The sequence below is a fragment of the Mixophyes fleayi genome, chromosome 4, assembly GCF_038048845.1.
Source record: "Mixophyes fleayi isolate aMixFle1 chromosome 4, aMixFle1.hap1, whole genome shotgun sequence".
NCBI lineage: Eukaryota > Metazoa > Chordata > Amphibia > Anura > Limnodynastidae > Mixophyes > Mixophyes fleayi.
In genome coordinates, this window is record NC_134405.1 from 48,318,876 (window position 1) to 48,607,233 (window position 288,358).

Consider the following 288,358-nt stretch of genomic DNA (forward strand, 5'->3'; position numbering starts at 1 on the left):
ATGTCATCTGTGTATAGTGATCAGTGTGTATCAGGTGTGTGATATCTATGTCACCTGTGTATAGTGATCAGTGTGTATCAGGTGTGTGATATCTATGTCACCTGTGTATAGTGATCAGTGTGTGTGTGTGATATCTATGTCACCTGTGTATAGTGATCAGTGTGTATCAGGTGTGTGATATCTATTTCACCTGTGTATAGTGATCAGTGTGTGTGTGTGATATCTATATCACCTGTGTATAGTGATCAGTGTGTATCAGGTGTGTGATATCTATGTCACCTGTGTATAGTGATCAGTGTGTATCAGGTGTGTGATATCTATGTCACCTGTGTATAGTGATCAGTGTGTATCAGGTGTGTGATATCTATGTCACCTGTGTATAGTGATCAGTGTGTATCAAGTGTGTGATATCTATGTCACCTGTGTATAGTGATCAGTGTGTATCAGGTGTGTGATATCTATGTCACCTGTGTATAGTGATCAGTGTGTGTGTGTGATATCTATGTCACCTGTGTATAGTGATCAGTGTGTATCAGGTGTGTGATATCTATGTCACCTGTGTATAGTGATCAGTGTGTGTGTGTGATATCTATATCACCTGTGTATAGTGATCAGTGTGTATCAGGTGTGTGATATCTATGTCACCTGTGTATAGTGATCAGTGTGTATCAGGTGTGTGATATCTATGTCACCTGTGTATAGTGATCAGTGTGTATCAGGTGTGTGATATCTATGTCACCTGTGTATAGTGATCAGTGTGTATCAAGTGTGTGATATCTATGTCACCTGTGTATAGTGATCAGTGTGTATCAGGTGTGTGATATCTATGTCACCTGTGTATAGTGATCAGTGTGTAATATCAGTGTAAACTATGTTTAACATTCAGTATGTATAGAGTAAGTAAATAGAGTGTCTTTTGCCGACTTATTGCGACACTTTTTTTTTTTGCTTTGTTCCAAAATGTAACATTTGTAATTCCATTTCTAGAAATCCTGCATTTGTCCCTGGGCAGCAGTGAAGCCTGGACAGTATTCTGTATCATGTATCAGTGTATCTGGACTGCAGCCCTGACAGACAGCCAGGAAGAGGTACCAGTTATTAATTTATTTATTTTTACAATAATTAGAGTGAAGAGTGTGAGAGCCTGAGATGTGGATACAGGCGGAGGAGGGGCAGTAAACTGACGCTTTGTCTAAGGTGCCGAGAAACCATGTATCCTGCCAGTCATGTCCTCTCTTCATTCTCTCCTGCTCCACCTTCTTCCTCACTGAGCGCAGTGTAGTGCTGTTCCACATATTATGACTTCTCACTGATTTCAGCCCATGAATAACCAGTGATCACTGTTCAAAATTTTGAAGCAGGTCTTTGACTGCAGACTTCAAATTATCAACCTAGCCTGATCAAACAAGCTTCAAAAAAAGAAGCACGGGTAAGCCACTAACATTTTTAGTACCCATTTATTACTTGTATAAAAGTTTGTATATGGCTGTGATAAAATAAGTTAAACAAGTGTGCTATAAGCTCCTCCACCCCCAGAAGGGGAGGAGGGTGCATGGCCTGGCAGCCATCATGAGTGGATGCACCTTTTGTGAACTCCATAGGGCCCGCTGGAATTTGGAGCCTTTCATCGGTTCCAAATTCCAGTTATTCCCTGCATGTTAAGCAAATACGGACTCGCCAATATTGAGAGCTGCCATCTCAATTGCCTTGTTCATCACATCCTGTGGCCTGTCAGTCCGCCATCTGTGCCTATCTGTGAGATGACTGGCATTTCTCACTACCCTACATCTATTCTCCAGGCACTCATCTCCCTCCTTCTTGCTTCCTACGTCATCGGATTCTGAGATAGCCTCCAGATCGCGGCAGTGGCCTAAATCAACATCTCCTCTCAGCAGAAGACCCACTCACGTGGTGGCTGCAGCAGTTACAACAGTAAACATCTCTAAGGCCCCCCACCAGCAAGTCAATCAGCTTCTTCTATAACTCTCTGTGCAGTAGCTAACCCAATGAATTTAACAATCTCCCTGTTTTCCAGAGTGCTGTTAGCTTTTCTACCACTAGAGGGAGCTATCTTCTTCCAGTCAGCCATCCCATTTTTCTGTAGTTCCAACAACAAACATAACCTCAGGATCCACTCTAGACAAGCTACCCACATTAGCGGTACCAAGTTCTGCCACTCAAACATGGCATTTGCTCTGTATACAAGCACCCCCAGCTAACAAAACTAATTAATTAAGAAACATTATCTGTGCCGCTTTTACTATGGACTTACAGTGTTCATTTCTTGAAATTTGATCTGTTATGTAGGAACGAAAAATGGAATTGGCATCGCTAGGTTCCTGTACAGGCTGTATGGAACAGAAAGTAGATGATACCTGCAGCTTCTAAGAGTCCATGAAGGACATTGAGAACCGTTCATGAAGGAACAAAGTACACATTAAAAATATTTCCGAATCGGTTTATGGAAATGTTCTTCCAAAATACTTTGATGACTCTTTCAACAGTGCTTTATTCCTCACTTGTTGCATTTTTTTTAAGATTGGGCTCATCGAGCACTGAGACTTAAACCCCATATATTAGGCTGCAAGTGAATAGTCAGTTCTTGAAGTTGATGTGTTGGGTGCATGAAAAATGGGCAAATGTAAGGATCTGAACAACACTGACAAGGGTCAAATTGTGATGGCTAGACGAGCATCTCCAAAACAACAGGTCTTTTGGGGTGTTCCTGGTATGCAGTGGTTATTACTTACCAAAAGTGGTCCAAGGAAGGACAACCGGTGAACTGGCGACAGGGTCATAGGCACCCAAGGCTCATTGATGCATGTGGGGAGCGAAGGCTAGTCAGTCTGGTCCAGTCCCACAGAAGAGCTACTATAGAACAAATTGCTAAAAAAGTTAATGCTGTTTATGATAGAAAAGTGTCAGAACAGAAGTGCATCACAGCTTGTTGCGTATGGGGCTGCATAGCCGCATAGCAGTCAGAGTGCCCATGCTGACCACTGTCCACTGCCGAAAGAGCCTGCAATGGTTATGTGATCGCCAGAACTGAACCATGGAGCAATTGAAGAAGGTGGCCTGGTCTGATGAATAACATTTTTATTTTCATCATGTGGACGGCAAGGTGTGTGTGTCGTTTACCTGGGGATGAGATGGCGCCAGGGCGCACTATGGGAAGAATGAAAGCCGGCAGAGGCAGTGTAATGCTCTGGGCAGTTCTGCTGGGAAACCTTGGGTCCTGGCATTCAGGTGAATGTTATACCACTTTCATACTGCCGCCCCTGCAATATCCCGGGTTTTTGAAGGCGGGTTTTTGCAGGGGCTCGGAGCGTCCCAGCTCAGAAACACCATTCATACTGCACCTTGGACCCGGGAATTTCCCGGGTTGACCCCATTCATACTGCACAAGTCTGTGCCCTGCCAATTTGTGGGAGTCATCACCAGAGCAGTTTTCATTGGCTGAAAGCTGGAATATGAAAAAAAAATCTCTCTCTCCCCCCTATGCAAAAACCCGGGTTGCACCATTCATAGTGCAGGCAACCCGGGTCCGACCCGGGAATTACCCCTCGATAAATCCCGGGTTGAAGACCCGGGTTTTTAGACCCAGGATTTTTCACTTGTACCATTCATACTGCACCAAGACCCAGGTCGTTTGAGCTCGACCCAGGAAAAACCCGGGATTTTAGTGCAGTATGAATGGGGTATTACTTTGCTATGTTCCCCTACCCAAACATTGTTGCAGACCAATTATACCCATAAAGGGCAACGGTATTCCTCTTTCAGCAGGATAATGCGCCTTGTCACTCTGCAAAAATTGATTAGGAATGGTTTGAGGAACATGACAAAGAGTTGAAGGTGTTGACTTGGCATCCAAATTATATATGTATTTATAATATATATATATATATATATTTTTTTTTTTTTCCCCCTCTTAATGCTATAATTAAACCATGACTGGCGCTGGAGACCTCTGCGCCCACTCCCCACCAACCTCCCATCATGGAGCTAAGCTAATTAAACTATTTTTTCCAGTCTCGTTATCTTTGTGGGACTAGCTCCCATAGGATATAATAACACTCGCCAAATGCAGAGACAGCTAGATGATCATTTTTACAATGATTCCCCAGCTGTCTCAGAACAGAAAATGGAAAAGCTTGTTGTGGGTAAAAAAATTAGTGAGTCACCTTATGGGTACAGGCAAGTTGGACTGGGAATGTTGTGGGTTCATGTGTTGGTTATGGGTCTCTTGAAACTGACCCACGCTGGTCTCTACACAATATGCTATAATGGAGAATAGCTTTACAATGGGTGTGATTGTTAAAGACATGAGGGGGCAGTGAATAATATTTGGGAAAATTCAGCATCACAAAACCTGCGGAATGTTGGCAACGATTCCTCCTTGCCAGCCGTTCATTTGGTAATGAGCTTGTCGAGCACCCAGAGAAATCCTGCTGCGTCATGTACCCAGACCAGTCAATTTAAACATGTGGCCATATCTGTAAGACCCGGTGTCCACATTAACAGTGGGGATGGCAGCTGCTGTCTGGACATGTGCTTTACAAGCTTTTACATCTGGCCCACTGGGAAAAATAGGACAACTGTGAAAGCAGAGTGGACCAAAGCTAAGATTGATGGGTAAAAAGCCAACACTAGCAAACATCACAAAACACAAGATAAACCTAATTTGCCAAAGGTCCAGAATTCATCTCTAATGTTTCTTGACGTTGTATAAAAAGGCAGTTTAGAAGGTCTGTATTATATCTTCTCCTAAGCAACAGTTGCTGAATTTATCACAGAAGATAGATAGTTGCAGTTTTTTTCATTATATTATCTAAACAACTAATAATTTTTTCGTCTCTGGTATAAACAGTGTAGTTAGACGATTGTAAAGATAAATACATCGTAGATCAAATTAATATGTACAAAAATATGTTTATACGTCTCAGAGATAAAAAAAATTAGACCTTTCTTATGAGAGATGCAAAACGGCCTGGCAGAGTTACAAAATATAGTCAAAATATAAAAGAAAACAGAATAAAACAGAATGTAGCCAGTTTATGTATTGTTACTGCATGTGTATATACATTAGACCTATAAGTGATGGATATCCTATCCCAGTCCCCAGCCCACAATAAATACACAGCACACAATTCTGTCGGTAAGTGGCCGAAGTCATGTTGGCAGCGTGGTGGCACAGTGGTTAGCATTGCTGCCTCAATGCTCTCGGGTCAAGGTTTGATTCCAATCAGGGCCCTATCTGTATGGAAATTGTATGTTCTCCCTGTTTCTATGTGGGTTTCTTCTGGGTGCTCTGGTTTCCTCCCACTCTCCAGAACCACAATAATTTTGGATTCTGCCAAAATTAAGTGTGTCTGTGTGGTAGGGAATATAGATTGTAAGGTCCACTGGGACAGGGAATAATGTCTATGATTAAAGCATTCCCTATAAAATGTTGTGTAGTATGTCAGAGCTTCAGTGTATCTGACATATAAGCTTTGAGTTTACATATTATAGAATAATATTTAGGGGCAGAAGACGGTATCTCTAGCCCCAGCAAAAAAAAATTTGCTATGGGTCCAACGATGCTCCCCAGAGAGCGAGCCTCGGGAGAGCGGACCAGCATAGGGGTATAACCTATATTATTTTATTAGATTATAACCCTTAATAGAACTCTGACAGCATGGCTGCCAACTGTCATTACATTTACAGGCAATTAGTGAAAATGTAGTACAATGTTCATTCATCAGTATCAAAAAACATAGTAAAAAAAAGTCATGAACATTATCATCCGTAATATGTCTTGCAAAATCCCTTTGCAATCTTCTAATTTTCCCCTCCAGCTGCTGTTTGTATTGTCACTTTTGCTGAAATGTTGGTCTAAAATAACAATGTGTCAGTAAAAACTATGTTCTTTAGTAATTTTTTATAAAACTGCCTGCAATATTTTTTAAAACGGTTTTCTATCCCGTATGACGGCCCTTCTCTGCTTCATACACATCTGGCTTTATTGTTGATGTCAATCTTCATGACACCACTTTTAAATCTGAAAATGTTCTACTTCATCTCAAATTACTATTAATTCTAACCAGACTGTTTATTATTTTCTGTTCCAGGTTTACAGAAACCTACAGGAAAAAGAGATGTCCTAACATGGAAACTAGGTTCTGGGGAAACACCCAAAGACCATGTTTACTATAACCATAAGCCCTATTGTCTCCTGCACAGGTATGTAAAGAAGGTCAACACCCTACTTGTATGTGACATTCTATTTACATGATAGTACTACCTAATGTTTTCCTACATAACAAACAATAAGGTATTGACTAAGATAATGTAGCAATAAGTTCACCCAAACACAAAGTTGTTATACCTGCAGATATACTGTATTTGCATGCATACTTTCTCTTAGCAAAGGTCAAATGCCCCCTAGGAGGTATTTTCAGATTATAAGATGATATATTCAGTTGTAGGTTTGTAAAAACAATGAGTGACCCCTGAGTGTTTGCTAGTGATTTTAATTAAAAAAAAGCAATATGTAAAACTAGATCAACTTTAAGGAAATATATAAAATTTCGAGAATGTTGTGTTCATATAAATTTAAATGATTATGTTTGGCTTCATTACTGTATTCATTATACTTATTACTGCTTATAAACTATATGTTCAGAGACAAATGATGCTTCTCTAACATTTAGGGGCATATTCAATTGTCCGCGTTACTTGCAAAAGTAACGCGGCTTGTGCACTAGAGTGCGTAATTACCGTTATTACGGGACCTTTAACACCGGCTTTTAGGGAGCTGCGTGCTGAAATTCGGCTTAGAATTACCGTAATAACGGTAATACTTTCAACGTTGCGTTACTTTAGAGAGTAACCCGGACAATTGAATATGCCCCTTAGGGTTAAGCTGGGTACACATTATTGCCTTTTACTTCAGATGCTATTTCTGTAACAATTTTAAAGATGACTTAAAGTCCCTATAATCATGCAGATTCATGTGTACACACTTACACAATGTATCTTCCTATCTGTGACATTTTCACATTTGCCTGACATCCTTCCATCGTTGATCGTGATATATAGGAAACTTATAAAACCAAAATTAACAGATGCAATGAGCTTTTGTAATATAAAACATGATCGGAGAGTGTACACGATCTTGCAATATCTGACCAAACGGTCATTTATCGTGTAGTCTGTACGATAATTGCATCAATGAGTATCCAGCTTTAGTGAAACTGGCTTAATGCAACCACTGGCTCTCCAGCTGTAGTGAAACTAAAATTTCTAGCACTGTCTGCTGACTAAATAATGGCAAATCTTTGTGGGATCTGTAGTCCAAAAACATGCTCTGTAAAGCTGTAGATTTGCTTAATTACAACATATGGAGAAAATAACACAGAACACATAGTTCCCAATGTTTTAAAATATTTCCAAGGACACTTTGTTGCTGCGCTGGGAAATCCAGAGGTTATGAGAAGTGTTACCTCGGTTGACCTTGGGCCACTTTAATCCCCATCCCTGACATATTTACTACATGTGAGAATAGTACCATTATTCAATTTCTTTTTCTACAAATCCTTTCTAGAACCTAGACCAGTGATGGCCAACCTGATGCATTTCATGGGCCGCATGGGAGGCCCTCTAACCTCCATAAGGGCCGCACATTACCCTTAATCTCAGTATAAAGATAAAAAAAAAAAAACATTTATTCAAATAAATAGACACTTGTCTGTAATAACATATGAGAAGTCATTTTAAACAAATGTTAGAAGCCAAATCTGGCATAAAGTAGTGGGGAGACTGCAGGTGAAGGCTTGGTGGGCCATATGTTGCCTATTACTGACCTACAGAATAAGAGTAGATGGCAGGAATAGCCTCAACCATGCAGATAAATAAGTTTTATTGTGCAGTTGGTCACTGCTGAAAAATAATGTAATTTCTCTGGACAAATCCTTAAAACTTGGGACTGTACAGGAAATTAGGGATAGCTGGAGATATGCAGAAAGTTGATACTCATTAAAAATGTTTAACTTAAGTCTACATGAAATTTCATCGGGGCTCTTCCAATGAATGACACTTCACAATACTTATATTGTTATTATATTATTATCTATTACTATTATTTGCAGTCACATTTTTCTTTCTTTTAAACACAAGACGTGATTTACAAGTCAGACGTGCCCACCCTATAGACACAGATCCTATTGGTTGGCATGAATTCGTGTCAGCAGTCATATTACTGTTACTCATACTTGCCCACTCTCCCGGAATGTCCGGGAGACTCCCGAATTCTGAGTAGGTCTCCCGGACACCAAGTAGAGCAAGCAAGTCTCCAGCATCCTGCAAATCAGTAGCCAAATTGACACAATTCGTTGCGCCGTGCCCCTTTCTGCCCTCCCACCACACCCCCTCTCCAGGATCTCCCGGAGAACACCTAAAGAACGTTGGCAAGTATGCTGTTACTAATAGGAGTCTCCGAGAACATGGCCGCTTCCCTGCTGCGAAAGGAACATGACTGCAGACATTATAATTATACTTTTGTTGTCCTGCCGGCAGCGCTTGTTATTGTGATTGGTAAAGATGTTTGTGGTTGATAAACATGTTACTATAGAACATGTAGCCCCGCCCCGAATGTGACCAATGAGGTTCCGAGTTCGCTTGAACAAAGGTCGCCGTCTCCCTTGATTCCACGCCCTTGTGATTTTTACGTCATTGTTATCACATGGTGTTCTGGAGCGTCACTAAGGATCGACCTATCAGCGCGCGTGGGAGGAGCTTATTTCAGGCCTGGGCTAATCTAGGCCGCACGTTTGGGGAATCAGTGAACACACGTGGAGGTATAGCCGCAGGAGAGCAGAGGTAAGATGGGGCTCGGGTGACCGGCTACGTGGTCAGGGGGAAGGGTCCGCGGTAGCCCGGTCTGGGAGCGGCAGGAGCGGGACTTGGTGTCCTGCGAGGCTCAGCAGAGGAGTCAGACGGTGGATGCCGCACTGTAGGCCGGCGGCGGGAAGTTAGAGGCCTGGGTGATAGTCACAGGGACCCTCAGTACGTGGTATAGAGGCGGGGAGGCCGGGGCTATGTGTGCGGGCTGCGGAGGGCAGGAGATGGGGCACTCGGCTGTGTGTGGCAGATATGAGGGGTGTATAGAAGAGGAAGCTTGAGCCGGGCAGGGTGTGGGGCCTGGAAGCTGCTGTGTGTATATATCGCAGGGAAGGTTTAAAGGTCGAGCCCGCGGGTTTGTATTATGGAGGGTGGATAGGCCTTAGATGGGTGATGGGATATCTATCTCCTGGCTGCAGTGTGCCGGCTATTGTCCCAGCACAGCGGACGGCTGCGTCCATGTATGTATGGGGAGTGATGTACATTGTTCTAGGTGTCCCCGGGGTGAGAGAGTTCCGCCAGGGGATATGTGATGTATAGGATACAAGGGATGCCTCGTATGGTATATCCCATTTCTTGTATAATGAATTAGATAATATACTAGCCAACCCTTTTATCCAGTACATGATCCCATTCCGTATACTGGAAGTGTGATGCCTTGCAGCTCGGTGGCTAAGTGGTTAGCACTTCTGCCTCACAGCACTGTGGTCGTGAGAGTGATTCCTGACCATGGCCGTATCTGTGTGGAGTTTGTATGGTCGCCCCGTGTTTGCATGGATTACCTCCGGGTGCTCCTGGTTTCCTCCCACACTCCAAAAAAACCCCACACTGGTAGGTTAATTGGTTGCTACTAAATTGCCCTTAGTCTCTGTCTGTCTGTGTATGTTAGGGGATTTAGTTTGCAAGCTCTAATTGGGCAGGGACTGATGTGAATTAGTTCTCTGTACAGCGCTGCAGAATTAGTGGCACTATATAAATAAATAGATGATGGTTTTGTATCCTATTCCTTGTAGAGGCTGGTTGATGTATTATGTTCCGGTCCATGTCCTGAATGGTGCCTGGTGTATTATATCCCATTCCTTGTAGCAGCTGCTTGGTGTATTATATGGCGTTCCTTGTCCTGGACGGTGCCCTCTGTATTATATTGCGTTCCTTGTTCTGGACGGTGGCCGCTGTATTATATTGTGTTCCTTGTCCTGGACGGTGGCCGCTGTATTATATTGTGTTCCTTGTCCTGGATGGTGGCCGCTGTATTATATTGCGTTCCTTGTCCTGGATGGTGCCTGCTGTATTATATGGCGTTCCTTGTTCTGGGTGGTGCCTGCTGTATTATATGGCGTTCCTTGTTCTGGGTGGTGCCTGCTGTATTATATGGCGTTCCTTGTTCTGGGTGGTGCCCGCTGTATTATATGGCGTTCCTTGTTCTGGATGGTGCCCGCTGTATTATATGGCGTTCCTTGTTCTGGATGGCGTTCCTTGTTCTGGATGGTGCCCGCTGTATTATATGGCGTTCCTTGTTCTGGATGGTGCCCGCTGTATTATATGGCGTTCCTTGTTCTGGATGGTGCCCGCTGTATTATATGGCGTTCCTTGTCCTGGATGGTGCCCGCTGTATTATATGGCGTTCCTTGTCCTGGATGGAAGCACAGTGCCATATACACAAACTTATGTCCAGGTCACACTCCTGATTGCTGTTTATTATGGGGAAGAGTTACTTAGGATCCATGGTGATTAGTTGGCTTTTTTGGAAAATAAACATTTCCATTCACTATAAGAAGCCCATGTGATATGTCCTATTTATGTTGTAGTCTACGGATGGTTGAATCATGAGTTTGTTTTAACTTCTTCAACTTTGAAGAAGTGCTCATTATTGGCCTCTGAATCAATGTGGTCTATTTATCAATACCTAGGTACTTTGTAGACTCTTGTATCTCTGGAAGGTTGTAACCTTCTGTAATACAAAAGTCTAATTTCATTCATTGTGTATAAATCATGTTTTTTTTCTGTAATGTGCATCCATTGACATGTATAGAAAGCACTCCCGGCAGTACATTCTTTAGGTGCTGGCTACCTGAATTCTGCATCTTGTCCAGCTCTGATGTAATTTGCATTTTTGTTTGGGTAATCTGCTTAACACCCTGACAATACTGATTAAGCATTACTTGGGAGTTTAGAGGGACATTCAGTTCTATTTTCACTACAATTGTATTTGCTGGATTCATGTTAGAAAGTTACTTATTTCAGCCTGGTTGATATACAAGTCCTATTTTTAGATGCTGTTTGTTGGTATTAAAATCATTTTTACATGAAATTAATAGATCATTAACATTTTAATTTTCCTATAGACATCATGACAGAACAGGATGTGGAAAACGAGTTGTTGGACTATGAAGAAGATGATGAACCCCAGGCACCAGCTGAGACCCCGGCACCAGCTGGCAGGAAAGAAGTTAAAGGGTCCTATGTCTCCATACACAGCTCTGGCTTCAGAGACTTTTTGCTAAAGCCCGAATTACTCCGAGCCATTGTTGACTGTGGCTTTGAACATCCGTCTGAAGGTAGGTGTACCTGGTCTTTCCCCAGTATCCCTCTTTAAATCCCTTGCTAAACTATTCATGACTTGTCCGATATGACCCCATGCTTCACACGTTAGCCTCTAATCCAGCGGTTCCTAAACTTTGTTTGCGGCACCCTTAGAATCTCCATTTTTTTTTCCAAGGCACCCCTCAAAAAACGTGATTGCTTGGTAATTATTTTGAAGTATTTGAGCCAAAAAAAAATGTAATAAGTATTTAGGTCAGGACAGAAATACTTAGTAAGTTGTTTACGAAAAAGATATACATAACTCCAAGGGAAAAAGAAAATCTTTATGTATTTTTTTTTCAATTATATTTCTGTCAAAGAATAATTTACAGCTAATATTAAGAGGAATAAGAACAAACAAAATAAGACCACATGTACAAAAAGCCGCGCGCACGCTGTCTGCCCCCCCCCTGTTTCTTTATTTACCATACTTGGCCTTCTTTCTTCTATTTCTTTTGACTTCTCTATCTTCTTACCAATGGGGCAGCGCCCAGGACCCAGCATCCTCCTTTCTCCTGCCGCATCTCACTGAATGTCGGACTTGGATGGAGGATGCTGGTTCCCGGGCGCCGCCGATTGGTAAGTTGTTTTTGTTTTGTCCCCTGGCCACGGCGCACACTTGGGGAACTGCTGCTCTAATCTGTTCTTTTGTTTATGACTAGATGTTCTTGTATTGAGCCAGTTTCATTTTTTTCCCTCAGTACAACACGAATGTATCCCTCAGGCCATCCTGGGCATGGACATCTTGTGTCAGGCCAAATCGGGTATGGGGAAGACTGCAGTCTTTGTCCTGGCCACTCTTCAGCAGATCGAGGCTGTAGAAGGACAAGTATCTGTTCTAGTAATGTGCCACACTCGTGAGTTGGCGTTCCAGATCAGCAAAGAATACGAGAGGTTCTCAAAGTACATGCCTGCAGTTAAGGTAAGATCTGAAACTCCTTTCTAAAAGTCCAGCACAATCTTTAGATTTATTTGACTGTTGAATTTTCATGTGTAAGATAGATATATATATATAATTTTTTTTTTTTAATTGCCTAATCTTGTCACTCCTCAGGTTGCTGTATTTTTTGGTGGTCTTTCCATTAAGAAAGATGAAGAAACGATACAAAAAAGTTGTCCTCACATTGTGGTGGGAACTCCAGGACGTATCTTGGCACTGGTGAGACAAAAGATGCTGAGTTTGAAGAATGTCAAACACTTTGTCCTGGATGAGTGTGACAAGATGCTGGAACAACTAGGTAAGGAAGTTCATGAAATGGAAACACAATGTGGAAGATGTTGGGTTGAGTGGATGATGTATCTGCTGGACAAGAAGGAATGGAATATATGTGATGGATAAGAAAAGGAACATGTATGAAGTCTGAAATTAGGATGGACTTCGAATATATAGTGAGGAGAGGGCAGTAGAATCTGAACTTTTAAGCCAAAATTTATTTTTTCCCGTTAGATATGCGCAGAGACGTGCAGGAGATATTTCGTCTCACCCCTCACGAGAAGCAGTGCATGATGTTCAGTGCCACCCTCAGCAAGGAAATTCGACCGGTCTGCAGAAAATTCATGCAGGATGTAAGTTATCAACGTTCCTTGTCAGTAGATGTGGCAGCCATTTAATGTCTCTGTACTGTTATAACTGGCAATGTCTTTCTTCAGCCTATGGAGGTGTTTGTGGATGATGAAACCAAGTTGACGCTTCACGGTTTGCAGCAATATTACGTAAAGTTGAAAGACAGCGAGAAGAACCGCAAATTGTTTGACCTGTTAGATGTGCTGGAGTTCAACCAGGTTAGTAGGAAGATCTGCTGATGTCCTTATGATGTGTGTGTGCGTTTAGTGTACAGCAAACCTAACGGCATCTCTCATGCAGGTGGTGATATTCGTAAAGTCTGTGCAGAGGTGTGTGGCCCTAGCACAGCTGTTGGTAGAACAGAACTTCCCGGCTATCGCTATCCACAGGGGCATGCAACAAGAGGAGAGGTGAGGTGTCTTCTTGTAGACGTGGGTGGAGAGGGGGCTAGCGTTGGTTGTGACAACTGGACTGTCTTAGATTGAAATAACTTTATAATGTTCTTGGCTCGTAGAGCAATCTAAACAATTGAGCTCAAACTATTACTCACTCTTCAATTATCTCTCTTGCAGGCTGTCCAGATACCAACAGTTCAAGGATTTTCAGAGGAGGATACTGGTGGCCACTAATCTCTTTGGACGTGGTATGGATATCGAGAGGGTTAATATAGTCTTCAACTATGACATGCCTGAGGACTCGGATACCTACTTGCATCGGGTAAGATTGCTAAATATATATGGAGTATTGCTATAAAACTTGATGTTTTGTGTTCTAATTGATATTTTCCTACAAAGATCTGTGTAGGCCTGTGGTTCCTTTTTGGCTGCCAGGTGGTACCCTTTGATTCTCAAAAAAACTAAAAGGCTCTGGGACCCCCTTGAAAATATGTTCAGATTTTTATGTGGGGGGGAGGGGTGCATTTTTTGCAAGCCCTATTACTCTGTGGTTGCTGCCACCCCCCACCAATCTTTTTGGACTCCGCTTTCTTTGCTTTATATGCTTTATAAATCTGTGCTAAACATCTAGTGTGATGCCTTGGACCACCAGTTGGTTGTTTATAATCCTCTTTTCTAACCGATGCCTTTTTCTGTTAAGGTGGCTCGTGCTGGCCGATTTGGCACAAAGGGTCTGGCTGTGACTTTTGTTTCTGATGAAGAAGATGCCAAAATCCTAAATGATGTTCAAGACAGATTTGAAGTCAATGTGGGCGAGCTGCCTGATGAGATAGATATATCCACTTACAGTGAGTATATTGTCGTTACGGTCATCTGGACGCTTCCTCATGTGAAGCGAAAAACTTGTATTGACCTTTATTGTGTATTTAAGCTACTGTCTTATCAGCAATTTCAGTAACAGGCTGCATGTAGTTCCTTTTATTAGTATTCTGCATGTGCAGAGGAAAATCTTCCCCCAGTCACCGTTAGATTTGAAATATCTTAAGTTCCATCACGCTCCTTGGAATGTTAATGTAAAACATCTGTGAATGCTATTGCTATATATGTATACTTGTTTTTTTTTTTAGGTCTAGTGACCTTTTGAATCCTCCTACTTTCCTCCTCTAGATTAAAGATCTTCTGTTAATCTATAGAGATTTCAGCAGACTTGTCATGTAATATACTTTGTACTGTCATCTTGCTTGGCCCTGCTGTATGTAGGACCCACTTATGAAAGATGATACTTCCTTCCCTTTGACATAAGCACTAACGACCATGTCCACATAGTGGAAGTAGGCGTTCTGTGGCCTTAGAATGCAGCCTAACCACTAGATACAAGTAACGTTACTGGTTCTAGTGATGTCTCTATTGCAAGACTTTTATGTTGCCAAACCTTAGCACCGAGACCTGTTCTAATGTCCCTTGTTACACAGGGTGTTGTAGCATTCTCAGTTTTGTTCACAGGAAACTATTCTAGACAAGCGCACATGTAGCCATATTTATTGATAGATATATATATATAAATCAAGCATTTGCTTCACATATAGGGGGTGCGATTCAATTCAGCACAAAGTCCCATTGGAGCCTTGTGTGATGGGGTACTAGTCACCTCATAGAGGTGCGAGCAAAAAAGAACCAATGTTTTATGTACCGTAATACCTGAAAATGTGCCCAGCGGGACTTTGGTATGAATTGAACCCCCCCCCCCTCATAAACTTGTACCTGTGCAGAAGTGCGTCGTATGTATGAATATATTTACATATAGGTTATTTCACACTGTTTTCTTTCTTTCCACAGTTGAACAGAGCCGATAACACTGTCCTCTGCGCTCCACTCTCATGATGTCTCTGCCAATATTTTGGTTCCTCTGCTCTCCTTGTCTGGCCATGCCCCCAGTGTGGGGGGGAAGACGTGTGATTTTACATTATCCAGGGATTTTTTTTATTGATAACTTTGGTTTTTTTGTGTAAAGAAGGGAAAGAAATTAAACTTTTTTATGGTTTAAGTCTTGTGTGTTGCTCTGATTTTTCCAAATATCGATACACCGGTACATATAAAACGGATGTCAGTCTGTTTGGGTATCTCGGTACTTGTGTGATGGGCAGACTGGCACTTTTAATAGTAATAAGGAACATCTTGCTGGAAAGCGGAGTCTGCAGCTGGAATCCTTTGTAATAATCTGCCGTGACTCTTCTTGGAAGCATAAAAGCTTTGTTTCATAAGCCTGGTTAGAGGCCAGTGGGAAAATGCAGTGCAATAATAGTTAGGTGGTGGTTTTGGTCGGCATCCAATGCCTGTGTCAAGGTCGTCATAAACCAGACTCCTTGCTGGTCTTGCCCTGTGGGAAGATCACAACGAGAATTTACTTGACGTTTAAGTAGGTTCAGCATAACGTAGGAAAATTATTCATCCTGCATATTTGTGTTAACCTTCGTTACAATGGGTGCTTCCCTGTCTGAGATCAAATGGAAGTGATTTATTCTTTTAAATAGGAGTCTCCACTGCCCTCACTGTTTGTATTTAATCACCTGCCCATAGCATCTTGTAGCATGCAGAGATATGCACTGTCTGGCCTGTCTTAGCCATTCAATCGGGTTAAACAGGGAATGCAATACATACAACATGTTCATTTTAGAGCTATCTTGTTAGGGTCTCAGAACATTGGAACACTCAAACATAGGCTCCCACCACTGCTCTGCCTAGAATCCCTATTGTGTTTAAATGAACACACTGCATTTAATATTTTATTGCATAGCGCTGGGTTATGTCCCAATCACCGCCACCCCCCCCCCCCCCCAGCTAATTGACTGCATGTGTAAAACATCCCAGGAGTCATCCTCTTACCTTGGTTTGTGTGTTTGTATCGCTGAATTCAGAGTATACTGGAGACTTGAAGTGTGTAATCGCACAGAGCCACCTCATGTAGTCTGCCCGGACCTATGAAGGAGACATAATATTTTATAAATGTGTGTGTGTGTATATATGTATCTGTTTACATTCATAACACCCAACAGTTCAATTCGGGAGAAGAAAGATAAGATGGCTATTGCAGTTTATTCCACCGGCTTCATTGACGCTCATTCACTGAGTAATACTTGGTCAACATTTTCCAGGCTCTTATAATCAGTAAGGGTAAATATCCACTTGAGATCTAACTGGCTCTTGTTTGCCATAGTCAATAAAGCTTCAGTTCTCACCAATGCAAAGCCAACTATAATCTGTATAGATTGATGTTCTAGTTAATGCACTAGCCAGGCCAAAAATACTGCAAAATAGCATGATGGTCTGGTCAGCAGCAGGAAGAGAGTTGCAATTAGACTTTGCTCTGCAGGCACATAACAGACTATGTAATAAGAGTATCACACACTGGGGGGGTATTCAATTGTCAGTGAGTTTTGCTTTTTTTGGTTTTGTTTTTACAGCGTTAAGTCATTTTAACGCTGTTTATCATTTTCGTGCGGGTTACCTTTACCCGCGAATGAATTCCATTTTTAACAAGTAGTTTTTTTTCATGAAACAGTCCTCTCACGCTCAAGTAGAAGGTCTATTGAAAGTATAGGTTGTGCGAGAGGTTCAAATTTTTATTTTAGTTTTGCTATTTATTGTAACCAGTGCACTTTAGGAGGAATAACAATCATATCCAGAAATCTACATACAGGGATTCCTTTATTGTTAGATTTTAGGATTCAAACCCTCTAAAGCAGTCAGGGATTGTATGGCTCATTCTAAATGATTAGTACAGCTATTCTATACATTATATATCTTTTGCTTGTTAAATGTCTGGACAGATGTTGCAATTAGAACTTTTTTTTGTTCTCTCAATGTTAAGTGGGCCCAGATCGGAGTGCATTATTTTGTTTTGAGTATATAATATATTTATACATAGGTGATATGAATAATTTAAATGGGTAGTTTTGCAAGTAGTGGTGTCGAGGTGATCCACGTTGGATTGTATAGGTACGTTTTGATTCACCGTAAAGGTAAAACACATCTAGATAGAGAATCTCATAAGCAACTTGTTTTGTTTCAGATTGAAACTTACAGGAATGTACCCTCTTTATAATATACAGAATAAAACTCTGATGGGACTTGTAATATAAGTCTGTCTACCATCTTTATATTTGACATACCATGGGGGACATTATTTTTCCCTTTAATATTTAAAAATAATAAATGGTGGTGTGTTCATGGGACTGGTGGTTTCACATCACTTTCTGTGATTATTACCTTCTATGCCTGGTACGATCCCCATAGAGTTCAAAGAGAAGGCCAAGGCGTAATGACTTTTGCAGGTGTTGAAAGATGTAGATGGAAAGTGGTAACGCCCTGTCCGTAAAAGATGCTGAACAGTCCGGTCTCCTGTGATATTGAAGTGTGTGGCACAAATTGGATTGTGATCCTGGCACATTTGCTAAACAGGATTAGTCTGTTTATGGCCAGATTGAGAGAAACAAAAGTGTGACTGCTCATTTTATGTTCGTTCCACGTAAAGCAGACACATCTGATAATTGAAATTCTTTTCATTTAGAGGTGTGGTTGACACCACAATCTACCTGTACTAGTTCAAAGGGAGCCTTTTCACTATTCTGCAAAAGTGTGTAGTGTCATGGGTAAAAGTTTTGAGAATGACACAAGTATTGGTTTTCACAAAGTTTGCGGCTTCAGTGTTTTTGTACCTTTTTTGTCAGATGTTGCTATGGTATACTGAAGTATAATTACAAGCATTTCATAAGTGTCAAAGGCTTTTATTGACAATTATATTAAGTTTATGCAAAGAGTCAATATTTGCAGTGTTGACTTCTTTTTGAAGACCTCTCCAATTCGCCCTGGCATGCTGTCAATCAACTTCTGAATCTGCATACTGACTGATGGTCGCCCATTCTTGCCTAATCAATGCTTGGAATTTGTCAGATTTTGTGGGTTTTATGTTTGTCCACCTGCCTCTTGAGGATTGACCACAAGTTCTCAATGGGATTAAGGTCTGGGGAGTTTCCTGGTCATGGACCCAAGATTTTGATGTTTTGATCCCCTAACCACTTTGCATTTTCCAGCACCTTGCCAGAAGGCAAAAGTTATTTGTTCATCGCCAAATGGTTCTGGGGTGGGATGGTTGGGAGAAGTTGCTCTTGGAGAATGCTTTGGTACCATTCTTTATTCATGGATGTGTTCTTAGGCAAAATTGTGAGTGAGCCCACTGCCTTGTCTGAGAAGCAACCGCACAATTGAATGTTCTCAGGATGTTTTACTGATGGTAGCGCTCACCAAAGTCAGGGAAAATTACTTTACCCCAGTCCTCAGCAGTCCAATCCCTGTATGTTTTTCAGTATATCCCTTTATCCCTGATGTTTTTCCTGGACAAAAGTGGCTTCTTTGCTGGCATTCTTGACACGAGACCGCCCTCAAAAAGTCTGTGCCTCACTATGTGTGCAGATTCACTCACACCTGCCTACAACGTCCACTGGTGATGCCCCGATCCCGTAGCTGAATCAACTTTAGGAGATGGTCTTGGCACGTGCTGGATGTCCTCTGGCATCCTGAAGCCTTCTTCACAACTATTTAACCTCTCTCCTTGAGGTTCTTGATGATTCGATAAATGGTTGATTTAGGTGCAATCTTACTAGCAGTAATATCCTTATTTGTAAAACCCTTTTTGTGCAAAGCAATGATGACTTGCAGATAACCATGGTTAACAGGAAGAACAATGATTTCAAGCACCACCTTCCTTTTAAAGCTTCCAGTCTGTCATGCTGATTGAGTTAGAATAACAGCGAGTGATCGCCAGCCTTGTCTTCGTCAACACTCACCTGTGTTAACGAAAGAATCACTGACCTGATGTAAGCCGGTCCTTTTATGGCATGACTGAAATGCAGTGGACATGTTTTTGGGATAAAGTTCCTTGTCATGGCAAAGATGGACTTTGAAATTAATTGCAATTTATCTGATCACTCTTCATGACATTCTGGAGTATATGCAAATTGTCATCATAAAAACGGAGGCAGCAGACTTTGTGAAAACTAATATTTGTGTAATTCTCAAAACTTTTGACGATGACTAGATACTCCTATTTCCTATTTGTAAATTGGCTAGACAAGCACACACAGGAGCTGACTGAACTAAAGAAACTTCCGCTGCTGTACATATACTAATGTCCTCCTGGTCTACAAGTGATTCTAGTCCTGCCCAGCTAATGTCCATGTATAACCAGTTTTGAGGAATTAATATAATATGCCTTCACCCTAGTCAAACACACCTATATATAGTATAGTGTGTAGAGGGAGAATGATTGAAGTTGAATTACAACCATAAATCACCTTGTTGTGCATCAGACAATGCAGTAAGAAGATCATTACTCCTTGGAGTGTGTTCAGGATGGTGAACGGGTAGGCGAAATACAGGGTGGCTTCACTGAACATGAAGATTCCAAATATCCAACAACACCCCAGGATACATAGCTGTGCCACAGAGGTCAACGTGAGGGTCCTAAATAAAAATATAATTAAGAACCATGCTGCCTGCAGATTGACTGATAATTCACATAGAAAGTAAGCAAATAGTTCACACGTACGGTACACAAAATGTTTAGAGTGCCACCAAGGTACCCCCCACTGCTATAAAACCCATTCATGACATACAATGGAACAAGCCTAACACTCAGTGGAACGGATATATGTAGACACAGGAGCATATTTGAATTATTTAAAAAAAAATAACACTAAGATCAGGGGACATGTTATTAAATGAAAATAATTCAATTTTATTTAAGTCTAAGGAGTAAATTTATCAAGCTGTGGGTTTGAAAAAGTGGAGATGTTGCCTATAGCAACCAATCAGATTCTAGCTGTCATTTTCTAGAATGTGCTAAATAAATGAGAACTAGAATCTGGTTGCTATAGGCAACATCGCCACTTTTTCCAACCTCCAGCTTGATAAATTTACCCCATAATCTCTATTTTTTTGTAGGTTTAATTACACGTTTAAAGTTATTTTTAGCTTGTGTTTTGTAACTGGAGGTGTCCGTTATGAGTATGAAGGTTCCCATCCTTGTTGGCCTTCTTCCATGACTTTAATGATAAATTGGAGACCTTTATCAAAGCTGTTTATGTCTAGAAAAGATTCTGCGAACAGGCATTTTCTATTTTTTTTTTCCTAACATGTGCTACAATTATTTGCTATGGGCAACAACACCTTTACTACAGTTACCTGTAGATCAGCTTTCATTTGTCCCTCACGCAGTTGCCATGACAACAGCTTATTGAACTTCTGACATTTGAAGTTTGTAACAGTGTAGGACAAATTCATACATGAGAATATAACAGACATTATATAGGTGGATATATAGAAGAATGGGCACAATCAGCCATGAAAAGCAACAATGACTTGAAATGTTACTATTAGTACATTATAAATATTACTAGCAGTTGTGACAGCTATGAACTTTTACTACAGGAACATAATGTTTATATGGACAATATGTATATTTTTTTTATTATAAATGATACACCAGCTGGCCACCCTCAAGTTAATAATGTCTCAATTTTTACTAATAATACAGTCTCAGGGCAAAGACAATCTGTGAATCCGATATTTCACTTAAACTTATTTTCTGCAGGAAAAAATGAATTAAAGCTGACACGAGATTAAATTGCAGTCATTTGGCCTGATTATCACGGCACACATACTGAGGGCAACCTGCGCCCAGTTTAAAACGCACCCGAATTCATCAAGGTACGAATCTGAAGATTCATGCACTGTTGAATTTGGGTGTAGGGTTGCTGTGGTCTACTAGACCAGACACTGCAGGATATGTCCAATATCTATGTGGTTTATAAATTCGCAAAAGAAAGCACAGAAAAATAAATAAATATAGAATTTATAATAAATATCCCCCCCCCATTCATGATATACATTTATTAGGCTGCTGTTTATGTCCACTATGCATAAAATACATTTTTACAGTTGCTCCTCATTAGACTACCCTGTAACTGGAGCAAGAGATACGGCAGAAAACCAAGTAACTTTGCGATGCCCAGAGCTGGATTCGGACATGTCTGCGAGCGTTTGAGTTTGGCTCAATTGACTGCAGCAAAACGCTCCTTCCCCGCCACGTTCACTCGGAAATCATAGGCTGTAGTAAGTGTCCTTTGAGTATGAAGACGGGGCTGCGTTTACTGACGTATATCCCGATTCTGAACATACGCAGAGTGGTTTTGCTCACGGTACCTCTTCTGCCTCACAGCACTGGGGTCATGAGTTCTATTCCCGACCATGGCCTTATCTGTGTGGAGTTTGTATGTACTCCCTGTGTTTGCGTGGGTTTCCTCCGGGTGCTCCGCTTTCCTCCCACACCCCAAAAACATACTAGTAGGTTAATTGGCTGTTATCAAATTGACCCTAGTGTCTCTCTCTCTCTCTCTCTCGGAATTTAGACTGTAAGCTCCAATGGGACTCATGTGAGTGAGTTCTCTGTACAGCGCTGCAGAATTAGTGGTGCTATATAAATAGCTGATGATGATTTTTGTGCTTCCAGACCCCAGTCTCTTTCCCTGACTGTGTTTGCTGTTTGCTCCTGGACTTTAGTTAGTTTGTATCTGCTGTTCCCTGACTCTGTCTGTATACTGTTAGCACGCAACTTAAATCCTGTGCTAGTGTTCCTGTCTGCGTGAATCTGCCTCTGAATAATCATATCTAGTGTCCTGTCTCCTGCTGCTGGTTTGTGTTACTATCTCATCATCTGCCAGCAGCCTTTCACTTATCCGGTCTGTGTTGTTAATCAATAAAGAATTACATTGTATGTTTCCTCTCCCCCCGACATCCAAATGTGTGTTAGGGAATTTAGACTGTAAGCCCCAATGGGGCAAGGATTGATATGAATGAGTTCTCTGTACAGCGCTGCGGAATCAGTGGCGCTATATAAATAAATGGTGATGATGATGATACCCTCAAAATCAGCGAATACGTGTCTTGATGAATCACGCTCATTGTCTGCATGAGAGGATCCCCACGACAAGAAGAAGACACATGCACACAAGGATATACGTTGCTGTATATGACACTAGATTTTATTTTACCTGATCCTTTTTAATTTCCCTTGTTCTGGATTGATAGATGTCATTTTCTCAGCCAGTTTCCACACAGTGAGTACGAAGATCGCACAGGTTACCTGAGCAGGACAGACATATTAATAGTGGCCTGCAGGTGGCGCCATTGACTTAGACACCACTTGCTCGCAGAGATAAACCAGAAAGGGAGAAGTGACAATAAACAATCACTAGTGACATTATACACATTACTGCTTATTTCATAAAATAGTACAAGTAGACCATATGTGATGTAGAAACCACTCAGAACTTTAGATTTACTATTCTACACTCTGCATTCTAGCTGCCTTGGGTTACACAGGACTTTTGGTCTTTGGACCATATTATTCAATAAGCTTCATTTCATTGGCCTCAATGTGTGAAATTAATTACAGGTAAAGTGAATTAAATAGATCTTCCTAAAATTAAGTGTATATCCTGTTTTTTTATGTCAAGAACTTGTAAAAACATTCAGCGATGTTATTGCACCTTTTTGTTGTTATTAATCTCCCACAATACCATATGTTCCCAGTTTTTTAAGTGGGCGGGGAAAGAACAACCCGTCGCCAATCAGATCATTAGAATGCTCACAGCAGCACATACTATTTCAGGAGATGAGTGCACTATGTAGGGATGGAGGTGATCTGCCAAAGGTGGACTTTACAACAAATCAATACAAATTGCTAAAAATCATAGAAAAACAAGAACATTTCTACATGGCGGGATTAAATGAGACCATAGTACAGTGTTGGCTAACCTGTGACACTCCAGGTGTTGTGAAACTACAAGTCCCAGCATACCCTTCCAGCAATAAGCTGCTATATATTGGCAAAGCATGCTGGGACTTGTAGTTTCACAACACCTGGAGTGTCACAGGTTAGCCAACACTGCCATAGTACTACAAGGCGATTACAAATTACATAATTACATGTGTAGCAAAGTTCATTAAAAAAAAAATGTTACAAGAAGAATGATTACAGTAATGGCAAAGTCATACAATCACCCAGTGATGGGCAATGGGCAACAGTACCCCGGCCCACTCCCCCATGCCTCCACTTGCTGCCCCCAGCTCCTTCCTGCTTTATTGTCAGATTTGTTTGATATAACTGGTAACACTTGTTTAAAATGCCTGCTGATATGTAATTACAGATCAGTGTCTCTTTCTTTTATTAAATGTATTGTTTTTCATTTATTACTGAGATTAAGGGTAATATGCGGCTCTTTTGAAGATCAGAGGGCCTCCAATGCGGCCCCTGAAGTGTATCAGATTCAGGCACGGGCTGGCAAAGTTCAGCCCGGGGGAAGCACAGGCGGCTGCATCACATGACACACGATGCGGCCACGTCATTGTGATGCGGCCGCCTGTGCGCTGACACGCCCGCTTCGCATGTCTTGTGATGCGGCCGCTTGTCATATTCATGAAATATCGTATTCAACGGGGGGCGGCCGGCCCAAACACCTGTCAGACTGAGCGGCCCGGGGGCACGATGCCCCCCTGCCCCCCGGCCCAGCCCACCCCTGATCAGATTGCCTATCACTGTTCTAGCGCTTCAACGGGTCAGATTCATAAACTATTACATATAGTAATATGTGTCACACATACATTACGTGGCAGCTTCTATTAGGAATATCACAATCGATTTATTGAACGGGAGTAGAAATTGTGCACAGTAGAGATTTACATTATATTTATTATTATAGTAAAACGAGTGGCACAGGATACTGTTTACCTAATACAAGTAGCTAGGTGGGGCTGGTGGAATGTGTGGGTGTAGTTAGGAATACATCCATCCACACTTCTGCTGGCTGCTCTTTCCAACATCTATCTATTCACTGTTCTAATGCCCTGCCCACAGGAGGTTACAGCCCTGCTCACTTCTAAGTAGCTTATAGTTGGCACACATGAAAAATACAGACTAAGAATGTTATTAACTCTATAGTCCCCTTAGTTTTAGGCATATCTACACTTCAGTTTTCTTTATATCACCAAGTCTCTGGAGGTAAGGATTGCCTAGCTGAGATGTAATACATTTTCGTGAGCCTCGGTTGCCTGGTAATGTGTATATTGATTTGCCTGGATTATGAATCTACCTCATACCTACCAAGATAATGAGACACACCGGTCCCAGGAAGCTCCAGATGAAATTATCTTCACGAGACAACCAGCAGCTACGACAAAGGGGAAGGAAGAGAATTAGATTAATCTATCTAACTCTGCTCTGGTTCTTCAAAAACCCTGCCACCTTTGTTCTCGTCTTGCTGCTAAAGCCCAGTCCTATATGTGGCACAGATTTCATGGCAGTGTCCGCAATACCATGCACTTAGAGTGACGATAGAAAATAAACTATGGATCGTGAAAGATGTTTGACTGGCGCAGTTGTTTCTGATAGGAAATAGGAAGGTAACTGCAGACAGTTTGTTGTCAGCATGATATTACTTATTGTGACAAAGCGAGGGGTTTGCGCTGGCCTCTAAGAGAGGAGTTAGGTGTTCAGAATTATATATTCACATAACAGTGCACCTAGTTTAAAGATAAAGAGGTGGAGGACATATGTGACAAAATAATAGCATAGAGTGTGATTTAACTTACATATTTTGAAGTGGTTTGTCTGCAGTGAGAGTAATGAAGCAGAACACCTGAAGAGAACTCCTCTATAAAGACAAGGTGGGTGTGTCACCTGTCTATCAAGCTAGGACTGTGGGAGGAGTGTAAACTATTTAAACCTGTCTTTTTCATTGTTCATGTGTGACCGATGCTAGATAATGACCAGTGACTAGGGAGCTGGTCTCTGTTAATCTAGCATTAGGGTCGCGAGAAAGTGTGTGGAACTTTATGTTGTCAATTACTTTGTCATCCGGACAATAAAGAGCAAAGCACAAAGCAAGAAGTTGTTCGTGGATATATCACCAGAAGGGTGCCCGTGACACACTATTTTGATATTTTTTTTATTCTCTTGTTCCTGGACTTAATATATATACATTGCAAAATGTTTCTGGCCACCTCCCAATGTCCCAAGCTATCCCCATTGCCACAACACTCACTATGTTGGAGTTCCATATCCTTTGTGGTTCACTGCGGCACTAATTATGATGATCACCACTGGCACACCATACCCCACTGCCAGGAGATATCTCACTTTGAGATGGGTGTGGAATACTGTAACAAGCATTAAGTAAAGCTCCAGTCCTTCCAGAGCCATCCAGCAAAAGGAGGCGAGGTAGAAGCCATGCAGGAGTCCCGCGATTATTCCACACAATATCTGCAATACAAAAACACGTGTTATAAAGCAATCTGCAAACATTTCACAAAGTAAACTATACAAACAAGAATATAAAAGTGATGGTTGGACATCAGACATATACAAAACAAAAGACTCGGCAGTAGAGTAGACAATAGTGAGAAGAAGCAGCAAGACAACAAGATATTGTTCTTATTAGGGTAACGGTTTTGGGAAGTAATTTACGTCAAAACATCGCTGTGTAAATCTGTGTATTTAGTTTAGTGCTTCTGCAACTGAATTTTCACGATTATGCACAGTGATGGGCACAACATTTACTTTTGAGGAACTCCCTGATTATACAGATTAAAAAAAGTGTTCTCTTGCAAAAGACACGGCCTTCTCATGCAAATCGGTATGCAGAGGTGTAAAAAAATTGTTTTTGTTTCATAAATCATCTCCATTGTGCACTATAGGTGAAAAATTATATAAAACTATAAAGAAACTTTAAGCAAAAAACAATCATATTCCATATGTTACGCCCCTCTAGTGCTATGTAGGCCACGCTCCTGGTGACTACAGATAATGGTTACTTAGAGGTCAAGTTGGCACAGAGGACTAAGCCTCGAGGGAGGAGTGGTCGGTAGTGTCGTGGACAGCTGCATCACCGAAGAAGGTGTGGTCAAGCAGCCTAGTGTCCTCTCAGTAGTCATGTGGGAGAGCCGAGTCTGAAAAGAAAGGTTTCCCATGGAAGGGGGTGGTGTGTTAGACCTGGGGACCAATGACAGATGGGAGTACTCTTGGGGGAGAGGCCCCATAACATTAAGCCCACATAGAAGAGGGGAGAGCCCAAGATAGGGGAAGACCCCAAACTGGTGAGGGGGGGGGGGATTGCATGGAGAACCTGACTAGAGGAAAAGTTCCCTGAATAAGTGGTAAGAGAGATAGATCTTAGCGAGGGGAAATCACTTTCTTAAGTAGTGTAGCAGCATTGTAAACATTCACAGAGTATTGGAGGGGCTGAGAGCCACACTAGAGAGTGTCAGAGCCCAAGGCTGAGAGTGCATCAGAGAGAGTCAGAGCCTAAGCCAATTGTGTAATGTCACCCTTACAGAGGAGGAGTAAGCTAAAGCTGAGAGCCAAACAGAGAGAGTATCAGAGCTGTATGGAAGAGTCTTGTGACCCTGGATGTGGGAAATGTTTCACATGTGAGCATCCAAGTGAGTGCCCTAGAAAGTGAGATAAGGCCTAGATTTGAATCAGTCAACACTTTTGCCAATGAGCCAACCTATTTAATACATTACAGTGTTAAAACATTACCTGTCAGCATACTATACAACAACAATAGAATTTGAACACATAGTATTGATACAGTGAAGTGAAGGTTACATAAATGTAGCATAGCTTACCTTATTGTCATATGCCGTGATGCCAAGCAGGAAGATTACATTTGCAAAAAAGAGGCTGATACACAGGTGCATGTGGATTGTGTTACGTGTACCACGGAGAGACCGACAACAGCAAAAAGTCATGATGGACAGTGCAAGGCAGATGATCGACAACGAGAGCCCAATCTTTGTGATGAGAGTCAGCGGCCAACTCTGGGAAAGGGAGAAAGGATACACAGTTTTGAGTGGGGAAAAATGTATTGAGAAGCGGCAGAAAAAAAGCTTTTGCATTGATGGCAGGATAATCAAAATGTATAGATTAGAAAAGTGAATGCTGTTAAAAAATAGAAGACAGGGAAGGAGAAAGATGTTGTAATATACAAGGTAATCACTTCAAAATCATGCAGAGCCATTAAGATGGCAAAACTTGTCAAGTGAGTGCAGCTGCAGAGGATTCTGTTCCCATTGGTTTCCAGCTTTGTACAGCCCTCCGTGCTCCAGGCGCTCTCGTTTAATGACCAGAAGACACAATACAGCTTTCTGGATTTCACCTTTAGCAACAAAGAACATGGTAATATTAAGAACTGTCGTAGCAGAACCATACAAGTTGTTTTTCATAGTAAGTGGTCTTATGTTATATTGTCCTTTTATTTTTAGTGTGTAATGTTCTACAACAACAGCATAAAAGAAAAAGTTACTTTATCAAAAGACCCTTTAGTTTTGCTGATGTTAAAATTACCCCAATAGGGGTTTGACAGGAGATTCAAGTTTAACACACTAAATATTATATTACAAATGTTACACTGCTAAGTCATTATCACCTTTAGGGACATTTAAGAGATTTGTTAAAGCAATATAAAATACAACCCATACTCTGCCCAGATCCCATAGTGAAGAAAGGGACATTAATTTGGGAGAGACTGGAAGGCAATCAAATTGAACAATACATGAAGAAATTTCTTGTTTGTATCCTGCTTAGAACAGTCCCTTCACCTTTATCAAAGGCTCCTACAGACAACTACATTAATCAGGACATTAATCTAACTTCATTCTTTTCAGAGCAGGAAAATGCCAGCTTTGACAATACTAAAACTGACCAGATTTATTGAGAAAAAAAGATGTCAGACACGAAGATAACTGCATCTTGAAGTAAGAAAAACTAACTGGCTAAGATAGTAAAGGGTTTAAATAATGGCACCCCTTATTCTACAAGATATGTGGGTACCTCCAGGTTTGAACAGATAGATAGGCAAAGTGCCCACCTGGGTATCTGCTCACACCTTTGTAAGTCACTACAGGCAGAATATTTTAGAATCTAAGGCAATAGCCTTTGGATCTGGGGTATTTCTTAAGGTTGGTTGAAGAGTCTTTTGCCTTCACACACCTAAGATTTAATTTCCTTGAGCCTGAATGCAGTTTGGCTAGAAATGAACAAAAGCTATTCTGTGTGACCAACTGGGTCTGGGATTTTAAATCCTCGGTATGAGCTGCCTTCGCTCTAGGAAACAACACCTTTGTAATTTTTTTTTCTTGCTCACCGGTGTTAGATTTATCACCAGACACGGTAGGCCTGAATCTGAACTAGCATTACCTGAGAGTTGGTACCTCTTGTTACTGCTGACAAACTGAATTGTTTGGCAATCCACCCCCTCCTCTACTGTAACAGATCCTGGCCCCAGTAACCTCTGTGTATGGAGTGTGGATCCTGTATCATGTACAAATATGCTGTGTTACACAGCTGTATGACTGGCGGCTATAGAATGTCAATTTCCTCTACGCTGTGAGGGTACAAAGTCTTCTATAGCTGCGTGTTTAGAGTTCTATAGTTCAATAATGAACTGTAGCTGAAGAACCTTTAAATGTGGTAGGACAATGTTACATTAACTAGTGTGGGATATCTTGAGCAACAAGTGAGAATGGGGTAACTTGTGTAGGGTAAATCTGATCTATCCTCCACTAACCAGATTAGCCTTTAGGTTCTGTGACTCAGCCAGCGCCATAAAATTAGAACTATTTATCTTCTAGCTAATACCGATCATAATGTGTCACATTTCTTAAGGTTCATTCTCTTAATGATGCTGCATTACGTGAGCGATGGGAAAGCGGGTCTAATCTAATTACAAGGAGATACAATTGGTTAGGATGTGAGATGTGGCTATGATGATCTGTGCGCGTGACTGCTAGATAGGGCAGAGCCCCAATAATCACACATTGTTTGTAATCCAGAGAATAGGCTTAGGGGAATTTAGTCTGTGGTTTACTAGGTTATTGTCTTCCTCCAATACAGCTTAGTATGGATTATTAGTGTGAAATACTAAACTTGATAGACATATGTCTTCTCAACCTCTATAATAGGAACAGAATAATGTCAACATGGTTCTGGTTCCACTCTGTTTAGTTTTGTTAGTCATAGTGACCGTGATCTATGTCTCCCATTTCTCCCATTATCTCTTGTGATAATGATGAGCAAAGTGTCCTGGAGTAGCATTCAGCCTTCAAGACAGACACTTGGTTTAATAGAATGGATCAGATATCTTACCTCTTCAGTGAGATTCAGATGCAGCAAGATTGGTTGATCAGGAGGAGTACCACTACTGACTCCAAGGAAGGCAGTGACCACGGGGGAGACAAGTTTAAATTTCTTAGTGCCTGGATAACTCCCAGAAAGATTAGCCCCTTTCAGAAGGTGAGAAATATTACTATACTCCAGACATCCCAGCAATGCCGAGTCTACATGAGAGAATGTGCGGTGAAGATGGAAGAGACAAACATTAAAATAGTTTAGATGTTGAGAATTGTACATGCTATAATATCATAAGACTGACAGCACAGATGGTTAATGTGGAGGCTAGTCCTATACCATGAACAAAACACAGACTACTTTATGTAAATAATGCATTGTGAGCAGTTTTTTGCATGAGACTGTTAACTTAATAAAACTGCAATAAGGACAAATGTTAATAGTCAGTATGGCCGTAATATAGAAGACTAATTTTTGGAGACTATCTATCTCACCACTAAGATGAATGTGTACAACCTTATCTTGTTGAGACTCCAAGTGTGCCACTGCTCTGGAACCTGAAAGTAGGTTCTTGAAAATAGAATACTTTGCGTATTTGACAATCGGAGGACCCCAAAAGCAAATTCTGGAACCACACTTGGGATCCCATCATGCAGGGTGAACACCTCTGATTTAGATATATGTTTAACCACAAACACATTTGAAAACTAAGGGGTCTCTGTATCAAGGCAAACTTATTTGCCACCTTATTTGCCTCCGGACGACCTCTTTGGTTGTCTGTCTGTCGGAAGACGAGCCTAGAAGAGAGGTCGGAGTGAAATGAGTTTGTCCACACACTGTAATGAGATTAATCTTTACCATGTGGCGTGTTGCCCAGCACTTTCTCCTCTTGCCTTAAATCTTCAGCTCTGCTCTATTTTTGAGCAGAGCTACATTATATATAACTAAATGCAACATATATGGAGGTATTCAATTGGCCGCGTTACTGTTAAAAGTAACGCGACCTGCGCATTATTACCGTTATTACGGTAGTTCTAACGCTGGCCTTTTGCTTGCAGCTCCCTGAAGTGCGAGCAGAAAGCCGGGTTAAAACTACCGTAATAACAGTAATAGTTTTGGCCTGGCGGTACTTCGGGGGGAATTGAATAGTGTCACTCCATAGTATCACTCTGCTCCAAAAGTAGAGCACTGTGTCTATGTAAATTAGTACATAGGCCCAAGTGTTGTAAACTTCATTATTAAATATAAGGGGACCTTAACTGGTCATTAATACCTTTAATGTCTCCATAACAATCAGAGATTATGCTCTAAGTTAACTGCCTCCCCCCTACATGCACACACATTACTATTTACGCAGAGCTACCCTAACTAATTTATTTTACTTAAACTTTAAGGGCTGATTCAAGGCACGTATTTTGTGCGTATCATACGCAAAATCACTCTGCGCATGCGCAGAACCGGGACATACGCCAGTGAACTCAGCAATGTTCACTGCATCTATGTATGCAAAGAACACGTACTACGGCCTACAATTTGTGGGACTGAACAGGGCGGGCAAGGGGCGTTTGCCCATCGTCAATGTACAGTAACTCGAGCACAAGCAGCCACGTTCGAATCAAGCTTTGGTCATCTCAAAGGTGCTTATTTTCTGCCGTATCTCTTGCTCCAGCTGCAGGGCTAGTCTGTCCTGATTACTAGTGATGACAGTCGTGTATACATGCTATAACATGTGCTTGCAATCAGGAACAACTGTAAAAATGTATTTTATGTTCAGTAGACATTAACAGCATCCTATTAAATCTATTTCATGAAAAAATATATCTAAAAACAGTCATTAACGTTTGTATTATTAACAGGAAACATTAATTCAATAGCTATTTGTTTTCTGTACGTTCTTTTGCAAATGTACATTCCACATATCCATTGGATGTTTCCTGCAGTGTCTTGTGCAATAGAGCACAGCAGACTTACACCCAAATTCATCAGAGCCTGTATCATAAGATCTGTTCCTTGTTGAATTTGGCCGTGCACAGACCTGAATTATGTGTGTTCTGAACCAAACGCACGTTGCGCTCAGTATGCACACCTTGATGAATCAGACCCATTGTCTGTAAACTCTCCACAATGCATAGTTTTAGGAAATATATATGTTTCTGAGGAGACTGTTTGGGGTTTGTCTTTTTCCATTTAGTGGATCTTTTTGTTAACATTTTGCAGGTGAATGGTATTGAGTAGTGTGGGTACTGGCCATATATTTTATGGACACTATACCAATATGATGTGGGAAAAGGGGATATTTTTTTTTTACTTGTGTTATTTTCCTTTTATTTATCCATTCTAGTCACAGGATAAGTGTTTTTTCGGAAATTTTTCGCTGTTTGTGAACTTTAGGAAATTGCCCCTAGGTACGATGTGTGGTGAGCAGCAGATAATACTTTTCACCTAGTGGACACTTAACCACTTAATAGCTGAACAGAGTAGCAGTTATTTACCTGCATTCCCCGAGGAGTTCAATTCTATTATACTGCTGGTGGCGTGCAGGGACACCGTCTTGTTCATTGAAGTTCTGCTCGATATTTCAATATCTGGAAGAATGCGGGTTGCAGTTAGGATTGCCGGATTAGCCACATAAAACCTGACACATGCTATACATCAGTTATATGTCAACAGTGTGATATAATTGGATGCCAGTGACTCCCCCTCTTCCTCTCTCCCTCTCTCACCCCCTTCTTCTCCCTCTCTCCTTTCCTCTCTTCCCCTCTCCCCCCCCCTCTCCCTCTCCCCCCATCCTCTGGGTAATTTGCCTTTTTCAGGTGCCTCTCATGAAGTCCTTAATCCCAAAAGGGCCACACATATCCTTTGTGGCTAAGCATGTCCACATGAGATCAGAGCATTGGCATAAAGGGTTCATACAGCCAAAACAATAGACCATTCTATAGCTGGCTAATGAAAAAAAAACCTTTAAAATCAAATGTATTTTTAATTTACACAGAACATTAATATTATATGCTGGTGGTTGTCCTGTATCACACAATACACAGTCCAAGACACCTAATTCTCCAGACAAACACACAGCGCAGTGTCAGCAGACTCACTGATATCCTTCTGCTTGTTGAACTCAGACATGTTTTGCTTTGCCAGGATAGCCAAGTTCTGTACACTGTCCTCCACCTTCTGCAGCAGGTCTCCCACTTTCTGTAACCTTTCCATATCGGTGGTGTAGCTAAAGCTGGAGATCAAATCATCCAAGTGGTCCAAGAGCTTCCAGTAGAAAAGTGACCAACACAATATAAAACAGGTTATTCACATATCAACTGTGGGCTAAGCAGAAAAGCTCTGACATTGACTCTTCAGAACCTCTAGTTCCCAGTTGGATCATATTACAGCCTGGACACAAGACTATTTTGTTGTTCCCTCTTTATTGCTGTTTTTTCAGTCCTTTGGTTCTTTCTATTATTATTATTATTATTAATATTTATTTATAAGGCGCCACAAGGCATCCGCAGCGCCGTACAGAGACAAACAAAATCACAATACAATGGGAGACAGCACAGTACAGTAAACACAGCAACTCAGTACGCTCAATGCACAGCTAGAGAGGGCGGGGAAGGGGGAGGGAGGATCCGCAAACGACGGGGCCCAAGAAGGAGGGCGCGGAAGACAGGGAGACCCCCAGGGGGGAGGAGGGAGCGAGAGTGGACGTGGGGTGGAGGACCCTCGAGGAGGAGGGCTAAGTAGCTGGAGAGCAGAGTTAGAAGTGGTGGAAACAGGAGGAGAGATGGCCCTGCTCAAAGGGAGCGTACAATCAAACTCCAAGAGAACAAGAACCATGTTGGTGTGTTCAATACTAAAATATGGAAAAAGCTCTTGTGTGTCCCTAGTAGTATGAGTTTCTCTATTTAACAAGACTAGGGGCTAGATTTACAAAGCTGCGGGTTTGAAAAAGTGGGGATGTTGCCTATAGCAACCAATCAGATTCTAGCTTTCATTTATTTAGCACCTTCTACAAAATGATAGCTAGAAGCTGATTGGTTGCTATAGGCAACATCCCCACTTTTTCAAACCCGCAGCTTAGTAAATCTAGCCCTAGGTTTTCAAATTTCCAAATCAATACATTCTATATCAAGCATGTCTAAATGGTGGTTTCCTCCTCATTGGCCGAATCACTTGTCTTTATAGTTTATAATAGCATAATTTTACAAGGATCCAACCTACAATACTATATTTATAACATGTTAGAAGCTTCTATTGCACTAGTATAACATTTTATTCTTAATTATGTCTTTTAGTGATAAAATAAAGGTACTATTGCTAAGGTTTTGTTTCAAGAGTAAAGCTCGTGTCAGTGGCAGTTTCTGCACCCGCATATATTAGTCCTAAGTACTTTGCCCGCACATAGCAGGTACTGTAAAATGCCAAGTTCCTACCACACTATTGTGACAGTTATGTGAATGCTATAGGCAAATATAGCCTATAATATATGTAGCATATAGAATTTAATATAGGTATAATATATAGCATTAAATATATGTATAATATATGCAGCATATAGAATTTAATATATGTATAATATATGTAGCATATAGCATTAAATATATGTATAATATATGCAGCATATAGAATTTAATATATGTATAATATAGCATATAGCATTGAATATATGGGAACAAAAATAACCCACAAAAAATTAGCTTTACTGATTAAAACGTAGCAATTTTGCCTGAATATAAAACAAACCGTTTCCTGTGCTGTATATTATAATGAATGACGAGGTCTGCCTTTACTATAAAGAAATTGGACGGCTGCGTATGGAAGCTGTGTATACACGGATGGCAGTGTCTGAACATTAGTGCAATAAGAGTGGTGTATTGCTGTATTCTGGAATACTAACAGGATAGATGTGGCTGATATTGTTGCAATATTATAGATATTAGTGAGATAATAACGTGCTATATTGAACTGTTCTGGAAATATGCTATGTTCAGCACAATATACAATATACAATATCATATATGAAAATTCAAGGGGTTATTATGCACACAAAATAATCCAGTACATGTTACTGTTGTTATAATCAGTTATGGCTTAAGGGAGCTCTCTTACCTTGTTCATTGAGGGGCTCTGTCCTATTCCGCTACATGATGGAGTAAAGAAACTGGTAAAATGTTTCAATTTGCACGAAAACTGGAGAGAAGGAAACACATATTCTTAATGTGATGTATTTTCGTATATAGCATACAAATGTAAATCCCTGAAAGTGTTTGTGACTAATTACTCATTTTATATTATTCAAAAATATGGGATCAAGTAGAAATACCATTTACAGGGCTTGTATTTGCAATAACAGCAAAAGTATAAACAGATAACTAATGTTTTAATAGCAAGAGCGACAAAAGTAAAAAGTGGTCTTGGTTAGAATTATGTCAAGAATTCTACACCAGTTTTAGTCTTTTCTCCCTTGTGTTTTGTCTGTAAACTAGTTTGAAATGGGCAACTTGTAGACAAAGCATTAGAACCTTCAGTATAATGCCAAGACATTCAGCGCTATCTGGTTCTCACGAAACACAAACACAGGTGCAGGTAAACTTCACCCTAATCACAATACAAACGTATTCAACCCTTCATTAAAAGTTCATATAGCAATTCATATATTCGTCTCTATCTTGCAGAGAGGTTAGAGATGATCATTTCACATCATAAGTGGTTTACTTCAAAGAAATAGGCACCTCCCCATCACCTTCGTGGTAGTAATATAAGATGGACTCCTACCAGATTGTAGAATAGTATGGGCTTGTAAGTATTTAGAGGACTTCTCCCAACTCAGAATTCCTTTATATGGAATATCTCACTGTTCATCTCCTCTCCAACATGGATGACATCAGTTCAAATTCACAAAAAGGAAATAAACAAAATCTGGCGTGATATTGTTTAAATGTTCCAAAATTTATTAAAATTACACATAAAATCACAATAATAAGTGAATGCTCCTACCAGAGATATGGTCTCTATCGCATATAGGGAAGAAATCAGATGTTATTGATCCCGGGCTATTTTTCTTCACTTCTATGACATACAGTCAATGTCTAGCAGGCTGTTAAAATATTACATTCACTTTCAATGAGAGTACAAGTTCTGTATGCTTTTTGGATTTAGAGATATATATTGACCAGGGAAATATTCACACAAGATGCTATAGGAAGCCCACAGATGTTAATTCCTATATTTATAAGACCAGTCAACATCATAAAAACTGGCTGGATGGGATTCCATTTAGCCAGTTTTTAAGATTGAAAAGGAACTGCACAGATCAGGAGGTTTTTTCTCGTCAAATAGAGGAAATTAAATCTAATTTTTTACAAAGGGGATATGACTTGAAGTCTTTGGAGATTGCTCAATCCAGGGTTCTAGAGATGAACAGGAAGGATTTGATACATTCTGAAATACCTTGTCAGTCAAAAAATGATAAGGATATATTATTCATCACAAAGTTTAATAAAGATTATAAACAAATAGAACATATCATTTGTAAACATTGGAATGTTTTGCTAAAAGATAATGTTCTGAATGACATCCTTCCGAAAAAACCAAAGTTCGTCTATAAGAGATCCTCAAATTTAAAAGACCATTTGGTAAAAAGTATACTCCCAAATGAAACATCAATAATGGGCACTATTAAAAACAAAGGCTTCTATAGATGTGGAAGCTGCCATATGTGTAGATCTACAGCTCATAATAACCCCAAAAATAAAACCATGGAATTCATAGCTAACAATCAAACTTTTCATATACGAGAATTTATTACATGTTATTCTATCAATGTAATTTATTTGATTGCATGCAAATGCGGTCTAGTTTATGTGGGTAAGACCTCTAGGACGTTAAAGAAAAGGATCAGTGAACATCTTTACAATATTAAAAAAGGCCTAGAGACCCACTCTCTGTCCGCTTTTTAATACACACCATTCTTGCAATGAGAAGGGAATTGATTATTTTATAGGTATCGATATAGTCAAACCTACCTGGAAACACAGAACTATCGACACCAAATTGTCCCAAATGGAAATGAAGTGGATATTCCAATTGAATAGCTTAATCCCTCATGGGCTAAATAAGGACTTTGAGTTGAAGTGTTTCCTGTAAAGACTTGAGTGATTGTGATGCAATATGTTGTAGTGTATTGGACCTTTTCTTCTTCCCCCCCCCTTTTTTCCTGTTATATATATCTGAAAGTTATGTGGTTAGCACGTCTGCCTCACAGCACTGGGGTCATGAGATCGATTCCCGACCATGGCCTTATCTGTGTGGAGTTTGTATGTTCTCCCTGTGTTTGCGTGGGTTTCCTCCGGGTGCTCCGGTTTCCTCCCACACTCCAAAAACATACTGGTAGGTTAATTGGCTGCAATCAAAAATTGACCCTAGTCTCTGTCTGTCTCCCTCTCTGTCTGTCTTTGTGTGAGTGTGTGTATATATTAGGGAATTTAGACTGTAAGCTCCAATGGGGCAGGGACTGATGTGAATGAGTTCTCTGTACAGCGCTGCGGAATTAGTGGCGCTATATAAATAAATGATGATGATGATGATGATGATGATATACTTATTGTGGATTTCAACTTAAAATGTCAGATGGATTGACGATGTATGTCACACACTATGTACTGTATTTAAACAATGAGCGCTGGTGGCGATACCTCACTTCCGTTATTCACCATCTGAGCTCTATAGTGCATGATGCGTGGACTACATTTCCCAGGATTCCCACTGATGCCGATACGTCACATCCGGCTTAGTTACTATGGATTGATTACAATACTTTATACAAGACGTGGATATCTGTATTTCATTTTATATCATATTTTATGTTTTCTATCTATCGGCACGTATTGTATTAGTTGGTACATCGAATATGCATTTCCGTTTGTATTTAGTATAGCGTGACAGATTGATATCATGGTCATTCCGGATTGGCTATATCCGGTTTAAATAGTTATGGATTTTAGGATCAGTCATATCTTCTTGACAAAGACCGCAAGACGGTTGAAACGCGTCGGAGGGATATGACTGATTTATGAGGATATTTTAACAGCCTGCTAGACATTGACTGTATGGCATAGAAGTGAAGAAAAATAGCCCGGGATCAATAACATCTGATTTCTTCCCTATATGCGATAGAGACCATATCTCTGGTAGGAGCATTCACTTATTATTGTGATTTTATGTGTAATTTTAATAAATTTTGGAACATTTAAACGATATCACGCCAGATTTTGTTTATTTCCTTTTTGTGAATTTGAACTGATGTCATCCATGTTGGAGAGGAGATGAACAGTGAGATATTCGATATAAAGGAATTCTGAGTTGGGAGAAGTCCTCTAAATACCTACAAGCCCATACTATTCTACAATCTGGTAGGAGTCCATCTTATATTACTACCACGAAAGAGATGGGGAGGTGCCTATTTCTTTGAAGTAAACCACTTATGATGTGAAATGATCATCTCTAACCTCTCTGCAAGATAGAGACAAATATATGAATTGCTATATGAACTTTTAATGAAGGGTTGAATAAGTTTGTATTGTGATTAGGGTGAAGTTTACCTGCACCTGTGTGTGTTTCGTGAGAACCAGATAGCGCTGAATGTCTTGGCATTATACTGTTATTTAGATTGTGTTAGGTTGTATACCCTTTTTCCAAGATTTTGGCTGCATTCAGGATCATTGAGCGCTGTGTTAGTGGTTATCTAAACATCAGAACCTTCAGTTAACTGTAAAAGGTACTTGTACCTTGCAAATAACCTACTCTGGTACCAGAAAGAACTAGACATTCTCTTGCACCTTAAATAAATATCTTCTGAGGTTTACTCAATTTATTTATTTATGTCCTTAATTTCTAGAGAATATTTACTATGGAATGGAGGTCAGTTTGTCTTTGCTGGATTGATTTCCTCCAATCTTCCCATGGCTGGATTAAGTTAGACTTTAAGGGGTATATTTATCAAACCTTCTAAAAATGAAAGGTGGAGGTGTTGCCCATAGCAACCAATTAAAATCCTAGCTATCAATTATCTACTACATGCTAGAACCTGTTAGCTAGAATATGATTGGTTACTATGGGCAACCCCTCCACCTTTCTCTTATAGAATGTTTGATAAATCTCTCCTGTAAAGACTTGAATAAGTTATGAAGGCTTTGTTCATTTAAATTGTATGTGGTTGGCACACTAAAATAACACACTGCTACATTGCATGTATGTGTATATAATACAATGGAGAACGTTAAACTAAACACTATTATTATTATTATTATTATTATTAATTTTTATTTATAGGGCGCCACTAGGTGTCCGTAGCGCCGTACAGGGACAAACAAGTACAATACAAGGTGGGACGGCACGGTACAGTAAACAATAAGCACCGTAACTCAGTAAACTCAAAGCACAGCTAGAGAGAGGGGGAGGGAAGACCAGCAAGTGCTGGAGCCCAAGAGGAAGGGCGCGGATGACGGGGAGACCCCCAGAGGGGTGGGGGGAAAGGTAGCTGGAGAGCAGAGTTAGAAGTGTAGGAAACAGGAGGAGAGATGGCCCTGCTCAAGGGAGCGTACAATCTAAGGAATAGATTGGTTCCTTTAATACAGTAAGTGCTAAGAAAAAAAGTCACAACAGACCATGGCTTCACGTAGTTTAACCAAAATGTTTTATGATATGGTCTTTAGTGTATAGTTACATTATGATCAAAACAAATTAATTTATTTGCACACAGACATCTTTTTAATCCATTTCTCTTTCATTCCATATTTGACAGATACACACAGACAACATGGAAGCCTGCACAGAGATCATTCATCATCTAGTACTTTCCTCCTGTCACTGTCTGGGTGCAATTTTTTATTTATGTTTTTCAGATTTTAATTTTACACATATAGTAACACACCAACAATACACAGGAGAGAAAAGTAGATCAGAAATAATGTAAAAGTTGGAAGCCTTAAGAATGAAGGTGAGAAAAAAATGAAGGAACACCCAAGTGTAATATAATCCTCCAGATTACATAAACATTAATAAACTAGTATATCAAGTTAAATTTAAAAAATCCTTATTCATCTCTAATTAGAGATAGTGGGGGCTGTCCAGTCATTGTGCATAATGAAAGTGATTTTATATTTGACCCTAGAAAAGTACAGGGACATTTTTTAACTCGTATTGGCTAGGTGTAACCGATAAATATAAATAATCCCGATAAATATAAATGATCCTGAGGTTTTTTGTGCAGAGCGCACTATACAAAGGGGATACTAGTATCTCTTTGATAGGACCAATCTGGACCAAAAAGCCCCTGAATATAAAATGCCTCCAAGCATCCTCAGAATCAGAACACAGATCAAGTAGAAGTATCATCATCATCATCATCTATTTATATAGCGCCACTAATTCCGCAGCGCTGTACAGAGAACTCACTCACATCAGTAAAGCCCCATTGGGGCTTACAGTCTAAATTCCCTAAGAAACAAACAGACTAGGGACAAATTTTTAGCAGCCAATTAATCTACCAGTATATGTTTGGAGTGTGGGAGGAAACCGGAGCACCCAGTGGAAACCCACGCAAACACAGGGAGAACATACAAACTCCACAAAGATAAGGCCATGGTCGGGAATTGAACTCATGACCCCAGTGCTGTGAGGCAGAAGTGCTAACCATTAAACCAGGGATAGAGTAGATCCATTGTAGGTGATTTAATGAGGTCTTCATGAGCAGAATATTGTAGCTTCCCTTAAAAGGCTATACAACAATGGTGCCATTTCTCATTGGGCGTTTCACAACACATGTTCCTTTCCCAGTAGAACATATATGTGGGCTATGTGTTGAGGATACAGCTTGGGGGAATCACTCCCCTGCTTAGTGAAAAGCCTGCATATTATTTAAAAATGTCCCATGAATAGTATCCAGGTGAGCTAAATATAAAGGAACACTGAATATCTGTAATAACAGAGAACGGTAAGGAGGTGAAGGTGCATATTGTTGTGGATGACATGAGCCAGGTATATTGCTTGGTTATAAATTTTCTGTATATAACCTAATCACATTGTTACTTACCACCACCAAAATTCCACGTGTGACTGCCAGAGGGGAAAATCATAATTAGATACAATATTAAGCAGGGCTGGGGGTTGGGACATGAGCTATTATTTAAGAAAACTACATACACAATGGATATTGAGCACTTTACATGGGTGAACAAATAGACAAATAGACAGGTCCCCTATGGCGCAAACAATTGGGAGGAGTATGGTGAACACTCCCTAATGATGGATAGGTAAACAACCTGGTGGATTGGTGGTATCAACCCTTTAGATAATACATAATATAAGTCAATGTAGTATCCCCTTGGCGCACAGTAAGTGCCTTTATTTCTTCAATGGGTTGACATATACAATACTCAATCACTAATAGAGAAGGTTGCAACCTATTAACACAGACAGTGATATGTGCATATGAATACGGCATAAAATATCATAAAATGCAGGTACCATAGGATTAGCCCTAAACCTTTTTGATACACAGATGCAAATCAGATCAGAGACCCGTAAAGGTATTGCTGGTGAGGGTACAGGACTCCTAAACACCATACGAATCACAAGACTAAAGCTAGCACTTAGGAAAAAACGATGCAGCTCCAAGCAGAGTCTATAATTAATCCAGTGCTATAGTAATAATGGACAGTAACAATAAAGTCTCAGAGTGATGTTGTAGTCCAAACCATATATAATATGTTCCAGAGAATGGGAGCTCACACATGCAGTGGGGCCACGGTCCCGTGGTATCTGTAGGTAGCCGGTAAAGTCCACTGTGAGAATGGGTGAAAATAAAAGTCCAAAGATCCAGCCAGTGGGTCCGGACGTAATGCGCTTTCACTTACCCTGTCCAGGGTTTGTATTCTCCTCCCAATTATTGTCTCCGGCTATGGCAGGAATCTTGAGTGTGTTCCGCGGTCGCGGCTGGGTTTGTTCTGCGCATGCGGCGATATATAGGAAAAAGGTCTTTAATAAGTTCTATTGTCCAGAACCCGTGTTGTTATGAGGACCAGAGTCCAACCAACGCGTTTCACCAAATAGGCTTCTTCAGGGATAGTGTTGCATGTCCATAGTTCCCTGGTGGGTTTTATAAGGGGCGCCCTTCTTAGTGATAGGCGGACTTATTCTGCTCTCTATTGGTCCACATCGCTGTGTGACATAATAAGTCATCCAATAGTCTGGGCGAATGTCTTAATAGGTGGGATAGAAGTTTTCAATAGGTCAGTGAAGTGATTGGCATTCATAGTGTCAAATCATATAGTGGATGTCAAATGGATATGTAAATCCACAACATAACATAACATGAGAAGGAGCTTCTAATGCCCATCAAATTTGAATGTCCGATATTTGTGAAAACAGGTAGCCACAATTGTATGTGTCATCCTTTTTGAATATATAAACAATAATAATAAATCTCCCTCACGGGGGGATAACAAAGTTTACTAATGGTAATGTAAATATGTCTATATACGGGAGATTGACACCGAAATACGTGTTATCCTCTTCAGATACATAATGAAACTTCCTGGGGGATAATAAGATTTGCACATGGTGATGTATATATACATGTTTGTCCACAACAAGAGGACAACAAGGAGTAGGTACATATTGATAAATGCTAATGATAATGATGAATAAATAAAGGTGAGTATAGGATAACTTCTCTGAAATATATGACTGGTCATAGGAACTGACCCAGCTCGAAGTCAATATTTAAGCCCTGAGGTGTTAGGGATCTCATACAGTAGATCCATTCTGACTCCTTCTGAGAAATGGCCTTGATATAGTCCCCACCCCTCCATGGTTTGACAATTTTCCTGATTCCCATGAATTGCAGCTGGGAAGGATCTTTTGGAATGTTGTGCAGCAAAGTGTGCTGAAACACTGTGGGTTTCTAGATCCTTTTTGATGTTCCTATGGTGTTTGGAAATCCTGACGCTAAGCTTCCTAATCGTCCTTCCGATATAGTGTCACAGGTAAGTCTGCTGTCAAATTTAAATTGTTCTCCGGCAACATTAGACTGGAATGCTACAATGGGTTTGGTGCTAGAGACACAGCTAGTTTTACATGCCAAGCACCGATGACAGTGGTAGAAGCCCTTCTCTGTTTTCTTTAGCCATGTCCCTCCAGGGGGGGCTTTCTTTGGGGAAATATTGCTGCTGACAAGTTGTCTTCTCAAATTGTTAGCTTTCGTATTGATAAATTTAGGGGCTTCTGGAAGGATATCTTTCAATACCGTATCCCCCCGAAGTACTTTCCAATGTTTTTTCACAATCTGTTCAATCTTTTTGTAGTCAGAGCTAAACTTGGTGATGAAGGGTAAGGACAAAGGTTCAGGTTCTTTTTTATTATTGGCAGCAAGGAGGTGTTCCTTATCAGTGTGTTCAACGAGTTCATAGGCTTGTTCAACTAGTTGGGGTTTGTAATGTCTCTCAAGAAAACGATCTTTGAGGACATTGGCCTGTAAAGCAAATTGTTCTGGTTTTGAGCAGTTTCTCCGAATTCTAGTAAATTGACCCTTAGGGATATTGCGTATCCAGTTGTTATGGTGATTGCTGTTGAAGGGGATGAAGGAGTTCGAATCAACTTCCTTAAAAAAGGTTTTGGTCTCAATATGTCCATTCTCAATATATATTTCAAGATCGAGAAACTGGACTCGGTCTCTGCTAGTGTGTGCAGTAAAGCGTAGATTGAGGGCATTAAGATTGATGTATCCTAAAAACAAACTGTGGAACACACTCAAGATTCCTGCCATAGCCGGAGACAATAATTGGGAGGAGAATACAAACCCTGGACAGGGTAAGTGAAAGCGCATTATGTCCGGACCCACTGGCTGGATCTTTGGACTTTTATTTTCACCCATTCTCACAGTGGACTTTAACGGCTACCTACAGATACCACGGGACCGTGGCCCCACTGCATGTGTGAGCTCCCATTCTCTGGAACATATTATATATGGTTTGGACCTGATTTGTTTGGACTACAACATCACTCTGAGACTTTATTGTTACTGTCCATTATTTCTATAGTACTGGATTAATTATAGACTCTGTATGGAGCTGCATCGTTTTTTCCTAAGTGCTAGCTTTGGTCTTATGATTCATATGGTGTTTAGGAGTCCTGTACCCTCACCAGCAATACCTTTACGGGTCTCTGATCTGATTTGCATCTGTGTATCAAAAAGGTTTAAGGCTAATCCTATGGTACCTGCATTTTATGATATTTTATGCTATATTCATATGCACATATCACTGTCTGTGTTAATAGGTTGCAACCTTCTCTATTAGTGATTGAGTATTGTAAATGTCAACCCATTGAAGAAATAAAGGCACTTACTGTGCGTCAAGGGGATACTACATTGACTTATATTATGTATTATCTAAAGGGTTGATAAGACCAATCCACCAGGTTGTTTACCTACCCATCATTAAGGAGTGTTCACCATACTCCTCCCGATTGTCTGCGCCATAGGGGACCTGTCTATTTTGTCTATTTGTTTACTTATGTTTAGGGTTGGGACTACCCTTATTTGTCCTCCAGGCAGCAATTGATCTACATTTGGGAGCGCGGTAGCCCACCCCCCCTATTTTCCACTTAACATGGGTGGGTCGCAAATATATCTTATCTTGTTGGAAAATGCAGTTAGAAGATGACTACCATGTGTCCTTGTATGTGGCCATAATCTAACAGCACAGGCCCCAGTAAAGATGGAAGTGATCTGACTGCCTGGCTGTAGACTTATGTTGGGTCAAATTGGAAGCGATTCTAATGCTCTGCTCTTGGGTTGAGAAGCAGAATTGGTGTTGTGTGATAACTTTAAAAACTAGTAGGCTAGTGTATACCTCTCAACATTTAGACAAAATAAGCCACATTCCATTTCACTCAAGCTCCGCCCAAAAATGACCCATTGGGGGCTCCACCCACTTTTCTGCTAAGCCACACCCCTTTGCTGTGTGGGAATAGAGAAGTCCTGCCAAAATTGGGACAGTTGGGAGTTATTATAGAGTAGGTAAGTGGTGATGTAATGTTTTACACAGGAGTTAAATGGTTAAAACAGAAATTTACTAAAGAGTAATCAAAGTGTTCACACGATCTTCAACTACCTGATCGAGAAGCATCACAGAGATCATAGTTTTATAAGTACTGGGCAGAGGTTAGCAGACTGAGACATTGTAAACCTACCGGTTCAGCATCACATGGTGGATTTTCTTCAGAAGATTTGCACTTCACTGGAAAGAGAAAATATCAAAAGTCATCTACAGATTGATAATGTGAAAAGTGAGTCTGCATGTGCTGTCATCAGTAATCAAATGAGCATATACGAAAGCATTAGTGTATGCAAGACTGGTTTAGAGTAGAAGTGTCAGGAATTCTATCAGTTGTCCCTAAAAAACAGTATATGTCGGGCTCTGAAATGAACTCAAGATATTTTGCTGCTATCCTACATGTAGTAATTGCTCTAACATTCATAGAAATATCCACAGCTCATCATGATGATATTATTTTCATTATTTATTTAATTAACACTCAACTATAACATAACTAAATATTTCTAATTCTTTCCCTTCGACACCCCTTCTGCATCATCCACCTCCATTCTTGTCCCATAAACAGAATATATACAGCTTTCACACCACCATCCTACCACACTCGTTCACTTTTACATCTTCTTTCCTAAACACACACACACATTCCTTACATCTCACAAACCTTCCATAACACATATCATCACCAGCTATTATATACTTCCACCAGGGGCGGATTGGGAACTTAAATTGGCCCTGGAAAAAATAATTGAAGTGGCCTCGTGTGGGCGGGACCAAATCAAATGTAGGTGGGGCCAACCCAAATGTAGGCGGGGTTTAGAAGTACTGATATTTGGCTGTAGTAACATTTAAGAAAACCTGCATGCGATGACTTAATACACAGGGAGTCATCTCTAAAGGAATGCAGGGAAAAAGCTGCCAGTCCTGAGCTATAAAAATACATGAATCCTTTTGCATGATATGCGACTGGTTTATACCTCTGTCTCCAACTTTTTTAGTTGCTTATTAACACATCCATCCAATATTCCCTTCATAGAAACATATCTGATTTTAGTTAATACGTTTAACTATTATGAAACTTGTTGGCACAAAAGCATTTGATCAGGCTGCCAGAGCAGCATATGAGGACCTCACTGTTGCATCTTTCCCTGATGTCCTGAGATGCAAACTACCAGTCAAATCTCTCTCTAAGTGTGTGTGTGTATCTCTGTGTGTGTGTGTGTGTGTCTGTGTGTTCCAAAACATGCATTTCAAATTATCCTTATAATAAATGGCTTTCCAGGTGCGATCATCACAAAGCTGAAATTCTTGCCATAATGCAACAAAACACTTATTTTGCAACAATTGTGTATGAGCCCTAATGTGCCCAGTGATTGGGGGTGGTTTGCAATAACAGTGCAGGGAGGGTTGGAAGACAATGGCATAAGTGAAGGAGAGAGCTATTCCAAGGGTTTGCTGGTGATACAGTAAGTGCAAAGGAGCAGGATTAATAATATTGTCAGTGTAATGGGGGCTGGCCATATGTTCAACAAAGTGACCTGAGAATGGGATCAGTGCAAGGTAGAAGGCAGGCAATGGGATCAATATAGGAACCACTAAAGTATCACCAGAGCTGGATTAAAGCTCCGGGGGGGGGGGGGGGGGGCTGAGGCACTTAAGACAGGGTGGTTGTCATTTTAGACATAGACACAGACAAAACTGTGCACTACTGTTAGGTGCACGTAGCTCTGCCTTCACTAGCAGTACAGTGTGAAGCGAGACACACCTTCCAACTGTCCTTGTTGTCGGACCAAACCTGACCAAGCTTGACAGTCACCAGATTCCGGACAGTTGACAGACTCTCCTGTTCTTGTCACTTTCACCACCTGTGGCTTCTGGTGTCTTTAGCTCAGTTGCTGCTTGTCTGGATCCTGGAATGTTGGAGGCCCTTTTTGGAAAACAAAATGGGTACATGACATTTAGAAAACTCCAAACAGCCCTGGCATTAAAATAATAGTATTCCCATTTAAAAAATAAACCTATCTCCCTCCCTCCAAACAGCCCTAGCAATAAATTAATAGCATTAACGCTTAACAAATATAGCCATTTCCCACAACAATCCACATTCAATATATAGCCCTCCTCCCCAAACTCAGCCCCACATTCAATTAATAGCCCAAAACCACCCCAGCATTAAATTAAAGGTCTTGTCACCTCACCGTAAATTAATAGAGCCCACTATTAAACAGCTCCACCATCAACCAACAAATAAATGAATAGCACTGACCATTAAATAATTAGCTCAGACCCACAGTCCACCTTTAAATTAATAGCCTACCTCCCACCCAAATTACAGTACAGACCCCCCCAGGCAATAAATTCATAGCATTTATGTTAAATATACCTATTTCCTGCAACCATCACTGCCATTAAATAATTCATATTCATATTTACATTCACCCCAAAAAATCCCCACATTCAAATTATAGCCCCCATACCACCCAAGGATTAAGTTAAAGGTCCCTTCACCCCATCCTAAATTAACATCCCCACTATTAAATTAAATTGCCCCACCATCACCCCCAAAAATAAAATAACACTCCCTAAATAATTAGCCCCAACCTACACTACATCATTAAATTAATTGTCTACCTCACACCCACATTATATTAAGACCCCCCCCCCACTCACTTCCCTCACACATTATAGTAAAATAGCAGCCCCCCTTTCTGTCACATAGTATAACAGTATAGCAGCCCCTTCTCTCACATATAATAGTAGAGAAGCCCCCCATAGTATAAGAGCACCCCACATAGTAAAATAGCATCGCAGCCCCCCACATAGTAAAATAGTATAACAGCCCCTCACATAGCAAAATAGTATAACAGCCCCTCACATAGCAAAATAATAGTATAACAGCCCCCACACAACAAAATAATAGTGTAACAGCCCCCACATAGCAAAATAATAGTGTAACAGCCCCCACATAGCAAAAGAATAGTATAACAGCCCCCCACATAGTAAAATAATAATGTAACAGCCCCCACATAGCAAAAGAATAGTATAACAGCCCCCCACATAGTAAAATAATAGTGTAACAGCCCCCACATAACAAAAGAATAGTATAACAGCCCCCCACATAGTAAAATAATAGTGTAACAGCCCCCACATAACATAAGAATAGTATAACAGCCCCCACATAACATAAGAATAGTATAACAGCCCCCCCTCACACTTACCTTGTTGGAGTCATGCTCTATTGAAGTCTTCTCTGCTGCATCGCGCGCGCACACATGGGACAGCACCTGTTACGTGGTGCTCGTCCCATGTGGCATTCTGCTTGAATGGGACTGGAGGAGGCCAAGTATGGGAGGAGGGGAGCACCATGATTCTTATTTTTAAAAGTTATTTTTTTTACTCGCGGCGGCGCCAGCCTCGTTCTATTTCCCCCCCCCTGTTGGAACCCCTGGTGTGGGGGGAGGAGACTGGACCGGATAGAACGAGGCCGGCGCCACTGGGAGGAGTAAAAAAAATAACTTATAAAAATAAGAATCAGGTGGCCTGCAGCGGCCTCAGGTGTCACTGGCCTCCCGGGAAAATTCCCGGTCAGGGCAATGACCAATCCGCCCCTAACTTCCACACTCCCCTAAACCAAACGGTCCTACTTCCCAAGATATAGGGATAGATTAATTAAACCTCTTTAAAAAAGAAAAGTGTTGCCCATAGCAATCAATCAGATTCTAGCTCTCATTTTCTAGAATGTACTAGATAAATGATAGCTAGAATCTGATTGGTTGCTATGGGCCACACCTCCACTTTTCCATTTTAAAATGTTTGATAAATCTACCCCATACAATTCACACCAGTCAATTCCTTACATAATGCACCCAAACACTGCTATGCTTTACATGGAAACTCACAAATAACAAGCAAATGCACAATAGTCTCTTTCCCATCACAACCAACTGTAGCGCATTGCGCCAACTAAATCTCTCCTCTTATGAACCTCTCTCACTGGTAATACTCCACGGATACTCATTTGTCATCTCTTCCATCCCTATTTTCTTCCTTTTTCCAGTCTCTTCCACTGTTCCTCAGCTTCTTTCGACCTTAACATTCCAATATTGCTTACATTCTCCATATCATGCAACATTACTTCCCAATTATCCTTAAACCCACTATTTGTACATCATTCAGATCATGCCTTGTAATAAAATTCTCTATCACACCATAATAATTCACAACGCCAAAAAGGCAGAGATTATCTCTTTTACACCAATCTACGCAAAATCCACCCAGCCATAGCTTTTTCCATACATGCTGCCTTACTCTGCTTTCCAATCAGCACTCAAGAATTGCACAATATATACAACAGCCAGAAACCCCTATCCTCCTTTAACTTTTTCCCACATCACAATCCCTCTTATTGTGCTATATTAAAAAATCTGTCTATACTAGTACCTAGTACCTAATACCATGGATTCCAGTTGTGAGATTGTCAAATTAGTTGGCAAGAAAAGGGTTAAGCTGTCTGTTGTGATTTGCATAGAGAATAGAGAGTAGTCAATGGGAGAGGCATAACTGTAATATAGAGAGTATATGCCAAGGTAAAATAAGTTAGAATTTTTACATATATAAAAACCATTTTGCATAGTTGCCAGATCTGCAGCTCTGTTTTATTTGCTGCCTGTATATCTGGTTGAACTTTACTCTTCAACTGAAGTTTTATTCATCTTCTCCAGACTGACCTATCTCTGTTACCTCTGCAAATTGGAAAATTGGTAACAAATCGAATTTTCACCAGTTTACTCATCACTCTCTTTAAGGGCTGGGCTGATTTGTTACTATGGTAGGGGAGCCCCATGCTGTGGGTACCTTGCTATAGTGTTACCAGCCAAGACTTGCATAACCTAGTGCTGATATTGGCAATATTGGGGGGTCCCATGCCCAGCCTTCCCCCAATGTTGCCAATGCCAACCTACGTTAGTAGCCCAAGGGCAGATTTAGTCGTTGTTTTTTTTTTTTTGGGGGGGGGGGGTATTCTATGTTTTAAGTGGAAACTGCATCCATCAATACACAAGGCTCTCAATGTTCATTAAACATCCATGCACCAGAGCAGATATAAGTAGTCTCCTTTGTAGTCTTTAATTTTATTTCCTTTTGTTTTCTATTCCTTTTATACTATACCTAAAGCGTTAAGCTTTAGGTATAGTCCAGTTTTAAGCTAATACTAATGGTGAGCCTTGACTGTTTAACCAGGAATGTATAAGATTCTAGACTATTCCTTGGTAAATAGCTGAGGTTTAACATTTCATCTAATACTTGTGTAAAATCCGGCAAATTTTAGGAATACCGGGGCTTATAGGGAGTTGAGCACATTTGCGGTCCAAACGCTCATGTAAAACGCGGGTTACAAAAAATTGCCCTCTTAGGTTGGTTATGCTGAGATGCATTTATCCTAACATACGTGCAACTCAGCATAGTGAGTTAGAAGGTGGATGCATCAAGGTACGTTTAATGCAGATCATATTCATTTTAAGTCTCCAGTGTCTCATGTCTCTCTTGTCCTTGTCTTGAAAACACCCTTTAGCTGCACTGTTTTTCTTAGTCTACATTATCACATTTATTTTTCTGTTTTTCTACATGTTTGGGGTAACAGGCAATGTGGAACACAAGTTTTTATTTATACCAGTACTCCTGACCTTGGCAAAAATGCAATTCAGTTGCTTAAAAATAATATGAAATAAATATAGCATACAAGCATACAACATTTTATAAAAATTTAGATTATTTTTTATAATATCCCTATTACTACTACTATTACTACTACTACTATTACTAATAATGATAATAATAATAATAATAATAATAATAATAATAATAATAATAATATATGGGCAAAAATGTATATAGCACTGAATTCCATTTATTACTGAGATTCAAGAAAATTATGCAAAATGAGTAAAATTTAAACATGCAGAAAAGCTATTGTGGCACCAGAATTATATCTTCTCCACGTGTGTAATGTTCAATACATTCACTACTATATTATGTAAAAAAAATGTGTATAAAAAAAATATCTTATAACGCTGCTAATACACTATATATATAACTTAACCTCAAATGTGAATTTGCATCATTGTACTCAAATATACCTAAAATCATTATTACAAAAATACATTAAATTCAAAAATATCATTAAAACTAAAAATATATTTAAAATCCAAAAGTTTTGCGTAATTGGGCTAATCTACTACCACCGCTGTCATACTGTGCAATCATGTTTATGCCATAAAACCTTAAATTAATATGATTTGCATGATGACATTCAGAAATGTGATGCTATATATAACATGAGGAACTTTTGAGTGTAAGGAACTAATAGCATTCATATACTACTTCTGTCCGGAGTCTATTTGTACGGCTGACATACGGGAGTGACAGGGCAGGCTAATATGTAAATGACATCAATAGATTACCCTTAATAGTAAAACTATTATGATTACTAAATTTGAAAAATGATCCAATGTTTTCTAAGCCATACTTACACGTACTGCATTTTGGGCAAAAGTACCATGTGCTATTTTTACAACCACTAACCCTATCCAGTACAGAAGGGGCTAGTTTATTTTTGATGTTAATGGTCTTGGAGCAAAGAAACTGAACTAGAACAAAACCAGTGTGGCTACCATTGGGTCCATTTTGAGGATGCTAATTTCGCATCTCTAGACTAGTTTTATTAGTTTCATCACTAATTTTAGTTTCAGGAATTAGGAATTCATACATTAGTCTGAGGGTTAAATATATTGCTGAACACAGTTTTGGTAAGATAATGCGATGTGTGAATAAATAAAATTGTAACACAGATGAGCGATATGCTCTAACTCATACTTACCAACTTTAAAATGTTGGTATCCGGGAGCCTGCGGGGGGGGGGGGGGGGGGGGGGGGGTGGGGTGGGCGTGATGGGGGGGGTGCGGGCCTCCAAAATGCGTCTCATTTTGAACCTGCCCCCCGTGACGGCATGTCATTTGACAGCGGGGGCAGGGCCAAACGCTGCAACTCACGGGAATTGCGTAGTTTGGGACCTAATTCTTCCTAGTGAAGTGGGCAGATCCGGGAGATCGCCACACTCTCCCGGGTGTCCGTGAGACTCTTGCAAAATGCGGGAGTCTCCCGGACATTCCGGGAGAGTTGGTAAGTATGCTCTAACTTGACCTTCATGCAAAGGAAAAAAGGATGTATTTTCTGACACTAATTTGCATATGTCATCTAGACTAAAGCTGAAGAATGATGACATATGTAAGGGTATATAGACCTCCTGCACAATCAAATCAGAGCACAGTTATCTGAATTGCATTGGTCACTATGTAAGATTTCTGTGTGTTGAATTCATATATGCTTTGCTTTTAAAAGAGGAATCTCTGATCACTCAACATTCTAAATGTTCTCATATCTTCATGGAAATTACTTCTTTAAGTGGGATTGAATGCACACTGTTCCATAGACTCTTGATACACTCAGTGGTAAAGACAATGAAGTAAATAATAATATAATATGATACTCACCTTCACATGTATTGGAGATGTTTATGAACCCATTCTGACAGCTACATTTATAGGAACCAATTGTATTATTACAGTTACTGTTACGACCACAGATATTCAGAGATTCTTTGCATTCATCTATATCTGTGGAAGAAAATTAACTTACATAATTCAGAGACACAGGTACCATTGGTCAATGAGTCATTTTGTCTGCATAAATATAAATCTGCACATAAATGACTGTGCCATGAAATACATCTCTCTGTACTACAATTAATTGTCTAACACAAAAATTATTCCAGATGTGCAAAATCTACCCTTTGGGAAACACAATAGTTTTTTTTCCCCTTTTTTATAAATTAATCTAAAAGTCACAAAGTCGACTCTAGAGTCACAAAATGAAGCATTTGTTCTTACATGTGTCCTATTAAACTAATCTTACCTTGGTTTTGTATGTTACTAAATAGTTATTTTACCACACAATAAATATTGCAATTTAAATCTGTTTTGTGACACAAATTTAAAGTTGCTTGTTAAAAAATTGTTTTATTGCACAAAATGAAATCGTTAGATAAATAGATATTGTGTTAGTATATAGATGTGCTGCTAAATCTATTTTCAATGACAAAATATGCTTTTATAGTATTGACCAGATTTGTATCAGAAGAACTAATTTTGTTGCAATTTCTCTATATTGTGAAACAAGAATGCAAAACCTCAGATCAATATATTTTGTATCACATATGTCTCAAGCTAATACTTTTTACTAAATCAATTACATGTTATTACAAGTATTTCTTATAGTTCACATCCAAAATAACAATAAACAATGCAGGGAGCTGTGTGGTAATCAATGTATATACTGCTTACCAGAATGGTCTCTGCTTTATATACTGATTACCACAATGATCTATTTTATTCTTATCATAAGCATGGGCATCTTTATTGTGTCTGGATCAGCATTATGGGCTTTTATATACAGAATATGCAGAAAAGACCGGTGGAATTCGGATCACCGATTAACATTATTCCGACAACTGGAATTCCTACATAAAATACCCAATGGCAAAAGAAGACGAATGATAAAGAAGCAGACTTACCTGAAAGACGACGAGGGAGATGTCCTATGGCATCGCAGGCTGACGGGGGGCGATTCCGACTGGAGACCTGTCCGTCACTGCAGTGTGACGTGGGCGTGACTTACTTCAATGATAATTTAAAGCGGCAATGTCCGGACCCCGCAGGCTAACTGCTTCAACACTTAGCTTACGGGTCTGGACATTGCCGCTTTAAATTACCATTGAAGTAAGTTTCGTCCAATAACTCCTACAGCTGGACACTATTCATTAACTATATTCCTGAGAAAGGCTTCACACCCTCACATGCCTCCTGATTACTATTCATTTCTACGCTACTGTCACACCAGTACAACAGTTATCGACACTATTGATAGGAAGATCCCTTTGAGCAAAGACTGACACAGGGTACCACTTTGTCTATTGATAGAACTTGCTTTACGTTTTGCATTATACAATTGTCTGAACTACAGCAGTTGACACATATATCTACATTGTCAGTTGGATAGTCTGAGCACTGGATATGTATGGCTATTAGGGAGTATGGTTTTAACCCCATATTTCATGGACAGTGAATTAGGATAACGGTAATAGAGATCCGCTATCCTTGAATTTAGAATGTTAAATAGACTGTTATTGATGAATTGATCACACCTGCACACCCTATTTGTAATAAAATTAATTCACAAATCCAATATCTGAATTTTGTTGTGAACCATTAAGTAAGACTGTGATATATCAAGCCAGTACCATAGGTGCAGCGCTGATTACATATCGTTCAATATCATTCTATTGTAATTTAAACTAATTCTTTTAAGAGCATCTAGGTAATTTTTTTATTTCTACTAAAAGTTATGTCTAATGAAAATGAGCAATTTGGGGGATTTCTGCACATTTGCACACTTACACAAGAAGGATATGACATAGTACTATAAGATGCAGGTGACTGTGGGGAATATAAAATTTTGCTTCTTCTTATGGGAGAAGCTAGTTGGTTTAGTGCTTCTCTTGCTAAATGTAGACTAAGGGGGAAACAAAAGAAGCTTCCCCACTCCTGAAAGTAGATTTACTAACGCTTCTAAATTGGAAATGTGGATATGTTGTCCATAGCAACCAATCAGATTCTAGCTATCATGTATCTAGTACATTCTATTTAATGATCACTAGAATCTGATTGGTTGTTATGGCCAATGCCTTCTATTTTCATATCTGGAAGCTTTAGCAAATCTACCTCCAGGAGTGCAACGCTTCTTTTGTTTTATATATGCAGGATATCATATTTTATCTTCATGGTAAGTACACATTTTCGGGGCATTTAGAGGTTAGCATGTCTGGGCATGGTGGACGGACACATAGGTACGTTCCCTCAAAACATATGTGCTGTGCCTCTGCATTATTTCCAATGTATAAATGACACTGCTCTGAAAGTGCTCTGCACTTTTTTCTTCTTCTTCCAGCAGTGCGAGCAATTCTTTTTTTTTTTTTTACTTTACACTGATTTCATTGCACAAACACAGTGATACCTTATACTTCATATATATATACATATATTAATTTGTAACTTATAATGCAATGATTGAAAATATGTCATATGACTATGCATTTGCCGCTGCTCACTCACCTGTACACCTATTCTCAGTTTTATTGTTGACAGGACAGAGGTATGTTTTGTTTCCACTGCGAAAACCTGGGTTACACAGACAATAAAATCCTCCAGGCAAGTTTCTACATCCTGTGTGAGCGCCACAACTATCATTACCAGCTTGACACTCATTTATTTCTGAAAAAGCAAAGGGGAGAAACATATTAAATCTGTGAGTGTGAACAGTGTGACACAGTGATAAACACTGCAGGGTTGAGATAAGTATATTGATTTATAATGACATATGTACAAAAAAGACAAAAAGACAAAGGTTCATACAATTCAACCTTTAATTCCTTGTAAATATGTTCATTCATTGTGTTATGTGTCTGTCAGCTAAATTCCCTGGGCCAATCACTCCCATAATGTTCTCCACTCATTACAACTTCAAGCACCATTTGCTTTTTAACAAAGGTATCCAATCTGCATTTAAATTATGTCAGTGAATTCACCATCACCACCTCATGTGGTAAAGGATTTGTCCTATGCTGACTTTGAAACCTTCTTTCTTTCATTCTCAGTAGATGAACCCTTGTACTCTGTATGGTCTTTGGTATGAAACATTTATTAGACAAATCTTTGTATTGACCCAGGATATAGTTGTAAATATTAATAAATTACCTCCAAGGCACCTTTTTCCAAAGTAAACAAACTAGTTTTGCCAACCTCTCCTATTAATTCAACCCAGAGGCAGAACTAGCGAGCTGTGGGCCCCCGGGCAGGGAGGCGGGGAGGAGGGAACCAGCGCCCCGACCCTCTGCATCTGCCAGGCAGCGGACCCCATTATTTCCATGGGCCCCGGGGCACGGCACCTCTGCACCAATGGTAGTTCCGCCACTGCTTTAACCATCCAATCCCTTTATTAATGAGGTTGCCTCTGAACCCTCTTGAATTCTCCTATGTTCTTCTTGCAGTGAGGTATTTAAAACTCTACTGCAATTCAACATGCTCTCTAACTAGTGACTGATACTATGGAAAAACTATGTTTGCATCATATGCATTTATCACCCTTTTTATGCATCCTACGATCTAATTCTCCTTTGCAGCCTCTGCCTGGTTCTGTGTGTATTAGATTTAAGTCAAAAAGTTTTATATGCCATCAACAAGTACTTTTCCATCTCTGTTTTTCTGAACTGTAACAGTTGACCATTCAGGGAAAAACAGTACAGAAAAATAAACAAATAATACCAAGACTTCAGAAACTCTAGGCATGGCTATTGTAGTGAAGTTGAAGCAGAAGAATAGGTATAGAGACAGGAAGGAAGAGGGCCCTGCTCATAAAAGGGAGGGTAAACAGACAGCAGGCACAAAGGAGAGTCAGTGGAGGGGATATAGCGCAGGAGGAGTGAATAAAGTGTCTGGAAGAGAGAGGAGATAAGAACGGGCACAGAGAGAGGATTAGGTGGATGGCTGGTAGGCTCTGAGGAACAGGTGAGTTTTAAGTGCCCATTTGAAGGGGCACAAATTAGGGAACAGAGTGGTTTCCACGGGCTGTAACCGAATCCATTTTAAACACCCCGCCCTCAATGACATCACTTAATGTATTCACTGCTCTGCTGGCGGTGGCTCTTTAAGGCCAATAATTACATAAACAATTATTTAAGAAAACCAGCGTGACCAAAATACGTGGGGTCCCCCCAAATGTACAAATACGAGCACTAGGATTTGCCAGCCTTGGTTTGTGGCACTGTAGCAGGGAAACCCGCAGTGTGGGGTCCCCCTGCCATAATGCGAAACCAACCCTAGTCTGACCAGCACAGGGCTGGGTTCCCACTCCTCTGGGCAGGAGGAGTGGATGTGGTAATGATAGTTAATGCAATGTTAAAAAACATTTGGGAAACCACAAGTGCTAGCATGCCCTGGCATCCAGGGCCTGCTGGGACCTGTAGTGCATCAAGGAAAAATGTAAATAAAACACACACACAAGTTTAAAAATTATTTTATTTTAAATAAAAACACCCCAACACATCTCACATTCACCATCTTTATTGCTTACAGGGGTGCCCCCAGCAGTGCAATGAATAAATTAAATAATGTAACAGAGGCGGAAGTTTAAAATAGATTCTAACACAAGTGTGTTGTACGTAAATGGCCACCCTCTGTTGATTCTCACTGTCAAATTTGTGGCTCAACATGATTTAACCCTTGCATGTGACAGAAAAGCTGGTGTGTATATGGGGTAACATATCAGTGAAAAGCTGGTGTACATATGTTAGAAGCAGGGGTGATATGAAGGAAAAGCTGGTGGACACTTGGGGTGGCATGCGAGAAAATCTGGTAGAAATTTAGGGTGGCATGTGAAAGCTGGTGGGTATATGTGGTGGCTTGTGAGAGAAAAGTTTGTTTGCATATGGGGTGACATGAGAGAAAAGCTGGTATGCTGGGGTGACATGTGGGAGGAAAGCTGGTGGGCATATGGGGTGGAATTTCAGAGAAAAGCTGGTGAGAAACTGGTGGGCATGAGGTGACGTAAAAAAAGCAGAAGGGAATATGGGGTAAGAAAACGAGAGAAAAGCTAGTGGAAATATGTGGGGGACATGTTTAAGAAAAACTGGTGGGCATATGGGGTGATGTGAAACAAAAGATGGCGGGTGACATGTCAAAGTAAAGCTGGTGGGCACATGGTGTGGCATATGTGAGAAAAGCTGGAGGTCATATTGGGTGGCTTGAGAATGAAAAGCTGGAGGACATATGGGATAAAAGATGAGAGAAAAACTGGTGGGCATAAGAGGGAATTTGAGAGAAAAGATGGTGGGCATATTGTGTGATGTGAAAGAAGAGATGGTGAGCATATTGGTTGGTATGTCAGAGAAAAGCTGGTGAAAATGTGTGAGAAGCTGGTGGGCATGGGGTGACATGTAAAAAAAAAGCTGGAGGGCATATGGGGTGCAACATGAGACAAAAGCTGGTGGGCACATGGTATGACATATAAGAGAAAAGTTAATGTACAGAGGGTGACCTTTGAAAGAAAAAGTGGTGCGCAAGGTGTGATGTAAGAAGAGCTGGTGTGCAGGAAGTGACATGTATGAGAAAAGCTGGTGCACAGGGGGAGTCAAGTGTGAGAAATAGTGGTGCAAAAGGGCTGTTATGTGTGAGAAAAGTTGGTGTGTAGGGGGTGACATGTGACATGTGAAAGAAAAGTTGGTGCGCAATGGATGAAATGAGAAGAGCTGGTGTGCAGGGGGTGACGTGTGTGAAAAGCTGGTGCGCGGGGGGAGTCATGTATGAGAAAAGGTGGTGCACAAGGGGTGACATGTGTGAGAAAATCTGGTGCGCAGGGGGTGATGTGTGAGAGAGGCTGGTGCGCAGGGGGTGATGTGAAAAGAGCTGGTGTGCAGAGGGTAACATGTGTGAGAAAAGCTGGTGTTCAGGGGTTGTCATGTATGAGAAAAGGTGGTGATCAGGGGTTTTTATGTGCACAAGGGGAGTCCTACGAGAAAAGCTGGTACGCAGGGGGTGTTATGTGTGAGAAAAGCTGATGCATGGGGTGGGGGTGACCTGTAAAAGAAAAGATGGTGCTAAAGGGGAGTCATGTGCGAGTAAAGGTGGTGCACAAGGGTGACATGTGAGAGAAATGCTGGTGTGCAGGTGGTTACAGGTAAAAGAAAATTTGTTGCACAGGGGTTACATGAGAAGAGTGGTGATATGTGGGAAAAATGCAGGGGCGAATATGGGAGAAAATACGATGATGGGGGTTTCAAGAGATCGAAAATCTGGTGGGCAGGGGGGATGTCTAATAAAATACACTGGAATTGGTGGGTACTAGGTTTAGAGAAAATATGAGTAAAAATGACTTTACCAAAACAGTACTTGATAGGTTGAGTAGTAGAAGCTAATATAATCAAACAATTTAAACATGCTTAGTTATTAGTAGAGATGGGCGGGTCCAGTTCCCCGAGAACCGAACCCACCCGAACTTTGGCTATCCGAGTACCGAGCTGAGGAGCTCGGTACTCTCCCGCCCGTTCCGAATCGAAATCGAGGCCGAACGTCATTGTGACGTCGTCGGATCTCGGGGCTCGGTTCTCGCGATACTTGAAGATTATAAATACACGCCTCCACAGCAATCCATCGCCATTTGACAGAGGGAGAGAGCAGGGTGTAGTCACAGGCTGATTAGAGCAGGGACAGAGAATACAATATTCTTATTTCAATTGCTCTAACAAAAATCGCTATAGAAGAGAGGAGGATAGAGGTTTATAATTTTGTTTTAATATTTGGCACTCCCCAGTGCTTTTGGGGTGTCCCCCATAATTGTGCATAAATATTTCTGGCTGTCAAAAGTCATATCTGTCAGCAGCATCTTACCAAATAATTTTTACCACTACAAGTGCTTTGCGCTCAGAATGAATTCAAAGCAGTCCAAATATGATCAGAATGAACAACCAGGTTCTGTCACCAGTCCTGATGTTAGTGTTCCCAGTACGTCATCTGGCCAAGGCCATGTCAAACAACAGAGTGTTTCCAAATCAGTGCAAAAAACGAAAAACAAAAAAAAAATTACTGTGTTGAAGTGAAAAAGAAGTGTTACTGAGCAAAAGTTAAGTGCTGATAAAAAAACAATTGCCAACATGCCATTCTACACACGCAGTGGCAAAAGAGAGAACGAGGCCTTCACCTTTGGCTATTAGTGTCAGATCCAAAAATGTTACCGAGCCTACAAGTGGTGCACAACTACTGTTACGCATCAAAGCCGAGCTGCAAGATAACAGTAAGGCATTGGAGGATAATGTTTGCTCTGAATCAGAAATGACACCGATCCCTGTGGAGAGTCCATCCAACAGTGGTATGTCTAATCGTGAGCATTCTGTTAGTGTACCCATAAAGTGACCCTTTCAGCAGTTCTGCTGATGTGTGCCTGAACAGCCCGAGTGTAGCCGGCGATACACAAATTAAGGATGCCACTTTGGAAATAGAAGAGGATGAGGGGGAGATTTATGGAGGTGATGAGGGCGCTAATGAGGATGTTGATGATTATGATGCAGACAGATACCAAATTGCCTTTCTCAATTTCAATTTATATTCTAGATTATATAATGGCTGAATAGTTTTCTATTTTGTTCCTAGTGGAGAGGGGATCTGATGCAGACAGATACCAAACTGACTTTGTCCATTTCTTTGTATATTCGAATTTCTAGTTCTACAGTCTATGCAGGCTGCTTTTTTTTCTATTTTACTACACGTGGATGGGGGGGGGGTCTGATATAGACATGAGCGGGCTCGGATATCTGAAATCCGAGCCCACCCGAACGTTGCCGTTCCGAGCCGGATCCGAGACAGATCCGGGTATTCCCGCCAATTGCAAAACTGAAACCGAGGCTCTGAGTCATAATCCTGCTGTCGGTTCTCGCGATACTCGGATCCTATAAATTCCCCGCTAGTCGCCGCCATCTTCACTCGGGCATTGATCAGGGTAGAGAGAGGTTGTGTTAGGTGGTCCTCTGTCCTGCTATATCTTGTGCTGTGCTGTGCTGTTCAGTTCTGTGCTGTGCTGTGTTCTGCTCAGTCCAGTGGTGCTGTGTCCTGTGCTCTGTCCTTCTGAGTTCAGTGGTGCTGCTGGGTCCTGTGCTGTGTCCTGTTCAGTCCAGTGGTGCTGTGTCCTGTGCTCTGTCCTTCTGAGTTCAGTGGTGCTGCTGGGTCCTGTGCTGTGTCCTGTTCAGTCCAGTGGTGCTGTGTCCTGTGCTCTGTCCTTCTAAGGGCATTGTTATTTCCCCATTAATCCCAAATTATAAAAAAATTCAAAAAAAGTTCTAAAAAAAGAAAAAAAAAGAAAAAGGAATTATAAGAAATAAAAAAAAAATATCCCAAAACAATCCTGCAGTATAAGTCCATTGGTATACTGCTATATTACAAAGTTCACTGATTCAGCAGTATAAGTCCAGTGGTACTGATATATTACAAAGTTCACTGATTCAGCAGTATAAGTCCAGTAGTACTGCTATATTACAAAGTTCACTGATTCAGCAGTATAAGTCCAGTGGTACTGCTATTACAAAGTTCACTGATTCAGCAGTATAAGTCCAGTAAATTTGTAAAGGCTTTGCTCAGTGTGTGTGGTTTAGGGGTATGCTCTCTTGTGCTGCATATAATGGAGTACCAAAATTTGGAGGATAAAGTAGGGAAAGATCAAGAACCACTTCCTCCTAATGCTGAAGCTGCTGCCACTAGTCATGACATAGACGATGAAATGCCATCAACGTCGTCTGGCAAGCCCGATGCCCAATCTCCTAGTACAGGGCATGTAAAATCCAAAAAGCCCAAGTTCCCAAAAAGTAACAAAAAGAGAAACTTAAAATCATCTGAGGAGAAACGTAAAGTTGGCAATATGCCATTTACGACACGTAGTGGCAAGGAACGGCTTAGGCCCTGGCCCGTGTTCATGACTAGTGGTCCAGCTTCACCCAAGGATCTAAGCCCTCCTCCTCCCACCCCTACAAAAAATTTAAGAGAGTTATGCTGTCAGCAACAACAACAAAACAGCAAACAACTCTCTTCTAAACAGATGACATCACAAATCTCCAAGGCGAGTCCAAGGGTGTTGGTGGTTGTGAAGCCTGACCTTCCCATCACTGTACGGGAAGAGGTGACTCCATCCAGCATTTGCAGCACACCCTCTGCATATGTTGGAAGGATCACCCACAGTGTAGGTCCAGATTTGGATAATCAAGGTGTCAATGTTGTACACCGAGAGGAGGCTATTGATTTAGCTGGCGCTGTGGAGGAACTTGATGATGAGGATGGTGATGTGGTTATTGTAAATGAGGCACCAGGGGGGGGAAACAGCTGATGTCCATGGGATGAGAAAGCCCATCGTCATGCAAGATGTTGTGACGCGCTAGAACTCCACCCTCTATATGCTGCAGAGGATGGAGGAGCAGCAAAAGGCCATTCAGGCCTACACCGCCACCTACGACATAAGCAAAGGAGTGGGGATGCGCCTGAGTCAAGCGCAGTGGAGACTGATTTCCGTGTTGTGCAAGGTTCTCCAGCCGTTTGAACTTGCCACACGAGAAGTCAGTTCCGACACTGCCAGCTTGAGTCAGGTGATTCCCCTGATCAGGCTGTTGCAGAAGCAGCTGCGATTCCACCAAGCATGTAGCTCTTGTGGATGAAGCCCTTCGTACGCTTTGCCATGATCCGCGGGTGGTCACTATTTTAAAGGCAGAGGAATACATTCTGGCCACCGTTCTCGATCCTCGGTTTAAAGCATATGTTTTGTCTCTGTTTCCGGCGGACACAAGTCTGCAGCGGTGCAAAGACCTGCTGGTCAGGAGATTGTCCTCTGAAGAGGACCGTGGCATGCCAACAGCTCCACCCTCATTTTCCTCCACATCTGTGGCTGCGAGGAAAAAGCTCAGTTTTCCTAAAAGAGCCGCTAGCGGGGATGCTGATAACATCTGGGCCGGACTGAAGGACCTGCCAACCATTGCAGACATGTCTACTGTTGCTGCATTGGATGCTGTCACAATAGAAAAAATGGTGGAGGATTATTTTGCTGACACCATCCAAATAGACATGTCAGACAGTCCATATTGTTACTGGCAGGAAAAAAAGCCAGTTTGGAAGCCCCTGTACAAACTGGCTCTATTTTACCTGAGTTGTCCCCCCTCCAGTGTGTACTCGGAAAGAGTTTTTAGTGCAGAGGGGAACCTGGTCAGTGAGCGGCGAAGGAGGTTGCTTCCTCAGAACGTTGAAAAAATGATGTTCATAAAAATTAATTATCAATTCCTCAATCAAGTACAGCACTGCCCTCCAGATAGTACAGAGGGACCTGTGGTTGTGGAGTCCAGCGGGGACGAATTGATAATGTGTGAGGAGGAGGAAGTACACACTGTAGGGGGAGAGGAATCAGAGGATGAGGATGAGGACGACATCTTGCCTCAGTAGAGCCTGTTTATTTTGTACAGGGAGAGATGAATAGCTTTTTTGGTGTGGGGGCCCAAACAAACCAATCATTTCAGGCACAGTTTGGTAGGCCCTGTCGCTGAAATGATTGGTTTGTTAAAGTGTGCATATCCTATTTCAACAACATAAGGGTGGGTGGGAGGGCCCAAGCACAATTCCATCTTGCAACTCTTTTTATTCTTTGCCAGCTCTTTTTGTGGGGGTCCAAACAAACCAATAATTTCAGCCACAGTTGTTTGGTAGGCCCTGTCGCTGAAATGATTGGTTTGTTAAAGTGTGCATGTCCTATTTCAACAACATAAGGGTGGGTGGGAGGGCCCAAGGACAATTCCATCTTGCAACTCTTTTATTGCCATTATGTGACCATTCAACAGTCGTTTGCCATGAGCACAAAGGAAAACAAAATTAAAACAAATTTAACAAATTAAACCAAAAGTAAAATGCCCTGTCATAATCAAAAACAAGAGGTATTGACGTGCTTGAACTACTGTAGTGTTTATAAGTTAGAAACACTACACTTGAAAGCTTGAGCCTTTAATAGAAAAAGTCACTCTTCATTGCACGAATATTTGCAACAGCGACAATTTTTGGGTTAACAAAGTCAATAAATAACACTTCGACCCTGTCTGTCTTTCACATACTTGATGGGATCTCAATGATGAATGCTCTGTACCATGGTCGTCTAAAACAAGAGGTATTGACGTGCTTGAACTACTGTAGTGTTTATAAGTTAGAAACACTACACTTAAAAGCTTGAGCCTTTAATAGAAAAAGTCACTCTTCATTGCACGAATATTTGCAACAGCGACAATTTTTGGGTTAACAAAGTCAACAAATAACACTTCGACCCTGTCTGTCTTTCACATACTTGATGGGATCTCAATGATGAATGCTCTGTACCATGGTCGTCTAAAACAAGAGGTATTGACGTGCTTGAACTACTGTGGTGTTTATAAGTTAGAAACACTACACTTGAAAGCTTGAGCCTTTAATAGAAAAAGTCACTCTTCATTGCACGAATATTTGCAACAGCGACAATTTTTGGGTTAACAAAGTCAACAAATAACACTTCGACCCTGTCTGTCTTTCACATACTTGATGGGATCTCAATGATGAATGCTCTGTACCATGGTCGTCTAAAACAAGAGTTATTGACGTGCTATAACTACTGTAGTTTTTATAAATTATAAACACTACACTTGAAAGTTGGAGGAGGTATTGTGGCCCCGGTACCAAATTGGGTACCGGGGCCACTCCACTATGCAGTCCAGATAGAGGCGTATCAGATATTAAACAACGTTGACTGTTGCTGCCAAATCATAAATTAATGAAAATGACCTGTCATCGTCAAAAACAAGAGGTATTGACACGCTCGAACTACACCCTGTATATGCTGCAGAGGATGTAGGAGCAGGCAGCTGTGTAGTGGAATTCAGACCATTTGAAGGCGGAGGTATTGTGCCACCAAATTGCAGTCCAGAAAGCTACCTCGGTGAAACGTTTTGGACTAAAAACAATATTGTGAGGTGTGAGGTGTTCAGAATAGACTGGGAATTAGTGGAAATGATTGTTATTGAATGTTATTGAGGTTAATAATAGCGTAGGAGTGAAAATAAACAAAAAAACTTGTTTTTAACACTTTTTATGTTTTTTTCAAAAAAAATCTGAATCCAAAACCTTAAATCCGAACCAAAACCTTTCGTCAAGTGTTTTGCGAAACAAATCCGAACCCAAAACCTCAAGCAAATCCAAATCCAAAACACAAAACACGAGACACCAAAAGTGGCCAGTGCACATCCCTAGTTTGATGCAGACAGATACCAAACTGCCTTTGTCCATTTCTTTGTATATTCAAATTTCTAGTTCTACAGTCTATGCAGGCTGCTTTTTTTTCTATTTTACCACACATGGATGGGGAGGGGGTCTGATGCAGACAGATACGAAACTGCCTTTGTCCATTTCTTTGTATATTCAAATTTCTAGTTCTACAGTCTATGCAGGCTGTTTTTTTTATATTCAATTACAAGTGGAGGGCGGGGGGGGGCTTAGATAGCCACCAAAGTACCGTGGTCCATTTAATTTTACTTTCTAGCTCCACAGTCTGTGCAGGCTGCTTTTTTTATATTCAACTACAAGTGTAGGGTGTAATATACACCCAAAGACGATGGCTACATTGCCAATAAACAAAGATGGAGGAGGTAGACAACCAGGTTTGACTATATAATTTGCAGACAAGTGTTCGCATTAAGGACGGCCTACCAGGGATTAAACTGTTTTTTCATAATTTATTATCTTTAGAATTACCTCACTTATCTAAGAAACTGGTGGAGCACTAAATGAGGTTATTTTAGACCCAAAAAATTGTATTTTTTTCAAAAATAGCAAAACAAAACCAAACAAAACCAAAACCAAAACCAAAACACGCAAGGGCGGTTTTGCAAAACCAAGACCAAACCAAAACCAAAACACGAAGGTAATCCAGATCCAAAACCGAATACAAAACCAAAACACGGGGGTCAGTGACTATCTCTAGTTATTAGGGATTCAGAAACATAGTGAAAACTAGATGAGCTAAGTGGTTCCTATATGCCATCTAGTTCTGTGTTTCTGAACTTGATATCATAATAGCATGAATATTATCACTTTAGAAAAATCTATGAGACTCCATAGACAAAAAAAGCCTCAATGGACACATTCCTTGTGCAATACAGACATGGTATGCCATCGCATTCTGTGGTTAGCTGCAGATTCAGCACTATCATGGAGTGAGATTACTGTCACTCACAAGTGGAGCTGCTAATTCACAGAATAGAAACACACAGTCTATGCAACCGAAGGTCTGAGCAGCTATGTAGCACAAAAGATAATCCCCACATCCATCCCACTCATTCCTGATTTATGGATGCCAATTTATTTAAGCGTGTATGCAAACTTGGAACTACATACTGGAGCCTGGTCTGTGAATGAAATTTGGCTGAACAGAACCCCATATTAAAAATTTTGTATTTACTAGTGCATAACTAAAGTTTTAGCAGAATAATTTTGCTATAAGAACTTGTCCTATGGAGGACCTTTCACTTTCACCAGAGAGGGACTAATATGGTTCCTTAATTTTCTCTGAGCATTATAACATCTATGTCTATCAGTATATGCTGCTTTGAACACTCATTGCACTAGTTTAACATACTGTGTACTACTGGAAAAAAGTAAATAAAAAGTGGTAAACCGCGCTATTCTCAGCTGCTGCTATTCCTCCTAATGGAACCACACAAATGTTCCCAAAAAATGGATCTATACCTGAATTTAAGAGTAATCAGTGGCACTGAGTGTATTCACATAACTCTATAAATCAGTAAGTGTTTAAGTCACAATTAACACCTTACACAAAATCAATTATATCAGTAAACAAATTCAAACATATATAGTGAAAGGAAATACTTATATTCAAATCACGAGTAGACCCATATATCACAATTAGGTGATCCTTCCCTCCGTATTATTTTGAAGTGATGTATAACATGTAAAAAAATAAAAATATAACATAGTGTGACATTGTTTAAACAAAATTATTATACATAAACTGGAAAAAAAAATTAAGAAAATTTCTTAGACGTGATGTAATCCATATGATGTATTCCACCGCAATATATCTCCTATGTGGTTCTACTTACTAGTTGTTCTACTTTCAAGGATCCTTGAAAAAGACCTGTTTCAAAAGGTTGAAACGCGTTGGGTTGAAAGGGTTGCAAAAATCTGGAACCCACAGGACCCCACATTTACCATCTGAAGTACCAGAGGAGAAGTGGATACTGTGCAGATACCCCGGGGCGTTATAACAACATGCTCATATCTATCTCCATCTGGTAGGGATCCTCATACAACCATGTTCCAGTTTTTTTCTATTTTAACTATTTTTATGTATCTTTTTTATATGTGTGTTATATATGCATTTATGTGCAATTCAAGTGCATCTCAGTTATAAGCGGTATCACGCTAGATCCGTTTTATTTTTTTCATATCTACACTGAGGGATTATGCCAGGAAGGAATTCTCAGCACTACCATAGAGGGAAAATCTAAAAAAATCTGATATCACGCTTTTTTTCCATCTTCCTCTTGTTAGTGTTTTCACTTAAGGATTTGGGTGGTGATGGACCAGGCATCAGATCACATTGTTTGAGCACTGAAGGCGATTATGTATTGATTGTCTAGTAAGTAGAATCACATAGGAGATATATTGTGTGGAATAAATCATATGGATTACAATACATCTAAGAAATTTTCTTCAAAATTTTTTCCAGTTTATGTATAATAATTTTGTTTAAACAATGTCACACTATGTTATATTTTTATTTTTTTCACATGTTATACATCACTTTGAAGTAATACGGAGGGAGGGATCACCTAATTGTGATATATGGATTTTATTTTTCTTATTGTTTACAGTATGTACTAAAAATTTGGAATTAAACTTTATATATTTTGCAACATATTTTTCAGCATTAATCTTTGATAACTTCTTTATCTTTTGACAAATTTTGCTACAATCCTTATATCGATGATTTTTCAGTTCACTTTTGTTTTAACAATTTTTTTTTTCCCTTATCATCTTCAGTACTTTCTTAACTAACCCAATCAGTTGACTTTTATTTCTAGAAATAATATGGCCATACTATATCACATACAACAGTGTTTGAAAAAAAATCATTCGTAAAACTCTAGTGTAACCATTACGCCTGTTACTACATACATTAACTCACCATCACATATGAATGTATTTCCATTAGGATATTTACTGTATCCATCCATACAGTGACAGTTTGTTATATCACTACAGTCTTCAGGTAGAGGGCACAACACTTTACCACCACAATCTGCTTCATCTGTAGGATGACAAAGTAATATATTAGGACAGTGAAAAATATAATTCTTGTGTAAATATCCATTGTGACCGCCCCACCAGTCACATGCATAAACAAATTACATGTACTCAAATGGTAATTCTTGTCAATGTTGAAAGTATTTGTTAAAAATTAAAATCATAGTAAATCGCCAAGCTTTTCTGCTCATAGCTATAATCTGACCCCGTTTTACAATTCTGCTCCTTCTCCCCCGACACTTTCCCTGTGCTCCCGCACCTACAGCCATAGTTCTCCTAGATCCCAAACCCTATAGCATCCTATCTGTATATATTAACTTCATGGATATTATGTGTCCCTCATTAAACCAATGCATAAATGTTTTTTGTGTAAAGAACAAAATATTACTTTACAAAATAAAAAAAAAATTAAAATGTAAACAATAAAGTGGCACGTCACAAACACGCTCCCAGCGTCCGTCATTTGGATTTTTACTGTAAGGGGTTACAAAGGATTTCAGCACTAAATTTAGCACACACCTATACCACAGGTTACACATGTCACTGAATCACCCCCAAAACAATTCTCTCACATTCATTAACACCTAATCACTGCTACCATCTATTGTATTAGAGCAATAAAACTCTGTTACCCAAACTAATCTGCTGGCGCACACTGTGCTCCTTATTAGCAAAAGTTTTAACAATTCACAACCATCAATCAAAGGGTTAATGCAGATAAGCATATTAAGATTAACATGATCAAGGCAATACTGCTTTTTATAAAAGGCTTATGGATTCAATAAAGTATCAAGTGTAAACTTATTGAATTTTAGATTTAATATAAAAAGGGTATTGGATATAATAAAAAAAAAACATTTTAAATGACATACAAATAACACAAGGCAGAATGAAGTGGATGGTCCCTAATTGGATTGAATCCACAGAGCTGAATTTTTTTCATAACATGCAGGGGGTTTATGAACATATTCTCCTGGGAGTTCCCTCATAGGGTGCATGGTATATGCTAACATGGTTGGAGAGCCCCTCTTGGTGGAATCATAACTTGTTCAGAAGAAGTCCAAAATTCTTATACCTATCTTATGTTTTCTCGGATATTTCACTGAGACATTATTCCACAGTCAATAGACAGGTCTAAAATTCCTGTACATTTGCATATGAAATATGATATTATTATGACATTAGTAAGTCATATTCCGAAAGATGTGTGGTTTCTGTAGGTTCTACGTACAGTGTCTATTTATAATCTACACACCTTAGGCATTTTCTGTCCCCGAGTTTAAATTGGCACAGACATTTCTAAAAATATGAAATATGAAAAAGTGTGTTTTGAATTATAGATATTCTGTATAAACACATAGGCAGCTGGTGTCCTTTGGAGTTGTGTGGAGTTTGTCTACCCAACATATGGGCATCTGTGACTCACATAAATCTGTTAAATGACAAACCTTACACCTTTCAATGCCCATATCCCCTTGCTTTACCAGGAAAACCTTAATATAGATAGCTATCAGAAGGGACCCTGTGACTTGGGAGCCAGTTAGCCTACTTAGGTGTGACAATTCAAGACACATGACATATACCTACCACGGTTCTTGCTGTAATAGAGGGTGTCAGGTAAATCAAATTAACAGTTTTTTTATTGGCCACAAAGAGTATTAGAAATTACACACAGTAAATACTTCAGATATTTTACCCCTGACTATTATATAAAGATGACAATTTATATTGTATTGTGACTATCACCAGTTATGTTACGCGTTTCAAGCAAAGGGATTGAAACGCGTTGGTGAATATCTTGTGCTCTCATTCCTGGATTACCGTGGAAGCTGCATTTGTTGGACTGAAAAACATCCTGTCTTTCTGTATATATGCTGTTTTTCAGGCAATATCTGGTAGGAGCACTTGTAACTCTTGTTTTATATATTTTTATGTTTTGAATAAATTTGTTTTAAGGTAATGCACCCAGATCTAGTTATATCTTTTTTTGAGTGAGAGATGTTCTGGCAAGGAAAATTCTGAAAAGATTTGCTGTGAGAATCACAAGTGATGTTATAAGGCCTGTAACAATTACTATTGGGGGGGTCACTATCACTCACGGTGATTGGACTTGCATTAAAGTGTGGTCCTTTTGGTGATCATTCCACAAAATGAAGAAACTATCCTGCGGTGTTCTAAAGAGTCTTGTGTTATAATAAGATTCCCCCACGTGGTGAAGATTCTCCTTGGGGTACTATATATAACCTATGTTGTGATATACTTCACTATATATATTTCCTTTTTTTCCGGTTTGCACCAATGGAAAATCTAAGGTGAAGAGAAAAAGAGGAATATTGACAAGATATTTATGTGGACTTTGATGCCTACTTGGACTATTTTTGCATGACGTATTTTTGTATGACATAATTTAGCATCTGGTAATCTATTCTTTTGTTTTATGTGTATTCAGGAGTGTGGTCTCCTGCTGATGTGATTTTGGGCTGCTATTTTCTATTGAAGCGCTCTCGGACAATATCTTTTAATCTTGAGTATGAATTATTTGTTATTGTTATAATTTTTTTTAAATTTATTTTGTGTTTTATATATTCTATTATTGATCATCTATTGTTTTAAATAGATAACTTGTTCATATGTGTAATATTTATGCTGTGTTGATGTTGTTCATTTTTTTTTATTTAATTTTTTATATTGTTTTATTTTTATTTTTTTATTATTTTCTATTATATTATTTGTTACATTGAGTTTTTGATTTTAATTACTAATATAATAAATAACTAAAATAATTAGTAAAAAAATAATAAAAAATAAAATATTTTGTGTGTGATGATGGTGATAACTGTGCAATAAACTGAATAAAAACTGAATAAAAAAAATACCAAAATAATAACTGTGTGGTTAATAAATAAATGCTGGTGGGATAATCCCTTTACTAAATTGAACAATAGTGGAAATATTAAGGAATAGTGTCACGGTCACTAGGAGTCTTGACCCAGAATTTACCAGATGTAGCTTTGCTCACCAGAGGCGTGAAGTCTAACACAGCGGCTGGTCTTCTCCAGGATCTCCCGCAAGGAAGTATGGGTTTTAGCGGCTTCCACTGTGCAGGTCACGGCCCCCTGGAGAGTATGGTAAATAGACGGATACAGCTATACACAATGAGAGCAAGGACCTCCTTGAGCTGGATAGGAGGAGGAATGCCAGAAGATTAGATAGTCTCTGAGTAGTAGGAATAGTAATGACACAGCGAGAATGACGCCCATAGTAACTGGGAATGAGAGGTTGGGAAGTGCCTAGAATGGAGGTAAACTGTAACAGACGGATACTTTACAACTGAAGGCAAAGACTATACGATCAGCCAAATACAAAGTAGCAGGGAAGTCAGCGACTAGCAAATATTACTACAGATGCAAAGTAGAAACTTAGTCCCGGTAATAAATAACATACAAGATAGCGAGGAGCGGTCTGCGACTGACAGGTATTACCACTGGCGTGGGGTAGAGACTTGTCCAGGTGCAGGTAAAATACGAGGTAGCGTGAAGCGGTCTGCAACTGACAGGTATTACCATTGGCATGGAGTAGAGACTTGTCCAGGTGCAGGTAAGATACGAGGTAGCGTGGAGCGGTCTGCGACTGACAGGTATTACCACTGGCGTGGAGTAGAGACTTGTCCAGGTGCAGGTAAGATACGAGGTAGCGTGGAGCGGTCTGCGGCTGACAGGTATTACCACTGGCGTGGAGTAGAGACTTGTCCAGGTGCAAGTAAGATACGAGGTAGCGTGGAGCAATCTGCGGCTGACAGGTATTACCACTGGCGTGGGGTAGAGACCTCATGGAAGGAACCCTCAGGCAGGAATAAGGCCCAAGAACAGGCAAAGGTAATAGGGCAGCAGGTGTCTTAAATAGTGAGGAGTAATTAATTATCCAATGAGGAGAGGAACAAGGTTTTAACAGTCTGTAGGTCTGCACATGCGCAGACCCCTGGTCAAGATGGCGGGCGGCCACGGTGCAAGACAGGCGCATGCAAGGCGGGGAGAGACCTAAGTCTTGAGCCAGAGGAACAGTCCGGTGATTGACAAATAGTGATCTGAAATGTATATTGCTGAATACCGTACCAAGTAAAATTTGTTCTCGAAAACAAATAAATTTTTCTTAAGCATAAATTCTAGAACAATCAGAAATTAATTGAACATTGGGTTGTCATTTGCATGTAGAAAAAACTCCACTGCTTCAATGCCCACTTGATGCTGAATGCTAGTGTATAATGACTCAACGTCACATGTTATTAACCAAATATCTTGATCCAGTGTGAGGCCATCTAAAAGTTTTAAGATGTCCATAGTATCTATTACATAGGAAGGCAGAGAGGTCACGTATTCACGTAAATGTAAGTCCACAAAAATGCTAGCTTGTTCGGTTAAACCACCAATCCCCGACACAATCGGTCTTCCAGGTGGTATACTGGCATTCTTGTGGACCTTAGGTAATAGGTATATAGTGGGTATTTTGGGATAGTCAACTTGCAAGAATTCAAACTCAGATTTTGTAATGACTCCATTTTCTAGAGCTCTCTTAATTAGTTGATCATATAGTAATTTGTAATCTTCCAAAGGATTGGAGAACAGTGTTCGATAACAATTCCTGTCTCTTAGTTGTTTGTACATTTCTTCTTTGTACATAATTGTCGCCCATATTACTATATTTCCACCTTTTTCAAATAACTTAATAACCACATCTTCCCAAGATTGTATTTCTTTAATGACTCTTCTTTCATCTAAACCCAGGTTGTCAAATTTACATTTCACTTTAGTGTTTGATTTGAGTTTAAGCTCATCCAAGTCTTTTGACACCATAGCTTGAAAGACCTTTATTTGAAGGCATATGCTCTCATTAGGGCAAAAGGTGGATTTCGTTTTACAGATAGGTCTTAGTGTTCGAGTCTGTGAATTTTCATTGTCAGTTTGTTCACCCAAGAGTTGTTCTAGAATTGATAAAGATCCAAAATCCTCATCATTACGATCAGTATCCATCAAGGGAGACTCCAACAGTTGTTCCAGGATTAATATAGATTTAGTATCCTCATCATTAAAACCAGTATCCGTTATTGGGGTCCTGAAATTCATTTTCTCCAACTGATTGGAATTATCTCTCATGAAGAACTTACTTAAAAGTAACCTTCTTGTGAACAAATGAAGGTCTTTCTCCCATCTGAAACGATTGAAGTTACTAGATGGGAGAAAGATAATCCACAACTTAATAATCTTGTGTGAGTCCGCTGAAATTCTATCTGATAAGTTAATTATCTGTAAAGATTGACACACATCTATTTGCCCTTGTATTTCTTGTTGTACTGGCGACGGTCTTTCCAAGTTGTTCGGGATCTGTTGCGTAGATTTATCGCCCCTCCTAATGCGCTTATACTGCCTTCCCCCAGGGGTCTCAGAGACTTCCCTAAAATATTATTGTTATTGGGATTTTGACGGCTCCTATACTGGGCCTTACCCCTACCATGAGGATTCATGTCATCATTTTCATTGTCTGAGGATTTGATCTCTTATGAATCCTGACTGACTGATGTATTGCGTCCTTCCTTATTTGATGGAAAGATCTTCCATTTAAAGATGCAGCCACTTGCATAGTCTCTTTGATCACGAATAAACTTGGATCTCTTTCTATCCATCAAATTGTCCTCAAAATGTTCCAGATCTTGTTTATACCTTTCATAGGTTTTTTGAAATTAATCAATCGCTTCAAATTCTTTCAATTTGAGGCTCAGATGTTCCATATCTCTAGAATAAGATTCAAGCATCAGATTATCGTGCTTCAAAATGATCTGCATAAGGTCTTTGGAGCACATTAAGAGAGCAGCTTTCCATTCAGATTTTAATTTAGTGGTAGCCAGCTCGTATGTCGTGAATAATTTAGGTCTAAGTCCTCATGGTGTGATTGACTGTTTAATATAATTTTCAGTTGTTGTTATATTCCACCATGTTTTACTTTGTTTGTATAATCATGCTTTAAATTTGTTAAAATTGTTCAAACTAGGGGTGAGCGGGTTCGGATTTTTGAAATCCGAACAGTGCCGATCCGAGCCCGGATCCGAGCACTGTTCAGGGATTCCCGCCCGACGCAAAACTCAGAACGAGGCAAAACGTCATCATCCCGCCGTCGGCTCTTGCGAGATCCGGATTCATATTATTTCCCGCTTCCTGCCGCCATCTTCACTCGGGCATTGGAGAGGGAAGAGGGAGGGTGTGTGGTGGTGTCCTCTGTCCTGCTCAGTCCAGTGGTGCTGTCCGGTGCTCTGTCCTGTTTGTGCCGCCCACTTGTGTCGCTTAGCTTAGTCATCCAGCTACCTCGGTGCAACCTTTTGGCCTAAAAACAATATTGTGAGGTGTGAGGTGTTCAGAATAGACTGGAAATGAGTGGAAATTAATGTTATTGAGGTTAATAATAGCGTAGGAGTGAAAAAAAATAAAAAATCTGGATTTTAGCAGTTTCTATGCTTTTTTAAAAAAAAATCAGAACCCAAAACCTTGAGGGGGTGTTTTGGCAAAACCCATTAGAACCCAAAACCTGAAGGTAATCAGAACCCAGAACCCAAAACGCGAAAAGTGGCAGGTGCACATCCCTAGTTCAAACACGTATTCTTTGCACCAATCATACTTGAAGTATCTTGGCCAGGGAAGATAGAATCTAAGTTATTTTTCCCACTTGTCACATCTTTTATTGAGATCTGCTCTCAAATTAAAGGTGGCCATATTAAAAAGGAGAAGTGTAGCTAAAATTCAGAAGAGGAAGGGTTCCAATAATTATATTACTGATATTCCACACTGAACAATACAAGAAAGAAATGCTTACCTATTTGCAATTTATTAGATTCTTAAAAGTTAACATTTCCGTCCACCAATTATTTTGGCCATTTATGAATTTAACTTATAGTAATCTCCTGACATGTTAAAACATTATTTATATTTCATATATCCCATTGGTATCATAAATTGGATCAATTTCCTTTTTCTGTTTACATCCTGGTTGTAGTTACAATTGAAAACCATAAAAATACAAATACATGGTTAATTTTGCCTGTGCAAGAACCATTGGCCTGATTCATTAAGGATCTTAACTTGAGAAACTTCTTATTTCAGTCTCCTGGACAAAACCATGTTACAATACAAGGGGTGTAAATTAGTATTCTGTTTTGCACATAAGTTAAATACTGACTGTTTTTTTCATGTAGCACACAAATATCAACTTTAAATTTCAGTGTACAAATAAGCTATCAAGTATTTGTGTGCTACATGAAAAAACAGTCAGTATTTAACTTATGTGCAAAACAAAATACAAAATACTAATTTGCACCCCTTGCATTGTAACATGGTTTTGTCCAGGAGACTGAAATAAGAAGTTTCTCAAGTTAAGATCCTTAATGAATCAGGCCCCATAATCTTGAAGTATTTAAGGCAGTTCCTTCAATATGGTGAGATTCTCATTTCAGGTTGCAGAATTCTAAGTACAGTAGAGAATAGTCTCACCACACCTCACAGCTCACTTTTCCCTCTTACCCAGTACCTTTATTCCTGGTTCCAGTATTACTGCTCTTTTCATACTGTTAATACTTGAAGACGTTCAAGGTGACACACAGAATAATCACCATGCTCTTACTCATAAAGTATTTGTATTAGAGTACTCTGGTTAATGACGCAAAGCACTGGAGAGAGAAGGAAGTGTCACACCTCCTGTGGACCTCATCTACTCTTAAAGTTACAGATACAATTGCATAATAAGGAAACAAGAAAATGTTTTAGATATAAGAAAAATTGGACATTTAAAGAAAGGCTGCTCAATATGGAGATAGGAACAGCAGAAACTATTTTTGAAACGGTCCAAGCAGAGAGTTAAAACTAGAGATGGTCACTGACCCCCGTGTTTTGGTTTTGGATTCGGTTTTGGATCTGGATTACCGTCGTGTTTTGGTTTTGGTTTTGCAAAACCGCCATTGCGTGTTTTGGTTTTGGTTTTGGTTTTGTTTGGTTTTGTTTTGCTATTTTGTTGGAAAATCAATGTTTTTGGGCCTAAAATAACCCAATTTAGTGCTCCAACTGTTTTAGAGATAAGTAATCTAATTGTTGAGGTAATAAATCATCCAAAAAAACAGTTTAATTCTTCGTTGGTAGGCCTTCATTTATTCTACACACAAAACAGATTGTCTTCCTCTCCATCTATGCATATTGGCAATGCAGCCATCGTCTTTGGATGTATATTACACCCTACACTTATAGTTAAATATGTAAAGAAATGGAAAAAGGCAGTTTGCTTTCTGTCTCTATAGAACCCCCTCCACTTGTTTAAAAAAAAAAAATTCAGCCGTTATAGACTGTACAATATTAATTGACATGGAGAAAGCCAGTTTGGTTTCTGTCTCTCTAGGCCCCCCTCCACTTGTATAAAATACAAAAAAATTCAGCCATTATAGACTGTACAATATTATGAGAAATGGACAAAGCCAGTTTGGGGTCACTCTGTCTATGACACCCTACCCTTAAGGATAAATTGCCCTAACAGCAGCCTTTCAAGATGGTACGTGATATGGAAATGCCACAAGTCCCTTTCCTCTTTGGGGGTAGATTGCACCCTACACTTACATAGATTGCTCTTCTCCTACCGCATATGCTCTGTTAAGGAGGGCACAGACCACACGTCTGAATCTACAGCTTAACCGCTTGCCCATCACAGCAGACTAGGAAAACTACTAGCATCCACCATACTAGGATTGCCCCAGTCACCAGGGGGTTAAACCCTGCAATACAGGACTCTGTGTTGGCTTGTATTCCTATTTCAGCACACTGCTGCCATCTAGTGAACTGAAAATTACAACAATATTTCTACTGTACAATCAGGCTGTCAGCTTGTGGGCATTTACATTACACTCCTGAGTGAGGCTAGGTGCTCTGTACCTAGATTCGACCAGGTTCTTGGCCGCTTGAGTCGTAGCTTTGAAAACATGAGTCAAAGAAACAATGCTTTGTGCCGACATTACGCTATTGCCGTTAGCACTCATTCACATTTGATCTTACCCACTACTAATATCTACTAACCTCTCCCTGAAGGGATGTCAACTTATTGTCTTAAGATGCTTTACTTGTTGCATGAATACAACTGAACTGTTATGGCCGCCACAACAAAATTCACCTACTCAGTGGAGGCCACCATCTTCTCTGACAGCAATAAAAGCAACCTAAACCACAAATGACCTCACTGGCTCAGCCTCCAGCCAGTCATTTGCCAAGCCCAGATTCGCCAAGAGAGGATGAAATCCTTTCAGCCATGAGAAAACTTGTCAGCTCTCTGTTCAAAAACAGCGTTCCACACAGAGTTGCGGCAAGCGATCTCTGACTTTTGTAAAGATATTACTGAACTTGGCGACAGTACCGATGCCTTGAAAACCAAGACAGATGAACTCTGCAGATCTCTAGCAGACACCAACCAAGTGCGCTCCTCTCTTCGCTCATACGCAGTGTCTCTCACTGAGAAATGTGAGGACAACATCCGCCTTAAAATTATTCCTGAGACTGTGGATGCCCAAGCCTTGCCTGACATTCTACTTGGCTTCTACAAAACCATTTTGTCGGACGCAACAGACACAGATCTTCTTCTGGACAAAGCACACAGGTCTCTACGACCCAGGTCGGCATCAGTTCAACAACCTAGGGATGTCATTCTTTGCATACATTATTATCATATAAAGGATAAAATCATGCAGGCCACAAGGAATCGCAAATCCATTTCGTAGCTCGGCAAAGACATTCAATTGTCTGCGGACTTGGCCCCTCTCACCATTCAAAAAAACCGGGAGCTCTGGGACACTACAAAAGCTTTATGCCAACACGGATACCGCTACTGATGGTGCTTGCCTTTTTGCCTCCAAGTCTTTACTGATTCCAGACGAGTATTCGCCAAGACCCCAGCGGAGGGTGTACTCATCCTGAAAAACTAGATCTTTCCTCTAGCTCTACATCATCACCGGTCCTGTCCGTAGCATCACACACATCACGGGGCCCTACGCCAGCGGAATAGGACATGGTCGACTGAGCGAGCCGGTCGAGGATATAATCAATTCTATGGGAACAGTTGACTTATCACCGATTGGACATTGAACCAATGACCCTCTCATAACTATGTGGCGGCAGGAAGTCATGGGTGATACTGGACACAGACAGACTTACTTCCCAGAGTCTCTTTTGTTTGTGACTACCATATCTGCCCATCCTCCCACTTGTCTCTCTTTTTCTCTCTTTTCTTTACTGACATGATGACAGCGCTACAACATCCTCAACACAAAGTGATCAGCCGTAAACCTGTATTTTGGAAAGTGGGAAAGTGGACTCAGCTCAGTCAACTCGATTCACCGCCTGCTGCCACTGAGTGTCATCTCCTGCCCAATATTTACGGTTCTTTCTTTCCATTACATGTTACATATTTATGATCACTTTTGCACTGTTGATATTATTTTACTTTGTTTACATTACACATCAAATTTATGCTGCTGTTTCCTATTATGTTTCAGTGCTATTTACTGCAATGCAATTTACTGCTATTTACTGACGACAATGTTCTTACTATTGTCAATGTTGTATTCACGGTTTCCAATTACATTTGATGATGCCCCTCTCCTTCCCCTTCCCACATGAACCCACCACCCTACTACAATTTCCAATTGACCACCTCCTCCTTCCTACACCCTCTCAGTGCTGTACCCTGTCACAGCACCCATCAACCTTTCAATAGCCGCACGGCATTGGCCGGTCGACCGGCCTTTCCCTTCCCTTTCTTGCTGGTTCCCAACAGTCTGATGTTATTTTTCCCCTTTACCTCTCAACCTTCTCCTCCCACTACTTTTCTCACGTGACTCACGTCCATCAATATGCCTACCTGTTTTCCTGTTAATTGAAATGGGGTGAGCAATCTTTATAATTTTTGTATGCTGCTCCTTATTTTTTTTTGTTTGCAATATTTAAATATAGCTCTTTTGCAGAGTATTTGCAGTGGGGGCGTCAGTAAACAAGCAGTAAGGTCCGTGGATTAGGGATAGTTGTATCACGGACATTACTGCTTGTTTACTGACGTCTCCGCCGCAAATACTCTGCAAAAGAGCTATATTTAAATATTGCATTTGTTAATGCAAGAGGATAGCAAATAGGTAAAATGGCTATATGGGTGTAATTTTCCTGTATTGGATGGAAAAACTACTAATTAGTAATTAATTGTACAGAATATGGTAAATGTGCACTGTAAACTGGATATTAATTGTTTTAAATTATTTTTAAACTATTTAACCAATACTAATATTGTGTTGCGCTCCCAATCAAATACTGGAATACCTGTCTTCCTGTGTTCCCCAAGGGTTTCTGATTTCTGATCCAGATGGGGCCCTCGGCAGGTCAATTCTTATTCTTCCACAATCATGTCACTTAAATTGCTAACTATTAATGCCAAAGGGCTGAATACACCCAAGAAATGATCCATTCTCTTGCCAGATTTAATAAAAGTCACACGCAGACATAATCCTTCTGCAAGAATCCCATCTTACCCTGCCACATGCTACATTCCAAGGCAAGCTTTTTTTGCCTTTAACTGGCTCTTACAGACTTCTTTACCCTAAATGAGACACCTGCTGTTACTCCTTCGATGGTCTGGGAAGCTCACAAGGCTACTATCTGTGGGTGACTTATTAGCATAGCAGCTGCCCAACACAAAGAAGAGAGGGAACTGATTGCCACATTGGAGACCTGTCTCCTCTCACTCCTCACCCAACATCAAGGTTTTCTTGATCCGTCATACCTCCAGGAACTGACATTGGTGAGGGGTCAGCTCAACGCGATCTTATCTAAAAAAAGCTTGCACCTTCAAATGGACTCAACAGATCTTCTACAAGAATATTTCCTCCTGGTCTGATTGCTGCGACAAAGGCGTATACTGAATGTAATTTTCTCTATTAAAAATATCAAAGGTCGAACAGTTTATCATCCGTGCTTGATCCTCAAAGAATTCCAAAGCTTTTACTCTTAGCTGTATGACCTGAACACCTTTGACCCGCTGCCCCCTTACCTGGAGGACAGGATTGATAATTACCTGTGATCATGCCATCACCCAGCTAAATACTGCAAAAAATATGCTGGTGTCCTCTTCCCTAAGCTTACCCATTGGTTCAATTCAATCATTGATGGTGCCCCCTTTGACCTAGCTACCACCCTCCCACTGTAGTAGTTACCGCTCCATTCCACTATTAAGTGTCGACTACGCTATGCTAAAGTGCTACCAAATCACATTAACACAGTCCTCCAGAAGCTAGTACACCCAGATCAGATGGACTTCGTCCCAGGCCGCGGACAATACCAGGCGAACCATAGATCTTATTGACTATATATTAACAAGCTTAGGCAACTCTCCATCTTACTATCACTAGATGCTGTGAAAGCGTTTGACCGCATTGGTTGGCTCTTCATTATGCGGACCTTTGCTTCCTACAACTTTCAAGATTGTTTTCTCTCTGTGGTCTCGGCCCTATACTATAACCCCACTACCTCAGTCTATGTGATCGGCTGCTCCTCCCTCTCCTTTCCCATCTGCAACAGGACTCCATAGGGATGCCCTCTGTCCCCCCTCCTCTTTGCGCTAGTTATTGAACCACTAGCCATGAGGATTCGTCTCAACCCTAACATCACAGGTATAGAACTACTCACTAACACCCATAAGATTGCGCTTTATGCCGACCATATTCTACTCAATATAACTAACCCTTTATTCTCACTCCCTAAGTTATTTCAGGAACTCGACACCTTTTCAGCCCTTTCAAATTTTAAAATTAATATGACTAAAACAGATATCCTAGATTTCCACATTCCCCTTAAACAAAAGCAACTCTTAGAGCTTGATTTTTCATTTCACTACAGCATACATCAGGTATCCAGGCAAAGCACTCACCAAAAAGATAGAACATATTCACCTCCGCTTATAACCAGCATGAAAAATTACTTGGCATCTTAGGATAAATTAAAGATATCATGGGTGGGTCGGATCACCTCAGTTAAAATGAATCTGCTCCCCAGATTATTGTATCTCTATCATACCCTCCCCATTAGGGTCTCCCCCTCAACTCTCAAATTGTTACAGACCTCACAGATGCGCTTTATTTGGTCAAACAAACGTCCCAGGATTCCTGCACGCATTCTTCAATGCTCGCCGATGGCAGGTGGTCTCGGCATTCCCAACCTCTGAAATTACTATTATGCGGCCCACCTAGCCCAATGTGTACAATGGCAATCTTCACCTGGGACCAGGGTTTGGGTCAACATAGAATCGGACCTAGTAGAGGGGTCACTGATCTGCTCTGCTCTCTGGCTACCTACTCCACAATGCCTAGATATTTTTCACACTCACACCGTAGTGGCCCTCTCACTTTCTATCTGGTCCAGTTGTAACAAAATGGCCTCTATTTCCCCCACCCCCCGATTATGATAGGCCTCTGGTCCAAACCTGCCTTCACACCTGGCCTCTCATGACCAATGCATACCAAGTGGGAAGGTGGGGGTCCTCAACCATGTTATCAAGACTACATCTTTCCTGCAGTTTTCTGACCTGGCAGAATGCCATCATTTCTGAAAGGAACAGTTCCATCAATATCTGCAGGTCAGGCATTTCCATCACATCAAATAATTAAAACCCAATTGTCGGCCTGATCGCCCACTGTGTTTGAGAACTTGTGTCTCTCTGGACCTTCCTCGTAGGGCTTAACATCAATATTATACAATGCATTGCTCCCTCTGACTACAGAAGTTAGAGACCATTTCCAGAATTTCCCCACTGTGGGAGGCAGATCTGTGGGAACCATTTGACCACGATGACTGGTCTGATATCTATGGATGGACAGCTTGCTGTTCTATTAATGTGCGAATTAAAGAAAATGCAAATAAATTATTACACAAATGGTAATACATCCTATCCAGGCTCCACACCATATATCCACAAGGGAGCAATGTATGTTGGAGGAACTGTGGCCACACTGGCACCTTCATGTATATATGGTGGGACTGTCCCAAACTACACCCATTCTGGACTGATGTCCTCTCCTTTGCCTCAACAATCCTTGTGTCCTCCTACCCTCTACTCCTAAACATGTACTCCTGCCCTTACTGGCCCCAGCACTCCCTTCTCATGGCCACAAGTTGTTCAGACACATTATCAGTGCAGCAACCTGCCATATCCCTGCTTCCTGGAAGAATCCCCTGCCACCGAAACTTACAATGGTCTGCGGCCGGGTATGTCACACCTACCAGATGTAGCACATCACCAGCATCCTGAGGGGCTCCTCCGTATCCATCCACAAAATCTGGTCCCCATGAGCTTCATATCATAATCAGTCTCTACCCCGATTCTGAACCTACTCTGTACTTGTAATTGACTGCTCAGCCTAGACTACCACTGAATCCTTGTTATGCCTATCATTGGTGAGCCTTTCTCTTCTCTCTTATTAACCCCCTGTGCCCCCGCAACACCTTCCTAAACTGCCTCTCATTCTCCCTCCCTCCCCCTCTACAGCCCTCTCCCCTTATTGTTCGAAATGTAATTACAGAACATCACAGCGGTTTACATCTAGCACATGGTGAACTTCACTATGTAAGGGCACCATTGAGACATAGTCATTGACAGCTTCAGGTGTCCCATTTCAAACTGATGTATGCCTCATCTATGTGTCATTGTTGCTGGATTTCTACTGAATTTCTCTGTACATTTGTAAATGATGTTGTTAATAAACATTATTTTAATAAAATATAATGCTGAGGAAGCCAACTCGCAAAGAGGCCATATTAGACTTAATTCTTAGAAATGGTGACAGAATATCTGATGTAAATGTGGGTGAGAGGGTGAGAACCTAGGATCCAACGACCATCAAACAGTATGGTTTAGTATAAACACAGAAACCGACTCACACCACACAAAGACAAAGGTGTTAGATTTTAGGAAGACTGACTTTGTAGAGATGGGAAAATGTGTAAGTGACTCTTTGGCAGAGTGGAAGAACTTGAAAGGAGTGCAGGAGAGGTTGGAAAAATTAAAAAGTGCAATACTTAAAGCAACAGACCTTTGTATAAAAAGGGATAAGAAAAGTACAAGGAAAGGGAAACCAATGTGGTTTGCAAAAGAAGTAGCAAGTATTGGGAAAGAAAAAAGATTAAAGCTGGCCTTTAGGAAATATAAAGAGACTGAGAATAATGAAGACAAAGAGGTCTATCTTGCTAGACAGAAGGAGGCTGTCACGGGCACTAGGAGTTGCTACTCGAGTTTCACCAGATGGAACTCTGCTGGAGAGGCGGGGATATGGCACGCACCTCAAAGCAGGCAGGTGAATGATTGGAGCGACACAACAGCAGGAGAGTAAAGATAGTCTGAGGAAATCAACGACTTGGAGCTGTAAACTGGAGACTGAAGATAATGTAGACACGAGGAGTGGACGTGGATCGGTGATGGTAGGTAGAGGAGGAGTCAGTGGTCTGCGGACAGCAAGTTGTACCATTGCTCTGATGGGAAGAATAGAATTGGTGCAGGTAGGTAGCAGGGTAGTCGGTGGTCTGCGTGCAGCAAGTTGTACCACCGCTATGGTGAGGAAACGGATCCAGGTGTAGGTAGGTAATAGGGAAGTCAGTGGTCTGCGAGTAGCAAGTTGTACCACCGCTGTGATAGGAGGACTTGTCCAGGTGCAGGTATGTAGTAGGGAAGTCAGTGGTCTGCGTGCAGCAAGTTGTACCACTGCTGTGTGAGGGAGTGAAGACTTGTCCAGATGCAGGAGAGTGAAGTTGAAAGGCAAACTGTGGCTGTATGGGAATAGTGCGAGTAGAGCAATGTCTTGAGAGGCAGAGATGGTAGGCACAATCAATAGTCTGTATATAGTTGGTGCCTTGCAGAGGAGAGAAGCTGATCACAGCAGATAATGCACAATGACGCCAAGTTGTAGCGTGAGGAGATATCGAGCTTGAGTGAAAGCTTGTCCTAGCTGAAGCAATGCGGAAACACAGTCTATATGGGTACCTGTACCCTGCGCAACAAACAACAATGGATGCAACTGGTATGTGAGCAAAATAGGTAATAGTCAATAGTCAGTAGAGCATACCCAGTGTAGATCCGGAATCAGCTGAGAGGTGAAGCGTTGTAGCGGTATGGGAACCGCCGCTGAGTTGAGGAAAGAAGCAGCGTGGAAGCTGTAACACGATCAACGGGATGATAGCATTGTAGCGGTATGGGAACCACTGCTGAGTTGAGCAGGGTAAAAGAGCGTGGAAGCTGTAGTCTGAGAAAGCTGCACACAGTTTGGAAACTGTACAAACGAGTAAAGCTGGAAGCAGTTTGGGATCTGCACACACCTATAGAAGTTTCACAGGGAATGAGACTTCAAGATCAGGCCCCTACCTAGGGTTGCAGGTGCCTCAAATAGGGTGAGGTGATTTATCTGTCAATCACCTCTATGGACAGGTGAAGTTAATAGCGGGTCCTGCGCATGCGCAGATGGCAGGATAGCGAGCGGCCATGATTTCACACAGGTGTAGGTAGAAAAGATGGAGGACCTCGCACCAGTGTAGAGGCACTCACGGTCCGGTGAGTGACAGAGGCTAAGAAGGTAATCAGATATGCAAAGGCACAAGCTGAAGAGAATATGGCCCAGTCAGCAGGTAAAGGGGGCATAACTTTATTTAGGTATATAAGTGAAAGAAGAAAAACAAAACGGAGGAATAATAAGACTAAAGACAGACAATTAGAGTCTTGTTGAGGGAGACAAGGTAATAGCAGATCATCTTAATAATTATTTTTGCTCAGTGTTCTCTACAGAAAGAGTGGGGAAGGGACCACAGTTAAGTTGCAAGTATCCTCATAAAAATGAGGTAGATACAAGTACATTTAGAGAGGAGAAAGTCCTCACAGAGCTCTCAAAATTGAAAGTGGATTAATCAATGGGGCCAGATGGGATACACCCAAGGATACTAAATGAGCTTAAGGGGGTGCTGGTAACACCATTAACATAATTATTAAATCAGTCACCAGCTACAGGAGTAATTCCAGAGGACTGAAAAAAGCAAATGTAGTCTCATTGCACAAAAGTGGAAGCAAGGAGGAGGTGACCAACTCCAGACCAGTGAGCCTTACATCAGTAGTAGGACAATTGATAGAACCACTCTTAAAAGAAAGAGTTGTAGAGTATCTCAAATCCAGTAACTTACAGGATCCCAAACAGGGATTTACTGGGGGGAAATCATGTCAAACAAATCTTATTGACTTATCTGACTGGGTGACTAAAGTAATAGAACAATGGGGGTCGTAGATGTAGCTTATTTAGATTTTAGTAAGGCTTTTGACACTGTCCCACATCACAGACTATTAAATAAACTTGAAAGCTAGGGATTGGATTCTAAGATGGTTGAATGGATAAGATCTTGGTTGCAGGATAGAAAACAGAGATATAGTAAATGGAGTCACAGGTGGGAAAGGTTACCAGTGGAGTACCTCAAGGATCTGTACTTGGACCAGTGCTTTTTAATATCTTTATTGGAGACATTGCAAATGGTATTGAAGGGAAAGTATGCCTATTGGCAGATGACACAAAGATATGCCACCGGGTAGACACACCAGGAGGGGTAAAACAAATGATTGATGATTTTGGTAGACTAGAGGAATGGTCAAGAGAGTGGCAAATACAGTTTAATGCCAAAAAATGCAAAATCATGCACTTGGGTCTCAAAAATCCAAAGGCTAAATATAGTATTAATGGCATAATAATGGAAACTACTGAAAAGGGAAGGGATCTAGGAGTCACTATTTCAGGTGACTTAAAGGCAGGTAAGCAATATAACAAAGCAATGAGGAAGGCAAGTCAGATGCTGGGTTGCATAGGGAGAGGAATCAGTAGCAGAAAGAAAGAAGTAATAATGCCACTGTACAGGTCATTGGTACGGCCTCTTCTAGAGTACTGTGTTCAATTCTGGAGGCCATATTTCCAGAAGGATATAAATACATTAGAGACTGTACAAAGAAGGGCAACTAAAATGGTGCATAGCCTAGAGTACAAAACTTACCCAGAAAGACTCAAAGGGGCATATTCAATTAGCTTTCGGATTCGCGGTAACGCGCCGGAACAGCCGCGAAACGTAATACACGGTACCGCAATAACGTGGATTTTCGTTCGCAGCCCATAGGGTTGCGAACGAAAATCCGCGTTAATGCGGTACCGTAATACCCGCAAGAACGCGCACTTTTCGCGGTAACGCGCGTTACCGCGAATCCGAAAGCTAATTGAATATGCCCCAAAGATCTCAATATGTATAGTTTGGAGCAGAGAAGAGAAAGGGGGGACATGATAGAAACTTTCAAATATATCAAGGGTTTAAACAAGGTACAGGAGGGAAACATTCTTCAAAGGAAGAGAAGTACTAGAACACGTGGACATGCACTGACACTGGAGGGAAGGAGGTTCAGAGGAAATTTGAGGAAACACTAGTAGTAGTGGATAAGTGGAATAGTCTCCCATCAGAGGTGGTAGAGGCTAATACAATAGAGCAGTTAAACATGCTTGGGATTGACATAAGAATATCCTTATAAAGAATAAATGATCAGGGTTTAATGTACCATAGGTTAATAATAAAAATGGGCAGACTAGATGGGCCAAGTGGTTCTTATCTGCCGTCAAATTCTATGTTTCTCTGTATGAGGATAATTGGGCCCAAGAGTGCTGCAGTGGAGGTAAGAGGGCAGCACAAGTGCCCTAGAGGGGAACAACAATTATGTCACCAACCTTTATTAAAACGTATAGAATGTGCTAGTAAAATATATAGTGACATAAAAAAATATGTTCTTATAACATTACTTTTCATGATAGTTTCCTTAATTTCTAGTTTTCTAGGCCACAGATAACACAGACATCTTTCATGTAGTCACCTAGGATATATTCAGCCTCTGAATCTCTGGAAAATCATTGTCCTTCCCTTGTATGCCACCCTATAAATAGAAATACATATACTGTCTGCACATTATCACTGGAAATGATACTATCACCAGGTAGCCTATTACAAAAATATCACATAAAGGTTGCCCAATTGTCCTCAATGTGAGACAATGATACGTACTTGTGGGTTTTCGAGGACATGGGATAGTCAAGGCTGTCGTGGTTATGTCTGGATCTGTAATAAAAGCAAAACGGGTTCAATAAGTCAATATTGTATGACATGGAAGAATATGATCTGTGGAAATCCTAAAAGGTAAGTCAGACAAACAGGATTATAGAAGGTATACAGGTTCATTTACATTACATTACAAGAAACTAAAATATTGTCAATTAAACACATTATTCTCTTAAATACTGAAAACAATTAGGACCTACAAGCACATATGACTTACATGAATATTGGAGAAATGTTGACAAAAATTAAAAGAATATACTATGTGGGACGAACATTTTTGGTGAAGTGAAAATAAAGCGTCTTTCATGCCCAAAGTTCCACTGTGACGTCTGATGTTCCACTCAATGCAATGGAATAGCCTGCTCGCTAGTGTGAAAAGTGTGGGCACTGGCTAGCAGGAAAACTGGACATGAACCTTTAACTTTTGCATCCAACTGTGAGTAGCACTCATTCCCCAGCTGTTTTTACCTCAACTACCAAGGAACTGTTGTAGCTAATGTGGAAATACATGTTCCAGCATGCACTGTTGAACCACAAGCACCATGCTTGCCCTTCCAGTGAATGGCTGCCACTTCATTCTAGAACATGTAGTTATTTCAATAACATAAAGTAAAATTACATTTATGTGTATAAAACACTCACAGAGACTAGGAAAACAAACGAGTCAACAAATTATTTTTTTGGTGGTCTCTACTTTTAATGCCATCCAAAGAAGGTGTTAACAGAACAGGTATCATGGCAGTTAAAGCCCCACATATATAGCCTTCCCCACACAAAAAGCAATACTTAACCCTCGTTGGTGATAGTAGCGCAAGTATTCATAGTGAGCAGTTTTGCCTTTGAGCACATTTGACATTGAAGCATTTCATGGTTCATTGAACTTTAGAGGCCTGCACTGTCTTTTTGGGGCGGTTAGCTTGAGGAATGGTACAAAACACAGACCTTGTTCCCTCTGCATTACCTGAAGAGGGTCTTAATTTAGTGGTCCACTAGCTGACATAACATTGTTGTTACCCTGATAACCACACTTCCAAAATGAATGTACAAATCCTTGGCCATTTCCTTGCGATGAGTTGGAAGATCCTCCCTAGCTACTATTACTCCTTTTTTCCTTCATCCATACATCTATATCTTTATTCACAGATTGCAATGGGAAACATGCTTTGTGAGGCTATGTGGAGCAGTCACACAGCAATGTTGGTGTGAGTGTCAGAGGGATATTTGCGTATGAAAAGAGGATTGGTAATTGGGTACAATTGTCTTGGGAGGTAAAGAGGATAGTTTGGGAATTTTATAAGCTTGCTGGAAGAGGTGAGTTTTCACACTTGAAGGGTTGGAGGCTAGAGAAAAGTCTTATTGTACAATGGAGGGAATTCCACATAGTGGATGCAACCTTGCTGCAACGATCAGGAGAGAAGCCGTGCAACCACCTGACTTTGCCTGAGACACATACCCCAGGGACTGGCTAGAGAGACCTGTACTTGTATTGTATTGTATTCTCTGTATGTAATTTTACAGTATTATAGTGTGACTGTTTTAACCTTTTTCATAAAATTACTATAGCTCTGGTGTTGATTTGTGTTAAATAAACCTAAGCATTCTTTATTCAGATATTTGTCTGGGTGTGAAAATACTTTCCCACAATACTGAACTGGAGGCAGATGCTAAGCTGAAAGGCAGAGTATTGAGCTCTGGCCTTAGTCGCTGCAGGTTAACTCTGGGTAAATTCTCTGTCATTTTGTGCAGGCATATAGCCTTGATTGTAATAGAGGTTGACACTAGGAAGAGATCTCCACTCAGCTTTAACCTGGACTGTACCCCTTTTTACTATACAGTTGGAGACCATTCTAGTGCCCCCTTATCTTCAGACCTTGAAGATCCATTCAAATGTTTGCCAGCAGTGAAATCATTAATTATGTAATTTGTCATGTGATTTTATGAAAAATGTTGCGATGAAGAGTTGGGTATCAGAGACAGATTATACAAATTAGCCCATCTGGGACCCCTTCTCCCAAGAGGCATACTTCTCTAGGCCTTACTGGCTCCGTTATCTGTGCCAACTAGTGAAGACTGAGCCAGACATAACTGGGAACAACTCCAGCACCAGATTAGCACCACTTGAATTTTTCTGTCAACTTTTCCCAACATTGTTAACGATGAATCAAATTGCATAACTAGGAAAATATCTTTGAATATAAAAATAAACTATTTATTAAAACAATTCACTAAAGCAGCTGAAGTACTCTCTGAAAATAGTTTACAGAATACTGTACCATATAGCACACACAGAATGGGGAACAAACTCAGTAAGCCACCCTTTATCTTCAATTGCTGCTTGAGGTTAAGATCACATTTCTTTATATTCCTTCCTCCTGTGTCGGTAATATGTGTGTGTAATTGTTATTTCCTGTATTCCTCAGATGGTCCTGTGCCATCCTCCATAGCTTCATGGTATATGCAGTATGTTTAGATACATAATTAATTAATCATAATTACAATGAATAATTATAATGACTAATCCTCTGCATTAACTGTGAATGTGTATGTTTTCCAGTTTTCTTTACTACCTTACATTGAGCATCATAGAGGCTCAATTTACGGTTGAAAGTACATCAATTTTTATGCATTTGATATGCAATTCCTTGTTGTGCATGCACACTAAAAATGCATATGTGTATGTTGACATGTAACCTACTGCATATTGGAGAGGCAGAAAAGGAGTTGGCAATTTTATGCAATGATGTAATAACTATCAGCAGCACTTTCTAGCTACTTCTTATTGCATAATAACCCCTCCAGCTTACAGTAATTAAGTCATTAGTGTGATGCCTATACTATACAAAGTCGGGCAATCTTAATTTGCATTAAGTAACTGACATTTCCATTTGGTCTGCAGCAAAAAAACAGATTCCCATTTGATATTTAAAGGGGTAAGCATCAGATGTGGAGGTGTTTGAAAATGTCACTTTGAAATTTATTAATAACTGTCAAGACAGTTTTTTCTCTTGTGTATATAACACTTTGTTATTCTTATATTGTGTACAAATAGGTAATGCATATAAGCCACACCCCTACACTACTGTGGAGCATGAGTATGGAAACTGGTATGTCTGGTATACATCTAGCACACATGTTACTATTTTTCAGATAGATGCATGCCTCCAACTCAACATATACATGTAATTATTGTGTGCAGTGTTTCCTACATATTTTCAGTATGCAAATGTTTCCAAAGTTACATGATCCCCATAATCTGTATTTCTCAACAAGGGGTCCTGAGTAGAGTAGGAGAATTTACAAACTGCTTTAAACTATATTTCAGATACTCATATGGGTAGTACTTTAATAAAGATTTCCTGTGTACCTAACCGCCTTTGATATTAACATGGGAATGCCAGTGGATTGTGTGTTGTCCTGTTTAATGTCTGCACTTCAGAGGTAGCATGCCTGCACAGGCCCTAGGTATCTTCACCCACCTCTGACTATACCTGCAGTGAGATCAGCACATTCCAATATTCCGTTGTTCACAAAAACTGGTTTATGTCAACCGACGAGATAAGAAGCATAATTTCAACAGAGAGGTTAAACTGATAACCTTAAACTGACAATTTTCCACATCATTCTATTACTTTTTAAACATTCTTCTTTGCACAAATTCCCCTCTTCAGTGACATAATCAAAAGAAGTGTGCTGGTATGGTAATCTGTTTTACAACCAATTTATTGCCGTTTTGTCCAAGAACAGTTCTTGCAATAGGTTCTAAAAATACATCATAATCATCTTCTGGAACACAGCACAGCGATGGCATTACTTCCACTAAACCTGGTATGATATTTCACCCCTATACATATGAAACATGATTATGTTATATTAATACCTTGGGAGGTTCATTATTCCTATAGGTTACTTATGGAACCTGAATATGTCATTGATACAGGTTATCTGGTTACATCAAGTGGTTACAAATTTACAGAGGTTTTTACAAACAAGTATTATGGAAAGTATTGCTTTGATCCATTATGTCTCTCATAAGTAACAAACCTCTGAATTATATCTGTTTCCTTCATCAAATTACATTAACCTCTTATTTACTCATACACACTGAATTGATGGAAAAGATTTTGACTATGTAAATTCAGATATTAGGAGAGATCATGACAACATTAACATATAATTTCTATAATTATCCTCATTAAAATAAACTGGCTGTGTAAAACCATGCCCACACCATTCAAATCTTCCCACATATTTTAACTACACCCACATTTTGCAGCCGACCCTTCAAAAGACTCCCTGATTTCACTCCTCCTAAGATGATGTCTCTACTATGCAGTTGAATCATTTAAAGATTGTGTGACTTCAAGACAGCAATAAGTTAACGATGTGTGAGTTGGATAAGACTTCATATTGAGGATTTTCATAAAATTGTCTATTCTTTTTTTGCTAATTTAATGCGCCACGCTGTTTACAAAACTCATGTGCACTGAGAAATTGTATGTTATATGCAGATTATGTTGCTGCATATCATATTATTTTTATTATATTTAAAGCTAATGTATGAATTTTCTCAAGTCAAATTGCTTTACAAATAATTACAAACTGCATAATCAGTATATCGGAGAGCAGACTTTGATAAAGTATTATTTTAGTTATAGGCTATATACAGTCTTATACTTTATCAGTAACAACATATTTAGATGTGTTTATTCTATAATAGAATTCTAAGTATAAACAAGGAAAAAAAAGTAAAAAATGTAAAATGTAATTGACTACATATGTTAATCATTGTTTATTAAAAACAACTAATCACTTAAGCATAGCTGTTTTGGGGGCTCTGATTGCTCACTGAAATGTTAGATCAAAATGTCCCATATGTTGCAGATTAGGAAACACAGCCCTAATCTAACTTGCGTTGTAGAAACCCAGCACACATGGGGCAAGGTATTAGCTCTTAAAAGACTGTGGCTGGGGCGGGCATGCTGTGCTACACTCTCCCCCATCTCGAAAGGGGTCTCCTTTCTAATTAAAACAGCTGAACTTTTTTCTAGAACAGGTTCTATTGACCGACATGGTAGATATGTGTTTATAGGGGCCATAATAAACTCTTCTCCTCTCATAATTCTTGCTGTATACACCCCCCCCCCCCCCCTCATGCAAGAGTCACATTCTCAAAAAATGCACTTCTTTTGTGGCTCAGTCACCAAACACACCAGTGTTGTTTTTGTTAGACTTCAACAACATAATGGATCTTTCACAGGACAGGAGTGAATTAATAACACCTGACTGTACTAGACCGAACTCTTTCGACAATTAATTGATAAAATGTGGACAGTTGGAGACTCATGCACCTGATTTAAGATAATTTACTTGTCACTGTACAACGTATCACTCTCTTTCATGTATAGACTTGACCAATATCTCGCATAGACTGGCCCCACTAGTCTCCATACTGGAATACCTTCCAAGAAGGATTTCAGACCACTCCTAATTATGCTGACCATAAACCTCTCCTCCAACAAAGAGATCTGGTTCTGGAAGCTTAATGCCTTTTGGCTTACTTTTAAGAACACTAAGGTGGAATATTTACTAAATTGCGGGTTTGAAAAAGTGGAGATGTTGCCTATAGCAACCAATCATATTCCTGTTATCATTTATTTAGTACATTCTACAAAATAACAGCTACATTCTGAATGGTTGCCATAGGCAACATCTCCACTTTTTCAAACCCGCAGTTTAGTAAATCTAGCCCTAGGTCTGATCTGGTTAGTATTTGGGAGAGGTATTTCAGTGACAATGCTTCTCAGGTTAATACTGGCACTTTGTGGGATTATTTTAAAGTGTTCCCCAGAGTGTCGGAAATTAAAAAATCAGTAGGAGGAAAGAAGCCAAACAGTGGTGTTGAGATTAGGAGACCTTATTATAGACACATGCTCAAAAGAAAGATAAAGCTAACTGGTCAAATCACCTCATCTCTGGTTAACTCCGGGTAAACTCTCCAATGGTTGGTGTAAGCAGATAACCAGTAGGTACCCCGCTATCTTAACAGCACTTAACTCAATATACAGGTGCAAGTTGTGTGCATGGGCAGTGTGACAAATTTTACACATGTCACATTTTTACACATAAATGGACTTAGGTTCATCTCTAAATCAGCTATATAATTTAGGGTGCAGAACTCTAGGTAGCTTCCGGCAGGATCACTACTGCTAGGTTGGCTGATGGCTCCTGTTCACAGCACTGTGACAGCTTGTTGGTGACCAGGAGCACCAGTAAAAGTGGCACAGGGTGTTGGGTACCAGGGAAAGGACCCTGGGAGGATGATAGCTGTGTTAGGGACACATGTGATCACATTTCTACGTTAAATACTAATTACAGGAACGTTATAACTGGTACATTTAGGAATGTAGGAAGTGATGTGAGGAGGGGGAGAGGATCCGACTGGTTTAACCTTTATTGAATGCAGCCTGGTACACCTCTCTAGTCACATAAATCAAGCAGCTGATTTACTGTAGTACTGCAGTCACACAGTACATTTACTCAAAGGTCTTTAGGAGAGGAAATTGATATATAGTACAGTAACACATGGACCCTCATTCATCATGAATTCCTACTAGAGATGCTCAGGCTCGGTTCCCCAAGAACCGAACACACTCGACCTTAGCAGATCCGAGTATCGAGCCGAGCCAGCTTGGTACATTTGCGCGCTTTCAGGATTTAGAACAAGGCAAAACGTCATTGTTACGTTGTCGGATCTTGCAAGTTTTGGATGCTATAAGTACCGCCCTCCACGGCGATCTAGCGCCATTTCACAGAGGGACACAAAAGGGGTAGCACAGTTCTTGGCAGTCTGCAGATCAGTTGGGCAGCATCATAGGTAGAATAGAAAGAGAAGGTGTAGCAGTGTTCTTCAAAGTCTACAGTGACATTCAGTAGAGCTCCATTGCTAATTGTCATTGCTGAAATAGAATTAATAATAGGTCTGGCAGGCTTGGTCTTCTAAATCTGCAGTCCCATAATGTACAGTATTATATAGGTAACACACAAGAGGAGAGCTCCATTGCTTCATTACTAATAGCCATTGCTGAAATACAAATGCTAGGGCTGGCAGGCTTGGTGTAAATCTGCAGTCAAATTGTACGGTGTTATATAGGTAACACACAAAGAGAAGAGCTCCATTGCTCCATTGCTAATTGCCATTGCTGAAATACAAATACTAGGGATGGCAGGCTTGGTGTAAATCTGCAGTCAAATTGTACGGTGCTATATAGGTAACACACAAAGAGAAGAGCTCCATTGCTCCATTGCTAACTGTCATTGCTGAAATACAAATAATAGGTCTGGCAGACTTGGTCTTCTAAATCTGCAGTCTTTGTTTGAAAATGTATGAAAATTATATTGTGACCTGTGAGGTGGTCAAAATTGACTGCAAATGACTTGAAATTAGTGTTATTGAGGTTAATAATAATGTAGGGGGGGGGAAGCAAAAATATGTGATTTTAGCAAAAAAAAATAGGGATTTTAGAAAAAAATTGTGATCCAAAACCAAAACACGCAAGGGCGGTTTTGCCAAAACCAAAACCAAAACCAAAACATGAAGTTAATCCAGATCCAAAACCAAGACCAAAACACGGGGATCAGTGAACATCTCTAATTCCTACCTCAGTATTCTTCCTATTATAAGCTGTCATCTATACTATGTGTCACACCCTTCACCAAATTCAGCCATTGTTATTCTTATATGAGATTTTACATACAGAGCATTAAAGCTATTTAAAATGTTTTTGATCTCAAAATAAAAATATTTTTCTGGGAACACTGTACAATGTAACATAGAACAGATGTCAGAAATATACACACTACTGTGAATCATACAGCCAGGAAGACATGCCTAATAAATATTTGGTAATTGCTAGTTATTCTCATGACTTTCCCATGCTACGGAAATTTCTTACATTAACCAGGGATATTTTAGCTTTAGACAACATACCGGTATATAATTCATTGCAATCATTGGATAGATGCAAGTCAAATTAATCACTTAATACGTGGCATAGCATAGATAAAAGTATATTTCCACAGCTATTAGATCTTGAATCATTGTATAAGTGATCTGTTTGAAACCATAGTGAGTTGTTAGTTCTTGTCCGCATTTGTATGTCTGTATGTTGTGTAGTATGTACCCTAGATTGTGTTCTTTTAGTATGACTTTCCATTGACCATAACAGACAAGTTCTTTCTACAAAGCTCTTAAAATTAAACAGTGAACGCCAAAACTCTCTAATACATAGTTGCCAACTTTCTCACTCTCTGCGTACTAGCCACTTGATCTCCCCTCCAGGAACTCCCAGAGGGGTGGTCAAGTGGCTAGTGTGTGGGGGGAGGGGGGGGGGGCTGGTGCAGTGAGTACTGTCATTTGGCCCCATCCTCCATGACTAAATGCTGCAATTGTATCATCAAATCATGGGGACAGGATTAAAAAGATCGAGTCATCAAGGTCCCTGTCCTGACCACTTTGCAAGGAAATGGGCAGGGTGTGGAAGGATAATCCGCTCTCCTGGGAGTCTGGGGGAAGTATCCAGAATCCGTGAGTGGGAAAGTATGCTCTTTTACATGCCAGGGAAACAAATATCTGACTTTTGCTTACAAATGCTACAGACAGTGCTTTTTTTGTCATAAACTCACAGAACTCCAGCACCTTTTTTCAACGGATTTTCCAAGCTTTAAAAGTAACTTATGAACATTTGATGTTTGGTCCACGTGGACTTGAATCGCCCTGTCGAGTGTAGCAGGTCGGCGGCAAAATCATTAAAACGGTGCATGTGGGCTGCTTGTGTGTCACGTCTGATGCATGCGTACTTTGTCCACGCTTGTTGTGATGGCGCTGCTCGGGCTTGTGGCGCTGCTCAGCTTGTGATTGGTTGTGTGGTCATGCGCTGAGAGCTTACTGCGGGCGGTGACCGTTATGTTTCGCTACACAACTGATGTGTGTGGGTGTGTGTACAGTGATTGACTACATGATGTGAGATCCGGCAACTTTTTTCTTATGAAAAAAGCACTGGCTACAGATATTGAGCATGGTAGAGACATTGATCTTATTACACACAGGTACAGGAGTTCTAGGTTTAGTGGACGCAGAGGCACTCCAAGTCAATCCTCCTCCTTTCTTGGATGGTCTTATCGATGCCTCTGAGCAGCCAGGCGGAGAGTGCATTGTGATTATGTGATCACACTGAGGCGAATCATCCCAGTGGGTCCTGGCTCACTAGGAGCCTCCTGATTGGCTGTCTGCCCTTTATAGTGCAGAAGACTCCTACCTTAAGTACAGTCGCACTGAGTTAAACTCCTACTATAGTTTTGTCTTGCCTTTGATTCTGTTCTGACCTCTGCTTTGGAGAGTGACAACCCTTTCTGCATCACTGTCAGCCCTGTCCTCCACATTGAATTTGGAGTCCTTTCCAGACTACTGTCCACTCAGACCCTATATCGGATTTTGCTTAATCTCTGGAATCTGGTTGATCACTGAACAGACATGGAGCCATTCCTACTTGTGGTCTGAGTACCAGCGTTTCTTGTACGCTGTCATTATCATTTGATTGGTGACCCCAATATATCTAGTACCAGGGTCAGTCTCGGAATAAGCCTCTACACTTACTTACCTAACACCTGGGGGCTACCAAGCACTGGCGAGCACCTTTCACTCTCAGGGAAAGAGGTCTGCTACAGGTGTAGGCAACAGTTAGCCAGGTTCTAGAGGTTCTTTCTGGCAACTTGAAGCCTGGCATCACAAACAAATGAATACATATGGCATGCCATGACAATTATTAGATGTTTCATGACAGTGAGGAGCAGGAGCATGGTCAGAGATACTGATTAATGCCTGATACTGTCACGATGATCTGTACACCGTAATTACTAATCCTTGTAGGGGAGCCAAAAGTGAGGGAAAATGTGAAGAGACAGACACTGAGAGAAAAGAAAGAACAGGAACTGCAGAGAAAAGATAAAAAATAAAAATAAAAGTAGATTTTAGGTAAAAACTGAGATAGTGGTCCTGTTTCATCAATATGGGTGCAGGTCTGCTCTACACTACTACACAAGATGCTGCAGGATATGCCCAATACTTATGTGTATTATAAATTCTCAAAAGAATGCACAGAAATATTTTTTTTTAATCAATGTCACCTATTTAATAATATAGGCAATAATAATAATAATAATAATAATAATAATGGCAAAGCATTAAAAAAAATTTTTTTTGTATTCTCCCTCCCATGAAATACATTTATAATGTTATTAATGTCTACTGTACATAAAATAAATGTTTACAGTTGCTTCTGATTGCATACACCTGTTACAGCATGCGTACACGGCCGTCATCATTAGTAAGCGGCACACAGACTAGCCCTGTAGCGGGAGCAAGAAATATGGCTGAAAAACAAGTGGCTGAGAAATGCCCAGAGCTTGAATCGGACGCTGCTGGGTGCACTCGAGATTGGCACGCCCTTACTGTACATTGACTATGGGCAAACACCACTTCCCCACCCCGTTCTCTCCCCAAAATCGTAGGCTGTAATAAGTGTCCTTGGCGCTCGAAGATGAATTGAATGTTGCTGCGTTCTATGGCGCATGGTCTAATTCTGGGCATGCGCAGAATGATTTTGCGGAGGATATGCACAAAATCAGCAGATACGCTCCTTGATGAATCAGGCCCACTATGTGTGGAATAGCATGATGAGAATTTAAGTAGAGAAAAAATAAATAAGAATAAGAATAAGAGATGAGAAATTAAAGAAAAAGAAAATAAATAGTTTAATCATAGAGAATAGAGTAAAAAAGCAAAACAAATCAAAGATAACAGGAAACAAAGTAAAGGGCGCCAGAGAGAGAGAGAGCCAGAAAGAGAGAGAAGAAACTGTGAAGAGTCAGTTATTGAAATCCTGTCAGAAAGCCAATCAGTTTAATGGCAGCTAGTCAGCCAGACACTAATGATTTTGCAGTTTGCTAGTCAGTACAAGAACAATAACTGTTAGCTACTTCATATTTTGTAAAATAGCAATCATTTAATAATTTTTGTCAAATAGCCAGCTACCGAAACCGTGTCAGAAAACCAGTCAGATTATTATCAGGTAGTCAGTCAGAGACTAATGATTTGTCTGCTTTTAGTCAGCATAAAAATATAATTTTGTCAGATCTCAGGTTGGCGATAACAGAAGAAAAATCATTGAACAAAATGCTTTGTTATTTCAAAAACGTATTTTTTCAATTTTGAAAGATTTTTAAATATTTTAAAAAAAAAAAAGTAAAAATATGTTTATCTATTTTGTTTACTGTCTATTTTTCATTTTTTAAAAATTTGGGCTTTTTGTTGCACTGTAAATGCCTGAAAAGGCACAGGAGTGGAGATTCTAATGTGGCAGAAGGTCAGACATTGAAGTAGAGATGGTCACTGACCCCCGTGTTTTGGTTTTGGATTCGGTTTTGGATCTGGATTACCGTCATGTTTTGGTTTTGGTTTTGGTTTTGCAAAACCGCCATTGCGTGTTTTGGTTTTGGTTTTGGTTTTGTTTGGTTTTGTTTTGCTATTTTTTGGGAAAATCCATGTTTTTGGGCCTAAATTAACCCAATTTAGTGCTCCAACTGTTTTAGAGACAAGTAATCTAATTGTTGAGGTAATAAATCATCCAAAAAAACAGTTTAATTCTTCGTTGGTAGGCCTATTCTACACACAAAACAGATTGTCTTCCTCTCCATCTATGCATATTGGCAATGCAGCCATCGTCTTTGAATGTATATTACACCCTACACTTATAGTTAAATATGTAAAGAAATGGAAAAAGCCAGTTTGGTTTCTGTCTCTCAAGGCCCCCCTCCACTTGTATAAAATACCAAAAAATTCAGCCATTATAGACTGTACAATATTAATTGACATGGAGAAAGCCAGTTTGGTTTCTGTCTCTCAAGGCCCCCCTCCACTTGTATAAAATACCAAAAAATTCAGCCATTATAGACTGTACAATATTAATTGACATGGAGAAAGCCAGTTTGGTTTCTGTCTCTCTAGGCCCCCCTCCACTTGTATAAAATACTAAAAAATTCAGCCATTATAGACTGTACAATATTAATTGACATGGAGAAAGACAGTTTGGGGTCACTCTGTCTCTCTAGGCCCCCCTCCACTTGTATAAATTACCAAAAAATTCAGCCATTATAGACTGTACAATATTAATTGACATGGAAAAAGCCAGTTTGGTTTCTGTCTCTCTAGGCCCCCCTCCACTTGTATAAAATACCCAAAAATTCAGCCATTATAGACTGTACAATATTATGAAAAATGGACAAAGCCAGTTTAGGGTCACTCTGTCTATGACACCCTACCCTTAAGGATAAATTGCCCTAACAGCAGCCTTTCAAGATGGTATGTGATATGGAAATGCCACAAGTCCCTTTCCTCTTTGGGGGTAGATTGCACCCTACACTTACATAGAAAGTTTTAAAAAGATGTTATCGGCATCATCTTCAGCTTAATCCTCACCCTCATCAGTGTGTACGTCATCATCACAGACTATCAATTCATCGCCGCTTGAATCCGCCATTAGAGAACAGTCAGTGCTTGGATGTCTTGGATGGTGAAGGCCTTCCTCGTGGAAGATGTAGTTCATTTTTATAAACATCATTTTCTCCACATTTTTGGGAAGTAACCTTCTACGGCGATCACTGACTAAGTTCCCTGCTGTGCTGAACACTCGTTCAGAGTACACACTGGAGGGTGGGCAGCTTAGGTATTGCAAAGCAAGTTTGTACATGGGTTTCCAAATGGCCTGCTTTTCTTCCCAGTAAGGAAAGGGACTGTCTGACATTTCCATATCAACTACCTCTTGAAAGTAATCCTCCACCATCCTTTGCATGTTTATACTCATATTGGATGGAGTTATGGGCAAAGTGACACATTTTTTTGAAAAATCCTTCAAACCAGCCCAGATGTTAAATTGTTCTGGTCTGCCCCCTGTGTCTTCCCTGCTTCTTTTTTGGAAATTTAATTTTTTACGAGCAACAGCTTGAGAAAGTGAAGGAGGACACGTCGTCAAGCCGAGGCCCAGTTCAGCGGCCAACTTGCTGAGCAATAGCTCCTTGCAAAAGTTCACATCTCGCTCATTTACAAGTAAAGACTCAATGTAGGTTTTAAACCTTGGATCAAGCACAGTGGCCAAAACGTACTGATCCGAGTTCAAGATCTTAATAACTCGAGGATCATTGTGAAGCGAATTAAGTACTTGATCGACAAGGCCAACATACTTTGCTGAATTGCTTGCTTTCAGCTCCTCCTTCATTTTCTCAAGCTGCTTTTCCAATAGTCTAATTAAAGGAATGACTTGGCTCAAACTAGCAGAGTCAGCACTGACCTCACATGTCACAACTTCAAATGGTTTCAGCACCTTGCACAGCACTGAAAGGATTCCCCACTGTGCAAGAGTGAAATACATCCCCCCTCCTTTCCCAATGTCATGACTTGTGCAATATGCTTGGATGGCTTTGCGCTGTTCCTCCATCCTCTGAAGCATGTACAGGGTGGAATTCCACCGAGTTACCACCTCTTGCTTAAGTTGGTGGCAGGGCAAGTTAAACTGCTCTTGGAGCTGCTGTAATCTCCTACATGCTGTGGCTGAATGCCTGAAATGGCCTGAAATTTTACGGGCCACCGAAAGCATCTCCTGCACCTCACGGTTATTTCGTAGGAAGCTCTGCACCACCAAGTTGATGGTGTGAGCAAAACAGGGAATATGTTGTAAATCACCCAGCTGTAATGCTCGCACTATATTGTTGGCGTTATCTGAAATGACATACCCTGGGGAGAGTCCGAGTGGTATAAGCCATGCATCAATCACATCTCTCAGTTTGCGTAACAAATTGTCAGCCATATGCCTGTTAGTGAAGCCGGTGATACAAAGAGTGGCCTGCCTGTGACAAATGTTACGTAGTGGTGTACATGCTGCTGCTGTTCCTGCTGGTGAAGGTGAATGACCAACCCAGTGGGCTGTCACAGTCATATAGTCTTTGGTTTGGCCACTTCCACTTGTCCACATATCTGTGGTTAAGTGAACAGTGGGCAGAATGGCATTTTTCAGCGCAATCTCTACATTTTTACACACTTTTTGGTATAGTTGTGGAATAGCTTTACGGGAGAAATGGTGTCGCGATGGAATTCTGTAACGCGGACACAAAACCTCAATTAACTGTGAAAAACCAGCTGCGTTTATTGTGGAGATTGGACGCAGATCTAACACTAACATTGCAGCCATGGCGTCTGTGATTCGCTTGGCGACTGGGTGACTGCTGTCATATTTGCTTCCCCTCGCAAATGATTGTTTCACAGTTAATTGCTGAAATGTAGGACTGCTCATTTTATTCACCTGCCTCTGGGATGACGATTCACCCCCAGCAGCAGCAACAGCAGCAGCAGGACTAACGCTTTCTTCAGAGGAATCAATAATAGTGCCGGAATCATCCAGCCTTAAGTGGGATGCCGGGCTAACTCCGAGCGCTACTGAGGATATTGATGAGGATGGTGTGGTGGGTGTATTTTGTAGCCGTCGGTATGTCGGTGAGCGGAGGGTCTTAGCTGATGAGGGAGTGCTTGTATTCTTTTGGGAAGAACTTTCAGCTTTTCCCAACACTTTGCCATGAACTCTCGTTAAATGGCGTAACATAGACGAGGTTCCAAGATGGTTAAGGTCCCTCCCTCGACTGACTGTGGCATCACATACACTACAAATGGCTATACAATTGTTGTCTGGATTTGGGTAGAAATAATTCCACACATAAGAAGTGGATTTTTTTGTTTTATGCCCAGGCATGACAATGGCCTTTTTCTTGTCACGTGCCAGAACTGCTGCCACTGGTGCAGGACTTACACAAACAACCTCATCCTCATCAACATCCTCATTAGCACCCTCGTCGCCTACACAAATCTCCCCCTCATCCTCTTCTAATTCCAAAGTGGCATCCTCAATTTGGGTATCACCGGCTACACTCGGGCTATTAAGGCACACATCAGCAGAATGCTCACGTTTAGACATCCCACTGTTGGATGGACTCTCCACAGGGATTGTTGTCATTTGTGAATCAGAGCAAATATTCTCCTGTAATGCCTCACTGTTATCTTGCAGCTCGGCTTTGACGCGTAACAGTAGTTGTGCACCAATTGTAGGCTGGGTAACTTTTTGGGATCTGCCACTAATAGCCAAAGGTGAAGGCCTCATTCTCTCTTTGCCACTGCGTGTGTAGAATGGCATGCTTGCAATTTTTTTTTTATCGTCACTTAACTTTTGCTCAGTTACACTTCTTTTTCGCTTCAATACAGTAATTTTTTTTTTGGTTTTTGTTTTATGCACTAATTTGAAAACACTCTGTTGTTTGACATCGCCTTGGCCAGATGACGTACTGGGAACACTAACATCAGGACTGGTGACAGAACCTGGTTGCTCATTTAGATCATATGTGGACTGCTTTGAATCCATTCTGAGCGCAAACCACTGGGGAGTGCTAAAAATTATTTAGTAGATTCTGCTGACAGATATGACTTTTGACAGCCAGAAATATTAATGCACAATTAGGGAGGACACCCCAAAAACACTGAGGAGTGCTAAAAATTATTTAGTAGATACTGCTGACAGATATGACTTTTGACAGCCAGAAATATTAATGCACAATTAGGGAGGACACCCCAAAAACACTGAGGAGTGCTAAAAATTATTTAGTAGATACTGCTGACAGATATGACTTTTGACAGCCAGAAATATTAATGCACAATTAGGGAGGACACCCCAAAAACACTGAGGAGTGCTAAAAATTATTTAGTAGATACTGCTGACAGATATGACTTTTGACAGCCAGAAATATTAATGCACAATTAGGGAGGACACCCCAAAAACACTGAGGAGTGCTAAAAATTATTTAGTAGATACTGCTGACAGATATGACTTTTGACAGCCAGAAATATTAATGCACAATTAGGGAGGACACCCCAAAAACACTGAGGAGTGCTAAAAATTATTTAGTAGATACTGCTGACAGATATGACTTTTGACAGCCAGAAATATTAATGCACAATTAGGGAGGACACCCCAAAAACACTGAGGAGTGCTAAAAATTATTTAGTAGATACTGCTGACAGATATGACTTTTGACAGCCAGAAATATTAATGCACAATTAGGGAGGACACCCCAAAAACACTGAGGAGTGCTAAAAATTATTTAGTAGATACTGCTGACAGATATGACTTTTGACAGCCAGAAATATTAATGCACAATTAGGGAGGACACCCCAAAAACACTGAGGAGTGCTAAAAATTATTTAGTAGATACTGCTGACAGATATGACTTTTGACAGCCAGAAATATTAATGCACAATTAGGGAGGACACCCCAAAAACACTGAGGAGTGCTAAAAATTATTTAGTAGATACTGCTGACAGATATGACTTTTGACAGCCAGAAATATTAATGCACAATTAGGGAGGACACCCCAAAAACACTGAGGAGTGCTAAAAATTATTTAGTAGATACTGCTGACAGATATGACTTTTGACAGCCAGAAATATTAATGCACAATTAGGGAGGACACCCCAAAAACACTGAGGAGTGCTAAAAATTATTTAGTAGATACTGCTGACAGTTATGACTTTTGACAGCCAGAAATATTAATGCACAATTAGGGAGGACACCCCAAAAGCACTGAGGAGTGCTAAAAATTATTTAGTAGATACTGCTGACAGATATGACTTTTGACAGCCAGAAATATTAATGCACAATTAGGGAGGACACCCCAAAAACACTGAGGAGTGCTAAAAATTATTTAGTAGATACTGCTGACAGATATGACTTTTGACAGCCAGAAATATTAATGCACAATTAGGGAGGACACCCCAAAAGCACTGAGGAGTGCTAAAAATTATTTAGTAGATACTGCTGACAGATATGACTTTTGACAGCCAGAAATATTAATGCACAATTAGGGAGGACACCCCAAAAGCACTGAGGAGTGCTAAAAATTATTTAGTAGATACTGCTGACAGATATGACTTTTGACAGCCAGAAATATTAATGCACAATTAGGGAGGACACCCCAAAAGCACTGAGGAGTGCTAAAAATTATTTAGTAGATACTGCTGACAGATATGACTTTTGACAGCCAGAAATATTAATGCACAATTAGGGAGGACACCCCAAAAACACTAAGGAGTGCTAAAAATTATTTAGTAGATACTGCTGACAGATATGACTTTTGACAGCCAGAAATATTAATGCACAATTAGGGAGGACACCCCAAAAGCACTTAGGAGTGCTACAAATTATTTAGTAGATACTGCTGACAGATATGAGTTTTGACAGCCAGAAATATTAATGCACAATTAGGGAGGACACCCCAAAAGCACTGAGGTGTGCTACAAATTATTTAGTAGATACTGCTGACAGATATGACTTTTGACAGCCAGAAATATTAATGCACAATTATGGGGGACACCCCAAAAGCGCTGGGGAGTGCCAAATATGAAGAAAAAATAATAAACCTCTATCCTCCTCTCTGCACTAGCGATTTTGGTTAGAGCAATTGCAAGAACAATATTGTATTTTCTGTCCCTGCTCTAATTAGCCTATGACTACACCCTGCTCTCTCCCTCTGTCAAATGGCGATGGATTGCTGTGGAGGCGTGTATTTATAAAGTTGAAGTATCGCGAGAACCGAGCCCCGAGATCCGACGACGTCACAATGACGTTCGGCCTCGATTTGGATTCGGAATGGGCGGGAGAGTACCGAGCTGCAGCTCGGTACTCGGATACCCAAAGTTCGGGTGGGTTCGGTTCTCGGAGAACCGGACCCGCCCATCTCTACTTTGAAGTGACCTTTACATTTTTGTACAGTGTATTTTCCAACCCACCACACACTTCTGTGGACTTCTAGGCATCAGTAGTGGTTCAGAGAAGGAGGGAAGCGGTTACAAATTACCAGGGCCCGGGCCTGCTATGGGGGGCTCGCTGCCAGGTAGTTAAAAAAAAAATTAAATGGGCTTTTTTATTTTGGTCCAGCGCGTGGTGTTGTGAATGAGGCATTGACAGGTAGGTGAGAATATCACCACTTTAATACATAATGGGGGTAATTCAAATTCCGGTGATGTGGTGCGCTGACTTCACGCTGCGCACATTGCTGGCAATTACGGTAGATATCCACTCAATTTTCCTCACACCTCTATGGGGTGCAAGGAAAAGTGAGCTGAGATTTCTGTCAAAATCTCTGCTGCATAGTGTCTCACGGACGTTCTGGAGACACTTCGCGGCTAATTGACCTCCCCCATAATGTAATGTGTATAGAGGTGCAGCCATGTTGGCCATGCCACAATCACTATGTGACCATGCCCCCTTCGAAGGGGCTGCCACGTCTTCTGCTATGTGTGTGTGTGTGTGTGTGGAGGGGGGGGCAGAAAGTTGCTATACTGGGGCCCCAAATTTCTCTTGCCGGCCCTGGGTATCAGAGACATCTTCACAGACAGGAAATAAATTGTGCAACTTAAATTGCGGTAGGCAGATCATCAAGACACACCGGTGCAAAGCAAAAGCAAATTGCAGTGAGCATCCATTGCACCTCGTGAATTACGTCCAGTATATGCTGCTTTGGAAAAGTCTGTAAATGACACTGCACAGCAAAGAAGATCGATGTGATTGCTCGTGTTGTGCTAGAAATTGAAGTGTTATAGCCTTACTAAACTTAACTTGTCCAACATTTGATGCCCCTCTCCCCTTTATGATTGTATCTAAACCAGTGGTTTAAGTGGAAATTTAGAAGTAGTGGAATGGGAATGTAAGTGAATTGAATTTGATAGTTTTACAATGAAGGTAGTAGAAGTAGCACTATGACATACCACTGTATACACCCCTACTTTGACCACTTGTCCCAACCATGTTATTCATTGTGATTAAATCAGGTATAGAGACTCCAGGTACCTCACGTCACACAGGGCAGAGTGTGCCCTTGAGTACTGTAAACCCTACCTTCTCCAGGTGTCCCCATGTGCGATAGGAGGTGAGCGCTGGGCATTTTTGATAAAGGTTTAGCCAGACAACCCCCCTCAGTGTTTAGCTGGAAACGTGATCTCCCTGATGTGTAAATATGAAGAAATGCTATTCACTAATGCCTTTGCTCTGGGATTGATAAAGTGGGAATAGCCCCTACACCGGTTATATAATGTCAAAAAAGAGACTTGAGAATGGCAAAACAAAGTCACTATTTTATTAAATAAACTAATAGAAAATGTGTGAAAAACACACTGTGTGCAACAGCTAGATCACCCCAATGATGTAACAGGGCTCACATTTGGGTCTGAACAATTCCTAAACTTGTGTTTAGATACAAAAGGTTCTATGTACCAATATTCATAGACCCATAGGGGCTGATGCAGAATTGGACCCAAAATGGGAGTAACTTACTGTTAAAAAAAGAGCATGGAAAACAAACGCATTCCCACCCATTTGTAGAGCCTTACACATCTGAGATATGTCCACCATCGGCAGCATATGCTCCTGGTTTATGTTATGTCATCCTCATCGGCATTTTCTTGCACCTGTCCTATAGCAGACGTGAAACGTACGTCTCCTAACAGCCATATATACGTGTTTCATAGGACTGTATGAGCCATATTTGCATGAACATGCCTTTAGTGTACTCGGCCTGTGTCTGTATAGAAGCATATGTGTACACCCACTTTCTGGCATGCACAGAGTGATGTCACAAAAGATACAGTAGGTAAACTAGGGTATGTACACTCTGCATCAGTCCCATAGTGTTCCATTTTTTGTGCAGAGCAGTGCCATACATAGTAATACATTTTTACATATAACGCAGCTCTGCTAAAAAAACGGGCATGCATGCCGCCCTCGATTGGACCCAACTCCTCTTCCAGCCATGCCCCCCAACTGACGGGCACATAAAGACGCCATCAATAGGCAAATATGGAGGAAACAGTGAAAGTGCGCTTCTTTGCCATGATAATTGAAACATGTAATCTATAATAGTACATTTTTGGACACTTTATAAATAAATGCTAATAATAAAAGTAGATTCCCCTTCACCATTAAAATGATTATGTTATACAGTACATTAAATAACTCTGGAGAATATCTGGCTACCTGCCCAGGTTGTAAACGGCTTTTTCCTGTCACAACTCTTCATTCTCTGCGGGGGGAAGCATCATGCAATATGTGCACATTATGGGACCAAGCAAAACAGGAAAGGCAGAAACCCCCATTCCATCCGACTTTAACATCTGTCTGCAGCACAATAAAAGTGACTGTATAGGTTTCACTTAAAGGACTTTATACTCCCATATTGGAACATGCAAAATGCTGATTCTGACAATCTACTGTTGATGATTTTGTAATTTGGTTTGTTCTAACATCATCATCATTTATAAATGATGATGATAATGATAATAAATTTTAAAGCGGTGATGGCTTGTAAAGGCAAGTTTGCCTTTACAAGCCATCGCCCCTTTAAATTTTCACTGCAAAGTCGCTGATTTCTGGTGACTTGCAGAAATCGGACATTCAAACATTTACCCCCAGATCTTAGGTAATGTGGCCAAGTGTAACTACGCGGCATGCCCAGGTGGCATTCGAGCATGAGGGCATATGTAAATGCCGCAAGTGGACTTATGTCCAGTTCTAAATCAGACCCAGTCTATAAAGCATGCTAGTACATTATTGGACACTATATAAAATATAAACACCCCTTTCTCATTGAAATCAGTATATAGATACATCTAGCCACCCAGAAGGATATCTGGCTACTTGCCCAGGTTGTAAATGGCTCCTTCCTGTTACAGTTCTTCATTCTCTGTGGGGAAGCATCACGCAATATGTGCTTATTATGGGTCTAAGCATAACAGGAAAGGCAGAAATTCCCATTCTATACTATGTTAATAACTTGTGCCAGATTGCTTTTGTTACACATAATTCTGTTTGTAATTCTAACAGATGTCTGAGCCCAATAGATTATAAGCTTGCGAGCAGGGCATCTCACCTCTTTGTCTGTTTTACCCAGTTTGTTTATTAGTTTACTATGTTTGTCCCCAATTGTAAAGGGCTACGGAATATATTGGCGTTATATAAATAAATGATGATGATGATGATGATGAGTCAATAGTTAAGAATCTTCTGGAATCAGCAACACCAGTAATACAACTTTTAGGCTGCTACAGAAGCTAAAGGACGAATAGGCTTAGGGCCGTATAAGGACCTAGGCAGAGACTAATAGTTTTCTATGAGGAAAACCTTTTCCTAAATCAGGACACGGACAGTATCATGTTAGCAGTGGCGTAACTATACATTTTGGTGCCCTGGGCGAGACAGGGCACTGGCGCCCCCCATCTAAGGAGGAGGGAGGGGGAGGAGAGAGAGAGAGATTAACTTACCAGAGTTTGATGCTTGTCCTTAACGCATTTGCGTTCCAAATGCCGAACTTCCTGTCGGTGGAACGCACATGTGTTCCACTGTGGAAGTGAAGGTTAGTTAATCTCTCCCTCTCTCTCTTCTTCAGCCCTTAAGCGGAACTTAAGGGCAGAAAGTATGAAGGCAGGTAGCCCACTTGGCTTTGAGACCTGGGTGACGGCACTGCCCGCACCACCCTCGTTACGGCCCTGCATGTTAGGGGTGTGGTCACATCATGATGGGATGTGGCCATGTCCCCTGTGAGCGTGTCAATTGCTTCTGAAGCTGTTTATATGATGACCATCTGCCTCTGAATCTGATTACATGATGTCCATCTGTTTCTGAAGCTGTTTATGTGATGTCCATCTCTCTTGCCACCTAACACCTAAGCCGTACTCCATGGGGCAGGAGGGGGGGGGGGCATTGCCTTCTTCTTGGTGGAGTATTTAAGAAAAGGCACCTGAACACACTTTTGGAAAATACAGATTGCTGCTTCTGACAAGATTTACTGTCAATGAATTCATAATTTGTATTGTTATTACATGTAATATGTTAGAACACCCAATAAGGTGTTAGCTATTTGGGGGGGGGGGGAATTATAGAGTATTTAGGAAGAACTCCACCAATACCTGACTTTTCACACTAACCGCATACAAGTGGCACAACGGCATTGCAAGAGGAAGCTATCGCTAGACAAAACCGGCAAATCCAATCACTGGTGGAACAAAACTGGCCCTCCTAAAGGAAAGTCTAGATTAGCCAATATATTAATAGGCCAACACCTTAATATTTATATAATTTATATATAATATTCAGGGTGTTGTAGTTTGTTCATTCCAGAATATAGCAAAATAATTACAGTACTTTGACTCATAATGATATAATGTCCTTGAGCCAATTGCTGGAATAGTATCCAGGGACAGTACATTGGTGACTATCTCCAAAAAGTGGGTATTTGTAATGTACACCCTTGTCACCACTGGAATAGCAGTAACTTATATTTATACTTTAAAATGGAAAAAGTCACAGACCATAATTAAGGAATTATATTACATCCTTGTATGTTACATTCTTTTAAAGCAATCAGTTACATCTCTTACTTCCATGTTTGGTCCATCTAGATCAGGTGTGATAAACACAATGCGACAAAATCTATTAACATATTACATGATTGTCTTTTTTAGATGTAGAAGATATGGCTCTCTCCCCTTAGACACAGAATAAAACCTACAATGAATTTATTTGATTTGATTTATTTGATTTTTAATAATTTCGTGATAATGTTTTTAAGGCAATATGTTATACAATCCCTATTAAAATAAGTTCCTGCCATTGTTTACAGTTTCATCAGCTCTCATTACATTTAATGGAACAGTATCTGATACTTCCCCATATTAAATGGGATGTTCTCATTATCTCATTTGTTTTGCTAGTGATTTAATCATATTTTTGACTTCACTACACATTTCTTTACCTACATTTTAAGTGAAAAATAAACCAATTTAGTGTTCTTTTTCCAATTGCAAGTCAATTGCCCAAAAATGGAAGCAATGAATATCATAAGATTCAGGATTCAAAACTACAATCCTGCTTTGGCTTTCAATGACAGCAGACAGACCTTAGTTATCTGGGAGTGCAAATCTAAACCAAGTTTTTGAACTTTATGTCATTCTTCAATCTTTAATGACAAAATAACAAAGGGGAACTATCCAGGTTTGTTATAGAGTGGTAGAATAAATATTATAAAAATAAATATCTTACCTGGAGGTACTTGAACTGGATACATTTTGATTCTTGAATCAGTTTGATTAATTGGGTGAAAAAAATTTGAAAATATGCCAGAATTTCTTAAATTTTAGAATCATTACACCTCAAACAAGTTTGACCATGTTTGAGCAGCTTCTACAATGCTGATTTACACAAGTGCGCAGATTCAAGCGTTCGACTTAAATTTTAAATATTTTGATCTAATACAATAATGTTTTCAGTTCAAATTTAGAAAGAAAAAACGAAAGAAAAAACTGTTTTTGTTAATTAAAAATATTATTTAAATAGTGTTTTTTCCAAGTTTATGGCATTAATTCTATCGTGAACTTCGAATCTCGAACAGTGAACCTATAAAACTAATGGAGAGTTTCAAACTTAAACTACCAACAATATAAATTTAGGTCTCTTTACAACTGTATGTGCTCGGGGCTTTCAAACTGGAGAGATTTGATTGAATTTAAAACTGGTTTGCAATTTTCTCGCATCGCTTGCCTTACCGAGGGTTTTATATCTATTTCAGACATTACCTTTTGCGGTTCCTAAATCATTTTTTTCTGCTGATTAAAAAGTGCATTTGGGGTAATACAAAGCTTTGGACCAGATAAACCAGAAACATGTCCATCTGCGCTTCTTGCACACAGCAAAGCAGTTGAAACTCAAGTTATGGAAAACAGCTGTAGGTCTCTGTATTTAGGAATGGTTTAAATAAGTAAAATACATGTTTTATGAAGGATTGGGCGACACACAATCCTAGATATAAATGGAAAATATGTGAATGTCCCAAGAGCATAAAAATATTATTGCCAAAGGGTTGAAGGAGCAAAGGAGGAAGAGAGAAATAGCTTTGGGGAAACTTTATTCCCATAGATACCAAACGATCAATTACATTATCCCTCTTATCTTATAATGATATTACCACACATATACACGTATATGAATTACATGGTTTTGAGAGTGCGCTATCACAGGATCAACCCCCACCACATTTACCCTTCTTTCATACCTTGATTCCTTTAAATGTTTGCGTTTGCAAAATTTGGTATGTATGACTATAGTAGTCATCACCCATATTGAAAAGTACATTTTGTATTGCAAAGATAAATAACATATAAAAAATGAACCATTCCTCCATAACTGAATAGTGAAGAGTCTCCTCCTTTCTTTTCCCCAGAGGGACACTTGATGAAATCTGGTCCAAGTGCCAGGAGGATAACTGATGAAGTTCTCCATCCACAAAGGAAAACTTGATGTGCATTGTTACATTAAGGGGGGGCGGGTCACCCCCACCATGTAATGTTGCTTCTTCAGTTCATTGAAGTATAAATTGTTTTTTAAATGGAAGGAGCAATTATGCCTAAACAAGATTAAGCCAGATAAAGATTATGGCCCAAATTGCATCCACCCACTTGTGCTTATGGAACTTAGTTTTGCAATTGATGGATCACTATTTATTATATATAAGGGCTCTCTGATAAATGGATCAGTGTGATAAGATTGTCAATAAGAAGATGTAGCACCAATCTTTGCAAAGGGAATATGGATGGTCTGTGCTCCACTGTGTTCTGCCAAAGGAAGAATGACACTAGGCTTATCCACTGCCTCACTGGCAAAAACCCAGTGTCCATCAGATTCTGCCCCAAGGGCTGAATCTATTATGTACACATTTATCTGGTTCTGTTCTTTTGTATTGTTATTGTTCCATGCTTGTCGTATAATTGTCAAACTGCTCATAACACTAGCTTTAACACTAGACAACCAAAGAGGTAAATAAAGAACAGAAGAAAGATGGGTAGAAAGAAGCATATAAAGTGTCTGATATTTACCTGTAGTTTGTGAAGGTTCAAATTTTTGTCTTTGAGAAACTGAAATTAAGAAAAGTGACATGCTTAGAAGAAATTTTCTATAGTACAATAGCTGTGGTATTCAAAACATAGCCCATAGCACTAATGACCAGCTGTGGACTCTAAACCTCTCCAAAATGATTCACATGTCAAGTACAGATGTTGCTTTACTTGACAAATCGAGTTCTATGTGAGTCTTATAAAATATATATTATTTTATATAAATAATTAACAAACATGGAAAGGAGGGTTTATAGGTACTATAATGGAGAATCAATAAATGAAAATGCAATATATTCAGTTTCCCAGCAAGTCTGTTTATTCAAAAGAAGAGAAATGTTATAATTAAGTATTATACCAAAGAGGATGTCATATGTCTGGTCACAACCTCGCCATTGTATGCAAAATTCACAGGTGTGAAGGCAATTAGTGGCTGCTATTAGTGTCCAGTAACATAGAGCCTCTTATGTGATAATGACTAGTTTATACAAAAGATTTCTCAATGATATTCATATTCATTTGGTTTGGTGGTATCCAGGCTGGAACAGAAAACAGGCAGGTGTAATGTGGGGTGGTATTTGCATTCTCTGGTTTGTGGATTTGAAAGCAGAGGTGATGATTTCCTGAATGAGTGGTGACATAATTACGGGTGCCGAGTGCATACCTGCAGCTATAAATATCTGGCCATGTGAGAATACACTTACCAGATTACTGATTCTCATTATGAGAAGTATCCAGCATTTCTGACTGCAACATTCACGTGTACCTGACCATGGTTGTACCTCTTACCACCATTCGTTCACTGCTTGTGTGCCAGACTTCAGCTATCTCTCTGATCACTGTCTGTCCATCGTTTCTGTTCTAGATTTCGGCTAAACCTCTGACAATTCCTGACCGTATTTGATCCTTTTTGGGACTGGTTAGGGGATGTATTACTTAGTCTAACCTAACAGCTCATCCCAGTAAGTCTTTATGTTATCTTATGTTACATTCTCACGAAGGGACTCATTGCTCCCAAGTTGAGTGCACCAATATTTGGTATGTCCTATTGAGAAGATACAAGAGCCTTCATGCCTACTCCTAAAAATCTAAATCAAAAAAGTTGAGATTTAAACTGTTCAGCTTTCAATATTATTATTATTATTATTACCATTTACTTATATAGCGCCACTAATTCCACAGCGCTGTACAGAGAACTCACTCACATCAGTCCCTGCCCAATTGGGGCTTACAGCCTAAATTCCCTAACACACACACACACACAGACAGACAGACAGACAAACAGACAGACTAGGGTCAATTTGATAGCAGCCAATTAACCTACCAGTATGTTTTTGGAGTGTGGGAGGAAACCTGAGCACCCGGAGGAAACCCACGTAAACACGGGGAGAACATACAAACTCCTCACAGATAAGGCCATGGTCGGGAATTGAACTCATGACCCCAGTGCTGTGAGGCAGAAGTGCTAACCACTTAGCCCAATAAAGTAGTTCTTCTAGTATTTTACCAGCCTGTGATTATTTTGCTTACCTGCTATTTGTCTATTCGAACATTTTGCCTTGTACATAGCTCATGGTAGTCTGCACAACGTTCTGGAGTACTATACATGCAAGGAGATGTCAGTAGTAGGTAACAAAATGGTATAATTGAACAGAGCCAGCACTGGGGTCAGATGTCTACAGAGCCTTCAAGGTATAAGTTCCACATAGATCCCCTGTCTCGATACCAAGACAACCCACAGGTTATACACCATGGCCAGCTGGCAGAGAATGTACCTGGAGTAACTCCAGCAAAGTCTTCCACACCAGATCAGCACGTGCCAGACAAATTGCCAGTTAAAAAATATTTAATATTATTAACTAAGAAGCACCAGGAGCGATATAACACTTTAGGCAATAGTTAACATGGTCATACTACAGCAAATGACACAGAACATATAAAGGTTAAAAGTACATCACTGCGGCTGCAGAGACATTAAGTACATTTGCATGAAAACCTGAAACTGCTACATTGGCCTAAGCTGTTAGAAGTATGTAACAGACGAGACACCAAACCATCAGATAAGTACAGGGGACCAGTGAGATGTGTATGCAACTTATGTCCCAAGTGAGTAAAGATCAAGTGATAATTCAGAGAAGTGTAAGTGGATGAACAGTGAGAGTGGAAGAGATGCAGATTCTGCAGTGGATAGATAGTACACAGGAAGGAGGTTGTGTGATTTCCTAAAGGCATGAAATGTAGTTCTTCGGAACCAGCATCAATGGAGGATAAGATTTTATTGCAACTTAAGCTTGTGCAGGAGCTATTTCTCAATTCATCTGTTTTAAACTTGAATGGGCAGGGTCCCCTTTGTGTGTTTACCCACAAAACCCAGGAATGCAAAGAGTCTGAGCTAGCCAAAGGTACCCTGATGCACTGATGCATATTGTTACTGACTTGAGACATGAGGGAAACATTAGTGTGGACGGAATAACCAGGTAGACACTGGCGTGAATAAAATAATCAGGAAGACACTAGTGTGGATGGAAAAACCAGGAAGACACTGGTGTGGATGGAATGACCTGGAAGACACTAGTGTGACTGGAATAACCTGGAAGACACTGGTGTGGATGGAATGACCTGGAAGACACTAGTGTGGCTGGAATAACAAGGAAGACACTGGTGTGAATTAAATAATAAGGAAGACACTAGTGTGGATGGAATAACCAGGAAGACACTGGTGTGGATGGAATGACCTGGAAGACACTAGTGTGGCTGGAATAACCTGGAAGACACTGGTGTGGATGGAATGACCTGAAAGACACTAGTGTGGCTGGAATAACAAGGAAGACACTGGTGTGAATTAAATAATAAGGAAGACACTAGTGTGGATGGAATGACCTGGAAGACACTGGTGTGAATTAAATAATAAGGAAGACACTAGTGTGGATGGAATGACCTGGAAGACACTGGTGTGAATTAAATAATAAGGAAGACACTAGTGTGGATGGAATGACCTGGAAGACACCTGTGTGGATGGATTTAACCAGAAAGCCACTGGCGTAGATGTAATAACCAGGTAGGCACTGATATAGATGGAATAATCAAGAAGACACTGGAACAGATGAAAATAACCAGGAACACACTGGAGAGAATATACAGCAGTATACTGGAGCAGAATTCACAGGAACCAGGAGACAAATTGCCATTGTCAGGTGCCATTTATATAGTGGAAGCAATTGGGGGCAGGGAGGCAGAAGCCAATGGTAATGAAAACAGACCTTATAAATAGAATGGGCATGCAGGCTACTGTGGATACCCAAAGAAACCAAGATGGCATCTGCCATCCATCAGACGATCAGTGGGACCAGAGGGGAAGGAAACCCCTGATAACTCCTGATATTTAGAATAGGTCCCAATTGTGTAGCCCATATGTAAAAATTAAATATCCTCTGCAAATTGCAGAGTAACAGGGTAACATAGTATTTTGTTTACCCCAAGAATAGCAGATTACTTGGTTTTACCAGTAATAACACATACCACTGTTCTAATCATCAGAAACAGTAAAATTTAAAAAAAGTTTTTATTCTCTGTGATTATTACAAAGACTGGGGAAGGGGGGGGGGTAAATGTATCAAGATCCGATTTTGAAAATCCAGCAATTTTCTTGCGGGTGTTTGATCTCACAGATGTATTAAAGTGAGATTTGCTGTTAAATTGCCAGAGATGTGTTTCTGTCAAAATCGGTAATTCCAAAATCGATAGGGATCAAAATCCAGACTGTCTACCACTCTAGCTATACAAGTCTCAAATGTATGAAGCTGCGATTATGCGAATTCTCCTGAGTTTCCTTTAAAAATCCCTAAATGCAACACGCTGCACACATCACTGTTACACTTACCCTGCCTATAGAGCCGGAGGTTCGGCAGCTGTCAAAAGTGTAAAAATAGTTAAAAGTTTGCAAAAAAAAAAGCGTGGGGTCCCCCCGTCTGAGCACTATTAACCCTAGTGCTGCCAGCTTACTGCTATGAAAATCGAGGGGACCCCACGCAAATTTTTCCCCAATTTTCATGTAACCAGCAGGACCCCACGCTTTTTTTTAAAAATGTTATCTATTTTTACATTTTTAACAGCCGTCGGACCTCCGACTGTATAGACAGAACAGTAAACAGTGATCTGTTTAGTAATCTCGCAGCTGGATCAGGACAACACAGGAGAGTTAGCTAATCACGAGAGTGTTTGACATTGCAGCAAATCGCCAGATATGACCAACAATTTTTAAGATCAGAGTAAAAATCGCAGTTTATTACATCTGGCGACTTGAGGATTAAAATCACGGGTTGTCACCCGCGATTTGCCGCAATTTTAAAACGCTGAAAAAACCTTGATACATTTACCCCCGGGTGTTATTATTCCATAGTAGTCATTTTAGTACCTAGGACTAATACAAATAGTAGAATCTGTACACCAGCAGAGGAAAGGGGCGAATCATCAAACCATACTGAAAATTTTTATATTTAGGTTTTGAAATTATTTTGGAGAACAGTGAAAAATTTCCTAAAATAATTTATACCGCAACACATTTGCAATAAATGATCCTCAGTAAATGTTAAAACTACTGGCATGGATATAACAAATTAATATTTGTTTGGTGTGTGAGGGTGATAATTCATTATATTCCTCAATTGTATCATATATTTAATTAGAAAGAAGATTGACCAAGAGAACTGTCGGGATCTTCCTTTCTCATAACCACAAGATGCAGTAGCAAGTGCTGCTCTGACCGTTATTATTCAATATTCTAAATCTGCTGGTGTTTGTGTAAACTCAGAGACACATATACACACACATTAAATAGTATTTGTTAAACTACTCTGTTAGGGTGATAGGTCATGTGCTTCATTATAAACACCAGTCATCACCAACCAGAAAAGTACTAAGTTAAAAATCACCCCTAAAATTAGTATGACTACTATATAAAGCATCTAGAATAAATATGAGACTCACTGGACATCAAGGGTTTAGTGTTATACGGAAGGAAATCTAACCAGACCACTGGAGACAAAAATTTCCAGAGATAAAGTGCATGTCGCTCTTAGCAGCCAATCAATGGAATCACCTGATGTGACATCATAGAACTTTTATCAACAAACAGGACACTGAAGATATCTATCAGTCACGAACAGGAAGCCAAAGATATCCATCTGTTAGTGTTTCATTAACAGTTAAACCAAAGATATTGTTGCAGGAACAAGTAGGACATCTAAATATTTTAATCTTCATTACATTTCCTTTCTTCTTGGTTTAACAACAGAATATCACTGTAACTGTTTAGCTTTAGTTATTTTAAATAGCATTTTAAACATCATAAATTGCTACTCACTTTCATCTCACTGAAAAGTGAAGGGAAACTGAAAATATTCTTATGGCTTTAGAAGAAATAACAAATGTTGTACATAATTTTGCCCATTTCCAACCCGAAGGGTTCTGTGCACAATGTTTCAGTTCATAGATCTCTGGTGGAAATGCTGTCAATCTATAAAAACTGCAATATTCTTATTTTAATAATGGGGCTAATATCCAGTAGGTCTGAATTGGCTGCCGTAGCACGGGGATAGTGTAAGGGGGGGGGATCCCTCCCGGGGGGGGATCCCTCCCCCTGTTAGAATGCAGAAAACCTCAAGTAAACTCAGGATAATCCCCAGGCGCCTGATAGAATACAAGATGAATGTAATGCAGTGTATCTAAATCACAAACAAACAAATTTAGATACAAACAACGTAATATGAAGACATATATTATTTCTCTATCTTCAAGTTCAAAGTATTGACAAGTATACAGGTAATTTAATAAAGCATAAAGTTCAGCAGGATCCCTGCTATTTTAAAGTTCTGAAAAAAGATGAAGGATGAAACAAATGTTCACTTTTTCAGTATCTATGAAATGGCATTGCATGTATATGTTTAAAAAGTTCAAGTGGATAGCGAAATTCCAATCCTCTACAAACGAACATAAAGGTAACATGGGTCCGTGAACAACTCGTGCAGCACACAGGGTTATGCAGGTAGTCCCACGAATAAAAGTTAATTAATTTTGGCACTTTGGGGATATCAGCAATTGCGGGAATGCACAGGAGGAGAATGAAATTCACTTACCCTGCTCCCGGGGTAAGACAATGGCCTTAGGATTTCAAAACGACCCACGTACAACCTGGAGAATAAACAGTTTATGAACACATGGAATTCAATTCTTGAATTCTAGCCGTGGGACGTTTTGAAATCCTAAGGCCTCTTGGTACAATCTTGTTGAGAATGTATTGGTTAAGAGTGGTGGTTTCCCACCATTGTCTAAGTTCTAGGGTGAGAAGTTTTTCATAGCGTAAATATGTATCGCAGAAAGTGTCTTCACTAATGAGTGGTTCTATAACCCTTTCTTTGGTGGAAAAAACATCTCCTACCCTAAGAAGTCTTAACTCCCTTTGACTGTGTAACATGTCTCAAAACAGTGCAAAGAAAAAATGTGACCTGGAAAGCAGCTGATATTGATGGGATCCAACAAGAGTATATCAATGGGGGTGATATCTGCGCTAATATCCAGTAGGTCTGAATTGGCTGCCGTAGAACGGGGATAGTGTAAGGGGGGGGGGATCCCTCCCCCTGTTAGGATGCAGAAAACCTCAAGTAAACTCAGGGTAATCCCCAGGCGCCTGATAGAATACAAGATGAATGTAATGCAGTGTATCTAATCACACTGTACTGTACTAGATGTCTAGCGTGTAGAACCAGTGGTGTCAGGGGCACTAAACCTGTCAGTACATTCATTGCAACTGCCACGGGTGTTATACACACCATAAAAGACAAGATGACCTGTGACACTAAGGGGGTGATATACATGCTAAAGTGCCCTTGTAGAAAGCAGTATATAGGAAGAACTGCAAGAGAACTGCACACCCGCATTAGTGAACATCAGAGGAACATTAAGAAAGGCTTTGAGGCGCATAGTGTCTCAAGTCATTTTGCCCTTTTTCATAATAGAGATCCCTCATTGCTTAAGTTTCTAGGCATTTGAAAATAAAAAAATCATGGAGAGGGGGGGATTTTATTCGATCCATGTCACGTGAAGAGAGTAAATGGATTTATACATTGAAAACTTTAACACCACGAGGTCTGAATATTGACTTCGAGCTCAACCACTTTCTACAATAGATGACTGTGTCCACATGCACCCTTTGTTTCTCACAAACTCTATTGTATTAGTAGTGGAAACTGGGCTCTCTCTTATCTTTACTTTGATTGTCTTTATGTCTGTTTGTACTCACCACTGTATGGAACTAGCACAGAACCTACCCATTGGCAGGCTTTGATTAGTACATCTGACAATCAGATACAACAACCTATCATTGGACACCCTTTTGATAAGGCAACTATATATAGAGGCAAAACGGACCTTGCCTTCCAGATATCCCTGAGGAAGCCTTTTATTAGGTGAAACGCGTAGGTAAGGACCACACACTGTTTTCAAACGTGTGCATCAACTCAACACTCAGCATATTCTATATACTTTTTTCCTTTTTCGTCAAGAGGATACGAACCAGACAAGACATTACCGCATGCGCATGTGCGAACTCAAAACTTTTTTACTTTCACTTGGCAGCTGGATATGAAACGGCACGGACGGGAGTCTCAGTAACAGACTCCTCTTACGGACATCTACACAGCGGGTTCCCCGGGAGCGGGGTAAGTAAATTTCATTCTCCTCCTGTGCATTCCCGCAATTGCTGATATCCTCAAAGTGCCAAAATGAATTAACTTTTATTCGTGGGACTACAATTGACATCTGCTACCTGCATAACTCTGTGTGCTGCACGAGTGGTTCACGGACCCATGTTACCTTTATGTTCGTTTGTAGAGGATTGGAATTTCGCTATCCACTTGAACTTTTTAAACATATACATGCAATGCCATTTCATAGATACTGAAAAAGTGAACATTTGTTTCATCCTTCATCTTTTTTCAGAACTTTAAAATAGCAGGGATCCTGCTGAACTTTATGCTTTATTAAATTACCTGTATACTTGTCAATACTTTGAACTTGAAGATAGAGAAATAATATATGTCTTCATATTACGTTGTTTGTATCTACATTTGTTTGTTTGTGATTTAGATACACTGCATTACATTCATCTTGTATTTTATCAGGCGCCTGGGGATTACCCTGAGTTTACTTGAGGTTTTCTGCATTCTTATTTTAATGTCTCTCTCTAAAAATTAGTGATAGGAACATGCCTTTTTTAGCTAGTATTTCTACTGTTACTGGTACTTCTCAGATAAGCAGAGAGTAATGAAATAATTAAGTATTTCAGATATTTATGTTGGATGTATCCAGGCCTATATCTAAATGTCCAAAATCCAGCCCTTGGGTGAGGTGTTCCTTATGCAGCACCTTTCCACGGTGTCAGTTATATGGCTTCACAACTGAGTCTTTTGATAAATATTTTGTATTTTGGGTACCATTTTGCAATGGTGCATCTACCTTCTGCTCAACGGTACCTCTGGGCTAGCTCACTCCCTATGCATCCCTGAGCTCTGTAGCTCAGAGTACCTCTGGGATAGCTCGCTCTCTATACATCGCTAGACTCTGTAGGTCAGAGTACCTCTGGGATAGCTCACTCTCTATACATCACTAGACTCTGTAGGTCAGAGTACCTCTGGGATAGCTCGCTCTCTATACATCGCTAGACTCTGTAGGTCAGAGTACCTCTGGGATAGCTCACTCTCTATACATCACTAGACTCTGTAGGTCAGAATACCCCTGGGCTAGCTCACTCTCTATACATCGCTAGACTCTGTAGGTCAGAGTACCTCTGGGATAGCTCGCTCTCTATACATCGCTAGACTCTGTAGGTCAGAATACCCCTGGGCTAGCTCACTGTCTATACATCGCTAGACTCTGTAGGCCAGAGTACCTCTGGGATAGCTCACTCTCTATACATCGCTAGACTCTGTAGGGTCAGGGTACCCCTGGGCTAGCTAAGTCTCTCTACATTGCTAGACTCTGTAGGTCAGGGTACCTCTGGGATAGCTCAGGCTATACACATCTCTGGACTCTGTAGGTCAGGGTAACTTTGGAATAGCTCACTCTCTACACATGCCTGGGCTCTGTAGGTCAGGACACCCCTGGACTAGCTCAGTCTCTACACATCCCTTTGCACTGTAGGTTGGGGAGTTGAAGGTTCCCATACATATGCTAGTTTAAAAACAAGGGTAAATATGGGATATCACAGGTTTAGTAATACGGTCACATGGCCGATGGTTTAAAAATGGTTGCCAAATAATCTCTCGACAAGGTTCCCTATGATATTGAACAACTCCAACACAAACCTAACAGTTGCAATAAAAATGTACAGTGTTCCAGCGATGTTACACAAGAGCTGACACTCTGTACCTTAATGATAATCACTATCTTTCTAGTCCTCTACATTGTCCTCTGCAGCCACTCTCATGATTCTCTAATATTAAGCTGTTACCACACCAATCCAGCCTTCTGAGCTGGCAACAGACCACAGTGAGAACTAAGGGTGTGCACCGGCCACTTTTGGGGTTTTGGGTTTTAGGTTCTGATTAGCTTGAGGTTTTGGGTTCTGATTTGTTTTGCCAAAACACCCCACGAAAGGTTTTGGTCCTGATTTTGGGTTCTGATTTTTTTTTTAAAAAAGAATAAAAAGTGCTAAAATCCATATTTTGTTGTTTTTTTTTCACTCCTACACTATTATTAACCTCAATAACATTCATTTCCACTAATTTCCAGTCTATTCTGAACACTTCACAATATTGTTTTTAGTCCAATAGGTTGCACCGAGGTAGCTGGATGTCTAAGCTAAGCGACACAAGTGGGCGGCACAAACACGTGGCCCATCGTAGGTGGCTGTGTAGGCTTGAATGGCCTTTTGCTGCTCCTCCATCCTCTGCAGCATATAGATGGTGGAGTTCAAGCGCGTCACTACCTCTTGTTTTAGTTGATGGCAGGGCAGGTTCATGCTTTTTTGATGTAGCAGGAACAGTGAACGTGGTTTAATATCTGATACTAATATTTCTGCACTGCAGGAACAGTGAACATAGTTTAATATCTGATACTAATATTTCTGGACTGCCTATTGAAGTTGAATCTCGAGGGGATTTTGTACCAGGGACACAATACCTCCATCAACCGTCTAAATTTCACTGCACAGATGGCGGACACCGGATGCACGTCTAACACCAACATAGCTGTTACGGCCCAGTTATCCACTTTGCCATAGGATGACTATATAGGAGTGGCACTGCAGTGGCAGACAGGATGGCAGTTTGAAAAACTAGGCCCCAAAGAGCACATAATGCCAAAAAAAGAGTTGCCAGATGGAATTGTCCTTGGGCCCTCCCACACACCCTTATGTTGTTGAAATAGGACATGCACACTTTAACAAACCAATCATTTCAGTGACAGGGCCTACAAAACTGTGGCTGAAATGATTGGTTTGTTTGGGCCCCCACACCAAAAAAGCAATTCATCTCTCCCTGTACAAACTAAACTGGCTCTACTGAGGCAAGATGTCGTCCTCATCCTCATCCTCTGATTCCTCGCCCCCTTCAGTGTGTACTTCCTCATCCTCACACATTATCAATTCGTCCCCGCTGGACTCCACAACCACAGGTCCCTATGTAGTCTCTGGAGGGCAGTGCTGTTCTTGATTGAGGAATTGATAATTCATTTTTATGAACATCATTTTTTCAACGTTTTGCGGAAGCAACCTCCTTCGCCGCTCACTGACCAGGTTCCCCGCTACACTAAAAACTCTTTCCGAGTACACACTGGAGGGGGGACAACTCAGGTAAAATATAGCCAGTTTGTACAGAGGCTTCCAAACTGCCTTTTTTTCCTGCCAGTAAAAATAAGGACTGTCTGACATGTCTACTTGGATGGTGTCAGCAAAGTAATCCTCCACCATTTTTTCAATTGTGACAGCATCCAATGCAGCGACAGTAGACATGTCTGCAATGGTTGGCAGGTCCTTCAGTCCAGACCAGATGTTCTCAGCATCCCCGCCAGCGGGTCTTTTAGGAAAACTGAGCTTTTTCCTCGCAGCCACAGGTGTTGAAAAAAAATGAAGGAGGAGCTGTTGGCATGTCACGGTCCTCTTCAGAGGACAATCTCTTGACCAGCAGGTCTTTGCACCGCTGTAGACTTGTGTCCGCCGGAAACAGAGACACAACATACGCTTTAAACCGAGGATCCAGCATGGTGGCCAGAATGTATTCCTCTGACTTTAAAAGAGTGACCACCCTCGGATCCTGGCAAAGCGTACGAAGGGCTTCATCCACAAGAGCTACATGCTTCGTTGAATCGCAATGCTTTACCAGCTCGTCCCTCACTTTCTCCAGCTGCTTCTGCAACAGCCTGATCAGGGGAATCACTTGACTCAAGCTGGCAGTGTCGGAACTGACTTCTCCTGTGGCAAGTTCAAACGGCTGGAGAACCTTGCACAACACGGAAATCAGTCTCCACTGCGCTTGACTCGGGCGCATCCCCACTCCTTTTCCTATGTCGTAGGTGGCTGTGTAGGCTTGAATGGCCTTTTGCTGCTCCTCCATCCTCTGCAGCATATAGAGGGTGGAGTTCCAGCGCATCACAACCTCTTATTTGAGGTGATGGCAGGGCAGGTTCAGCCTTTTTTGATGTTGCTCGAGTCTGCGGTAGGCACTGGCAGAATGCCAAAAGTGTCCAGCAATTTTGCGGGCCACCGCAAGCATCTCCTGCACACCCCTGTCACTCTTCAGGTAATGCTGCACCACCAAATTAACGGTGTGGGCAAAACATGGGACGTGCTGGAAATTGCCCATATGTAATGAACGCACAATATAACTGGCGTTGTCTGACACCACAAATCCCCAGGAGAGTCTAAGTGGGGTAAGCCACTGCGAGATTATTTCCCTCAGTTTCTCTAAGAGGTTGTCAGAGTTGTGCCTCTTATTAAAACCTGTGATACACAACGTTGCCTGCCTTTGCACGAGCAGCCATTTTGTAGTTGCTGCTACTGATGCAGCTGTTGCTGTTGCTGCGGAAGGGGATGCATCTACCCAGTGGGCTGTCACAGTCATATAGTCCTTCGTTTGCCCAGAACCACTTGTCCACATGTCCGTGGTTAAGTGGACAGTGGGTACAACCGCATTTTTTAGAGCACTGAGGACACTTGATCGTACTTCTCTGTACATTTTTGGTATCGCCTGCCTAGTGAAGTGGAATCTCGACGGGATTTGGTACCGGGGACACAATACCTCCATCAACCCTCTAAATCCCACTCCACTGATGGCGGACACCAGGCGCACGTCTAACACCAATATTGCAGTTACAGCCGCAGTTATACGCTTTGCAATAGGGTGACTACTATCGTATTTTGTGGTCATGGCAAACGACTGTTGGACGGTCAATTGTTTTGTGAAAGACTTAGCGGTCTTACGACTTCCCCTCTGGGAAGATGACCGACTACCAGCAGCAACAGCAGCAGCGGCAGTAGTAGGCGTACCGCTGCAGGATTCCTTGGATGAATCCCGGATTGAAGAGGACTCAGTCTGGCTGGTGACATGGCCTGCAGGACTATATCTGATAGAGATCGTGGAGGAAGTTGACGAGGAGGGTGTTGGTGGTGTGTATCCAACAGGACCAAGGGACTTAGGTGTCCCTGGACTGCTGACGGTCCTAGCCACAGGTCCTGAACTAAACACTGAATTATGAAGGTTCTTCAGGTGACGTATAAGGGAAGATGTCCCTAGGTGGCCAAGATCCTTACCCCTGCTTATTTGAGCTTTACATAAGCTACATATGGCCATACATTTGTTGTCCGGATTGGGATAAAAATAACTCCAGACCGAAGAGGTGGATTTTTTGGTCTTCTGACCAGGCATGACGATGGGCTTTTTCATCCCATGGACAACAACTGTTTCCCCCCCTGGTGCCTCATTTAAGATATCCACTTCAGCATCCTCCTCGTCAAGTTCCTCCTCAGCGCCAGCTACATCAATATCCTCCTCCCGGTGTACAACATTCACACCTTCATTAGCCAAATCTGTAACTGGACTGTGGGTGATCCTTCCAGCATATACAGAGGACGTGCTGCAAATGGTGGAAGGAGCCACCTCTTCCCGTACAGTGATGGGAAGGTCAAGTTTCGCAACCACCAACACCCTTAGTCTCGCCTTGGGGAATTGTGATGCCATCTCTTTAGAAGGCAGAGTTGTTTGCTGTGTTGTTGATGACAGCTTAAGTCTCTTAAATTTTTTAGAGGGGGGGGAGGAGGAGGGCTTAGATCTTTGGGTGAAGCTGAACCACTAGTCATGAACACGGGCCAAGGCCTAAGCCGTTCCTTGCCACTCCGTGTCCTAAATGGCATACTGGCAAGTTTACGTTTCTCCTCTGATGATTTGAATTTTCTTTTTTTACTAATTGTAGTGAACTTTGGCTTTTTGGATTTTACATGCCCTCTACTAGGAGATTGGGCATCGCCCTTGGCAGACGACGTTGATGGCATTTCATCGTCTATGTCATGACTAGTGGCAGCAGCTTCAGCATTAGGAGGAAGTGGGTCTTGATCTTTCCCAACTTTATCCTCCAAATTTTTGTACTCCATTATATGCAGCACAAGAGAGCGTACCCCTAAACCACACACACTTTGGGACTGCAGAAACAGTGAACGTAGTAATATAGATTGCAGTACCTATTTTTTGGGACTGCAGAAACAGTGAATGTAGTAATATAGATTGCAGTTCCTATTTTTTGGGACTGCAGAAACAGTGAACGTAGTAATATAGATTGCAGTTCCTATTTTTTGGGACTGCAGAAACAGTGAACGTAGTAATATAGATTGCAGTTCCTATTTTTTGGGACTGCAGAAACAGTGAACGTAGTAATATAGAGTGCAGTTCCTATTTTTTGGGACTGCAGAAACAGTGAACGTAGTAATATAGATTGCAGTTCCTATTTTTTGGGACTGCAGAAACAGTGAACGTAGTAATATAGATTGCAGTTCCTATTTTTTGGGACTGCAGAAACACTGAAAGTAGTAATATAGATTGCAGTTCCTATTTTTTGGGACTGCAGAAACAGTGAACGTAGTAATATAGATTGCAGTACCTATTTTTTGGGACTGCAGAAACAGCGAACGTAGTAATATAGAATGCAGTTCCTATTTTTTGGGACTGCAGAAACAGTGAACGTAGTAATATAGATTGCAGTTCCTATTTTTTGGGACTGCAGAAACAGTGAACGTAGTAATATAGATTGCAGTTCCTGTTTTTTGGGACTGCAGAAACAGTGAACGTAGTAATATAGATTGCAGATCCTATTTTTTGGGACTGCAAGAATATATTGCCCTAGAATATTTTTTATACTTTTTAAATTATTTTTTTTATATTTTTTTTAATTTATTTAAAAAAAAAAAAAAAAGTAAGATTTTTTTATAATTATAAAATTACTATGGACTTAGCAGAAAAAAACACAGGACAAAAGCACCACTGGACTCAGCAGGACAGAGCACTGGACAAAGTACTACTGGACTCAGCAGGACAGAGCACTGGACAAAGCACCACTTGACTAAACTAATCAGCAGGACAGAGCACAGGATCTCAACAACCTCCCTCTTCAGTGATCGCAGGGAGAATGAAGATGGCGGCCGCGAGCGTGGCATTTATGACATTCGAGTCTCGAGAGATCCGACGCGAGACTTGGATGTCATAGCCTCGTTTTGGATTCCTTTGGCGGCCGGAAGTACCCGAACAGTGCTCGGATCCCGTCGGATCCGCACTGTTCGGGTGGGCTCGGAGTAGCGAAATCCGAGCCCGCTCATCTTTAGTGAGAACCTTGTTTAACCGCCGATGAGTCTATAAGTAAACCTGTGGTTTATCCAAGCTATAAAAATCTGTTATCACCCTCAATGGTCAAAACTGTACAGCCTGGTATAGATCATATGGCATGTAGCAAATCTGAGGAGTGGCTGTAGAGGGTTCTCTAAACAGTTTACAGTGGATCCTGGTAATTTTGGATATGTAACAAATTATCTTAAACACCTACATGGCGCCAAAATGGGTAAACTCATTCTGCTGGATTTTAGTAACTATTACAGTGAAGGTTTACAGAAACAGACTTCTAATCCTTTTAAGAAATGAAAAAAAGTAAAACATTTGTTGCATGTCAAACGGATGGAAGAACCTATTGTTCTTAATGTAAATATGGAAATATGTACTTACATACTACCTCTTTACAAGATTAACAGATATACCAACTATGTACATCTTTCTACAAAGTTGCATGACTTAATATATGGGGGTAAATGTATGATCCTGCGATTTTTTTCAACTTGCCGGAAATCGGCGACTTTGCAGGTAAAATTTAATGCGGCGATGGCTTGTAAAGGCAAGTTTGCCTTTACAAGCCATCGCCGCTTTAAATTTTCAATGCAAAGTCGCCGTGGTGTTTGACGTCTATCACACATGTTAATGAAAGAGATTAAATTCCTGATACGCTAAAATGGATCTAGTTAGCTAGTGTGTAAGACCTTGTAACATATCTTGCTTATAAGGACTTCACAGTGAAAGAGGGTTTATAAACATTCACTTAATCACTATTTCTAATAATAGGACTGAGATCATTATAGAATTTGATCTTGCTCTTTCTTTGAATAGGGTTGAACACACATTTATGGGGGCTCGGCCAGAGCACCCTTGGCCGTAGATGGTCTGGACTGGGCAGATGACTTGGAAGAAGGTCCGGACTGGGCACACGACTTGTACTGGTCAGCACCTGTAGAAGCCTTGAAACGGACAGCACCAAGAGGTAACTTGGGTTGGACCGTATTGAATGGCAACTCACCCTGGACCATATTGAGTGGCAGCTCGAGCTGGACCGTATTGAGTGGCAGCTCGAGCTGGACCGTATTGAGTGGCACCTCTGACTGGACTTATTATATGGTGTTTGAAGTCCGTTACACATGTTAATTAAAGAGATTCAATTCCTGATACGCTATAAGTGATAACAGACTCTAATTAGCTAATGTATAATACCTTGCAACATATCTTGCTTAGAGCGCCTTCACATTGAATGAGGGTTTATAGTACACTGAAGACCTTTGCGGTTCTGAAGAGAGTGTCAGACATCCACTTAACCACTATTTCTAATAATAGTACTGAGGTCATAATAGAACTTGATATTGCTCTTTTTTTCAATAGGGTCCAGAGAGGGTCCAGAGAGGAAACAAATACACATTTTAATCTGCCACAACTGGAGCAATTCACAGCTTAAAATGTTCAATTTTTCTTTCCAGAAAAAATAAATGTAACAATGTTGTGTAAAGAGCACTCTGTGTGTCAGGTGTCTTTCTTCTGTATTCTGAATTGTTATCAGTGTTAAATGTCATTAGGTGCTAAAAATAGACTCAGTCAAAGTACTGATTACTAGTAGTCATTAACAACTAGTAGTATTATTTACAAAATTGCCTCTAACAGTGATGCAATCAACATCATAGGCAACTGCAAAAGAAGGACTGTAAATGTCCTGGCAAAAAGGCCAAGATAAAGTACAGTATTTGTTATTCACAAACAGAATATAACTCCTGAGGATGCTTAGTAAATGTATGCAGCTCCTAAATCTGTTGTTGCTGGATTGCTCTATCTGCGAAGAGCAAATATGAAGCTGTTTACACTGAAGCTGGTTACCTTCTGGTGCTGCGTTACACGCCAGTGACACTGCTTGTCAAACACAATCACGTTTCACATAGGGTGATAATGAACACTTACAAGGTTGGAGGACCCTCCATTGACCCCATTGCATTCATTCACTCCTTTGCAAACACTCTCAAATGCAAGTGAAAAGGTTAGTGGGTATGGGGTAACTGCAACCCAAGGCTTCTATCCCATGCCCATTCACATGCTTTTACTGGCACTAAAATAGCTATTAGAAGCATGTATTTGACCCCAGAGTGTAAGAGGATTAGACAAGGGGACTTAGCTTTTCTGCTGAATCAGCAAATATGCAAAAATGCCTGCTAATGTCCCCCTTTTGGCATTGAAATTTTGGGTATAATAATAATAATAATCAACTATACATGGAAATAAAGTACATAAGAAAGACAGGGGTAGAAAGCAGCGGATAGGGTGGCTGATTCTTACCTGCATTTTTGACATTTTTAGTTGTGTCTCCTCGAGGACCTGTAATTAAGAAAAATGACAAGGTCAGATGACATCTCTACTGTACATTAGCAGAGGTATTCAATAGCTAGCCCATATCACTACTGACCCGTTCTGAACTCTAAATCTGACTACTCTCCAAAATGATTCATAGGTCAATTATTGATGGTGTTTTACTCACTCAATGATCGGCCTGATCAGCCCTTCATGATTTAATCTGGGTATTGTGCATTTCTATGTAAATGTAATGAGTGGCCTATTTCACAAATCAAGCCCTGTATGAGGCTTATAAAATGTATAAAATATTATATAAATCATTAGTTAACCAAATTGGAAAGAAGGGTTTAGAAGTACTAAAATGGAGAAACAATGAATGAAAATCCATTTTATTCAGTTCCCCAGAAAGTCTGTTTATACTAGGGATGTGCACCGGCAACTTTTGAGGTCTCGTGTTTTGTGTCTTGGATCCGGATTTTCATTATATTTGGGGTTCGGATTTGTCTCGCAAAACACTTGACGAAAGGTCTCGGTTCGGATTTAAGGTTTTGGATTCGGATTTTTTTTGAAAAAAACATAAAAAGTTTAAAAATCAAGTTTTTGGGCTTATTTTCACTCCTACGCTATTATTAACTTCAATAACATTCAATAACAAGCATTTCCACTAATTTACAGTGTATTCTGAACACCTCAAAATATAGTTATTAGTCCAAAACGTTGCAACGAGGTATCTTTCTGGACTGCGTAGAGGAGTGGGTCACCACAATATATATAATAAGAAAACCATCAACTTGTATGATTCACACCAATAAATGTACCTGGACTGCGTAGAGGAGTGGGTCACCACAATATATATTAAAAACCCTGAACTTGTATGATTCGCACCAATAAATGTACCTGGACTGCGTAGAGGAGTGGGTCACCACAATATATATTAAAAACCCTGAACTTGTATGATTCGCACCAATAAATGTACCTGGACTGCGTAGAGGAGTGGGTCACCACAATATAAATTAAAAACCCTGAACTTGTATGATTCGCACCAATAAATGTACCTGGACTGCGTAGAAGAGTGGGTCACCACAATATATATTAAAAACCCTGAACTTGTATGATTCGCAGCAATAAATGTATCTGGACTGCGTAGAGGAGTGGGTCACCACAATATATATAATAAGAAAACCATCAACTTGTATGATTCGCAACAATAAATGTAGCTGGACTGCGTAGAGGAGTGGGTCACCACAATATATATAATAAGAAAACCATCAACTTGTATGATTTGCACCAATAAATGTACCTGGACTGCGTAGAGGAGTGGGTCACCACAATATATATTAAAAACCCTGAACTTGTATGATTCGCACCAATAAATGTACCTGGACTGCGTAGAGGAGTGGGTCACCACAATATATATTAAAAACCCTGAACTTGTATGATTCGCACCAATAAATGTACCTGGACTGCGTAGAGGAGTGGGTCACCACAATATATATTAAAAACCCTGAACTTTTATGATTCGCACCAATAAATGTATCTGGACTGCGTAGAGGAGTGGGTCACCACAATATATATAATAAGAAAACCATCAACTGGTATGAATCGCACCGAATAATGTACCTGAACTGCGTAGAAGAGTGGGTCTCCACAATATAAATTAAAAACCCTGAACTTGTAGGATTCGCACCAATAATGTACCTGGACTGCGTAGAGGAGTGGGTCACCACAATATAAATTAAAAACCCTGAACTTGTATGATTCGCACCAATAAATGTACCTGGACTGCGTAGAGGAGTGGGTCACCACAATATTGTTAAAAAACCCTACACAGGTCTGAATTCCACCCAAAAAGTTTATGGACTGCGTAGTGTAGTGTTCCCCACAATATTATTTAAAATTTTTGCAGCAACAGTCAACGTTGTTTAATATCTGATACACCTCTATCTGGACTGCATAGTGGAGTGGCCCCGGTACCCAATTTGGTACCGGGGCCACAATACCTCCTCCAAACATGGTACAGACCATTCGTCATTGAGATCCCATCAAGTATGTTAAAGACAGACAGGGTCGAAGTGTTATTGGTTGACTTTGTAAACCAAAAAACTGTCCCTGTTGCACATAGTCGTGCAATGAAGACTGACTTTTTCATTTAAAGGCACCATCTTTCAAGTGTAGTGTTTGTAAGTCTAAGTCATATTATACTTTTGGTAAAATTGGTTTATTTTGTTCCTCTTTATGGTAACTACTAATAGAATTAAAGTATTAAATAGAAGCGGCAGTTCTCTTTATGGGAATTAGTAATAGAATTAAAGTATTAAATAGAATTAAAGTATTAAATAGAGTGGTATAGAGTTGTAGTGTGGTATAGATAGAGTGGTCCCCACAATATAATAATAAAACCCTCAACTGGTCTGAATTCCACCAAACAAGTATCTGGACTGCGTAGTGGGGTGGCCCCGGTACCCAATTTGATACCGGGGCCACAATAAAATAAATACACCCTCAACTGGTCTGAATTCCACCAAACAAGTATCTGGACTGCGTAGTGGGGTGGCCCCGGTACCCAATTTGATACCGGGGCCACAATAAAATAAATACACCCTCAACTGGTCTGAATTCCACCAAACAAGTATCTGGACTGCGTAGTGGGGGAGCCCCGGTACCCAATTTGATACCGGGGCCACAATACCTCCTCCAATTTCCAAGTGTAGTGTTTATAACATCTTAACACTACACTAATTCTAGCACGTCAAAACCTCTTGTTTTAAATAATGACAGGGCATTTAACTTTTGATTTAATTTATTGAATTTGTTGGCATTTTCTTTTACTTTTTGAACATGGCAAACGACTGTTGAATGGTCACATAATGCCAAAAAAAAGTTGCAAGATGGAATTGTCCTTGGGCCCTCCCACCCACCCTTATGTTGTTGAAATAGGACATGCACACTTTAACAAACCAATCATTTCAGCGACAGGGCCTACCAAACAACTGTGGCTGAAATGATTGGTTTGTTTGGGCCCCCACACCAATAAAACAATTCATCTCTCCCTGTACAAACTAAACAGGCTCTACTGAGGAAAGATGTCGTCCTCATCCTCAACCTCTGATTCCTCTCCCCCTACAGTGTGTACTTCCTCCTCCTCACACATTATCAATTCGTCCCCGCTGGACTCCACAACCACAGTCCCTCTGTACTGTCTGGAGGGCAGTGCTGTACTTCATTGAGGAATTGATTATTCATTTTTATAAACATCATTTTTTCAACGTTGTGAGGAAGCAACCTTCTTCGCCGCTCACTGACCAGGTTCCCCGCTGCACTAAAAACTCTTTCCGAGTACACACTGGAGGGAGGACAACTCAGTTAAAAAATAGAGCCAGTTTGTACAGGGGCTTCTAAACTGCCTTTTGGAGTTCTACCACGTCACTACCTCTAGTTAATTTAGATTGCAAGGCTTGTAAATATAAATACTTTGAAGATAAAAAAAAGCAGGCTGCACAGACTGTGGAGCTAGAAAGTGAAATTAAATGGACCACGTTACTTTGGTGGCTATCTATGCCCCCCCCCCCCCGCCCTACACTTGTAGTTGAATATAAATAAAGCAGCCTGCATAGACTGTAGAACTAGAAATTCAAATATACAAATAAATGGACAAAGGCAGTTTGGTATCTGTCTGCATCAGATCCCCTCTCCACTAGGAGTAAAACAGAAAACTTTTCAGCCGTTATATAATCTAGAATATAAATAGAAATTGAGAAAGGCAATTTGGTATCTGTCTGCATCATAATCATCAACATCCTCCTCAGCGCCAGCTACATCAATATCCTCCTCCCAGTGTACAACATTCACACCTTCATTAGCCAAATCTGTAACTGGACTGTGGGTGATCCTTCCAGCATATGCAGAGGGCGTGCTGCAAATGCTGGATGGAGTCACCTCTTCCCGTACAGTGATGGGAAGGTCAGGGTTCACAACCAACAACACCCTTGGACTCGCCTTGGGGATTTGTGATGTCATCTGTTTAGAAGGCAGAGTTCTTTGCTCTTTTGTTGTTGCTGACAGCATAACTCTCTTAAATTTTTTGTAGGGGGGGGAGGAGGGCTTAGATCCTTGGGTAACGCTGGACCACTATTCATGAACACAGGCCAGGGCCTAAGCCGTTCCTTGCCACTACGTGTCGTAAATGGCATATTGCCAACTTTACGTTTCTCCTCAGATGATTTTAAGTTTCTCTTTTTGCTATTTTTTGAGAACTTGGGCTTTTTAGATTTTACATGCCCTGTACTAGGAGATTGGGCATCGGACTTGCCAGACGACGTTGATGGCATTTCATCGTCTATGTCATGACTAGTGGCAGCAGCTTCAGCATTAGGAGGAAGTGGGTCTTGATCTTTCCCTACTTTATCCTCCAAATTTTGGTTTTCCATTATATGTAGCACAAGAGAGCGTACCCCTAAGCCACACACACTCGGCAAAGCCTTTAAAAATTATATGCGGCACAGGAGAGTAGCACTGGACTTATACTGCTGAATCAGTGAACTTTGTAATAGCAGTACCACTGGACTTATACACTGCTGAATCAGTGAACTTTGTAATAGCAGTACCACTGGACTTTTACTGCTGAATGTGTGAACTTGGTAATATTGCAGTACCAATGGGCTTATATACTGCTGGATTGGTTTTGCAAATTTGGTTATAATTATTTTTTTTTTTAATTTTTTATTTTAATTTTTTTTATAACTTTTTTTTTATTTTTTAAAAACTTGGGAATAATGGGGAAATAACTATGCCCTTAGAAGCACAGAGCACAGGACACAGCACCACTGGACTGAACAGGACACAGCGCAGGACCCAGCAGCACTACTGAACTCAGCAGGACATAGCACAGGACACAGCACCACTGGACTGATACTGCAGAATGTGTGAACTTTGTAATATTGCAGAACCACTGGACTTTTACTGCTGAATGTGTGAACTTGGTAATATTGCAGTACCAATGGGCTTATACTGCATGATTGGTTGTGCAAATTTTGTTGTAATTAAAAAAAAATGTAATTATTTTTTTGTATTTTTTTTAAATAACTTTTTTTTATTTTTTTAAACACTTTGGAATATTGGGGAAATAACTATGCCCTTAGAAGCACAGAGCACAGGACACAGCACCACTGGACTGAACAGGACACAGCACAGGACCCAGCAGCACCACTGACCTCAGAAGGACAGAGCACAGGACACAGCACCACTGGACTGAGCACAGCACAGCACAGCACAGCACAGCACAGAACTTAACTGAACAGCACAGAACATAACTGAACAGCACGAGATATAGCAGGACAGAGGACCACCTAACACACCCTCCCTCTACCCTGATCAATGCCCGAGTGAAGATGGCGGCGACTAGCGGGGAATTTATAGGATCCGAGTATCGCGAGATCCGACAACGGGATTATGAGTCAGAGCCTCAGTTTCAGATTTGAATTTGGCGCCAATACCCGGATCTGTCTCGGATCCGACTCGGATCGGCAACGTTCGGGTGGGCTTGGATTTCATAAATCCGAGTGCGCTCATCTCTAGTTTATACAAGAGGAGAAATGTTGTCACATCCCTGGGCTATGTAGGTCAGGGTACCTCTGGGCTAGCTCAGCCTCTACGGTCCACACTCCTGGGCTATGTAGGTCAGGGTACCTCTGTGCTAGCTCAGTCTCTACAGTACACACCCCTGGGCTATGTAGATCAGGGTACCACTGTGCTAGCTCAGTCTCTACAGTACACACCCCTGGGATAAGTAGGTCAGGGCACCTCTGTGCTAGCTCAGTCTCTACAGTACACACCCCTGGGCTATGTAGGTCAGGGTACCACTGTGCTAGCTCAGTCTCTACAGTGCACATCCCTGGGCTATGTAGGTCAGGGTACCTCTGGGCTAGCTCAGTCTCTACAGTACACACCCATGGGCTCTGTAGATCAGGGTACCTCTGTGCTAGCTCAGTCTCTACAGTACACACCCCTGGGCTATGTAGGTCAGGGTACCACTGTGCTAGCTCAGTCTCTACAGTACACATCCCTGGGCTATGTAGGTCAGGGTACCACTGTGCAAGCTCAGGCTCTATAGTACACATCCCTGGGCTATGTAGGTCAGGGCACCTCTGTGCTAGCTCAGTCTCTATAGTACACATCCCTGGGCTCTGCAGATCAGGGTACCTCTGGGCTAGCTCAGTCTCTACAGTACACATCCCTGGGCTATGTAGGTCAGGGTACCACTGTGCTAGCTCAGTCTCTACAGTACACACTCCTGGGCTATGTAGGTCAGGGTACCTCTGTGCTAGCTTAGTCTCTACAGTACACACCCCTGGGCTATGTAGGTCAGGGTACCTCTGTGCTAGCTCAGTCTCTACAGTACACACCCCTGGGCTCTGTAGATCAGGGCACCTCTGGGCTAGCTCAGTCTCTACAGTACACATCCCTGGGCTATGTAGATCAGGGCACCTCTGTGCTAGTTCAGTCTCTACAGTACACACCGCTGGGCTCTGTAGGTCAGGGTACCTCTGTGCTAGCTCAGTCTCTACAGTACACACCCCTGGGCTCTGTAGATCAGGGCACCTCTGGGCTAGCTCAGTCTCTACAGTACACACCCCTGGGCTCTGTAGATCAGGGCACCTCTGTGCTAGTTCAGTCTCTACAGTACACACCCCTGGGCTATGTATGTCAGGGTACCTCTGGGCTAGCTCAGTCTCTACACATCCCTTTGCACTGTAGGTTGGAGAGTGGAAAGTTCCCATACACATTAAAGTTTAAAAACAAGGATAAATATGGGATATCACAGGTTTAATAGTACGTTCACATGACTAGTGGTATAAAAATGGATGCTAAATTATCTCTTCATAAGGTTCCCTGTGATATTGAACAACTCCAACACAAACCTAATAATTGCAAAAAAATGTACAGTGTTTCAGCGATGTTACACAAGAGCTGACACTCCATTCCTTGATGATAATCACTATCTTTCTAGTCCTCTACATTGTCCTCTGCAGCCACTCTCATGATTCTCTAATATCAAGCTGTTATCACACCAATCCAGCCTTGGGAGCTGGTAACAGACCACAGTGAGAACCTTGTTTAACCACCGATGAGTCAATAAGTAAACCTGTGTTTTATCCAAACTATTAAAAATTATGTTATCACCCTCAATGGTCAAAACTGTACAGCCTGGTATAGATCATATGGAATGTAACAAATTTGAGGAGTGGCTGTAGAGGGTTCTCTTAACAGTTTACAGTGGATCCTGGTAATTTTGGATATGTGACAAATTATCTTAAACACCTACATGGCGCCAACATGGGTAAACTTATACTACTGGATTTTAGAAACTATTACAGTGGAGGTTTTCGGAAACAGACTAGTAATCCTTTTAAGAAATGAAAAAAGTAAAACATTTGTTGCATGCCAAATAGAAGGAAGAACCTATTGTTCTTAATGTAAATATGGGAAATATGTACTTACATACTACCTCTTTACAAGATTAACAGATATACCAACTATGTACATTTTTTCTATAATGTTGCATGACTTACTATATGTTTTTTGAAGTCCATTACACATATTAATGAAAGATAACCAATTCTTGATACGCTATAATGGATAACTGCCTCTAGTGTATAATACCTCTTGACATATTAAATATGGATGGTGTTTTACTCAGTCAGTGACAATCTGAGCAGCCTTTTATAATTTAATCTGGGTATTGTGCATTTCTATGTAAATGTAATGAGTGGCCTATTTCACAAATCAAGCCCTGTATGAGGCTTATACAATGTATAAAAAAATGATATAAATCATTAGGTAACCAAACTGGAAAGAAGGGTTTAGAAGTATTAAACTGGAGAATCAATGAATGAAAATCCATTTTAATTCCCCAGGGAGTCTGCTTATAGAAGAGGAGAAATGTTATTATTAATTACTACACTAATGAGGATATCATATGTCCGGCCACAACCACCTGGTCATGTGTCCAACCACTAGTGTGGAGCAGATGCTACTGTCAGAGACCCAAGAGATTGATAATTTCCAACTGTCTCCATCTGATTACTTCTGACCCTACCTAATAATCCTTATTGGGATTGGTTAGGGGATATCATTTTTAGCCTCACCCCAGCTGTTCTACAGGACTTATTAAAATAGTGTTTTTAAAAAAAGTTTCTTATTATGAAAGTGTTTAAAAAAATAAAAATATTGAAAAGCACCAATGTTAGCGCAAAAGGCGAACGCGAATGTTGATTGTCAAATGCAAACTGCAAATATCGAACGCAAACTGCTCACATTGAACGTGGACTGTGAAACCACAAACTCGAATTGGGGTTAATTGGTGATTGTACCATTCACATGTTCATGATTGTGAGAATATTGGGCTTATGTGTAGCTCTTTGCCAATTCAGCCTAGCTGGTCTTCCCAAAGCAGCCTTATTTTCTGTCTAAGAGAACCTGGTATATTAATTAGCGCTTTAATACACACATGTAAATATAAATACAAAATCAGTGAACATTATCACAAAGTCGGTCAATAAAGTCTGGATTTCATGAAATCCTGTTTAATCTAGAACCATTCTGCATCAAACCTCATGATTATGGTTTATGTAAAACAAGAAATAAATTCCAGAATTCCTCTCCTAGTTGGCCGCCTTGAAAAAGATTACAATAGGTGAAATGCGTCGCTGACTTATCCTTGGTAGGCTGCATATACCACCCAGACCAGCTAGGAGATGACTACTGGAGATAGGAAGACTTCTTATCCTTTTCACCACATTGATTAAGCAACTGTTTCTGGGTAAGATAATTGCTAAACCCCAGGAAAGGGATACATTTTACATGCTCTTTATATTTGCTTTAATGCAAGTTTGACTGATGTTTTAGCTTGTTTAATAAAATGTTAATGCACTAGAACAGTGATGTGCAACAGGCAGCCCTCCGAGCCTTCACCTGCAGCCCCCAGCTCCTTCTGGCTTCATTGTCAGATTTGTTTATTTTACCCTTTAACACTTGTGTATAATGTCTGGTTATATGTTATTATTACAGGTGACAATAGATCTCTTTGGGGACACGTTGGAGAAGTTAATGGTCCCTGCAGAACCCATCTGCTGACATTTAAGAATATTAACATACCACACTTAAAACACATACAGTTCGATGGACAGTACTAAGCATTCCCAATAGTATTCAGCAAGATGCCAGGGGGCTTAATCTTTATTTTCAATATGCCTGGCACCCTGCCCTAGCCAAAATGGTCATTGAAATGAACATGTCCCATTCAATCGTATTTCAAACTGATTTTAGACCATTGACATGTGTGTGCAACTTATGTCCAAAGAGGATGGAGAGCAAGGGACTTGTAAGGAAGAATAAGTGGATGAACAATGTCAGTGCAAGAGAGATTGCTTTTGCAATGTTCACAGGAGAGCATGCTGTCTGCTTTCTCCAAGGCATGAAGTGTCAGCTCTTGTGAACCAATATTAATGTACTAAAGGATACTGTTGTAACATATACGCTTGCTCAAAAGATGTTAGTAATGTGATATGATGGGTTGGTGCCCATAATTATACCAGCTGAAGTGTGAACTGTTTGGTTGTGCTCTAATATTTAACCAATCACCTCTTTTAAATTTGAATGTGCAAGGGTCTCTTTCCATGTGTTTACCCACAAAAACCAGAATATAGGGAGCCTGAGCTAGCCAAAAGTAGGTGCACTTTAGTAGATTGTCACTGAGTTTGAGGATGGTGGACCTCACCAATGCCAAACCGTGAACTTACACTACTACACTAAATCAACCCATGAGGAAAAGGGGCTACATATACTTCCTTTGCTGGACTCAAATTAAGTAAAAGAGATATCGGAGCCTTAGCCATTAATCCTGTTCATTTAGGTTCATCGGGAGTCAGAACTATGGAACAACGAGCATTGTAAGTTAAAAATTCAACGGATTCTCATGCTGAAAGTGCCGGCAGGGGCGTTGTGTTATTTGTCCTACATTTAATGGTCCTCATTTACAGTGGGACACAATTTTGTGGCACAACATAAATGTAAATTTCCTTAGCAAAATTGGGCCTAACGTGTGTTTTATGAGCTGTGGGTTTCATGTTATAGTGCGGTTGGCCAAGCCTGATATAGACTGGTGCATTTTGTGAGGGGACATAATGTCCAGGCTATAAGCACTGGTTCTACTTACATTTGTTTGAGGATCGTTATGATGTTTTTGTAAAATGTATTTAGAAATATTTTTTTCCCCACTAGTAAAGATACGCATTGATGGCCATCATCATCGGCACATATCTTCACAATTTTTGTGCCTCCTAACAGGTGTATCTGGAGATGCTGCCTACAGTGTACAGGCTGCATCTTCAAAGGACATGCCACTTTTTTTATGCATCCCCTTACTGAGAACCAGTTACATTTTCCCACCTCCGATCTTCCTCTCCAGATGAAGAAGGAGCCTCAATCTCAAACTCTGACTTTTATCCAATGGCGGAACTAATTATACTGCCAGGGATACAGATGCCACAGGGCCTGGAGTTGAGGAGGGACACAAATGCTGGGTCGCTCTCTTGAGGTTCCTGCTCTGCTCTCAGGATGACTACTTAGATGTAGTTGAAATAGGAAAATCGGGGTAAGGATACTCAAGATGTTATTATATACTAGCTATTTCCAAGCACTATTCCTAGATTGCCTTGTTAATCCCTTGCACACGTTCACACTCTTCCTTATAAACCAGGCCTGCTTCAGTCCTTTCCACCCCTTAAATAACATACAACCCTCGCAGAGTTCTTCCAGCAGTAGTTACTGTACCAAAACTGTACTCTATACATATATCTTTAACTATATATGAATAAATATACAATCTTACACACACATATTATAATACTGTTCAATATGAACAATACAATATAGAATACAGACAATAGCTTCTCATTCACCACTGTACCTTCCCCACTCTATGTTCATTCTGCAAATATATTATATATAAAATTTAGCCGGAAAAGTATACTAGATTAACAGAGTAAGAGTATAGGTAGATAAAGTTTTATTAAGTATAGTCAGTAATATAGCAACTGTAGTTGTTGTATCAGTATTAGCAGTAATAGTATAGCAAGATATTGTTTCCAAGGTATAGCAACAATATTGTGGGGAAGTGTAGTTAGCATCAGTATTAGCAGAACCAGTATGTATATAAGTGTAGACAGCAGTATTATTGTTTTAGCAGTGGATAATGTGTAGTTAATAGATACAATGTACTTATTGAAGTAACATCACTATGAAATATACATATAAACTTATGCTTCTTGGTCTGCTTTTTGTCCGGTAAACTCCAGTTGTGAATAGATGCTCACGTTTAGGGGTAAAGTGCAGGGACAAAGCTTTACCTAGCAGACAAAGACAATGGTCTTATAAAGCCCAGACTTAGACTCCTAAAGCTCTTTACGCCCATGATGACATCATCACCAACATGTGGACATTATCAGCACGTCAATATGTGTGCTGATGTAATTGCACCCTTACGAGCACCTCCTTTATGTATACCTCCCAACATTTGGGTAGGCAGCGTACGGACAGAGGGCGTAGCCTTGACAAGATGGGGGCATGGCCATGTTACAATGTGGGGGCGCGGCCACACACAGGGGGCATGTCTAGCACATTTGAGGAACTAGGCTGCCCTATTCTCTCCTACCCTCGCAACACCTTCTTTGCCGTGCACAACAGTGTGCATGGCACCCATTCATCACTGCTATGCCCTGACAGAGCAGTAGTCTACAGACAATGCCTCCCTAAGCTGTCCTGATCGGAATGAGGGGACAAAGCCCTCAAATCAACACTGTCCTGCATAAATGGGGATGGTTGGGAGGTATGCATTATATATATGGCAGCTAAATCCAACATACACAATGCAACTGTGCATGCTTGTGATCCTGCCCCGCAATGACATGGGATGGATGACACAGGAGCAGTCGCTGCTTTACAGTATTGCTGTAAATCTGATATGTGATAAGAGGACTGACAAAACATTTGTTTATTGCTAACTCTCTGACAAATATCACCCATGGCAATCTTGGCACTTGGTTTAAGGTCTAATTTTCTTACCAAACAACCAAACCCAAAATGGCGGCTACATGACAATAGACCCACCCTCGCCAAACACTCAGAGGATTATAAAAAGTACCTTCTGTTTGAACTCTGCTTTGCTAAATCTGAGCAAATAGAAGTGAATCCACAGAGATTAAGGATTTCACTGCTGAATGAGTTCCCATCCCAGGACAGGTGGAGGAGAGAGGTTACGTAAAGGAGAATCATCATACACTGAGACACAGAGCTGTACAAAGTACAAACAGCTATTCTAGATAAAGGGGAGTGGGTATCGGACTACAGTGTTTCACAGTAAATGAAATACTGACAGCCCTGTATATGTCAAGAGCTTTTCCTGAGGAAGTGAGGAAATACAGTGGTACACATATCACTGACTAAACCATCCTCCTCGATACATGGATTACAGATACCCAGAGTGACTCAGAATGGGACGTGAGTACTTTGCAAGAAAGACACTGTGACATTTGCTAATACACTAGAAAATAGATCAGCTAACATCCGCACACTGTCAGAAGCTAATGTCCCCAAATAAAACCACAAAACTTCCGCAATCAGAACTTCAACAGAAAACATCAACCTCATACATAAAACAACCTGCTAACTTCCCCTGGCTCACTCTGAGGAGAAATCACACATAATTAAGCAAAACTCTAAAAGAAAATGCAACCTTCAAAAATGTCATTACTGAAATGACATAAACCTAGAATCCAGAGGCTGCCATATGTGCATCCCCCAGACAGGGACATTTTGCAATTACAGTTAGTTAATTGCCTAACTAACCATACACAGTGTCAGACTGGTATCCATCTGAACTGTATACACAAATGAACATAAAAATAACCTGTTCTCTTGTGACTTACTTTGAATATGCAACAAAACTTGACTACAGTTTTGATGTACTAATCTACTTTTATCATTTGACCTCTTAATTTAACTCCTTAAGGGAAACAGCTACGGGACACAATATTGCCCAAACCGATGAATAACTGAAGTGAAGCAAAAGACATCTACACTGGAGGATGATCTGACCATTGCATAAGGCACAATCCAACATCAAGAACAAGCCATCCAAACTCCTACTGTCAAGGCTGAAGGCAATGTAATAACATCATAGTGATAGGTATACCTGAAAAGATAAAAGGAAGAGACCTGAAAATGTAAAAGGAAGAGACCTGTCCTGGCTACAGAAAGAACTGGGCATCGGATTTACTGTCAATACTGGTTGAACAAGCACATCAAACTGGTCCAGAGAGAAGAGGATAAAACAAGAGACTAAGACCCACTACATCACCATAGTGATAAACTTAAAATGAAGAGACTTGACTCAACTCTTAATGGAATGGCTACCAAAAGAACTGGGCATTGGATCTATTGTCAATACTGATTGAGCAAGCTCCTAGAATTGACCCAGACGCAAATTGAGAAATCCAGAGACCAAGTCCATTTATAATGCACTATTTAAATTACACTGATGAGATCAAATCTATTAAGGCATGTAGGGAAAAGACCTGACCTAAAATAAGACAGTTACATGATTTTGCTATTTCTAGATTATTCCATAACGGTGGCACACATTGCTTAGAAGATAAAATTTGCCCTACTTTACACACAGAGCATCTAAGAAACCAAGGGCTAAATTTACTTACAGGCGGTTTGCTAAATCCTACATTTTTCGGCTAGTTTGCCGGTGGTTTGGCCATCGCCGGATTTACTAAAGGCAAAACCACCGTCCAAACGGCCAGAAATGACTTTTTTCTAAACCACCACTTTAGAAATCGCCATCCCGATTTTAACAATGATGAACATACAAACAGCCGGATTTACTATGAAGGGGTTTGGCATAATGCCGGAAAAGCGCCATTCAAGTGAACAAAATAAAAGAGCTGGTTGTGAGCGGCGAGATTGCTCAAACGGCATGCTGTCGGAGGTCCGGCAGCTGTCAAAATAGTAAAGAATAGATAAAAGTGTAAAAAAAAAAAAAGCGTGGCGTCCCCCCTCTATTCAGTCTTAACCCTAGTGCTGCCAGCCTATTGCTGATAGCACTAGGGCTCTTCCCACGACCGTGAGAAAATCCCCTAATACTATAAATAGACCTCGCGCAATGAGCTAAGCTCATTGCGTATCGGAGCTTCTACAGTGTCCAGCACTTTTTTTTATTTTCCTTCAATCAAGCAAAAAGATTCGGGGATGTTACAAATATGGTGTCCCCCAGCTATAGTGCCTACAAGCCCGGCTGGTTTAAGGGTTAAGACTGAATATAGTGGGGACGCCACGCTTTTTTTTTTTACACTTTTATCTATTCTATACTATTTTGACAACTGCCGGAGCTCTGGCAGTATGATAATGATGAATTTCTCACGAAACCGCCATGTTTTAAAGGAAAAGCGCCATGTTTCTTTCCAAGCCGCCGGCGGTTTGGAGCCTTACATTCCGCCGCTACATCGGCGGATTCACCTTGAACCTTAAATTCGCCCAATAGTAAATCCAGCTGTTTGACATGCAAAACCGCAGGAAAAATGCGGCGATGCATGGCGGATCAAACACGCTGCCAAACACGCCCGTTAGTAAATCTAGCCCCAAGTGTTTTTGGCCCCAACCGTCGAGAGGGGTTTCCAGGTGACCTTAACCTCTCTTGTCATACAAGTTACTATGTTAAGCTACCTATTTAACACTATTGTGGTAGTGTTTTCTATCTGCCCTTCCACATTATGGGTAAAGGCAATTATTTGAGTTTCCAGTTTGCTTTGTTCATGGCTTTTGCTTTTCAGGTTAAGAAAAATTAAAAAAGAAGAGTCAAACTCAAAGATAGACATCCTACCAAGAACTTATTGGTATAAATACAGCTGTTATCTCTTATTTCTACATCCTGCTCACTCGGACCAGTAAATTAACTATTATTTATCTAGTTCACTCTATACCTCAACAAGAAAACAAAGTTCAGTCACATCAAAGTTATTAACTTTTCTAAAATCTACTAAACATAAGCCTATTCTAAGTATATCCAAAATCCTGCAAAAGCTACCAAAACATAATAAACTTATACATAAATATATAACACTCTATCACATAAACATTCCTAAAACCTTAACATAAACGTAACATGAATTCCCAAAAAACTATTAGTCTAGAGGGGGAACAAAGCTGTGATTTTATTAACAAATTTGGTCCATCACTTTAAATTCCAACAAAATCAAAAGTCTCAAATGAAATTAAAATATTACAATGAAAAATACTGAACAATTTACAGAATTATTTTGGAAACACTACAAAATACTTATACCCTGCTGGACCAGTTTATACGAGCCAAAGGACACAATTTCTTAGAGATGCTAACCTTAAAAAAAATATAACACCCTATAACAGCAATATGACTACAAACTTCAATATCATTACTAACATAATGGAGTGCTGAACATTACAAAATACTTTCTAGATATGGGATCCCTATGGGATTTTTCTTTTAGTAAACCATAGCAATAAACAGATTTAGAAAACCATCCATATCAACACCTTTTCATAAATAGGCCCACTCAGTATAACATCTAATCACATACTATACACCGATCAGCCACAACATTAAAACCACTGACAAGTAAAGTAAATAACATTGATTATCTTGTTACAATGGCAAGGGGTGGGATATATTAGACAGTACGTGAACAGTCAGTTTTGAATTTTATGGGTTGGAAGCAGGAATAAATTGGCAAGCGTAAGGATCGGAACGACTCTGACAAGGACCAAATCATGTCATGATTAGATGACGGGATCAAGGCTTGTCCAAAACGGCAGCTCTTGTGGGGTGTAACCAGTATGCAGCGATTAGTACCGGTGGACCTGTGACAGAGTCAAGGGACCCAAGGCTCATTGAAGCACACGGGGAGTGAAGCCTGACTCATCTGGTCCAATCCCACAGAAGAGCTACTGTAGCACAAAATACTGAAAACGTTAATGCTGTCTATGATAGAACGGTACCAAACGTCTATTTACTGCACTGGGTGAATCCACTATCCCCTTAATATTGCACTTATATCCATATTTTATACTATAAACCTGATGTATCCAAGACATTAAAGGAAAGGTGCACCCCCCATATGCAACATCAGCATCATACAGGAGGAGGAGAAAAGAAAATGTGTAATGGTGGACACTGGATAAATTAAAATTTACTTATAAACTTTATTGATATACATTAAAACTCGCTGATATATAGTGGGTAATATAATATCATCATAATAAAAACAAAATATTAGCAAAATAATTAAAAACAATGATTTAATGAACCTTTATGAATAGCAGATTCACCTGCTATACCACGCTGCTGCTCATATTAAATGGAAAAACAATGTTCTCTTTTCACTTTGCTCCTGTTTGTTAATTCTGTTATATACACACAAATTAGGAATCGCGCAGCGCAATAAAAGCTAATACACCCACATTGCTTTACATTAATAGTTGTGTGACGATAAAGCGATGTAGGAATGAGCAGAGAGTGCTCTGATAAACTGCTCCCCTAAGCCCAGTTACATCATATCCAGGCACAGGCTATAATAATGGGCTTTGAAATGGTTAATTTGTTGTGGTCACCTTGAGGTTTAACTAATACAAGCCACGATTGTAAATCATTACTATTGTACCCTCAATGTAACATTGGAATAGCGCTTATGACTAGCTTTGATGGTACTTATAACTATACCTTCTAAGCCTATCCTAAAAGACTGTACTGATAGTTGATAGTAATAAGCTGTGAATAATGCCTATAGTATTTAGCGCCTTAGAAACGGTGGTTGATAAAGGCCGAATCTGGAGCTCTGCTTATATGGAATTGCTTGTTAGCCCATATCCTAACTGTATCTCATTTCTAATGAATATAAACAATAAACATAAAAGGAGTCAGCAGCATGCGTGGCTGATCGCCAACGCGCGTTTCGCTAATGCTTTTTCTTAGGCAAGAATCTTCTTCACCATTGCTAGACTGAGAATTTCACGGTCAACGATGGAGCAATATCGGGCAAATGTCAAAGTGTGTATGCACTCATAATCTTTTCAGCAGATGGTTATAAGACATGAAGAGCACTGATCTGACGGTAAATCATGTGTGTACACATAAATCTGCATGACCATCAGGAATTTCAGCCGTTGGTAAAATTGTTACAGAAATCACATCTGCAGTAGTTTTCTGTAGTGTGTACCCAGCTTGACACCTCATGTAAGAGCTATTTGAGCAATAAACATCTTTTGTTGCTGATATCATGCTTTTTTCCTGTGACCAACAGATTAGTCCTAACACTTTAATCCACCACTAAATTGTACTGCATTGACCACCGCATCCTGTCTCAGCGCTCAGCCTGCTATCCAGCAGTCCTGATCTAAAGGATGTGGTTAAGAAGAACTAGACAGAGAAGTGCGGTGCTGCTGTAGCTTTACATTCTACCTAAAATTGTAAGCAGTTCCAGGTGCCAGAGAAGGAGCCTGGTGTCAGCAGCTGGCGATTGTCTAGTTGTCAGCAGCACCAGTGGGAGTCGCCAGTGACAACAGATTGCTGACTGATAACCAATAAGGTGACCCATCCTATTCACAGTTTAACTATACCATTTCCTAATCAGAGACTGCAGGCTCACTGTACCACTTTATAATAGCAGTCTATAAGATCACTGTATCCATTCCCAATCAGAGACTATAGGATTACTATACCACTTCCTAATCACAGACTGTAGGATCCTCAGGACTTCCCAAACAGAATGATGGGTAGCTGTACCCTTAACACATGACCATCACTCACAGCTACGGGTGTAACATGACTAGTCATAAAGCAGAGAATAAGACTGAACCGGCTGCCCTCCGCATCACATGATCTGCATACAATGCAGGGAGGTCACACAGCTCATCTGCACCATGTGGTCCCTCTCCATCCTCAGCATGACTCTGATTCCAACTGATTTAAAATGAAAGGTAAGTTATTTTTAAATGCATTATACAAGCTGGTTAATTAGTAATTAGATTAGTAGTGGGTGGTCACTGATATTCCCACTAGTGGGTGAGAATGAGCATGTGGGAGGTCTTAGTGGCTAATGTGGCGTCTGAGTGAAATGTATTTTGGGATGAGTGAACGGCTGATGTGGGCATGCCGAAGGTCATTTTGAGCTGATTTTTCTCTCTTCATTTAAATGCTCGGACATTTTAAAGGCTAGAGGGCCACACATGCAGCCCTTGAAGTGATTCAGGTTGCTCATCACAGTTCCACATTAATCGTATACATACATTACAAGGAGCTGGTGCCTAAAAAATGAAGGTGGACTATAGTGTAACATGTATGGCCTGGTTCAAAATGATTAACGCTGTAGTTAGAACACTGTTCAGCTATTTTCATCATGTTATATAGTAAGTCTCTTTATATCCACACAGTACTCCCTTTGTTTTACATTCTGATTTAGTAGCAGTGTTCTCACACTAATGAAAGAAGCTATGAACTGAAGTGATAGTAACTTCTGCTGTGTGAAACTCAGGGGCTTCCCTTAATATATGGTCACACCAGTCTGGGGCCCAGGAAGGAACAGGAAAACTGGGACCTGCAGACAGGATCCACAAGGCCTACAACTGAATTAAAGTGGTATTATTTTTTTTACATCATGGCTAGTCTCCATCTTGTCAGACAATTGAGGTAAATAGGTAGTAGAGGTCTTTTAATAACAAATTAACACTGATTCAATTAGATAAGAAATATACTTACCGCCATGAGAGGTTCTAACCTCAGCTGAAAGAGATACAAATAAAATATTTTAATTGAAAGGAAAATTTTAACAGAGTTACTAGAATCAGTGGCTAAATATCCCTCTCAATATAGTTCTCTATCACTTGTTGGATAAATGCAGAAACTTTACTTATTTTATTTATTATTTAATTTCATTACTTTCTGTAGACTGTTTTACTTACATTAGAAGAATTTTAGAAATGCAAACTAGTGAGTCCTCTATTGTAACTTTAAAAAAGGGCATTCCACAAAGCGGGTGCAGCCCGAAAAAGTCCTGTAACCGGAAATGGGAGTAGGTAATACGTGTAGATAAGAGACGCAGATTTTGTGCAGAACAGACATGTCAAGTTGGGAGGCATTTTGACACAAGTGAAGAGATGCAGTTTTGTTGATGGCCTTAGTTAGTAGAAGCATTTTATATTGGATTCAGCAATAAACAGGCAACCAATGTAGAGACTGACAGAGTGGAAGGATATGCAAGGAAAGTCAATCTAACTGCTGCATGCAAAATAGATTGTAGGGGTGGGACTCTTATTCGGGGAAGACCAATAAGGAAGGTATTGCAATAGTCAATGAAGGAGATGATGAGTGCATGAATTAACGTTTTTGCAGTTGTGTGACATATGTGCGTATTCCGGAAATGTTTTTTAGATGTATGCAACATGATGTAGATATAGAGTGAATATGAGGAACAAAGGATAGTTATGAGTACGGGATCACATCCAGCTTGTGGAGTAGGATTTATTCTTAAGTTGTCAACAGACATAGAAATGTCAGGTAGGTAACTTCTCATAGCTCTGTTTTTCAAAGAATAGGTTTAAGTTGGTGAAAGAACATCCAAGATGAGATAGCAGAAAGACAGTCAGTATTGCGGGCAACAGAGATGGTGAGCGCTCCAGAGCAGATAGAGAAATTTAAGCAAATCCAAAGGTACTTATTAGTTTTTCAAGAGTAGTGGTATAGATAGTCTGACAGATTGGGGTGGGAGGGTTGTGAAGAGATTTAAATGTGTTAAAAATGCATTTAGGGTTAGAAGCCTGAGCATAGATAAGAGATTAGAAGTATGTTTGTTTTGCAGTCTCCAGAGCATTTCGATAGGAGTGGTAGATAGAAGTATATGTGAGAAAATCATTAGAGGTATGAGAATTACGCCAGTGACGTTCAGCTTTACGGGAAAGTTTCTGAAGATTTTGTGTTACGTTAGTGTGCTATGGCTGACATAGAGGTTGATATGGAGTATGAAGAGCAGCTGGAGCCACTTGATCAAGGGCTGTTTCTAGGGTTTGGTGAAAATGAGGTACTGTCATATCAGTAGAGGAGAATGTAGAAATTGGGAAGAGAAGGTGTTGGAGAGAGGTGGAAAACTGTTGACGATCAATAGAGTTAAGATTTCTGTGGGTATGAGGAGGCTTGGTAGTGTTTGACAGCACAGAGGTTAAAGTAGTGGGGGTGAGCGTGCAGCTAAGGTGAAGATTCAAGAGCAGAAAAGGAGTATTAAGAAAATCAGAAACTGAGCATAGTCTAAAGAAATATCGTTATTGATATATATAAAAAACTGTATATAATATGATATTGTAATATACATTAAATAACAAAGCTTTCCACCATGCAATCTGTCTCATCAATTTGTTGACAACTTAAATCTTAAACCTACTGAAAACCCCCAACTGTAAAAATAAAGTATATATGTATTGATGAAAAGGATCTTATAGGACCCATACTTGTTCTACTGCATTTTTAGAACATGACATAAGATTAGCTTAAATGTCCTTTAGATGTCACATGCTCTAGTGATTAAAAAAATAATCACTGGAAAAATTAAAGAAAAGTATATTCATTTTGCTTATTTTCCCTATATAGTCTACTGTCCTATCCTCTAGACTAGCTGAAATGCAGGTATTCCTGGTGGGAATAAAAAGTTAAAAAAATATTAAAATATGTCTGGTCAGGAAGCACCTGCTCTGTTCTGTGTTTATTTAACCTCTTAATTTCCTTGTTATCTCAATTCCATTTCCTCTTCCAGATGACCTCTGCTTCATGTGAAGATTGGTAACATATTGCAAGTGACAAGTATGTCTGTGACTCTAAGAAATTGTTCACTTTTGAGAGTCAATCTGATATTTAAGAGTGTCCCATTTTCCTGCTTCTCCCAGCACCAGATGCGGGATTATATGTGATTTATCAATTCTGTGTTTTATCTTTTTTTACTTTATAAGAAACAATTGCATTATATTTGTATGCCATTTTATTAACTGTTTTAGCATTGTGGATGTATGTTCCATATTAAATTACACTTAATAAGTGCAAGTCTCTGTGTTCTTATGAATTCACGCAACAGTTTGGTCAAAACGCTACATAATAGAAAAGAGGAGAACATTGTGGTTAATGTGCACTCTGATTAAAGTAAATTGTGCTAGATTAATTCTAAGGGAGAACCGAAGGCTTCCTAAATAAGAGTGTCAGCTCTTCATAAAAAAAATACCTTGGTGGTAGCATAGCTGGTACGGCAAAGCTAGTGTATAGCATAGATAGGGAAGGATTTAATCATTTTAGACAGACCAGGTGGTTGTTTTTGGTTAACCCTTTGTCACACACACGTCACGCAGGCTCAGGCGAGTGTTATTTGTCACAATATGCAACCCAAATTTCAGACATAAATGCAAACACAAGCATACACATGCATTTTTAAGTGTGTGCAAAAGGTGTATCATTACTAAATGAGATCCCGTGTGACCAAGAAGGCATCCTGTGAACATATAGTAATAGCTTGACTGCATATTGATAGACAATGTATCAGTATTGCTTTCATGTGCTGTGCAGCTTTCCCTGCAGTTTATCATCTAAGGATAGATTCAGAAGATGGAGCACCAATTCATTTGCTTATGATGCATTCACCTGCACTGAGGTGAGATCTTGGGTATTATTGTTGTCATAATGTTTTTAAATATGTTTACATGTTGTGATTATCTTCCTTTAACCTTTATAGACCATTGTAAGTGTAGCAGTATGGTGTTTTCCTTTTATTATGAAACAAGATAGAGTCTATCATTGATTTCTATGTGTCTCTTTATGAACAGATACTAAGGGCTAGATTTACTAAGCTGCGGGTTTGAAAAAGTGGGGATGTTGCCTATAGCAACCAATCAGATTCTAGCTGGCATTTTGTAGAAAGTACTAAATAAATAAAAAGCTAAAATCTGATTGGTTGCTAGAGGCAACATCCCCACTTTTTCAAACCCGCAGCTTAGTAAATCTAGCCCTAAGTCTGTGATGTTTCAGCACATTATTTACTTGTCTTTTATGGCCATGTTTTCCCTAAACCCTGCAGAGTGATTTTGAGTGAGTCCTGCATCTACCCGTAGTTTGGAGGTGGTTGGCGATTACTAAGTTGGAGATAATAAACAAACTGGGTAAAACAGACAAATTTTGGATTTGTAGTATATTAATTAAGGAGATTTAGTCTACTTGCGCCCGAAATATACACATTGTTGAATTTGTATCACCATTTTTACATGGTGTGTAAAAATCGCCAATGATGTGCTCATTCCATAGGTAAAGAGTTACAAACATCCACTGGCATTAATGCAAGCACAAAAACTGTGCAACGGGAGCTTAATGGAATAGGTTTCCATGGCTGAGCAGCTGCATACAAGACTCACATCACCAAGACCAATGCCAAGCGTTGGATGGAGTGGTATAAAGCACACCTACACTGGACTGTGGAGCAGTGGAAACGTGTTCTGCTGAGTAACAAATCATGCTTCTCTGCGTGGCAGTCAGAAGGGTGAGTCTGGGTTTGGCAGATGCTGGGAGAACGGTATCTGCCTGACTGCATTATGCCAACTGTGAAGTTTGGTGGATTAGTTGTAATAGTATGGGGCTGTTTTTCAGGGTTTGGGCTAGGCCCCTTATCTCCAGTGAAGGGCAATCTTAATGCTTCAGCATACCAAGTCATTTTGGACAATGCTATTATTTCAACTTTGTGGCAACAGTTTGGGGAAAGCCCTTTTCTATTCCAACATGACTGTGTCCCAGGGCACAAAGCAAGGACTACGAAGACATGGTTTGATGAAATCAGTGTGGAAGAACTTGAATGGCCCACTCAGAGCCCTGATCTCAACCCCATCAAACACCTTTTGGATGAACTGGAATGCAGATTGTAAGCCAGGTCACTCGTCCAACATCAGTGTCTGACCTCATAAATGCTCTACAGAATGATGGACACAAATTCCCACAGAAACACTTCAACATCTTGTGAAAAGCCTTCCAAGAAGAGTGGAAGCTGTTATCGCTGCAAAAGGGGGACCAACTCCATATTAAAGTATATGTATTGGAATAGAATGTCATTTCAGTCCCTGTTGGTGTAATGGTCACATGTCTGAATACTTTTGTCCATATAGTGTATATATCGAGAAAGAGATAGAGAGATGGACTATGATAAAGAGCACATAATACACCAGAATACACTAGCAAAAAATAGATCAACCACCAAAATCTAAAACTGGACTATGAAAAAAAAAAAGTTATCAAACACCAGCTGACGCTGTGTAAATAATAATTGTCCCCTTAGTTGCTCATTCAAACAATGAACCAAATTGAATTGATAATTGGTTTCAATTAGACTAGACACAATCAGGCTTGATAACTGCCAGCCCTGTTGAATCTACACATCACATTCACAGGCTGGGTGCACACTACAGAAAATTTCTCCTGATGCCTTATCAGTAGCGATTTTACTAATGACCGATTAAAAGAAAAAAAGTCATCAGCATTTCAATTCATGTGTACACACTATACATGTTTTAAAAGATTTACCAGATCTGTGCTCTTCATCTGTCATATCCATCTGCTGAAGATCAGCTCATGACTCTGTAAACTCTATGGAGATCCTGATCATGAGTGCATAAACACTGCAGAATTGGAAGGACATCAGGAGTCGTTGAACAAGATTTTTAGTCCATTTTGAAAATAAAATAGAATGTTACGATGAGCTTTGGAACGACCATTGTTCATTGCTTCAGTGTACATCCTAATGCAATATCTGACCGAATAGTCGTTTATCGGGTGATCGGCCGATAATCAGCTGAAAAGCCTATAGTGTTTACACAGCCTTAAATAGAAGCTTTCCAGCAATGTGAAGTTGGCTAAAAGGTCTCAACAAGCAGCACAGTATGTCGCAATCAAAAGAAATTCCAGAACAGATGACAAATAAAGTTATTGAAATCTATCAGTCTGGAAATGGTTACAAAGCCATTTCTAAGGCTCTCGGACTCCAGTAAACCACAGTGAGAGCTATTATCTCCAAGTCGAGAAAACTTTTAGCAGTGGTGAATCTTCTCAGGAATGACCGGCCTACCAAAATGCCTCCAAGAGCACATCAGCGACTCATCCAGGAAGTCACAAAAGAATCCTGACGAACATCTAAGGAACTGCAGGCCTCAGTTTATGTCAGCATTCATGATTCCACCATAAGAAAGTGACTGGGCAAAAATGGTATTCATGGGAAAGTTGCAAGGCGAAAACTGCTACTAACCAAGCAGAACATAAAGGCTCGACTCACATGTGCCAAAAAACACATTGATTACCCCCAAGCCTTTTGAGCTAATGTTCTGTGGACTGATTAGTCAAAATGTAATCTTTCTGGAAGACATGGGTCCCATTACATCTGCCATGAAGCTAACAAGCATTTCACAATAAGAACATTATACCAACAGTCAAATATGGTGTGGTAGTGAGATGGTGTGGGGTTGCTTTGCTGATTCAGAACCTGGGCAACTTGCCATAATTGACAGAATCATGAATTCTTCCCTCTACCAGAAAATTCTGAGGGAGAATGTGTGGTCATCAGTCCGTGATCTGAAGCTCAAGTACAATTTGGTTTTGCAACAAGACAACGGATCTGTAGCAGAAGAGCAAGTCCACCTCTGAATGGCTCAAAATAAGTGAAATGAAGGTTTTGGAGTGGCATAGTCAAAGTCCTGACTTGAATCCAATTGAGATGCTGCGGCAGGACTATAAAAGGCAGTTCGTGTACGAAAAACCTACAATGTGGCTGAAATAAGCTATTCTGCAAAGAAGAGTGGGCCAAAATTCCTCCACAGCGATATGAAAGACTGATCTCCAGTCATCAGGACCATTGGGCTGCAGTTGTTGCTGCTTAAGGTGGCACAGTCAGTTATTAAGCTTAGGGGCGCAATTCATTTTTCACATGAGTATTGGATAACTTTTTCCTTCAATAAATGAAATTACCATTTGAAAACTGTATTTTGTGTTTACTCAGGTTGTGTTTGAACATATTCAATTTTGTTTGAAGATCTGAAACAATTAAGTTTGACAAATATGCAAAAACAGAAGAAATCAGGCAGGGGGCATAAACATTATCACTTAGTAGTGAAGTGTCAACGGGAAAGAATGAGCAATGTGATAATTGTAAAATACAGTTGTCGCAGCAACCATATCAACAAACTTTATATCAGATGCAAACATTTCAATTAAAAATAGACTCAAAACCATCTCTTTAGAATGAAGAGTGAACAGGGAAGAGGACATCTGGAAACCACTTAAACCTCAAATATCAGAATTAGAGCACCTTAAGGTGAAAGATCAGTGACAGTAGTGGGGGTGGGCCGTGGACAAATAGAACAATGTTTAATCCACTAGCAGAGATAAAAGATAAGTTAGTAAAAAACATATTGATACTATAATAATCTGAAAGATATCAACATAATGCAATGTAAAAAAAATAGTGAATAATAGGGCACATAACAGACACACAACCAACTACAGATATGACATATTTTATGTATTATATGTATTGTTGGTAGATGAGTGTATATTTTAACAAAATAACATAGACACAAGTGATCTAAATTAAAGCATACACTAATACAAGGATATTAGAATGTTAGGTTAATAATGTATAGAAAATATGATTATTATTATATTCAGGTTATCTGGAGCCTTACTATATAATATGCATGTTCCAGAAATTTATTCATTGGCATGCTTTCTAGATCTAGTAGTGTCCTGCTTCTGTAATGTGACAAGCTGCTGATGGAGTTGACATATCCAAGATCATACCAGAGCTATGTATGCATCTATGTATGCTGCACCACTATTTAAATCCCTACTTTGTCTTCCCATATTTTTCAGAATACAATTCAAAGTACTCGTCCTCACCAACAAAGCTCAACAACACCACCGCTTCATACATCTCAAACCTCATCTTGATATTCTATTCAGCATGCCCTTTTAGATCTGCCTATGGCCTGTGCTGTGACTCCTCTCTGATAACCGCTCATCAAACCCACTTCAAGATTTCCCCTGTACTGCTTCTTTATCCTGACCCTGTCAAACTAAAAAGGCTAGAGGATTCTTAAAGGTGTGGGAAGAAGTGGGGCATATACTTGGTCCCTAACCAATTCCCAAAAAACGAGGGCTGCCAATCCGGGTAGCCAGGGGGACTGGCTTCCACCTATACCCAATGCACCCCTTCATAGGAACCAGGACTGCTGTGGATTATGGTTCCAGCTGCCAAGGACTGTCAATGATCAAATGACTAGGGAGGCAATTGTGAGGATCAAGAAATCTTCACTTTTAGAACTCTGTTGGTCTTTGAACCAGGGTGTGCTTGTTGAAAGCTTGTGCTAGACTACTGACTTTACAGCCATAATAGAATAGCAAGCCTCAGTCCCCTAGACTGTGCCTAACAAGGATACACCAAGGGATGGCTTGTTGAATATGAGATTTGTGAACTTATGTTTCCTTTTTATGTTGTATTACAGTTTTACAGAGTGGTTGCTTCTGTGTCTTCTGCTAGCACCTAGTGTCAAAGATATTTTTTTTGGATAAAGTCAATTTATTAATATAAAAATATTTCCATTGTCTTATCTTATTTTAGTATATCATTAATATTTGATATGGTATTATTATTTCAATTGGATCCTTGCGTGTGTGCTGATGAGAGGGATATGAACAGGAATGAATTCAAAGAACAGATTTTTCTAATCAGAGTGGATGAACAAAGACTTGCACAAACTTCTCCAAAGTCTCCATTGAATCCAGGGGACCCAAAAGGATCAAGAAACGCCTATATACCTTCTCAGCCAATTGTAATATGACATTTATAAATTGTAGTACAACCTACTTTTGCTGGTACTAAAAGTAACTGTCTGGTGTGGTAGACCAGAGTTTTCAGAGACTGAAAATGAGAGTGATATTATCACAGCGCAAGCTTTGCTTTTATAAATAAACAATGATATAATTTTATTCTTAAAGTTTATTTTGCTGAAGAAATTAAATTATTACTTTAACACTAGTCAGTCAGTCCTCCCAATTGGTGGTCTCTGCGCACGTGTCATTCATTATGCTGGGCTTTCTCTTATTGGTTCCTCAGTATTCATACACCCCTTCCTTTCTACCACCTATGCTGTAGATAGTTTAGTCTGAACCAGTGTGCTGTGGTGTCTGTGTATCCTGTGTATATCTGCTGTTGTGACTCAGACTGTGTATTGGACTCTGCTTCTTTTTCCTGCCTTTGACCCCAGGTTGCTGTTCGATTTGCTATTGACCTTTGCCCACCTTGACCAGGACCCGATTACCGAACTTGGGGCTAGATTTACTAAGCTGCGGGTTTGAAAAAGTGGGGATGTTGCCTATAGCAACCAATCAGATTCTAGCTGTCATTTTGTAGAAGGTACAAAATAAATGAAATGTAGAATCTGATTGGTTGCTATAGGTAACATCCCCACTTTTTCAAACCCGCAGCTTAGTAAATCTAGCCCTTGATCTTGATCTCTGCCTGCCCTGACCTTGGCCTGATTATTGGATGTTGCCTGCCAACGTGACGTTCGAACCACAATCATTTTTCTTGGATTCTTACAGTCACCACCTGCCTCCTTACATCCTTACAGAAATATACTGACTTTACCTCCTAATCTTGTTTCATCAAATAATATTTATACTGGTTAAAATTCTAAAGTTTATCATAAGCATAAATAAAAAATATAAATAAATAAAAGAACAGGGTGAGCAAGACAGTGGCACAGTAGTTAGCATTGCTGACTCAGAACTAAGTTAGAATTCAACCAAGGCCCTATCTGTTTGGAGTTTGTATGTTCCTACAACATTTTTGTGGGTTTCCTCCTGGTGCTCTGGTTTCCTCCAACACTCCAAAAATACACTGTTAGGCTAATTGGCTTGTAACAAAAGTAACCCTGTGTGTGCATTTGTGTGTTAGGGAGTATAGATTGTAAGCTTGACTGGGGCTGGGAGTAATGGGAATGAATAGATAGTCTATGTAAAGTGCTACATAATATGTAGGCACTATGTATATAAATGTTAATAATATGCTCCATCAGAACATCCCCTAACTTGTCCAGCTTCAAACAGACCTTAAAAACCCACCTCTACCTTAAAGCCTTCCAGTCCCCCACCTAATTGACCTCCTCCCAGTCTCCCCCCTACTCCCTCCCACTCCTGCTTTCATTCCTGTCCTCCTCCTACCTCCCTCCTTATCATTCTCCTCTCCCCCCTTCTCCGTCTCTGCCTCCGTTCTCCCCCTTTCCTCCTCCTACCATTGCGTCTCTGTCCGTCCTACCCTTCCCTTAGATTGTGCGCTCCTTCAAGCAGGGCTTCCTCTCCTCCTGTTCTCCACCACCTTAACTCTGCTCTCCAGCTCCTTGTCTCTTCCATGAGGTCCTCCTGCCCTTCTACCCCTCTCTCTACCCCGCTGGGGGCCCTCACCTCTCATCTAGCTATACGTTGAGCTTCCGTGTTATTGTGCTTTTTGTTAACTGTACTGTGCTGTCTCATCCTGTATCGTGCCCTATAAATAAAAATTAATAATAATAATAATAATAATAAGGTTAATAAGGGGGACATTTCATTTCAATAAATATCCAGTAAAGAGTATAGAGAAACAGCACAAAATAATCCAGCAAACAGATTGTACATAGTTAGTAATTACATACATCTAACTCACCATAATAGAACAAAAACATGCTAAAGGACCCAGAACAGCAACCAAAAAATATAGAGACAGGACGTCTGCTACACTCTAATTAGGTGCTTTCTAGTTTATTTTTACTTGCATTTTCGATACAGTTTGTTGGGACAGCTGTGTCTTACATTCCCAGCTCCATCCAACTCTTTCATGCTCCTAAGTGGTTTTTCATCTTGAGGTTGGTGCCCTTGAGAAAGCTAATGTTTTTCTTATTGAAAGGAGTGAGACATATAACATGGCACTGCTATGAGCCTCATGGTGAAGTGTTCCAACTGGTTATTACTGTCACTGTAAATTATAGGCTATTGTCATTACTGATTTGTTCCCTGCATGGTTTCTGATTCTCCTATTGATTGTTATTATTGTCATTATTAAATGCAATTAGAGAATGCTATATTGTTGTGTTATTGTTCAACTAATCTTTTGCACTAAATTGTATTATTGCCCTATGGCATGCTATTTATGTGATTATAGATACCTTTATTTCAGTATATTATAGTTTATTTATATTTAAGATACAGAAGTTTCAACAATAGCTGTTTGTACACTGTTCCCTGTAAATTGTATTTGAATAGATATTCTATCCAGTCATTGTCAGAACAGATGACTGTTTCCACCCACACTCCCAAGAAGTCAGAATGATAACTGATGTACGATGGTGTGTATTTTACCATGTCTCACATCATTTTTTTTTTTACACAACAAATAAGTGAACTTTACATTCCAATAGATGGCACAAGTCAGTGCTTATATTTTAACCATTTAAAATACATATAAAATACAATCCAATTACAAATCATTTATGCTAAAACTAATCAAAGAACAGTTGGATATTCTTTAAAATATCAATACTGGCTAGCTCCATCTTTTGGAACATATAATTCCCTTTAATGTAAATGTCAAACTGTGTTACGTGTTAAATACATACATCACTGATCATTCTTGGAGTTCTTAGGAGTCCCTCAGGAATCATTATGTTTCCCTCATGGTTTGTCAATCGTCAGTCATTGTCCATGTTTCATTACGTGTTGCTCACCTGTTACCAGTCGTTGCTTGACACTCGTCAAATAGCAGTCATCATAACAAGTTACACATCACTGTTTGTACTCTCACTTCATATATCACAAATTTGTTTGATTCTGATGATTGACAATGGTTTATATCACATTTCAACCAATGAACATCAGAACACTATGACTATGGAAACAGTATGGTCCTCAACCTGTGACAATCAGACCACTATATCCCTTCCCAAGCAGTGACCATCAAGGCACTATGTTCCATCTCAGGTAATGTTCATTAGAAATCTACATCTCATCTCAACCAGAGACCATGTGGGCACTAAATAATATCTCCACTATAAGCCATCAGAGCATGTTCATTCTCAACTAAAGACCATCATAGGTGTGTCCTTCTCAGCCAATGACCACCAGAGCACTATATCATATCTCAAGTATAGGCCATCAGATCATAATATATTAATTGTCAACTATAGACCATCAATAACTTTTTCTTCTCAGCCATTGACCATCAGACCACTATATCCCTTCTCATCCAAATACCATCACAGCACTATATCCCATCACAACCACTGATCACTTGAAACCATTGGAGCAATATATATATATCCTCTCAGCAAAAGACCTTCAGAGCAAACTATATAACCGTGCCTCTCAACATTGTGACGTCAACTGTACACACCGCCAATCTTTCCACCCATGTTCCTAAAATGCCTGGTCCTACTAATTTGTTTAATAAAGAACTGCACCAAAATTGCTAAGCCCCATCCCATTTAGGTGTCGTAAATTGGTATTGTCGCACAACAATCGTGACCATTGCGGTGTATCTATCCCATCTCATCTGAAGAACATCAGAGCCCTATATCTCTTATCAACCTAAGAATTCCAGAGCACTTATTCTTCTTTACCATCAATGCATTATATCCCATCTCAACAACTGATCAGAGCATTTCATCTTATCATCAGAGAAATTGCACCTAACTCAATTAAAGACTACCAGAGCTCTATATCCCATTCAACCAGTGACAATCAGAAAATTGCATCCCTGCTATAACAGTGACCATCAAAGCACTATATTTTCTCAAACAATAACCAACAAAGCACTATATCCATTCTCAAGCAGTGGTCATCAATACATTACGTACCCTTAACCAGTAACCATCAAAACACTATTGGCCTCATGTAGAGATGGATGTATCTTTTATTTGCACAAGATGCACAATTCAATACCACACATGTGCACCAAAGGATTCTGATGCCCGTATGCAGATTTGTTTGCATCTTACACTTGCGACTGTTTCTGACTGGAGATGGGGAATGGTGGAGGGTAGCGGCTGGCAGTAACGGCATGTTCACCAAATTGCATTTGAGGTAGACCTGTACTCAAATGCATTTACATCTGCCAGGAGGCGTATCTGTTCCAATTGCTGAAGGGCTGTTGCAACGATTAGCAGCACTAACCGCTTTTGATTGGATGTTAGCAGATTGAGTTCTCCAGCTGATAGTTCTTCATTCCATACTGTGGCTGTTATATTACATGAAGTCACAGTTATCTATTTCCATTAATGAATTGGTTTTTCCATTCGGACTAAAGCAGGATAAGATTTTTAAAGAGGAAAATAACAGATGTTTGTATTTCATATAAATAGCTACTGCTGATGATGATGATTTCATTTATTTTAATTAAACTGAATTTATTTTGCACTTGTATTTTGTATTTGGGCTGGTATTTAATTCTACATTACATGATAAATGCAACCTTCATATTATTGTCTCTAGTGTATGTGACACTTCATCACATTATTATATTGTCTATAAATTGGGTAATAGTATACTATTGGGAAATAGCAAACATAAGTAATATACAAGCAAGGACAGGAAAGTTGATGTGGTGAAACAGAACACAAGTTTAAGCTTAAAATGTAAACACAAATGAACAGTAACAAACTAATACAATGAGCAAAGCACAATTATTAGAGGTTAAGCAGAATGATCACTTGGCTCATTCCCCATGTGTGGTAAGGGACAGGAATGCAGAGGGAGAGTGAGTAAGTGACAACTGTGGTATTAGTATAGTTGTGGACGGCGGAGTGTGTTAAGCACTGTCAGGATACATTAAATTAATTAATTAAGCACTGGCAGGATACATCAAATTACTCTTTCCATATTAGAAACCATCAGGGCACATTATCCCATTCCTATTAGAAAACACCACAGTATTACCCGCACCTTCTAATAACCACCCAAATGTCCTGGCCTTTTCCCCGTGTCCATTACATTATATCCCTGCTAGAGACTATCAAGCACATAAACCATTATACTGCTTTATTGTTAGGGACCCCAAATACATCACAGTTATAGACAGACAGACATAGAGTATTACCAAACATCCAGAGTATCATCAAGGAAACACTGATTTTCCACCAGAGTTGCATATTTTCTCTGCCGTCGGCTCCAGCGTATCCAGGTGAATTGGTATTAGTTGTTTTCTAATCTATGTACTACTTGTAATATTTGTATCTGATTTAATTATCCTAAGTAGTTTCCTCAGTCCCACAGTGAACGTTTCCCATTACACTCTACACTGCATTCCCCGATGTACTCTGCTCTGTGTACACTTCTTCTGATACTTACTTTATATTCTTCCTGTGTAATAATTCCACCATACACAAAGTATTTTTCTGTACCCTCTATGCACCTGATTCTGCTTGTACCACTGTACCTTCACCTTTCCTCACTCTATTCAATTACTCTATGATGTTTTACCTGTTTCCTAATTTTTCCTTCCTTATCTGCTGCTCTGTCTGTAGTATTTCACTTAGCTGTCCTGTAACATTCTATCACCAGAACTTCCATGTAACCTGTAGGATTTAGGAAGCACAGTTTCTCTATGTACCTCAGTACTATACCCCCTGTAGTCTTTGATAAATATTGCTCTCTGTACAGCCTCTATGAAGTATATTATCGTCTGTGTCACTGTCTGAAGCTTTCTCCCTGCACGATGCTCTTTCTCTAATGCTGTGGAAGAGGAAGTGAGTGAGCAATGGGGGTGTAAGAGTGAGGTCACTCTTCATATACACAAATAGAGGGGAGTGATGGAAGGGGAGGCGTTGAGAGAACAAGAGAGAAAAAAAGAGAGAGGACAGTAACATGAGAGAACCAAAAATTGAAAGAGATAAATGAGCACAGTAATGAACTATAACTTCCATTTATGTGTCTGTATGGTAAATGTGCAGAAGATCAGTCCTGCATAACACATTATAGTAGTGAAGATCCTGCACTGAACATTGAGCGATAAGCAGAAGTACAACAGGGAGCTTTGGCTTCTGTGTAGACGAAGTTGGCAACATGCAACACTTCCTCAGCCCCCACATCTCCAAGACAGGAGATTAAAAAAAGGAGAATTAAGATGTAACGGACAAAGAAAGATGTATCTGTTTTATTGTATCTGGGTAGCTACACAATCTACAATCTGGATCAGTATGAATGAATAATAAAATAAGGGATATTATCATTATATAGCTAAACTCCAGTTCCTAGAGTGTCTCTTTTTTAACGACACTACAATTACACTTACACATTTTTAATTAACAATTTTGCTGCTGTAATGATTCTAATGTTTTGAATCATTAATAAAGATATTATTTTAATCAGATCATATAAAACCCTACTAATAACACATTGGTACTAGTGTTCCCCAGGGTACAAAGTGATGCTCCTAAATTATTTATGTTCCTTTCACTAGTTTAGGGTCTCAGGGCCTGATTCATGTTTGCAGGCTTTATTTTACGTGAAATAGCTCTGCGTGTGCTACGACAAGGACCTGATGCCAATGAATGCAATTGCATGCAATTCATGTCTGAATGCAAATGACACTTACCATTGCCTACTACTAGGTCAGAACGGTAGTGGGAGTAGGCAGACGGACGTACGTTATGTACAGAAAGGGCGAGCTGACAGTGTTCCTATGCAGACGCAGATAACTCAAGTCCTGGGTTTCTCTTATGTACCCCTGGTTTCATATGTATCACTTGCACCAGCTACAGGGCAGGTGTAAGTGCCAACTGATAGCGATGTCTGACATGGCATAGTCTTTGTATTAAAAACTACACATATGTGCGCCACTAGCTAGCACAGAATTTGTGTATGCAAGGAAGATAGACTTGCATGCATTGTATTTACATTACACATTAAAAGTATATTGATTTATGTATTTAATGCAGAAAAATAAAATAAAAAATAAAATAAAAAATTCATATTTTTAATGTTTATACTGTTAAAAGTTATTAATCCTTTCTTGTAGGGAATCATTCATGGTTATATAAATACAGACTAATGTTCCAAGTATGTTGTGCCAATACGTTCTATTTTTCTCACTAGAAAAGCATTTAGAAATAGAGATGTTCACTGACCCCCATGAAGTGGTTTTGGTTTTGGATCTGGAATAGCTTCGTGTTTTGGTTTTGGTCTTGACAAAACCGCCCTCGTGTGTTTTGGTTTTGATTTTGGATCTGTATTTTTTAGAAACATTCCTAAAATATGCTAAAATCACATAATTTTGCTCTTTTTTTGTTTCTATATTATTATTAACCTCAATAACACTAATTTCAAGTTATTTGCAGTCAATTTTGTCCACCTCACGGGTCACATTATTATTTTCATACACTTTCAGCCAAACACTGGAGCGACCTGGCTTGATGCTAAGCGACAGAGTAATGACTCAAACACACAGGAGTTCCTAGCACATCTAGGATGCATTGGCATACAGCAGTAGCAGAAAAGAAAAGTGGTGCAAGATGGAATTGTCCTTGGGCCCTCCCACCCACCCTTATGTACATTACATATACAGAAAACAGAACCAAGACACAACATGATACAAAAATATATACAAACACAGGTGACAGGGTAAAGCAAATCAGATTAACTATGGGACAGATAGTGAAAGGGATGGTAGAAATCAGCGAGAAGAAGGCCAAGGTACAGAGGCAAGAGGTACAGAGGGTGAAGGAACAGTAGAAGGAGCACACAAGGAAAGAGGGCCCTGCTCATGAGAGTTTACATCCTAAAGGGAAGAGGGAGACACAAAAAGGGTGGTACTAATTGGGGGAGAGAGCCAGGACAAGGAAGTTAGGAGGAGTACTGATAGACTTGAATAAAGAAATGAGTTTTAAAGGCACGCTTGAAGCCTTTGAGAGTAAATGCTAACCTGATGGAACTTGAAAGATCGTTCCACAGCAGGGGAGCAGCCCGGGCAAAGTCCTGAAGACGAGAGTGAGAAGAGGTGATCAGTGAAGTAGTGAGATGTCGGTCACGGGCAGAGCGGAGGGGGCAGGTAGGAATGTAGGTAGAGATGAGATTGGAGATGTAGGGAGGGGAAGATTGACTAAGCTTTAAAGGTGAGGAGTTTAAATTTAATTCTGTAGGGTATGGGGAGCCAATGTAGTGACTGTTGGAGGGAGACAGCAGATACAGAGCGGCGGGAGAGAAAAATAAGGCGGGCAGCAGCAATTGCAGAACTCGCACTCAAAGAGGAAGGCGAAGGCCTCATCCTTTCTTTGCCACTGCGTGTGTAGAATGGCATGATAGCAATTCTATTTTTTTCTGCAGATAATTTTGCCTGGATTACAGCTCTTTTTTTACTTGACCAAGGTAAAAGGTGTTTTTTTCTTTTTTGTTTCCCTGACTTGAAAAGATGATGTACTTTAACATAGGCTTTACCAGATGACGTAAAGGGATTACTATCATCATGACTGGTGGCAGCAACTGCTTGGTGCTCCTGCTCTTCTGTGTACTGCTGTGAATCCATTTTGATAACATCGTACACTTTGACTGCAAATTCAGAAGAAAAGCCTGCAAGGCCTAGTATTTGAAGGTCAGCAATGACAATTAGCAATGGAGCAATGGAGCTCTTCTCTTTGGGTGTATTTAACACTTTACACTTTGACTGCAAATTCAGAAGAAAAGCCTGCAAGGCCTAGTATTTGTATTTCAGCAATGACAATTAGCAATGGAGCAATGAATCTCTTCTCTTTGTGCTACCTATATAACACAGTAGAATTTGACTGCAGATTTACAACAACACTGACAGCACTAGTATTTGTTTTGTTCTGCAATGAGAATTACCAACAGAGCTCTCCTCTTTGTGTGTTACAAATATAACACAGTAGAATTTGACTGCAGAATACACCAACCCTAACAGCAGTAGTATTTATATTTTTCTGCAATGAGAATTAGCAATGGAGCTCTCCTGAATGTCACTGTAGACTTTGTTGAACACTGCTACCCTCTCCTCTTTCAATTCTATCTATTTGGCTGACCAAACACAGTGTGCTACCCCTTCTGTGTCTCTCTTTCAAATGGCGCTAGATCGACGTGGAGGGCGGTATTTATAGATTTCAAAACTCGTGATATCCGAGATCCGAAGACGTAACAATGACATTTTGCCTCGTTTTCGATCCCGAAAAAGCGTGAAAGTACCGATCAGAACTTGTCCCTATTCTTTAGTGCTATACACCTAGAGATGATTATTAGACCTTAATCAATATTATTAATATTATTAATTTTTATTTGTAAGGCGCCACAAAGTGCCTCTGCAGTGCTGTACAGGAACAAATAGTAGGACAGTACAAGGTAAACACTACAGTACAATAAATACTACTCAGGTAGCTCAGCGCAAAGCTAATAAGAAAGGGTGAGGGAAAGCCTGCACAGCAGGACACCTGTGCCCAAGAGTGTGGGTGCAGCCAACAGGTTAAGAGCCACTGACGAGGTGCATAGAAAAGCAGTGATGGAGACTGTGGGCTCAAGAAGGAGGTGGGCGGAGTAGCTGTGGGGCAGAGCAAAAATGGTGGAAACAGGAGGAGAGAGGACCCTGCTCAGAGGAGCTTTCAATCTAAGGGAAGGGCAGACAGACAATATGATCATATCATGGGAACAAATAGTTTTCAGCGTGGACATCATACTATCCACATTGCATAATTTTGCTAAGGAAACTGCTGTGACTTGGTTTTGCTATTGCACGTGCTATGTTAAAATGTTCACTACTACTTTGATGATTTCATGATGACGCAGTGGGAAAACCAGTCGAAGTTCAACAGGTCAGCAGAAAAAACATTTCAGAGCAAAGAGGAAGAGGCTATAATGAAGTAATATAAGATATGGAGACATTATAATACAGAACTGTGTTAGTACAATATTTAATATTTAATAGTGTTATGTTTTGGTAAAACCTTGCTGGTGTTTTGCTTTTAGAATTCACACAAAAAATTTAATTTGATTTAAAAAAAAACCTCATAAATTCATGTAATTTTGAGCTGTTTTGTTCCTATATGATTTATATAATTTATACTGATTTGCAGTCTTTTTTATAATGATCACCTTAACGTTGTGAGCAACCTTGGTCAAAGGTTGCAGCAAGTCGTCTGCCTAAAAATGTTGGCAACACCTAATTAGTGGTATTTGAGTTGTTCTCGGCCTAACCCAACATTATATTGTGGATTAAACAGGTGAACAGTATTACAAACCAGGCACTTCAGCCACAGGATAGTAACTTTTGTGGCAGAAGTGGCTGGTTTGAGCCCCAACAAAACGAAAAATGTTTCCAGCACGTCACCATCAGCTGTACTGCCATAACAATTCCACAAGAGAAGTGGTGTGTGTGTGAATGTGTTTTGGACTATGGATTAAGGTTCAGTCCCAGAGTGGGCAGCATCCTTCATTCATTCATTCATTCATTCATTCATTCATTTTCATCATCATCATCTCCACTGCTATCCCCCTGCTATAGCATAAGATGGAGTTACAAATAGCATTGTTATTTTTTAAATCATAAGACATCTTCACATTTCCAACTGGTTGAGAAATTAAGGGAGAAGGTGGAAACTTCTCTACAGTGTCAAACTCAATGTCTGAAAATGTCTGAAATGTCAAACATGGGTATCTCATGGACACCCATAGAATGCCCAATTTGTTCTTCTACCTCATTGTACTTTTACTTATTCTTTGATGTGCCTGTTTTGGAGGTGACAAACCTTTCATCATCATCATCATCATCATCATCATTGTTTATTTCTATGGTGCCATACAGATTCTGTAGCATCTGAAATTAACAGCACAAGTTGCATAGCATTCAGAAACAATTCAGCATAAGAAATGAGAGAAATAAACAAGGATCACAGAGAGTGAACAGCCGTGAGACATATGGTATAGGACCCTGTCCCTGAGAGCTTGTATTCTAGAGGGAGGGGGTAATGAGAGACAGTAGGAACTAATGGGACATTAAGTATAACAGTCGTGCTGAGTTGTAGAGGAAGGTGAGGCTAAACAGTTGAAGTGGCAGGAGGGTATATATACTTGAAGTTGATGAATGAGAAGTTTCAAAAGATGCATGACCTTGAGGTGCACTTGTTTTGGCATTGGGCATTCTAGTATGAGCAAAGCAAAAAAAGTACTAGTGAAAACTGACCATGATTTGAGCCTTTTTTTGTTACTGTGGGTGGTGTATGGTATGTTGTCTACTGATTTTTTTTTTCTTTTACAAAATTAACAACCGATATGTATTCCCTCAACACTTGAAAGAGATTTTGTTTTGGCAGAGTTTTATTTTGAGGGCACCATGTAAGACTGTAGAAAACTGTTCACATTTTTTTTTTAAAGCCCAAAATGGTGCTTTCCATAATCCAAGTGTAAATAGTGAAAACACTATCCCTATCCCCCTTGAACAATAAGGCACCCCAGAGTGCAGGGGTCCTTCACCGCAAACCTAGAGTGGTACCTTTTTACTCTGGATTCCACCTAAGCTTCACCCAGGCCCACAGGGTACAGAATCTTCTCCTCCCTATAAGGAGGGGAATAAACAGATTCAGGGAGTAGGAACCTCATGGAAACATCCCCCCAAATATTGTGGATCAGAGACCTTAAGAGCACCAACACCTCACTATCCGTGAAAAACCCCAAAATGAAACTGTGAAGTAACAAACAAGGAGAAAAATAAAGCAATAAATTAGTGGCCTGATTACACAACCCCAGTTTTTGGCAGCCCATGGCAATATAAAAATGTTCCTGCCACCAAAAGGCTAGGGAGCAATTGTACAGAACAAAAAGTGGGATTAAAGGGCTACATGCTGTACTCTTTCACATTGAGGTTCACCATTCCCCATGTGATTTTTAGTCACCATCGAGGTTGCTATTCTGGGGGCACTGCATATTGGGCTTTCTGGTTGCCAGACATTTTCGCCAGAACGCCAAGGTAGTCTGTCCATTATGGGGGGACCGGTCTAGGACAGAACTATATTTTATTTTTGCAAAAAGACAGAGAAGCCTGTGCCTAATTTGATTGAAAAATTATATACTTCAGTTGCATAATCTATAAAAAAAAAGACTTCACTACATTGCATTCAAGTATACAATGCAGCTGAAACACAACAAAGCCAGTCATACTTTGTGGTACAATATTGGGCATAGAATGTGACATCTTGCACTATACATCATGCACTGCATTATTCAACTGCATTATTCATTCATCACCTAAACATGACAACAATTTTAACATAGATCAAGCAGTGTGATAAAGGATGAGGAAGAGAGTTAGGGAGGGGGAATAACACGCTCAAAGCTTTATTCATTGACAGACACATAAAAGGGAGAATGGGGAAAAGGAAAGGTGTTTCCAATCCTCTTCTTCTGCAGGAGTGTCTATGATGGAAAAGACCTTTGTCTCTCTTTTCAACAAAATGTGATTCCTTAATACATTTCACAAGGTGCCAGATCTCTTCTAAGGCAAGCTCAGGGAGGACAGAAACCTCCTGTGAAGCAGAAGGGAAAGTCCATAAAGTACCAAATGATACAAAAAGTAGTTACTGAACTTACTGAGCCTGATTCATTAGGGCACATATCTGCCAGTTTTGAGCGTATTGTACTCAAAATCACTCTGTGCATGATCAGAACTGTCAGATTCGGGCGACAAAACAGCCTTTTTCTGTGCTGTAATGCATAGAAAAGAGACTTACTACAGGATAGGAGAAAAGGGAGTGATCAGGGCAGGGAAGGGGCATGTGGCCGTAGGCAGTGTATAGTGTGGGCATGCAAACTTGAGTGCACGCAGTCGTAGCAAGCTCTACGGCCTTGGAAGTAACCTTCCAATCCTGCTGTATCTCTTGCTCCAGCTCTGGAGCTATTGTAAGTTAGCCAGTGGATTGGGTGGCATTACAGTCGCCTGACCCACCAGGTCTCTAAAGTGTTTAAAAATAGAATAAAAAAAAAAAGGCGTGGGGGTCTGCCCCCGCCTAATGGTATTAATCCTAGTGCTGCCAGGCTAGTGTTGGCTGCAGCAACATAAGTGAAAAAATGTGTGGGGTCCACATGATTTTACCGTAACCAGCACTAGGCCAACCAGCCGGGGTGGGTGGCACTATAGCACTATAGCAGGGGAACTTGTGACAGGGGTCCCCATGCCATAATGAACCAAACAACCGCAGGCTGTTAAGCACGGGGCTAGATTTCCTAGTCAGTGGGGTCCAAAAAAAAAAAATTGTGCGAGCCCCCACCTAGGAAGAACTCCTGAACCTGTAACATTATTTTTTTTGGACAGCTACAGGACCATTAGGAATATTTTTGTTTTGTTTGGGTATGGTTTCAAGCATTATTGGATTGCAAGCTTACAAGATTTGGATACTGTACAGATAAAGACATTTGATAGTAAGTATTTGGGGTTTAATTAATTTTAATAAATATATGTTGTTAGAATGAGGGAACTGTGTTTTATTTAAGAGGTTTTAATAGTTTTACTAAAGTAATGCAGTGTGAAAGAGGGTGTTGTGTTTTATTTAACATTTTACTATGTGGTACTACATATCTCAGAGGGCCCTGGGTGTCAGGGCATGGTGGCACTTGTGGTTCTCCAAGTGTCAGCACGCCCTGGTTGCCATGGGTATGGTAGTGCTTGTAGGGACAGTCCTTGAGCTTTCAGCATAGGGCTAGCTCTTCCTACAGGGGGGGCCCACACTATTTTTTTGCGGACCCCACTCCCTAGGGAATCCAGCCCCATGCTGGACAGCCTGGGATTGGTTTATAATTATGACACCCACCCCGGCTAGTGCTGGTTGTGATAAAATCGATTTCGCTGCAACAGTAACTAGCCTGGCAACACTAGGGTTAATACCATTAGGAGGGGAGGAACTTTTTCAAACACTTTAGAGAGCTGGCAGGTCAGACAACTGTAATGCCGCCTGATCCGCTGGCTCAGCAGGCGCTAACCTTGTGATCTGTGGCCTCATGATTGGGGGCGCACACAAATCCAAAATCCATGCCCTAATTGAACAGGCCCACTGTTTCTTAGTTCATGCTCCAGGGCATCCATCAATGACTTTGCAGAGGGAAAATCCCAAGAGTTGCATAGATGGACACAGCCATGGCTGAGATTGTGGCCAACACTGAGAGGAAACAGTACAGATTTCTGCAGGTATGTGTATGCTTTGTTACAGTGCAAAGAGGTTATGGTAGTGGATGACAGCTTACAGGTGATCAGATGATGGTCAAAGGAAGGGAAAGGAGTGTTAAGAAAATCAGAATCTGAGAAAAATCTCTGGAACACATGATCAAGACAATGGACATCACAAAGAGTAGAATAGTCAGTCTGCTGAGAAAATTCAAGATAGGAGGTTAAAGAGAGAAGTTTGGAGACACAAAATAATCTGGATAATCAATAGGGATTTGAAATCCCCCATGATTTTGTTAGGGACATCATAGGATAAGTAATAAGTGATCCAGGCAGAGAAATGTTGTAGCTGTTTGCTTAGACAGTAGCACTAGGGCCTACACAACATCACATGAAGACTACATTTTGTGCGAGCATCGGCAATACTGAGTGAACCTGAGTCTTGATTCGAGTTTGTAAAACTCATATGTGTTGTATTTACCTGAGTCTGATCCATTCCGCTCTACTTTTAATATTAAAACCACAGAGACACTTCCCAGACAAACAATGTCAAACTAGCAGCTACGTCAAGAAGCCCCCTTCATGAGCAAAAGCCTCGTGCTTGAGACTGTCACTCATCATAACAAGCATACATGGTGACTGTGTATTTGTGTCTCTGAACCTCGCTCTTTTTATAGACTCTGAAAATAAAACAACTAGTCAAGTTCCTCTATGAAGTCCTGTGGGTCAGAGGAAGTGCAGAGTATCATGCAATATTTTCATTGTCTTATCAGCTTTACAGTAACTGGGAAGTTGTTGAGAAGTGCTTCTTAAAGATCACTACACTGAAAATAAAAGTTGCTTTACAAAAGAATATAAAGAATGAGGTAATGAGGCACACAAATAAATATATATATATATATATATATATATATATATTTCTGGAAAACCAAGCCAGCCTGAACATTGGAGATCCGAGTAAGGAGCCGAGCCGGTTCGGCACTTTTGCGTGCCCTTGGAACTGAAAACAAGGCAAAACGTCATTGTTGTGTCATCGAATCTCGCAAGATTTGGATCCTATACGTACCGACCTCCACAGCGATCCATCGTCATTTCACAGAGAGACACAGAAGGAGTAGCACGGTTATTGGCATTCTCTATTGCAGTTGGGCAGCGTCATATCTAAAACAAAAAGAGGAGGTTGTGGCAGTTTTCTTAAAAGTCTCCAGTGACATTCTATTGAGGCATAGCTCACACAGAAACAGGAGAGGTCCATTGCACCATTGCTAATTGTCATTGCTGAAATAAAAAATAATACAGCTGTCAGTGTTCTTTAAAATCTGCAGTCACATTGTACTTTGATACTATAGCTGAAACAGATACAGGAAAGGTCCCAGTGTTGTTGCCAGTCTACAGTCTAGGTGGCATTGCTCCATTGCTAATTGTCATTGCTGAAATAGAAATAGTAGTGCTATCAGTGTTATTCAAAATCTGCAGTCACATTGTACTCTGCCATAGCTCACCCAGAAATAGGAGAGGTGGCAGTGTTTAGTGCTGAAACAGAAATTAAAATATTAGGGCTGGCAGTGTTTTTAAAAGTCTCCAGTGACATTCTACTGTGACATAGCTCATACAGAAACAGGAGGGGTGGCAGTGTCCTTGTCACTCTCCAGTCTCCAGTATCATTGTTCTTATCACTCTCCAGTTTCAGTGCTGTTGGTCACACAGAAACAGGGGTATCAGTGTTCTTGTCGCTTTCCAGTTTTCAGTCAAATTGTTCTCTCCAGTCTCAGTCATGATGATACTAATCCCTCTACGTCATGTGCTAAAGTATATGTTAAAGTGCACAGTGTTTTTAAGTCAGAGAGACAAAAATGTAAAAAAAAAAAATCTTGTACTTTTTTAAACAAAAAAACACCTCTCTAATAAAGGTGAAAGTTTACTGTAGAAAAACATACAATTGCCAACATGCCTTTCTACTCAAAATATTATCAAGCATAGCGGCATCAGCCAGCTCCCTTTTCTCCCAGATCCCAGCATCTGCTATCTATACTGTCATCATCCTCACCCTCATTAGTGTGTACATCATCCTAACACAATACTAATTCATCCCCGCTGGAATCCACCATTACAGAAGTCTCTGTACTTTGATGTAATTGCCGGTAATGGCTTTTCCCGTGGAATTTGTAGTTCATTTTACGACAGAGCTGTCACGATTTTTGGGCAATTCTTTTAGGCCAGACCAAATGTCAAAATGTTCTACTGAATCATCTGCATCATTCTTGGGTCTCTTAGAAAAGCTAAGTTTTTTCTTAGCAGTAGTAGCATGAGAAACTGAAGGAGGGTACGCTGTTGTGTCAGGTACCATTTCAGCTGTCGACTTACTCACCAGGGGGTAAATGTATCATACTGCGCTTTTTACAAGTCGCCGGAAATCGGCGAGATGACAGCTTAAATTTACTTTATTTTAATTTTTTATTTTGAAACCGCAGGAGCATAAAAAATAAGTAACATACTTAACATTTGTGCCAACAACATTTGGCCGAAAATACAGATATAGAAGACCCAAGTTGGTACATATCAAATTAAGCCCTAACTTTAATCAAAGAGAAAGAAAAAAAAAAAAAAAACAACCAAAAACGATGCTGAAAGAGGTAACAGGGAAGACTATTACTTATTAGAACTTGAAAACAATTATGGTAAAGCGGTGGTTTTGGTTTTTTTGGGGGGGGGGGGAGGGGGGAGGGAGGGTATAGGGTTAGGTTATATGAGTCAGACAGTACCCGGGACAGGAGATTTTTGCCACTTGAACCACGGTGTCCAAACTTCCCGGAATTTAGGAACAGTGTCGTTTAGTAGAGCAGAGATATGTTCCATAGAGGATATGAACCAGATACGATTAAGCAGCTCTGTTTTAGAAGGAGCGGACGGCTGCTTCCATGCTCTTGCAATAAGTAGTTTGGAAGCCTGGTAGATATGGGCGATTAAACAGTTTTCGGCCTTGCTAATATCAGGAATAGGTTGATTTAGCAATACCTGAGCCGGTACCTTAGTAACTCTGATTCCAGTTACCTTACGAGTAATGGCCAGAGTTAGATTCCAGAAAGCTTGGACAACCGGGCATTCCCACCAAATGTGCAGGAAACTACCCTTAGCTCCACACAAACGCCAACAACGGTCAGAAACAGATGGGTACATACGGTGTAGTTTTTCTGGGTCTAGGTACCAGCGCGAGTAAATTTTAAAGCAATTTTCTTGAATGCCTGCATTTATGGAGACCTTTGCAGTTCTCGCCCGAATGACAGACCACTCCTCGCTGTCCAGTGTTATCCCCAGATCTTGTTGCCAGGCCTCCTCGTGAGGTTCAGGAGTTTGGTCCAGAGGGGCTATGAGCTAGCGGTACAAAATGGAAATGTTACCCCTGCGTCCCGCCGAATGTATGCAATGTCGCTCAAATGGGGATCTTTTACGCAATCTGGTGGATCTGGCCTGTGACTGTATAAGTTCCGAATTTGTATATATTGGAAATGAGCCGACAATTGCGGATGGCATTTGTTCTGGATTACTTCAAATGAGGCAGGTGCGGTTTCCCCCACAATATGGAGGAAGCATTCTATTTTATGCCTTTTCCACCAGTCGGCCATCGCCTCTGACCTACCTGGCTGAAAAAGTGGGTGAGTCCAGATAGGTGTCATAGGAGACGGGTAAGGTGCCAAGCTATGATTTTTGTTGGCCAGATCCCAGGAATTTAGTGTAAAAGAAATGGAGGGGGCAAGAGTATGCCGTGGCAGGTCTGCTGGATCTGGGAAGCCATGGTAGGTAATGCACTGGGGCGACTGGTGACAAGGCATTTTCAATGTCCACCCACCTTTTCAGGCCTGGGATAAGGTGCCAAGAAATGACAAAACTTAACTGAGTAGCCAGAAAGTATTCATGTATTAGCGGAAGGCCAAGTCCTCCAGCCTCTTTGGACTTAGCCAGCATGGTCATCCTCAATCTAGGTTTCTTTCCTTGCCAAATAAACCGGTTACAGGTCGATTGGAGCGTTGTTAAGATTTTGCGAGGGATTGGAACTGGGAGAGTTTGGAATAAGTAAAGTAGGCGGGGAAGGATGTTCATCTTAATTACCTGAATTCTGCCTATCCAAGATATGTACATGGACTCCCAGTTAGATAAGTCTCGTTGGATATTGGTTAGTAGAGGTAGATAGTTTGAGTTGTAAAGACCCGAATAGTGTTTAGTGATATTAATCCCCAAATATCTAATTGAATGAGGCCGCCATTGAAATGTAAAAGACTGTTGGAGAGCTTCTCTAGTGGTACGAGAAATATGAAGTGGTAATGCCTCAGACTTAGAGTCATTGATTTTGTAACCCGATAGCTTGCCAAAATGTTCTAGTTCTTTCATTAAATTTGGAAGCGAAACCATCGGGTTTGTCAGTGTTAGTAAAACATCGTCGGCAAAGAGGGAGATTTTATATTGTTCTAAACCCAGGGAGATACCGGTTATGTCAGGGTTGCAGCGTATTTTGGCTGCTAGAGGCTCAATACATAGGGCAAACAGTAGGGGAGACAACGGGCAGCCTTGTCTTGTGCTATTATGTAGACGGAAATGACTGGAAACCTGGCCGTTAGTCATAACCCGTGAGGTGGGATTAGAGTATAATGCCAAAATGGCTTGTAGAAAATGTCCTCGGAAACCAAAAGCTTCTAACGCGGAGAACATAAAGGGCCAGGAAACCCTGTCAAATGCTTTCTCCGCGTCCAAAGCCAAAAGTAGTGAGGGGAGTTTATGTGAGTTGACATGATGAATTAAGTCAATTACTCTGCGAGTGTTATCCGGGGCCTGTCTATTAGGGATAAATCCCACCTGATCTGGGTCTATGAGGTCGGCCAAGACTCCATTCAATCTGTTAGCTAGGATTTTGGCGAAGAGTTTCACGTCAGTGTTGAGGAGGGAAATAGGGCGATAATTTGCGCAAGCGGTGTGGTCTTTTCCCGGTTTAGGTAAAACTATGATGGTGGATGAGGTGGAGTCGGGATGAAAAGTGTCCCCCCGTAATATTGCATTAAATAGAGTAGATAGTTTGGGAAGTAGTTTGGGGGCAAATGTTTTGTAGTAGGCCATAATGAAGCCGTCTGGGCCTGGTGCTTTAGAAGGTTTCTGCGAGCTGAGGGCACATTTAACCTCTTCTTCGGTTATTTCCGCGGACAATTCCTTCGCTTTGGACGTACTTTAATTTGGGAGGTGACATGAGCGAAAGTAATTGACTAAGTCAGGATTACTTAAGTTGGCCTCCCCCTGAGTTGGAAGGCTGTACAGGGCTTCGTAAAAGGAACGAAAAGTTTTATTGATAACCCGTGGATCGTGTGACAGGATGCCCTTTGAATCACGGATGCCGCTAATTGTTTGAGAGGCTCTTTTGGCTTTGAGACTATTCGCCAACAATGAGTCTACTTTGTTACCTTTTTCGTAGAACTTCTGACCTACCCAACGGAGGCTTTTTTCTGTCTTTTCGGCTATAAGATGGCTAAGCTCCCCTCGCGCTTTAGTTAATTGGGTTAACAACTGGGTGGAGTGTGTTTGTTTATGTTGTGTTTCGAGAGCAAGAATCTGCGAAGAAAGTAACTCCATCTGAGCCAAACGTTGTTTTTTACGGGTCGCTGCAAATTTGATAATCTCCCCCCGAATAACTGCTTTGTGTGCCTGCCATATGGTGGAAAAGCTTACATCCTCAGTGGTATTAATCTCAAAATATTCATCCAACTTATCGTTCAAAAGGTTCTGAAACCTAGGGAGCCTAAGAAGGGCTCCATTCAGTTTCCATGTAGCCCCCACTCCTCCGGTGGATGCGAAATCAAAAGTAGCCTTGGTTGCCCAGTGGTCAGACCAGGGGTTGGAAAGAATATCTGCTGAGGTCAGTGACGACATAAGATGTGGGCAGCAAAGAATCATATCAATTCTCGAGTATGAATTGTGGGGGTGAGAGTAAAATGTATAATCTCTAGCAGAGGGGAATGTGGCCCGCCAAGAATCAAACAGACCCGCCTCTACCATATGTTTGTTTAAGAATTTGGAACCAGGTGTGTGTGCCCGCGAAAGTGGCCCGGTTGAGCGATCTAGAGTTTGGGAGAGAATTGTGTTAAAGTCACCTCCCAGCAACACCCGACCCGAGCGGTGGGAGTGTAGTTCCCGAAAAATAGTGTGAAAGAAATTAGAGTGTCCCGTGTTAGGGGCATAAATTGTCATTAAAGTTATCGGGATAGGCCCAATCTTACCCAGTATGATGAGGTAGCAGCCCTCTACATCCGCAATGGTCTTGGACACCACAAGGGGTACTGATTTGTGTATCATGATCGCAACCCCATGGCGTTTGGAGGTGTAGTTTGCGTAATAGACCGTGGGGTACTTCTTAGAGGACAGCGAGGAGTGGTGATCCTTCTTAAAATGAGTTTCCTGCAAGTATACAATATCGGCATGACATTTGTTAGTATAGGAATGCAAGTATGACCTCTTTTGGGGGGTATTCAACCCCTTTACGTTCATAGATAAAACAGTAAGAGGCATTTTTGTAGCAAAAAATTCAGTACAGAGTAAAATGAGTGACGTGGTAGCTTAATTTGAGTAAACCTAGGGAGTGGGTCAGAATGGGGAGGAAGGGAAGAAGGTTAGGGGAATTTAAAGGGCGGGGGGGAGATAGGGGAAAGCAGTCAGAGGTTCCCTGGTGTGGGAAGTCTGCTACTTGTTAGGAACCCCAAGGAGGGAAGGCTCGAGTTCGGAACTAGTAACCGCTCTCAAGGCGGACACAAAAGTGCTATCTATTAATACGTATTGACTATGGCGGTTCCTTTGTGTTTTTGGGGGGGAGTGGCACTGGCCTTAGGTGGCCGCGACCGTCCAGAGCATTTAAATATAAGATAAAAAGAAAGAGTAACATTGTGACTGTTAGGGTCAAGTAGGAAAAAATACAAAAAACACCGTAAACACAACAACAGTTAACTTATACAAATAAGAGAAAAAATACTATGCTCGCCCTCTGGAATGAAAGATGCCCGGCGGGTCCAGCTGATCTTACAGCTATATTAAGGAGTTTCTTTGGGTAGAGTAGGGAGGGAATGACACCTCCCCCCTCCAAGCCCCCAGACTCCCTAACTACCAACAGGAAAATTCCCAGCCAGGGTGCGTGGGCAACAGTCATCCCAGACGACTACAAGGGCATTAGGCTGTATTGATTCCCTTGTAGGGAACTTACTGTCTATACATTATAATTTAACACTGGAGCATAGAAATAAGGAAAATATATGCCTCTTGGGGCACTACCAAAGAACAGTTATTCTGGGAAAGAAAGACTCGTTACCACACAAATTTTTATCAAAGAGTCAGGCAGATTGTGAGTTAGGGGTCTCATTCTCAGGAGCTGGTCCTGCAGGAGCTCGGATCTGAAGTTGGCGTAGGAAATGGCGGCCCTCTTCCAACGATCTGATGGACACTGATCGACCTTCCGACAGCACCACCAAGCGAAAGGGGAATCCCCATCAGTATTTGTAACCTTGGTCCCTTAGAGCGACTGTGATTTCTCTAAGATCCCTCCTCTTAGCGACCGTAGATGGAGCTAAGTCCTGAAAGATTTGTAACTTGGATCCTTCAAAGAAGATGAAATTTGAGTTCCTGGCACTCATTGTGATCTTTTCCTTAATTTTAAAAGAAAGAAACTTCAGGATCACATCTCTGGGAGGGGATGAGTCTTTAGGTTTGGGCCGGAGGGCTCTGTGAGCCCTCTCTATCTGAATCTGGGACTCAGAGAGGGAGGGAACCAGGTGGATAAAGAGGCGGGTCAAATAGGGTTCCAGAGAATGAGCATCAATGTCTTCGGGGATATGCCGAATACGGAGATTGTTTCTTCTCTCCTGGTTTTCGAAGTCCTCGTTCTTGTCTCGTAGGAATTCAAGCTCCCTGCTGAGGTATTCCAAGTCTTGGTTGGTTTCCCTTTGGAAGGTCTTACATTGTGTCTGGGACTGCTCCAAGGTACTGGTTCGCTGGCTCAAGTCAGAAATGTCTTTTTTCAGTTCCCCCACTGTCTTCTGAAATTCAGCTGTAAGAGATTGTTTAAGATCTACCAGGAGGGAGCGAATGTCTGAAATGTCTTTCCTCGTTGCCGGAGCATCCTCCACTTCCATGTCTTCTTCCCGAGATGAACCATTTCTCGGGGACGAGGGGCTGGCCATGGTTGGTTTATCTTGTCTAGAAAAGTGCTGGGTAATTTCAGCATTTTGCCCTCTTTTTATTTTGGAGGTGGATTTACTCATGATTAAAGAGAGAGTGGAAATAAAGAGTTGCTTGTGTGTAGGAAGTGCTTGCCCTTTTAGTAATGCTCTGGACGATTGCAACCCTAGGATTTACATCCTCAGAAAGGTGAAAGTCACAGGAAGAAACCCGTCACTTCCACGGAGCCCTTCGCTAGCGTTATCTACCGGGGTGACTGCGAGGCCCTGTCACGTTTTATCCAGAATTTAATGCTGAGCCCTGCAGTATTTTGTCTATCTGGGATTACACTGGGTGGCAGATAGTAATGATTTTTCAGTTACTTATTGACATGCTGCACAGCCTCAGCAGTGTGAACATAAACGCAGTTACCGCTGGTTTATCTTCGTCAATTTAAGCTGGATCTCCTGTCTGGGCTCTTCTCCTCTGCACTGGGGAGGACACTTGTGGAAGGTTTATTCAGGGGATTATCCCTTTTTCTGTCTGTGCGCCCTAGTGTGCTGCAGGGATGTACTAGCCTCTACCCATATGTTCAGCCCTTGGAGAGATGGCTGGGGGGGAGTCTGCAGGTGACAGCCCCTCAGATGATTTGGCACGGCAGCTCAGGAGGGCAGTGGAGGTACCTGTGACAGGATCTTCGGTAAAGAGACGCTCGACAGCTTAAATTTAAAGCGGCGCTGCCTTGTAAAGGGAAGTTTCATCAAAAGTTTAGTAAGGATTGTATGCTGGAGGGAGATAAGTCCTTAACAAATGATGATAATCAAGAAAATATTAAATGCATAACATTTTAATTGGGTATATATTTTCCATTGGTAGTTAACTGGAGCAAAATATTTACTATCAAACAAAAAGATAGTTAAACTGCAGCAGATTATTTTGCCAGAGCTTTGACAGTGATGGGCAAATACACTGGGATATCAGACATAAAGGATGTTTTGCACTACAGGGAGGTAGCTGTTTCGGTTTTAATGGATGGCCTTACGGAGAATTTGAAAATCAGGGTGCAAACCTCATTACCTAACTGGAGAGGGTTCACAGTAGATTCTCTCAGGGAGTCAGCCATTGAACATGATAGAAATATAAATAAACAGAAAGAGGCACAAAGTGATAGGTTAATGATGGTAAGTATCCAAGCGCTAGAGGAGTTAAATATACAACCACAGACCCATAGCACAAATTACAAGGAACAAAAGAAACATAGGTCAGTGAAGTGTTTTTACTGCCATAAGAAGAGACACATAATGGAGTACTGTAGAGAGAAAAGATCGAGGTTATCTGGGGGGGGGGGGGGAATCAAACAGATACCCACAAAGAAGGCATACACAAGCCTCAGGGATTTCTCAACAGTTGACCGCACACATCATAGCAGCAAATGCTTTGCGAGAGAACAATGGCCAACACTTGGGAGTCAGGTCATGCCTGTAATTCTACAATCAGGTAGGTTAATTGTTAATCTGTGTTAAGTATCACTGTTCAGGGTTAAAAATGAATAATTGAAATGTTTTGTCTGTTTCTAATACTAACTTTGTTTTATTTTTCTCTTTGGTAAACAAGAACAGCCAGAAATATATTTAGTAATTATGGGGATTGCAGGAGAAATACAAAATTTGCCCTTAAATGACAAGTTAACAGTGGGTCACAGTAACACACTTTCTTCTAACTGCGGTGGCCTATGATAACTTAATTGGTTGACATTTATTATTTAAAATGAAGTGTGTATATCATACTTGCCAACCTTATGTTGGCTGGGTCCATGAGATCCTGGAGGGTACGAGGGGTGTATGGGCGGACACACATGAGAGATGCAGAGTATGCGTCAAAAAGGGTTAATTTTACATTTATCTATTATAGTCATGAGTCCATCACAAGTTTGTATACTTATTATGATATTTACTGGGCTCCTTTCGAGCTGGACGACACTGGATTGGATGAATGATGTAACCCCCTGGTAAATTTAACAAGAATGGGGTCGGGGTCATAGATTAGTTAAGTGTCAAGGGGAATAGTGGAATAGTTGAGAGCCAATTCCCCATAGTGTCCAATCCAGCTATCATCGTGCTGTAAATCTCATTTTCTCATCTTGCCCATGTCATAGTAGTGGGCATGTAAAATCCAAAAAGCCAAAGTTCACTAAAATGATCCAAAAGAAATTAAAATCATCTGAGGAGAAACGTAAACTTGCCAATATGCCATTTACGACACGGAGTGGCAAGGAACGGCTTAGGCCCTGGCCCGTGTTCATGACAAGTGGTTCAGCGATCCTCGCCCTCCTCCTCCCCCCCCCCCTCTGGAAAATTTAAGAGAGTTAAGCTGTCATCAAAAACACAGCAAACAACTCTGCCTTCTAATGACATGGCATCACAAATCCCCAAGGAGAGTCCAAGGGTGTTGGAGGTTGCGAGTCCACCATTTGCAGCACGCCCTCTGCATATGCTGGAAGGATCACCCACAGTGCAGTTCCAGATTTTGATAATGAAGGTGTCAATGTTGTACACCAGGAGGAGGATATTGATGTAGCTGGCGCTGAGGAGGAAGTTGACGAGGAGGATGCTGATGTGGTTTGCTTAAATGAGGCACCAGGGGGGGAAACAGTTGTTGTCCATGGGATGAAAAAGCCCATCGTCATGCCTGGGCAGAAGACCAATAAATCCACCTCTTCGGTCTGGAATTATTTCTATCCCAATCCGGACAACAAATGTATTGCCATATGTAGCTTATGTAAAGCTGCAATAAGGGAGAGATGAATTGCTTTTTTTGTGTGGGGGCCCAAACAAACCAATCATTTCAGCCACAGTAGTTTGGTAGGCCCTGTCGCTGAAATGATTGGTTTGTTAAAGTGTGCATGTCCTTTTTCCGCAACATAAGGGTGGGTGGGAGGGCCCAAGGATAATTCCATCTTGCACCTCTTTTTTTGGCATTATGTGCTCTTTGGAGCCTAGTTTTTCAAACTGCCATCCTGTCTGCCACTGCAGTGCCACTCCTAGATGGAACACGTGTTTGTGCCGCCCACTTGTGTCGCTTAGCTTAGACATCCAGCTACCTCGGTGCAACCTTTTGGCCTAAAAACAATATTGTGAGGTGTGAGGTGTTCAGAATAGACTGGAAATGAGTGGAAATGAATGTTATTGAGGTTAATAATAGCGTAGGAGTGAAAAAAAAAATAAATCTGGATTTTAGCAGTTTTTATGCTTTTTTAAAAAAAAATCTGAACCCAAAACCCAAAACCTTGAGGGTGGTGTTTTGGCAAAACCCATTAGAACCCAAAACCTGAAGGTAATCAGAACCAACAACCCAAAACCCAAAAATTGGCCGGTGCACATCCCTATCATAAATGAGATTGTTTACAGACATAGGGGGGTATTCAATTGTTTCTTTTAACGCGCTAAAACAAAAAAAAACGAGCGCTCATAAAAAACTTCATATTATACGGTAATTTTGCGCGCGTAAACAGTTAATACGGTACTTACTCGCTGCCAGCGGGCTGAATTTCAGCTCGCTGCTCAGGGAGCTGCGAGAAGAAATTTAGCGAGTAATTACCGTATTAACGGTAATATTTTTAGAGCGCTCGTTTTTTTTTGTTTTAGCGCGTTAAAAGAAATAATTGAATACCCCCCATAGGATGATGTTATCAGTGAAAATGTATTATTTAAATGTCATATAAGCTACAAGACATGCTTCGGACAGATGAACATGCTAGGCATGAAGAACTTTAGTAAAATATTCTATATTGATGTTACATATTTTATCGTACCTTGTAGCCTTCCAGATACTGTATTACATGTAGGTAAAGGGCATACAACAGGTTAATTCCGAGCTTCAAAGTTATATGTTCCATAGGAAAAGAAATTTTTTTCTAGGATTGTGACTCTCTTTTGTGGGTACCTGACTGATATCCACAGACAGTGTGGTCATACATAAAGGGGGACATACATTACAGAGAATGAAACGTACTACTGAGATCCTGCAATGAAATTTCTAAGGTGATAGTTTTGTGCACTATCAAACGGTGTACTGTGAAAGTCAAATAATTGGATGAAGTAAATCAAATTGATTAATACTGTTTTACTGTGCGATTACGATCAGTACGCCACATGTTATGACGCAATCGCATGGATAAATAACGCACACTTACACTCACACATTCACTTGTGAATAGTTCACCTCAATAAAGTTCCAATACACAGTCATTTATAATCGAATGTAATAGATTTAATAGTTTAATATAATAATGTTAAAACAACTTTATTGATATCTATGGTTCAGGATTTAGGAAACATAAGATGTTTAGTGTCATTTTAATCCTCTTATTACTACCCGACAACTGATACAATCGGCTAAGCGATCGCATCTTACGTATGCAAGTTATGGATGATAAGGGAATAATGATCAGAATGATATTTTGTGTGTAATGCAAATAGACCAGTTTCAACTAGCTTTTCGGCGGGATGACACGTATGCAGCTGTTGGAGATTTGACCCCCACCCTTGGAGGGCATTGTTTGAATTGACCTATTACCTGCATTACACTGGACTGTCCTGAATCCTGAACCTATGGAAACATGCCAAGACATCACTACTGTTTTTTATGTACCACAAACTGTATATAAACCAGGCTCTGGGTCCACAATGCAGTCTACTTGACCACAGACTTCAGAATTGAATGACTGTATGCTGGAACCAGGGCGCTTGCGCATGTATCGGCTGTACTTTATGTTATTGAATTGCTTTTTGTTGCTTCTTGCTATTAAATCTCATTGTGCGTTGGAACCACACAAATCGCAGTGGACAATTCTTATTGGTAAGCGATTAAATATATACAGTGTATATACTGTATTTTGATTATACACGCTCACACATGTATATTTACTCTGTATAATAGGGTTAACATAGGGAGAAATAGATCCCCAGAGGCTTTAGGATGCATGCAGAACCATAGGCAGAAATAACCCAGACATCTGCAGGAGACAGGTATTTATTGTCAACAAATATTGACAATGGCTACCTATGACAGGGAACTGTCTATTATTAAAGAAAAAAAATCTGTGTTTGAATCTGTCCATAAACTGATCTTGCAAGCTGATACACAATTTGATGAATAAATTAAACAAACAGGTGGCATCCTGTAGGAGAGACAAATCCCCCCCACGTTCACAAACAATTTATTATTCTCCTCTAGTACCCTCCCTGCTGATAAACACAGTGTTTTAAGTAAATGCCTGTTTGTTTTGATTAATCAACACAATGAATTTAGATGGAAAGTGGATCTATGTAGACTAAATAGACAACTGAAGCTAAAAGGATACTTTGCTTACGAGAATAGTCAGGTTGATACATTTTTGACAGAAATCCAATTGTTCAAGCCAAGTCCAATTATGATCCAATATCGCTTAATGCAAATATAAAGAGTTTCATATACTTGATTGCCGATTCTGTAATTAAAGCATTAAAGGACACACCACCTATGCTTTTTAATCTGTTCTAGCGAGACAAACAAGATGTGAAAAATGTAAGTAGTTATACAGACATTGTCACCTGCCTGGCACACATGGGTGGTGGCATTGTCATCAAAGATCTGGAAGCTTATATATTAGAGATCTATATCCGGCTGTCTGACAGTACAGTCTTCAAGAAATTACAAAGTGATTCCACCATGATATTCAAAAAAGAACTTAATCATTTACTGAAGCCTGTAGTGGATTCTAACATCAACCCATCAAATGTACAGTATGCAGGAACACAAAATTGTCCTCATAAACCTGTGTTACACACAGTTCTAAAAATGCATAAACATTTGTCAAAGCACCCTGGAGAGCCCATTATATCGGCCAGGGTTTTACTATACCAGTCAATATCAAGGTTCTTGGATATTGTTCTACAACCGGTATATTATTTAAAAGACACCACAACACTACTTTTAAAATTACAATCATTACCACCTATCCCTGGTTGCTGTATCTTTTATGTACTATTGATGTTTGTAGCTTGTATACAAACATACCCCATTCTGAGTAAATAGTAGCTACCAGACAATTAATCACAAACAATCCTAAATACATATGTCCCATTGTAAAGAAAAAAAAAATATTCAGTTACTTTTTCTGGTTTAATGGTAATTTTTATCTACAATTATCTGGATGTGCCATGGGGTTGAACGTGGAGCCTTTATACGCCATTGTTTTTATGTTTCAAATTGAAAGGACTCTAGTGTTTATGATCCTGTGGTTGCCAGCAACATCTTTTTCTAAGCAGATATATTGTTGTCCTGCTAGTTTTATGTACAGGTAGTAAAGAAGATTTCATTAAACAAATGGATGCCATTAACACATCAGATCGCATCATTAAATTCAACCTTAATTGTAATTTTGAGAAAATTCATTTCTTGGAACAGATAACTACCATCTCTCTAAAACTTACTATAAAAATACACTGCTATTGGCCAGCCACCACCACCCAGTGGCCTTGAAGAAAAGACTCAGTTTCTCTCAATTAATGAGGGTGTATAGGATTTCTAGTGACTCAAAACAAACCGAAAAACAGAAGGATCAATGATTAAAAAAATTAGTGCTGGCAGTTATTTCATCCAGCTGCTGGCAGACACTAAAAACCGGGTCCTTGCGAAAACCCTCCAACACATTGAGAAATCTAAGTTAACCAAAAAGCTGCCAAGGGCTAACACATTTAATACTGCCAGTAATTTTATAATATGGAAAACATGTTCCCTATTCCTCATTATGAATACTGACTTACCAGCATTGAACAAATCTATTATTATGTCTTGCTCTACTCATGGGAAGAATGTTAGAGATATGGTGATGCATATTGATGTTTCGGATTGCAAAAAGATTTATGAAGTGCATTCCCTAGTAATTGTACTACTTGTCGCTATATGGAAATAGAGACCACCTTTACTCATTATCATTCTGGAAAAAATGTTTTAATTGATACCATCATGCACCAAGTTGGTCATATCATGGGTAGAAGGATGTGTTTACATCACTCTGCAATCAGCACAGCCCTGGAGGGCAAAATTTGCGACCAGCCGGTAGTACAGCCTCTCAGTGCTCCATTATAAGAGCATTGACCCAAAACGCTTAGGAAACTGAGCTAATATGTCATTAAATTTGGAAATATCATCGAATCATAGATTGAACACGGTAGCTCCTGTGGGACTCCATGAGTGTTTATGGTTAGATTGTTTCTTGTAAATATATATGTGCAGTTCTTCAAGTATCATTGCTTTTACTGATAGAGCCTCAATTTAGGTATTCCAGGTGAATGTAAGTCATTGTGGACTTGAGACTAGGGGTGTGAATTGAGGGAAACCCAATCAGGGTGGACTTGAGCTTCACACCATTTATATAATATTATTAACATGGTATTACTTGTATGGATTCATATCAGAGGTGAAACTAGCGAGTTGTGGACCCAGGTGCAAAAATTTGCTTTGGACACTGGGCCCTCCCTCACTCATACACACAGATGCACACACACAAAAACAAAAACCTATAGTAACTTTTTTTGTTTACTTCAAATTTCAAGTATAATCAATATACTTATATATATAACATGTGTCCCTTCTGTATCACACTTTGCCCCTTCCTTATTACACTGTGCCCTGCTGCATCACACTGTGCCTCTGGCCCCCTTCTGTATCACACCATGCCCCTGGCCCTATTCTAAATCACACTGTGCCCCTGGCCCCCTTCTCTATCACACTGTGCTCCTTCTGTATCACACTGGGCCCCTTCTGTATCACACCGTGCCCCTGATCCCCGTCAGCATCACACTGTGGCCCTTCTGTATCAGTTTTCCTTTTATCACACTGTGCCCACTGCCTCTGTTCCTTTACTTACCTTTTATTTGGCCTACTTTTTTCTCTTTCTTTTCTGTCTTTATGCTTGTGGCTCCTCACTGCGCCACTCCTCACTGAAATGCTGTATGTGATGAAGTCATGTCCGACAGTTAGTGCAGGGAGGAGGATTCCGGTTCCCGGATTCCGCTGGATTGGTAAGTATACATACATATCTTAATGGTTTTTCGAGGCAGCGGCACCAGACCCCATTGTCAACATGGGCACCACTGGTAGTTCCGTCTCTGATTTGTATTTCCTAAATATTGTGACCCTGGTCTTCATGTAGTGCCATTTTTCAGTAGCCAATAGAATGTTACTATGTTTGTTTTATCTACCAGTGAATTTATCTTGCTTGTACATGTATGGAGTAGATTGATACTTTTTCCTAAATAAACATTAAGGCTGTTTAGTCCCTTTTTGCATTACATGCCATCAGACGCCCCCCCCGCACTTCCTCGCTAGGCAGGGACGCACGCCTGATTATGTCAGAGCGCAAACGGGGACGCTTCCCCGGCGGTCAGGTGCGTATGGCGACGGGACGCACAGTGGAACTTCCGGTCGGTGGTCAGCGCTTCTGACCGCCGAACCACTGCCCACCAATGAGAGACGATCACCCATTATATAAGACCTGCTCTGACACCACTAGGGTGCCAGAGCAACTAGTATTCTAGCCTCCAGCGTTCCTGTTATATTATACAGCTTACCTACCATTTGTTTCCTGTTACTGACCCGGATCTCCCTGACTTCGCTTTTGGATCCTCCTTTTGTCCTGCATAGTAATCTCCGTTTCTGACCTCGGCCTGCTGACTAATCTTCGCTTCCTGATTTTATAACTTCTCCGCCCGTCTGGTTCTGACTCCTGCCTGTACAACATCGATTATCTCCATCATCTTGCAAGTAGTTACCTGGCAGGGCCGCGACCTGCACGTCGTTCGCCGCGAAGTCCAAACTTCCTTGCGGGGGTCCCTGGTGAAAACCGGCGGCGTGTTAGACTCCACGCCTCCTAGTGTAGTTGTGCCAATACTTGCAGGTGCAGATACCTTCCTCGTGACAGTTTGTTCTGGCCATGTCAACCGAAATGCCTGGCAAACCATCTGCTCGAGACATTCTCCTCCACCTGGCTCACAGAGTTGAAAAACAGGAAGCCGAGCAGACGCAGTTGCTTCAATGTATTCAAGGAGTCGCAGCGCGTCTCAAGTCCCTTCAGACTTCCGTGACTTCTGCTCAGGCCGTGCCTGTGACGACTTCTGTTGCCGCGGCAACCTCATCCTCTCCCGTGGTGGTCTCTACTGCTTCGTTAAAACTTCCCACGCCGGAAAAATTTGATGGAGAGCCCAAGAAATGCAGGGGGTTCCTTAATCAGTGTCTTATCCACTTCGAATGCAATCCAGCATCCTTTCCCTCAGAACGCATTAAGGTGGCCTTCATTATATCTCTATTGTCCGGACAAGCTCTAGCCTGGGCCTCCCCCCTCTGGGAGCGGAATGACCCCATGTTGGCTAGTGCCTCTTCGTTTATTGAGGCATTCCGAAAAGTTTTTGATGAGCCCGGTCGTATATCATCAGCGGCTTCCAGCCTTTTGAATCTACGCCAGGGATCTCTGACAGTCGGTCAGTACGCAATTCAATTCCGCACCCTGTCCTCCGAGCTCAGTTGGAATAATAAAGCTTTGGTGGTGACATTCTGGCAAGGACTGGCAGATCGAGTTAAAGATTAATTAACCTCACGAGAACTTCCGGCGGATCTGGACTCCTTGATCTCTCTATTCGAATGCATAGATCTACGCATTCGGGAGCGTACTCTGGAACGTTCCACCACCAGACGGACTTCTACTCGCCTCGCTCCCCTATTCCAGAATCCCGTGCCTATGGAGGAACCCATGCAGTTTGGCTGTTCCCGACTAACACCTGAGGAACGTCAGCGACGCTTTAAGCAAAATCTTTGTTTATACTGCAGAGACCCTGGTCATGTTATATCCTCTTGCACCAAGAGACCGGGAAATGCCCCCTCCTAGTCGGTGGCGGGGATGCCGGCTTAGGAGTTGGGGTTACTACTCCCTACTCTACTTCTGTCACTGATTGCCTCATGCCCATCTCTTTGGAAACTCCTGTCGGCGCCTTTGTGGATTCCGGCTCTGCCGGGAATTACCTCTCTGCCACACTGGCATCGCAACTCCAATTATCTACATTAAAATTGCCTCAGCCGTTATTCCTCACTGCGGTGGATTAGAATCGGATCTCCAACGGGTCGGTTTCCCATACCTGCACTCCAATTCGGCTGACGGTAGGGGTGCTACATTCTGAAGTCATCGAGTTCCTGGTTCTCCCTCGCTCAGTGAATGCCGTCATTCTAGGATTACCTTGGCTCAAGCTTCACTCTCCCCTTTTTGATTGGAATCGTGCGATGGTTACCTCTTGGGGTCCCCGATGTTTCAAGTCTTGTTTGTCTGGCCTAAAACCTGGTCAGTCCTCTTTTCCTTGTCGTTTGACGTCTCCTCAGATTGACTTACCATCTCCATATCTCTCCTTTCAGGATGTGTTTTGCAAGGCCGCTGCATAGACTCTTCCTCCTCACCGTCCCTGGGATTGCGCTATTGAACTTCTACCAGACAAACCACTCCCTAAGGGTAGAATCTATCCATTATCTCTACCCGAAAATTCTTCTATGACTACTTATATTTCTGAGAATCTACAGGGTGGGTTCATCAGGAAGTCTACCTCTCCTGCTGGTGCAGGATTTTTCTTTGTTAAAAAGAAGGATGGCTCCTTACGGCTTTGTATTGACTACCGGCGTTTGAATGCCATTACCGTCAAAAACAGATACCCGCTGCCACTTATTTCTGAACTCTTTGACAGGATCGCTGGATCAAAGATCTTTACCAAACTAGACCTGCGGGGGGCATACAATCTTATTCGTATACACTCAGGAGACGAGTGGAAGACTGCTTTCTGTACCAAGGAAGGACACTTTGAATATTTAGTGATGCCCTTTGGGCTGTGTAACGCTCCTGCTGTGTTCCAGTCTTTTATTAACAAGATTTTTCAAGACCTCCTCTACGTCTCGGTTGTAGCTTACCTAGACGACATCTTAATCTTTTCCTCCGATCTGGTTAACCATTGTTGTCATGTAAAAGAGGTCCTGTCTCGCCTACGCACAAATAAACTATACTGCAAACTCGAGAAGTGTGTTTTTGAGGTGCCACAGATTCCCTTCCTGGGCTACATTGTGTCGGGGGCTGGTCTGCAGATGGATACGGTAAAGTTATCTGCAATCCTTAAGTGGCCAAGACCTGTAGGATTAAAAGCTATTCAAAGATTTAATGGCTTCGCCAACTACTACCGACAGTTTATACCACTATTCTCCTCCATCATCGCTCTTATCACCACCCCGACCAGGAGGTCAGCTAACCCTCAGGTTTGGTCCCCAGAGGCTGACTCCGCCTTTGAAGTACTAAAGGAGGCCTTCTCTTCTGCTTCTGTACTTGCTCAGCCCGATCAAAACAGACCATTCCTAGTCGAAGTTGATGCTTCCTCAGTTGGTTTTGGGCCAGTTCTGTCGCAGGAATCTATCTCTGGGAAACTACTCGCCTGTGGTTTCTTCTCAAGGAAGTTCTCCCCTTTCGAGTCTAACTATGGCATTGGAGATAAAGAGTTACTCGCAGTGAAATCCGCGCTTGAGGAATGGCGTTATCTTCTGGAGGGCGCTCTTCACCCGGTTACTGTCTTTACCGATCACAAGAACCTCATCTACCTTCGGGATGCCCGGTGTCTAAACCCCCGTCAAACCAGATGGTCCTCATTTTTCTCTCGGTTTAATCTTAAACTCACCTACCCTGCTGGTATTCTGAATTCCAAGGCTGATGCTCTCTCCCGTTCGTTTGACATCTCCGATACTCCTCCTACTATTGAACCTCCTCCGGTGATTGAACCTTCTTGCATTGTGGCTAACACTTGTACACCGCCAGTCGGGTGCTCCTTTCTGGAGCCTCATCTACGCCTGAAGGTGCTCCGTTGGGCACATGTTTCTAAATTTGCTGGTCATGCCGGTATAGAGAAGAACCTCTCCCTGCTATCTCGACATTATTGGTGGCCTACTGTCCGTACTGACGTTCAGGAGTTCGTAGCCTCTTGTACTACCTGTGCCCAGAATAAGGTACCTAGGCAACTTCCCGCGGGACTTTTACAACATCTCCCGATCCCTGATCATCCATGGTCTAGCATTTCGATGGACTTCATCACTGATTTACCTCCCAGCTGTGGCTTCAACACCATTTTGGTAACAGTGGACAGGTTCTTCAAGATGTCCCATTTCGTTCCTCTAAAGGGTCTTCCATCAGCTTCCAAATTAGCTCAAGCCTTTATCAAAGAGATCTTTCGCCTCCACGGTTGCTCTCAGGAGAAAATCTCTGACCGTGGCGTGCAGTTCATCTCCCGTTTCTGGAAGGCCTTTTGCAAAGATTAAATTCTCCTCTAGGTATCACCCACAGACCAACGGCCAGACAGAGCGGGTAAATCAAGGTTTGAAATTATTTCTCTGCTGCTTTTCCTCACACAACCAGTCCAATTGGAGTCTTCTGCTGCCTTGGGCAGAATTTGCCCATAACAATCATAGTCATTCTTCTTCTGGATATTCACCCTTCTTTACTGTGTATGGGACCCATCCTATTCTCCCCACTTTTTCTTCCCCACCTCCCACAGTTCCTGCTGCCCATGCCATGACTCAAGATATGGCTAAACTATGAGTTTCCACGAAGCAGAACCTGCTAAAATCTGGACGTCATTATAAGTCTTCCGCTGATCATCATAGAAGACTTGTGCCAATCCTCCAGGTTGGGGACAAGGTGTGGTTGTCCACCCGGAATTTGAGACTACGGGTTCACTCCATGAAACTGGCACCCCGCTTTATTGGTCCTTTTGTAGTAAGTCAGGTTATTAACCCAGTTACTGTTAAACTCCAACTTCCTCCTGCGCTGAAGATCTATAACACCTTCCATATCTCCCTCCTTAAACCCCTGGTACTCAACAAATTTTCTCAGGTCACTCCTGTTCCTCAAGCTATTCCAACCACTATTGGGGACGAATATGAGGTTAGTCAGGTTCTTGCTGAACGTAAATTCCGAGGATGTTTACAGTATCTGGTGCACTGGAGGGGCTTCGGACCAGAGGAGAGGTCTTGGGTTTTTAAAGAAGATTTGCATGCCCTACGATTATTAGCCGCATTCCTTAAACTGCGCTCTTTGTCCGATGTTTCCCCCAATTGTGAGGAGGGGGGTACTATCAGACACCGCCCCCGCACTTCCTCGCTAGGCGGGGACGCACGCCTGATTATGTATAAGCAACGGGGACGCTTCCCCGGCGGTCGGGTACGTGTTTGACCGCCGAACCACTGCCCACCAATGAGAGACGATCACCCACTATATAAGACCTGCTCTGACACCACTAGGGTGCCAGAGCAACTAGTATTCTAGCCTCCAGCGTTCCTGTTATATTATACAGCTTACCTGCCATTTGTTTCCTATTACTGACCCGGCTCTCCCTGACTTCGCTTTTGGATCCTCCTTTTGTCCTGCATAGTAATCTCCGGTTCTGACCTCGGCCTGCTGACTAATCTTCGCTTCCTGATTTGGTACCTTCTCCGCCCGTCTGGTTCTGACTCCTGCCTGTACGACATCGATTATCTCCATCATCTCGCAAGTAGCTACCTGGCAGGGCCGCGACCTGCACGACGTTCACCGCAAAGTCCAAACTTCCTTGCGGGGGTCCCTGGTGAAAACTAGCGGTGTGCTAGACTCCGCGCCTCCTTGTGTAGTTGTGCCAATACTTGCAGGTGCAGATACCTTCCTCGTGACACATGCCTTTATATTCATTGTGATATTAGCTTTCAGGTAGTGCTAGTTTCTGTTAATTGAAATTATATTACTGTATTAGATTTCTTTACCAATGTGTTGTGTGTACACACACACACGTATAGATACACTTATCGTATAAGAAAAGCAAACCGTTTTGCCTCTTCGTGTCTATCCATATTTTATGCCTTTTATTCTAGGCGCTATTTCTCTTATATCTAGTGGATGGTGTTTACACAACATGTTCAACTTTAGTGTGGCTAAGAAATCCGGTTACGCCATCGTGTTGTCAAGCACGGTCTTCTGTGCACCACTGATGGCCACTGCATGATGTCCGGTCTATCTATCTATCTAGCTATCATCATCATCATCATTTATTTATATAGCGCCAGCATATTCCATAGCGCTTTACAATTGGGGACAAATACAGTAACAAACAAACTCTGTAAAACAGACAAAGAGGTGAGAATGCCCTGCTCACAAGCTTACAATCTATGGGACAATGGGAGTTTGATACATAAGGTTAAGTCTACATTTTGCATATTGGTCCAGCCAGACTGCAAAGGTAAAAGTAATTCGTTAGCTAAATGATCCCGTCACACAACAATGTTATATTTTTGTCCTGCTAGTTTTATGTACAGGTAGTAAAGAAGATTTCATTTAACAAATGGATGCCATTAACACATCAGATCGCATCATCAAATTCAACCTTGCTTGTAATTTTGAGAAAATTCATTTCTTGGAACAGATAACTACCATCTATCATCATCATCATCATCATTTATTTATATAGCGCCAACATATTCCGTAGCGCTTTACAATTGGGGACAAACGTAATAAACTAATAAACAAACTGGGTAAAACAGACAAAGAGGTGAGAAGGCCCTGCTCGCAAGCTTACAATCTATGGGACAATGGGAGATTGACACATGAGGTTAAGTATACATTTTGCATCTTGGCCCAGCCAGACTGCAAAGGTAAGGTGACTCATAAGCTAAATGATCCTGTCACACAACAATGTTGGTCCGGGGGTAGTTGTCTTCTGTGAAATTGTGTAACAGGCTAAAGGTAGTGAGGTTAAGATGGTGGTTGAGGAATATTATAAGCTTGTCTGAATAGGTAGGTTTTCAGAGAACGCTTGAAAGTTTGTAGAACAGAGGAGAGTCTTATTGTGCGAGGGAGAGAGCACCATAGAGTGGGTGCAGCCCGAAAAAAGTCCTGAAACCGGGAATGGGAGGATGTAATGAGGGTGGATGAGAGACGCAGATCTTTTGCAGAACGGAGTTGCCGAGTTGGGAGATATTTTGAGACAAGAGAGGAGATGTATGTTGGTGCAGCTTTGTTGATGGCCTTGTAGGTTAGTAAAAGTATTTTATATTGGATTCGGTAGAAGACAGGCAGCCAGTGTAGAGACATACAGAGTGATTCAACAGAGGAATAGCTATTTGCAAGGAAAACCAGTCTTGCCGAAGCATGCAAAATAGATTTTAGGGGGTTGAGTCTGTTTTTGTGAAGACCAGTAAGGAGGGAATTGCAATAGTCAATGCGGGAGTTGATTAGTGCATGAATTAGGGTTTTAGCAGTGTCTTGTGTGAGATATGTGCGGATTCTGGAAATGTTCTTTAGATGTATGTAACATGATTTAGATATAGAGTCAATGTGGGGAACAAAGGATAGGCGTGAATCAAGGATTACACCTAGGCAGCGAGCTTGTGGGGTGGGATTTATGGTCATGTTATCAACAGAGATAGAAATGTCAGGTATGCTCTTGTTGGCGGGTGGGAATATTATTAACTCTGTTTTAGAAAGATTAAGTTTGAGTTGACGAGAGGACATCCAAGATGAAATGGCAGAAAGACAGTCAGTTACACGGGACAACACAGATGTCGAGATATCAGGAGAGGATAGATAGATTTGGGTATCATCCGCATAGAGATGATACTGAAAGCCAAAGGAACCTATTAGATTTCCAAGAGAAGCGGTATAGATAGAGAACAGCAGAGGACCTAGCACCGAGCCTTGTGGTACTCCAACTGATAGGGGAAGCGGAGCAGAGGTGGCTCCAGAGAAATTAACAGTGAAAGAGCGATTAGAGAGGTAAGATGAGAACCAGGATAGAACTGTGTCTTGAAGACCTAGGGATTGCAGCGTTTGTATGAGAAGAGAGTGGTCAACGGTGTCAAATGCAGCCGAGAGATCAAGGAGAATTAGGAGAGAGTAATGGCGTTCAGTCTTAGCAGTGATCAGATCATTAACAACCTTGGTCAGCGCAGTCTCTGTGGAGTGTTGAGAACGAAAGCCAGACTGAAGAGGATCCAACAGGTTGTTTGCGGAAAGAAAGCGTGTGAGGCGAGTGTAGGCAAGTCTCTCTAGAAGCTTGGAGGGGCAAGGGAGCTGAGAGATGGGACGGTAATTTGAGAGAGAGTTTGGGTCGGAGTTTTGTTTTTTTAGAATAGGAGTAATCACTGCATGCTTGTATAGTGATGGAAAGATGCCAGTAGAGAGTGAGAGATTACAGATTTGAGTTAGAGGTGAAATGAGCACAGAAGACAGGGATCTACCAATTTGCGAGGGAATAGGATCAAGAGGACATGAGGTAGAGTAGGAAGATAAGAAGAGCGTAGAAATTTCCTCTTCATTTGTGGGGTCAAATGAAGAAAGGGTGTCAGAGGGTAGTGGGAAGGAAATGAGCTGATGGCTTGTTGAGGAAGAGGATACCATTTCTAGTCTGATCTTGTCAATCTTGTCCTTGAAGTAGGAAGCAAGATCCTGAGCACTGATAGTAGATGGAGGGTTCGGGGTGGGAGGATTGAGAAGATGATTAAATGTATTGAAAAGGCGTTTGGGGTTAGAAGCCTGAGCATAGATAAGAGATTGAAAGTATGTTTGTTTTGCAGTGTCCAGAGCATTTCGATAGGAGTGGTAGACAGAAGTTTATGTGAAGAAGTCATTAGAGCTTCGAGATTTACGCCAGTGACGTTCTGCTTTACGGGACAGTTTTTGAAGATTTCGTGTTGCTTTGGTGTGCCACGGTTGACATCGAAGTCGACGTGTAGTATGAAGTGTCGCTGGAGCCACTTGATCAAGGGCCGTTGCTAAGGTTAGGTGAAAATGAGGTACTGCCATCTCAGGGGATGAGAATGTAGAGATAGGGGAGAGAAGGTGTTGGAGAGAGGTGGAAAATTGTTGAAGATTAATAGAATTAAGATTTCTACGAGTATGAGGAGGCTTGGTTGAGTTAGACAGTAGAGAGGTTAGAGCAGTGGGGGTGAGAGTGTAGCTGATAAGGTGATGATCCGAGAGGGGGAAGGGTGTATTAATAAAATTAGAAACTGAGCATAGTCTAGAGAAGACAAGATCAAGGCAGTGGCCATCCTTATGAGTAGATGATTCAATCCACTGGGAGAGGTCAAGTGAGGATGTTAGAGAGAGTAGTTTGGAAGCAGCTTTGGAAGGTGGGTTATCAATGGGGATGTTGAAGTCACCCATGATGATGGTGGGGATGTCTGAAGATAAGAAGTGAGGGAGCCATGCAGAGAAATCCTCAATAAATTGTTGGTGTGCTCCAGGGGGACGATAAATCACCGCAACACGTAGGGAGAATGGATTAAAAATGCGAATAGCATGTACTTCAAAAGATGTGAACGTGAGTGATGGGACATTTGGTAGAACTGTGTATGTGCACTGTGGGGAGAGAAGTAGTCCAACCCCACCTCCTTGTCTGCCTTCAGGTCTGGAGGTGTAGGTGAGATGGAGGCCACCATGTGAAAGTGCTGCAGGTGAGGCAGTGTCTGATTGCATGAGCCATGTTTCTGTTATTGCCAGAAGGTTGAGGTTTTTTGAGAGGAAGAGATCATGAACGGAGGTAAGTTTGTTACAAACAGAGCGTGCATTCCAAAGGGCACATTTAAAGGACTTGGGAAGAGAGGGGAGACAGGTGATGTGTTTGAGGTTTGCTATAGAACGGTAGTGTTCTGATGTATGTGTGTGTGAGGAGTGTGGGGGACCTGGATTAGGTGATATATCACCAGCTAATAGAAGCAGAGTGAGCGAAAGATAGGCAAGGGGATTGTAAGATGTGTGGCCTTTTATTTTCTGGCGACAGGTGGAGGCTGTACTTGTTAGAGATAATAAATAGGATAACAGTTCATGGGTGTTAAATAGAGGTGAGTGGAGTAATGCAGGTGCAATATGAACAAATTTGTGTGTTGGTGGAGGGTTGAAAGATGACACAGTCCTAAAGATCATGCCATGAAATGAGACTAAGAAAAGCAATTTGTGAAACATTGTGATAAAAGGGGTAAAAGCAAAAAGCAAGGGTATTTTGAGAATTACCTCTTTGCAGTATTCCATATAAATAGACAAGTAGTGCAGAAATAGGCTGTGACAGATGCAGCTTATTGCTGGGAGTAAAATCAAGTCAAATGTAGTCCAATGTTTGGCCAACTGTGTTGTCTAACTGTGCATTTTCGTCCACTTTGTGAGAAAATCCCACTTAGTGTAGAAATGACACACGTCTAACCCCACATACGTCTCCCCATAGAATACCATCTATCTAAAACTTACTATAAAAATACACTGCTATTGGCCAGCCACCACCACCCAGTGGCCTTGAAGAAAAGACTCAGTTTCTCTCAATTAATGAGGGTGTATAGGATTTCTAATGACTCAAAACAAACCGAAAAACAGAAGGATCCACGATTAAGAAAATTAGTGCTGGCAGTTATTTCATCCAGCTGCTGGCAGACACTAAAAACCGGGTCCTTGCGAAAACCCTCCAACACATTGAGAAATCTAAGTTAACCAAAAGGCTGCCAAGGGCTAACACATTTAATACTGCCAGTAATTTTATAATATGGAAAATATGTTCCCTATTCCTCATTATGAATACTGACTTACCAGCATTGAACAAATCTATTATTATATCTTGCTCTACTCATGGGAAGAATGTTAGAGATATGGTGATGCATATTGATGTTTCGGATTGCAAAAAGATTTATGAAGTGCATTCCCTAGTAATTGTACTACTTGTCGCTATATGGAAATAGAGACCACCTTTACTCATTATCATTCTGGAAAAAATGTTTTAATTGATACCATCATGCACCAAGTTGGTCATATCATGGGTAGAAGGATGTGTTTACATCACTCTGCAATCAGCACAGCCCTGGAGGGCAAAATTTGCGACCAGCCGGTAGTACAGCCTCTCAGTGCTCCATTATAAGAGCATTCACCCAAAACGCTTAGGAAACTGAGCTAATATGTCATTAAATTTGGAAATATCATCGAATCATAGATTGAACACGGTAGCTCCTGTGGGACTCCATGAGTGTTTATGGTTAGATTGTTTCTTGTAAATATATATGTGCAGTTCCTCAAGTATCATTGCTTTTACTGATAGATCCTCAATTTAGGTATTCCAGGTGAATATAAGTCATTGTGGACTTGAGACTAGGGGTGTGAATTGAGGGAAACCCAATCAGGGTGGACTTGAGCTTCACACCATTTATATAATATTATTAACATGGTATTACTTGTATGGATTCATATCAGAGGTGAAACTAGCGAGTTGTGGACCCAGGTGCAAAAATTTGCTTTGGACACTGGGCCCTCCCTCACTCATACACACACATGCACACACACAAAAACAAAAACATATAGTAACTTTTTTTGTTTACTTCAAATTTCAAGTATAAGCAATATACTTATATATATAACATGTGTCCCTTCTGTATCACACTTTGCCCCTTCCTTATTACACTGTCCCCTGCTGCATCACACTGTGCCTCTGGCCCCCTTCTGTATCACACCATGCCCCTGGCCCCCTTCTGTATCACACTGTGCCCCTGGTCCCCTTCTGTATCACACTGTGCCTCTGGCCCCCTTCTGTATCACACCATGCCCCTGGCCCCATTCTAAATCACACTGTGCCCCTGGCCCCCTTCTGTATCACACCGTGGCCCTTCTGTATCAGTTTTCCTTTTATCACACTGTGCCCACTGCCTCTGTTCCTTTACTTACATTTTATTTGGCCTACTTTTTCTCTTTCTTTTCTGTCTTTATGCTTGTGGCTCCTCACTGCGCCACTCCTCACTGAAATGCCGTATGTGATGAAGTCATGTCCGACAGTTAGTGCAGGGAGGAGGATTCCGGTTCCCGAATTCCGCTGGATTGGTAAGTGTACATACATATTTTAATGGTTTTTCGAGGCAGCGGCACCAGACCCCATTGTCAACATGGGCACCACTGGTAGTTCCGTCTCTGATTTGTATTTCCTAAATATTGTGACCCTGGTCTTCATGTAGTGCCATTTTTCAGTAGCCAATAGAATGTTACTATGTTTGTTTTATCTACCAGTGAATTTATCTTGCTTGTACATGTATGGAGTAGATTGATACTTTTTCCTAAATAAACATTAAGGCTGTTTAGTCCCTTTTTGCATTACATGCTATCAGACGCCGCCCCCGCACTTCTTTGCTAGGCAAGGACGCACGCCTGATTATGTCAGAGCGCAAACGGGGACGCTTCCCCGGCGGTCGGGTGCGCATGCGCGCCCGTCGCCATAGCGACGGGACGCACAGTGGAACTTCCGGTCGGCGGTCATCGCGTCTGACTGCCGAACCACTGCCCACCAATGAGAGACGATCACTCACTATATAAGACCTGCTCTGACACCACAAGGGTGTCAGAGCAACTAGTATTCTAGCCTCCAGCGTTCCTGTTATATTGTACAGCTTACCTGCCATTTGTTTCCCGTTACTGACCCGGCTCTCCCTGACTTCGCATTTGGATCCTCCTTTTGTCCTGCATAGTAATCTCCGTTTCTGACCTCGGCCTGCTGACTAATCTTCGCTTCCTGATTTGGTACCTTCTCCGCCCGTCTAGTTCTGACTCCTGCCTGTACAACATCGATTATCTCCATCATCTTGCAAGTAGCTACCTGGCAGGGCCGCGACCTGCACGTCGTTCGCCGCGAAGTCCAAACTTCCTTGCGGGGGTCCCTGGTGAAAACCGGCGGCGTGTTAGACTCCTCGCCTCCTAGTGTAGTTGTGCCAATACTTGCAGGTGCAGATACCTTCCTCGTGACAGTTTGTTCTGGCCATGTCAACCGAAACGCCTGGCAAACCATCTGCTCGAGACATTCTCCTCCACCTGGCTCACAGAGTTGAAAAACAGGAAGCCGAGCAGACGCAGTTGCTTCAATGTATTCAAGGAGTCGCAGCGCGTCTCAAGTCCCTTCAGACTTCCGTGACTTCTGCTCAGGCCGTGCCTGTGACGACTTCTGTTGCCGTGGCAACCTCATCCTCTCCCGTGGTGGTCTCTACTGCTTCGTTAAAACTTTGCACGCCGGAAAAATTTGATGGATAGCCCAAGAAATGCAGGGGGTTCCTTAATCAGGGTCTTATCCACTTTGAATGCAATCCAGTATCCTTTCCCTCAGAACGCATTAAGGTGGCCTTCATTATATCTCTATTGTCCGGACAAGCTCTAGCGTGGGCCTCCCCCCTCTGGGAGCGGAATGACCCCATGTTGGCTAGTGCCTCTTCGTTTATTGAGGCATTCCGAAAAGTTTTTGATGAGCCCGGTCGTATATCATCAGCGGCTTCCAGCCTTTTGAATCTACGCCAGGGATCTCTGACAGTCGGTCAGTACGCAATTCAATTCCGCACCCTGTCCTCCGAGCTCAGTTGGAATAATGAAGCTTTGGTGGTGACATTCTGGCAAGGACTGGCAGATCGAGTTAAAGATGAATTAACCTCACGAGAACTTCCGGCGGATCTGGACTCCTTGATCTCTCTATTCGAATGCATAGATCTACACATTCGGGAGCGTACTCTCTAACGTTCCGCCACCAGACGGACTTCTACTCGCCTCGCTCCCCTATTCCAGAATCCCGTGCCTATGGAGGAACCCATGCAGTTTGGCTGTTCCCGACTAACACCTGAGGAACGTCAGCGACGCTTTAAGCAAAATCTTTGTTTATACTGCAGAGACCCTGGTCATGTTATATCCTCTTGCACCAAGAGACCGGGGAACGCCCCCTCCTAGTCGGTGGCGGGGATGCCGGCTTAGGAGTTGGGGTTACTACTCCCTACTCTACTTCTGTCACTGATTGCCTCATGCCCATCTCTTTGGAAACTCCTGTCGGCCCCTTTGAGACCTCAGCCTTTGTGGATTCCGGCTCTGCCGGGAATTACCTCTCTGCCACACTGGCATCGCAACTCCAATTATCTACATTAAAATTGCCTCAGCCGTTATTCCTCACTGCGGTGGATTAAAATCGTATCTCCAACGGGTCGGTTTCCCATACCTGCACTCCAATTCGGCTGACGGTAGGGGTGCTACATTCTGAAGTCATCGAGTTCCTGGTTCTCCCTCGCTCAGTGAATGCCGTCATTCTAGGATTACCTTGGCTCAAGCTTCACTCTCCCCTTTTTGATTGGAATCGTGCGATGGTTACCTCTTGGGGTCCCCGATGTTTCAAGTCTTGTTTGTCTGGCCTAAAACCTGGTCAGTCCTCTTTTCCTTGTCGTTTGACGTCTCCTCAGATTGACTTACCATCTCCATATCTCTCCTTTCAGGATGTGTTTTGCAAGGCCGCTGCAGAGACTCTTCCTCCTCACCGTCCCTGGGATTGCGCTATTGAACTTCTACCAGACAAACCACTCCCTAAGGGTAGAATCTATCCATTATCTCTACCCGAAAATTCTTCTATGACTACTTATATTTCTGAGAATCTACAGGGTGGGTTCATCAGGAAGTCTACCTCTCCTGCTGGTGCAGGATTTTTCTTTGTTAAAAAGAAGGATGGCTCCTTACGGCTTTGTATTGACTACCGGCGTTTGAATGCCATTACCGTCAAAAACAGATACCCGCTGCCACTTATTTCTGAACTCTTTGACAGGATCGCTGGATCAAAGATCTTTACCAAACTAGACCTGCGGGGGGCATACAATCTTATTCGTATACACTCAGGAGACGAGTGGAAGACTGCTTTCTGTACCAAGGAAGGACACTTTGAATATTTAGTGATGCCCTTTGGGCTGTGTAATGCTCCTGCTGTGTTCCAGTCTTTTATTAACAAGATTTTTCAAGACCTCCTCTACGTCTCGGTTGTAGCTTACCTAGACGACATCTTAATCTTTTCCTCCGATCTGGTTAACCATTGTTGTCATGTAAAAGAGGTCCTGTCTCGCCTACGCACAAATAAACTGTACTGCAAACTCGAGAAGTGTGTTTTTGAGGTGCCACAGATTCCCTTCCTGGGCTACATTGTGTCGGGGGCTGGTCTGCAGATGGATACGGTAAAGTTATCTGCAATCCTTAAGTGGCCAAGACCTGTAGGATTAAAAGCTATTCAAAGATTTAATGGCTTCGCCAACTACTACCGACAGTTTATACCACTATTCTCCTCCATCATCGCTCTTATCACCACCCCAACCAGGAGGTCAGCTAACCCTCAGGTTTGGTCCCCAGAGGCTGACTCCGCCTTTGAAGTACTAAAGGAGGCCTTCTCTTCTGCTTCTGTACTTGCTCAGCCCGATCAAAACAGACCATTCCTAGTCGAAGTTGATGCTTCCTCAGTTGGTTTTGGGCCAGTTCTGTCGCAGGAATCTATCTCTGGGAAACTACTCGCCTGTGGTTTCTTCTCAAGGAAGTTCTCCCCTTTCGAGTCTAACTATGGCATTGGAGATAAAGAGTTACTCGCAGTGAAATCCGCGCTTGAGGAATGGCGTTATCTTCTGGAGGGCGCTCTTCACCCGGTTACTGTCTTTACCGATCACAAGAACCTCATCTACCTTCGGGATGCCCGGTGTCTAAACCCCCGTCAAACCAGATGGTCCTCATTTTTCTCTCGGTTTAATCTTAAACTCACCTACCCTGCTGGTATTCTGAATTCCAAGGCTGATGCTCTCTCCCGTTCGTTTGACATCTCCGATACTCCTCCTACTATTGAACCTCCTCCGGTGATTGAACCTTCTTGCATTGTGGCTAACACTTGTACACCGCCAGTCGGGTGCTCCTTTCTGGAGCCTCATCTACGCCTGAAGGTGCTCCGTTGGGCACATGTTTCTAAATTTGCAGGTCATGCCGGTATAGAGAAGAACCTCTCCCTGCTATCTCGACATTATTGGTGGCCTACTGTCCGTACTGACGTTCAGGAGTTCATAGCCTCTTGTACTACCTGTGCCCAGAATAAGGTACCTAGGCAACTTCCCGTGGGACTTTTACAACCTCTCCCGATCCCTGATCATCCATGGTCTAGCATTTCGATGGACTTCATCACTGATTTACCTCCCAGCTGTGGCTTCAACACCATTTTGGTAACAGTGGACAGGTTCTTCAAGATGTCCCATTTCGTTCCTCTAAAGGGTCTTCCATCAGCTTCCAAATTAGCTCAAGCCTTTATCAAAGAGATCTTTCGCCTCCACGGTTGCCCTCAGGAGAAAATCTCTGACCGTGGCGTGCAGTTCATCTCCCGTTTCTGGAAGGCCTTTTGCAAAGATTAAATTCTCCTCTAGGTATCACCCACAGACCAACGGCCAGACAGAGCGGGTAAATCAAGACTTGGAATTATTTTTCTGCTGCTTTTCCTCACACAACCAGTCCAATTGGAGTCTTCTGCTGCCTTGGGCAGAATTTGCCCATAACAATCATAGTCATTCTTCTTCTGGATATTCACCCTTCTTTACTGTGTATGGGACCCATCCTATTCTCCCCACTTTTTCTTCCCCACCTCCCACAGTTCCTGCTGCCCATGCCATGACTCAAGATATGGCTAAACTATGAGTTTCCACGAAGCAGAACCTGCTAAAATCTGGACGTCATTATAAGTCTTCCGCTGATCATCATAGAAGACTTGTGCCAATCCTCCAGGTTGGGGACAAGGTGTGGTTGTCCACCCGGAATTTGAGACTACGGGTTCACTCCATGAAACTGGTACCCCGCTTTATTGGTCCTTTTGTAGTAAGTCAGGTTATTAACCCAGTTACTGTTAAACTCCAACTTCCTCCTGCGCTGAAGATCCATAACACCTTCCATATCTCCCTCCTTAAACCCCTAGTACTCAACAAATTTTCTCAGGTCACTCCTGTTCCTCAAGCTATTCCAACCACTATTGGGGACGAATATGAGGTTAGTCAGGTTCTTGCTGAACGTAAATTCCGAGGATGTTTACAGTATCTGGTGCACTGGAGGGGCTTCGGACCAGAGGAGAGGTCTTGGGTTTTTAAAGAAGATTTGCATGCCCTACGATTATTAGCCGCCTTCCTTAAACTGCGCTCTTTGTCCGATGTTTCCCCCAATTGTGAGGAGGGGGGTACTATCAGACACCGCCCCCGCACTTCCTCGCTAGGCGGGGACGCACGCCTGATTATGTCTAAGCAACGGGGACGCTTCCCCGGCGGTCGGGTACGTGTCTGACCGCCGAACCACTGCCCACCAATGAGAGACGATCACCCACTATATAAGACCTGCTCTGACACCACTAGGGTGCCAGAGCAACTAGTATTCTAGCCTCCAGCGTTCCTGTTATATTATACAGCTTACCTGCCATTTGTTTCCTATTACTGACCCGGCTCTCCCTGACTTCGCTTTTGGATCCTCCTTTTGTCCTGCATAGTAATCTCCGGTTCTGACCTCGGCCTGCTGACTAATCTTCGCTTCCTGATTTGGTACCTTCTCCGCCCGTCTGGTTCTGACTCCTGCCTGTACGACATCGATTATCTCCATCATCTCGCAAGTAGCTACCTGGCAGGGCCGCGACCTGCACGACGTTCACCGCAAAGTCCAAACTTCCTTGCGGGGGTCCCTGGTGAAAACTAGCGGCGTGTTAGACTCCGCGCCTCCTAGTGTAGTTGTGCCAATACTTGCAGGTGCAGATACCTTCCTCGTGACACATGCCTTTATATTCATTGTGATATTAGCTTTCAGGTAGTGCTAGTTTCTGTTAATTGAAATTATATTACTGTATTAGATTTCTCTACCAATGTGTTGTGTGTACACACACACACGTATAGATACACTTATCGTATAAGCAAAGCAAACCGTTTTGCCTCTTCATGTCTATCCTTATTTTATGCCTTTTATTCTAGGCGCTATTTCTCTTATATCTAGTGGATGGTGTTTACACAACATGTTCAACTTTAGTGTGGCTAAGAAATCCGGTTACGCCATCGTGTTGTCAAGCACGGTCTTCTGTGCACCACTGATGGCCACTGCATGATGTCCGGTCTATCTATCTATCTATCTATCTATCATCATCATTTATTTATATAGCGCCAGCATATTCCATATCGCTTTACAATTGGGGACAAAAACAGTAACAAACAAACTCGGTAAAACAGACAAAGAGGTGAGAATGCCTTGCTCACAAGCTTACAATCTATGGGACAATGGGAGTTTGATACATAAGGTTAAGTCTACATTTTGCATATTGGTCCAGCCAGACTCTAAAGGTAAAAGTGATTCGGAAGCTAATTGATCCCGTCACACAACAATGTTGGTCAGGGGTTAATTGTCTTTTGTGAAATTGTGTACCGGGTGGTAATCTAGTGAGGTTAAGAGAGTGATTGAGGAATATTATAAGCTTGTCTGAAGAGGTGGGTTGTAAGAGAACGCTTGAAAGTTTGTAGACCAGAGGAGAGTCTTATTTTGCGAAGGAGTGAATACCATTGAGTGGGTGCAGCCTGAAAAAAGTCCTGTAACCGGGAATGGGAAGATGTAATGAGGGTGGAGGAGAGACGCAGATCTTGTGCAGAACGGAGTTGCTGAGTTGGGAGATATTTTGAGACAAGAGAGGAGATGTATGTTGGTGCAGCTTTGTTGATGGCCTTGTAGGTTAGTAAAAGTATTTTATATTGGATTCGGTAGAAAACAGGCAACCAGTGTAGAGACATACAGAGTAATTCAGCAGAGGAATCACGATTTGCATGGAAAATAGATTTTAGGGGTTTGAGTCTGTTTTGGGGGAGACCAGTAAGGAGGGAATTGCAACAGTCAATGCAGGAGATGATAAGTGCATGAGATAAGGTTTTTGCAGTGTCTTGTGTGAGATATGAGTGAATTCTGGAAATGTTTTTAGATGTATATAACATGATTTAGATATAGAGTCGATGTGAGAAACAAAGGATAGTTCTGAGTCAAAGATCACATCTAGGCAACAAGTTTGAGAGGTGGGGTTTAAGGTCATGTTAGCAACAGAGATAGAAATGTCAGGAATGCTCTTGTTGGTGGGTGGTAATATTATTAACTCGGTTTTTGCAGCCCAACATCCTCCTTATACTAACTTCAACATTGAAACTAAAACTGCTATTATTATTGTTTTCAACCTGCAATGTATCTACAACTACAAAAATATTCTTCAGAACTGCTACTGTTTATCCTAACATTATTAAAGTTGTAATATTGTTATTGGTGCCTTATGTTCTTGGAGATTTAAGCACGCTTCTAGTCTTGAATGTACATTTACCATTTTGTTAGTTTCTCCATCTCATCCATATCACCAGTATTTAATTTCTTGGTTTATGGTGTAAATCCATAGTTCATTTCAGAGTGAAACCCCTTTTCATTACTAGGTGACCCTAATTCCTGCAACGAGTACTAAAATAACATAATTACGGATGCTCCGAACTTCACCATTCCGAATACCGAGCTGAGCAGGAACTGAAATCGAGGCAAAACATCATGGGCGCATCATCAGATCTCGCGAGTTTTGGATTCTATAAGTACCTCCCTCTACAGAGATCCAGCACCATTTCTCAGACAGACATAGGAGGATTAGCAGCGTTCTTGGCAGTCTCCAGTGACAGTGCTCAGCTTCATTGCTCACACAGAAACAGGAGGGGTGGCAGTGTTCTTATCAGTCTCCAGTGACATTGCTCTGTGCCATTGCTAACACAGAAACAGGTGTAGCAGACAGTATTCTTGTCATTCTCTAGTCTCCAGTGACATTGTACTATGCCATTGCTCACACATAAACAGGAGGGGTGGCAGTGTTCTTATCAGTCTCCAGTGACATTGCTCTGTGCCATTGCTCATACAGAAACAGAAATGGAACAGAAACAGAAATGGTTCTTGTCACTCTCCAGTCTCAGTGCTATTGCTCACACAGAAACAGAAATGGTAGCAGTGTCCTTGTCACTTTCCAATTTCAGTGCCATTGCACATTGCCATTGCTCACACAGAAACAGAAATGGTAGCAGTGTTCTTGTCACTCTCCAGTCTTAGTGCCATTGCTCAGTGCCGTTGCTCACACAGAAACAGAATGGGTAGCAGTGTTCTGGTCAGTCTCCAGTGCCATAGCTCAGCGCCATCGAAATGGTAACCATTTGCTGACATCAGTCAGGATGATACTAGTCTTTCTACATCATCTACTAAAGCCTATGCTCAAGGGCATAGTGGTTTTAAGTCAAGGAAACTAAAATCCAAGAAAAAAAGCTTTTACATTGGTAAAGAAAAAAACACCTCTCTAATGAAGGGAAAGTTTACTTTAGAAAAACATAAAAGTGCCAACATGCCATTCTACCCAAAATATATATAAGCAAACCAGAATAAGCTAGCACCCTTCTCTCAGTTAGATCCTAGCACCTGCAATCTACTCTGTCATCATCCTCACCCTCATCAGTGTGTACATCATCCTCACACAATATTAATTCATTCCCGCTGGAATCCACTAATACAGAAGTCTCTGTACTTTGATGTGATTTCCGGTAATGGCCTTCCTCGTGGAATTTGTACTTCATTTTACTGAAGAGCTGTCACGATTTTTAGGCAATTCTTTTAGACAAGACCTGATGTCAACTGTTGTGCTGACTCATCTGCATTCCAAACTCTGCTTTCCAAACACTACAAATGGCTAGACAACTGTTCTAAGGATTTGTGTAAAAGTAATTCCACACATAAGAGGTGGATTTCTTGGTCTTATGCCAAGCCTGACAATAGCCTTCTTCTTATCACTGACAAGAACTGCTTCCACTGGTGCAGGACTTCCCACTGTAGAGTTCATTAACAGCACTCTTAGCTTAGTTGCCTTAAGCTCATTGTTAGCTTGTTTTGTGGGGGCCCAAACAAACTAAGCACTTTAGACGCAAAGCTGGCATTCCTTGCCGCTGAAGTGCTTGGTTTATTAATGTGTGCATGTCCTTTTTAAGATCTAACATAAGGGTGGGTGGGAGAGCCTAAGGACAATTCCATCTTACACCACTTTTTATTTCAGCTATGACTGTGTAGCAATGTTTCCTAGATGTGCTATAAACTGCCATGTGCTGTGCAAAAATTAGCTTTCCCAGGAGACCCAGTGGTGATGCACATGAGTCAGCACAACATTTTTACATCTGGTCTGGTCTAAAAGTATTGCCCAAAATTCTCGACACCTGTGCCGTAACTCCACCTGATCCTATTATCAACATCCAAAGAATGGTGGAGGATTATTTTAATGACAGCGTACAAATAGACATGTCAGACTGTCCCTTCATATACTGGGAGGAGAAAAAGGCAATTTGGAGACCCATGTACAAACTCGCTTGCAATACCTAAGCTGCCAACCCTCCAGTGTGTACTCAGAAAAAAATTTGAGCACAGCCGGGAACCTTCACAGTGATCACCGCAGAAGGCTTCTTCCTAAAGATGTGGAAAAGATGATGTTCATCAAAATGAACTACAAATTCAATGAGGAAGGGTTTACCACTAATTACATCAAAGTACAGAGACTTCTTTAATGGTGGATTCCGGTGGGGTTGAATTAATATTGTGTGAGGATGATGTACACACTGATGAGGGTAAGGATAAGGGTGAGGATGATGACAAAAACATCTTGCCACTGTAGAGTAGAGTTCATTGACCAGTGGCCTAGTGGTTAGCACTTCTGCCTCACAGCACTGGGGTCATGAGTTTGATTCCCGACCATGGCCATACCTGTGTGGCGTTTGTATGTTCGCCCTGTGTTTGCATGGATTTCCTCCTGGTGCTCCGGTTTCCTCCGACATTCCAAAAAACATACTGGTAGGCTATTTGACTGCTATCAAAATTGACCCTAGTCTCTCCCTCTCTGTCTCTGTCTGTGTGTGAGTGTGTGTCAATATTAGAGAATTTAGTCTGTAAGCTCCTATGGGGACGGGACTGATGTGAATAAGTTCTCTGTACAGCACTGCGGAATTAGTGGCGCTATATAAATAAATGATGATTATGATGATAAAGATGATGATTGACAGCACTATTGGACTTAAGGCAGCTAAGGTACTGGGAGTTAGTTTTGTTGGGTCCCAAACAAGCCAAGCACTTCGGCCACAAAAGTGGCACTCCTTGCTGCTGAAGTGCTTGGTTTGTTAAACTATAAATGTCCTTTCTAATATCCAACATAAGGGTGCGTGGGAGGGGCCCAAGGACAATTCTATTTTGCACCACGTTTCTTTGCTGCCACTCCTGTGTGGCAATGTTACCTAGATGTGATATGAACTGCCATGTGTTTCTGCCCTTGGTCTGTCGCTTAGTAACCAGCCAGCTCGCTACAGTCTTTGGCTGAAAGTGGTTGAAAATAATATTGTGACCTGTGAGGTGGTCAAAATTCACTGCAAATGACTGGAAATTAGTGTTACTAAGGTTAATAATAATGTAGGAACAAAACAAAAAATAGCCAAATTGTGTGATTTTTGAGCATATTTTTTTTCAAAAAAATACAGATCCAAAACCAAAACATGTGAGGGCAGTTTTGCTTAAACTATAACCAAAACACTAAGGGCTGGATTTACTAAGCTGCGTGTTTGAAAAAGTGGGGATGTTGCCTATAGCAACCAATCACATTCTAGCTTTCATTTATTTAGTACCTTCTACAGAATGACAGCTAGAATCTGATTGGTTGCTATAGGCAACATCCCCACTTTTTCAAACACGCAGCTTAGTAAATCTAGCCCTAAGTTAATACAGATCCAAAACCAAAACCAAACAACGGGGGTCAGTGAACATCTCTAAATATAATGCTGTTACATAGCCACATCCTGCTTTTCTTGAGCCGTGTGCATTACCATCCTTAAAGATCCAGTTACAATGTAACTGCATTCCTATTTTCTTGATATTGTCATTTAAAGTGATATTGTCGTCTTATTGTCATTCATCTTCTAACATATTGTACATGCTATTGTTATTTGCATTCAGATATTACCTCATCTTACATTATTGTCATTGTCTTGTGACATTGTACTGCGATGTTCAGTTAATATCATTCTTCAAGAATTGTATTGTTCTCATCCATTTGTTGCCTTGCAGATATATTACTCTACACCTTTTTCATCAACTTTGATTTGGTTCCAGGCCAGAAGGTTAGCTGGCCTTTTCAATAAATGTGCCAAGAAGCTTAACCACTTTATCTTAAGTACACACTACAGAATTTTCCACCAACTTTTTATGCCGATCGATTTTACATGCGATCGATGGCCCGATCGCTCCGTCCATGGACTGCATACACAATAGCCTTGTTTAAGAAGATAAAGGGAAGAGCGGACATCCCTTTAGCGACTTTGTACAGCCATGTTGTCGTGAGCAATGATTGCAATTTCGTTCACATCAGTCGGAAGTTTATACACACTACACAACGGAAACGAGATTGGAACGAAAATATTAAACGGTACCAACCAAATGAGGCGACAATCGTCCATTTGGGCAGACTTTCGACCATCGTGTCACTGCACACACTGACCCGACTTTTGAACGACGTATGTCGGCTGGTTTAGCCGATTATTGGACGAAGACCCTGTAGTGTGTACCTAGCTTTAGAGTGTACATGTGTGTTCCTACAAGTTGTTTAGGGTGTCATGAGAGATTTTAATTTTATCTTACATATTTTGCTATCACACTTTTATTTTTGGACATACTTAGTAGGTCTTCTATGTAAACCATGTATTTTAAGGTTTTTGAAACTGTACCATAAAGGATACATCAGAGATAAAGCATAACACAATCACATTTCTCAGAATGCTAGATAAAAAAGAGAAAAAAAAGCATACTGTATATCTTTTTAATCAGAAAATAAAAAGAAATGGCATTGACGAAATTAGGCTTATATTTGGTAGCACAGCATCTGCATGTCATTTGTTCAAAACAAAAAAAATCTACAGTTTCCTATAGCAATGGATGAGCTTCCCACACTCCTTTACTGGCAGATTGCTTCACTTTACTTTTGCAAACTCCAGTTCTCCAAGATGTTAAGTGTTCCTTCTCCAAACTGATGTTTTCGATCTCTCCATGGGTGTTCTATGGGATTTAGCTTTAGACTCATAGCTGGCCACTTCAGAACAGTTGAGTCTTGACCCATTCCTGAGTGCTTTTTTAAGGGTGTTTGGGGTTATTGTCCTGCAGGAAGACCCATGACCTTCAACAGAGACCCAGCTTTCTGACACTGGGTACAACATTGTGCTCCAAAATGGCCAGGTAATCTTCAGATTTCATGATGCCATGCACATGTTCAAAACACTCATTGCCTGAAGCTGCACAGTACCCCCAAAACATGACATAACTGCCTCCATATTTGACTGTGGATATTCTTTGCTTTGAAAGCTTCATTTTGCTTTATGTAAATATATAGATGATATACTTTTCCAAAAAGCTCTAATATGGGCTCTACTGTCTATAAGACAATCTCCCAGCTCGTTCTGCCAATCTCCAGACTGTCTTTCTTATGTCTCTATGTCAGCAGTGGGACTTCCTGGGCCTCCTACCATACAATCCTCTTTCATTGAATTGGCGACAGATGGTGCATGTTGGAATGTCGTACCTTGTATCTGAAGGTCAGCTTACAATGGTCTGATACTAGATTGAGGTGCAATTTGATCAAATCTTCTCTTATGGTCTCATCCAGGGAAGTTGGCTACAATGCCATGTGCTCTAATCTTTCTGATCCCATTATGTACAGTGGAAATGGGAACATCAACGTCTCTGGAGATTGATGTGTAGCCTTAAGATTAGCCCTGTAGCCAGGCCCATACTTGGCTACAATCTTCTGTCTGACTTCCTCAGACAACTCTCTGTTTTCTATACTCTTCGTTTCTCCATGTTCATTGCAATACACACAGTGGCACAAGACATGAGCATGAGCTCATTTAGGACCTCATTTAGAGTCCGACACAAAGTCCGTTTTTCAACCACAAAACCACAATCACGCATGTGCGGCAAGCACCATATCCGCCTGCATCTTGAACGCAATTAACACTTGCGACAGCTTGCGGCTTACTATGAGGGAAAGGGCGGAATATGGCAGGGGCAAACGCAGGATTTGTAGATGGGGTTTCCACCCCACTCCACCAGTGGGCGTCACCAGCATGCATGGGGGCGTGGCTATAATTTTAGACAGTGTTTGGCTTCTCTTTAACTCCTCCTATCCCTATAATAAACATGGGCAATGCTGCATGCACTACTGTTAGGTGCACGCAGCTCTTCCTTTTCAAGCAGTGTCGTGTGAAGCGGGGACAGGGTCCAGCCCCCTCAATTATACAGTGCCCCAGGCTTGGAGGGGGTTTCCAGGCACTAGGAAACCCCCCTTCGGTTTACCTATGCGCGGAATTGTAAAGGCGTGAACTTGGATAATATAGACACAAGGGGTGTGACCCTGTAAGGATATCCTGAACGCAGACGCAACACACATCAAAAAAGGGCTAAAACAGTGCGGCAGGAATTAGGTGGCGCAAGTAGTTAGCTACCTCCACAAACTGCTCGCTGCTTGGTAGGGTATTACGAGTGGGATGCAACTGGGGTTGCATGTCACTCGTAATACCCTACCAAGCTGCGGCACACTCGCACTCCTCCATGTCATAGACGCACATTGCGTCCGACTATAAATGAGGTCGTTAATGAGTGATTTTTAAATTGCAGGCACTTGCTACTGACCACAGGGGACTTCAGTACCAAAGTGAAGGAGAATCAACTTTTTGAAATCTAATTATTTCTAACTACCTCTAAATAATTTTGTAACCCATTCAGGGATTTCTGTGTGGAACAAACAAAGATGTAGTAACTTTTTCTGCAATTTGTGTTTTTATAAACTGCAATCTAAATAAATACATACATTAATACACAAATATTTTTACATTTCAACAATTTTCTGGAAATAATGGTGCAATTATTAGGATAAAATGCAAAGGTGCAAGTAGTTTTGGCCATAACTGTATGAACATAATTCACAAACAACTACACAGTGAGCTCTGTTTTGATTAATGATTTAGGAAGAGGTCTGTATGAAGAGGGACTAGAGACACCAACTGCTATCTATATTTTTATTTCTGCTTGGTAATTGAGAAAATTGGTTTTTATCGATGTGGAGTAAATTGGACCCAGTACTGTGGTTACAAGGACCAAATACAGATAAGCAATTATTATTATTATTTCCGGTACGCACCTATACATATGGTTTGGTGGGATATGTTATACTTATTGGTCTGAAAATATTACACTATCTTTGGTATCCTTGTTTTCTGTTTCTATGTTTACGTACTTTTGAAGATTGCATCTATGATCCTTCCTGAGAAATTCAGGATTCATGTGTTGATGAGCCTTTAAGACAATTATGTCTGGTACACTTTTAATTGTCACCTATTAGTTTCTGGAGTCTATTCCTAAAACTACTACACTATTAGGGGGCCATTGTTCTTTTCTTCCCTAGTTTCTCTAGATCTTCGTTTGTTCGGTTTTACCAGCCGGCATAATGAAGGAAGGCAGCCGGCTTTCAAGAAGGTAGTGTTTTTTAGTGTGAATGGACTTTATATATTGACTATCTTCAATATTGTATTATTATTATTATAAATTTTTATTTATAGGGCGCCACTAGGTGTCCGTAGCGCCGTAGAGGGACAAACAAAGTTACAATACAAGGGGAGACAGTACAGTAAACAATAAGCACAGTAACTCTGTGAGCTCAAAGCACAGCTAGAGGGGCGAGGGGAAGGTCCTGCATACGGCTGAGCCCGAGAGGGAGGGCCCGTATGACAGGGAAACCCCCAGAGGGGAGAGGAAGGAGCGAGAGGGGACGGGGGGGGAGGGAAGAGGGTCCTCGAGGAGGAGGGCTAGGTAGCTGGAGAGCCGAGTTAAGAGTGGTGAGGACAGGAGGAGGGATGACCCTGCTCAGAGGAGCGTACAATCTAAGGGGAGGGATATTGAGCGCAAGTATTTGTTGTGCACATATTTTCAACTGCACAGGGGTTGCTGCATGAAACTGTTGCTGGACAGAGGCTGCAGAGGTTGCCTTAATAAGAGGTAAATTTAGAAAACTACTTGTTTTTCTACACACGTACAATATAATGATCCTCACAGCACTTACGAAGCAGCTATGCAAAGCTCTGCAGAATTGCAGGAAGTCAAAACCACATATGTACTTAGCAGAAAGACTGAGGCCGAGTGTGGGAAAAGTTTTAAACAGTGATATAAAAAGGGGGAGAGGGTTCAGAGAGTGTGATGCAAGAAAAGGAAGACAATGCTTAGTATAAAGTCAGACTTAAGGATCACAAGCACCTGGTTAAAATAATTAATACAATCTAATCACTGAGTGATAAAAAAGGGTTATTAGAGCGATCTGTTTAACATTATAGCAATATGCAGTTATTTTTCTCTCTTGTTTGTAGACAAAGGCCCCTATTTATTAATGACCTCTTTTGTAACACGAACCCTTTCAATCCTTATCGCAAAGATAAGGATTGAAAGATTGTGTGTATTTATTAAAAATTTGCATCAGGAACAGCAGAAAAACTACTGTTCCTATGAAGGTCCCTCTCCTATCTTTCCTATGGTCACTATCGCAAAGTGACCACCTTTGTAATAGTGACCGGAGTGGAGAACAGTAAGATGCAGTGAGGGATCCGTCGATCCCTCTACCGCAATGCTTTCCCCATAGAGCAGACCTGAAAATTTACACATATGGTAATATGCCAGCCTGAGCTGTTGTACAATACTGCATGTGCAATTGCCTGTTCAGAAATTGTTAAATCTGCGATACAGAGCAGTACCCATAGACATCTATTTGGAATGCTCTATATTTCGAAACAAAATGCAAAGCAACATATATCTATGATATCTGCTGTGATGCACTGTTCATAAATTTGAACAATACTTAGATTTGTGGCTGATGGTGGATTTTAGATGGTAAATTGGATTAATAAATAGGCCCCTGTGTGTCACACATTTTCATTTCTTATTTACTTATTTTAGCATTTCATACACTGATCCTACCATGCTTTCTTTTCTGATGCAGTTTGGGAGGAGAGAATGGAAAGCAAGCTGTAAAGAATAAAGTGAATGGAACTCAAAATAAACAATGGAAAAAAGAGGAAGGATTCTGAGCAAGTGAGAAATGGTTAATTTAAAGTGAGTCAGGAAATTGCTAGTAAGAGGAAGAGAAAGAGGCAGTGATGACACAAGTAAATAGAATGGTACAGAAAAATATCAAATAAATAAAGGTCAGCAGAATGGCAACAAATAAGAGGGAGACTGAAAGATAAGTAATGATACAAACAACTTCTGTCCATCACATAACACATCGTTAAGCCATTGTCAGAGTTTTAATAGATCTCTTGGGACAAAGATTCCTACATAGAAAAGGGAAAGTTGCATTATAAGAGAAAAGGATAAAAGAAAGGCAACTATGAGAAAAAGGGAAATATGAGTACAGCGCAGATCCCTTGTGGTGCCTTATAATTAAAAGATAATAATAATACTAAAATGAAGACATATGGTTAGCCTGCTCGAAAGTCCCATGTTACATGTCCTTGAGGTGGTGAAGAAAAGATGTCTGCATATATGATGTGTTTTTTAACCTTTTAAGTGCATGCTATGCAAGAAAACACATTTTTATGTGCACTATGATGATACCGGTATGTTAGGGTGGAGACCAGAGAGGTCCTGGTATTTAGGGTTCAGTATCACAGAGTCAAAGAGAGAAAGAGGATACAATAGTATCTTTATTACAAAAGACAATAGACACATAAAGATCTGGGGCCTGATTCATTAAGTATCTTAAATGAAGAGGATCCTTATTTCAGTCTCCTGGACAAAACCATGTTACAATGCAAGGGGTGCAAATGAGTGTTCTGTTTTGCACATAAGTTAAATACTGTTTTTCATGTAGCACACAAATATCAACTTTAAATTTCAGTGTACAAATAAGCTATCAAGTATTTGTGTGCTACATAAAAAAACAGTCAGTATTTATCTTATGTACAAAACAGAACACTCATTTGCACCCCTTGCATTGTAACATGGTTTTGTCCAGGAGACTGAAATAAGAATCCTCTTCATTTAAGATCCTTAATGAATCAGGGCCCTATACTTTAAATCAACACCCCAAGTACTCACCACAGTCCAAATCACACCCAAAAAACCTCCCAGTGTTATTAACAGAATTACAGTTATAAATGGAACAGTCATTGCATGACAGACAGGCCAGAAAAATAGTTGGGGTTATTCCGTGCTCCAGCAGTGGGGTAAATATAACCCTGTAAAGTTCCAAAATCTTGAACACGTTGCAAGGGAAATATCTCTGCCATATTTATCGATCTCTTGATGTTCCCGGCCACTTGGCCAATGCTTTATATGAGTGTGATAAGGATCTGAGAACCTCGTTCTCCCTGCTCCAGCAAGCACACCCGATGAAAACTCAAGCAATATTAATGTAACCCACCTGGCAGCATTTAAGAATCTGGTGGAGTATAGATCTGTCTTATAACCAGTGGTCAAAGTGGGTGTGTATATGGTGGTCTGCCATACCGACACTTCTACTGCCTTCATTGTAACACTATCACATTCCATTCACTTACATCCTCCATACCGCCACTTCTCCTACTGCCTTCATTGTAACACTATCACATTCCATTCACTTACATTCCCATTACATTTCTCACTTCACCACTTCTACCACTGGTCATAACATAAGAAAGGGGACAAATGGAAAAACATAAGAGTCCATAAATAAAAACTCCAGTTCAAATGCTTCCGGGTGACCGATGGGAAGACGAGGTTTGTTAGGCCCATCATGTTACATGCACAAACAACAGTAATAAAATTGTTACACTATACAAACTGACACATTCAATACATAGTAATAATAATAATAATAATAATATAAAAAAAAACACCGCCAGCAGCTTGTAAGTGATGCAGTGTATAGTCCTTGAAGTGGAAAACAAGACAAATGACATTACCTATATTCAAATTATTACCTCCACTCTACATTACTAATTTATCTAATTCAGATAATCAAAACGAGAATGCTGTTATTTGATCTGGTCTGTTTTGGACCTTATTATCTTACATAAAACTTATTGAATGACTACATGTTGGGTCAATAGACCTGGGAGGGGGTGAAGCTTGGACTGCACTATCAGCTCTGAAATTCTAAATGCGCAAAAAAACAACAGCGCAAAGGCCGTCCTCAACAACAAGCATTCATAAGGGATCTCTGTTACCGCTTGAAGTGACGTCATCAGCTGCCGCAACAGCTGGAGATCTACAGGACACCTCAGAGCTTCGGAAACCGGTCTCTCCAGCACCCAACCTTTCAGGGCCACTCTGCTTGATAATGGCCTGTACAACTCCCAGATTATCACACCAAAAACTATGTGCTTATCACGTAAATAGGGGCCCAAAGCTCAACTGCCACAATGATTGGAAAGAGTTCCAAAATGAACATGTTGAAGGTGATGCCACATTGATGCCAAGCTTCCAGCCAGCGAGCTGCACACCAGTCCCCATTCAAGCATAAGCCGAAACCTAGGGAGCCCGCTGCATCTGTATATAGGTCGAGCTGCGCGTTGCAAACAGGAGTAGTGAGCCAAATACGTGTACCATTCCTAAGGTCCGATCCTCTCTAATCTCAGCTGACAAGCGGACAAGGGATTGAGGTCTAGTCTTCCCCACTATGGCTCTCTGAAGCTTCCTATAAAAAGTTTTCCCATGGGGATGACCCTGCATGCAAAATTTAAAAGGCCTAAAATGGCTTGTACTTTCTCTAGCTGTCTGGCCTATACACTTTGAATGTTGCCAATCAGTGTCAGACTGGGGCATGAAGGGCCCACCGGGGGAATGCAGTGATAGGGGCCCACTACATTGGGGTGTGGCCAACTGTAAGAGTGGGTGTGGCCAGTCCAGGGTGTGTGGTCAGCCCATGGAGGGCAACTTATTGCACAATAGTGTGGTCCTTACAGAACAAAATGGACATTGCAAATTAGGTGTGTTTCACAAGTATCATGTACAAAAAAAGTTTGGAATCCACTGCACTAAACCATAGCGACCAATTTAGACCCTTTGCTTTTCAGTAATGTATTTCCAGCAGCAGGTCCGTTTGTGTTTTCTTTGCCTGGGGATACAACACAACTCATATAAAATATAAAAGGAAACACTGGCGCTTCTCCGTTAAGTGAACCTGCAGCTAAAAACAATTGCAAAAGAAAAATATAAAAAATATTGCAGCGCAATGTAACACTATTGTAAATGGTGATAGGTTTTGCACACATACATAATAGACAAAGAAGAATATGTTTATACTCTTTCGTGGAAAAAAATGTTGCAATATAGAAATCTTAAGAATATAAAGAAAGTTAGGCGTTCACTTAATGATTGGGGTAAACCAAATGTTATAATTGGTAATAATTAATTTGGTATGTTCATGTAAACATAGGTAACACAAATAAATGAAAACTATTCTATTTATTCATAATTGGGATCCAACTCAAAATATGAGCTGGCGCATCAATTTAACAAGGACATCACTAAGGGAACAATTAAGCACAATAAAAAATTATAACATAGGGTAAATACACAAATACCAATAAATTAATCTTTAAAAAGGCAGCATATGGAGGCTACGCAAATGTACTCAAACAAACAAGAGGAGTATTAATTGAGGTCCAGAGCATCCAGCCATGTGTGTAGATGCGGATAATATTATAATGCAATCAAATGCACAGATCATCCATGCACAAATCGTCCATATCAATGTCGTGGAAATCAGAGGATATAGCAACAATGTTTATACTTGTCCGTATAAATGTTAAATCCAAACAATCCAAAGTATGTCCGTGTATATAATGTTCCCATTAACATAAATAACACTTTCCAGATGGCAATACTTGCTTTTTGTTGACAAACGCTAATATCTCCTGCTGATGTACATATATATAAGTGCTGCGCGGCAGCCGGATGTCGGTGCGTGTCAGCTTGGACCGCACAATTCCACTTCCGGATTGTAGTCAGGTGTCTCGGCAGTGATAGGAGGCAAGAAGCTTGTTTTGGGGCGTGTTCCCAACGCAATTGGAACTTTCTCAAGGGGTCAGAGAGTTGGGCTCTCTGCACCTGCCCTGTAGTGTCTTTGGGATGGAAGTGACCACGCTGCCGTCGCCTCCGACACCTGAACTACGGTGTTCCCCGTAAGCTCCGCCCTAACAGCGGAGGGGGCGGAGCTTCAACCCCGCCGGGCCTACCAGTGGATAGCCCGGCAGGCCAGTCCGAGGCTGTTGCCAATGGCTTGAATCATTCTCAGACTTCTCATTCTCAAATCCATCTACATGTCTAAGACCAATAAGTTTAAATGATCTTGAATGCAAGGGTAATAATCTAAAGTCTGATTCTACATCCAGCTTAGCTAACAATGAACCGTGGCCAAAACCCTGTACTAATGATAATGCTGATTCAAATGATTGATAATTAACCACACTGTGGGCGGGGTCTATGGCATTGTTTACTGATTTGCCAAAAGCGTAAGATAGGTGTTGGATAAGTCTAAACTTCCCGGAGGTTTTTTTTGGAACCACCCCTATTGGGGACACTATCAGATCGGGTATGGGGGATTTTATAAATGGGCCTAACATCTGGCCCAAGCTAACTTCTTTTGCTATTTTTTGGACAATATAACGGGAAAACTTTGAGCTCATTTTAAATTACGGGGAAAGGCAGGACATAGGGTACCTTGGATTGGGAGTCTAAAACCCGAGCTAAAGCCTTGCCACAATAAGGAAGCCTTCTCTTTATCGGATTAAAGGCCAAGCCATCTTTTTAAGGCAAACAAGTTAACTGGAGAGGGGGCTTTAATTTGTACTAGACGCTTGAGCTCCTCTTCCCCTGTCTGCGGAGCATATGGGCATAGATCATTCTAATGCAATTTGAGCACACGTGGCAGTATTTTCACACCGCACCACGGGAACAGGATCCCGCGTTAAATGAAAAACATTTATTTTTGGGTGGGAGAGTTGCTGTCCCCCTCCCCGCTGAATAAAATCACTTCTGACCTGCGAGATTTGAAGCCTGTTTGCTAGGACGCATCAGGTACAGCCAAGTGTCAATATGTTTGGTACCCAAAGGAATACTGGCCCTACCACTCATTTTCCTCCTAAAGATGTCATCATATGAGCGGGAAACTAAGGGGTCATCCATCTGATACATCTCGTTAATCATGTGCACATTCCGCCAGACGTCCGTTTTCTCATCTGGTCTATACTCAATGTAAATGGCAGCATAAACGCATTATCCACTTAACCAGCTTGCAAAGGACATGTACACCTCTTCTCCTATACTATTCTTATCCTTAGCTGCGGCCAGACCCTTTCTGCTCATATCTGTGATTGTGAACATATTGACAAATATTCCTTTTTTAATCCTTGCCCTGACTCCAAACGTAAGAGACCTGTGATCGCACTACCCAGAGTTGTTTGCTCGACCGCCTACTTGTGGACCCAGAACCGGACCTGATTGTGGTTGTGGTTTACCTAATGAGGACTGTAATAGCTTCAAAAACTTGCATGGGCCCTGCTCATTGTCAGAGGAGTCATCGCTAGTGCTAGCTAAAGGTGGGCTGGTGTGACCGGTATTATGTGTAGTAACCAAAAATTTCTCACCGTAGGTGGAGGCAGCTTCCCCCTCATGCTTTGTCCTTGTTCCCGAAGGGCCCATCACTGAAACGCCTGCACTGCTGGCCTGGTTGTCGTCCTAGTTAGTTCTGGCGGTGCTACTGTCTGCCGAGACGTAATCCTGGTTCTGAAAATTTGCAACTAAAGGAATGTTAGTGCCTACCACACTGATATCATTAACGCTAAGGGAATATGCCAATAACTATCCCGGTGAAGTGACAGGTCGATATTCCTAGTAAGGAGGCTAAGCTGGCTCCTAGTGTACCCAACAGCAGGAAGTAAGTCTGGTACCCCGCTGTCCCTAGCCTGCAATTCCTGGCTATGTGGAACATCAGTACCAGCACCGCTAAGCCACACATCACGCTCTGTTCACTGTGTGTCACTCCTGAAAATGGCTGGGGGAAAAGGTAAATCTGCCATGCTATAAGCGCTAATATGATGGCAATCACTCTGTTATTGGGGTGACCTGTTACTGATTGGAACACTGAGGAGTTATAGAGGAGGACTGAGAGAAGGGATGTAGGAGTGAATTTGTCACGGTTGGCTTATGGGAAATTGATCCCTATGCTCTGCTGGACATGGTTTAGCCCACCCACAGGCGCAGTGTAACAGGCAGGTGGTTTTCACCAGGAACCCCCGCAAGGAGGTATGGATTTAGCGGCACCAAACCTGCAGGTCGTGGTCCTGTGAGTGGGTGAACAGCAGAACGGTGTGGAAGAGCCAGGTAACACGGGTAGAAACAAATGAGGCACAAGGAGAATAGATGTCCTGTGGTACAACGAGGAAAAGCAGAGGCTGTCACAATGGTGTATAAAATGGTGATTGGTAGAGATACTGGAACAGCAGGAGTACAGCACTGGAGTATGCTGAGCACACACGGGAAAACAGAGGTAGCTGAGGGAAAACAGCCAATGAGTCACCAAGGCAGTTGCGGCTCACAGTGATAGCGGTTAGAGAACTGGAGCTGTCACAATGAAGTACATCAGAGATGGTATAGAAGTACTAGAGCAGCAATAGTTCAGTACAGCAGGAGACTGAGAATAAACTGATGAGTGGAAGGTAACTCGTAGTAACAGCCGATGAGTCACAGTAGTAGTAGTGGCTCTGAGTGGTGGCAGTGAGAGAACTGGAGCTGTCATTATGAAGTACAGTTGAGATGGTAATATCAGTACTGGAGCAGCGATAGTTCAACACAGCAGGAGACTGAGAGAAAACTGAAATAGTGGGGGTAACTCGTAGTAACAGCTGATGAGTCACAGGTGTAGTAGCAGCTCTGAGTGGTAGCGATGAGAGAACTGAATGTCACGGGCACTAGGAGTCTTTGCCCAAGATATCACCAGATGATGATCTTACCAGAGTAGTGTGGGTTAGACAGTCGTCCTCTGGTAGCAGGGTGACTAGCGGAACATATGACTCAGCAGATGGTGAGAGGATGCAAATAGAAAAGTCAATGACTAGCAGCAATCTGGTTAATGATTAGGTAGATATGAACACGAGGATCTTGATGGACGTGAAGACGTGAGGAAAGTCAGTGGTCTGCGTACAGCAAGTTGTACCACTGCTATAGTGAGAGGACTTGTCCAGGAGTAGATAGGTAGCGGGGAAGTCAGTGGTCTGCGTATAGCAAGTTGTACCACTGCTTAATAGGTGAGGAGGTGTACAAGTGTTGATGAGTGGAAACATAGAATGTAGGCACTAAGAGTACAAGGGACTTGATCCCAAACAATATGCACAAGTCTGTGTTGGTGTGGCAGGCGCTGCTTGACAGAGACGAATTCACTACTGGAATCCAGGCTAATAGCAGAAGGTCAATCAGCATATGTATCTCATGACTGAACAAAGGGGTAAACCTCCCAGCAGATATGCGGAGTAATAACACAGTCTCAGGGAGATAGAGGATTCCGTAGGTAAGTGGAGAACAGTCCAAGCGGATATGCAGTAAACGAATACAGTCAATAGAAGGTAAGCATACCGCGGTTCAGTTGAGCAGGCTTGTCCACGAGAGGATACAGGAACAGCTGAGCGGCTGCACGCCAGCACGAGTAAAGAAACCACAGGTGAGTGGTAGCGGTAATCAGGGTCCGGGTCAGCACACAGGCAGAGAACTTGACACGGGTAGAACAACGATGAGCAATGCAGGAATCACTGGAGATAGCGAACACGAGTAGAACACTGGAGGTTTGTAACGGTCAGGAAACCGGCAGGAATCAGCAGGGAACTGAAGACATAGTAGAACACAGGAGACTTGAAGCGGTCTGGAAACAGTCAGGAATCAGCAGGAAACTGAAGACACGGAGAAGTACACAGGAACACCTTCAGAGACTCACAGGGAAGGAGACTCCAAGATCAGGCAACGAGGTAATGAACACAGGTGCTTTAAATAGGGAGCGTTGCCTGATCAACCAATTAACTAAAAGCAAAGGTCAGAAGAGTTCTTAGGAACTGCACATGCGCAGACCATCAGGATGGTGGGCGGCCACGGTTCAGGATAGGTGCTGGCAGGAATACTGAAGAGCCACGCACCAGTGAAGAGGCACTCACGGTCCGGTGAGTGACAGTACCCCCCCTTTTAAAGGTGGGCACAGAACACATGGAGCCGGGTTTGCCCGGATACTTAGAATAAAATTTTCTTAGAAGAGCTGGGGTGTTGAGATCTTCTGCCCGAATCCACGAACGTTCTTCGGGACCAAAGCCCTTCCAATGAACAAGGAAACGAAGAACTCCTCGCAAAATTTTTGCATCTAATATATGAGTGATCTCAAATTCCTCCTCTTGATGAACTTGAACTGGCCGAGATGCTGAAGGAGGAACAGAGAAACGGTTGATGATAAGAGGCATGAGTAATGACACATGGAAGGCGTTGGAAATACGAAGGTTCTTAGGTAGTAGAAGTTTGAAACAAACTGGATTTATCACTTGAGTGATCCTATATGGACCAATAAAACGAGGAGCGAACTTCATAGATGGAACCTTCAAACGAATATTTTTGGTTGATAGCCATACACGATCTCCAATTTTAAGTGGTGGAATAGCCCGTCTCTTTTTATCTGCAAAGGACTTATATCTGGCAGATGTCTTCTTTAAACAGGTTTTAACCTGAGACCAAATATTTTTGAAGGTCTGACAAACAGCCTCTACCACAGGAACTTGGGTGGGAGGGAGGGCAGGATATTCCGGGAAAGACGGATGGTGACCGTAAACCACAAAGAATGGACTTCTAGAAGATGACTCATAATACATGTTGTTATGGGCGAATTCAGCACATGGGAGCAAATCTACCCAGTTGTCTTGGTTGGCTGAGGAGAACATCCTTATGAAAGTCTCGAGATCTTGATTGACTCTCTCAGTCTGTCCGTTTGATTGAGGATGGTAGGAAGATGAGAGTGATAATCGAATACCCAAGGCCTTACAAAGGGCTCGCCAGAATCTGGAGACGAATTGCACTCTATCTGAAACAATCTCAGATAGAGAGAATTCGGAAAATCTCTTTGATGAAATGATCAGCCAGAGTAGATGAAGGTAAACCGGTCAAAGGAACGAAATGTGCCATTTTCGAAAATCTATCCACCACTACCCAAATGGTATTACACTTTTTACTAGGAGGAAGATCTGTAATAAAGTCCATACTAATATGGGTCCAAGGCTTGGAAGGAATGGGTAGTGGTTGAAGTAAACCCGCTGGTGTTCTGCGGGAAGTTTTAAACTGGGAACATAACTCACAGGCAGCCACAAAGTCTTTGACATCTCTCCTCATAGAGGGCCACCAGTAGCTTTGAGAAAGGATTTCGAAAGTCTTGCGTTCACCAGAATGTCCAGAAAAACGTGAAGAATGAAACCAAGACAAAATTCTCTTCCTAAGAGATGGAGGCACGAGAGTTCTCCCAAATGGTAGCACCTTGGTGGATGAAGCGGCCAGAGAAACACATTTGGGATCTAATATAGAATGGTTAGGACCATCTTCAACGTCTGAGGACGTCACGAATGCCCGTGATAGGGCGTCTGCTTTTTTATTTTTTGCAGCTGGTTTGAAGGTTATAATAAGTTCAAACCGAGAAAAGAAAAGAGACCATCTTGCTTGACGAGGATTCAAACATTGAGCTGACTGTAGATATGACAAATTTTTATGGTCTGTAAAAATTGTTACAGGATGACGAGCTCCCTCCAGCAAATATCTCCATTCCTCTAATGCTGCTTTTATGGCCAGCAACTCCTTGTCCCCGATGTTATAATTCTTCTCCGCGGGTAGAAGACCCTGGGAATAAAAGGCACAAGGATGGAATTTTTGTTCCTCCGATCTTTGGGATAAAATGGCTCCTAAGCCAACATTAGAGGCGTCTACCTCTAGGAAGAAGGGGAGCATCACATCAGGCTGTCGAAGAACAGGAGCGGAGGAGAAGGACTCTTTGAGACACTGGAAAGCTTGAAGGACCTCGGAGGACCATTATTTAGTGTTGGCCCCCTTGCGAGTTAGGGCCATTATAGGAGATGCAATAGACGAAAAATCTTGAATGAAGCGTCTGTAATAATTAGCAAAACCTAAAAAATGTTGGATTGCACGAAGAGTAGTTGGCTGGGGCCAATGTAATACAGCATTCACCTTTTCTGGATCCATCTGAAGGCCAACGCCGGAGACAATATATCCCAGAAATGGAATCTGGGGCAACTCGAATGAACATTTTTCTAATTTGCAAAATAAAGAATTTCTTCGGAGTCTGGAAAGGACCTCTGCCACGTGTTGATGACGAGAGGGCAGATCCTGAGAAAAAATTAATATGTCCTCCAGATAGACGACGACACAAACATATAACAGGTCCCGGAAGATCTCATTCACGAAACCCTGGAAGACAGCGGGGGCGTTACACAACCTGAAGGGCATAACTAAGTACTCATAATGCCCATCTCTGGTGTTGAAAGCTGTCTTCCATTCGTCTCCGGACCTGATCCGGATTAAATTATAGGCACCTCGAAGATCCAGCTTGGTAAAGATCCGGGCTCCCTTGATACGATCGAAGAGCTCAGTAATTAACGGAATGGGATACCGATTTTTGATGGTAATGGCATTGAGTCCACAAAAATCTATACAGGGACATAATGACCCATCCTTCTTTTTCACAAAGAAGAATCCCGCTCCAGCGGGAGAGGAAGAAGGTCGAATAAATCCTCGCTGGAGGTTCTCCTTAATGTACTCAGATGTAGCTTGAGTCTCAGGTAAAGAAAGTGGATACACACGGCCCCTAGGAGGAGTTTTGCCTGGTTGTAGATCAATCGGACAGTCCCAAGAACAATGAGGAGGGAGACGTTCAGACTGAAGCTTATCGAATACATCGGCAAAGGAAGCATACTGTGGAGGAAGATCCGGTGGACACGATGAAATGGAGGATTGCTGTTTCTTGAGTGGAACAACTTGAGAAAGGCAACGATGATGACATTCAGACCCCCAGGACGTGACTTGAGGAGTGTTCCAGTCAATCTGAGGGGAATGAAGTTGCAGCCATGGAAGGCCTAGTACGATAGGACTGGTAGTAACAGGAAGAATTAAAAATTAAATTTTTTCCTGGTGTAAGGCTCCAATTTGAGGAGTCAATGGAGACGTACTCTGAGTAATGAGACCATTAATTATACGTGATCCATCGATAGCAGTAACGGTAATGGGTACTTTTAAAGAAATCACTGGTAGGGACCATTGATTCACTAGGGAACTAGAGATAAAATTTCCTGCAGCTCCAGAATCTATAAGTGCTTGAGTGTCAAAGGATTTGGTAGCAAAGGAAACGGTAACATCAAAAGAACAAACTTTCACTTTTGTGGAACATGGAGAGGACTCCAGGAACCCTAACTTTACCTCTCCAGAACTGGTTAGGGCCTGGCATTTCCCGACTTCCTAGGACATGAGTTGAGCATGTGAGTAGAATCAGCACAATAGATACAGAGTCTATTTTTTAATCTTCGTTCCTTCTCCTCTGATGTTAATTTGGAGCGACCTTCCTCCATAGGTACTACTGGAGATGGAGCATGACGAACTTGAGGTTCTGAGCGAAGAGGTGCTTTATAGGAAGTTACTTTCTCAGAATCTCTCTCACGAAATCTCATGTCTACACGATGGCAAAGAGAAATCAACTCATCCAAGGAGGAGGGTAGTTCTTGTGAGGTCAGTGCGTCTTTAATCTTATCAGGAAACCCCTGCCAGAAGGCGGCAATCAAGGCTTCACTGTTCCACTGAAGTTCAGAGGCAAGTATCTGAAATTGAATGACATACTGAGCTACGGTGCGAGATCCTTGGCGTAGTCGGAGGATGCTGGAAGCTGCAGAGATAACACGACCAGGTTCGTCAAACACACTTCGAAACGTGGAAATAAATTTGGCACTATCTTGCAACAAAGGGTCATTTCTCTCCCACAGAGGGGAAGCCCATGCGAGAGCCTGTCCGGAAAACAAAGAGATGAGATAGGCCACTCTGGAACGATGAGTAGAGAAGTTATGAGGTTGAAGTTCAAAATGCACGGAGCATTGATTAAGAAAGCCCCTACAGGTTTTGGGATCTCCCTCATATTTAGAAGGAGTAGGCAGGTGTAGCGTGGAAGCGATGGACACCTGGGATGGCACTGGGGAAGGAGATGGAGATAATGGAGGCTCAAAGGTTGCTGCTACTTTTTGCACAAGGGTTCCTTGGGAGGCTAAAGCCTGACAAAATTGCAACAACTGTTGTTGGCGAACATCTTGTTGTTCGATATGGGTGACCAGATACTGCAGCATCTCTTTAGCTGTTGCTTCCGATCCTGGGTCTGTCATGGCCTGATCTTACTGTCACGGGCACTAGGAGTCTTTGCCCAGGATATCACCAGATGATGATCTTACCAGAGTAGTGTGGGTTACACAGTGGTCCTCTGGTAGCAGGGTGACTAGCGGAACATATGACTCAGCAGATGGTGAGAGGATGCAAATAGAAAAGTCAATGACTAGCAGCAATCTGGTTAATGATTAGGTAGATATGAACACGAGGATCTTGATGGACGTGAAGACGTGAGGAAAGTCAGTGGTCTGCGTATAACAAGTTGTACCACTGCTATAGTGAGAGGACTTGTCCAGGAGTAGATAGGAGGTGGTGAAGTCAGTGGTCTGCGTATAGCAAGTTGTACCACTGCTTATGGCGAAGAGACTTGTCCAGGTGCAGGTAGGTAGCGGGGAAGTCAGTGGTCTGCGTATAGCAAGTTGTACCACTGCTTAATAGGTGAGGAGGTGTACAAGTGTTGATGAGTGGAAACATAGAATGTAGGCACTGAGAGTACAAGGGACTTGATCCCAAACAATATGCACAAGTCTATGTTGGTGTGGCAGGCACTGCTTGACAGAGACAAATTCACTACTGGAATCCAGGCTAATAGCAGAAGGTCAATTAGCATATGTATCTCACGACTGAACAAAGGGGTAAACCTCCCAGCAGATATGCGGAATAATAACACAGTCTCAGGGAGTAAGTGGAGAACAGTCCAAGCGGATATGCAGTAAACGAATACAGTCAATAGAAGGTAAGCATACCGCGGTTCAGTTGAGCAGGCTTGTCCACGAGAGGATACAGGAACAGCTGAGCGGCTGCACGCCAGCACGAGTAAAGAAACCACAGGTGAGTGGAAGCGGTAATCAGGGTCCGGGTCAGCACACAGGCAGAGAACTTGACACGGGTAGAACAACGATGAGCAATGCAGGAATCACTGGAGATAGCGAACACGAGTAGAACACTGGAGGTTTGTAGCGGTCTGGAAACCGGCAGGAATCAGCAGGGAACTGAAGACATAGTAGAACACAGGAGACTTGAAGCGGTCTGGAAACCGCCAATGAGTTGAGCAGGAATCAGCAGGAAGCTGTAGACATAGTAGAACACAGGAGACTTGAAGCGGTCTGGAAACCGTCAGGAATCAGCAGGAAACTGAAGACACGGAGAAGTACACAGGAACACCTTCAGAGACTCACAGGGAATGAGACTCCAAAATCAGGCAACGAGGTAATGAACACAGGTGCTTTAAATAGAGAGCGTTGCCTGATCAACCAATTAACTAAAAGAAAAGGTCAGAAGAGTTCTTAGCAACTGCGCATGCGCAGACCATCAGGATGGCGGGCGGCCACGGTTCAGGATAGGTGCTGGCAGGAATACTGGAGAGTGCTCCAGAAGTGCTTAGCCAATGAAAAAGGCGGAGGAGGTCCTGAAGTGCAATAGGTTTGCACCTGCACAGATCTGAATATAGCTGAATGAATGAATGAAGTTAGTCTGATGCTGGAACATGGTAGTTTCCAAATAAATGAAATGCGGGTAGCGGGACAGGTACTACTTGCGGGACCGAAGCGTTACAGAATTGGCATGGGGACGTGTTATCGCTTGCCGTATTGGCAAATTGGGGAATAGCAGCGGGGAGTAATTCTGAATGTCGACTATGCTAGAGCTGCCCAAACTTTCAAAGCTGGGGCATAGTGGGAACTGACATGCTGTGACCCACAATTACCAAGTGACAAGCTCATTAGGGGAATGGGCCTGTTGGAGGGTGGTGAAATGTGAAGGGTTGTCCGTGTATAGCTCCTACTGGGTATATTGCCATCAGCAACAAAAAGAGTACTATCTCTATTCTGAAGGGGCTGCTGTTGGTAAAGGGATCGACGTGCAGCAGGAGGAGTTCTATGGAGCTGAGCTCCCCAATCTGAACCTCTAGGATTGTTTACTAAGAAGGGGCTTGGTGGGAAATAAAGTTGATGTGGGGCAGGACGGAAAATCTCATTCCTTCACACTGGCAGTGGAGGGGTGAATGGCAATAGTGACTGGGTGGTATGTTGAAGGTGAATTGACTCATGTCCCCTGCTTGCCCAGCTGTAGGGGGAGTGATGGGTGCCTGCCTGTGGGCTTGATGGGCTGCCCGGCATGATGAAGAGCTGCCACTACCCCTTCTACCCTGCCTGCTATCCGACCGAAAAGATGTGCCAGAACTGGGCATCACCGACACCCGCTCTGGCGTACGGGCTCTGCGCATGCTCACAGGCTCCGGTGGTTCACTCTGAACCGCCGGACCGCGCAAATGGATGTTTCTCTTCCTGCACGGAAGTGAAGGAGCAGGTAAGTGACTTTCAGGCACAGAGGCACTGTCGGAAAGCCAACGGGGATACACCGGAGCACCGCTGGCAGAAATCTGCAAAGTAACATTAGGAAAATGCCCACCACTGGGGGATAGGAGTAGATTAACACTGTGCCTGGGACGGGGCAATCTGAGGTGACAGGGGGCAACTCTAAGAGCCTAAATAGGCAAAAGGAGGGCAAAAAAAATGGAAGGGTGGGAGGAAAACAGACCCACAAGGGCTTTGAACGAGGAGAAGGGTGGAGGGGCGGTTGGGCTGATGAAGGCTGGTACCTCTGTGAGAAATTAAAAAATGAAATAAAAGACAGGGAGAAACACAGTTCGGGGGAAGGAAAAACACGGTTTCAGCAAAAGTTATAAATATATATAAGAATCCTTTCACAGCAGCTCTTCTCCTGGGATCTCCAGCAGTGAATGAGAAAGGGCATGTGACATGCTAGGACTTGTATAACAAAACTCCAGGCACTCCCCTTCGTCCCTCATTGGTCAGCCTGGGATGTAGCAATTTAACTCCTGCAGGTAAAGTGAACCCCACTTACATTCCCCATGCATGTGTTTAGATGCTGTCATTCATATGGGACTGTCTTTCAATATATATATATATATATATATATATATATATATATATATATATACACACACACACACATATATATATATATATATATATATATATATATATATATATATACATACTAACATACATATATATATATATATATATATATATATACACATACTAACATATATATATATATATATATATATATATATATATATGTATGTATATACGCAGCAGCATGGTTGCTAAGTGGTTAGCACCTCTGCCTTACAGCACTGGGGTCATGAGTTCAATTCCAGACCATGGCCTCTTATCTGAGGAGTTTGTATGAGGGTTTCCTCCCACACTCCAAAAACATACTGTTAGGTTAATTGGCTGCTAACAAATTGACAAATATATATATATATATCCCAATTAATATATTTCTAATAAGTTTACTGGCAACATTTTAATTCGCTTTTATGCCGCCTTATATAACTTTAAATGTATCTGTCTTTTGTTGCACTAAAAATTACAAGTTGTTGATAGCAGGGAAGTAGGTGAGATGTCAAGAAGCTATCTGATCAAACCTAGTTTCCACAAGTTACACAAATAGATGTGTGAACTTCCCTTTTAAAGCGTTACATGTTATGTATATATATAATAATACACAGAAATATTCTGCAGAAAAGTTTTACTGTTTGTGTGCAAATGTGCCTCATTCTGCATTCATTCCCCTTCTTATCCTAACCACACCGCACAACTGAATGAATGGATCATTGTCTTACCAGATCAAATCATTCTGCATAATGCAAATTTATAAATACTATGCAGAATTTAATCATCAAATTTCAAATGCCTACCACAGTACAAATGCCAAGGGATAAATTTATCAAGCTGCGGGTTTAAAAAAGTGAAGATGTTGCCTATAGCAACCAATCAGATTCTAGTTATTATTTATTTAGTATATTCTACAAAATGTCAGCTAGAATCTGGTTGCTATGGGTAACATCTCCACTTTTTCAAATGTGCAGCTTGATAAATTTACCCCAAGTGTTTGGTGACTGCCACATTATGTCTATGTTGATCAGCTCTGTATTTTCTCTTTACTGTGATCAGTGGCACAATGGTAGAAAAAAGTGTGTTTCATTTTTATTATTGTGACAAATGCTGTTGCTTTCATCTGTTTATATGCATAATGTCTTGATGTCATTAGTAGCAAACTGCAGAGCTGTCCTGAATGAGACATAGACTCAGTGAAACAACAGTTTCTTCCCAGATAAGTAAAGCTAATTGACTGACTGAAATTAAATAAAAGTGCATATGGCTGCTACTCCTTTAATTGCACTTACTTCTACAGTAACTCATTCACAGGACAGCATGTTTTGTTTAAGTGACAGTGATTTTAATTAACTAAACATTTCACTATTGCTTTTTATATGGTAGTTGTATTCAATGTTTTGATCTGATGCTCTCTTTTTACTAATAAGGGGCCTGATTCATTAAGGATCTTAGCTTGAGAAACTTCTTATTTCAGTATCCTGGCCAAAACCATGTTACATTGCAAGGGGTGCAAATTAGTATTCTGTTTTGCACATAAGTTAAATACTGATTGTTTTTTCATGTAGCACACAAATATCAACTTTAAATTTCAGTGTACATATAAGCTATCAAGTATTTGTGTGTTACATGAAAAAACAGTCAGTATTTTAATTATATGCAAAACAGAAAACTAATTTTCACCCCTTGCATTGTAACATGGTTTTGTCCAGGAGACTGAAATAAGAAGTTTCTCAAGTTAAGATCCTTAATGAATCAGGCCCAAGGTCCAGATACCACAGAATAAGAAGAATAGCGCTCATATTATTAACTTCTACAAATACTAATAAAAACAATAAATGATAGGAAACTGGCTTGTCCCTATAAAACAATACCATTTATTACAGTAGTAGTACAACAATAAAATCAACACAATGATATGACAAACAGACTAGGGAGGGCAGTTCTTTAGAGAGATCAATGTAGTTATTTGTAGTTTAAAAAAAATATTGATGAAAATGTCAATTAAAATAACTAACAGATCAAATATACCTGGAAGGTATATTAAGGGATGGTATACAGGCAGGGGCGGATTGGGAACTTGAAGTGGCCCTGGAAAAAATTATTGAAGTGGCCTCATGTCGGCGGGACCAAAAAAACTGTAGGTGGGGCCAACACAAAAGTAGGCAGGATTTAGAACTACAGGAATTTTGTTGTAGTAACATTTAGGAAAACCTAGATGTGATGACTTTACACACAGTGGGTCATCTCTAAAGCCATGCAGGGCAAATGTATAGTATACTATAGGCAGCCCCCTCTTAGTATAGTATAGTATATGTAGCCCCCCAATAGTATAGTATAGGTAGCCCCCCTTAGTATAGTATAGTATACTAAGCCCCCCTCACTTACCTTCAGTTGCTCTGAGCAGTGTCTCTTCTCACATCAGGTAGACAGGAAGTGAAGTCAGACTTCCTGTCTGCCGAACAGCACCGTGGGAGCCTAGCAATTGGCTGCCTGTTGCTGCCCACTGAACACCAACATTTTAGATTGCTTTCCTGTACGTGCCTCCCCCCGCCGCATCTAAACGCGCCCGCCGGGAAAATCTGAGGTGGCCTCCAGGTGGCCTCGTTAGGCATCGGCCTACCGGGAAACTTCCCTGTAAGGTCTATGGCCAATCCGTCCCTGTATACAGGATTACTTGGTGTGCAATAAGATTATTAGTGGGAATCGGCATGGATTTGTGAGGGATAGGTCAAGTCAAAATAATCTAATTCGTTTTTACGAGGAAGTTAGTGGGAACTTAGAACCAAGGTAGTACAGTAGATGTGGTCTACTTAGATTTTGCAAAGGCCTTTGATATAGTGCAAAACAAGAGGTTGGTTTACAAAATAAGGGAACTGGGTCTAGGAAACAACATTTGTACTTGGGTCGAAATCTGGTTGGAGAATAGTGAACAGAGAGTTGTGATAAACGGAACATTATCTAATTAGTAAAAAGTTTTAAGTGGTGTACCTCAAGGTTCCGTGCTGGGGCCCTTCCTTTTTAATTTATTTATTAATGACCTTGGTGATGGATTAGAGAGTAAAGTTTCTATTTTTGCAAATGACACCAAACTCTGTAAGGTAATAAAATCAGAGCAAGATGTAGTTTCTCTGTGGAGGGACTTAAATAAACTGGAGGATTGGGCGGCCAAATGGAAGATAAAGTTTAACATAGATAAATGTAAGGTTATGCACTTATGGATCAAAAATAAACACGCAATTTATAAATTAATTGGGACAAATTTAGGGGAATCTAAAATGGAAAAGGATTTGGGAGTGCTCGTAGACAGGAGACTTAGCAATGGTGCTCAATGTCAAGCAGCAGCTGCAAGGCCCAATAAAGTATTGGCATGCATAAAAAGGGCATAGATGCAAGGGAAGACCGTGTAATTTTGCCAATATATAAATCATTGGTAAGACCTCATCTTGAATACAGAGTACAGTTCTGGGCACCACTAAATAAAAAAGACATTTTGGAACTAGAAAGGGTTCAGAGAAGGGCAATAAAATTGATAAAGGATATCGAGTCATTAATACCACTTTCATACTGCCTCCCCTGCAATATCCCGGGTTTTTCAAGCCGGGTTTTTGCAGGGTCTCGGAGCGTCCCAGCTCAGAAACACCATTCATATGGCACCTCGGACCCGGGAATTTCCCGGGTTGACCCCATTCATACTGCACAAGTCTGTGCCCTGGCATTTTGTGGGAGTCATCACCAGAGCAGTTTTCATTGGGTGAAAAATGGTGATGTCATTGAAAGGTGACTGGTTTTTTGATGCATAAAGATGATGCAAAAGTGGGTGGTGATTGTTTACCACATTAATTTTCATCATGGCCGACGACTCACTTTTGTGTAGCCCAGAGTGCATGTTTACTAGTGTGTTTTTGCTGTTTTATGCAGCAAATGAGAGTTTGCTGCAGCTGCTGACACTGTGCACTCTTGCACAGTCCCAGTTCAGGAGGAGGAAGGCGAAGTTTATGGCACAACAGAAGAAAACTCGGTGTCTGTATATGCGCAGGAGGAGAGCTTTTTTTTTCAGGGCCAGCATTGCCTCAATTTTGAGATTCAGTGCTGCCAGTAACCGAACCATGCGTGCCAGAGAGCGTAGCCACGGAGAAGCTTTCTGGTCTACTGTGGAAGCGTTTGAGGAACAGCAGTGGATGCAACACTTCAGAATGTCACGTGGGACATTTAACTATGTGCTGGACCTTATTACCCCAGCACTTTCCAGGAAGGCCACTAACTTTGGGAAACCTATTCCACCATGTAGGCGCCTTTCTGTTGTGTTGTGGTGGTATGCTACCCCTGGAGAATACCGGACAATCTCCTGCTTGTTTGGAGTGGGGATATCCACGGTGTGCACTCTAGTGCATGAAGTCACCATGGCATTGCTGGAAGCCCTGTATCATCACTTCATCTCCTTACCGCAAGGTCAGCGCCTGGATGATACAATTGCAGGATTCCTGAAGCGTGGGTTTCCAGTGTGCTGGAGCCATAGACGGGACACACATCCCCATCATTGCCCCCACAGACAACCATGCGGATTACTACAACTGCAAAGGCTGGCATTCCATCATTCTGCAGGCTGTGGTTGACCACAACTATTGGTAAGCATTTTTTATGGGTTTTTTTATGTGACTGTGCCATGTGTAATGCGTATTGTAAAACATTGCTATATGTATTTTTTTATGTCAGTTTCACAGATGTTTTCATCGGCTGGCCTGGACGTTCACATGACGCCAGAGTTCTAGCAAATTCAGACCTTTACCAAATTGCTGAGGAAAGACAAGATGGCTGGCTGTTCCCTAGAGAGGTACATATAGGTGAAATGTTGTATGATGTTTTTGTAATTGAAGCTTATATACTATTGTTTGCTATCAATATTGTATGTATTTACTGCCCCTTTTTAAATATAGATGTAACACTTGCAAAATGCATTTTCACCATATAGTACCAAGTGTACTGCGTTATGTGACCAATATTTTTAACATGGTGAGGTGAAACGGCATGTTTTTATTTATAGAAATCTACGTTTGTTGATGGTGTGGAGATACCGGTACACATCATTGGGGATGCTGCTTACCCTTTGAGGCACTGGCTGATGAAGGGGTTCACTCAGCAACATCACCTGTCTCAGGAACAGATCCGGTTTACACATACCCTCAGCTTGGCTCGGATGGTCGTGGAAAATGCTTTTGGGCGCTTGAAAGGACGTTGGCACTGTCTATTGAAGCGCATTGACATTGACACCAAGCTTGTGCCCCACGTGGTTGCTGCTTGCTGTATTTTACATAACATTTGTGAAATACAAAAAGAGCAATTTCTACCTGAGTGGAATGTGCAGGAATCTGAAATGCCAGTGCTGTCAGTGGACGCCAGTACTTTTGAAGGAGAGCACACCAATACCTCTGCTGAACTTATTAGGACCACCATCACTGCCAATTTGACCTCACTTGTTTGAATGTACCACACAAATGTAAAATAAAAAAAAACATGTTTATTTCACATATTGTATTTTCTTTTGTACATATTTCCTCATATGTCTCTTCACAAAAAAATATAAAATGACACAATATAAAAGTGCTTACTTGCATGTAGAAAAAAAAAAATATATACACAAGTAGTAAACAGAAGACACAAATGTGCCCAAACAGTAAGTGCAAATTTGCTTTTCACGTAATATTTGAAGCTAACGGTGTGATTCCAGATCACACGTAACATACATGATAACAATTAACTGTGAAACATTTGACCATAAAACATGATTATTACAATTGCCTATATTGTGGCATTTCTGGTTGTGGAGTGGTTTGGTTACCCGGTGGGTATTCTATGTTGGGGTTACCCATAGGTTGAGCATGTTGTGTATTCTGTACCGGGTTTGGAGGGTTATTGTTGCCTAACATGGGTTGCCCCCCGCTGGTACATAGGATAATGTCCGTCATAATAGTAAGGACTTGGAGGAGGTGCCTGCACCCGTGAGAGGAGTCTGTCCATGAATCCCATAATACACTCACGATTTTCGCGTAACACGCGTTCCTGCATGTTCATGATTTGCATGAGGAAAGAGTCCTGCAGTTCCCGCTCATTGTCGATGAAACGCTGCAGTTGTGTATTCTCGTGTTCCCTCATGGTGCTGTCCATCTCCCGCAGTTGATCCATCATGACAGTTGTCAGTGTTTTAGTTGCTTGCTCCATTTTGTTGGGCCTTTTGCGTTTTTTAGGAACGTTGTAAACTGTAGGTAGAAAAAAACACAGTAAAACATACATTAGAATATATAATGTGGCAGAACAAAAAAGCAGTGTTGTAAGCTGATATGTGCTTGAGGCCTCCTCCCTCTTGCCCAGTAGTTTTGCACTGCAACATATGCGTGTTAATGTTTTAATACTTTGGAGTGTATTATATTTGACTTTTGGGCTTTTTGTTGACATAGTTCTCTTTTTTATGTTCAAACATTTTTTTTTTCTTCAATTATGTAGATATATATGTATGTGTATACAGTTGGTTATTATGTGAGATTATTAAAGATACTTACTGTTGGAGCGTAAACTGGGACCTGGCGTAGACTTTGACACCGGCACTGGTTCTGGCTGCGTTTCTTGCGAAGTATCTGTAACGACTTGCGCAGCAGGGAATGGCTGTGAATCGTTCAATTCCTCCCAAGACATGTTGGTGTCATCTGTTGTGGCAGAGCACTCCAGTTCTGGGGTGTCTTCAATAGAATCTTCTATTATTATCGTTGTGGTCTCGCTTGTCTGTGTGCTCTCTGGTGGTGTTGGTATAGCCGCATCCACATTGCTAGAAGATGACAGTGCAATTGGATTTGTCAGAGGAGAATGTCCAAAGACCATATTGCACTGGTCATAAAAGGGTCAGTCCATTCTTTCAGCGCCACTTTTGCGCCTGTTGTGGTCATGGACTTTAGTGTACTGCTTCTTCAGGGACTTCAATTTGTTCAGGACTTGTTGCTGTGTCCTCTTTATGCCACGTTGTGTGAGTATTTTGGCGATGTTGTAGTACACTGTGGCATCCTTCACAGTCCCAGTCACTTGCCTTCTAATTTCTTCCCTTCTGACATTCAGCAGCTCACGCACCTCTTCCTCCATCCAGTGTGTCATTATTGCTGTAAATAAACACTGTTTTTGTGAACTAATAAAAGCAATTTTATCCCTAAAAAAACGTTTCTGCTTCAGCTTGATGTTGAGTACACCATCCACCATCTCTCCTAAAAAGCTTCTACAATCTTCCACGGGCTTCCAACGATGACATCATCCTCCAGAGACAGGCAGACAGCCAATCAGCATGTTTTCTGTGCAACCCGGGTTGAAAAACCCGGGTTGCACCATTCATAGTGCAGGCAACCCGGGTCCGACCCGGGAATTACCCCTCGATAAATCCCGGGTTGAAGATTTTGGACTTGTACCATTCATACTGCACCAAGACCCGGGTAGTTTGAGCTCGCCCCGGCAAAAACCCGGGATTTTGGTGCAGTATGAATAGGGTATAAGTTAGGAAAAAGGTTAGCCAGTTTAGGCATGTTTACTATAGAAAAAAGACGTCTAAGAGGGGATATGATTACTATGTACAAATACATTAAGGGTCAATATAGAGAACTTTCATGGGAACTTTTTACGCCAAGGATTGTACACAGGGCATGCGTTCATTCCCTAAGGCTAGAAGAAATGAAGATTCACAACCTGCAAAGGAAGAGGTACAGTAAGGGCAGTCAAGATATGGAATTCACTGCCTGGGAATGTTGTGATGGCAGATTAACTTGATATGTTTAAGAAAGGGTTAGAGACATTTTTAGCTGAAAAGGGTATCCAGGGTTACGACTGTTAATTAAAATAAATAGCAGATGCAGGGAGAAATAGGACTGCAATATTGGGTCAGGAGGGATTTTTCCCGATTGAAACAGATTGGCAGTTGCTTTATTTGAATCAATTTCAAATATAAGAGAGGGATTGAAGGAGATCCAAATAGGTTGAACTTGATGGACTGGTGTCTTTTTTTTAAACCTCATCAACTGTTACTATGTTACTATCATAAAACTATTTTTAGCTAACAAATAGACACAATATATGCCAACCCTCCGAAAGGATACCAGCCTTGTGCTGAAAGATGCTGAGGTTCCTTGGTGGTGAAGGTCTGGATAATGAGAAACTGAGACCCCAGCAGTAGCAACGGTGACAAAATTTTGATACCTTGGGAAGAATGCAAGTGATACTTCACATAGGAATAGGGACACACACAGGGATCACATGAGAAAAGGGATATAGTTAATAACAACCACAGGGTTCAGTGCACAACGATCCTACTAGACTACCTTGGCCTAATTGGGCTATGTTAGTATACCAGGTTAATGGTTAGCTCTTTTGTTCACTCAGCCTGGGTTCACCAGAGGCAGCCGTATGCTCTAGCTGGAGGATGCCAATACCTTTGTGAGTTCTGGTTCACTTAGGAAAAGATAACTGTAAGGATACAAATGTATATTTGTTTTATATCGAAAATATATATTTAGATTTAAAGGTCACACAGGAATACAGTATGAAGTTAATAACATCCAGGGAGTTCACTGCACTGAGAGCTTACTAGACTACCCTAATCTAAAGGAGCTATTATTACTGCTCCTCTGGAGCACAAACTCGGCCACCGGTTCACAATGTTCACTCCTCTGCTAACACGACAAGGACTAAGCCCAATTTTGGGCCATAAAAGATAGATTACTTAAGCCCGTGTCCCATTCCTGAATAAATCAATGAGTATTTTTTTGGGCAAAAGTGGCTTTACAGCTGATTGCCCCTTCTGGCTGAACATGGCCAACCGCTAGAGCTTGGAGCAACTTCGCTGGTGCCTTTGGGGGACTGAGTGGCCTGATAATCCCAGGTGATGATATCCCTTTTAGGAGACATGTTGGAGAAGCTAGAGGTACCTATAGAACGTACCTAGTGAAATTTAAGAATATGGGAACATCACAGTTAAAAAAAAATGCATTCAATGGGAAATAATACAGTACTGGGGAAGAGGAGGATGCAAGGGATGCAAGGCAGACTTAACCTTTATTTCAAAATGTCTGGCACCCCTCTCTCAATCCAGATGCATAGGTGTTAGTGAAGGACTTGCAAACATGAGGCCCTTTGACATGCGTTGCAAGCTTAAATGTGAATACCTCATACTTTTATTTTTCTAGATACATAAATGATAGGATAAGCGATGACAACAACCATGTTTTTTATTGTATCTACATTTATATTGCCATGCAGCTGGTAACCTGGACAGTATGGGATTAACTGAGTGTGGCTTATTTTGCTTTACATTTTATAGTTTTGACATTGTTCTTCAGAGTCAACATGAGGGTTTACTAGGAGCCTTTGATTTTTTGTACAAAGACCCCGAAAAGAACAACCATAATTTGGCTTCAATGAGGTTCCCAGTCTACCCTACCGACACAGACTGTTAGTGCTGAACGCTAGCACTATACTGGACTTCATGCGCCACACTTTCCAGGAAGTGTCTGTCGGTTTAGACCATGATTTTGCCCAAAAACACTGTACGGGCGGGCTGCAAGGTGATCATGCTCTTTTGTATGGACAAGTATGCCCCTATTGTTTTACACAGAGACCAATTGTCAGAATTGACTCTGCCTGGGCCTCGCTGCCTATAGGAAGTAAAGGTGCTAACCCCACCAATGAGCGAGTGCCATTCTAGTGCCAAATTGGTTTTGGGGCACCCCTTGCACCTTATTGCCCTTTATGGCAATTGTTAGCTTTGTTGTTAATTGTATTGCAACGTGTTTACAGAGGGTGCTGAGCGATACTCTCTTAAAGTGATTTTAATGGAGTCTCCATAGTGGTCCTAATGCATGAGCTGGCTTGCGCAAGCACAAAGAAACCAAAGACCATTTTGAAAAAAATACAGATCAAAAATAGATAAAATCTATTGTAAACTTTAAAACCTTTTAAAAAAGAAACATTTCTGCATTAAAAATGTGTTATCCTAAAATAACAATAACAGAACAGGTAACTATAAAGACTATAGCCAGTAAACTCAAAGCAAAAATAGGACTCCATATTTCTCCAGAAAAAGAGCATTTGCCTTTGATAAATATGTCCCATATACTCCTCTAATTATAATCCTACATTTCAACATATTAAATCCACTTTCATTAACTTTTTATATTTCAGTGGTTAAAGCTGAAATCCAAAGATAAATTATGTGTAATTTTTTTTTTAACATAAATTACTGTGGCAGGCTATAAGAAGAATGTTCATAATTGCCATTTCTTCATGGGTTATTTTTTTAGTTTGCTATACTTATTCATAGTACTCAGTGTCATGTAACTACCGTGGCAACTACAGTCACTTGCACATGATGTAGTGAGCAGAGAGGCTTTGGAACACCCCTCTGAGCTTTGCCTTCACTGTGACATCCTCCCACTTCTTCTCCCCACTTTGACATCACATTACATGCTGTTAGTCTGATAGCCAATCATTGTAACTGGCACCCATACTTGTTTTCCCTCCAGACAAGGAGAAAATGATTTGTAGGAGAACTAAGGAAAATGAGATGCATGGTTAAAAGATACATAATTATATTTTTTTCTTTAAATAGCAAGTTAAGGAACCCATGATCTGTGTTAGAAAAGGATGAGGTAGCAATGTGTATATTAATAACCACTACAATAAATGCAATATAAAGGCAATCATAAGTTACACTGAGCCCCTATATAATAATAGTTATGAAGAAATGTGTCTCTTTCTATTGAAGATGAAGATGATGGGAGTGATTTCCCCAACAATAATAATTATTATTATTATTATTATTATTATTATTAATAATAATAATTTGCATGGTGCTCTGCAGTACCAGGTAGTTGAGAAAACAGGACATACATGAAACAGAGACATACAATAAATGCAGAATGCAGTGGGTAGTATAGGTGTGAGTAAGGTAAGTTCTAATAAAAAGATTGGTGTTCAGAGAGCGCTTAGGGATTTGATTGCTGCAGAGTATAATGTGTTGGGGCACTATTGATCAGAATTAATTAATTTCAGGTCTTCTATTGGCTCACTACCCATGTCAACCAGCTAATGAGGCATCTACACTTTAACAAATTGCTTTTATTACTCTCCTTTCATTGCATTATCTTTATGACTATATCATCCTTCACTCTTCCTGCAACACAAACATTCCTGCACATTGCACTTTTCATTACTCCACTGACCCCAAGTTAACACTCATGAACTTTTGTGCTATTTATTTTCTCTAACTGGAACAGCCTCCTCCTTTCACCAGAATATAAAGGTCATACATTTTACAATCATTTTACCTAATCTTTCTCACTATCTGCTTCTACTAGCTGATGATATATTTCCTAATCCAGGTCCCCTACACTCCTCTATTACACATACAGTATATTTGAACAGTACTGAAATCCAGCAAACCTCAAACACATCACCTGTCTTCCCTCTCTTGAAGTCCTTTAAATGTTCCCTTTGGAATGCACGTTCTGTTTGTAACAAACTTACCTCCATACATGACCTTTTTCTCTCAAACAACCTCAACCTTCTGGCAATAACTGAAACATGGCTCACATAATCAGACATTGCCTCAAATGCAGCACTTTCACATGGTTGTCTCCATTTCACCCACACCTCCAAACCTTGAGGCAGACACGGAGGAGGGTTTGGACTACTTCTCTCCACACAGTGCACATTCACAGTTCTACCAAATGTTCTATCACTCACATTCACATCTTTTGGAGTACATGCTATTCGGATTTTCAATCCACTCTCTATGCGTGATCGCTATCGCCCCCTGGAGTGCATCAACAATTTCTTGAGGACTTCTGTGTATGGTTCGTTCACTTCTTATCTTCCAACATCCCCACCTGCATCATGAGTGATTTTAACATCCCCATTGCTAATCCATGTTCCAATGCTGCGTCCAAACTACTCTATCTAACCTCCTCCCTCTACCTCTGCCAGTGGTTTGAATCCTCTAATCATCGGGATGGCCATTGCCTTGATCATGTTTTCTCTAGACTATTCTCAGTTTCTGGTTTTCTTAACATACCATTCCCCCTCTAGGATCATCACCTTATCAGCTACACGCTCACCCCCATTACTTTAACCTCTGTGCTGTCAAACTCTACCAAGCCTCCTCATACTTGCAGAAAACTTAACTCTATTAATCTTCAACAGTTTTCCACCTCTCTCCAACACCTTCTTTCCCCAATCTCTACATTCACCTCCCCTGATATTTCAGTACATCATTTTCACCAATCCCCAGCAACAGCCCTTGATCAAGTGGCTTCAGCGAATATTGATACTACACGTCGACTTTGATGTCAGCCGTGGCACATTAAGTAACTTAAAGTCTTCAAAAACTGTCCCATAAAGCAAAACATCACTGGCGTAAATCTCATACCTCTAATGATTTCTTCACATATACTTCTATCTACCACGCCTATCAAAATGCTCTGGACACTGCAAATCAAACATACTTCCAATCTCTCATCTATGCTCAGGCTTCTAACACCAAATGCCTGTTTAACACATTCAAATCTCTTCTCATTCCTCCCACCCCAAAGCCTTCAACTACTATTAGTGCCCAGGATCTTGCTTCCTACTTAAAGGACAAAATTGATAAGATCAGACTAGAAATATCATCTTCCTTGGCAAGCACTCAGCTCAACTCATTCCCAGCACCCTCTGACACCCTCTTTTCATTTGATCTCACAAATTAGGATGAAGTATCTCCTCTCTTCTTATCTTATTACTCTACCTACTGTCCCCTTGATTCTATTACCTCATAAATCAGTAGAGCCCTATCTCCTGTGCTCATTCAACCTCTAACTAAAATCTGTAATCTCTCTCTCTCTCTACTGGTATCTTCCCGTCATTCATGGCCGGACTGGGACTAAAAATCAGCCCTGGCATTTAAAGCGCACAGGCCCACCTGCTGTGGGCTGAGTGCACAATATTGTTGCAAGCTGAAGTGGCATTGCTGGTGCAGTCCAACATCAACACATCAGCACAAACTTGTGCATCACACTTTGTTCATACATGACAACTCTCCTAGAATGTTCATGAGACTGCCAAATTCCAAGAATAGCTGGCATTTCTCCTGTATCAGCGCCGGCATGGAGATGTGTATGGGTGGAGGGGGCGGGGATTTGTGGATCGCCACATTTTGGCACTGCCCCCAGTGATGTAATGCCTGCTTTGGGTCTTTTTACCATTGTAAAAAGACCAAAAACAGGCATTACATCACTGGGGACAAGGCCAAAATGGGGCTATTTGCTAAACCCCGCCTTCTTCCGCCCTCCCCCTACATCCCTCTTCAGTGATCTCCCGGAGGGAGCCAGCAAAAAGTAGGCAAGTATGACCGTCTTCTGCCCACACTGATCAATTCCCTTGTTGTGCAAATCACCTGGAGCATCGTGAAAAAAATAAATTATATATATATATATATATATATATATATATATATCTATATCAGCAGTTGCAAAATAGGACCTGTATAACCCTTACTGCTGTTCCCTTATAGTGGTTGCTAAAACTATAGATACAGGCTTTAATATAAACAAAATGATTTATTGACAACATATAAAATCGTGAATTATTAAGGGACAAGATAAAACACCATAATCATCTACCATAAAAATTATTTTTTTTTTAGATATTTCAAAGGACATACACATAAACCATAAAAGGAACTTCTTAAAATAATAAAATTATAATTGATGAATATTGATGTGGATATAATCCAGCTCTGTGGAACACACTTCTAATCTCCACCAAATAGTATGTGTATGGATGGCAGTTGAAGAGCCAAATTTATCTATTCTCTCCTGATCTCTCACCATCTGTATTGTATTATTACTTTGTTTGTTCCTAATTGTAAAGTCCTGCGGAATTTGCTGGCGCTATATAAATAATTGTTTGATAGTGATGAGAAACTCTAACACTGGATGTGCACAACGGGCTTATTCTGAAGCCTTGCTTCTATACCCGATAAGGCTAGTGTGGGTACAAGATTCCAACATAGACACATATCCTTACTATTTATTTTAAAAGCAGTCACAGGCGGCTTAGAACTTTTAAGAAATCATATTACTTTAATATGTGTTTTACATTATAATATGCAAATGGGAAATATAGAACACAATGGACATACTTAACAAGCTCGAAGTTTTACAGTTTCCAATCCAAGTCCAGCTCTACTTTTGCCAGCAGGGCAGTGATCAACACCCTGAATTTAACCCCATTTTCAGCAGACACAAACCAGAAGACAAAGAAGAAAAAAGACCGCACTAGGTAGTCCACCAAACTTCCTATTTAGATAAATATGCCACTTCGGCTGGGATAATAATAATAACTACCCAATTCTGGGAAGGGTGCGCCCGATCATTATTATTTGAAACCCAAGTAGAAAAGAAAAGAAAAGAAATGATCCTAAGGGGCACTCAAATGGACAAAATTTGTCTTAAATTATCCTAAATACTGTTAAATACATCTTTATTAAGTAAAGTCATCATAAAATCATTTCTGATAGCAAAATAATAAAAAGTGTTTATGAAAACCGATGAAATGCAACAATAAATTAAACAATATGATTCAGGTTAAGGAATATAAGGACAAATTTGCAAGGACCTATAAAATCTCTAAGTTTTTAAACTGCAACTCAATAAACGTTATATACTGTCTTTCATGTCCTTGTGATATGAAATATGTGGGAATGACCAGCAGACCCTTTAAAAAACGAGTCTTGGAGCATATAGGGAATATTAAAAGAGCTGCAAATGACAGGGCCAATCTAAGACAACTCACAGTAGTGGCAAAACACTTTTTGAAATATCATCATAGCGATCCTAAGGCTCTGAAGGCATTTGCCATGGAGCAAGTGAGTTTGGGATTGAGAGGAGGAGATATACACACCGAACTGCTACGAAGAGAAACTAAACAGATCTTTTTAATGGGCAGTTTAGCCCCGAATGGCATGAATGATTATAATAACTATTCAGCCCTTTTGTAATAAACACATATTATGTATGTACCCCCATCAGGGGTTGCTTCATAATGTGTAGATACGACACTGAGACACATATTTGGTTATGATAAATGGACACATTGTTCCTTATGGAGGAGTCTTTCAATTATATTTGTTTGAGGTTTCACTTAAGATTAGGTGAACAATATTCTTTAATTTCATTCGCACTTCACTACGGTTTGTGTTCATTTTTTCGTGAGCTTGCCTTTTTTCTAGTACTCACCCCATCGGCCTCTTTTGACCGTCTTACATTCAATTATTCATTATTGTATTCATCCTAAATATTTTCATATGGATCGCTTTGACCATGATTACATAGTCCCTTTTATTCACTCATTACCAACTATTCACCTTCAGGCACTATTCAAGTTCAACACCAAGAAATCTTCATTATGATATGACACTTACTTTTACTCCGTCCATGAAGTCCTTATGTCTGTGAGACTGTTGCACTTCATGACTCAGCAGTCAGTTGATTTTAATTATTGATCACAAGTTTATTTGTTTTGGAAATATTGCCAAGTGGGTAACATTTAGCAATTATATTATGTGCTAGTGGTACACATCCCTATTAATGTATATACTTACCTTGGAAGGGTTTTGATCAAATGTATTTTTACTTGATTCCAAATGTAAAATTGTTTATATTTGTACTCACTTGGGAATTTTACTTTCATCACATTATACATTCACATTGACCCACTTAGTGTATTACTGGCATGCAGTTTGTATATTTCCAGCGTGTATATCTCCTCTGTGTAGCCATAAATATGTGTTAACACTTTGACTTATCACGGACATATCTGTCCCTGATCTTTTGTTCCAAGCCGAGCTGAGATTCCCCCATGTATCAGTGAGGTATAATCCTCTGTTGGTGTGGACTTAATCCTATTAGATCACTAGTCCAGACTGTTACTTTTGTTATGCTAAATCGCATAACTATATCCGGAAGCAGAACGGCAATTTACTGTTGCCATAACGTTGCTAAGAATGATGTCACAATAGGGGGAGGGCTCTCCCCTTTAAGTAACCAATGCAGCTTGACCATCGGCTTGCCTAGTCAAAGCTTTTAGCGAAACGCGCGTCGGCGGACGCCGCGTTCACTGCTCATGTCTTAGATAAATCTATTCCACTGTGAGCTTCATTCAGTTAGGCAGTTTTCAGACCACACTTGTAGCCTCTATACTGCCCTCTCTAGAGTTATTTAGACCTTGTATTTACGCTGTTACAATAGTGCAAATAAACAGCTCGCTGTGTCTACCAAGTCACTATGCTTATTTATCAGTGAATCCAACTTAAATGCCAGTTAGAAAGTCCATTGGTGTATGATTATGGCTATTATAAGTTATCAGGGAGAGGCTATCTAAAGGGAATATATTCAAGTGTTGTTGTAATAATAGACAACTCTGATTAGACCACGCTATTTCCTTTAGGCTCAATAGGTCTGACTAGTGCTGCCGCATTATAAGGAATCTGTATTCGGACCATATGTGTATATTAGCATTGAGGAGTATGGGTAATTATGCAGAAGAGGTTTCACTATGAGGGAATAATGCACATTTATGTGATCAATCAATAGGCATTTGGGATCAATCAGGCTGCTCCTCCTTTGAATTTGAAGGGGTTTGATTAGGACAGCCATACCTACCAAGAGAGTAAGGTAGTCTCCCTGAAATCCTCCTCATATATTTTGAAACTACATTGTGCTAATTGGATACTAATTTGTTGGGGAAAGTATTAGGCAACAACTAAAAATAAAAAAGCAAGACAAACCAACAAATAAATAAATATAAAAAAAAAAAAAAGTAAAAAAATATAATAATAAAGATCTAAGAAAGATCAGAGGACTACTCTTATTTCTATATCCAATCAGAGGCTTATAGCACTGTTTTATGCTGCATACGATAAATTATTGGTCAGTCTGCTCTCCTCTAGCTTACATAATAATAACCACATTCAGTTATAATTTATGGTGTGATAAATGAGATAACACACCTTTAAATATAAGGACTTTAATACACACACAATAATTTTGGTCCGCCTATGACATCAATCATTAAGATGTATGATATGTCCCTTATGCTGTTTATGTTCTATTAATAAATAGCATTAATTTTCCTAGCTCATAGGGGGAATAGTCTATGTATCAACGAACAACTCATTGCATTTGAAAACTGATATACTATGATAGCATGAGGGTTCCAATCTGAGTATTGCTTATCAAGGACATATATATATATAACCAAATTGATGGTATCAAGGTCACAATTTTGAGCAGTGACGTGGTTTGACAAGTTATATTGTCTATTTTATCAGTTTATTGTTGCATTTCATCGGTATTCATAAACACTTTTTATTATTTCGCTATCAGAAATGATTTTATGATGACTTTACTTAATAAAGATTTATTTAACAGTATTTAGGATAATTTAAGACAAATTTTGTCCATTTGAGTGCCCCTTAGGATCATTTCTTTTCTTTTCTTTTCTACTTGGGTTACAAACCAGAAGACAGATCAATGGAAAGGTGACAGAAAACAGTACTTTCACTGATGATGCTGGGCTTCCAGTACTCATCACTGACAGTCCAGTATATTCCATAACCTCAAATTATTATTATTAAAATTCAAACGTTCCAAATCCAAAAGTTATCATCAAAATGCAAAAGTTCCAAATGCTCCTGGTTTCTATTTATGCTTCCTCCAGTTTCCACAATGAGATGTGCTGATTATGAGAAAGGGGAGGTAGCTCTTTCAAAGGCTCTGATCTTCAGACTAGCCCACTGTGGTTCCAGGGAAATCCAAGGTGGGTCCCATTGACTAAGTACCATGCCCCCTACATCTAACCATGCCTCAGAAATATGTCACATGCGCATGCACAAAAGATAGAAAGGACTATGGTACCGGCGCCATAAGTACAGGACTCTCTTCAGAGGTTTTTTAACTTAGTCAAGGAATTTAGCCAATCTCAATTCCCCAACCCTGTATTTCAGAAATTAGTAAAATTCCATACAGTACACAATTATGGAGTAATAAATATTCTATATTTCAATTAACAATTTATGAAAACACTACTGTACTGTACAAGAAAATAAACATGTATTGAATGCAACACATAGAGTACACATAACTCTAACTAATTAAACATTGTGCAGCTGTTACTGTCATTGGTGAACATTTAGAATGCAATCAAGTGCCTCTATCATATTGGTGACCAAGCTGGGCCTGACTTCAGCCACTTTCAATTTTATAGGCACGGGTATGAATAATGTATAAAAATTTGAAAACAATAATACAATTCTTTGATAACAATGGAAACTGCTCTAGGGAAACTGAACATACTGTCCAATGTGTCCTTATATTTTATTATTTCTGTAGTTAATAGAAAACAGCCTCAGTTTCTTAAACAAGTGCTTCCAATAATTTGACTGACAGTGACCTCTTACTCATAGAATCACTGTAATTCACTCTGAGGGCAACAAGTAGAGTTGGACACATTTTACTTTAAAATGCAGGTGTAAAATGCATCTGAAAGACTGGTGCAATTACATACTTATTCTGAGTTATACAGTGATGGCCAAAAGTTTTGAGAATGACACAAATATTAATTTTCACAAAGTCTGCTGCCTAAGTTTTTATGATGTCAATGAAGAGTGATCAGATGAATTGTGATTAATTTCAAAGTTCCTCTTTAGCATGACAATGAACTTTATCTCAAAACCAACATTTCCACTGCATTTCAGCCTTGCCACAAAAGGACCAGCTGACAACAAGTCAGTGATTTTCTCGTTAACACAGGTGAGAGTGTTGACGAGGACAAGTCGGGAGATCCCTCTGTCATGCTAATTGAGTTAGAATTACAGACTAGAAGCTTTAAAAGGAGGGTAGTGGTTGAAATCATTGTTTTTTTCTCTGTTAACCATGGTTCACAGCAAGGAAACACATGCAGCCATCATTGCTTTGCACAAAAAGTGCTTCACAGAAAAGAATATTGCTGCCAGTAAGATTGCACCTAAATCAACCATCGGATCATCAAGAACTTCAAGGAGAGAGGTTCAATTGTTGTGAAGAAGGCTTCAGGGCGCCCAAGAATGTCCAGCAAGCACCAGAACCGGCTCCTAAAGTTGATTCAGCTGTGGAATCGGGGCAACACCAGTGCAGAGCTTGATCAGGAGGTGTGAGTGCATCTGCAAGCACACTGAGGCGAAGACTTTTAGAGGATGGCCTGGTGTCAAAAAGGCCAGCAAAGAAGCCACTTCTCTCCAGGAAAAACATAAGGGACAGACTGATATTCTGCAAAAGGTACAGGGATTGGACTGCTGAGGACTGGGATAAAGTCATTTTCTCTGATGAATTTCCCTTCAGATTGTTTGGGGCATGTGGAAAAACGCTTGTCCAGAGAAGGAAAGGTGAGCGCTACCATCAGTCCTGTGTCATGTCAACAGTAAAGCATTCTGAGACCATTCATGTGTGGTGTTGCTTCTCAGCCAAGAGAGTGGGCTCACTCACAATTTCACCTAAGAACACAGCCATGAATAAAGAATGTTACCAAAACATCCTCCAAGAGCAACTTCTCCAAACCATTCAGGAACAGTTTGGTGATGAACAATGCCTTTTCCAGCATGATGGAGCAATGTGCTATAAGGCAAATGTGATAACTAAATAGCTCGGGGATCAAAACATCGAAATTTTGGGTCCATTGCCAGGAAACTCCCCAGAACTTAATCCCATTGAGAATTTATGGTCAATCCTCAAGAGGTGGGTTGACAAACAAAACCCCACAAATTCTGACAAACTTCAAGCATTGATTAGGCAAGAATGGGCAGCCATCAGTCAGTATGTGGCCCAGAAGTTGATTGACAGCATGCCAGGGCGAATTGCAGAGATCTTCAAAAAGAAGGGTCAACACTGCTGTCACGAAATCTGGTGAATATTTAGTGAGTCCTGTGTGTCTGCCAATTACTAATGCTTGAACTGGGGTGCGGAGTCTAACGGTAGGTGGTATTCACCATTGACCCCTAGGAGAGGGCATGGACTTTGCAGCACCTATTACCGCATGTCGCGGTTCCCAGGGGGAATGATGGCAGAACAGTCGGTGGAGCCTGAAGTAGAGGGAAAGCAATGATAGCGGGACTGCTCCGGCAGATATAAGTAAAATAACACAGGGAACTCTGGACGTAGTCCGTGAATAGTAGCGATACTGGACTTGCAAATAGATAGGTCACACAGAGCAAAATAGCTGAACACTAGTACTGCGGCAGTTCGGTAGGAGGAAACGATGTGATGGAACTATAGCTGCTCCGTCTGATAGTAACTCAGAGCAACAGCAGATGAATTACTGGTACAGCGGCAGTTCAGTGGAAACAATAATAATGAAGAACTTAGCTGATCCATTTGATGGTAACCCAGAGCAACAGCAGGTGAATTACTATTACAGCGGCAGTTCAGTAGAAACAATAATGTTGAAGACTTAGCTGATCCGTTAGATGGTAACTTAGAGCAGCAGGTGTGGAGAGTTCCTAATGAGGCTGGAGTTCCAGTAGTGAAGCGCTGAAGTCAGAGCAGTAAAGCCGAACAGGAAACACAGAACACAGCTGCAGAGGACGGGTACTGTGGAAGTTCCAGCGGGAGCACCGGAGAGAAACTATCACTGACCCTGGAACAGTGATGCGCAGCAGCCACAGGTAAATCACATGAAGGAAGCCTAATCCTGATGAGAGTGAGTAACTCGAAGAACAGGCAACAGATAGCAGGAACTGGGAGGTTTAAATAGCGCTCCAAAGTGCCAGGGCCAATGGGAACGGGTAGGAGATCATAAGAGAGAGTGGTAGCTGACACATGCGCAGAACGGAAAACCAGATGGAGACTAAAAAACAAAACACTGAGTTCAGGATACCGTGGTCACCGCTTATGAGACAGAGGTAACAAAGCCGATACCCGTCCATGGGGCCGGTGTGTGACAAATGCAAATATTGACTCTGCATAAACTTAATGTAATTGTCAATAAAATTGTTTGACACTAATGAAATTTTTGTAATTTACTTCAGTATACCATAGCAATATCTGACAAAAAGGTCAGTCTTTTTGGCTATGACTGTATGTAATTAAGATGTTACATGCATCTGCTTCATGAATCTTATCATGTCAATTAGTTAGTCATTTAAAGTATGTTTTTTGTATCATTGTAGTAAGGTACTTAACATTCTCTGTTGTGTAGCAAAGGTGACTGCTAAAACAATCGTGAAAAATAATTTCCCAAGTGTAAAGTTCCTGTGAGTTTTGTGTTTGTGGTCTGAAAAATCATCTCTTATGGGCACTAGGAAGGTTTTGATTGGTGTTAAATTAATTTGTAGTGAACAGTACAGTCACTCTCACTTCAGTATATCCTCAAAGTATAACCATGTAAATACCAACTGTAAAGCTTTAGACTTTGTGGAAGCAGTACGGTGTCTCCTTACGTATTACTTCATAGCACCATAAGTGTTAGAAAAGTTGCAAGAAACTTATCTATGGTACTTTCTGTGAGAATGATTAGTTTCAATTGCAGAATGTGCATCAGATTGTTTGCATTTAAAATGTTGGTTATTTTGGGGTCTATATGCTATTTTTTCCAATAACAAATTGATTGTAAACCTAATTCATCTTGAGACTTAAGTCTGGTTGCATGCCGTATTTTGCGTGAAATCACTTTGTGCATGCTTAGAAATGGACTTTATGCCTGTGAACGCAACTGCATCTAATTGAAGTTCAAATACAAATGACACTTCTGACAGCCTAAGATTTAAAGGGTGGAACAGGGGGAGGAAGGGACGTATGCACGTAGGCAATGTACAGTAAGTTCCAAGTTCGAGCACACGTACAATCATCCGATTCAAGCTCTGGACATCTCTCAGGTATGTAGTTTTTAGCTGTATCACTTGCAACAGCTACAGGGCAGGTGTAAGTGCCGATTGATTGTGATTATGGATGCAAATGTATTTACAATTTAGAGCATCTGTAAAATTGCATTTTATGTATTGTAGGCCTTAAAAAACATCCTGATATGCGTATTTCATGTAAAAATATTGTAATATTTTTTAAATGTATTTTTTTAATAATTATAGTATTAAGATGTGTTAATTAATTTAATATTTATTTTTCATGCATTCTAGTGGGACTTTATATTGCACACATGCATTGTGTGTATCTTGCTGTGTGTACTTTCTCTCTGCATACGGCAAGTACCATTTAGCCAGAGTGCTCTTATACCCATATTCAAATACGGGCGGACGCTTGTGCAATTTCCATCCGATTTTAAAAAACGCACTTTTGATCACTTTGTGTGGATTCCTTGCCATTTATATCCATTAATCGTGGACCACAGGTCACAGTCTTTTCCAAGACAATGAACCAAAGCACAGCACCATTGCATCCTTTTTATTTGAGATTGCCATAAATTAAGTCTGCATATCTTCTGAGTAAGTTGGTATTCAGCTAAACATTTATGGTAGTACATAATGTACTGTAACACACTTGATATGCATGTGTTATTTTGCAAAATAAGCAGTTATATTTTACTGTAGATTTTAACATAATTGAAAACAATATTCATAAGGTGGCAAAGCCTAAAAACAGATATAAGAACATGAACTGCTGTCAATAAATAAAAGTATTTGATACAATCTCCTCACTAAAAGTACTTTCAATAATTTTATTAATCACCTATTTCAAGTTTTAATAATTACAGTTCAGAAAATGGTATAGCTACCGGAATGTTACAAGAGTCTTATTCTTGCAATATCAATAGTTTTCTTCTTTAAATTATGTACTGTCTTACATTTCAGTTCTTCTACATTTTGGAAATCCTATGTCAATTTCTTAGGTTATTAAGGTCTAAGAATGTTGGCAGTACTCTACAAATAGGAAGATGCATGCAATTACTATAAAGAGTATTGGACACATACACACTAGGAAACAGCATACTTGACATGCTACCTACAGTATCTTGCAAATAATGGGGAATAGCTTCAGACATGTTGAGTGAAATGAGAACAAATTACCATATCAAATGGATGAAATAACACAATTGTTTTTGGTTTGTCAGAAATCAAATTTGTTTCCAATGCTGAAGCCATAAAGGGCGAACTATTTATATAGGCATTTTGGTTTCTCAACATGTAACCCAGACCACAGACAGATCTATGTGTCAGTCTGTGTATTTCATGTGTGTAAGTTTATAGCCAAAACATCAGGCGTAAGTAAAGATAAGTGGAGTGGCGGGTGGATTTAACATGCATTTGCAGATGTGTGCAACTGAGACTTTTTGCATTTTCTACTGCATTCTACAGTAGAGATGGCAGGTCTTTTGCTGGCTTTGCAGTGTGCTGGGGGAATTTTCTGTGTGTTTGTTCCTTTTAGGATAACCCCACACTTTCAAGCACCTGCTATGAGTCTATAAATTGATTGAGCAACTTCCACTTCTGTATGTGTAAGTAAATATAAGTAAGGTTTAATTAAAATTAAACAGAAAAACAATTAAGAGTAGTATTGCATCAATAGTCTGCTTTGGCCACAAACTGCTGAATACATAGATTTATAAAGTCTTTTGTGCCAGAGATCTTAGTCACAGATCAGAGTTTATTTTAACATTTTGATCTGTGACTCAGAACTTGGGATCTGGGAGAAAGCAGAATAAGACCTAATTCATCAGGGAATACAAAGTAAACACAATTTGCGGCTTTTAAAATCGGATGCAAATTGCACGCAGCTACGCCAGTGTTCAAGTTAAAGGGGATCTCAAGAAATGATTCTAGTTGAATACGAGTCTAAGTACGCTCTGCTTATATAATATTATTATTATTATTATAAGCACACAGTACTAACAGTAGACTATACAGGGTGAAACCATACAGAACAATGAACAAAAAGTACCAATACTTCAGAAACTCTGGCTAGTCATTTGCAGTAAAGACGGAGCGGAAGAACAGGTATGGAGACAGGAGGGGAGGGGGCCCTGCTCATACGAGCTTACATCCTAAGAGAGAGTAAACAGACCAGGCACAAGAGGAGCCAGTTGAGGCAAGAGGAGAGAAGGGAGGACGAGCAAAGGGAGGAGATGGGGGTTAAGTAGATGGTTGGTAGGCTTTAAGGAAGAGGTGAGTTTTGAGTGCACGTTTGAAGGAGCACAGAGTAGGAGAGAGACGGATGGAACGAGGGAGGTCGTTCCAGTGAAGGGGGGCTGCACGGGAAAAGTCTTGGATTCTGGAGTGGGAAGAGGTGATAAGGGTGGAGGAGAGAAGGCGGTCGTTGGCCGAGCGGAGGGAGCGGGCAGGAGTGTGAATGGAGTGTGAATAATACTTGCGGTATGCAGTCAGACACAACACACTGCAGAATATGCACAATGCATATGTGCAAAATAAAGGCCCATCAGAAGGCACAGATAAAAATAAATACATATATTAACATTAATAATATAGTCATTAATAAACATACTTTAAAAATAAAAGTATTTTTATCAAAGCCATGAAATACATATATTAGGATGTTATATGTTATTGATGCCTACAGTAAATAAAATGCATTCCCATTTGCAACTGTCATTAGTATCAATTGGCACTTCCACCTGCCCTGTAGCTGTTGTGTCACGACTGAGTATAGCGTACCTGCTATCGTTGGCACTACTCGAAGGAAGGTGCGGAGTCTAACATGCCCCTGGTGTTCACCAGGGACCCCCGCAAGGAGATATGGACTCAGCTGCAGGAAACACGCAGGTCGCGGTCCTTCCACGAGTCAGATAGCAAAGCACGAGAGGAATGTCAGACAAGCCGGTTCAGCAACGGTGCGGGCAAGGCAGGTACACGAGGAGAATCCAAAGGGGTAGTGAGTCAAGCCAGGTCGGTAGCGTTCTGGCAGCGAAGTACAAAGGGAGATCCAAAAGGGTTGTCAAGGCAATCCGGGTCACAAGGGTCACAGGCAAAATGGCAATAATCAGGAGGCAGGCAAAAAGGTCAGGAGACAAGTTAAACACAGGAACACTGGAAACGCTGGAGGACAGGAAAGGACCTGAAACTCTGGCACTGGAGGTGGACCCAAGAGAGGCTTAAATGTATCCATTAGCCAATGAGGCTCAGCGCCGCAGCGCTAGTCATATTTTTAGCGCCATAGCGCTTCCGCAATACAGCGCCCCGTTGCCTAGCAACGGGAACGCTACTGAATCTGTAGCCAAGCGGCACAGCGGGACACCCGTCCCGATCTCTACAGGCGGCGCCTGACATGTTGCAACTGATATGGCTAAAAATCAGGTATATCACAGATGCCCAGAGCTTGAATCGGATGGATGTACATGTACTCAACCTCGGCCCGCCCTTACTTTACATTTACCACATGCATATCTGCCCTCCTTCCCCCGTACCGCCATTGAAATCATAGGCTTTCAGACGTGTCCTTTGCATTTGAAGATGAATTGCATGTACCTGTATCCACTGAAGCATACTCCAGTTCTGGGCATGCACAGAGCAATTTAATGCAAAATACGTCATGTATCAATATTTATATTCCTCGAAGAATTATGCCATACATTATATATATATATATATATATATATATAGATGTATATGTATGTATATATGATTTCATTGGTGTTTTGGAGGTGGTGGAATTATGTTTTCACGATGAGCAAGTGTATGGGGTTGATTCTTAGCTAAATATATGTGTATTCAGCTGCTTTTGGTCACAACCGACAGTGGATTCAACACTTTACTCAGCAGTGTTTCTCTGTTTTATCCTAAATACACCTTACCTATATTTACTTTGACCTGACCTTCTATACCTACTTGAATTTTGTTTTTGGGTGTTACACTCTCCAATATAAATGTCAATTGGCAGCATATAATGATATTTTAGTTCTGCACAGATAGAGCTCTGGCTCCTAAAACATTTGAAATTTCCCATGTATGTGTGTATCTGTCGGTCTGTGTGTCTCATAGGTGTGTGTGTGACATAGGAGAAGTGGGGACTCAGAACCCTGATCTTAGATGCTTTTTAACACTATTTAGTAAAATGCAAAGACATAGTAAGTGCTAATAATATGTATTTGTGCTAGGGATGTGCACCGGCCACTTTTGGTGTCTCCTGTTTTGTGTTTTGGATTCGGATTTGCTTGAGGTTTTGGGTTCGGATTTGTTTCGCAAAACACCTGACGCAAGGTTTTGGTTCGGATTTAAGGTTTTGGATTCGGATTTATTTTGAAAAAAACATAAAAAGTGTTAAAATCCAGTTTTTTGGTTTATTTTCACTCCTACGCTATTATTAACCTCAATAACATTCAATAACAATCATTTACACTAATTCCCAGTCTATTCTGAACACCTCACACCTCACAATATTGTTTTTAGTCCAAAACGTTTCACCGAGGTAGCTTTCTGGACTGCATAGTGCAGTGGTCCCGGTACACAATTTGGTACCGGGGCCACAATACCTCCGCCTTCAAATGGTCTGAATTCCACTGCACAGCTGCCTGCTCCTACATCCTCTGCAGCATATACAGGGTGTAGTTCGAGCATGTCAATACCTCTAGTTTTTGACGATGACAGGTCATTTTTATTAATTTATGATTTGGCAGCAACAGTCAACGTTGTTTAATATCTGATACGCCTCTATCTGGACTGCATAGTGGAGTGGCCCCGGTACCCAATTTGGTACCGGGGCCACAATACCTCCTCCAACTTTCAAGTGTAGTGTTTATAATTTATAAAAACTACAGTAGTTATAGCACGTCAATACCTCTTGTTTTAGACGACCATGTTACAGAGCATTCATCATTGAGATCCCATCAAGTATGTGAAAGACAGACAACGTCAAAGTGTTATTTGTTGACTTTGTTAACCAAAAAATTGTCCCTGTTGCAAATATTCGTGCAATGAAGAGTGACTTTTTCATTTAAAGGCTCAAGCTTTCAAGTGTAGTGTTTATAAGTTATAAACACTACAGTAGTTCAAGCACGTCAATACCTCTTGTTTTAGACGACCATGTTACAGAGCATTCATCATTGAGATCCCATCAAGTATGTGAAAGACAGACAGGGTCGAAGTGTTATTTGTTGACTTTGTTAACAAAAAAACTGTCCCTGTTGCAAATATTCGTGCAATGAAGAGTGACTTTTTCATTTAAAGGCTCAAGCTTTCAAGTGTAGTGTTTATAACTTAAAAACTGGACCTAAGCCGTTCCTTGCCACTAGGTGTCGTAAATGGCATATTGCCAACTTTACGTTTCTCCTCAGATGATTTTAAGTTTCTCTTTTTGCTACTTTTTGAGAACTTGGGCTTTTTGGATTTTACATGCCCTGTACTAGGAGATTGGGCATCGGGCTTGCCAGACGACGTTGATGGCATTTCATCGTCTATGTCATGACTAGTGGCAGCAGCTTCAGCATTAGGAAGAAGTGGGTCTTGATCTTTCCCTACTTTATCCTCCAAATTTTTGTTTTCCATTATATGTAGCACAAGAGAGCGTACCCCTAAGCCACACACACTCGGCAAAGCCTTTAAAAATTATATGCGGCACAGGAGAGTACCACTGGACTTATACTGCTGAATCAGTGAACTTTATAATATAGCAGTACCACTGGACTTATACTGCTGAATCAGTGAACTTTGTAATATAGCAGTACCACTGGACTTATACTGCTGAATCAGTGAACTTTGTAATATAGCAGTACCAATGGACTTATACTGCAGAATCAGTGAACTTTGTAATATTGCAGTACCACTGGACTTATACTGCAGAATCAGTGAACTTTGTAATATAGCAGTACCACTGGACTTATACTGCAGAATCAGTGAACTTTGTAATATTGCAGTACCAATGGACTTATACTGCAGGATTGTTTTTGGATATTTTTTTTCATTTCTTTTTTATATAATTATTTTTTTTTTATTTTTTTTATAACTTTTTTAAAAATTTTTATAACTTGGGAATAATGGGGAAATAACAATGCCCTTAGAAGGACAGAGCACAGGACACAGCACCACTGGACTGAACAGGACACAGCACAGGACCCAGCAGCACCACTGAACTCAGAAGGACAGAGCACAGGACACAGCACCACTGCACTGAGCAGAACACAGCACAGCACAGCTGTCACTCACCGGACTGTGAGTGCCTCTTCTCCCGTTGTTAGGAACCGTGGCCGCCCGCCATCCTGATGGTCTGCGCATGCGCAGCCTCTATGAACCCTTCAGACCTGTTGCTTTTAGTTAATTGGCTGATCAGGCAACACTCCCTATTTAAAGCACCTGTGGTCATTACCTCGTTGCCTGATCTTGGAGTCTCATTCCCTGTGAGTCTCTGAAGGTGTTCCTGTGTTTCATCATGTCTTCAGCTCCAGCTGATTCCTCGCTACTTCACTGCCAGTTTCCAGACCGCTTCAACTCTCCTGTGTTTCATCGTGTCTTCAGCCCCAGCTGATTCCTCGCTACTGCACTGCCGGTTTCCAGACCGCTTCAACTCTCCTGTGTTTCATCGTGTCTTTAGCTCCAGCTGATTCCTCGCTACTGCACTGCCGGTTTCCAGACCGCTTCAACTCTCCTGAGTTTCATCGTGTCTTCAGTCCCAGCTGATTCCTCGCTACTGCACTGCCGGTTTCCAGACCGCTTCAACTCTCCTGTGTTTCATCGTGTCTTCAGTCCCAGCTGATTCGTCGCTACTGCACTGCCGGTTTCCAGACCGCTTATACTCTCCTGTGTTTCATCGTGTCTACTATTCCTGCTGACCTCCGCAAGAATCATCATTGCTCCACTCGTGTTATGTTCTCTGTCTGTGTGCTTCACAGACACGGATTACCGCTACCACCTTCCTGTGGCCTCTACTCGTGTCGGCGTTCAGCCGCTCAGCTATCCCTGTGTTTCTCTCGTGACAGCCTGCTCAACTGAATCGCGGTATGCTTATCTTTTATTGACTTTACCAGTTTATTGCATATCCGCTTGGACTGTGTTCTGCTCATCTACGGAGTCCTCTATCTCACGAAGTTATAGATGCTATTGACTGTCTCATATGACCTGGATCTCAGGAGTGACTTTGTATCTTCAAGCAGCGCTAGTCATTTGCTATTGTATTATATATACCATTGGAATCAAGTTCCTTGTGCTCTCCGTGTTACCTTTGATGCTCCACTCATCTACCCTAGTGCCTATCCTCACCTATATATGCAGTGGTACAACTTGCTGAACGCAGACCACTGACTCCCTGTTTCCTATTGGCACCAGTTACAAGTGTCCTCACTATAAGCAGTGGTACAACTTGCTATACGCAGACCACTGACTTCCCCGTTACCTACTTGCACCTGGAACCAGTCCCATCACTACAAGCAGTGGTACAACTTGCTGTACGCAGACCACTGACTTCACTACCTCCTATCTATCCCTGGACATTCCTCTCACTATAGCAGTGGTACAACTTGCTGTACGCAGACCACTAACTTTCCTCACGTCTTCACGTCCATCCAGATCCTCGTGTTCATAGTGTTTAACCCATAACCTGTTGCTGCTAGTCATAGACTTTCCTCTAGCATCCTCTCACCATCTGCTGATTCTCCTGTTCCGCTAGTCACTCTGCTACCAGAAGACCACTGTGTGCATACACTACTCTGGTAAGACTACATCTGGTGATATCCTGGGCAAAGACTCCTAGTGCCCGTGACAGTAAGATCAGGCCATGACAGACCCAGGATCGGAACCCTCAGCTAAAGAGATGCTGCAGTATCTGGTTACCCGTATTGAACAACAGGATGTTCGCCAACAACAGTTGCTGCAATGTTATCAGACTTTAGCCTCCCAAGGAACTTCTGTGCAAAATACCGCAGCCACTGTTGATACTCCTGTGTCATCACCTGTTTCCCCAGTGCCATCCCAGGTGTCTACTGCTTCCACGATACACCTGCCTACTCCTTCAAAATATGATAGAGACCCCAAAACATGTAGGGGTTTTTTGAATAAATGCTCTGTCCATTTTGAGCTTCAACCTCACAATTTCCCTACTCATCGTTCCAGAGTGGCCTATCTCATCTCCTTGTTTTCCGGACAGGCTCTTGCATGGGCTTCCCCTCTATGGGAAAGAAATGATCCATTGCTACAAGATAGTGCTAAATTTATTTCCACATTTCGAAGTGTATTTGATGAACCTGGTCGTGTTATCTCTGCTGCATCCAGCATCCTCCGTCTACGCCAATGATGTCACACTGTAGGTCAGTATGTCATCTAATTTCAGATACTAGCCTCTGACCTTCAGTGGAACACTGAAGCTTTGATTGCCGCCTTCTGGCAGGGGCTTTCTGATAAAATTAAAGATGCACTGACCTCACAAGAATTACCCTCTTCCTTGGAGGATTTGATTTCTCTTTTCCATCGTGTGGACATGAGATTTCGTGAGAGAGATTCAGAAAAAACAACTTCCCATAAAGCACCTCTTCGCTCAGGACCTCAAGTTCGTCAAGCTCCATCTCCAGTAATACCTATGGAGATAGGTCGCTCCAAATTAACTTCAGAGGAAAGAGACCGAAGAGTAAAAAATAGACTCTGTATCTAATGTGCTGATTCTACTCACATGCTCAACTCATGTCCTAAAAAGTCGGGAAATGCCAGACCCTAACCAGTTCTGGAGAGGTGAAGTTAGGGTCTCTGGAGTCCTCGTCAAGTTCCACGAAATTAAAAGTTTGTGCTTTTGATGTTACCATTTCCTTTGCTACCAAATCCTTTGTGTCCCAAGCACTTATTGATTCTGGAGCTGCAGAAAACTTTATTTCTTAATCCCTTGTGAATCAATGGTCCCTACCAGTGGTTTCTTTAAAGGTACCTATTACCGTTACTGCAATCGATGGATCACGTATTATTAATGGTCTCATTACTCAGAGTACGTCTCCATTAACTCTTCAAATTGGAGCCTTACACCAGGAAAAAATGTCATTCCTAATTCTTCCTGTTACTACCAGTCCTATTATTCTAGGCCTTCCATGGCTTCAACTGCATTCTCCTCAGATTGACTGGAACACTCCTCAAGTTACGTCTTGGGGGCCTGAATGTCATCATCGTTGACTTACTCAAGTTGTTCCACTCAAGATGCAGCAATCCTCCATTTCACCGTGTCCACCGGGTCTTCCTCTTTAGTATGCTTCCTTTGCCGATGTATTTGATAAGCTTCAGTCTGAACGTCTTCCTCCTCACCGTTCTTGGGACTGTCCGATTGATCTTCAACCTGGCAAGACTCCTCCTAGGGGTCGTGTGTATCCACTTTCTTTATCGGAGACTCAAGCTACATCTGAGTATATCAAAGAGAATCTCCAGCAAGGATTTATTCGACCTTCTTCCTCTCCCGCTGGAGCAGGATTCTTCTTCGTGAAAAAGAAGGATGGGTCATTATGTCCTTGTATAGATTATCATGGACTCAACGCCATTACCATCAAAAATCGGTATCCCATTCCATTAATTACTGAGCTTTTTGATCGCATCAAGGGAGCCCGGATCTTTACCAATTTGGATCTCCGTGGTGCTTATAATTTAATTTGAATCAGGTCCGGTGACGAATGGAAGACAGCTTTCAACACCAGAGATGGTGTTTTTAGAGATGGAGTATTTAGTTATGCCCTTCGGATTGTTTAACGCCCTCGCTGTTTTCCAGGGTTTCGTTAATGAGATCCTCCAGGACTTGTTATATGTTTGTGTCGTCGTCTATCTGGACGACATATTAATCTTTTCCCAGGACCTGCCTTCTCATCATCAACACGTGGCAGAAGTATTTTCCAGACTCTGAAAAAATTCGTTATTCTGCAAGTTAGAAAAATGTTCATTTGAGTTGCCCCAGATTCCATTTCTGGGATATATTGTCTCCGGAGTCGGCCTTCAGATGGATCCAGACAAGGTGAATGCTGTGTTACATTGGCCTCAGCCAACTACTCTTCGTGCAATTCAGCGTTTTTTAGGTTTTGCTAATTATAACAGACGCTTCATCCAAGATTTTTCCACGATTGCATCTCCTATTGTGGACCTAACCCGTAAAGGGGCTAATACGAAACAATGGTCCTCCGAGGCCCTTCAAGCTTTCCAGTTTCTCAAAGAGTCCTTCTCCTCCGCTCCTGTTCTTCGACAGCCTGATGTGATGCTTCCCTTCTTCCTAGAGGTAGACGCCTCTAATGTTGGCTTAGGAGCCATTCTATCCCAAAGATCGGAGCAACAAAAATTCCATCCTTGTGCCTTTTATTCTCGGGGTCTTCTACCTGCAGAGAAAAATGATACCATCGGGGACAAGGAGTTGCTGGCTATAAAAGCAGCATTAGAGGAGTGGAGATATTTGCTGGAGGGAGCTCGCCATCCTGTGACAATTTTTACAGATCATAAAAATTTGTCATATTTACAGTCTGCTCAATGTTTGAATCCTCGTCAAGCAAGATGGTCTCTTTTCTTTTCTCGTTTTGAACTTATTATAACCTTCAAACCACCTGCTAAAAATAAAAAAGCAGACGCCTTATCTCGGGCATTCGTGACGTCCTCAGACGTTGAAGATGGTCCTAACCACTCAATATTAGATCCCAAATGTGTTTCTCTGGCCGCTTCATCCACTAAGGTGCTACCGTTTGGGAGAACGCTCGTGCCTCCATCCCTTAGGAAGAAAATCCTGTTGTGGTTTCATTCTTCACGTTTTTCTGGACATGCTGGTGAGCGCAAGACTTTCGAAATTCTTTCTCGTAGTTACTGGTGGCCTTCCATGAGGAAAGATGTCAAAGATTTTGTGGCTGCCTGTGAATTGTGTTCCCAGTTCAAGATCTCCCGCAGAACACCGGCGGGTCTACTTCAACCACTACCCATTCCTTCCAAGCCTTGGACCCATATTAGTATGGACTTTGTTACTGATCTTCCTTCTAGTAAAAAGTGTAATACAATTTGGGTAGTGGTAGATAGATTTTCGAAGATGGCACATTTTGTTCCTTTGACCGGTTTACCTTCTTAATCTACCCTGGCTGATCATTTCATCAAAGAGATTTTCCGTATTCATGGATGTCCTTCAGAGATCGTTTCAATTAGAGGGGTGCAGTTCGTTTCCAGATTCTGGCAAGCACTTTGTAAGACCTTGGGTATTCGATTATCACTCTCATCCTCCTACCATCCTTAATCAAACGGACAGACCGAGAGGGTCAATCAAGATCTTGAGACTTTCATAAGGATGTTCTCTTCAGTCAACCAAGATAACTGGGTCGATTTGTTTCCATGGGCTGAATTCGCCCATAACAACATGTATCATGAGTCATTTTCTAAAACTCAGTTTTTTGTGGTTTACGGTCACCATCCGTCTTTTCCGGAATTTCCTGCCCTCCCGCCCACCCAAGTTCCTGCTGTAGAGACTGTTTGTCAGACCTTCAAAAATATTTGGTCTCAGGTCAAAACCTGTTTAAAGAAGACATCTGCCAGATATAAGTCCTTTGCAGATAAAAAAAGAGACGGGCTATTCCACCACTTAAAATTGGAGATCGTGTATGGTTATCAACCAAAAATATTCGTTTGAAGGTCCCATCTATGAAGTTCGCTCCTCGTTTTATTGGTCCATATAGGATCATTCAAGTGATAAACCCAGTTTGTTTCAAACTTCTACTTCCTAAGAACCTTCATATTTCTAATGCCTTCCATGTGTCATTGCTCAAACCTCTCATCATCAACCGTTTCTCTGCTCCTCCTTCAGCACCTCGGCCAGTTCAAGATCTTTAAGAGGAGGACTTTGAAATTACACATATATTTGATGCGAAAATTTTGCGAGGTGTTCTTCGTTTCCTCGTTCATTGGAAGGGCTTTGGCCCTGAAGAGCGTTCATGGATTAGGGCTGAGTATCTCATCGCCCCAGCTCTTCTAAAAAAAGTTCTATTCCAAATTTCCGGGCAAACCCGGTTCCATGTGTTCTGTGCCCACCTTTAAAAGGGGGGGTACTGTCACTCACCGGACTGTGAGTGCCTTTTCTCCCGTTGTTAGGAACCGTGGCCGCCTGCCATCCTGATGGTCTGCGCATGCGCAGCATCTATAAACCCTTCAGACCTGTTGTTTTTAGTTAATTGGCTGATCAGGCAACACTCCCTATTTAAAGCACCTGTGGTCATTACCTCGTTGCCTGATCTTGGAGTCTCATTCCCTGTGAGTCTCTGAAGGTGTTCCTGTGTTTCATCGTGTCTTCAGCTCCAGCTGATTCCTCTCTACTTCACTGCCGGTTCCCAGACCGCTTCAACTCTCCTGAGTTTCATCGTGTCTTCAGCTCCAGCTGATTCCTCGCTACTTCACTGCCGGTTTCCAGACCGCTTCAACTCTCCTGTGTTTCATCGTGTCTTCAGCCCCAGCTGATTCCTCGCTACTGCACTGCCGGTTTCCAGACCGCTTCAACTCTCCTGTGTTTCATTGTGTCTTCAGTCCCAGCTGATTCGTCGCTACTGCACTGCCTGTTTCCAGACCGCTTCTACTCTCCTGTGTTTCATCGTGTCTACTATTCCTGCTGACCTCGGCAAGAATCGTCATTGCTCCACTCGTGTTATGTTCTCTGTCTGTGTGCTTTACAGACACGGATTACCGCTACCACCTTCCTGTGGCCTCTACTCGTGTCGGCGTTCAGCCGCTCAGCTATCCCTGTGTTTCTCTCGTGACAGCCTGCTCAACTGAATCGCGGTATGCTTATCTTTTATTGACTTTACCAGTTTATTGCATATCCGCTTGGACTGTGTTCTGCTCATCTACGGAGTCCTCTATCTCACGAAGTTATAGATGCTATTGACTGTCTCATATGACCTGGATCTCAGTAGTGACTTTGTATCTTCAAGCAGCGCTAGTCATTTGCTATTGTATTATATATACCATTGGAATCAAGTTCCTTGTGCTCTCCGTGTTACCTTTGATGCTCCACTCATCTACCCTAGTGCCTATCCTCACCTATATATGCAGTGGTACAACTTGCTGAACGCAGACCACTGACTCCCTGTTTCCTATTGGCACCAGTTACAAGTGTCCTCACTATAAGCAGTGGTACAACTTGCTATACGCAGACCACTGACTTCCCCGTTACCTACTTGCACCTGGAACCAGTCCCATCACTACCAGCAGTGGTACAACTTGCTGTACGCAGACCACTGACTTCACTACCTCCTATCTATCCCTGGACATTCCTCTCACTATAGCAGTGGTACAACTTGCTGTACGCAGACCACTGACTTTCCTCACGTCTTCACGTCCATCAAGATCCTCGTGTTCATAGTGTTTAACCCATAACCTGTTGCTGCTAGTCATAGACTTTCGTTTAGCATCCTCTCACCATCTGCTGATTCTGTTGTTCCGCTAGTCACCCTGCTACCAGAAGACCACTGTGTGCATACACTACTCTGGTAAGACTACATCTGGTGATATCCTGGGCAAAGACTCCTAGTGCCCGTGACAACAGCACAGCACAGCGCGAGATATAGCAGGACAGAGGACCACCTAACACAACCTCCCTCTACCCTGATCATTGCCAGAGTGAAGATGGCGGCGGCTAGCGGGGAATTTATAGAATCCGAGTATCGCGAGATCCGACAGCGGGATTATGACTCAGAGCCTCGGTTTCAGTTTTGCAATTGGCGGGAATACCCGGATCTGTCTTGGATCCGGCTCGGATCGGCAACGTTCGGGTAGGCTCGGATTTCAGATGTATATGTGTGTTGCTTTTAGAACAGGTATCACGCAGGCGATTTAGTCAAACTTGCCGCAAATCACTGGAAATTCAACAAAGAAATCTCTGCATTGTTTAGTCCTGATACTGATTGACTAGACAGCTCCAACAGCATGCTGGATTTCACAGAAACTGCTCTTACAAAAGTAGCTAAAAGTAACTACAGTCAAATTAAAAGGTGAATATTCCCTCAACTTCTGGATCTCCCACCTTCATTTGACACTGTTGACTACATATGCTCCATTTCCTTGATATCTGCAGCACTGCTTCTCCCAATTTTATCATACTTATAAGACTAGTCACTTACCCAACATCTCAAACTATCTTTCAAATATATACTTAGGATGTCTTAAAGGGATGTAAAGTTAAACATCTATAAGCTGTATTGGTTGTATTCCTACTATCACCTTCCCAACCTCTGCTTCAAACAGTCAATGGCACCATTATTCTATCCACTTTCCATCATCACTAATTCAGTGTCAATCTTACTCTGCACTTTCCTTTATTCCTCACAAACAGAAATCTCTGAATTATGCCACTTCAACATCTCCAAAATATATATCTTTCTGACGCGAAATGCCACAAAGCTCCTGATCCATGTACTCACAATTACCCACCTTGACTATTGCAACTTCCTTCCGTGTGGTCTACTGTTAACAAGACTACATGCCTTTACAATCCACTATGAATGGAGCTATAATATTCCTTATGTGCAGCCCGGCTTTGTTAATCCACTCATTGGGTTCCTGTACACAATAGAAAAAAATTCAAAGGGCTGATTGATCCCTATGAGTCCCTGAAAATTCTTGTTTCACCTATATTTCTAACACATCCATTCTCTCTCAAGCACCCTCTGAAATACTCCAATGACCCTGTAAAGACTTCTCTCATAAAATCATACCATGCACAGAATACATCTCCCAGGAAGCTCCCCATCTAGGGAATTCTCTCCATCAGTTTCTTATCAAATTTCAAATTATTTGATTAGTTCCTGTAGACTTACTTCTTCAAATATGTCTATCCTTCTTCCTCTCCTATATAATCACTACTTGTACACTGAAGATACAATGAGGCTGTCTTTATTTCATGTGTTCTTCTTTTCAATACTTTAATTACATTAGTATTTGTGCTCTTGTAAATGCTATTTCTCATATAAAGTGTGCCTTGACAGCTAAAATGGCATCCCATTGAAAATACAGGCAAAAGTGCAAATCCTTCCTCCTCTGACAATGAATTAAAGCCCTATGACCTCATGCTAAATCAGAAATCCCTCCTTAAATGTACATTCTCCACCCCACCCTCATAAATATCTCGTACTGAGTCTGGGCGCCTGTATATAGCTCCTGCCTCCACAGGAAACAAAATGTATACCCCAGGATCTGCCACAATCTTGACATGCTAACCAATGCACTCACCCATACTAACAAGTGTAGTTGGGTATGACATTATTAATGCTATAGTGCTGCACTGTGGAGCCGTAGATTTTCTATTTGCAGGGCTACACTGTATCCCAATTTAACACCGTGCTCCATAAACTATTTGACCTTGAGTTAAGCTTTACCTAACCCTTATATACTGCCAGCTGGACCACTCCCCTCCCTAACACTTAAGGTAAGATAAAGGACCCTTACAGCAGACCTGGCACCAGAGCCACCAGTGTTATTACTACCTAGCACTTTGAGACTTCAATCCTATATTCTCTACCAGGCAGGCTTTCTCTAGTCTGCAAAGGAGTGGTAGTAAGTTTTGGTAAGTAGCAGTAAGCAGCAGTATGCAAAAACAGGAATCCCACAGCCATCATAATCATTTATTTATTTATATATATAGTGCCACTATTTCCGAAGTGCTGTACACAAAACACACTCACGTCAGTCCCTGCCTTACAGTCTAAATTCCCTAATACACACACAGACAGACTAGGGTCAATTTGATAGCAGCTAATTAACCTACTGGTATGTTTTTGGATTGTGGGAGGAAACCAGAGCACCCGGAGGAAACCCACTCAACACAGGGAGAACCTACAAACTTCACACAAATATGGAGCAAAATGGTATGTAGAGGGAGCCAAGTAGGTGTGAAGCAGAGTCAGGCTGTTACACCCGCTCCCAGGCATTAGCAGAATTTTTTTATATGTTCATTTATTGTAGTATTGTTTACTTATTTTAGAACTAAATACTGAATTGTGTATGTGTTGCCTTTAAACTATATTATATTATGTCTATTGTGTGCAGGAAGTTGTCATTTTAGGAGTCTATTTATAAGATTAAATACATTAAAATTAACAAAATGCCACTGTTTCATGTTTCATTGTTTCACTGTTTCATGTTTGATAAACATGTGTGTGGTACAATCATCAACTGATCCTCAATTCAAATTTGTGGTATGAAATTTGCTGCCCACGATAGCAGGTTACCTATTGGGTTGTCTGATTGCTTTTGAGATTTGTAGTTTGCATTTGAGGTCCGTCGTCTATGGTTGGCATTCAAGGTTCACGGTTTGGTCACCTGTTCGTTCCTGTTAAATTATTATTAGTGTTTTCAAATATTTGTATTTTTAAACACTATTTCAAGAAAATTTATAAATAACGAAAACCTTTTCTTAACATTTTTTTTAATGTTAATTTGAATTGCGAAATCTACTGTCACATTCAAGATTCACCGCTTTTAGAATTTTTATAGCATTTAGACAAACAGATAGTAAAGTGTATTTAACCTTCCTTGAAAATAAAATAATTATTGAAAAACCACCCTGCTCTTATTACTACACCGCCACTCAGTGTATAACGAGGTACTGCCAACAAGACAACTGCACCCTCTGCAATCTGCTTTGCTCTTTGCAAGAGACAGGACAAGGTGCTTTGGTACTGAAGGCAATGATCTAAAATATCATCCACACACATTCATATCACACTTCTTCCATCCAGTAAATATCCCACTGCCTGCAGCACATGGTCCTCTCTGCATTGGAACAAATGGGTGTAATTTACAAACCATATAAAATACAACCCTGCAGAGAATTTTATGACGTGCAAATGCAAATATTTGCCCACCTAGTACACAGATATGCACCCTGTTCCCAAATGATAACTGCCTCCATAAACATGCTCTGGAGAACCTTCTGCAGAGTTGCAGATGAGGATGAAATATGCAGGATGGAAATAGTCACTTCAAAGATCTTGCTACTATAGCACGGTGGCTAAGTGGTTAGCACTTCTACATTACTGTGCTGGGGTCATGAGTTCAATTCCCGACCATGGCCTTATCTGTGTGGAGTTTTTGCAGTGTTTGCGGTGGTTTTCTCCTGGTGCTTTGGTTTCCTCCGACACTCCAAAAACATACTAGTAGGTTAATTGGCTGCTAACAAATTGACCCTAGTCTCTATCTCTGTCTGTGTGTGTGTGTTAGGGAATTTAGACTGTAAGCTCCAATGGGGCAGGGACTGATGTGAGTGAGTTCTCTGTACAGCGCTGCGGAATTAGTGGTGCTATATAAATAAATGGTAATAATAATAATAATAGCTTTAGGTCAAGTCTCTTCATTAATTTCAACATTTATACTTTTATCCTAAAATACAGCTCTAATTTCTAATTTATGTCCTAAATACGTCATGAGCGTGAGCAGACATTGAACTGTCTTTATTTCATGGATGGATCACATTCGAGCAATTACTTCCTTTCTGCATTGGTAGAATGGTAGAATCACTATAAATGCACCTGGAAAGTCCACGTGGTGTCACTCCACCCCAGTGCTCACAGTGCAGCACAATGTTGTGAGGCAAGTGTCACAGGTTATGCTTCTTTCACTCAGTCAATAGACACACACTAAGAAGTTCTTTGTGGAATAGCTTTTGTATTAAACTGTGTAGTTATCTCAGTACACAGACATGACACATCTTGCAGGTAAAACCAATATGAGAACATACTAGAACATTCTATTACAACAGAGTACATTGCTGTAATAGAGTGACAATTCAGTAACAAATTAAGGAACAGAGCCACCTGCAGTCCCTCCAGTAAAATCACTCAAGCAACATTTATCTGAGCCTGCTGCAGTGACAGCCAGGTTCACCCTTCCTTAACCATTAGCTGCTATTTTGCTATTATGAGCAGCACAGTGGCTTAGTGGCTAGCCTCTACCTTACAACATTGGGGTCATGAGTTTGATTCCTGACCATGGCCTTATCTGTGTGGAGTTTGTATGTTCTCTCCGTATTTGCTTGAGTTTCCTCCGGGTGCTCCGGTTTCCACCCACACGCCAAAAACATTCTAGTAGGTTAATTGGCTGCTATCAAATTGACCCTAGTCTCTCTATCCCTCTCTATGTGTGTGTTAGGGAATTTAGACTGTAAACTCCACTGGGGCAGGGACTGATGTGAGTGAGTTCTCTGTACAGTGCTGAGGAATTAGTGGCGCTATATAAATAGCTGCTGATGCTGATAATGATGCTAATGGTGATCAAATATAGCAATAATACATCTGAACCCTAACACCTCTTCCTTTAGACTGTACACAGGTCTAACAACATCAAGATTAGATACAAATAATGTGAAAAAGTAGGTGCTGATGTGTTACCTCACTAGTAAAAGCATATAAACAATATAGATATTATAAAAAATATACTTTATTTTTGAGTGAGATGTCATTTTCAATCTTCTTACTCTTGACTTAATTTCCATGATAATCTCTTAAAGAGCTGTAGCAATCCCTGGGTCAACCATGGAACAATACTTCTGATAAATAAATCATCATTGATTACACTCCTGTGTTGGAGATACTGGGAAATTTTCATGTTAAAAAAATCTCCATTTATTAGATTACTTCAAGGATATCCTTTTTGTTAACCTGGAAAATAGACACAGCATGGAGCCGCCACTGGCACAAAGAGCAACTTCACCTGAACCAGGTACTAACCCCCAGGGCTAATCTAGGGAGCATGCCAGCAGAGTTAATCACATCTCCAATGATTAGGCTTCTTAGCATGAGATCCAGGAAATTGCCTTGCTAATTTCATCAACAGTGATTCAGCTCCTCTTGAGAGCTTGATTGTGTGAACCTGATATCCTCAGACAACGTGGAGCCACTGCTGGAGGGTGAGACTGAATTGGGCACCATGTAAACAGCCCATGTTGCTGCATCAAAAACACACTCTGCATCTTGGAAGAACCAAGAATTAGGGCTGATGTTGGACTGACTGAAGATTGGAGCACTACAGAAGAACTGTGAGGATAGGTGAATCCATTTACTTCATCTGAACACCTGCGGACCTTGTTGATCTATGTATTCACCAAAAGCAAAGTGACATTGCAGCATGGCCACTGCAGCAGCCAGGAGAGAATCCTCCACAGAGGTTATGCAAGCCAGGATCTGATACCCCAGGATGGATATTGGAACACCAGTATAATGTTACATTTGTAACCCGTGTGTGATATACAGTATGTTCCATCTGCCAAAGTATGAAATTATTAACCATTTATTGAAAGTGCTATAATTGCTGGTGGTGTTTTGCATTAATAAGCTGTATGAATATTTGTTCACAGTATTGAGGGTAAATAGCCTATGGGTGTTCAGTATCATGACATTGGCCAAACAGAGCCCAGAGGTAGTCATGGTTTACCTCTTCAAAGACTGTAGACTTATCCAGTGCAAGCAGGTTATTTCCCTACTGTCTCAGAGCCTCCTGTGCCAAGGACTACACTAAAGGAGCTAATCCTTTTCACAGTGCTGGGTTGGGAAGGAGAAAGCAGCAAACTAGAATATTTCATTAGTCTGTAAAAGAGCACTTTTACCTGAATCTTATGGTCCACATTGTGAAGAGAGATGCAGGGCTAATTATCAATTCTGGATAGGTCCTACCCCTGGGATATAGAACAAAGAATAAATGGAATAGAATACAGAATAAGGGCAGAATCCCTCATGGAGGGAGGGAGTAATCGATCACCAAGACCCTTATTAAAAACATTCATGAGGTGAGGGGCCAAGATAACTTTAAAAGCTTTGTTAAACTTAGATGGTAGAACATGTGTGCTTTAGTGTTTTTGATAGACAAGCTGTCTATGGCCTCTTTGACTTATGTCTATCGTTTTACCTGCCTCCACGTCTTCCAAATGAGTGTGACTGCCCCCCAGTCCCAGAGTCTCCTACAGAAATTGCTCCATATTTTCTCACTACATAAAAAAGACTTTAATATACCAAGAGTGTCTCCTTGTTTGCCATGGAAGACACCCTTTTTGTCGCTCTCACTCTCTTGTTGTCAACCAAGTTCCTGCAACTCTGGTTAGAAGTCCATTGAGTGGTAAGAACCAACATCCCTCTCCAAAACTAAGGATGCATACAAATTATTCCTTGAGCAAATATTTATCTCTGCAGATGTTCCTTTGTCTCCACCCTCAGAGAACAGGAACCTAATTTACACAACAGTTGTACTTTAGCTTCGAGTCTGTAGTAACATTTTGAAGTGTATTTCTTCAGCATCTCCCACCACTCTAAACTACTTAAACTGGTGTCCAAAAGAGTTTCCTGGGTTTGAATGAAGTCACTTAAAGACTATATAACCTCATCCTCCTTTAACAGTTCATCAATCAGACGCCAAATCTGAGGAGATTATGAAGCAATCAGGGTCATAGATAGGAAAAGGTGATCTGAGAACTCAACTGCCCTCAGCTCAGGAGTTAAGTTTACATAGTCCTCTTTAACAAAAATATCTACCTATCCTCGACCTACAGCTGCCTCTATAATAAGTCAAACCTTTGAGGTCTGGATAGTTTTTAATATGCATCTAGCAAACCCACCTCTCTAGTCATAATATTCCCAAAAAATTATTTATAGTCCAAGGTGGTCCTTGAACCTCATCTGTTTTTGTGCCTAATCATTGAAGTCACCTGCAAAGACCCCTGATGGGTGTTAAAACAAAAGGCTTTATCTAAGTGGAGCAACATTTACTCTTACACTTTGTTTGATGCCCAACAATATTAAAAGCTTTAGATCGTGGCCCCTCAATCTGATATCCAAAATCATACATGTAACCTGCTGAATGTTTATCAAACCAGTAAAAAACACTGACAATCCACCTTACAGTTCAGCTGGAGAGGACAATAGGAGGAACACTTTCTCCACTCATGCTTTGCTTTGTGAATATTAGCAAGGCACCCTACCCTAGATTCCCACATAAATAAAATCAAATCCTCAATCGTGCTGGAAAAATTGACTGTCTTGTAGAGCTTGTTCAGGAAGAACAGACAACACAATAATGGTGGCAATTCTAAAGGGCTGGGGATCCATCATTCAGGGTTTTAGAAGCAGAACCTGTTCACCTTCTTTTTTTGTCTGTCTTTGTGACTCTTTGTCAGAGTAGCCTCTCATTTTAACCAGAATACCTGATGACAGAGCATCACTGTCTGAAAAGATTACCCCCTAAAAATCATCCAGTCCCTGGGTAGCGGGCAGAGCGTTGACACAGAGACGCTGGGTTCAACACAGGACAGTTGGGGAACGGATTCGAGTGTAAGCTCTTATCTGTACTAGCGATTTTCAGAAGTTACAGATGGAATGATACATTACTTGGTAAAACATAGCTCTTTTTTATTGTTTCTGACTCATATGTTGACAGGGTGTAACCTGGCCCACTTTCCTCACTATTGGTCACTGAGATGAAAGGGTCTAATTAACTTAATTAGCATGCGAGTAACCTGTCTTTAGAAGTTACACAACAAAACCAAAATTCCTCCCCTGGCATACTGTCATAAATCAATATATTTCCTATACAGAAATACAACACAATATTAAAAAAAATCAGTATACTTGCAATGATATAAATTGGCACCTGTGGCACTTATTGCAATACATTTCTACAATAAATTATTTCTATGCAATACAGTCACAGACGCGATGCCTTGAGAATCACGTCATGGAGTCTACAAATCCTGCCCACTTTACTAGCAAGTGGGAAAATGCCGAAAAATGCCCTGCGTTCCTGGGAGTCCAGGAGACCTACCCTGAATTTAGGAGTTTCTAGGACATTCCGAGAGAGGTGGCAAGTATGCTCTTACCCCTAATGCACTAGATACTACTTCCACTGGTGACCTATTACTCTGTGGCTTAGAGATTATCATTTTTTATCATTGTACCTCTATCCACTAATGCAATCTCCTTCTCATCTTACTCATCATTTTCAGAATTGTGAGAAAAGGAGAAACTATTACTTAATAATATGTACCCAACAACACCTTTGCTTTAGCATTCTCTGGTGCTGAAGGCTTTGATGTGGGAACCTGCTCAAAGAGCTTTGTGGAAACCACTTTCAACAGTGGGTTAGAAGTTCTCTGTGCAGCTAATTCACCTGATTGTAATACAGAACTCTCCACTAATACACTTACTTCCCCCATCTCCTCATCTGATACCCTTTTGGCGCATGCCCTAGCTGCTGACACATCAAACTATTTTCTCTGTGCATATAATGCCGAGATGTCTAAATTATCCTTATGTCTGACAATGGTGGTGCTGTTTTGTATAAAGACATTGTATTCTGTCTCACCCCCAACATGAGCAGCAGGTGGACTGTGGACAGGTCCAGAGACAAAATAGTGGATCCTTCTCTATGATAATGCTCCAGCCCACACCCTTTTCTCCTCATCAGGCACTTTAGCTAGAGTGGTGTATACATATGTATATCTATGTAGCCAGTACATATTATAAATATGGAACAATTATTATTTCCTAACAAACAATGTACCCTTTACTAATTCTTGTCTAGTAATTGGTTTGATCGGAACTCCCTTCACCTGTCCTTCCCCTTCCATCTCCTGAATCTCTGCCCAAAAGTTTGTAGCCTGTTGTAAGTGCAGAAACTGACATTGTATTCTGTGCAATTAAAGGGATGGATAAAGACAAAGTGTTCGGATGCTAAAAAACCCAAACCGAAGATAATAGCCAATACAACACCTCCGGGGGAGGGGATAGAAACCTTTACCTGAACATTGCAGTTGCAGGACATACCTCCTCTTAGGTGGCGGACCAATTGCACTTGGTTGATTATCGGTACTTATTACCAGCTCACCCTGGCATATGATTTGGGAGCTCTATCTGTATTGTCACTTGTGCCAATTGAGACTGCCCTCTGTCTCATTTGTACATTCACTACTTCTCCAACCTGCTACAACACTGCTATGGCCACAGCTGAGCTGCTTGCATCAGTGATGTTAGCATTTAAAGCTTTAACTTCTATACTATCATTACTAAACCCTGGAGCTGTCTGGCTGTTTGTCTCACTTACACGGCAAACTCCTTTATTTATCTTGTTAGTGCCTAGGTTTACGTTAAACATTTTCCTCTGATGAAGCCGCCATGAAAAAAAAGGGGGGCAGAGAAATACATTAGGATGTGACCCACTGACATATTCAGAGATAAGGATTTGGACCCTCAAGTTATCAATTTGGTGTGTCATAGGTTGGCTGTGAATTGACACTGCTACTTGGGGCTATTCCTCCCATACAAAGTTGACCTCTACAGCTAAGTATTTGGGGAGTTCAATTAAAAAAACATAGGATTGGGTAAGTTCTGAAAAAATACTAACTAACCATATTAATATTAATTAGTTACTACTGTTTCACTAACACAGGAATTGTGAGCTAATACAATAATGAAATGCATACATAAGATCAGTGGCCACATTAATATTTTAAATCGTAACTAACTAGACAGTTCCATGGTTCCATAAAGGATTCTTGAAAGCACCATAATTCTAGCTTACGATGACACTTTATGTTGTTTATTCTGGTTTGCAACAAATTCAGTTTGGATGTGAATTTAAAATGTGACATTATTATCTGAGCCAGCAAAACAGAAAAATATATCAGCATAACGTTTTATGTCATATTTTTAATAAATTGTAGATTTTCACCTATGATGATAGCAGACACAATAATATTTATATAATTACTGTTACTTTAAACAGATGGCTTACCTTCACTGTTAGCATTCACACCAGAAACATTTACATTGCGACTGTTACCTTTTACAGAATGCTTACCTTATGCTGTTAGCAGACAAATTAACATTTGCTATGCCACTATTATCTATCACAGACAGCTTACCTTCACTGTTAGCGCTCACAGTGCACACATTAACCTCTGCATTGCTGATGTTATATTTCACATTCATGCTTACTTTTGATTCTAGCACTTACAATAGACTCTTTCACATTTGTACTGCAGCTCTAATAGATTTAAGCAAAGTGTTCTCTTGTCTTTCCTTGTCAACTTTTCGACGTTAAACATTTGGGTCTAACAATTCAGATTAAAGAGGCTCCTGGGAGGTAATTCCTGCCTGTAGTCCATTTGCTCTGCTTGAGGGAAGCACCTCCTCTCTCCTCGTTTTTCTTTTGGCTTTGGCCAAGACCTGCAGATTTTCAATGGCACTATTTTAGATTTATTAGTTTCGGTATTAATTTTCTGCAGTCTAGCACCTGATTATTTTATTTTTTTCTTGATAATAATTACACTTGCTTCTGTTATCCTTCACAGGCAGCTTACCTATGCTGATAATTAATGCAATAACATTTACATCGCCACTGTTACTTTCAACAGATGCATAGCCTTCATTGTTAGCTCATTGTTAGCTCTCACAGCAGACACATTTACATTTACATTGCAATTGAGTCTGGGGTTTGCCGTTTTTCTTGGGTCTTCATATTTACCCAGGCTACAGCTCCCTGATTATAGAGGAACTGGAGGCTTTAAAATCCACAAAACTTGTGGACCCTCCTGTGGATACCCCCTATGAGGATCTATGGACTTACACCCAGGAACTGCTGCATACTCTGGAGCTTCAATCAACCACAGTCTCACAACTCAATTGCTTCTCCCTGGATTAACCACTGGGGCTAGAACACAGATCAGTGCTTCTCATCTTTCTGTCAGACCCCCTGCTAGAAGCAGTTCCATGGTGTCTACAGATTCTAGGTTCACACAAAAAAATCACCTGAAAGGGGCCTATTCACTAGTAATAATGTTAGCAGAGGCAATGTTAGTGGTTTAAACCCTTCATTGCTGGAGTCTAGATGGCTGCTCTTTGGCTGTTTCATGCTTTCTACTGAGTGTAGCTGACTCTCTGTAACACTGACCCAGCTAGTGGTAGCTGTTTAACTTGTAACTTAGTTTCTGTCTGGATATTAGGTCTCCAGCGTGGTGAAACATAGTTAAATCATACAGTATTATAATAATACATTGGGGCAGATATATCGGGTATAAATAAGGAGGGCAAGAACCAGCAGGTTTGACCTTTATTGAAAATGCCTGTAGCTGCCTCTCCTGCAAACTTGGGACCTGGGCAACAGAATGGTTACAAAGTATTCCTGGTTAAAGTCCACTCCTTGTGTGACATGAGACACAGTTATGTTGGGAAAAAGTGAAGCCCTCATTCCCTTGTTTTACCCTTTGCACATTTCAGCCTTTTAAAAAATAAAAACTTATGTTGTATTTATTAAAAATGAAGCCCTTAAGCTGAATGCAGATAAACACAGCTGCTTGTCACGAAGCAGGCACGGACATTACAGGGTTAAATGCGGGAGGTGTTTGGTTCCCGGATGTTAGGGGGAAAGTAGGAGGAGACTTTTGATATATACCACTGACTAGGCAGTGCTACTTCCTCTTGTCATCGGGATTTCCCAACCACCCTCTCTGTTTGCATTAAGTTAGGGCTTAGTGGAAGAAGAAATGGGAAAGGTTGGCAGGCAGGAGAGCCATACTCAGGGAATCAGCAGTCTGTAGTTTATTGTTTTGAACTATAGTATTTCCTGAGGAACTGCTAATTGCTAATGTGTTTGGACACAAGATGTCACTTTTACACACAACTGATTTGTTTACTTTACTATTAAAACACCCTTCAAATGTAAACTGTAAAGCCAATATAAATGTACATATATTTGGTTGTGGAATAGGGTCTTAAATCTGTAACTGAGCTATGTAAATAAAAAAAAAAAAACGTAACAAGCAGTATTAAAATCAAAGGTATAACATATGCCAATGTTTCAATAAAATTTAAAGACACAGGAGCAGAGAGTTGTGGTTCCTTGGTGAACATAAGGAATAGTGGTGCAGCGACACAAACAACTTCTTGCTTTTTACATAGTTTTAATGTCAGGATGGTAAAGTAATTAATACCATAAATATTCTACACAGTTTCTTGTGACCCTAAACACTAAATAAACAGAGACCAACTCTACAGCTACTTGTCATCTTGTCATCTTCTCTAGGAGCAGTCACCCTGAACAGTGAATCAAACAGGTTTTTATACCTGACACTCCTCCCACAGCCCTAGCTCAATGGGCAGTTGACACTTCCACCTTCCTTTTAAAAAGGAGCTCTCATGACCTGCTTCTGTTTGATTCCTCTTAATACAGGCACACCCTGTTAGCTTTTGCATAGGAAAATACATTTCCAAAGCATGTAAAGTTAAATCAGACCCTATATGTTATGGCTGATGGTGCTGACATGATCTCCCAGACCAGATGGTAGAGATTTTTGTCTTTAGCAGCCGCCTTTTCGTAGAGCTTGCTACGCTCACAGGTATTCAGATGACCCAGGTCTTAAACTCAGCATAGTGGGAGCCTATGTACAGAAACTGTAGCGTAGGAGATTAGAGGAGTAATCGGAATAGAAGAGAGTAATCACAGTCCAACGGTTGACGTTCCGAAGCGGTCAGAATAATCAGGGACAGGTCAAGGGTCAGGGCAGGTTGCAAGCTAGGAGAATCCAGTAAACAGGCAGAGGTCAGGGGCGATCAGCAAAAAACATGGTCCAGAACAAGCTGAGGTCACAACAGAGCTCAGTCAGAAGTTCAGCAGAGTATCCACAGAGCAGGTCAGCAATCCACAGCATGAACGCTATAACCGGCAGGTGCCTTAAATACCAGATCTGGCCAATCAAAGAACAGGGGCACTGACACTGTAATTAGGCTACCAGAGTGTGACTAATTAATTAGTCCAGACTGGTGACGGCCGGAACGCGACCAGGCAGTAAATACTGAGTTGCAGCGTCTCGGACAATTCCTCGTCTTGTAACACTATACTTTTATTTTGCCATACATATGTCCTTTCCCTGTTTATATTTAAATTAGGTGCACTGTTTCACAAATGTGTTACTCTACTTGCATTCTTTCTCTGCAGACTGTCAGTTAAATGTTTCCCTTTGTTACATATCCCTTCCTCTAGTGTCACCAAGTAGGGGGGCGCAGATTTCATGAGGAGCGCAACTTTTCATGACAATGCATCTGCATTTTTATGCAGAATCCCGGGTCTATATTTTACGGAGACCTTAAAGAGGCTGCAATGCCAAGAACCAGCGGGCTACGTTTGCATTTTCCTCCTGGTTGTTCTACATCCACCGCAATGGTGCATGGTTTGTTATTAATGTGAATTCTCTGCCTAGGAAATAATATTAAAGAGCTTCTGTAGTCCATTTTATGATGAGACATTCATTCTCCACGGTGGTATATTTTGTTCCCTTGAAAGTAACTTCCGACTTAGGTACAGGACAGGGGTTTCCACTCCATCCTTCTCCTGTGACAAGATTGCATCTAAGCAGACACTGAAGTCATCAGTTTGAAGGAAGAACCTCCGGGTAAAGTCTGGTGCTTGTAGAACTGAAGAGGAACAGAGGGCTAAATGAAGATCTGACCAAGCGGCTTCTGCAGAGTCAGACCAAGCTAATCTAGCTGGAAAACTTTTTTTTAAAGTATCCATAAGTGGAGCAGCTCTAGTGGTGAAATGGCTTACGAATCATCTGTAGTAACCTATTAAACCTAGGAAGGGTTTTAGTTGAAATTTCTTTTCCAGTCTTGCCAAATTTTTTACCTGATCCACTTTGTATAGTAGGGGTTTTACTTGCCCTCGACCAACAACGTAAATATTTGGCTTCCCTCATGGCTATGGCACATGAGAGTATATAAAGCCATATAGATTAATCATACATATAATAGCTCCAACATAAACACCATGAGGTTCAGCTGGTACCTGTCAAGTCTCGTAGGAGACTCCTATTATGAGTTATTACCGGCTTTCCCAAGTCGCGGAGTCTAACGGACCCCCTGGTCCTCACCAAGAACCGCCGCAAGGCGGGATGGGTTTTGCTGCCGTAGGCCCGCAAGTCGTGTCCCTTAGGTTAGCCCACTGGCATAATAGATGAGAGGCTGTAAATGGGAGATCTGGAGAGCAGACTCTGAAGCGGTAAAGCACGCCAAGATAAATTAGCTGAATAGATCAGCACACACTAAAGAGTCCCGTCACGTCTCAGTGAAACACTGGGTTTGGTACACCAAAGAGATACCAGCTTCAGGAGAGTCGCAGAGTCAGATACGCTGATAGTCAGACAGCTGAATGGACAATGATAATATCCGGGTCGGACACACAGAGGCACAGACAGCAGAGAAGTCAGTTTCAATAGCCGGGTCGAATACACAGGAGCACGTGCAGCAGACTAGTCAGATACACAGGAACACAGGCAGAGGGTAATCCAGAAACAGTGGTCTAACAAGCCAGAGGTCATACATGGAGCAACACCGGGAAGCAGCACAGGATACACAGACGCCAAGCTGTAACTTGTTGTTCTGACACAGGCAGTGTGTCAGAGCATGCAAGATATAGGGGAAAGGAATTCAAATTTCCTGCATCTGTGTCACATGACCGCAGCCGCGCATTGGCCGCCTGGAAGAACAGAGCGGTGGTGATCGAGAACAGAAGTGAGGTACATGTAGCAAAACCATGGAATGGAAAAAATTGCTAGCAGAGATAGAAAAAAATATAGTGTCTCACAGGTCCTGATGTATAAAGTTGATGTACATCGGTGTAAGCCACATCATAAATTTGTGCAAGAAACTCTTACCGGAGCTACAGCCCACAACAGCCGGAGTTCTTACCAGGATACCTGGATGGGGGCAAACTGAGGTATCGCACAGTATGGTGTTACTGATTTGATATCAGCCAGTACCTGTCTAATAATACCCTCTTATTACATGAAAATCATTGTATGGAGCCTGCAGCGAGCATGGGTGCTCGCCAATGTGCGTTTTGCTAATAGCTCTCTCTAAGAGGGTCAGTTTACTACTACAAGGTCACATCATCTATTCTTATAAGCTGGAGTATCAGTTTTCTAAGATTGAAGGTTTCAGTGTTGGTTTATCATCATCATAACTGTCAATAAACTGCTACTTAGGACTGGTTTATCATATGTATACAGCCAGCGATATTCTAACATTGCTTAAGGGATCAATATTAATCTTTAACAGCGATGGGTAAGAATAGTATTACAGCGGACTAAAAATAAGGATATCAATATATATATAGTAATCTGCCACGAAAGTTCAAGTTTAATTAAGAGACAGCTGGGTTTATGGGAGTAGCTTATGGAGGCACTCCCCACTGAAATGTCCATTTGTATTACTCGAATTTATAGGCTAGATCAGTGGTTCCCAAACTTTTGCAGTTCGCGGCACCCTTAGAGTCTCCAAATTTTTTCAAGGCACCCCTCCAAAGTAATTATTGAGCAGTCCTATTTTAGAAGTAGTAGGGTCAAAAAATTGTAACAAGTATTTAGGTCAGGACAGAAATACTTATTTAGTTGTATGCAAAAATGCCCCCTCTGCATCCAGACACTCTGCCCCCTCTGCATCCAGACACACTGCCCCCTCTGCATCCAGACACACTGCCCTCTCTCACACTGCCCCCTCTGCCCTCTGTCACGCTGTCCCCCTCCTCTGCCCTCTCTCACAATGCCCCCCTCCTCTGCCCTTTCTCACAATGTCCCCCCTCCTCTGCCCTCTCTCACGATGTCCACCCTCCTCTGCCCTCACTCACGATGTCCCCCCTCCTCTGCCCTCTTTCACGCTGTCCCCCTCCTCTGCCCTCTGTCAACCTCCTCTGCCCTCTGTCACGCTGTCCCCCTCCTCTGCCCTCTCTCACGCTGTCCTCCTCCTCTGCCCTCTCTCACGCTGTCCTCCTCCTCTGCCCTCTCTCACGCTGTCCCCTCCTTTGCTGTGTCCCCCTCCACTGCCCCTCTCACGCTGTGTCCCCCTCCACTGTCCATCTCACGCTGTGCCCCTCCTCTGCCCCGCTGTGCCCCTCCTCTGCCTCACTGAGCCCCTCCTCTGCCCCGCTGTCGCACTCCTCTGCCCAACTGAGCCCCTCTTCTGCCCCGCTGTCGCACCCCTCTGCCCAGCTGTCGCACTCCTCTGCCCAGCTGTTACACTCCTCTGCCCAGCTGTTACACTCCTCTGCCCTGTTGTGCCCCGCTGTCACCCTCCTCTGCCCGTTACACTCCTCTGTCCCCTGTTACACTCCTCTGTCCTGTTGTGCCCTGCTGTCACCCTCTTCTGTCCCCTGTTACACTCCTCTGTCCTGTTGTGCCCCGCTGTCACCCTCTTCTGTCCCCTGTTACACTCCTCTGTCCTGTTGTGCCCCGCTGTCACCCTCTTCTGTCCCATGTTACACTCCTCTGTCCTGTTGTGCCCCGCTGTCACCCTCTCTGCCCCAGCTGTCACCCTCTCTGCCCTGCTGTCACCCTCCTCTGCCCCTGTTACACTTCTCTGTCCTGTTGTGCCCCGCTGTCACACTCTCTGCCCCAGCTGTCACCCTCTCTGCCCCGCTGTCACCCTCCTCTGTCCTGCTGTGCCCCGCTGTCACCCTCCTCTGTCCTGCTGTGCCCCGCTGTCACCCTCGTCTGTCCTGCTGTGCCCCGCTGTCACCCTCCTCTGTCCTGCTGTGCCCCGCTGTCACCCTCCTCTGTCCTGCTGTGCCCCGCTGTCACCCTCCTCTGTCCTGCTGTGCCCCGCTGTCACCCTCCTCTGTTATGTTGTCCCCCGCTGTCACCCTCCTCTGTCCTGCTGTCCCCCGCTGTCACCCTCTCTGCCCTGCTGTGCCCCGCTGTCACCCTCTCTGCCCCAGCTGTCACCCTCTCTGGCCCAGCTGTCACCCTCTCTTCCCCGCTGTCATGCTCCCTCTCACTCCTCTGCCGCGCGCCAGCCATAGAATAAAAAGAAAGAACACAGAAACTTACCAATCTGTCGGAGAGAGGAGTCTGCTGGGCCCCGGCGCCCGACAGATTGGAAAGTTTCTGTGTTATTTCTTTTTTTCAATGCTTGGCCCGCGGCACCCCAGTGACAGCGCCGCGGCACCCCTGGGAGCCGCGGCGAACAGTTTGGGAACCGCCGGGCTAGATAATATACTCTTATAATTGAGGAGCAAATTCAGTTCTGTCATCCAGTTCGATTCATATCAAGGATGTACACACAGGAAATTCAAATTAAGGGAGCCATACAATAGAAAGCAATACTACTCTTATACAAGACATATAGCAGCAGTGTGGTATAGCACAATTGCAGCGTGGTATAGCAAAAATTGCTATTTTTAACAGTAGAACATTTTACAGGTTTGTCAATTCATTCTTGGTTTTAATTATTTCGCTAATAAAATTTAATTTGATGAATTTATAAAAACTCAACAACTTAGTGTCACAAGTTTTTAATGCATATCAATAGTAAATTCAGAGAGTGCCCCTTTTCACGTTTTCATTCTTGCTTTTTGTTTGTTATGCATGAGCTATATGTGAGGGTGCACCTTCCCTTCAATATCTTTATTATTATTATTATTATTATTATTATTATTATTATTATTATTATCATTTATTTGTTAGGCGCCACAAGGTTTCCGCAGCGCCGCACATAGTACAAACAGTAGACTATACAGGGTAGAACAGTACAGAACAATAAACAAAACTACCAATACTTCAGAAACTCCAGGCAGGCAGATGCAATAGACACGGAGCAGAAGAACGGGTAAGGAGACAAGAGGGAAGAGGGCCCTGCTCAAGCGAGCTTACATCCTTTAATACAAGAATCCCTATATTAAGTACATGGAATTAACAATATAAATTATATATTGATGAGATATTGGACTTTCCCAGTGCAGTGCATAGTTGTTGAATAGAGATATCTTTTTGTCAGCATGGCATCTGAATACACTGGCGCCACCTTACCTTGCAACCTTTTTAGCTTTCAGTAACAGTAATCAGTACCTGTGTATTGTAGAGCTGTAGAGTATTAGGCACCATTATTTAATTATTTCATTATCACCTGATTTTTATACTTTTTTTTTTCTTCTGTATAACTCTTCTATTGGGAAACTAATTCACTCATTCAGCCTCCAGTACCACCTCTATGCTGACGGCATCCAAATCTATATGTGTGCCCCTAACCACTCCTCTTTTGTACTATCTTGTGTAACAAACTCTCTTTCTACTATCTTCACATGGATGTCCCAATGCTACCTAAAGCTCAACTTGTCCAAAGCAGAACTTATCATCTTCTCTCCTCCCAGAGTCACCACCTCCCCTCAAATCTCCCCACCACCAATAACACCACAACGTCCCAAGCCCGCTACTTTGGAGTCATACTTGACTCTGCCCTCTGTTTTACTCCTCACATCCAGTCTCTCTCCCAGGCCTGTTGATGTCACCCTAGAAAAGATTGCCAGAATACACCCTTTTGCTGAACATGCTATAAAAAACTCTTATCCATTCTCTCATCATCTCCAGTCTTGACTATTGCAACCTCCTGCCAGTGCCGTAACTAGCCATTTTAGTGCCCTGGGCGAGACAGGGAACCGGCGCCCCCCATCTAAGTGGGAGTGCCAATCGTCGAGTGGGCGTGATCAACCTTCTGTGGGGGCATGGCTAGCGCTTTACAAGTTCTAGACCGCACTGAAACCCCCTCCCTCCCCATTCTTCTCGGTCTGACTTTGTAAGGATCTTTATGTAATAAGCCTCCATAGAATCAAAGTACTTTAAATGCAGCTGTCACATGCTAGCTGTATAAAAAATGAATTGTTTTTTTAAATAAAACTCACTGAAACAAATTAAAACATAATTGTAACGGTACCATCTGTATCACACTGCCCCATCATCACACTGTGCCCTCCATCACAGTTTCTCCTTTATCACACCATGCCATGGAGCCATCTTTATCACATTGTGCCCCCTTATCACCATCACACGAAATGAATAATAAATATATATATATATATATATATATATATACACACACACATGTACAAACGCACACACATACAATATAAAGGGCCTCCTAGTGTCCGCCATACCATACAGAGAGCATTCCTGTGACCTCCATACTATACAGAGAGCATTCCTATGACCACCATACAATACAGAGAGCATTCCTATGACCACCATACAATACAGAGAGCATTATTATGACCACCATACTATACAGAGAGCGTTCCTATGACCGCCATACTATACAGAGAGCATTCCTGTGACCTCCATTCTATACAGAGAGCATTCCTATGACCGCCATACTATACAGAGAGCATTCCTATGACCACCATACTATACAGAGAGCATTCCTATGACCGCCATACCATACAGAGAGCATTCCTGTGACCGCCATACCATACAGAGAGCATTCCTATGACCACCATATCATACAGATAGCATTCCTATGACCGCCATACCATACAGAGAGCATTCCTGTGACCTCCATACTATACAGAGAGCATTCCTATGACCGCTATACTATACAGAGAGCATTCCTATGACCACCATACCATACAGAGAGCATTCCTATGACCGCCATACTATACAGAACGCATTCCTATGACTGCCATACTATACAGAGAGCATTCCTATAACATCATATCCTGATGACCGCATAAAAATTATACAGAAGAGATATTCACCCACCTGCTTGGGATTTGGTGGCTGTGAGACAGGGAAGAGGTTAGGGCTCCCCTTACTGCAGGTCAGTGTGTGAAATATTCTGTGTTTATGGTGGAGCAAAAGGGGGCAGGTATCAGCTACATGGAATTAGGGGGTGGTCTATATAATATATAAGGAAGACGAGGGATATCTGCAGTAGTGATGGAGAGGGTGCAGAGGTTACAGCTGTATTTCGGGGGTCCAGGAGTCAGAATTGACAGGTGTCAGGGATTAGGAGGAAGGGAAACATATCTGGATATAAACAGAGGGAACTGATATGCAGGGCAAGGAAAGGTCAATGATGAGGGTTCTGTACGGTACAGTGCACCGAGAGTTGGGAGGGGCACTGGAGTCATAGTTATCAGGAGCAGAGGTGACAGGTCGGCATGTGAAAGTGTTGGTGGAACGCAGGGCTGTCAGGAGGAGCTGGGGATTCTGGGAGGAGCAGTCCTGGAAGCAGAGAGCTGCTAACACACAGCATGTGATTTAACAGACGAGTGCTTAGTGAGAGAACTAATGGAGCTGACAGATCCCCCTCACTTACTTAACGTCTGTTCTCAGCTTCCCGCAATGTTGGCTCTTCTGCACTGACAGCATGGTGACATCATCAGTGATGCTGCAGTGACAGGGAGCCGGCGTTCTTTTTCATAGTTCTTTCATGGACCAGCCACCACACTAGCCCTTCTACCCTCTTGCGGCACCCGACCCCCCTCCCTCGACTCGCGGCAGCCCCCCCCCCCCCCCCCGACTCGCGGCAGCCCCCCCCCCCTCGGGGGGTGCCGCGAGTCGGGGGACCGGCCACAATTTTTTAAATTTATTTTTTACTACGTGCCACCGAGGGGAAGGCCCTGGGCGACGGCACCGCCCGCATTACCCTAGTTACGGCTCTGCCTCCTGCTATATGGCATTCCCCTCACCTATGTATCCCCACTTCACTCCAGTCTAAATGTTGCTGCAAGGCTGATCTTCCTCTCCCACCACTCCACATCTGCCAGTCTGTCAGGACTTGAATTTATGTTCTATTTTAACTTTGGACTTGTTTGGTGCAGTAGCATACTCCGACCACAGGGGGCTGTTCTGTGTTTCCTGCTGTCTCAGCAGTGCATTCATTAAACCACTCTGCTGAATTCCTTAGCTTTTAACGATATGCACCTGTACTAGACTTTAAGGAACCTAGCAATGCTGCTATAGCATTGTCAGGTTACTCAAATCACTTACCAGCTCCTTGCGGGTTGGTTATTTCCTGATTTCCAGACCCTCACCCAGGACCTGTTCCCAAGGCTTCCTCTGTTCATAAGTACTTTGTTTCTTTGCCTTTTAAGTTTGTGCTTTTGTGGATACTTACCAGCATTTCCAGGACAGATTTTGAAATTCACTTTGCATTATTACTATCACTTTTGCTGCTACTTTACTTACCTGTATTCTAGGAGGTACTGTCATATTTACACTACATCATCTGTGCACCCTTGCTAAATATGCTAATTACCTATATATTGATATAGACTTTACTTTGAATACTCACTATACATCATTGCCCGACAAATTAACCCCTTGGATTTTGATACTAATTGTTCAGCTGGGATACCATCCTTCTATTTATCTCAGGTAGCTATCTCTTTAAACACTATTTATATAAATAGTAATCCGGATCTAAGCATATTACCTCCAGCTATTAGAGTACATTAATCTTTTGAACGAATTATACAGAAAGACTATAACACTGCTGCACCACTTTACAAATCACTGCACTGGACCTGTGTCCTCCAGAATCCAATTCAGATTACTCACCCACCCATATCAAAATATGCCTACTGACCACTTAGATCTATTATTGACCTGCACCTCATCTCATCTTACTTGGCTATCTCTCTATCCCACCTACAAGACTTCTCTCGTGCTACTCACCACTTATGGAATTCCCTAATATTCCCAATCAGGCTTTACTACAGCCTTGAAATCTATAGACGCTCTGGGAAAGCCCATCTCTTTATCAGAGTTTACCTTATCCCTGATAATACTATTCTCACTAATGCACTTTCACAAATGTCCCAATCTCCACTCTGAACCACATTTGCTCCTCTTGTTCAGCAGAGCTCTCTACCAATTAGAATATAAGCTCTCTCATTTGCAAAACCCTCCCTACCCTTTATTTTCATGTCTGCATTTATTTTGTTTACCTCCATGTTCTTTAAATTTTAGAAATGTGGAAGTGTCTGTGAGATTACACTATTTCTGTATGTAAGAGATAATCTGATTGAGCAAAACTACACATTTCGTTATCAGCCAACTTTAAAACCATGTCCTTGTTATTTATTTTGATATAGTTTAGGTTTCCTTTTCTTCTTTAATACAGTTGTGGACTTGTAATGTCTTGTTTATCAGATAAGAAATGAGCACACACTTGGATATTCCAATATTATGCATGATACCAGCTACATGGCAATATAAATACCCTATACGTATACTAAACAAAAGACAGTTGTCAGCATTTATCCTTAACACTGCATATCTGTGCTTGTCTAGCTAAATGAAAACATGATATATTTGATCATATTTGTCTGCATCCCAGCGTCAAGGATACATAATTGTATGAAGATGCTACACTGATGTATATACTTCAAACACCATTGAAATACACTTAAAATCAGATGTGTTTACCTCCCATGTATAGGGGCTTACATCTAGCA

At 41.3% G+C, this 288,358-nt stretch overlaps 2 protein-coding genes across 4 annotated transcripts; one reads left to right on the top strand and one right to left on the bottom strand.

Annotated features, from left to right (window-relative positions):
• The first annotated feature begins 8,733 nt into the window (after nucleotides 1-8,733).
• On the top strand, nucleotides 8,734-15,466 carry DDX39A (DExD-box helicase 39A). The gene is made up of 10 exons (XM_075206897.1): nucleotides 8,734-8,859; nucleotides 11,226-11,438; nucleotides 12,165-12,385; nucleotides 12,518-12,701; nucleotides 12,911-13,029; nucleotides 13,114-13,245; nucleotides 13,328-13,437; nucleotides 13,600-13,744; nucleotides 14,123-14,270; nucleotides 15,259-15,466. Exons 2-10 carry the CDS (start codon nucleotides 11,231-11,233, stop codon nucleotides 15,273-15,275), a joined length of 1,284 nt encoding a protein of 427 aa, XP_075062998.1. The 5' UTR covers nucleotides 8,734-8,859; nucleotides 11,226-11,230; the 3' UTR covers nucleotides 15,276-15,466.
• ADGRE5 (adhesion G protein-coupled receptor E5) lies at nucleotides 14,946-162,227 on the bottom strand. Of its 3 annotated transcripts, XM_075206894.1 has the most exons (20): nucleotides 161,569-162,227; nucleotides 148,143-148,166; nucleotides 129,278-129,316; nucleotides 86,969-87,022; nucleotides 67,684-67,806; nucleotides 54,999-55,157; nucleotides 52,323-52,445; nucleotides 44,912-44,958; nucleotides 34,769-34,849; nucleotides 32,761-32,926; nucleotides 32,158-32,250; nucleotides 29,684-29,874; nucleotides 27,537-27,695; nucleotides 27,166-27,357; nucleotides 25,581-25,798; nucleotides 24,641-24,707; nucleotides 22,530-22,621; nucleotides 19,773-19,941; nucleotides 16,306-16,398; nucleotides 14,946-15,799 (listed from the first exon to the last, which is right to left on the bottom strand). In XM_075206894.1, the coding sequence occupies exons 1-20, from the start codon at nucleotides 161,618-161,620 to the stop codon at nucleotides 15,770-15,772; spliced, it is 2,172 nt and encodes a 723-aa protein (XP_075062995.1). In that variant the 5' UTR covers nucleotides 161,621-162,227; the 3' UTR covers nucleotides 14,946-15,769. The 3 variants fall into 3 exon arrangements, with proteins under 3 accessions (XP_075062995.1, XP_075062996.1, XP_075062997.1); XM_075206895.1 differs by lacking the exon at nucleotides 148,143-148,166; XM_075206896.1 differs by lacking the exon at nucleotides 34,769-34,849.
• Nucleotides 162,228-288,358: the final 126,131 nt, after the last annotated feature.

Bases quoted from the DNA above. Each gene is read 5' to 3' on its own strand.
- DDX39A (XM_075206897.1), top strand. From the start codon at position 11,231: ATGACAGAACAGGATGTGGAAAACGAGTTGTTGGACTATGAAGAAGAT. The intron at 13,030-13,113 runs GTAAGTTATCAA...GTCTTTCTTCAG, and splicing joins GCAGAAAATTCATGCAGGAT to CCTATGGAGGTGTTTGTGGA. The intron at 13,745-14,122 runs GTAAGATTGCTA...TTTTCTGTTAAG, and splicing joins CGGATACCTACTTGCATCGG to GTGGCTCGTGCTGGCCGATT.
- ADGRE5 (XM_075206894.1), bottom strand. From the start codon at position 161,620: ATGCAACTCTGGTGGAAAATCAGTGTTTCCTTGATGATACTCTGGATG. The intron at 148,167-161,568 runs GTAATACTCTAT...TATCTCTTTCAG, and splicing joins GATGATACTCTGGATGTTTG to CTGAGGTTAGAACCTCTCAT. The intron at 24,708-25,580 runs GTGAGTGTTGTG...CCTTTGTCGTAG, and splicing joins GGATATGGAACTCCAACATA to CTGCTGGTTGTCTCGTGAAG.